General features: G+C 39.0%; 1 protein-coding gene, 1 long non-coding RNA gene and 1 other non-coding gene across 8 annotated transcripts; 1 reads left to right on the top strand and 2 right to left on the bottom strand.

Moving 5' to 3' along the window:
• Positions 1 to 10,876: 10,876 nt before the first annotated feature.
• On the bottom strand, positions 10,877 to 196,141 carry ANKRD28 (ankyrin repeat domain 28). 6 transcript variants are annotated; one of them, XM_067737405.1, is made up of 28 exons: positions 195,826 to 196,141; positions 131,708 to 131,791; positions 92,646 to 92,724; positions 77,884 to 77,954; positions 71,948 to 72,148; positions 70,181 to 70,268; positions 64,434 to 64,576; positions 61,650 to 61,862; positions 50,604 to 50,682; positions 49,556 to 49,670; positions 48,497 to 48,579; positions 45,121 to 45,184; positions 44,845 to 44,913; positions 42,577 to 42,717; positions 35,614 to 35,725; positions 34,702 to 34,728; positions 34,205 to 34,279; positions 30,925 to 31,126; positions 29,062 to 29,149; positions 28,695 to 28,812; positions 27,334 to 27,553; positions 22,415 to 22,502; positions 22,242 to 22,325; positions 21,328 to 21,473; positions 20,608 to 20,690; positions 20,082 to 20,164; positions 18,797 to 18,888; positions 10,877 to 14,182 (listed from the first exon to the last, which is right to left on the bottom strand). In XM_067737405.1, exons 1-28 carry the CDS (start codon positions 195,850 to 195,852, stop codon positions 13,896 to 13,898), a joined length of 3,162 nt encoding a protein of 1,053 aa, XP_067593506.1. In that variant the 5' UTR covers positions 195,853 to 196,141; the 3' UTR covers positions 10,877 to 13,895. The 6 variants fall into 6 exon arrangements, with proteins under 6 accessions (XP_067593506.1, XP_067593505.1, XP_067593510.1 ...); XM_067737404.1 differs by lacking the exon at positions 195,826 to 196,141 and adding an exon at positions 132,911 to 134,445; XM_067737409.1 differs by lacking the exon at positions 77,884 to 77,954.
• On the bottom strand, positions 85,928 to 86,062 carry LOC137225625 (small nucleolar RNA SNORA18). Its single transcript, XR_010943936.1, has one exon. It is a non-coding gene; the product is annotated as a small nucleolar RNA SNORA18 (small nucleolar RNA).
• Positions 196,142 to 229,061: 32,920 nt separating the features above from the next.
• On the top strand, positions 229,062 to 236,114 carry LOC137224365 (uncharacterized). Its single transcript, XR_010943317.1, has 3 exons — positions 229,062 to 229,320; positions 233,372 to 233,439; positions 235,849 to 236,114. It is a non-coding gene; the product is annotated as an uncharacterized lncRNA (long non-coding RNA).
• Positions 236,115 to 250,689: the final 14,575 nt, after the last annotated feature.

The following is a 250,689-nucleotide window of genomic DNA, read 5'->3' as shown; positions in this document are numbered from 1 at the left end:
TAGAATCCACCAGTGAAGTCACCTGGTCCTGAGCTTTGCTTTCTGGGGAGTTTTTTTTATTACAAATTCAATGTCTTTACGTGTTATAGGCCTACTCATATTTTCTATTTCTTCTTGAAACAGTTTTGATAGTTTATCTTTCTAGGAATTTGTTCATTTCATCTGGGTTAGCAGATCTGTTGGTATGTAATTATTCATAGTACTCTAATAAATTTTTTATTTCTGTGAGGTTAGAATTCCCCCCTCTTCATTCCTGATTTTCTTTTTTTGTTGTTGTTTATTTTTTTGTTTTTTTTTTGTGGTACGCGGGCCTCTCACTGCTGTGGCCTCTCCCGTTGCGGAGCACAGGCTCCGGACGCGCAGGCTCAGTGTCCATGGCTCACGGGCCCAGCTGCTCCGCGGCACGTGGAATCCTCCCGGACTGGGGCACGAACCCACATCCCCCGAATCGGCAGGCGGACTCTCAACCACTGCGCCACGAGGGAAGCCCCATTCCTGATTTTCAATCGTCTTCTTTTCTTGGTCATTCTAGCTACAAGTTTGTCAATTTTGTTGATTTTTGTAAATGAACTTTGTTTTGTTGATTTTTCTCTGTTTTTTTTGAATCCCTACTTCATTTATTTCTGCTCTAATTTCTATTGTTTTCTTCTGCCTGCTTTAGATTTTAGTCTGCACTTCTTTTGTCTAGTTTCTTAAACTGGAAGATTATAGACTTGAGACCTTTCTTCCTTGTTACTGTGTTTACAGCTTAATTTCCTTCTAAGCACTGCTTTCACTGCAGTGAAATGGAATGTTATATTTTTGCTTTCATTAATCTCAAAATATTTCTCATTTATTTAGTAGTACAGCCATTACAGCTCTCTTTTGGATGCTGTTGCCATGGTATTTCTCTTCATCCTCTGACTTTCAACTTATTTGTGTCTTTGAATCTAAAGCACGTTTTATAGACAGTATATAATTGGATGTTTTATATTCATTCTGTTACTCTCTGCCTTATAATTAGAGTTTAATCTATTTACATTCAATGTATTACCGATAATGTAGATTTTACACCTGCCATTTTGCGACTTGTTTTGTATCTGTTCTTTTTTGTTTCTCTAGGCCTCCATCACTGCCTTCTTCTGTGTTAGATATTTTCTAGTGTACCATTTTAATTCTCTTGTCATTTCTTTTATAATTTATAGTTATCTTCTTAGTGTTTGTCCTGGGTATTCCAACTAACATGTTAACTTATAACAATTTAGTTCATATTAATTTCTGGTTTCCCACTGAATATAAAAGTTATGTTTACAATATACTGTAGTCTACTAGGTGTGCAATAGCATTATCTCTAAAAAACTGTATATGCCCTAATTAAAAAACACTTTATTGCTGAAAACTGCTAACCATCATCTGAGCTTTCAGTGAGTTGTAATCTTTTTGTTGGTGGAGGGCCTCGGCTCAGTGCTGACGGCTGGCTGCTGACTGATCAGGGTGGTGGTGCTGAAGGCCGGGGTGACTGGCAGCTTCTTAAAATAAGACAACAATGCAGTCTGCCCCATCAATTGACTCTTCATTCATGAACAATTTCTCTGTAGCATGCAGTGCTGTTTGACAGCATCTTACCCCCAGTAGACCTTTCAAAATTGGAGTCAATCCTCTCAAAGCCTACCACTGCTTTATCAATTAAGTTTATGTAATATTCTAAACCTTTGTCATTTCAACCGTCTTCACAGCATGTTCACCAGGAGTAGATTCCATCTCAAGAAACCACTTTCTTTGTTCATCCATAAGCAGCAACTCCTCATCTGTTAAACTTTTATCATGAGATTGTAGCAATTCACATCTTCAGGCTCCACGTCTAATTCTAGTTCTCTTGCTGTTTCCACCACATCTACAGTTGTTTCCTCTACCCTCACAGTCATCCGTGACGGTTGGAATCAACTTCTTCCAAACTCCTGTTTATGTTGATATTTTGACCTCTTCCCATGAATCACGAATGTGTCATGGCATCTAGAATGGTGAATCCTTTCCAGAAGGTTTTCAGTTGACTTTGCCCAGATCCATCAGAGGGATCACTCTCTATGGCAGCCATACCCTTAGGAAATGTAGTTCTTAAATAATAAGGCTTGAAAGTCAGAATTACTCCTTCATCCATAGACCGCAGAATGGATGTTGTGTTGGCAAGTATGGAAACATGCATCTCATTGTGCATCTCCCTCAGAGCTCTTGGGTGACCAGGTGCATTCTCAATGAGCAGTCGTCTTGAAAGGAATCTTATTTTCTGAGCAACAGGTCTCAATAGCGGGCTTAAAATATTCAGTAAGCCATGTTATCAACAGATGTGCTGTCATCCAGGCTTTGTTGTTACGGAGGACAGGCAGAATAGATAGCATAATTCTTAAGGGTCCCAGGATTTTCAGAATCCGAGTATTGGCTTCAATGTCAGCTGCACTGTTAACTGCAATGTTAGCCCCTAACAACAGAGTCAGCCTGTCCTTTGAAGCTTTGAAGCCAGGCATTGACTTCTCTTCTCTAGCTATGAAAGTCCTAGATGGCATCTTCTTTCCACAGAAGGCAGTCCATGTACATTGAAAATCTGTTGTTTAGTGTGGCTCCCTTCATTAATGATCTTAGCTGCATCTTCTGGATAACTTGCTGTAGCTTCTACGTCAGCACTCACTGCTTTGCCTCGCACTCTGATGTCACAGAGATGGCTTCTTGCCTTAAACCTCATGAACCAACCTCTGCTAAGCTTCGCACTTTTCTTCTGCAGCTTCCTCCCCTCTCTCAGCCTTCACAGAATTGAAGAGAGTTAAGGTCTTGCTCTGGATTAGGCTTTGGTTTAAGGGAATGTGGTGGCTGGTTTGATCTTCTATCCAGACTACTAGAACTTTCTCCAGATCAGCAATAAGGCTGTTTTGCTTTCTTATCATTCACGTGTTCCCTGGAGTAGCACTTTCAATTTCCTTCACGAACTTTTCCTTTGCATTCATTCACAATGTGGCTGTTTGGTGCACTGGGCCTAGCTGTTGGCCTATCTGGGCTTTTGACATGCTTTCCTCACTAAGCTTAACCATATCTAGCTTTTGATTTAAAGTAAGAGACGTGAGACTCTTCACTTAAAGTACTTAGAGGCCATTATAGGGTTATTAATAGGCCTAATTTCAATATTGTTGTGTCGCAGGGAAGAGGGAGGTCTGAGGAGAGGGAGAGAGATGAGGAAATAAATGGCTGATTGGTGGAGCAGTCAGAACACACACATTTACTAAATTCACCATCTTATATGAGTGTGGTTCGTGACACCCCCAAATAATCACAATAGGAACATCACAGATCACGGATCACACATTACCGTAACAAATATAGTAAGAATAAAATTCCAAATATTGCAACAATTACCAAAACGTGACAGATATGAAGTGAGCATACGTTGCTGGGAAAGTTCAGCATTGCCACAAACCTTTAATTTGTAAAAAATGCATTATCTGTGAAGTGCAATAAAGTGAAGCCCAATAAAACAAGGTATGCCTGTACTATACAAAACCTTTTTCTACAGGAGTTGGCTCCATTTCCCCTGTTCCTTTGTGTTGTTATTGTCACAAACTACATTTTCATACATTGTGTGCCCATCAACACAGATTTATAATTATAGCTTTACGTAGTTGACTTTTAAATCAGATAAGAGAAATAAAGATTTACAAAAAATAGATTTGCACTGTCTTTAAATTTACTTAGCTGTTATATTTACTGTTGCTCTTTATTTCTGTTTTTGTTTATTTTAGTAACAAATAGGTAAAATAAATAGGATATCTTAATTTGTCTGTCATTTTTGAAAGACAGTTGTGCTGGATATAGAGTTCTTGACTGACAGCATTTTTCTTTCAGCGCCTTGAGTGCCATGCCCCTGCCTTCTGACTCCCTTGACTCTGATGAGAAACCAGCTGTTACTCTTATTAGTAAGATTTCTTTTACATGATGAACTGCTTCTCTCTTTCTGCTTTCAAGAGTCTTGTTTTGTCTTTTGATAGTTTGATTATAATGTGTATAGGCTGGATCTCTTTGAGTTTATATTCTATGTGGAGTTCTTTGAGCTTTTTGAGTTTGTAGATTAACGTTTTTGAAATTGTTTAAGTTTTCAGCCATTATTTCTTCAAATATTCTTTCTGCCTCCTTTTCTTTCTCTTCTCCTTCTGGGACTTGCCTGGTGTGTATGTTGCTATGTTTATTGGGATCTCACAGGTCTCTGAGGCTACGATTACTTTTCATTTTTCCCCCTGTTCCTTAAGACTAGGAACTGACCTATTTTCAAGCTCACTGATTCTTCTGCCTTCTCAAATCTAACACTGAGGCCCTCTATTCCAGTTACTATAATTTCCAAATACAGAATTTCCATTTGCTTTTAAAAATACTATCTCTGTATACTTATCGATATTCTCTGTTTGATGAAGCATTTAAAAAAAACTTTCTCTTAATTCTTTAGACATGGTTTCTGTTAGCCCCTTGAACATGTTTAAAATAAATGATTTATGGGCTTCCCTGGTGGTGCAGTGGTTAACAATCCGCCTGCCAATGCAGGGGACACAGGTGTGATCCCTGGTCCGGGAAGATCCCACATGCTGTGGAGCAACTAGGCCCGTACGCCACAACTACTGAGGCTGCGCTCTAAAGCCCGTGAGCCACAACTACTGAGCCTGTGTGCCACAACTACTGAAGCCTGCATGCCTAGAGCTCGTGCTCTGCAACAAGAGAAGCCACCGCAATGAGAAGCCCTCGCACCACAACGAAGAGTAGCCCCTGCTCGCCACAACTAGAGAAAGCCCGCATGCAGCAACGAAGACCCAATGCGGCCAAAAATAAAGTGAATAAAATAAAATAAATAAAATTTAAAAAATACAATAAATGATTTACATTCTTTGTGTAGTAAACCCAATGTCTCAGCTTCTTTAAGGATAGTTCCTATTGATTGTTTTTCCTGTGTATGGGCCATACATTGTTTCTCTGCATATCTCAATCTTTTGTTGAAAACTGGACTTTTAAAATAATATAACATGGCAATTCTGGAAATCAGATTCATCTCCCTCCCCAGGGTTTGTTGTTATTGCTGCTTGTTATACTGGTTCAGTGACTTTTCTGAACATGTTCTGTAAAGTCTGTATCTTTTGCCATTTGTGGCCAATGAAGTCTCTACTCATTTAGCTTAGCTGTCAGCTAAGGATTGGACAGAGATTTCCTTAAACACCTGGGACCAAAAGAATTCCCTGGTCTTTGCCAAGGGGCTGTGTACGTAAGGGCACATCTTTAGAACACAGCCTGGCAGTTGAAAATTGGCTTTCACTTCCTGTTTGTGCAGAGCCTCAAAATTAGGCACAGGCAAGAATTTCAGGTAGCCTCGGGTCTTCCACAAGCATGCACACAACTCCACGTATGTGTGGCATTCTAGAATTCCTAGAACCATGTCTTATGGATATCTAGTCCCCTAGCTTTTCTTTTTAAGCTTTTTGGTTGTCTGTTGCTTGCCTCAGCTCTTATCCACCTGCTAAGGCAAGTGCAACATTAAAACTCTTGCCTGGTGCTGGGAAAACTGGAGAGCTACATGTAAAAGAATGAAATTAGAACATTCTCTAACACCATACACAAAAATAAATTCAAAATGGATTAAATACCTAAATGTAAGACCGGATACTATAAAACTCCTAGAGGAAACCATAGGCAGAGCACCCTTTGACATAAATCACAGCAGTATCTTTTTGGATCCGTCACCTGGAGTAATGGAAATAAAAACAAAAATAAAATGGGACCTAATTAAACTTAAAAGCTTTTGCACAGCAAAGGAAATCACAAACAAAATGAAAAGACAATCTATGGACTGGGAGAAAATATTTGCGAACAATGTGACCAAAAAGGGATTAATCTCCAAAATATACAAACAGCTCATATAGCTCAATATCAAAAAAACAAACAACCCAATAAAAAAATGTGCAGAAGATCTAAACAGACATTTCTCTAAAGAAGACATTCAGATGGCCAACAGGCACATGAAAAGATATTCAACATCACTAATTATTAGAGAAATGCAAATCAAAACTCACACACAGAGTGGCCATCATTAAAAAGTCTACAAACAATAAATGCTGGAGAGGGTGTGGAGAAAAGGGAACCCTCTTGCACTGTTGGGAATGTAAATTGGTGCAGCCACTATGGAGAACAGTATGGAGGTTCCTTAAAAAACTAAAAATAGAGATACCACATGATCCTGCAATCCCACTCCTGGGCATATATCCGGAGAAAACCATAATTTGAAAAGATACATACACCCCAATGTTCATAGCAGCACTATTCACAATAGCCAAGACATGGAAGCAATGTAAATGTCCATCGACAGATGAATGAATAAAGAAGATATGGTGTATACACACACACACACACACACACACACAGGAATATTATTCAGTCATAAAAAAGAATGAAATAATGCTATTTGCAGCAACAGATTATCACAGTAAGTGAAGTAAGCCAGACAGAGAAAGACAAATATCATATCACTTATATGTGGAATCTAAAATATAACACAAATGAACTTATCTACAAAACAGAAATAGACCCACAGACACAGAAAACAAACTTATGGTTACCAAAGGGGAAAGGGGAGGGGAAGGATAAATCAGGAGTTTGGGATTAACATATATGCACTACTATATATAAAATATATAACCAATGAGGACCTACTACATAGCACAGGGAACTATACTCAGTATTTTGTAATAACCTATAAGGGAAAAGAATCTGAAATATATATATATATATATATATATATGTATGTAACTGATCGCCTTGCTGTATACCTGAAACTAACATGACATTGTAAATCAACTACATTTCAATTAAAAAGAAAAACCCAAAACTCTTTCCTGTAATTGTTTTCAACAAATACCTCTCCAGGGAGAGTAACTTTCACACTGGGTCCACTTTGAGTTAGCTCAACTACACGCAGTGTGGTAAGTGGGATCTTCCAGGGAACCATCAGACAGGCAAAATAATGAGAATTCTTGGGAATGAAGCTTTGAAAGAGCTCTAGTTTTGTTTTGCTTCTTTTGGTGGGTGCTTGTCTGCACCAAGAACGTGGGCTTAGTGGGCTTCCCTGGTGGCGCAGTGGTTGAGAGTCCGCCTGCCGATGCAGGGGTGATGGGTTCGTGCCCCGGTCCGGGAAGATCCCACGTGCCACGGAGCGGCTGGGCCCGTGAGCCATGGCTGCTGAGCCTGCCCGTCCGGAGCCTGTACTCCACAACGGGAGAGGCCATAACAGTGAGAGGCCCACGTACTGCAAAAAAACAAAAACAAAAACAAAAAACAAAAAAAATGTGGGCTTAGTTGTTAAGGCTCCTGCAGAGCTGGAATGAGGAATGCAAATTGAGCAAATTGAAACGCCACAAAGGTCAATGATCTTATCAAGACTCAGTGGTCCTTGCTCTGCCATTTTCACTGACATCACTTGGAAAAAGCTTTTGGACCATTTGCAATGTCTTAGGTCCTATTTCTACTAGTCACCTAACTGCAGGCAACAAATGGCCTTTCTTCCCATGCCCCTAAACACTTATGGCCACCTAGATGTGAGGAGAGACAAAGCTCTTCTCAAGCGCCCCTTTACCTTGAATTCTTTTCATTCACATTCTCTTTGACTTTGCCATTTCTTACCATGAGTGAGTATCAGAACCATGAGAAACTTTCCTCTCATGTATACTGGGTCCTACCATCTTTGTGGCAGGCACGATAAGAGTTCAAACCAGGTTACACAAGAAGTAAGATGTTAAGTGAAAAATTTACTGTCAACACAAAAAATGCATTTTGATTGTTTCTACTAGGTCTGAGGCAATATAACAGTGCCTGCTGTTACTTTGGGTACCAGACATGAACCAACTTCCCATTTTTTTGGGGTGGCCAACATGACCGAAAAGTCTGTTTTAGAGCTTAGTGGTAACCTAACCCCAAGCACTGTGCCATGTTCATTTCTAACTGAAGGTTTAAGCAAGTTACATGTCATGGACTAGGGATGGCAGAGCTAGGAGACATCTGAGAAACACTTTCAATCAACCCAGATCCCCTCTATTTAAACGACAATTGATGCCCGGGTTAACCTATGACATGCTTTGGGTTAGTTTAACCTCAGGTTTGCTTTTGGGGATTAGCTCACCATCTTTCTCTATCCTTTTCCTGCTTTTATTAGTTTGTTGCTTCAACATTCTTCCACTTTCTCAGCAAAACCTTATGGTGTCTCACATCAGAAATTGTTTGTGTAGGGACTTCCCTGGTGGTGCAGTGATTAAGACTCTGCGCTCCCAATGCAGGGGGCCGGGGTTCGATCCCTGGTCAGGGAACTAGATCCCATGTGCATGCCACAATTAAGAGTTTGCATGCCACAACCAAAAAGCCCGCCTGCCGCAACTAAGGAGCCCATGTGCCGCAACTAAGGAGCCCACCTGCTGCAACTAAGACCCAGTGCAACCAAAATAAATAAATAAATATATTTTTAAAAAAGGTTATCCCATTAAAAAAAAATTGTGTAATCCCCTAGTGCATAAAAGGGCAAGGCATTTTTTAAATCAAGGATCTCCCCCAAATACCAAATCTCACAAATCTTTCTCTGCAGAATAATCGCCATTGACATCCTTTTTGTCTTTCTCCCCAACTAAAATGGAAGCCTCCTGAGGGTAGGGACTTCATCCCTGGCGTAGCTCCAGGATTTAAGACAGTGCCTGCTGCAGAGTGTGTACTCAAAAACTGTTTGCTGAAGGGCTTAAAAGCGAAAATGCAATTTTTCTTCAAGTTTAGAGAAGGGGGAAGAGGAAGAAATATTTTAAGATCACATCACTGGCTTTTCAAATTAAGCCTGCATTTCAGTCCTAATCAAGAAAGAAGACAGACAAGAATCATAGGAAGGCAAGAGGAGTAAACCACCCTCGAGAAAATGAGAAATTACACAGAAAGAGGAAGGCAGAGAAACGGAGACTCACGAGTGCTGGAGACGGTGAGGTGAGGAAATGACCTAGACAGTGGAGAGTGTTCTACGCCCGTGTACTTTTACTGTCTTCCGTTAGATGAGGCTCCGATTTGGAAGGGACGGTCACAGTCAGACACGAGAGGGGAATGGTGCTACACTGAAATCAAACACCTACCCAATCGGCTCGACACTGCCAGGGAAGAGCTTTCCAATTCCAAATTCATTTTTGCTACCCAGTTTTACATCTGAATCCCTTACACCAGAAGGAACCACAAGAAGGGAAGGAACAGGCAGAGAGCAAAGACTGCTAAGCATGCCCGTGGATAAACTGAGAACAATGACACGCTGGCCTGGCTCATCATTTCAGGGTTAAATGAATTGTGAACTGAACTCAAATTATCCTTCCCCAACGAGCACAGCCAACTGCCCGATCTCACTGAGGTTGGGCTTGGCCAGTGGAGTATTAGCAGCAGTGATGCATGCAGAGGCGTGAACTGTGTGGGTCAGGCTTGCCTTCTTGTGCTTCGTTCACAGAGAACACAGACGGAGCAGATCGAGCCCAACTCACGATGAGCGGTCAAGCCCAGCCAGACTCCAGACTGAGGCGTCACCCAGCTGAGCCCGTCAGCCAACCTGCAAAGGCATAAGCGAGGATGAGTATTTTAGCTTGACGAGACCTGAGGCAGCAACAGCAACAGAAATGTAAGCAGATGTCATTCTCTTAGGCTCCATCACGAGGACACATTCCGTTAACTCTTCCTTCACTGCTCTATGCCCAGAGCCTAGCACAGTTCTTGGGACACAGCAGGTGTTCAATAAACATCTGCTGCGGTACATTTCTGTTTCTTTTAAAACTAGTGACCTAGGATAATAAAACTGAAAGGAACTTACATAATTTAGTAGTCAAGCATATGGTCCAACTTCAAAATGGCCAATTTCAACAAGGACCGGAAAGCATATTAGAGGTCATCAGGTGATTGAGCACCAGTGGTGGAAATGACTGCCTGGAGGTGAATCTAGGCTTCATGATTTACTGGCCAAACAAGCTTGGGCAAAAGTCACTTCACCTCTTTGCCTTATTCCTCACCTGTTAAATGGTGCTACGAATAGGACCCACCTCATAGGACAGTTGTGTGGATTAAGATATGGATTTCAAGTACTTACAACCTTGCCTGGTACATGACAAACACCGTAAATGCACCTTCTGTTGTTATCACCAACATAAGATGATTTGGAAAAGTTATTAACATCTTCTTGACCTGCTCCTCCAATTACCTATTTATATCTCCTTGTTCTCACTTCTAGCTAATCTCTGTACATGTTTATAATAAGCTATTTTTTACCTCGGGAATGCTAAGTGCTGATGTCTATTCCATCCACCTCCCCTCCACCAACCATTTTAAGAACTGCTGATTTTGTTCTTTTCATCCAAGATATCATTTGCCCCTTCTCCACCTGCTCAAATCATATTTGTTCCTCGATGTCCAACCTAAACGCCACCTCTTCCAAGAAGCCTGTTCTGATCACCCTTCCCAGAGTGAACTTGTTGTTCACTGACCTTCCATAGTTAGCAGTTCATCTCTACCTCAATTACACTTTCACACTTTCCACTTTTAGGTACGTACCTTTCCATGATGAAATTGTGAGCTCCGAGAGGACAAGATCCCAATTTCTAGGCTCACTTTCTGCCCATTCCCATCCCCAAGTATATAGCAGGCAAGCAGTAAGTATTTGTTGAATAACTGTATTTGAAAAGCCCATTTAGAAAGGTTCATCTAAATTGTAAAACAGCTTTATCGAAAATTCAGTAAGTTTCTAAGGAAAGGTAAAAACCAGTTACAACTGAACACTAATCAGATATTTTAAGGGAAAAGAAGTTTGCACATGAAAGACACTTGGTTTATTGCATTAAAAAACTTTATTTCATTTAAAAGGTCCAATATAAGCCAAATTAAACCCCAAACCGACAGCTACACTTAGAGATATCCTGAACTAAATGGCACTGTTTTGAGTTGTGTGTCTTATTAAAGGAGATCATTTGCTATTACCACCACTGCCCTAAAAGTAGTTCTACAACAGAAGCTGGTATTATAATACATAGCAGATACTTCAGATGTCATCTTTCATGCAGAAGTTAAAAAAGCAAACAGGCTTTTCTATTCTGTGCAGGTATAAAAACTACTACAGAACAGGGCCTGAATGCCTCTGACATACAAGGTGTAACTATAAAGGAACTCACTGGCGCTGTGTCCCTTCATTCAAGCAGTCCGCGTGCTTCCCCCAACAATACTAGTGCCATTAAAATACTGTTCGGGACAGTACTTTGGGATTTCCCCTCATCAGGTGCCGACCAAAGGAAGTGGTCGATCAAGCTGGGGGATAGACTATCACAAAATGGGATCACAGAGCAATGGAATAGCTTTCCTAGTGGGCAAGTGATTCGGAAGACCCACCTCACCAGTATTTCCAGTCATGGCATCATTTACATAAAATGATGCAAGATCTAAATTCCGGTATGTGTGAGGATAAATTAAAAACAGCTTGTTACTTTATAGCTACACCTTGGGTTTCATTAGAGGCGGTAAATCTAACAGTGTGTCTAATGAGTCCTTCTGGAAATCACTTCAGCAGACAAGTCAAATAGCCTGCAAAAGAGAAGACACGGCAGAGGGCGTAAGACATCCTGCCGAGGTTCTCAGCCTTCTCTTGGAGGACAGACCAGGGCCCAAGGACAGAAGTTCCCAGGAGGGAAGGAGGCTTCAGCTCCACCTAAGGAAGACCTTTCTAACAGAGCTGCTCAACAACTGAATGGACTGCTTGGTGAGGTAGAGTCACTGGAAGTATTCAAGGTGGAAAGATCACCCTTGTAGAAGAGACTCCTGTATTTGTTAAGAGGTTAGACTGGATGAACCTCAGGTCTCTTTCAATTCTGAGATTCTAGAAAATTCCCTCAGGGAATTCAGAAGAGAATTCCTAAAAGGAAAGAGAAAGCACACATATGTATACTTTTAGAATCCTCTTGAGTTTTTTTCTTTTTTTCAAAAGGTACAATAGAAAATGTAGTCTGCTGTCTTTAAAATGCATATTCACCTTCCTACCACTAATAATTAGGAAGGGTCCATTATGACTTCTTTATATTATAAAGAAAAGATGGATGATTACATTTATAATTTCTGTAAATACTTTAGAAAAAAATGCTTAAAATCTAGTAGTCAATGCCCTAGAAACTTTATAGATTTTTAGGTAATATGCACAGATACAAATACATTATTAAATACAACTCACATCTGTGTTTTATTATACTCTAAAATATACAGGAATCTTGATGTACTGAAAGAGTGCAAGTAAATACAGTATTCAAGCAGTCACTATTTCTATTTACATGCTCATTAATTCTTCAAAAACCCACAAAATTATCAAATAGATCAAAATACTGTTCTGTGTTTTCACACTTTATATTCAGAAAAACCAGCTGATAATTTACAATGTCATAAAGTTTCCAGTTTCACAATACAAAAAGAATAAAATGAAATTGGGTATCATTTTGTGAAAATTTATGGAACTCTACCCAGACCTGGAAGACCCCCTACATATGCGAAATCATTTTCACTGGGAAAGTGACAGTTACAGTAAAAGCAGACCCATATAAATTGTTATTTAAAAGCCTCAACATCAGCCTCTCCCCCCTCTTTTTGTTACTTAAAAGGCAGTCTTCCAATTCGGCAGGCAATTGCTTCCTTCCCTAAACAGTAGCATGTTATAAACACCCTACTTTAAATGTCAATAAGACCTAAAGGCTTTAGTATTTTAAACCTTGCCCAATATAGAAATGCCTTCCAAACCTGATGGCGTTAACTTATGAATAACAAGGGAGTTTCTCTTTTTGATTCTTCACTAAACAATGACAACAAAAATCCCCCAATCCACTGTGGAGGCACAAGGGTGACACAGGCGATGAAGGTGTACCATCCAAAGTAGTGAGATTGAAAACTCCACTCCCCAGGACCACTTGGCTGCAATAGGGTGAAAATCATATACTTTCTGATTTCATGAAATTTCCTTCTTCTAGGAAACTCTTTACATTTTCAAACAAAAATAGTTCAATTTTAAACCTAAACCATTCATAACTGGGCAACAATAGCCTGACCCCAATCTACATCATGTCTACATCACAAATATTTTCACCCTGACTGCACCCAATCAGCTGGTTTTCAATTCTAATATTATAAAAGTTGGAATTTTAAAATTTTTATGTAAAAGAAAAAAAAATGTAAAAATACATCTGCTTTCTCTCATGGTTTAATACAGTATTAGAAGGCTTTCAGATGTTTTCTTAAAAAAAAATCAACATTTAAAACCAAATCTCAGCTTCATTTTCAGAAATATTAAAGTTTGGTTTAGATAATGTCTCATTTCACCCGCTCCAGCTTCCGCAAAGTGGCATTCTATTACAACCCTTTGAGTTATTTGGTCCTTTGGCAATTTGCTGTGCACATCATGCCTACTGTACCAAACTTTTATTGCCCTTAAATTTAGTTGTAGTTTTACTGATAAAACTGAAATCTAGTGTCTTTATCTCTTCTTTCACCATAGTGTTGCTTGTGTGAGCAGATTAGGGTACACAGTGTCCCAAGTAATTCCTGGCACTGCAAAACCAAATTACATAATTCCACAAAGCAATGTGCCATCAAAGTGTTTTCCTCTGGTCAAGTCTATTTCAAGATTCTAGAAGTTCCTTTTGCAAAACTTGCCTTTAAAACTCTTCTTCCTAATGTTACCACGTTTCTTCTATTCGCCCACTCTGTCATCTTTCCTCTTAGGCTGAATTTGTAGTTGAATGAGAAAGTGCCTTTTTCCTGAAAAGCACAGTTTGAAGCGTCAGTGCCAGAACTCCCCCCTGGACCTCTGGCTCAGCCGGTCAGTAGGTCTCCGAATCGGAGTCATTGAGCTCGTCCACATCGGTGTATAAGTACTCCTGCTCCCCGCTGACGTTGTTGAAGCTGCAGTAGGAGCTGGGTTCATTCCTCATGATGGGCAAGGCTTCGAAGCTCACTGTTTTTGAGGTGTTTGTATAACGGTTAATGGCATTGAATGTCAGAGATGATAAAGGGCTACTTGATGAGACAGGCATCATGGTGGCCAAAATGAGAGCGAGGCAATCAGCCACGTCCTTGTTGGGAGCACAGGCCAAAGCTGGGGTATAGCCTAGAATTAAAGATAAAATTTAAAAATTACTCATCCTAAGACTCTTTTCACTAACATAAGGAAATAAGCCTAAAGGCCTTCAACTTTACACATACTTTAAATTACCTAGCTTATATAGTAAACTGGTTTTACTGGAATGACTCAGAACTTTCCAATAAGTAGAGAAAGAGGAACGTCATAGAAATCTAGGGTGGGAGGAGACCTAACAGACTACATTATAGCAGAGGAAACTGAGGCCCAGGATGGATGATTCCTCCACTATCTCACAACTTATCTCTATCCATCCAGATTCATAGACAATATCAGACTAGAATAAGGGGAAAAAAACAGACTGACCAATCTTTGTTCAGAATGGTGGGAGAGTCTTACTGTTAATTTGTCATTCTGTAAGTGCTTACATGCTGAGAAGCCTAAATGTGCACAGATTCATGAATGAGGCTCTGAGCAGGTGCTCAAAAGATGCTTGTTCAATGAAAGACACATGGCCATCAATTAACTTTTCTTTTAGGGTCACAGTCCACTGAAGAAAAACAGATAAACTAAACAGGTTTAAAGCTCCTAAGTCAAAACAAATGTTTCCTTTGTATATGTTCCCTTCTTTAGCAGAAGACTGACTTTAGCCCTAAGGCACCACAGAGTATCAATACAACAAAGTAAGGAAACACTTGGTTGGGTAGGGAGAGAAGATGGTAAGAACATAGAGCCTAATTTAATCATCAACCTCTGTTGTTACTGGAGCAATTTATAACTGGATCATTAATGTGAAGGTTAGAACTGACTGTAAAATAAGATGGGTACTTACTATGACTTGCCAACTTTGGACCGTGATTACTATTTCACATTGCAAAGTATGTCAGAAGACATCAGGTCACAGGCGACCTTCATTATCATCTGTTATACTATCCCTTCCATCTCTTTATAAGGAAAAGCTATATAAAACCTTGAAAATGATCAACAAAGATTGCCTATTGGCTATTGATTTAGAGCCTCACAATGTGACCAAATATCTTATACAAGTTAGCGATTTAGGCTCCTGATTTTAATCTATATAGTTGCTGTATTTCCAGAAATGTAATTTACTGATAATGAAAGTTTCTTTTATAGCTAGGAGAGTCTGCACTTATCTTAGTGGGTGATACCACTCACTTCTATGGATTTCATGACTACATTTTACTAATGATTCCCAAATCTCTATGTCCAACCTAGATCTTGCTGACTTTGGGCTCCAGATCCATATATCTACATCCAGTTACCCACTTGGAGTTTCCAGTGAACTTTTCTCATGTCCCTAACTGAACCCAGCTCTTCCTCCTACATTCTCATCTTAAACAATGGCACTTCCCCGGCCACATCACCCCATGCCAGGCTGCAGGCGACTTCTTCCCTCCCCGGGTTCCATCAAAAGGGCTCCAGAGGGGTTCCCTGGTGGTGCAGTGGTTGAGAGTCCGCCTGCCGATGCAGGGGACACGGGTTCGTGCCCCGGTCCGGGAGGATCCCACATGCCGCGGAGCGGCTGGGCCCGTGAGCCATGGCCGCTGAGTCTGCGCATCCGGAGCCTGTGCTCCGCAACGGGAGAGGCCACAACAGTGAGAGGCCCGCGTACCGCAAAAAAAAAAAAAAAAAAGGGGACTCTAGAAACATCAACGTCCTTTCATCTCCAATGTCTCTGCCTTAATTCTGCCCACCCCCTCCTTCCACCCCTAACTGTGAACTTGTTTCCTAGTCTAGGCTTGCTTCCCTTCAGACTAGCTGCTGTCTCCCTGATACACAGATCCTTTGCCACTTGACCTAAGAGACTCTGGCGCAACTCACTACTCAAGCTGCCCTGCATTGTATCTCTAAATACGTCACACTCTCTGCTTAAGAAGTTTTCTCCCCACTTTTTACTTGTCCTTTGGATTTTGGCTCAGAACGCACTTTTGGGGGATGCCTTCCCCGATAGCTCTCATGGCATTCTAGGGTTATTCTAACTGAACTACTTCAAGGGCCTTGTGACAGCCTGTTTATATGCACTGCCATTCAAGGAAGTAGGCTGTCTTACTCTACACTGTATCTGCAGGATTTAGCACAGTTCTCGGCACATCATCACCTAACACATACTCACTGAGCCCCACATGGCCAGGCGCTCTTCTAACTGCTTAGAGTAGATCTGTGAGTGCAGCTGACAAAGACTCCTGCCCTCATATGTTAGAAGATAAACTCTATGGAAAAAAGAATGAGGAAGGAGTAGAGCAGGTTAAGCAAGAGCTGAAAATGCTATGGGGGGTGTGCAGCAGGCTGCAGTATAAAAAGGGTAGTCAGAATGGGATTCATTGAAGAGATGATATTTGAGTTAAGACTGGAAACAGGTGAAGGGTTTAGTCAGAGATTGTTGGGGGCAGAGTGCTCCAAGCAGAGGAAGCAGCCAGAACAAACATGACAATGCATGCACATCCCTGGTGTGAGGTGCCGCCACAGCAGAATGCGACGATGGAGGAAGAGTAGGAAATGAGGTGGGAGAGGTAATGGCGAGCGGGATGACCCAGTAGGGCCTTGGAGATCATTTAAGGGTTCTCAGTAAACTGAGATTCAGAGGGAAGCATCTTCCCATGTATTCTGAAAGGATCGTGGCCAGGGTGGTAGATGAGGGAAAAAAGTGGGCATATTTTGAACATACTTTGGAGGTGGGTCAGTAGTACATGCTGGTGGACTGTGCCCTGGGTGTGAGAGGGGTCGAGGAGCAACTGTAAGGATGGAAACGGCCACCAGCTGAGCCAAGGGTGGCTGTGGGCACAGCAGGCTTGGCAGAGGGGGAGAGAAAGGCCCATCAGTTCAGTTCTGGACATGTGCACTAGACATCCACTGTCTATTAGGCAGCTGGAGACAGAAATTTAGGAATTCTCAGCACAGAGGTAGTGTTTAGAACCAAAGGACTGGATGAGGTCACCCAGGGAGTGAATGTAGGTAGGGAAAGCAAAAAGAACTGAGTACTAAGTCCGAGAGCCCTCCAATATTAACAAGCTGGGGATAGCGCAAGAAATTATAACTAGTACTGTAGGAGGAAAACTAAGAAAATGTGGAGTCCTGAAAGCCAAGTAAAGAAAGTTTATCCAGAAAAAGGGATACACCTGAAACTAATATAATACTGTATGTCAGTTATACCTCAATAAGAAATGAGTAAAATAAAAAATAAACAAAAAATTTTCAGTTCCAGTAAATCTGGTTATTTAATCTAACCAACAAAGTAGTGAGTTACAAATCCTCACCTGGTTATCAATTCAAGGAACCAGGCATTTGTGAATGAAGAATGTCCTAGGGACCTCCCTGGTGGTGCAGTGGTAACAATCCGCCTGCCAATGCAGGGGACATGGGTTCAAGCCGTGGTCTGGGAAGATCCCACATGCTGCGGAGCAACTAAGCCTGTGCACCACAACTACGGAGCCAGCGCTCTAGAGCCCGCAAGCCACAACTACTGAAGCCCCCGTGCCCCGCAAGAGACGCCACCGCAATGAGAAGCCCACACACCACAACAAAGAGTAGCCCCCGCTCGCCGCAACTAGAGAAAGCCTGCTCACAGCAACAAAGACCCAACATAGCCAAAAATAAAATGAATAAAATAAAATAAACAACAAAAAGAAGAATATCCTAAAGAAGGATATTATAATCAAATCATATGTATTCTCTCCGACTCTCCCTCTTATCCTGCCCTGAAAGATCTGTACCTACTGATCCCGGGAACAGTGTGCAGCACAATGGAAAGTATGGAGATTTTGAGGGGGAACAGCGGACACTAGCTATGGTAAATCGCAACCTTCACATCCCTTATTCACATATGTTTTCAATTCCACATTAAAAGCCTTTTCTTATTTTTAAAGAAGGAATAATCAGTTGTGTGAAATTCTGATGTGTCAAGTGAAAGGAGAGGTGACTCTTAGCATTGCAGTCGTCACTGGTGACCTTGCTGAGAACCGTTCTGTTAGTGTGGTGGGAGTAACAGCCTGACCAGGGGGGATTCACAAGAGCAAGAAAAAGGGGAAGTGGAGACAGAGGGAGAGCCAACTTTTGAGTAACTGTGTTGCAAAGGGGAACAGAGAAATATGGCAACAGCTGGTAGGAGCAGTGGGAGTAATGAGAGATTTTTTAAGATGAGAGAAATAACGTTTTTATGCTGATGGGAGTAATCTAGAAAGATTCCTACAAAAAAGTCATTATTACAGGACACGAAAGCAAAGAATTGCTAAAGTGACAGTCTCAAGTATGCAAAAGAGGATAGGACCTAGTGCATAAGTGGGAAGATTAGCTTTAGACAAAACCTGGCATTTAAGTAAGGGCCTTGATAAATATTTGTTGACAGAACAAATTCTTTGAATACTAAGATAACTAAACCAAAGTTAGTAAACCCTAACTCTGATTTAATAAATACATGAAACTCAGAAGTTCACCTGTTAGATGGACTTTTCCTGCTTCTCTTGCCCTTATTCCCTTTGCCACAAAGTATAAGTTCTAGTCAGTATTAACTTCAGCTCTTCTCTTTGACCAATAAAAAATATCCAAGTCTACTTTACTTCAAATATGGATCATCGAAAGATGAAAGCTTCTAACAAGTTAAGGAAAGAGATCACAGAAGCTACTTACCATTTTCATCTACTGCAAGCACACTTGCTCCTTTCCCCAAAAGTTCTTGAACCACCATTGTTAGCCCATTTCGGGCAGCAACATGCAGAGGTCTGGAGGGAAAAAAATATGTGTACATGTACATGTGTGCACGCCCATGTGTGTGTGTGCTCGTTCACTCTCTCTATCCTGGTTGTTGAAGACCATTTTTGCTTGGCTGTGCAGATCTAGAGATGCAAACTGGAGGCCCGTGGTCCTGACAGCAATGAAGATGGGAGCAGGCCACGGCAGAGCCAGTGTGCAGTGCACTGTCAGGCCTCGTCATGCACCTGAGCTCAGCACTGGGCCCATCAACAGGTTTCCACCTTCACCAAACCCTTTTGTGAGTTTCCTTCAAGACTCAATGTTTGAAGAGATTTTACTAACTAAACTGCCTTGTTTTTTTTTTTTCTGTATACCAATGTTTATTTAGCATTATATACAATAGCCAGATACAAAAAGACAACTGTTGTATGATTCCACTCATATGAAGCACCTAAAAAGGCAAATCCATAGAAGAAGAAAGTAAACTAGAAATTCTCTGGGACTGGGTGGGGGTAAGGGCAGTGGAGCAGATATTGTTGAATGGATACTGATAAACTGCCTTCTTAAGTTGTTTTAAGAAATGTGGTTGGCAAACACGTATAATAGAATATACAATAAAAACTGTAAATTGCAACAGCACAAATTCCAACAGGCTCTGAAAACAGTTTACAGGTTCCATGACTCATTTTTGGACCCTTAAGGGATCTGACTGATACATGAATGGAAACCAGTATTATAAGGTTTTTCTCTTTACTAAGTCTCAAAGTAGAACAGCAAATGAAAATGGAGAGAGGACAATGGGAGACACTGATCCAGGATTTAATGAGTCACCTGGAGGCTGGCGGTTCACAATTAGAACTTGATTATTTCTGAAATCTCTCTAGCTCACAGACACGTATAAAACTTTTTGCCTCATTTACTGCTAGTGTCAAATAATGTATTATTCCAGTTGGTTGCCATAAAATACACAGAACAGTATTACTTTCCTCCATAAAACTGGACTGAGAAACAACACATTTCAATTCAAAAGCTTTTTTAGTAATATGCCTTTTAATTATGATGATTTTAGAAATGAGTTTTGTCACTTATAAGAACTGTTCCTTATTTTTTAACTGCTTCTGTGATAGACTGATTCCAATGGTCCCATGTTAAAAAAGAACCCCATTAATCATTTTTATAATTATAGGTCACAAGGTTTACACTAGACACTGAAAGTACTCACGTTTGCAAAGCTGCATTGGTTGCATTGATGAGGTTTCTATCTGTTATCTTTTCCAGTATTAACAAGGCACTAGTTTCATGACCCTAAAATTATGGCAAATAACTCTTAAAAACTTCAGCACCATTAAAGATAAATTTATACACTCAATACACCCCAACCCTAGTCCATGTAACATATACATCACCATACATATGTCATGCATTTTCTTGGCTAATGCCTTAAATATTTGCCCAAACATGTGTTGGTGTAATGGGGTTACAGAAGAGGACAGGAATATTGAAGATCAGAGAGATTAGAGAAAGACAATCATTACGTTTAGGCTTGTGGTCCAAAACTTACTTGGCTTACTGGAAACTTTCATATACCACGGTGCTTAACACATCAGTATTTTTTCCCAAGAAATCTGATGTCAGTGATTATTAGAGAGGTTTGGTCCCTAGCTCTGTGCATTTTAGTTAAGTGGAAAAACTTTAAATGCCACTGTTGATATTAACAATGAAAATATATCCTTAAGATGTGTACCTACCTTGCTGCAAGCCAAATGGAGGGCGGTGTTTTTACTGTTATCTTGTAAAGTCAGATCTGCACTAGCACTGCTGACCAGCATCTCTGGGAGGAAAAATTGTATCAACTCTTTTGCTTATGAACATACACCTCAGATTACTAATAACTCACTGTAGAGAAATGAAGACAGAAAGGAAAAATATCCCTCTAGCAAAATCTTAAGTGCAAAAAACACACTGTAATATAAAGGTCTATACCATATTTTTATACTGTTGTATAAGTAACAGACAAGAACAACAGCAACTAACATTCCTTTTGTGAGGTCTTACTAAATTTCAAAGACTGTTTTAAGTGTTCTGGATTTATAGTAACTTATTTACCCCTCAAAACAACCCTAACAAAGTAGATACTGTTATTTTTTTCACTTTATAGATGAAAAAATTGAGGCATGAGGTTGCTTAGTTGGCAGATCTAGAACCACATTCGATCTGACTCCAGAGCCAGGGTTCTTAACCACTATCCTAACACTGCCTGCTAACGTCACTATTCAATCAGTAAGGGCAAATGGAAATACTGTGGGCCTAAATGAAAACGTGGGTATAAGCAAGTAAAAGGTTTTAAATCTCAGAAGCGGTGAGATAACTAATGCAAAATTCAGTGAACTAGAGTCAGATGGGAGCTACATTATACATAAGCAATATCCACACTTAGAATAGTAAAAGCCTTAAGCAGTTTTTTTTACCGACTGTATTTGTCTGTCCGTTTTCTGCAGCCATCATGAGAGGTGTTTTCCCAGAGAAGTCCACAGAGTTGACATGAGCATTATGGCTGAGTAGCAGCTGCAAACACTCTACATGGTCTGTGAAGGCGGCCGCGTGGAGAGGAGTTCTGCACACAGAGAAATGGGAAGACTGGACTAAATCCGTGCACTGTATACTCTTTAATTTATGAAAGCAATTTTCAAGGGTTTACATACTAGGCATTGCTTGGATACAAACAGGCTTAAAGGGGGGAGCTTACTAACTCCTGCCACAAAAATTTGTGTTTCTGATAATATAGAAGTCCCTTAATTAAACTAGTATAAATTATGAAATTGCCAAAAAAATTACATTAAAGGAAATTCTGAAAGAAATAAATCCTGACCCAAATACTGCCATCTATTACAAAAGCTGGACTCTTCCTATTTAGAAATCTGTTAACTTTACTAAAAAGAGTCATTGGGTAACAAACACATCTTTTTTTTTTTTTTTGCGGTACGCAGGCCTCTCACTGTTGTGGCCTCTCCCGTTGTGGAGCACAGGCTCCGGATGCGCAGGCTCAGCGGCCATGGCTCACAGTCCCAGCCGCTCCGCGGCATGTGGGATCCTCCCGGACCAGGGCACGAACCCGTGTCCCCTGCATTGGCAGGTGGACTCTCAACCACTGCGCCACCAGGGAAGCCCCAACACACATCTTCTTTAAAAAGGGAAATCTTTTAGCCAGGAAGACTGGCTAAAAGTCATGGTAGAAAAGCCTTTTATAATGAGAATGTAATTAGGATTTTGTAACAATTTATACTTGTAAATATAAAATCAACTTTTAGTTAATAATGGGGTCTCTTTAAATTCTTCCACACTAATCTAGTAGTTAAAATTTCCTACATGGTTGACTTCCTACCTTCCTTTTGAATCTGTGGCGTTCACACTGCTGGCGCCTAACGTGTCAATTAACATCTCAGCAGCACCTTCGTTGTCATTTATCCTGTGAAGGTAACAAGGTGATCACTCCCACAGCCATGGTGTATTTCTCAACCACTCAAACCAAATCCGATTCATTCTGCCTTTACTTACACAGCACAATGCAATGGACTGAAAGCATTTCCTTCCGTTTTCTGGAAAACGTCCTGTTCTAAAAGGAGTTCTACACATGTCTCGTGACCTAAATAAGTAAATGAGGATCAGATATTAAAATCCAAAAAAGATACTGAGGTGCCCATACACACCAACATATCCCTACAGATAAGGCTTTACATGGACTATAAGTAATCAGTTCCCTGAACCCATTAAACATCACATTTTTAGGCACTTTGGAATTCAATGTACAACCTCAGGACCTAAAGTACAGCAGCTTCTTACGATAATTTAATATCAGTTTACTATTATTTGTGTGTGTGTGTTTTGGCTGTGTTGGGTCTTTGTTGCTGTGCATGGGCTTTCTCTAGTTGTGGCGAGCGATGGCTACTCTTCATTGTGGCTGGTGCATGGGCTTCTCATTGCGGTGCCTTCTCTTGTTGCAGAGCACGGGCTCTAGGCTCACAGGCTTCAGTAGTTACGGTGCATGGGCTCAGTAGTTGTGGCACATGGGCTTAGCTGCTCCATGGTATGTGGGGTCTTCCCGGACCAGGGCTCGAACCCGTGTCCCCTGCATTGGTGGATTCTTAACCACTGCACCACCAGGGAAGTCCAATATCAGTTTATTATGGACATGACAAATATTTACTTTGTGGGGGAAAAAAATTAGTCTCATTATTCTTTTCTGTGGTGACCAGTTAGAGCTATTTGGGCATTATTTTTTAAAATGTCCTATCTATATAGCATAGTATAACTTTCAAAATAATATATGTTTATGCAGCATAATTAACTTCAAAATTTGAATATTTTCTGGCTCTACTAAGGAGTTAATGGTAAAATCTCAAATTCTATCGAAGCGTTCAGAAGGAAAAAAGTACATGTCCCTGTCCCCACCCCATTCCCCAGTTCCACTCTCTAGTGACTACTAGTGACCATTATTACCTTAGAGTTCCAAAAAATTTTTAGGCATATACAACTACATGCACATAAACACACACTTCCTTTTTAAAAAATTTTTACACAATTGGGATGTTCTGTTCTGCAACTTGTTTTTTACTTTAAAAACTATGTATCTTCCCACACTAGCATGTACAGACATCCTATTGTTGAATGTTTGGAAAAACTTCACAGTATCAGAATGTATCATAAAGGATTTAATCTCTAATTATTGGTTTTGAGGTGACTGCTAGTTTTTCTTTGTGATATTATCAACAATGTTGTAAATGTTCCAGTACTTAAAAAGTATTTATTTCTAGGAACAATTTGCTGGAAATGATCTTGCTGGGTTAAAGGTCAAGTATATTGATTACTAATAGGTATCAGGCCCACAGTTTTTAATAGCAACTTTGAAAACAGGGGAAAACCTCAGATTTTCAAACCTGAGATTTTCAAACCTCAGATTTTCTTAATCCAATTTTCAAAGCCAGAATTTTAGTAAAAGTACCCCCACTACTGTATTAATGGCAGAAAATGAAATGTTGCTTCTTTTATTTCGTTAGTCATTTGGGATGTGCATTAGGAATAAATTAGATTCTTAAACAGCCTCTTTACTTCCATGGCTTAACATCTGGCTAACAAAGTGATGCTCTTTTTTTTAATTACTCTAACATTCTCAAACAATAGTTCATCTTAATTTTTATCCTATAATTGTTTTTAGCAGGAAAAGAAAGTATGTTTTAGGAAACCTATGGTTATGTTCCATCATCTGTCAGTTCTTTCATCCTGATTCTCAACAGGGGCAATTTTAGCCCTCAGGGGACATTTGGCCATGTCTAGAGACATTTTTGCTTATCACAGCTGGGGATGGGGTAGGGAAGGGCTATGGCATCTAGTGGGTAGAAGCCGGGGCTGCTGTTAAACCTCTTGCATGCACACGAGTCACTCACAACGAAGGATTATCTGGCCTCAAAGGTCAACAGTGCTGAGGGTGGGAAACCCTGCTTCAATTCTCCCTCTCCAAATGTTAACTCATGGCCAAGAAGTAACCAAGGAAAGTTGTCCAGTATTGATTTGAGAGCCTCCTATTTTCCTGAGATAGCAGTTCTCAAGGTGTGGGCTAGGGAGCTGCTGGGTGATACTGCAAATTATTCTTTTCTTTAACAAGCCATCAAAGCAATGTGCCACTCGATTAATATTTTTTTGAAAAATAGTTTTTTTTTCATAAAAATGCTATTTATATTAACATGTAATGGATTTATTATTATTTTAAAATAAATTAATAAATATCCTTAAATTTCTCAGTCCTAATTTCCAATACAGTAAATACTAACAGCTATAAGCCACAGGTCCTGAGACTGAAAGATGTGAGAATCACTGTCTGCGTAGACTGTGGATGGCAAAAGGGAGTCCCGGGGCTCTGGATTCAGCAGTCATTACGGGGGTCATGTCAAGCTGAAAATTTCTTCACTTTGTGTCCTGGTTTATAAAAGTATATAGGATAAAACTGGTCTCTTCATGTTTTAGAGGGATATTCTGAAGATGCTTATAGCTTCGTAAAAATTGATACATTTTTAAAAGGAACATATGAGATCATGGAAGTATTCTTAGTTCTGTGATTGAATGACTCCATAAACTGGAAATCTGAACTTTAAAGTTGGGTATGTATAACCAGTTCTCTTCTAAAGCTTTGCCATCATTCCATTTTAATTTTGAGAGAAAGGTTGTTTTCTATCCTGTTGGAGTGCTTCCCATTTTTTTTTTAGCCGTACAATAATTACTAGTCAAAGTAAAACTATTTTACATATTCTACTCTCAGAATGCCAAATTATAAAATAGGCTTTTGGCTGTAAATATGGTATTAATTTTACACTGCCTGTACAGTCTGTACATATAGCCAACACACATTTAATTCCTTCCAGCTCAATTCAGAATCATCACCAATTTTGCTACAGTCTGGAAATTAGACACATCTGCTATGATCTTTAAATGGCAACCAGGCACGAAGTTTGTGCAAAATTTTGTGTCTTGTACACAACGTGCTCAGAGAGTCTAAATTCAGCAGTGATGGAGTAAGAAACTCACTTTAGGAAAACCGTGTTCTCCGGAAAGACGTGGTAGGAATGTTATAATAAATAGCAACTCTCCAAAGGACAGTTACAGCAGTATTTTTACAACTAAATGCTCTACCTGAGGAAAACTACCTTACTGTGTGATTTTTCCAATGGTTAATTCTCACTGACTTAAAAAAAAAAAAAAAGCACCAATAAAAGTCTGTTTCAAAATAGTTTTATCTGTGGATGTTTTCCTACTGCTTGGTTCTCCTTATACTTGTAAGATGTCAAGTTACATTATAAAGACAAACCAATTTCAATGGCAAAATACAGTATCTTCTTTGACTTAGGATTTATCTTGGACAACTTTGCTATATTCATTAAATACCAACTTTAGTGAGTTGAAAAAGGAAGAAGAGTTGAAATCCAAAGGTTTTATAGTTTTCAAAACTGTTCTGGCTAAGGATCTGAGGTAGTAACATAAGAAACTGACTAAACCAAGCTTCTGAATTAGCAATATATTTCACTATTCAAATTTTCTATGGCACCATCAGTACTCAGAGTTGCAAAATGACCAAATGTAGCCACAGGTCAATCCTCAAGAAGACATCAAAGCTTTCTCAGAGCAAAAGAATAGAGCTCTCAATTCTGATACAAGAATTAATATGAAAATCAAAATACTGTTATCTAGAAAATGCTTACGAAAATGTTTAAACTATAATTTTGCAAGATTCAGATTTCTCCTCTTTTACCACAACTCAACAATTATTTGTCAAAATGGCTCCCAGTAAAAGAACCACATCAAAAAGTGTATTACAGAAAGATAGAAACCTCCTCTCTGGCAAGGCAGTCAGCTGAATTTTATAACAGCCACTATGCTTATTTTTTTAAGCAAGTGGATATTATATAAAGAGGCAATTTCTATTTTCTGTACATTTTGAGGGAAAGTTGTTAGAACTGTCAACTAGTTTTGTAGATATGCTATTACAACTAACAATAACCTGAATGCTACACTGATATTCAAAACAAATAAAAAACCCCTCACAGCCCTGATAAAGCCCTAAGCATACACTTAGGCAGGACTGATGTTTTAACACTGCATATAACGTACCCAAATGTTTTCTAAGATGATCAAATCTTCAATATGCTCTGTTACTTACATTATTTTAGTGACATTTCAAAAGCCAAATCCCATTTTTCACATCTATCATTTAAAAATAGCTTTATACTTCTCTGATTGACCTTTAATGAGTCTACCTGTAAAAGGACTAACTGTGACGGTTAGTCTCCAGGAAGCTAAAAGTAAGTCTGTTATAATCATGCAGCCAAGTTCACTTAACCACAAAAGTGTCCAAGTTTCTAGTTTCTACTTCCGTGATTTATTCTACCAGGATTTTATTCCCTTAAAATGTTGAACATACATGTTACTGTTGATATAAGGATCTTAACTTGCAACGTGCTCAGAAGACATACACAGATTTCAGTCTAGAATATGATACATTTTCACTGTTTCTCTTACCTTTGTCATTTTTCCCCTAATAACAAGTACATTTAGAAAGAAAAATATAATAAAAATACAAGCATAACTATATAAAAGACATTGGAAATAATAAAAGTATATTAATAACAAATAATATTAATATTAATAATGTTATAAAAGTAATTAATATTATAAAAGTATCTTAAAAATGCAAAATACTTATTGAAGCAAAAGTCTAAAAACCTTTTAAACTTAGTGACTGCTTATCTCAAAACATCTGTGACAACCAGCATCTTGGCTTTAGCACGACAAGGCACTGGAGTAAGCTATAACTACATGGTAGGTTATTCTTAATATATCATTCTCATGGAAGTCAGAATGTGTCAGTTAGTTGTCTCTCTGTGGTACATAACGGGCAGGTAACGTGGGTCTGTGTCTGTGTACTTAACCGTTGTAGCAAGCCCAGTGAAGCGCCGTGTATCCATGATTGTCCGCCATGGCTGGATTTGCATCCATAGATGCTGCTGACTGCAGAAGAGCTCCGAGAACACCAATGTGTCCACAGGCAGCTGACAAGTGTATTGGTGTCCGGCCCCTGCTATCTCGTAATAAGCACTTAGCACCATGTTGAAGCAATGCATCTACACACTCTTCATGGCCTGTGACTGCCTGAAAGAAAAATTATTTGCATGTAGCTGAATACACTATGTTGGGCACTCCATGACAATTATAGCTAATTACGAATTTTAAAGTCCATATTCCCCATGTCCTCCCACCAATCAAGGCATTTATCATATTTTGAGTAACCCAGTATTTTTACTCAAAGTGGCTTAAAAATTTAAAGCAGTGACCTTGTCAAAATAAAAGTAAATATGAAAACCAGGAATAATGGGACTTCTAGTTCAACAAAAAAATATTTCAAAGGTGAAAAAATTAAGACAAACATGTATAAGAAAATAGTTGTGATAATGGGAAAAAGTAAAACTGACATCAATTCTACTCAAGGCTTTAGGGTTATAAAATTTTTTTTAAATTAATTAATTAATTAATTTTTGGCTGTGCTGGGTCCTCGTCGCTGCGCGCAGGCTCCCTCCAGCCATGGTGAGCAGGGGCCATTCCTTGCTGCGGTGCGCAGGCTTCTCATTGTGGAAAACAGGCCCCAGGCACCCAGGCCCCAGCAGCCATGGCACACAGGCTCAGTATTTGTGGCTCGTGAGCTCTAGAGTGCAGGCTCAGCAGTTGTGGTGCATGGGCTTAGCTGATCTGAGGCACGTGGGATCCTCCCGGACCAGGGGTCAAACCCGTGACCCCCGCACTGGCAGGCGATTCCCAACCACTACGCCACCAGGGAAGGCCCCTAAGATTTAAAAATTCTGTTCCAACATTATTCTTCTCTGGATTAAGTTGTGTTTTGTGGTGTTAAAAATTAGAGTTGGGGCTTCCCTGGTGGCGCAGTGGTTGAGAGTCCGCCTGCCGATGCAGGGGACACGGGTTCGTGCCCCGGTCTGGGAAGATCCCACATGCCGAGGAGCGGCTGGGACCGTGGGCCATGGCCGCTGAGCCTGCGCATCCGGAGCCTGTGCTCCGCAATGGGAGAGGCCGCAACAGTGAGAAGCCCGCGTGCCGCAAAAAAAAAAAAAAAAAAAAAAAAAAAAAAAATTAGAGTTCAAAAACTAAGATAGTGAAAGAAACAGTAAAGATTATTTGGTAAAAATTAAATGAAGAAAAATATAAACACAGCCTAGTTCAGTTTTAGGTAAAATGAGGTCATAAAAACTTTCAGCAAGGAAGCGAGAACACTTCTGCTTACCCCTCTGTGCAGTGCCGTCCTTCCCCATTTATCTTTGGCATCTACGTTTGCTCCTTTGTTCAGCAGTGAGTAGACACAGTCCGTGTGCCCGTTGAGCACAGAGAGCATCAGAGGAGTCCTAGGTAACAACAGGAGCAGCTCCGTCACCACCGAGACTCCGTCACCACCGAGACTTCATCCATGAAAATACACTGTGTTGGCCTGCCTTCTAAACATGTCTTTCTGTGATGCAACTTTAAAGTATACTTAAAAAACTGTATTTGATGTTACTCAGTTACACACTATGACAGACTTACTAAAATAGGGGGGCAAAGGTATGAAGATTAACAAACATCCTAAAACTAATTTAAAAATTAGTAAAACTTACTGTCCATTTCCATCTTGAATATCTACTGCATTCTGTGGTTCTGCATTTCCTATTAGTAGCCGTAAGCATTCCGAATGACCATTTGTTGCTGTAAAGTGATATTCAAAAATTTCAGCAATTATATATCTATAAAATGATAAAATAGAAAATGTCCATCTTAAACCACATTTGCTAGATATAATTTTGGAATATTCATTGAACTTAACAGGCAAGAAAGAAAATGCTCATTTTATTTAGCTCTCTGGTGGTGCCAATGTGGTCAGGAAGGGCAGCCTGCCTCCAGCCAAGGGATGAAATCGTGATCAGACAAGTCAATCACATCAACCCCATTCTCCTTTGCCAATGACTGGTTTCAAGTTCTGCCCACTGAAATGTTAAGAAGTCTGGAGGACGTCTGGGAAATATTTTTATTCCTGATAGTGAAAGTCCTCCTTCTTTCTTGATTTTAGATGTGATCCTTGGGGATACTTCAAGGAAATTCTGTTTGGCCCATCATTTTTTTTTTAAACTGGATTCACGGATACTCAGTACACAGCAGCTACTGATGAGTATTCGTATCGTCTAAGCTCAACACCCAAAGCATCAGGCATAAGATCCCTGTGGGAAAGGACTGGCTCACATCCAGAACCAATGTCCTTTCTATGATTTAAGAGTAAGATGCTCCCCAGCAGGTCTCCAAATTTGAAAGGCATCCTGGTTCTAACCAAGGCTTGCATTTATTGAAGAGGTGGGTGCTAACAGTAACCTGTAACTCTTTCAGTGGGTAGGACTTATGAATTATATGGCATTGGTCAGCCACTTCTGAGGGACTTACTAGTGTCTTGGTTCAATATTTATCTATTAAGAGTGCAAACACTCCATGAAAGCTTTAAATTAGCTCTGCAAATAATGTGCTTACAATATAATGTTTCAAGTTGCAGAATAATATACAACGTCACTCTTTTTCAGAATAAGGTAACAGAAAATGATAGCATTTTGACTTCTTGTTTTTACCATATAGCAGTTTATATACATATCCTTATTAGAACTTTTAATCCATTATTAAAATTTTTTTCTTTGAGCCCTGCTTGATTATCTGATAGTTTCTGAAAGGCTGCTCTGGAGCAACAGTGGGTGTTACCTATAGTCTTCTAAAATGTAAGTTTTCCAAATGACCAGAAGCAAAGTCCCAGACCTACATTCAAATGGATCCATTTTAAGGATCACCCTATAAAAACAGACTAAGTGAAATGAATCTAACCATACGAAGATGGCCTACGGGGGATGAGACAAATACTTGGCTAGAATTTCTTCACATATACCAGTCTTGAATTCATTATTTAAAATTAATACTGCCTTGTAGTAATTCCTGTAGAGAGTTGTGAATCTGCATCTGCTAGTGACACAGCGGGTACTGAGTCATCACAGTGGCACTGTTATGTAGTTTTGCATTTTCACACATCTACAACATCACAAAACACTCCATGGAGTAGTTCTTGCATAGCAGGCACTCTGTATTCCTGTCTGATTAAATGTTTAATGCAGTACCCTGGTACAGTAAGTAAAATGTTTATCAGTTATTAAATGAAAGCACATACCAACCCAAAAGAATTTCCATCAAAAAGCAGTAAAAAAAAATTGTATTTTTTTTGTTGATAAAGTACTTCAGAAGTTAGACTATTATATAAATCCGATTTCTAAGGTAGATATTTTTTTAAAGTGATTATAATCTTGCTGTTGGTTTTCCCCCGAGAGTAGAATCATTAGAACTGTTAAAGTCAAAACTGTTAAAACAATTACCAGGAGTATAATATACAAGAAATTGAAAAAGAAGAGCATTAGATGGAAAGTGGTAAATAAAATCATTCATAGTCTTTGACATACCTGCTGCATGTATAGGTGTTCTCTTCAAAATGTAATCTTTGACTAAGATTGAGGCTCCCTGATTAATGAGAACATCCACACATTCTACATGGCCCTTAAATGCTGCAAGGTCCAAGGGTGTTCTTCCACTACTGTTTCTCACATCAAGATCTAACAAAGACTGTACTAACACTTCTAGTGCTTGATGGTGACCATGATAGGCCTGGGAATAAATAAAAATATAAATTAAAAAATACATATTTAGACTGACTTCTTAGAAACCCTAGAAAACATAAAGGGAGTAGTAAGCAAACTTGTCTTACATCATTATATTTGAGATAATCTAAAACTTCTGTATTGATAATTCAGAAAGTTACCTACAAATTTTTCTAATGATCAATTAGTAGGCTACAGTGTTAGGGAATGGGTATTCCACAAATAATAAAAGTTCAAATGACAGGTGATCTTTTCACGAGTATACAATGTCTGGTTCATGGCAGACATTCAATGATGTGTGACATGGGTTCAATGAAAGCTTTCACTCTAAGTCTATGATTCCAGAGCCCGTGTTCTTCATCACAGTTCAGTGCCCCCCCTTCACTCCCCGATAAAGTGTTACTACACTTAAATCATAGATATAGTTGCAACTGAAGTTCAGCTAGTACTTGAGCCTTCTGATTTCTCAAATTAACATGACTACTCCATCCCATAACGTGCCATCTCAAAAATAAACATTTCTTTTCAAAAATATTTAGGCTGAGCCCTGCTTGAAAAACTGCCATGTGCTACACACTGTCCTAGCAGTACAGCAGAGCAAGAAGATTGAGAGATTTGTTTGAAACCCGACTGACTGAAATCCCCTTCTTTACACAGTCTGCTTTCCAGAGAATTCATTTCAAAAACCAACATGTCAACTGAACATCTATTACTCTTATTGGACTAGATGCTGAGCAGGACATAAGGCAATAACGACACAGTTCTGATGGGGAAGGAATGTCTCCTCTGGTTCACTCATGCCACCCCTTTTAGCTAAGGGACAAGTCATTTTCTGATACCTTTCAGCCCTGCAGCTTAGCACATACAGGCAAACTGTAAATGATCACGTGAACTTTTCATTAGGGAATTGAAAAATATAAAATTCTACCATATTTGTGCTAAATGTCACCTGCTTCTAAAAAGAGATACTCAGCTAGAAAGAGGGCCCTGCAAGGCCTCCCTGGTGGCGCAGTGGTTGAGAGTCTGCCTGCCGATGCAGGGGACACGGGTTCGTGTCCCGGTCCGGGAAGATCTCACATGCCGCGGAGCGGCTGGGCCCGTGAGCCATGGCCACTGAGCCTGTGCTCCGCAACGGGAGAGGCCACAACAGTGAGAGGCCAGCGTACCGCAAAAAAAAAAAAAGAGGGCCCCGCAATGTACCAAAGGGCTATAAAACCACTTCTTGTGGGAAATGTCAGAAAGCACCAGCAGGAGGTGAAGCTGCTCTGGGCCTTACTGACCTCTTGATGTTTCTGACTCCCTCAAAGGTTAAAGTGACTGGAGATCTCTGAGCTCTACTGTCTGAGGATCACATCTAACCTTGTTCCTCAATACCAGGTCAACAAAATTATGCTATTAAAAATGAACTGTGAGAGGCACAGTATATGCAGAAGGTGGTATAAAAAGAAGCAGAGGGAAAATAAGGACGGCTAGAGCCAGGGTAATCTGCCACAGGAGTCTTCCCCTCACGATGGCTCTGACTGGACTGGGACAAGAGGCTTAGAAGCCTAGTATGTGCGAAGGCAGGACCAAGGCCAGTTTCCTGAGTCCTCAAGCCAGCGTGTTTTTACTGCATCAAGTCGTCCTGGATTGAGAGAGTTTGGAAGGAGAAAAATCACTTCAGTAATTTCTGAAAAACCTCCTAGGGATGGGTACAAAATGCAAGAGTGGTGGTATAACCACATTTCATTGAGCCTAATTATGAAATCACAAAATTGTTTCCATTTCAGCTTAAAAACACTATTTAGCACACCCATGTTAATAACAGCACTATTCTCAATAGCCATGAAGTAAAATAACTAGTTAAAAAACTGAAGTTTTTGAGATAATGCATTCAAAAACTTGGCAAAGTCCTTAGTCTGGCACCTAGTAAGTGTTCAAGAGATGAGGCGCTATTATTATAAGAATGATGATAATGATGCAGGAAGAACTGCCTAGTCATCTGCTCAGACGTCATTTCTTGCCACCCATAGTAAAATAGCTATTTTCTCCATGCTAGCTTTGCACTTCCAGATGACTTATTTATTATGCAAGTCTGGGAGAGTAGACAGTATTTCCAAAGACCCAAAGGGCAAGGAAAAAGGAAGCTTCAGCATGTCTTCTTAGTTATTTAGACCATGGTAGGAAGTACTGCTGGGGAGAAAGGGGGAGAAAGACAAAGCAGAAAATTCAGTGTACATGTGTCAGTGTTAGAAAATATGCCAGGAGAATATTAAAATAAAAAATAATAGTATATGTGAGAATAAACAATTAAATGGATCACTGGACTTGTGATACACATTAACCTAAGTAGAGACCCTTATAAGCATTTTACTATACTTAAAATCAGAGGTCTCACAAATAGTGACAGTACCCAATTCTCCTGATTCTCAAAGTCCCCCAGCTCCCCACAACATGCTTTATTTCAAAGATAAATTCTTCTTTCAGCGCAGGAAGAACTAGATTGGGCTCTGCTTGAAATTTCCTAAGGTAATTCATTTCCATATTTGACTTAAAAGAACTGTCACACTCTCTTTTAATCTCCTCCTCTTAGTGATGAACATTAAGAGGAAAAATTCAGTGGCATCTGAAGCTAGAAGGAACATTACAGACCATGTAGTTAAATCCTATAGCATGAGCAAGTGAAGGACCAGTGAACACAAACTTAGCACCCCAAAATCACAAAGTAAGCAAAAAGTTTTAGAAATACCACAGAAATTACAGTTCTTATATTGTCTGCTTAAGAAGTCAGAAGCCATTCCACTAGGGTGGGTCATTTTAAAATTCACATCTCAGGCATATTCTCTCCTTAGGGCAGGCCTTGGGGGAAGCTCAAACCCCCTCCCCCCAACCACCCCCGCCTCGACGTTTTTTTTTAAGACAAACAAACAAACGAAACAGAAGTACATTCAAGAATTCTCTGAGTTAAGAAAGTTCTTACAGTTTTAACTCCATGATCATCATTATATGGACCAAAAGTTCTGGGTACTAGTTTGAGTCAACACAAACAGATATGAGACATTTTCAGTAAATCAGCCATCAAGCTGGCTGTGAAGGCAATACTCACAGCCAAGTGTAAAGGGCTTATTGTTGCTCTATTGTCTGAATCACTCAGCATGTCTGTTCCCGAGGTTTCCATTAACTGAGAAAGAAAAGAATTTTAAGTGTCAGAAATGGTACTTTTAGACATACCACAGCAGTTATTCCTGGTCCCCCTCCCCCAAGTTCAAATTCATTTTAGAGTATAAACTGATACTTGAATATGGATTTAAAAATCCCAGACCATTATTATTATGAAAACTAAATTCAGCAACCTTATGGAATGGATTATCCTGAAAATGTGGTAAGGACCACATGCTAAGAGCTTTGAGAGAGGGCTATAAACTTAGAGTTTGAGAGAAATGCCATTTAATTACCACCAAGTAAGAACCTTCCCTCCCCCTGCAAACATGATTTCTGTCACTATCTTTGTTCCCAGGAATGTGTAAGACAGGCTCCAGCTCTAGTGAGAGCAAATATTTAAATACTCAGTATTAGGGGGAAAACTGACTAATTAATACTTACAACATCTAAAGGAGTTTCACTTGCAATCTGAAATAAAATTTAAAATAAAAATACTTAGTTGAGGAAGCAGTCATATACAGTAAAGAGATAAATGTTAACTACATGTCTCTATTTACATAGGGCTTTGTTAAATTCTATTCTGAACTTGTGCTTCCTTTGCCTCCAAAAATGAAGTCTTTTAAATAAACAATTGTACAATATAATAGACCACAAATCTATACACATGGGTCTCAGATTTTAGTCTAAAGCTACCATAATAAACTAAGGAAATACTACTTCTGTAGCAGGGTTCTAAATGCTATATTAAGTATGTCAACCTCTTTTTTCTATCTTTTATACCCATCCTCCTTGAATTTTATTTCCCCTTTAAGGGAACCAATGTTAATATAATTTATAAGTAGGTCTAAATGAAGAAACCTCTAACGTGAAGCATGTGCTACACACTTCAGAATCATTTAACTTGTCTTTTACTCTCCCTTTGGTTTGGCAAAGTGGGGTGAATGGTGAGATGAGTCTCCCTTGTCAGGAGAGACTGACAGAAGACTGGGTCTTTCGGAATTCCTGAATACACAGGGGGAAGCTTCCTCTCACAGAAACACGTATTTCTGACATATGACACAGTTACAGTTCTTTAAAACGTTCCGGAAAACATTTAAAGGGGCAGGGGCAGTGAATGCTACTTGGATGGGGGGCTCTAAGGGAGCCCTCTCCAGAGATCTAATTTCCTCCTTTCTCTGTGAAAGGGAAAAGGGAATGAGAGAAAGCTTAGTGAGGCAAGTATGAATTTAGGAAGGATAGGGATTCTAAAAATGTTAAAAGGCATTTGTTTCTTGGTTCATTTATTCTCACTGTCATTACATTATTAGAATATAAACTTACATTGGTCCTTCCACAAGAAATCAGGAATCTTACCAGCTGAAGACACAGACGGTGACCATATGCAGCTGAATAATGAACTGCATTGTATCCTTGCTTGTCCCGGATCCCTGGATTTGCATCATTTCTTAATAAGTATTCCAGGCACCTATTAGAGTAAGATATATTCAAAATTCTAAATCCTACATTTTAACCAATGATAAAAACAGAGACAAACTCAAAACTGGAAATTTTTCTTACATTTGAGTAATGTAAAAATCATAAACACATCTACACTACATACATTTGTCATTTAAATGATATTGACTGTAAGTATCGTAAAAGTACAAACAAAACGTTCATAAGAGAATCTTCTTTATCCACAGTCTGGCAGCAAGTTCAGTATACCTGAAGACTGTTTCGTATACAGTCTATATTTATGGCACCAGCTAGTCGACTCAAATAACGTTTGACAGGATTAAACTCTTAGTGGTGGGGAGCATCCAATCTTTCTGGAATACACAGTTAGTATGGTATCTCATTAGGAAGCTCAAGAAAGGATGTAAAAATATCTCCCAAAACCAAGGTCAGAATTCAAGGATCTTGCATTAGAGACATGAAAAGTGTGGGAACGATGTAAAAGTGGTATGTAGGTAACACGAAAGACCTTCCCATGGGAAATACTTTATTCCTGTGCTACTAAAATATGAGGAAAGTAATGTTAAAAGGACTGTAAGATTTTTTGATGATGGCCATTCTGACTGGTGTGAGGTCATACCTCATTGTAGAAAGAGAAAAACGAATACCGTATGCTAACACATATATATGGAATCTAAAAAAAAAATGGTTCTGATGAATCTAGGGGCAGGACAGGAATAAAGATGCAGATGTAGAGAATGGACTTGAGGACACGGGGAGGGGGAAGGGTAAGCTGGGACAAAGTGAGAGAGTGGCATGGACATACATACACCACCAAACGTAAAAGAGATAGCTAGTGGGAAGCAGTCACGCAGCACAGGGAGATCAGCTCCGTGCTTTGTGACCACCTAGAGGGGTGGATAGGGAGGGTGGGAGGGAGACGCAAGAGGGAAGAGATATGGGGATATATGTATACGTATAGCTGATTCACTTTGTTATACAGCAGAAACTAACCATTGTAAAGCAATTATACTCCAATAAAGATGTTAAAAAAAATTTTTTTAAATAAAAGGATTATAAGGTTCACAATTTGTTATAATTCTGATAAATGTTACTGTAGCAAAAAAAAAAAGAGTACTGAATTAGAAATTAAAAGATTTATTGTGAGAGTTAGTTTGATACCAACGATCTTGGGCAAATCGTTTCACCTTTATGGTGAAATGGCTTCTGTTTATTCATTTGATAGATGGGAGTAGGAATTCAACTAAATAATCTAAAACCATTCATGTTCAAATTCCAAGTCCATAATTATTCAGTGATAATTTGTCTAATATTGCAGTATGTCTAAATAACTACTAACTCTACCACTAGGGGGGAAATCTATAATCAGATACTACTTGTTAAGTTTCCAAAAGCATAATGAAGTTATAAGAACAAGTGGAAAGGAACAATGGAGCGATGTAACTGATCACCCAGTAACTCTATCATATATGTATGAGGACCATTCTTTGCAATGCCAACCCTTATTTCTTTAATGCTAATTACTTAAAGTACTTTAGATCTCTTAGGAATTACTTACAGAATCTACATTTATTATAATATCCTTAATGGTAGCAAACGTTCATCCTTTTAAGTGGGATTTTGATATTTATATGCAGTGAAAATGATGATGAAATGCATATCACTATGATAGAACGACATCACCCGAATCTGACTCTAAGGAACAAGCCTGGTGTTTCTCGGTATTCCTAAACTAGCTCTGAGGGCACTCCAGGAAGTATCTCAGGCAGTGTGTAGACTCTGTACAGTCTGCTTAGGTACCAGCTCACAGGTCAATCCTCACTGGGATGAAGGAAAGACCTGCTGGCCTGGAAGGACAGTCTCACTGCTTTAAGGCAGAAACATTTCACCCAAGGGCACATTTTTTTACCTTTAATCAAGTTCTCTAGATGTGAATGGTAAAACAGAAATAGTTCTCCCTACTGGGACCTGAACACAAGGCAGATTCTATCAGTGGAACAAACTATTTTAAGATAACTTGCTGATACATGAGTACTGGGGGAAAAAAAAACTGACTTATTTAAGGAAAGCAAAACAAGTAGGTAAGTTCATGTTTACTTTCGGAAGTAGGAGAGCAAGTCTCAAAGCACTACTTATATTTACTAGTTGCAAGTATACAACATTAAATGGTTTGAAATAATTCAACCATAATACATGCAGTAGTTATCAAATCATTATTTCTTTGTCTACCTTCATATTACTAGATGATTGGTCTCCTATAACAAAACAAAGACTAAGAGTTGATTTATAATTATAAAATTACTTCTATTGCCACGCCTTTCAAATTTTGCTAAGCAATATGAATTTTCATGACTACTTTGTAAGTATTACCTTTAACAAATGAAAAAAATTACTGACATTCAGGAAAATTAAATGACTTGCTCCTAATCTTCTGGCTAGAATATGGCAAAGCAAGGACTAGGCCTTGGGTCTTTTCTTCAAGTGTTCTTTCTATGCTACAAATGCTTCAGCACAGGGGTTAATGAGTTAGTGACACTTTAACCTGTGTGTTTATAAAATTCTGAACCACAAAATTGCTTGATCTTGAAAATCTGAACCTCACTTTTGATTTGCAAATGAGGTGGAGGGGAGAGAGTCAATCTTAAATTTTTTTTTCTCATTGTAAATTAACACACGCTCATTTTATAAAACTCAGAAAATTAAGAAACGAAGATTTTCTATAATTTCTCTTATTTCCCTAAAATAAACCATGTATGCAAAATCTGGAGGAATATTTATGGCTAAATGGCTAAGTAATAAACCAAACTTACTGTTAAATATTTTGTTTTCTTCATTTGTTAGACAAATATCCTCATCCTAATTAAGCATGTAATTCAAATCAGCGTGATTTTCAAACTATTTAAACTTCTCCTACTCTTCCCCTACCGTCCATGGGCTCCTACCACTTTTTCTGGTGCAGGTTCAGACTAAGTCAAATCCATGTGTCCCACGGCTGGTCAGAGCCCTGGGAGAGGACCACTCGGCCCAGGGCAGAGGATGTGGCATTGTCACCAGAGGCCCTCCTAACTCTACTCTCCCCAATCATGGTATACAAGTGTCTGATTGACAAAAAAAGATATTAAGCATAGCTTAAAAAAATACAACTAATCCTTACAGGAAGATTACAATGTGTCAGGTATTGTTCTAAGCAATTCAGATATTCTGTACCTCATATGGCCATGAGTTAAGGTCAGACCATTATTCCCACTTGACAGATGAAATGTGCAGAGAGGTTAAGTAACCTGCCCAAGGTCTCACAGCAAGTGGCAGAGCCAGAATCAAACCCAGTTCTGTCTTACATGCATACATAAAACAGGTTTAACAAGGCTACTGAATGCAAAGTTGTATACAAAAGTCAAATATATTTCTCTATTTCACAACAAAGGAAATTTAAAGATAGATTTATTTTGGCAATAAAAATATCAAATACTTAGGAATAAACCTAAGGATTATAAAAGTTCCAAACAAAAGACTGTATGATTCCATTTATATAAAGTTCAAAACAGACAAAAATAAACAATGCTATTAGAAGTCAAAATATGATCCCATTTTTGTGAACATCTATCTCCATAAAAGTGTATCTTGGTGAAATATATCTATGCATTCATAAACACATGTATATATAACCATATGAACACAGAAAAGCCTATGGACAGACATGTACCAGGTTCATTAACTCTGATAACACTGTGAGGGATGTGAAATGATCTACATAAACATATAGAAATACTTCTGTTAATGGTAGTTATCACAGAAGAAAAGGCATGAGGAGGATTTCTTCCTTATATGTAATCACAATAAATAACCCCAGCCTTCCCCTTCTCTTATACACACCACACAGGCGTGGGGTAGGTCCTCACCATCATGCTCATAGCCAGTCCTATTTTTCTTCAAATGGCAAAGAGGATTTTATTTGTTAATAATTAATATATTTAGTATGTTTTTCCCGTGAAAATAACTATAAATTTGTTTGCTGAGTCATGACTGCCTAGAGTGAACGTCAGCATCAGGATGATGGGGGTGACTAGCAGGATGAGTAGAATGAGTAGGAACGATTTCATGTATTTTTCCATTTACTGCAAGTAAAGACAGGCACACAAGGCAGAGTAGAACTGCAATTACTTATGTCACTTCTGAACAGCAGAAAACCGGTGGCAGAGTGTCAAAAATCCCAAAGTATATACAACTTTCCCTGGGGATGCTGACAGGACATTATTAAACAATCATTAAAGAAACAAACCAACAAACACACATTACTGAATAACAGTATTTGAAGTCATGGGGAATTTGTTTCTTCTTTTAGAAAATATTTCACTCTGGCTTTGGCAGCAGAAAGAATTATTCCAGATTCTCTTATTATCCAACCTATTCCTGGGAATTAAATCCTTGGAGTTCAGAAAAATAAACCAACTCTTTAATTCTACTATTTAAGCCTCCGAAACAATCACTTACTGAAAGGATGCCTCTGGTATCCTAAAATGGTTACTGTAGTGAATAGTTTCCAGAAGGTTCCCAGGGAACAAATCACTGAGGCAATAAATGATGGCATCAGACAAGACCTCTGGGACTTTGATACTTCAAAGATAAGAAAGAGGCTCCAAAAAACAGTGCTAGATTCTTTTATACACATGCCCTCAGTTTTCCCCACAATTCTAAGTACGCTTCATTCTAATTTTACAGATAAAGAAGATTTTGCCTAACAATTATTTGCTCAGGCTCAGAGAGGTATAATAGGAAGCCCCCATGATTTCAGCTGGGTCTTTTGGATAAAGCTCATGTTCTTTCTGGTACACCAGGTTGCTTGTGGACATACTGAGAATTAAGTGTTTAAGTAATAAGTATCTCTAGACCAGCGGTCCCCAACCTTTTTGGCACCAGGGACCGGTTTTGCGAAAGACAATTTTTCCACGGATCGGGGGGCGAGTGGGTGGCGGGGACGGTCCAGGCGGTAATGCGAGCGATGGGGAGCGGCAGATGAGCTTCACTCGCTCGCCACTCACCTAACAGGCCGCGGACCAGTACCAGTTCACAGCCCAGGGTTTAGGGACCCCTGCTCTAGACTATTGCTCAAAACAGTTTATATTAGGTGAGAAAACTAACGATTTAATTCACTTTAGTACTAAGTATACTTCTAAAGAAAAAGTAGACAGGCTTAAAATAAAACCACAAATCTCAAACAGTATAGGTTGAACATTGTTATTCTTTTGTTCCTGCATAAGAATTCAGGTTTAATGTAATTGTATAAGGGCAGGAGGACCATTGGGTAACCTCTGTCTGTGTGTACATGAACTCAGTGGAGTTTACTTAGATCATGCTGGGCAGTACCCAATAAACAGTTTATGGGAACAGTGGTAAAGGACTTCTGATGGTGACAGTCATTTGGGGTATAATCTATTTTAGGAAAATCTATAAATCAAATCCTGAAATTACAAAATTTATAAATCAGAGGATAATCTACTTACCCAAGTTTACCAAAATATTTTCTGATTTACAAAGTCTCTATCAGAGATTTTCTTTAAAGCTCTACTATCCAAAAACATACTTCAAATAACTTAGCTTCTCCCAAAACCTATCTATATCTAACTATTCTGGTATACATGAAATTGTATAAAGTGATATATTCCTCCAAACAGAAAATACGGTCATCCTTCGGTATCTAAGGGGGACTGATTCCAAGAGTACTCGAGGATACCAAAGACCGTAGACTTGGACCCTCAAGTCCCTTATAATAAATGAACACAACCCTACAATGAATATAGTCGACCCTCTGAATCTGCAGATGCAAAACCAGTAGATACAAAGGGCTGATAGTATATTTTACTAATGCTTTCAAGATTAGGATTTTAGACACAAATCCAACATAACGAAGTGTTACTTATAGAAATGGATTTGAAATTAGTTACAGAATTTATAATAAATTAATATTTGTGAGTAATACCATCAAATTATGCTTTTTATTTTGAAGGTAAAAAAGTAAACATTAAAAACCAAGGAAATAGTTCTGTGTTAAATGCAACTTCCTTGAAGTATATTTTATAAAATCTTTCCCCAGAAACCATTATTTGTTTTTCCTACCCTTCACTGACCCAGACTCATGAGGAATACCACAGACATTGAAGATTTCTTCTCTGTCTCTAATGAGTTCATTTTCTTCCAAGAAGGCAATATACATTAAGGTACTATAAATGGGTCTGATCAACTTTGGGTGAATATTAATTATGAAAGAATTTATAAATCTCTCATTCTTTTGATTTTATTAAGTCATTCTTGGACAACATTTACTCACTACTCCATTATCTATATAATTTACTTATTTAAGCACTATTCAGTACCAACTATGTGCCAGATTCTGCCAGTTCAATTATTCCCTATTTGAATACCAATTTACAGGGATCCCTTAGAAATATGAACTTTCTACCTCTGAAGAATACTGGCATTCCAATCTCTGCTCAATCTTCCGATGGCATTGTCTGTGTACCTCTTGCCTCTTTCCCTTTCCCTATGATATACTCAAGACTGTTGCCTCTAAGAAGCCAGGTGGAAAAAACATGGAGGTGATAGATATTAAGATGTGTTTTTGGAAGGGAGGATGAAAAGGGACCTTGATCTTTCTTCTACCCGATTAGTTCATAACGCAGGCTGCTGAGTAGAAGTAGGTGGGTAATAACTATGACTAGGAATAATTATGAAAACAACTTATTTTCTCTACTAGAGCATCAGGGAAAGATAATCAATAATAAAAAGTACAAAAAAGGAAATACAAATTTGCTATAAAAACTGCCAGATAGAAACAATCCTTCATTCTCACCACATGATACTTACTTGCCATCTGTGTCTGACGTAGCTGCATAGTGCAAGGGTGTGCATCCTCTTTCATCAAGGTCATTCACACTTGCTCCTGAGCCCACAAGAGCAAACAGGCACTGGTAGTTGCAGTTGGCAGCAGCATAGTGCAGTGGAGATCTTTTTGCCCAAGTTAATTAAAAAAAAAAAAAAAAAAGTCAGGGACACAAACCAGTAAACAAGAGCACAGTTGATCCACCCAGTTATAAATATTTATAGAAAGCCTGAGATTGATTTCTGCCATATACCTAAGTCTTTTGGAGGGCCAGACAGAAAGCTTGGAGGAGAAACTAAGATGGCAAAGAGCCTCTAAGAATACAAAATAAGACAGGAACACAATTAAATCATTTCATGGTCCCCAGACAGTAACAATTCCAGTCTTTTGAGTGAATTACAGATATCCTTCATATTCTGCTCCAAAACTTGAAAACTTATTTTTTTTCCCTCCCTAATGCCATCAGCAATCTGAGAAAACTTTCATTTAACAAAGCTTCCCCTATACTAATAGAGATGTTTCATAGGTAGCAGCTTCTGTTCCTGTTTCAGTAGAGGAATAAAGAGTAAGAAAAATACAGAAGCATTAAAAAGGATGCTGATATATCAACTATATGGTAGAGCTGCACAGTAATATCAGATTCCTCAAGCAGAAAATGCATAGTTTTGAAGGCTGTTCATCATTTTGAAGAGTTTAGAGTACTGTTAATTTCTAGAGATGGAATATTTGTAGCTTACTTCTTCTCAGTTACTGAAATGAAAAAGAATATTACTAAATTTAGGAGTTTCTGTCTTTAGATTAATAAGCTATGATTATCCATGACCTTTCATTAAAAAAAAACAAAACAGAAGAAGAAGAAGAAAACAGAAAAGTGAAGGTAAATTTAGTCCAGAGTCTTCATGGTATAATTTTTTCTAAAATATTTACCTGGTGAAATGACAGTTAAGCATTATTTTACTTTATTGGATAATAGTATAATATAGTAATAGTATTTTTGAAAATGCAATTAACCCTGAATTACTTTCAAGCTTCTAAACTCAGAATGTGCCCTAATTGTAGTACAGAATGCGTCAAGTGCTACAAATTAACTAATATAAGCTGGATTAAAGTACACTTATAAAAATAAATTAGCTATAAATTGCACTCCAAAGTCAAACAAAGTGATTTTTGATTTTGTGGGTCATTAGTTCCTTCAATTAGCAGGCTTATAAGAACAGTCTGTTCTTCAAAATAATTATGGGGTCAGATAGTCATTTTTCCTTTTCTTTTCTTATATGTACTTCTGATTCCCTACCACACGTAATTCTACTGTGCACTGGCCCAATCCCATGCACTGACACAGATTCACACACACCCTCTCTTGTCACATACTCTGATAAAATTCTCAAACTCCTGATACACAATTTTGCTCATATTGCCACCTCTATTTTTTTTAAATTGAGGTAACACTAGATTATAACATTATAAGTCTCATGTGTACATTATATTTAGATTTCTGTACACACTACAGCATGCTCACCTCTATTTTTCAAATTGCCTTCTGTCCTTTCCTATGTGGTTCTAACAGACTCTGGGTCAATTCCTATTCTAAGTAACTTAGTAGATCATGGTGGCTTTAAGTACTGCAATCACAGATGCAAGTAGCAATGAGGCCTGGGGCTGAACAGTGAGACTGCAGATTGGCTGGGTGACTACAAAGGGACTCTGCATTCACAGGTGCTTTCCTGTGGGTCACGCTCAGGGTGTGTGCGGAGAGTCAGAGAAGAGGAGAAAGAAAAATTACACATCGATTTGTAACCTGTTTCCTCCCTCTTTCTAGTGCTCTGGAACCAAATATAGGCAGCAGAGTCTCTAACAAAAGAATGACTTGAAGGAATGGAGAACTACCACTGAGCTCCAGCTCTTGTGGGTTTTTTGAGGGAGCATAGGTACCATGCGGTTTTATATTTTCATGGCTATGATTATGGGAGGAGGAAGAGGAATGATATCACAAGAGGTATAGAAGTGCTTATAAAGTAAAGCTGTGGCTGGTAGCCTGGGGCTATGGCAGGGGCCCAGCTGGAAGAAGGCTGTGGGTGAGAATGAATATTCAGAAGTTATCTACTTATTGGGGCCTCTCAACAAATCATGATCACAATGCAAAAGTCATAGATTTATTCAGTTAACTCTCAGAAGCCACATTAGGAGGTCAAGAAAGTCATTAAGTAAATAACATTAAGTAGGCTTTACAGAGGAACTGTATCACACCCTACCTTCCAAATTTATCCTTTTTGTTGAAGTCTGCACCAGTGTTCAGCAGAAGGTTTAGGCACTCCAAATTCCTACCCAGGAAAAATACATTGAGAAGATGTAATTGTAATGAAATTGTAATTATAATGAAATTGGTAGGTTTAAATAAGTATAAAAGCGTGTTTTCAAATGAGGCAGAGTGAATAAAACATTGTGATTTATATTTTATGAAACAAAAAAAAAAACTGCCACGATCAACTATCCTCTTCTTAAAAAAAGTAAAAATTTTGTTAACATACCCTCCAGCTGCAGCTGCATGTAGACAGGTCCTGCCAAAATCATCTGGGGTATCTATATCAAATCCTACAAGAATGAATATATCTTATGTAACAGTATAGGTATGTTACTTTATATTAGAGTATTACATTAAAAATATGTAAAAAAAAAATCACACACCCCCCATCTTAAACAAAACTATGAATTACAAGTAGGTAAAAATTAATTGAAAATAGATTAATAATGTACAGTATTTAAAAAAAAATTACCACTAAAGGATTGGGGGTTTTAGAACAAATGCTAGAGTACTTGTTTAAAAGTCATAGGATACAATGGAATATTATTCAGCAATAAAAAGAAATAAAGTACTGATACATGTTTATAACACTGGATGACCTTTCAGAACATTTCTAAGCGAGAAAAATCAGTCACAAAACCACATCTTGGGTGATTCCATTTCTATGAACTGTCCAGAATGGGTTAATTTATAGAGGTGGAAAGTAGATTAATGACTGCTTAGGGCTGGGGGGAGGGAGGAAATGGGGAACTGACTGAAAATGAGGGGTTTTTTTTGGGGGGGGGGGTATGAAAATGTTCTAAAACCCATTGTAGTCATGGTTACATACCTCTGTGAACATACTTAAAAAATAAGACACTGATGAAAGAAAGTAAAGATGATACAAATAGATGGAGAGATATACCATGTTCTTGGATTGGAAGAATCAACATTGTGAAAATGACTCTACTACCCAAAGCAATCTACAGATTCAATGCAATCCCTACCAAACTACCACTGGCATTTTTCACAGAACTAGAACAAAAAATTTCACAATTCGTATGGAAACACAAAAGACCCCGAACAGCCAAAGCAATCTTGAGAACGAAAAACGGAGCTGGAGGAATCAGGCTTCCTGACTTCAGACTATACTACAAAGCTACAGTAATCAAGACAGTATGGTACTGGCACAAAAACAGAAAGATAGATCCATGGAACAGGATAGAAAGCCCAGAGATAAACCCATGCACGTATGGTCACCTTATCTTTGATAAAGGAGGCATGAATGTACAGTGGAGAAAGGACAGCCTCTTCAGTAAGTGGTGCTGGGAAAACTGGACAGGTACATGTAAAAGTATGAGATTAGATCACTCCCTAACACCATACACAAAAATAAGCTCAAAATGGATTAAAGACGGAAATGTAAGGCCAGAAACTATCAAACTCTTAGAGGAAAACATAGGCAGGACACTCTATGACATAAATCACAGCAAGGTCCTTTTTGACCCACCTCCCAGAGAAATGGAAATAAAAACAAAAGTAAACAAATGGGACCTAATGAAACTTCAAAGCTTTTGCGCAGCAACGGAAACCATAAACAAGACCAAAAGACAACCCTCAGAATGGGAGAAAATATTTACAAATGAAGCAACTGACAAAGGATTAATCTCCAAAATATACAAGCAGCTCATGCAGCTCAATATCAAAAAAACAAACAACCCAATCCAAAAATGGGCAGAAGACCTAAATAGACATTTCTCCAAAGAAGATATACAGACTGCCAACAAACACATGAAAGAATGCTCAACATCACTAATCATTAGAGAAATGCAAGTCAAAACTACAATGACATATCATCTCACACCAGTCAGAAAGGCCATCATCAAAAAATCTAGAAACAATAAATGCTGGAGAGGGTGTGGAGAAAAGGGAACCCTCTTACACTGTTGGTGGGAATGTAAATTGATACAGCCACTGTGGAGAACAGTATGGAGGTTCCTTAAAAAACTACAAATAGAACTACCATATGACGCAGCAATCCCACTACTGGGCATACACCCTGAGAAAACTATAATTCAAAAAGAGTCATGTACCAAAATGTTCATTGCAGCTCTATTTACAATAGCCCAGAGATGGAAACAACCTAAGTGTCCATCATCGGATGAATGGATAAAGAAGATGTGGCACATATATACAATGGAATATTACTCAGCCATAAAAAGAAACGAAATTGAGCTATTTGTAATGAGGTGGATAGACCTAGAGTCTGTCATACAGAGTGAAGTAAGTCAGAAAGAGAGAGACAAATACTGTATGCTAACACATATATATGGAATTTAAGAAAAAAAAATGTCATGAAAAACCTAGGGGTGAAACAGGAATAAAGACACAGACTTACTAGAGAATGGACTTGAGGCTATGGGGAGGGGGAAGGGTAAACGGTGACAAAGCGAGAGAGAGGCATGGACATATATACACTACCAAACGTAAGGTAGACAGCTAGTGGGAAGCAGCCGCATAGCATAGGGAGATCAGCTCCGTGCTTTGTGACCGCCTGGAGGGGTGGGATAGGGAGGGAGGGAGACGCAAGCGGGAAGAGATATGGGAACATATGTATATATATAACTGATTCATTTTGTTGTGAAGCTGAAACTAACATACCATTGTAAAGCAATTATACTCCAATAAAGATGTTAAAATGAAAAAAATAAAAAATAAAATAAATAAAATAATATGAATTAAAAAAAACACTGTATTGTAAATTTTGAACAGGTGAATTGTATGATACATGAATTATTTCTTAATAAAACTTTTTTTTTAAACCCATAGGTGCTTTGATACTTGCACGTTAATACTAACACTGAGAAGAGGTTTTTAGAATTCTCCTTCATAGATAAATGGGTATGTGATGACTTGTGGACACACATACACTTAAAACATTCAAAACACAATTACCTCACTTAAAAGATATCATTAAGAAAAACTCACTGTCTGTCTCACAATATGTTAATTTTCACTGAAATTTTCCCATAATTCTTTTAGCAATCAAGAGTATTAATATACAAAATCTGTTCAACTTTCCTAACACGCTAAGAAATAGAATATCATTAAAAATTAAATCTTATATATTTAGTAATTCTATGCATTTAATAAGGATAATTTTGTAGTAATAGTTATAGAAAGCTACTGATCCTGTTTTGCTTCAAACTGATTATGTGGTATTTTAAGACAGTAATTAGATATGGCATAAATAATTTCACAAACCTACAAGATATTGTAAACTGGCCACTGGCTCTTAAAAAGGAAGCATGCAAATGAAGATATTTTACTTCTAGACACAAAGGGACTGCTCTAGAAATATTCCACACCCCATTCCCCAACTAAGAGAGAGAGGAGGAAATCACTGGAAAAATAAAACCTTTCCCAGAGCTGAAGAGAAAATCAAATCTTAAAATTAAAGGGTCCAACATCTTCTAAGAGGGGTTAATAAATGATCCACACATGGACATATCTATACGTGATTCTGGAAAAGCAGGATAAAGAGACTGTATTAAAATGGGAGATGGCGGGGGGTGGTTTGGGGAGGTAAAAGGGGATAATCTGTCTGTGAAGGTTCCACTTACCAGAAGAAAGAAGTTTCCTACAGCAATCTGAAAAACCACTTAAGGCTGCCAAATGGAGGGGGAACATTCCATGTATGCCACGCCTAAAGTGAACAGGACAGTGTCCTCATCACAATGCAATCACTTAAATAAATTAAAAAGAAACTATTCAATACTTAACTTATCCAGCAACTTTCCTCTTAGAGCAGGAGCAGAACTTTTCAACCTCAGCACTACCATCACTATGGATTTTCTGGGGGGCTGGGGGCTGGGGGGCTGGGTTATCCTGTGCCTGTAGGATGTCATCAGTGCCCCCAGGTTCTACCTACACTGGATGACAGTAACACTCTCCTCCCCAAATTATGACAACCAAAAATGTCTCTAGACATTTGCCTCAGGAGCAAAACCCATTCCCCCTGCCCCGATGTTGAGAATCATTACCACAAGGCAAAATGTTTAAGAATGTTAACTGCAGTAATTTTTGTCATAGTAAAAACTTGGAAGCAACTTGTGTTTGTAAATGAGAATGAATAAAAATTGTGAAATCTTTACACAAGAATTAAATTTTATAAAATGAATGAACTAGTTACGTATAGAGATGAGGAAAAAAAGCCCAAATTTATATCTACATGGCTAAACCAACAACTTCATGTAAAAAAAAAAAAAAAAAAAAGTTAAAAAGTGTACAGTAGCATACCATTTACAGAAAGTTTAACAGAAGATTTAAAACATGTTAATAAACATATAAAAAAGGTAATAAAAATTTAAAAACATACATAAGAATGATAAACATCAATTTAAAAGTAGGGTGTTTCTTTCTGCAGAGCATGCAAGAGAATCCATCTTTCAAACAAAATCTTACAAGGAAACTTTAGTATGTTATTCATAATCTAGAAAGAACTGGGGTAAAAAAATATAAAAATACCCTATGCTGGTTTACCAATGAAATCACATTAAACATTCTATTCTATTACATCGCCAATAAAAAGAGGATAAAGCTCAAGCAATTAGTACTACATTGAGGACAAAATCCACATGTTTCCCTGACAAGGCATCAACACTACCTTGGGAAGTACTTACTTTGCAGTGTCAGCACCACTTGTAATTAGAGTGTTGATTAGCAGCTCATGGCCGTACCTTGCTGCTATGTGCAAAGGGGTGTTGCCATTCTTGTCCTCACAGTCGATTACTGCTCCTGCAATAAAGGACATACTATCAGACACTGGACTAATATAACGATCAAGTCAAATCTATTACATGGAAAGTGATATAAAATGCAATTATAAAAAGCACAAACTAATGGGTATAGCAATTTAACCATAGATTTCATCCACAGCACATTTACTGGGCCAGGCACTGGGGTTAGATTTCACACTTAAAGCAATTTTGTGAACAAGCATAAGATTTTAACAGATTTAAAAATTACAAAAGGGTTCTGGGCATCCAATAAGTTTGGAAACCACTGTATTTAAACGAAATTAAACACATTTCTTTAGAGTGAGACTTTCCAAAGCTTTAATGTGCACACTCTGTGTCACCAAGAAGACAGCATGCAATATTTTATGAATTATTTGATCATGAGCTTATTCCTACCCTTTCCCTGCAAAATCAGAACAGCTATTGTCTTCAGGACTACTAATAAACAGTTCCTTGGAACATGGCTTGTGAAAATACTACTTTAAAGTACCCAAAGGTTCTTTTTATTTAAAAGTTTAGCCTGCCTAGTACTAATTCAAATGCAAAAGAAGACAAGTTCAGAAAATAAATGAAAACGCTAAAAACAGGTCAAGATAGTCAGAAGGGAAGAGAGAAATGAAACAAAGTTTTCTTAATATATAATACAGTTCGCAGTAGAAAGGCAGAGTTTTCTATCTAGCATGTTTTAAAAAAGCCAACACTAACTGCTAGAGAAATTATATTTATAATCTAAGGGAAACAATACAAAAATAAATGAAAAACAAAATTACAAAAGATACATGTACATGGCATTTAAAATTCATTATCTGATTTTCATGAGCTCTGATATCAAGTGTCAAAAATGTGTATACTGCTATGACAATTCCTCAATACCATTATGTGGACGCTTTTACTACACTTAAGAAAAAAAACAAACAGAAATACTTTTTACCACTCTGGATAATGGTTTGTGATCTGGAGAATCTACCGTGGAGGGCAGTCATGTGCAGTGGGGTTTTTCCATCTTTGCTCTGAAATAAACACACAAGAGATTTAAAATTCTTGTTATATCTATACCATGCAATTGTTAGTTTTATTTTGACTATCCTCTTGCAACTTTACTCTGTAGAACTATTACACTCGAGCGTTAAGTTTAACTGAAGCCTGTGGCAGTAAAACAGCTGTTTGAAATTATGAACTAATTTTTTAGTATGTATATCATAAAGCACAAATATACAGAAACCTCAATGCCCATAGTTTTAAAAAGGCCTGGAGTGGTGGGTGTGGTGTAATCTTAGCATCACTCCTATTTCAGGTAGGGGAACTGATGCACAAAGGATATTAATGATTCGACCAAGGTCACATCACTGGAAGTGGTACTGCCAGGATGTGCTGCCCACAGTTCAAAAATTTCACACTCCTACAATTCTTTTGTTCTAAGAAATGCTGAATCCCTCCTTGACCAAGGAAAAGTGAATGTTAGAATTAACTTCAGAAACTATAATTCACTTAAAAAACTTTACACATTATTTTGTTTATAATTATTTGTAACAAATAATGTTAGCTATTTTCTCAAATTACTTAAAATAATAAACCAGACTGGCCTTGTATGTGTGTTTGATGTAGAAATTCTGAAATTCTAGAGGAATTCCACATATGAAGAAAAACAACGCCTGAGTTAGGTGGTATCTTTTATTGCGAGTTAGGTAAAGTCTTTTCTTCCTGAAAATTATTTTGTTAATCAAAACATACATGTGACCATCACAAAGGAAAGAAGTATTTGGGATATTTTGTTTATCTGACCAAAATTTAAAGTACACGGTGGGGTGGGAAAAGGTGTGACAGCTATCTGGGTTGACAACTGGATATATTGTGAGAAACTGTATATTTCTTGCTTTCAACCTATATACAATTGGGGTTCTGTTCTCTACAGTAACTGATTATGGAATAAACACTTGAAGAGTGGGAAAAAAAAATCGGTAAGTGACAAAATCAATGAGGCAGTGTTCATGATAAGCAAGGTTATGAAAAACCAGGGCTATACTGCTTTATAAAAACCATTCATTTTGGGGACGAGGGGAAGATGGCGGAAGAGTAAGACGTGGAGATCACCTTCCTCCCCACAGATGCACCAGAAATACATCTACACGTGGAACAACTCCTACAGAACACCTACTGAATGCTGGTAGAAGACCTCAGACCTCCCAAAAGGCAAGAAACTCCCCACGTATCTGGGTAGGGCAAAAGAAAAAAGAATAAACAGAGACAAAAGGATAGGAACGGGACCTGCACCAGTGGGAGGGAGCTGTGAAGGAGGAAAGGTTTCCACACACTAGGAAGCCCCTTCGCGGGCGGAGACTGCAGGTGGCGGAGGGGGGAAGCTTCGGAGCCGCGGAGGAGAATGCAGCAACAGGGGTGCGGAGGACAAAGTGGCGAGATTCTTGCACAGAGGATCGGTGCCGACCAGCACTCACCAGCCCGAGAGGCTTGTCTGCTCACCGCCGGGGCAGGCGGGGCTGGGAGCTGAGGCTCGGGCTTTGGTCAGAGCGCAGGGAGAGCACTGGGGTTGGCTGCGTGAACACAGCCTGAAGGGGGCTAAGTGCGCCACGGCTAGCCGGGAGGGAGTCCGGGGAAAAGTCTGGACCTGCCGAAGAGGCAAGAGACTTTTTCTTCCCTCTTTGTTTCCTGGTGCGCGAAGAGAGGGGATTAAGAGCGCTGCTTAAAGGAGCTCCAGAGACGGGCGTCTAACAGCGCACACCCCAGAGATGAGCATGAAACGCTAAGGCTGCTGCTGCTGCCACCAAGAAGCCTGTGTGCGAGCACAAGTCACTATCCACACCCTGCTTCCGGGGAGCCTGTGCAGCCCGCCACTGCCAGGGTCCCAGGATCCAGGGACAACTTTCCTGGGAGAACGCACAGCCTCAGGCTGGTGCAACTTCATGCCAGCCTCTGCCGCAGCAGGCCGTCCCGCACGCCGTGCCCCTCCCGCACCCCTGGCCTGAGTGAGCCAGAGTCCCCGAAGCAGCTGCTTCTTTAACCCCGTCCTGTCCGAGTGAAGAACAGACACCCTCCGGTGAACTACATGCAAAGGCTGGGCCAAATCGAAAGCTGAACACTGGAAGCTGTGCAAACAAAGAAAAGAAAGGGAAATCTCTCCCAGCAGCCTCAGAAGCAAAGGATTAACGCTCCGCAATCAACTTGATGTACCTGCATCTGTGGAATACATGAATAGACAACGAATCATCCCAAATTGAGGATGTGGACTTTCAGAGCAAGATTTATGATTTTTTCCCCTTTTCCTCTTTTTGTGAGTGTATGCTTCTCTGTGAGATTTTGTCTGTATAGCTTTGCTTCCACCATTTGTCCTAGAGTTCTATCCGTCTGTTTTTTTAAAATTTTTTTCTTAATAATTATTTTTTATTGTAATAACTTTATTATATTTTATCGTACTTTATTTTACTTTATCTTCTTTCTTTCTTTTTTTCCTTCCATCCCTCCTTCCTTCCTTTTCTTTCTTTCCTTCTTTTTCTTTTCTTCCTTCCTTCCTTTTTTCTTTCTTTCTTTCTTCTAATTCTTTCTATTTTTCTCCCTTTTATTCTGAGCCATGTGGATGAAAGGCTCTTGGTGCTGCAGCCAGGAGTCAGTGCTGTGCCTCTGAGGTGGGAGAGCCAACTTCAGGACACTGGTCCACAAGAGACTTCCCAGCTCCACATAATATCAAACAGCAAAAATCTCCCAGAGATCTCCATCTCAACACCAGCACCCAGCTTCACTCAACAACCAGCAAGCTACAGTGCTGGACACCCTATGCCAAACAACTAGCAAGATAGGAACACAACCCCACCCATTACCAGAGAGGCTGCCTAAAATCATAAGTCCACAGACACCCCGAAACACACCACCAGACGTGGACCTGCCCACCAGAAAGACAAGATCCAGCCTCATCCACCAAAACACAAGCACTAGTCCCCTCCACCAGGAAGCCTACACAACCCACTGAACCAACCTTAGCCATTGGGGACAGACACCAAAAACAACGGGAACTATGAACCTGCAGCCTGCAAAAAGGAGACCCCAAACACAGTAAGATAAGCAAAATGAGAAAACAGAAAAACACACAGCAGAAGAAGGAGCAAGATAAAAACCCACCAGACCTAACAAATGAAGAGGAAATAGGCAGTCTACCTGAAAAAGAATTCAGAATAATGATAGCAAAGATGATCCAAAATCTTGGAAATAGAAGAGACAAAATGCAAGAAACGTTTAACAAGGACCTAGAAGAACTAAAGATGAAACAAGCAATGATGAACAACACAATAAATGAAATTAAAAATACTACAGATGGGATCAATAGCACAATAACTGAGGCAGAAGAACGGATAAGTGACCTGGAAGATAAAATAGTGGAAATAACTACTGCAGAGCAGAATAAAGAAAAAAGAATGAAAAGAACTGAGGACAGTCTCAGAGACCTCTGGGACAACATTAAACGCACCAACATTCGAATTATAGGGGTTCCAGAAGAAGAAGAGAAAAAGAAAGGGACTGAGAAAATATCTGAAGAGATTATAGTTGAAAACTTCCCTAATATGGGAAAGGAAATAGTTAAGCAAGTCCAGGAAGCACAGAGAGTCCCATACAGCATAAATCCAAAAAGAGATACACCAAGACACATATTAATCAAACTGTCAAAAATTAAATACAAAAAAAACATATTAAAAGGAGCAAGGGAAAAACAACAAATAACACACAAGGGAATCCCCATAAGGTTAACAGCCAATCGTTCAGCAGAAACTCTGCAAGCCAAAAGGAACTGGCAGGACATATTTAAAGGGATGAAGGAGAAAAACCTGCAACCAAGATTACTCTACCCAGCAAGGATCTCATTCAGATTTGATGGAGAAATTAAAACCTTTACTGACAAGCAAAAGCTGAGAGAGTTCAGCACCACCAAACCAGCTTTACAACAAATGCTAAAGGAACTTCTCTAGGCAAGAAACACAAGAGAAGGAAAAGACCTACAATAACGAACCCCAAACAATTAAGAAAATGGGAATAGGAAAATACATATCGATAATTATCTTAAATGTAAATGGACTAAATGCTCCCACCAAAAGACACAGATTGGCTGAACGGATACAAAAACGAGACCCATATATATATGCTGTCTACAAGAGACCCACTTCAGACCTAGAGACACATACAGCCTGAAAGTAAGGGGATGGAAAAAGATATTCTATGCAAATGGAAACCAAAAGAAAGCTGGAGTAGCAATTCTCATATCAGATGAAATAGACTTTAAAATAAAGACTATTACAAGAGACAAAGAAGGACACTACATAATGATCAAGGGATCGATCCAAGAAGAAGATATAACAATTGTAAATATTTATATACCCAACATAGGAGCACCTCAATACATAAGGCAAATACTAACAGCCATAAAGGGGAGATCGACAGTAACACATAGTAGGGGACTTTAACACCCCACTTTCACCAATGGACAGATCATCCAAAATGAAAATAAATAAGGAAACACAAGCTTTAAATGATACATTAAACAAGATGGACTTAATTGATATTTATAGGACATTCCATCCAAAAACAACAGAATACACATTTTTCTCAAGTGCTCATGGAACATTCTCCAGGATAGATCATATCTTGGGTCACAAATCAAGCCTTGGTAAACTTAAGAAAACTGAAATGGTACCAAGTATCTTTTCCGACCACAACGCTATGAGACTAGATATCAATTACAGGAAAAGATCTGTAAAAAATACAACACATGGAGGCTAAACAATACACTACTAATAACGAAGTGACCACTGAAGAAATCAAAGAGGAAATAAAAAAAATACCTAGAAACAAATGACAATGGAGCCATGATGATCCAAAACCTCTGGGATGCAGCAAAAGCAGTTCTAAGAGGGAAGTTTATAGCAATACAATTCTACCTTAAGAAACAGGAAACATCTCAAATAAACAACCTAACCTTGCACCTAAAGCAATTAGAGAAAGAACAAAAAACCCACAAAGTTAGCAGAAGGAAAGAAATCATAAAAATCAGATCAGAAATAAATGAAAAAGAAATGAAGGAAACGACAGCAAAGATCAATAAAATTAAAAGCTGGTTCTTTGAGAAGATAAACAAAATTGATAAACCATTAGGCAGACTCATCAAGAAAAAAAGGGAGAAGACTCAAATCAACAGAATTAGAAATGAAAAAGGAGAAGTAACAACTGACACTGCACAAATACAAAGGATCATGAGAGATTACTACAAGCAACTCTATGCCAATAAAACGGACAACCTGGAAGAAATGGACAAATTCTTAGAAATGCACAACGTGCCAAGACTGAATCAGGAAGAAACAGAAAATATGAACAGACCAATCACAAGCACTGAAATTGAAACTGTGATTAAAAATCTTCCAACAAACAAAAGCCCAGGACCAGATGGCTTCACAGGCGAATTCTATCAAACATTTAGAGAAGAGCTAACACCTATCCTTCTCAAACTCTTCCAAAATATAGCAGAGGGAGGAACACTCCCAAACTCATTCTACGAGGCCACCATCACGTTGATAACAAAACCAGACAAGGATGTCACAAAGAAAGAAAACTACAGGCCAATATCACTGATGAACATAGATGCAAAAATCCTCAACAAAATACTAGCAAACAGAATCCAACAGCACATTAAAAGGATCATACACCATGATCAAGTGGGGTTTACTCCAGGAATGCAAGGATTCTTCAATATATGCAAATCAATCAATGTGATACACCATATTAACAAAATGAAGGAGAAAAACCATATGATCATCTCAATAGATGCAGAGAAAGCTTTCGACAAAATTCAACACCCATTTATGATAAAAACCCTGCAGAAAGTTGGCACAGAGGGAACTTTCCTCAACATAATAAAGGCCATATATGACAAACCCACAGCCAACATCATCCTCAATGGTGAAAAACTGAAAGCATTTCCACTAAGATTAGGAACAAGACAAGGTTGCCCACTCTCACCACTCTTATTCAACATAGTTTTGGAAGTTTTAGCCATAGCAATCAGAGAAGAGAAGGAAATAAAAGGAATCCAAATTGGAAAAGAAGAGGTAAGGCTGTCACTGTTTGCAGATGACATGATACTATACATAGAGAATCCTACAGATGCTACCAGAAAACTACTACAGCTAATCAATGAATTTGGTAAAGTAGCAGGATACAAAATTAATGCACAGAAATCTCTGGCATTCCTATACACTAATGATGAAAAATCTGAAAGTGAAATCAAGAAAACACTCCCATTTACCACTGCAACAAAAAGAATAAAATACCTAGGAATAAACCTACATAAGGAGACAAAAGACCTGTATGCAGAAAATTATAAGACACTGATGAAAGAAATTAAAGATGATACAAATAGATGGAGAGATATACCATGTTCTTGGATTGGAAGAATCAACATTGTGAAAATGACTCTACTACCCAAAGCAATCTACAGATTCAATGCAATCCCTACCAAACTACCACTGGCATTTTTCACAGAACTAGAACAAAAAATTTCACAATTCGTATGGAAACACAAAAGACCCCGAACAGCCAAAGCAATCTTGAGAAAGAAAAACGGAGCTTGAGGAATCACGCTCCCTGACTTCAGACTAGACTACAAAGCTACAGTAATCAAGACAGTATGGTACTGGCACAAAAACAGAAAGATAGATCCATGGAACAGGATAGAAAGCCCAGAGATAAACCCATGCACATATGGTCACCCTGTCTTTGATAAAGGAGGCAGGAATGTACAGTGGAGAAAGGACAGCCTCTTCAGTAAGTGGTGCTGGGAAAACTGGACAGGTACATGTAAAAGTATGAGATTAGATCACTCCCTAACACCATACACAAAAATAAGCTCAAAATGGATTAAAGACCGAAATGTAAGGCCAGAAACTATCAAACTCTTAGAGGAAAACATAGGCAGAACACTCTATGACATAAATCACAGCAAGATCCTTTTTGACCCACCTCCTAGAGAAATGGAAATAAAAATAAACAAATGGGACCTAATGAAACTTCAAAGCTTTTGCACAGCAAAGGAAACCATAAACAAGACCAAAAGACAACCCTCAGAATGGGAGAAAATCTCTGCAAATGAAGCAACTGACAAAGGATTAATCTCCAAAAATTTTAAGCAGCTCATGCAGCTCAATAACAAAAAAACAAACAATCCAATCCAAAAATAGGCAGGAGACCTAAATAGACGTTTCTCCAAAGAAGATATACAGACTGTCAACAAACACATAAAAGAATGCTCAACATCATTAATCATTACAGAAATGGAAATCAAAACTACAATGAGATACCATCTCACACCAGTCAGAATGGCCATCATCAAAAAATCTAGAAACAATAAATGCTGGAGAGGGTGTGGAGAAAAGGGAACACTCTTGCACTGCTGGTGGGAATGTGAATTGGTACAGCCACTATGGAGAACAGTATGGAGGTTCCTTAAAAAACTACAAATAGAACTACCATATGACCCAACAATCCCACTACTGGGCATATACCCTGAGAAAACCATAATTCAAGAAGAGTCATATACCAAAATGTTCATTGCAGCTCTATTTACAATAGCCCAGAGATGGAAACAACCTAAGTGTCCATCAGCGGATGAATGGATAAAGAAGATGTGGCACATATACACAATGGAATATTACTCAGTCATAAAAAGAAACAAAATTGAGCTATTTGTAATGAGGTGGATGGACCTAGAGTCTGTCATACAGAGTGACGTAAGTCAGAAAAGAGAAAGACAAATACCGTATGCTAACACATATATATGGAATTTAAGAAAAGAAAAATGTCATGAAGAACCTAGGGGTAAGACAGGAATAAAGACACAGACCTACTAGAGAACGGACTTGAGGATATGGGGAGGGGGAAGGGTGAGCTGTGTCAAAGCGACAGAAAGGCATGGACATATATACATTACCAAATGTAAGGTAGATAGCTAGTGGGAAGCAGCCGCATAGCACAGGGAGATCAGCTCGGTGCTTTGTGACTGCCTGGAGGGGTGGGGTAGGGAGGGTGGGAGGGAGGGAGATGCAAGAAGGAAGAGATATGGGAACATATGTATATGTATAACTGATTCATTCTGTTATAAAGCAGAAACTAAAACACCATTGTAAAGCAATTATACTCTAATAAATATGTAAAAAAACCCATTCATTTTACTTCTATGTAGTATTCTGTAGGACAACCAATTAAAAAACTTATAAACTGAATAATTACAAATCTAAGTTCACATTCCAATTCTAGTCATCCACAACCTGATCAAGGACAGAAAAATCAAAATAGAGAATGGAATGGGAGGAAAAGATGAAGGAGAAAGGTGCCTTGATAAGGAGAACTTTAGGGTCAACAAATATAATATTTTTCCTCCAAGGCAAATGTCAAAGCCTTAACTTGTTAGTCAAACAATAATTCGATAAGCATCGATTTGACAAATACAGGAAACATAGTGTCAGGAACGAAGATATATTCTTGAATGAATGCAAATTCTTATGCGTTGAAAACTCACTGCTATCAACAATTTTTACATAATGTCAGTTGGACGGTACCTCAGAAGTCATCAACAACTTAGGCAGTGTGTTTCAATGGAACTCGGCAGTAAGATAACTGGGCAACTGCACATCAGCAGGATGTCATACGTCCTTAGACAAAATTAAAGCAACTTTTATGAAATCTATTTTTAAACCAGCATCATGGTCTGTTGTCTTCAAATCTACTTAACCACCACATCTTAACTGTTTTGCTAAAACATTCCCTTGTCATGTGTAAAATCTACCACTGAATTTTCTAAATCATTAGGGAGGTAACTTCAAATAAAACCACTGCTAAGCATTATACTACAAGTGACCCTCTTGTAGAACTGATTCTCATCTCAACATTTCAAAAGAAAATACAGACTTAAAAATAATCATAGGTACTAGAGTCAGCTACGTAGGCAATGACATGAAGCAAGTGATTAATTATCTTCAAATTATAGTAAACAGTCATGTCTAAATGGCACTGTATAAAATAGAAAGCCTAATTTTTACCCAGCCCCATATAAACTAAAAAATGCATAATAGTTAATGATATAGGTAAGCCTCTTATTTCATGATACTTAATATTTAACAAAGATAATTTTAACTACAGCCCCTTTATCATAAAGGGGTCTCACAGAGACTAAAACTACTTGATGAGATCTTTTCGTTTGAAGAATATGAAGATAATTTCAAAGTTTTTATTTTGAAAAACTCTTCATTAAAAAATATTACTAGGCTTTTGAGGAAACAAGTAACTAACTTCCCACCCCCACAAGAATTCTGATATTTTTTCTAGGCACTGATTATCCAAACAGCAGGAATTCTTCAAATCAAAATAAGCAGTTTGAACTTATCAGTAAATATTTAGAAGTTATTTAAATTATTAAAAATAAAACTTTAGTTTAGTTGGTGATTTGATTGAGAACTGAAAGCTTTAAATGTATATTCGTAAAAGAGACATTTTAACCAGAAAGGAGTTCTTTATGATAGCTCATGCCCTTTCCTTCCATAAGTTGATATGTATAAATTTTGTCCTTTAGCTGGCAAGGGGCAATTTAGAGCAACGACCTAATTATAGATAGGCTTGCTGCTGCTACAGCTGTCAGAGTGGGTCAGTGGCATCGTTAAAGGATTTTCTAAAGTTAGACAGGTAAGAAAATGGACTCCTTTCTCTACCAGTCTGAAAGACACTGGCTCATCACACCTACAAAAGAAGCTGAAATTTTATGCAATGAAAGCTCTGAAAACATTTGAAGCTTAAATGTTTTTACTAATCCTAAACGGTTCAATTTTGTTTGTGGTTTTCTTTTCTTTACACCACAAGACATGGTTTGGCAAGTGCTCAAAGAATGAATTAATAAATTAATACAGAAGCAATCAGTGAAAGCATCTTGGAAAATATAAAATGATGATTACACATTATGAAGTAGTTATGTTCAAAACTGTGGTTGCAGGTGCATTTCCAAAGAATTATGCAGTAAAGTACGTATATTTTGGCTCCAGAATTTTCACATATTTTTAAATTTAAATGTTCACTCTTGGAAGTGAATGACCAAAAAACCAAAAAGCAACTATTCTTATATGTAAAACACTGTATCAGTCTTCTAATTTTTCTAACACTGTGAAAAATTTCAAAACAGAAAAGTTGAAAGAATATTACAGTGAACACCCATATACCTACCACCTAGAGTCTACCACTAACATTTTACTATGTGAGCATTATCATACATCCATCTCTCTACCCACCCGTGCAATTAAGTGATGCTTTTTTTTTGGGGGGGGGGGTAGGCCACACCGCGTGGCATGCAAGACTAGGGATCAAACCTGTGCCCCCTGCAGTGGAAGCGTGCAGTCTTAACCACTGGACCGCCAGGAAAGTCCCTAAGTGATGCTTTTTAAAGTCAGCTGCTGATATCATTACCTATTACCTCTAAACACTTTGGTATGCATATCATTAACTAGGGTTCAGTATTTGTTTGATTTGTAACCTTCTACGGGAACATTTACATGCAATGAGACATACAAAAAATGTACCACCTGATGAGTTTTGACTAACACTTATTTATATAACAAAGTTGTCAAAATACAGGACATTACCACCACAGAGAAAGTTCCCCCACGCCCCCTTTTCATCAGTCTCTCCTCCCAGAGGCAACAATTGTTCTCTCTTTTTTTTTATTTCCCCAACTATAGCGTATGGAACCCCATATAACTGGAATTTTGTCTGTTCTAAAACCTTATATAAATGGAAATAGTGAATATATTCTTGTGTAACGCTTTCACTCAGCATAGTATTTTTAAGATTCATCTGTGTGTTATCAGTAATTCACTCCTTTTTAGTAGCTACTGATACTACAGTGAACTCCTAAATACTAGATAGGGATTCTGATATTACTTCATACCTTCATATTGACATCGGCCCCATTGCCTACTAGAAGCTCTAAACACAATGCTCCATGTGTTGATGCAGCAGCAAAGTGCAAAGGAGTAAACCCTTTTTCATTCTTTTGATTTACATTAGCACCACAGTCTATAAGTTCATTCACGACAACATCTTGTCCATTGTAGCAGGCTACATGAAGAGGTGTATTTCCATAGGCATTTGGTTCATTCATCTATTGGAAGAAAAAAATTGTCAATCTTAAAGCAGTCTTCCTAATTATTGCTGTGAGCTATTTTAGCAACACTGTGGTTGAAATCTAATTATTAAAGTGAGAAACAAACAGGGATAAATACACAGATATGGCTTATAATCTTAAACTTCAATAAAAAAATGAACATAACAACATTTTGGTGTCAAACGATTTTGTAGCTTCAGGGAACATAACTCATATATACGATGTCTACTTCATGACAAAACTGAATGATTCCAAGAGATATTTTAGGAAAATGAAAACAAATAATATATTTTTAAAAGCATTCTAGGGAAGGGACAACCACAGAATTAATTCTAAGAATCATGAAAAATGAACACAAACTGAAAATTCTGACACATATTGAAAAACACGCATATTTTCTGCTATTTACAGTGACAAAAGATTAATAAAGTTGGTGATTAGTAGAGAGAAAGATTTTTTTAAAAATGACTGACATCCTTTTCTATTTAATTCATTTTTGCAACAAACTTGGGCTTTAGATATTTTCCAGCCTACATACTGACATTTTACCAAAATGAATATGCTCAAAAAATATAGTCAACATTGAGAAATAATTCATGTAACTGAAGTTTCCTTTCTATTTCTTAAAAAATATATTGGATGAATATTTTAAAGTTTACATAACTTTTCTGTGGTAAAGAATTGTACTTTCGCTCCTGTCTTCTGGGAGGTCATCTATGGCACACCTGACAGCTGTGTCCTTGTCCAGGGTGGGAGCTGGCTACCCTGGACCTGAGAGCAGGAGCAGGCACAGCGGGTCTTTAGGGCAGGGCCAACCACACCACATAAACCAACCATGTGATGGAGGGGAGGGGCTTTGGGTCCGCTGGTATCAGTGGACTTGGAGACTGAAATCAACCATATGAGCAATTTTGATCAATCAATCATGCCTATGTAGTGGAGGCCCAATAAAACTCTGAAAACAAAGCTCAGGAGTGCTTCTCTGGTTAGCAATACTATGTGCATATGTCACGTTCTGATGCTGGGAGAGTAAGGAGTCCTAACTCTGTAAGGAGAGGCCAATGGAAGCTTTGTGTTTAGAATACTCTTAGACTCTGCCTTGTGTGTCTCTTCCTTTGGCTGATGTTAATTTGTATCTTTTCTGCATAATAAACCATAACTGTGAGTATAATAGCTTGCAGTGAGTTTCTGGAGTCCTTCTAGTGAATCATCAAAACTGAAGTCAGTCCTGTGTGGAGACTGTGCCCTCTAACCTTGTGGTTGGCCCCAACTTATCACAACTTTATTTAACATTTTCTTTTCTCACATCTCTGGTAACAGAAATTAGAGGAAGTGAAAAAGCAACACTTAACTTTAGTCAGGTTATCTAGATTTCATCACCAAAAGCTGGCGGACACAGAAAAGATTCTCCCTCGGAGCTTCCAAAACTTTGAGAGATTAAATTTATTGTTTTAAGTCACTCACTTCAGCTCTAGGAAACTAAGTCATGCAATTGGAGGCCACATGTCACTAAATGGCTCTAAGTCTGACCACTTTTTCTGAAGAACACTCTCACCAGAGTTTATAATTTTGCTGTCAATAACATAAGCTTTAAAAATTGCACCAGAATGGACTTGAAACAGTGATCAGAAACAAGGCTATCTCATTTATCTAGATCAAGGGTCTCTTAAGGCATTATGTCACTCTGTTGAAACAGAGCTAGGAACTGCTGAGTTGAAATAAAACTTTCACCTGTTTGCACTCTACAAGCTTCTACCTAACAATGTGTTTGAATTTTTGATCCCTACATTTTCAATAACTAAGTGCTTCACAAAGTTCTTAAATTAAATTAATAGGCTATCCAGCTCCACAGTTCTGCCACGTATTCTTTGTCCAACCAGATTACCACCTATCTTTCTGTCTTTGCAGCTGATCTAAACTACCTCCCTCTCTCCTTCTACCTGGCTGCTTTTTCATCTGTGTTTTAAAGACCAGATGAGTTTGTCAGAACTGTGCCTAAAGGATGGACTGTGGGAGTTCCAGGTATTCTTAGCTATCCCAGTTCCGTAATCAAATATATTCAGATGAAGGAGCAACCCCTCTGAACCAAAGAGATCATACAGTAAGGAACACTTGCAGCTAATGGGCCAGAAGCCTCTAGTTTTCCTGCCTGCCTCTGGCCAATATCCTGTAATGTGAACAGCTACGGTCATTTAAAGGAAATATTAGACAAACTGGGCAAATAATACTAACAATAACCCAGCCACTTAGGAAAATAATCCAAATATGTCTGATCTGCTGGTTTCCATAGCTGAAATGAAGCTACAGGGCCTAGAATGTGATGGAAAAGAAAAACTTCTGTCAATCAACCGTTCACCTTTGGAATATATTTTACCTCTTAATACATTTGACTAACTTCATGGCTTGGTCAGACATCAGTGCACTGTATATTATGTGAAGGACTATAAACATAAAACTATTAAAAGACAAAAATCTTATTGTAAGAAATCATCTTTTAAATTTGAAATAACTTCTGCCAACAACAAAATCACAAACACACAAAATGCTCCATTCTTCTGTACTGCTTACATCAACCCCAAGATCAAGAAGGTACTTGACCACGCTGATCATCCCACTAGAGGCTGCTGCGTGGAGAGGTGTGTAAGACTTCTTGTCCTTGCATGTCACTTCAGCTCCGTGTGCCACAAGTAATTTCACTACTTCAATGTGACCTGAAAATGTGTTTATGAAGAAAAAAACAAGAAGATGAGTGTATGGAAAACATGAAATACAATCCTGAATATCTTTAAAGACAGGTAAAAATACAATACAAATTAACTAGATAATGCATGACAAGTCACCAATTAATCACATTATAACCAGAGAGATGATAGAAGAAAAAAATAAGAATTCAGGATAATTTTGATAAATGCTGATAGAGGTAACTAATAATTGAAAATAATACATTTAATTATTTTATCCAATGATAACCCTGCAATCCTTTTACCTAGATCTTGTTGTTTCCAAGGTTGTTTCAATACATTCTCCAATTCTTAAGTTAGCTTTTCATGTCTAATGTAAGACATTAGTTTATGTTGTAGAATCTTCTTTTATGTGGAAATCTGGGAGTGACTTGGGCTTATTTCTTAAAAAATGTCAGGTCTTTAGAACATGCAGCTAAAAACTTCTTTTCCTTTATTATTTCCACCAGATGCCTTAACAATCAGGATAGGCTAGGTCAGCAGTCCCCAAACTTTTTGGCAACAGGGACCGGGTTCATGGGAGACAATTTTTCCACGTGGCGGGGGTGGGGCGGGAATGGTTCGGGGGGGAATGGTTCAGGCGGTAATGTGAGTGATGGGGGGGATGGTTCAGCCCTATGCGGGGGATGCTGAGCGGCAGATGAAACTTGGCTGGCTTGCCTGCGGCTCATCTTTTGCTGTGTGGCCCGGTTCTGGGGGATGAGGACCCCTGGGCTAGGTTATACATGCTGTGGTTAACAACCAACTCCCAAATCTCAGTGGCTTAAACAATTAGTGTTTTATTTCTCTTTAGCATTATGATAGCTTGGCCAGAGGGCTCTGCTCAGTCACGCAAGGATCCAGATTCATGGAGCTGACACACGATTTGAAGGCAGCTTGGTCACTGTGCCAGAAAGGGGAACAGACTACAGTCTCACACCAGCAATTAAATGCTCTGGTCCACAGGGGATGCTACTTTCATTAGGCAGAACTAGTCTCAGGCCCTACCCAACCACATAAGGAGGCCAGGTGGAAGGAGGGAGAACCGCTGTTCTCCTTTCTTATCTCCTCACTTCTTGTCACATTAGATTATACAGTACTTTCTCCTCCTCCCAAAAGCCTTTCCACCTCTGTGCCTTTGTTCATGGGACTGATTCCTACGTTGTACAGAATGTTCTGCTTGGACGTTTCTTTCTAATCGTTGTTACTAATCCTCGAAGAAGGTCATGTCAGTTCCTATCTTCCCTAGAAGTCTTTTTAAGGCTTCTAGTTGCCTAGAATTACGTGGCCAAAAGCACAGTGTACCTGTAAATACTATCTAATAAGCATACATAATAATACTTTGTGATGTATCTTAAACTTGAATCATTATTTAACAAACTCTTTAATTACTTTTATGTATTAAGTTCCCAAATATATATATCTTTAAAGGCAAATATCATAGGCTCTTATGTTCTACTTCTTGGTGTATTTCAAACAAAATAGGTACCTAATAAATATGTTACATTAAACGAGTTGCTAATGATGCCATTTTTAATACCCCTCATAGGGAAGGAGTATATAAAGTAAATAACTATAAAAATGAGACTTTCAAACATAGTGCCTTGCCCCCTTGAAAAAAGGAGTCTACAAGATGCATAAAGAATCAAGTAGATATAGTTGTTCATATATATAAATTATCAATTAAAGTGGATACATTCAGCTATTTTTTCCCCATTTCAATATGAAAAATATCTACTATATTTTTAGGAAAAAATCAAAAGAATATCTGTCAAATCATTAGATGCCAAATTAAATGTGACTATCATATAAGAGCACTAACTGGTACAAAAGATCTCTCACTACACATTACTCTCTGATCTATGGCTCTAGAAAGACAACTACTTGGGTTTACTGTAATGTATTAAAAACCAGGACTTATAATGCCCAGGAGGCTCACGCATAAATATAGCTTTTTTAAACCGGGCAAATACATATTATTCACTAAATATGCCAAAAAGAAACAAATTCTCCTGATTTTTAAGACTAGAAGGCCCATTATACAAACATAATGGAAAAACTATCCAAAACCAACACATCATTCTAAGTAAATGACTTAGATCATATTAATTATGTAGATTCCAGGAAGTGTGAACTTTTCCTGAGACCGATAAAGCCCTATTTTTAAAAGGTGCCATGCATAGGGAAATTTACAATCTTAAAATTGACAAATATTTATTTAATCACATTTCTGAAATATGTAAAAATTCCTTTAACGGACCACTGAAAACATGAAGAAGGGGTCTTTCCATAGCCAGTTTGGGGTGACCTATTTAAAAGAAAAAAGGGAAGAAAGTTCTAGAGTGAAATAAATGATATTGTTCTAGCAAGGTGGAACCTAGCCAGAATACATATGTGTTTTCCTTATCAATTTATAGAACGATGCTACCAAGGAGACTAGATTTCATTCAATTCATATGGGTGTATTTTTAGAAGACAGCATCCAGCAGACATGCATGCCATACATAATTCTGTAGTCAATAACTCCTTTAAAAAAATTATATCCATGCAACGTGAATTTGATAAATGTAATCATTATCTGTCAGGAATTTGGAAAATTCCCTACATTTTTCTTTTGTTCATGAATGTATTAATAAAAGTAAAATGAGCTATGCTCACAAGTTTTTATGGAAAGGAAAGTAAGAAGAAAAACACCATTTCACATCAACTCAAATTATGCATTGCTTTAAGAAGAATTAATGTAATGAGTTGCTTATCAAGGTAATTAATATTTATTTAGTACCCTCTATGTCAAAGTCACCACAGTAAGGTACTTTGAGGCAAAAAGTGACTGGATATTGCTAAAAGCACTGAAGGCAACAGAAAAGATGAATGAGTAAATGGATTTTTTTTTAAACAGATCTTTATTGGAGTATAATTGCTTCACAATACTGTTAGTTTCTGTTGTACACCAAAGTGAATCAGCCACATGCATACACATGCCCCCATATCCCCTCCCTCTTGAGCCTCCCTCCCACCCTCCCTATCCTACCCTTCTAGGTCATCTCAAAGCACCGAGCTGATCTCCCTGTGCTATGCTGCTGCTTCCCACCAGCCAACTATTCTGCATTCGGTAGTGTATATATGTCGATGCTACTCTCACTTCGCCCCAGCTTCGCCCTCCCACCCCATGTCCTCAAGTCCATTTTCTATGTCTACCTCTTTATTCCTGCCCTGTAACTAGGTTCATCAGTAACAGTAAATGGATTCTTAATGAAGGTTCATGGTAGGAGCAAACACAGCGTAGGGAGGGAAAAATGATCAGTTCATTTGGGGACAGAGGTGGGGCTGGGGAACATAAACAGAGGATTCAATCGTAGCAGAAGTATAAGAGGTAGAACCTAACAGAAAAGTAAGGGTAGCCTCAACCAGGGGACAGAAGGCCAGGGCAAATACAGAAGCCTGTGAGAAATAAATTACAAGAAGACATGTAATGCAATAATGTAATGTCTCTTAGGCTAATATTGGCAGATTCTCTAGAGGTGTCAATGACCTGGACTTAAGGCCTGTCTTAAGAGACCAGGCAGTAACTCCCTACTTTCATATATTTAGCTCCTTTTTAATCCTGAACACCTAAAACAACTGAATGGTTTTAGAAACTGTGTGTCAATACTCCTCTTTTTCCAAGCTTAAAGGAAGGAAGAGACAGGGAAAGGAAAATTATGAATCTCTGAATGTTTATGCTCAAAAATTAAATGGACTATGAGGTCCAAGAAATACAGAATATCTTTTACAATCCACAATTGGCCTGAAAAATGACATTTAGTAGATCAAGGAAAACAAAGCCATCCAAGGGCCTCTGAGATATACACACCCAGCTACTCTGGGAGCTCAATTAGAGGCAACCCACAAAATTCCTTGGCCTTCAATTTTATGAAAACAGCTGTTTAGCCAAGTTTAATTCTTTGGAGATAAAAGGCCTGACACCCTCTGCTTAATGTGTGAACCTTTTAATATAAGGTATATAGTTTAAAATCACAGACTATCTGTTCCTGAGCTGTCAAGAATAAGCTATTCCAGAATATTCAGAAAAATCCCCAAGACTTAAAATACAGAAAACCTACAGGCTGTGAGGAGGGCACTTTAGGACACCACAGGAGACTTGCTTCTGGATGTTTTACCTTCAGTTAACAGAAGAAAAGTGCCCATGACATAACTGGAGGCACAAACCTTTGGTGTGAGAGAAACACCAAGAGTCCAAGAGTTATTTCCATGATGGGCAAAGGATTTTCCTGGACCTTGGGGTTACCGTCAACTGGTTTGAGTTCATTTGGTTTCTTACATTTTTGTATTTTACAATTTTATATAGTTTTTAAAATTAATAATCTTCTATCAACCTTCGAATTTTAAGTGAGAGCTAGGAAAAGACAAAAGCAAAGGCAGGGAGTAGTGAGGATAAGCTATGCCTGTGAGAAGAGGGGCTAGACTGTCTCTGTAGTCAGTATGAGAGGCACATGGGAATGAGACCAGCACTATGTGGTCCGTCAGTCCATGTAATTTTTCCTAAGTCAGAGGAGCAAGAAGAGCAGAAGCAGAATAGACTGTTGGGAGGAAAAGAAAAAGCCCTGAGCTCCATGGCTGCAAAGAAAGGAGTTCTTCAGCTCTATTGTAAGATGCCCCACCCATGGCTTCCTTCCAGAGGCACAGCCTAGCCCAACGGGACTTGCAAGGTTTGCAGCAGGTTTGAGATACACTTCAACCTGCGTGGTCTTAGCGCCCGCAGGCCAGCATCTCTGCTCTGTTCTTTCTGTGCGTTTTAAAGTATCCTGTGGAAGCCTGACTTTTCTCCTCCCTGGCTGTCCCAGTTACCTCAAAAACCCATTAATGCTTTCGTTAGTGCTCTGCTCGTGGAGTTGCGTAGGTTTTAAGCAGTCTGCCCCAGGACCATTTTCCCATGAGCTCTGTTAGTTTCAAACTGCAACTGTGCAGATCCTAAGACTTTTCAAGAATCCTTTTTTTTCTTTGTTTGGTCACACTGAACAGCTTGTGGGATCTTAGTTCCCCGACCAGGGATGGAACCCACACCCTCGGCAGTGAAGGCGAGAAGTCCTAACCACTGGACTGCCAGGGAATTCCCTCAAGAATGTTAAAAGCAGAAAAGCTGATATCTAAACCTCAGTTTCTTACTGTGGTAGAAATCAAACGTGATATGCCTATTTAACACAGTGCTTGGCACAAGATAACAGGCTTCTTAATACATCTTCACAACTTCTACCTTAATATTCCCATACAAACAAGGATGGGTTCAGGATGGGTATGAGAATGGGCTTTTAGTAAACACCAATCTAAACTCTGTATCCCAAACTTGTGTCTAGGACATCTCTCCCTTTAAAAGTAAACAATTAATTTTAAACAGCTTTCAGGAGAACTGGACCTAATGTACTCCTGTCCTGGCAAACCTCCCCTGACTCCCAGGCTGGTTCCACTTGGGCGGCAAACTCAGATATGGTGCAACTTCTCACTACCCCAAAAGACATGTTATACCAAATGCAAGAACGAAATGTCCAACTTTTCCTTAATACTTAATGTCAAAAAATAAATTTAAAATACACATACCCATATATGCTGCCCAGTGGATAGCACGTCTATCTTTCTTGTCAAAAGCATTAATATTGGCACCTCTAGACAAGAGTAGTTTCACCATCTGGAATAAAAATAAACACAGTTTCATCAACATTCAGAAGCAGAACTGTTCATGAATATCCATCGTGAAAACTACTCATCTCAAGCTCTCTGGCACTGAATTTCTGCATCTGTAGAAAGGAAAGATGAGACTATATACTGAAGATGCTTTAACATAATTTAATAAACAACAGGACAATATACGAAAAAAGGTTTCACTATGGTGGTTACTGAAGTCAGGCATCAGCATCTTTTTAAAGATGCCACTTTGTGTCCTGGTATTTTATGAACAACTAAGCACAAATCTGGAAAGTCTAAAGGGAGAGTATTTAACAACAGGTTTTATTCCTTTTTATAGCCCAAAGTGTTATTAAAATTCAAAGTACATTCTGATCCCAGAAACCTCTTAAATTTAATTCAAACACAGATGCAGTGTCCGTAATATGATTAGACCTGAAGGTCACTGCACAGTCTACTTACCTCATAATGTACCAAAAAAGTCATTTCCATTAGGTTCAAGCATATTTACAATAGTTTCCCCATTAGAAAGGGCATTCCAGATGTCAAAAAGGGACTCATCTAGTGACCTGAACTGCAGCAGAGACGAGAATTCTTTATGTTGCAAAAGCCGAGAACAGTGAAAACAGCACTGCAGTGACTAACCCTCAGCCATGGAATCTTGGGAATGTCACTTTACCTCTTTTTTTAAAAAAAATTGAAGTATAGTTGATTTACAATGTTTCAGGTACATAGCAAAGTGATTCAGTTTTATATATACATATGTTTCTTCCAGATTCTTTTCTACTACAGGAAAAGAATTGATATTGAATATAGTTCCCTCTGCTATACAGTAGGACCACCATTTTTACTTCTTTGAGTTTCTGTGTCTGCAACAAAAATGGAGGACTGGACAAGCTGCCCTCAAAGGTTCTTCTAACTCTGAGTCTCATTCTTTCCTAAGTCTTCCATGTACATACATAAACCCCACTCTTTGCTATGGCACACTTAACATTAACCAATACTCCTTGCATAAGATAACTAAATATTAATTTTCTTAAATTGTTTTCTTTTGATGGTCTGTCATCAAAGAATTCTTGACTAAATGTTCAAAATAAACTATAAGAAAATGTTTTTGGGCTTCCCTGGTGGCGCAGTGGTTGAGAGTCCGCCTGCAGATGCAGGGGACATGGGTTCATGCCCCGGTCCGGGAAGATCCCACATGCCACGAAGCGGCTGGGCCCATGAGCCATGGCCGCTAAGCCTGCGTGTCCGGAGCCTGTGCTCTGCAACGGGAGAGGCCACAACAGTGAGAGGCCCGTGTACCGCAAAAAAAAAAAAAGGTTTTCTACACTCCACCTTCCTTTGTCACCATCTTTCTGGGAGAACAATGAAACTGTTCCACCTTCCTAGACATTTTTTCCTGCAATGACAGAACATACTTTTCACATTGTGTTACAGTTGGCAGTGTTGTCCTTTATCTCCCCAGGTTGACCATGAAATTCAAGTGCAGGGGCTGTATCTGATAAATAAATTTCTAAATTTGAGAAAGCTATATATCATGAATTATCATGAAAAGAAGTCTGAGGGTTTGAAAAAGGCAAAATTAAATAAAAATGAGCAAAATAGGCAAGTTCATTAATAATGGGGGGGCAGGCACACACGCAGAGAGAGAGAATCACTGTCTAACTGAATACCACTTACCTCCCCGTGTCCACTGAAAGCTGCATGATGCAGTGCAGTTCTCCCTGCTCGATCAGACACATTTACATTACTCAGCAGAGGGACCAAAGCTTCCGCACACTTTACAGCTTTATTAGCAGCCGCTATGTGTAAAGGTGTTTGCCAGTTTTTGTCTCGAGCGTTAACATCTGCAGAATGCTTCAAAAGTACCTGAACTGCTTCCTAAAACATATGAAGATATACAAGACAAATGAGTTAACAGCTTTAGAAATTGTACACACATGAAGGAAATAAAATTTCTTGAGAAAATAAAAATAGTTCTGGCAGAACCTGCTATAAACAAGCCAGAAAACAAAGTAGCTTGAACTAAAGGCAGTACTCAGAGCCATGCAAGATACATCAAAATAAAACATTCCCTTTCTCTATCCTCCAATTAAAGGCACAACAATCAGTCTCTATCAAAATGTACAAGAAATACTGACAAATATCCTTCAAAAACATTCATTACTAATATTGCTTTTCTAGATGGTGAGATACAATTAATTTATACTTTCAAAGCTTTAAAAAGTAGATTTATCACTTTGCCATTAAATATAAAAAAATTTAAACATACTACTTCCCAAAGTATTCCACATGCTATATTTTACAAAATGAAAAATCACTAGGATCTAATTCATTAGAGAGAGAGTGAAAGAGAGGGAGGGAGGGGAGGGGAGGGGAGGGGAGGGAGGGAGGGAGGGAGGGAGGGAAGGAGGGAGGGAGGGAGGGAGGGAAGGAGGGAGGGAGGGAGGGAGGGAGGGAAGAAGTCTTTGTTGTGATGCTACCTGGTGGGAAAGTTGGTGTTAACAAGGCAAATTAAGAATTTATCATTCAAAGGGATTGGTCTCCCAGAAGCACAAGAAAAATGTCACAAAACATCCATAAACTGGACTCATGGCAAAATCGAAAGGAATCCAGTATGCCATCAATATTAAGCAATATAATCAGAACTAAACGTAGCAAAATTTTTCTCCTTACAGTGATCATCCTATTTTTGGCAGATGAACAACAAACTACATATGAAATGAAAAGGACCAGAACCAAATCACCTCAGTTCTGTCATTTACAAGGTATAACTATTCAAGTCTAGTAAAACTGACCCTTGGTTTTCTTATCAGTAAAGAGGGGAAAGAGCACCTGTCCATCACTCATCTCAAGTCTGCTATGAAGCAAAAAAACCTAACGTACATAAGATTGTTCAAAAGATTAAAATAACTAACTATGCAAAGTAGCAAGGAAGACTAAGCAAAATAGTATTATTCATGATTTGCACATAGCCTTTGAAATAAAAAGTAATCAGAACTGCTGAAATATGGGAACCAGCGCAAGGCTGGCAAAAGACTGGAGAGACGCCCATCAATCTATCAACCTGCTGAGTAGCTAAGTAAAGACATATGGAGGCCTGCCCTGTGACCCCACAATTCCAATCCAGCTATTTACCCAAGAGAAATTTTAACAAGACCCATCTAAGAATGTTTTTATTTATTTTATTTTTTATTTTATTTATTCATAAGAGCCAAAAACAAGAAATGTAAATGTCCACCTATAGGTAAATAGATAAACTGTTGTACATCCATACAGGAAACACTACTCGGCAATAAAAAGAAATGAACCACTAATGTACACAACAATATGACTAATCTCAAAAGAAGTCAAGACATTAAGAGTACATACTGTATGATTCCATTTTTATAAAATTCTAGAACAGGCAATTCTAGAACAGGCAATTGAGAGGTGCCTCTGGGGACAGGAGGGACTGACTGAAAAGGGACATGAGGGAACGTGCTGGAGTGATGGAATCTTCTAAATCTAGATTGGGAGAAAGGTTACATGGGTGTATACATTTGCCAAAACTCAACACTACACACTTAAAGTCTGTGCATTTTACTGTAAATTATATTTCAATTAAGAAAAAGGAATATAGGGAAAAAGATACACAGAGGAATATATACTCAGAATCGTGGAGAACAAAGTACAAACACTGTCAGGATTCTCAATCTTCATCCTCAAGAAGGGTATTTTGTGACTTAGGGAGTAACACTAATACCATCCTGGGAAATAGATGTACTAGAAAATAATTAAAAACAAAATGAAGAATTTATAATTGGATAAACTAGGCAAATACAGCATACTATAGATGCCAGGCTTGCCTTAATTATTTCCAACTGGAATTCACAACGCATACCTTTAAGTTTCTGAAAAGTGTATGGAATACTTATGTTCCATCAGCAAGAACAGAAAAATCAAAGCTATACTTTCGTTTCACAGAAAAACAAGAATAAATCCAGTTTATGGTTGAGGGTGGGTAAGATGGCACCTAAAGAAGGCTGTAAACACAACGACTAAGACTGTTTGGACCCTGGGTCCACTGCTGGGGACGCTTAATTGTGTACCCCACAATTCGTGTCAAAGTCCTAACCACCCCCCACCACAAAGCGGTAAAGTTAAATGAGATGATAAGGGAGAGACCCTAACCTGATCAGACTGATGGCATTCTAAGACAAGGAAGAGGGAGAGAGAGATTCCCCCCTCCCTGACCAAATGTGAGGACACAGTGAGAAGGCAGCCATCTGCAAGCCAGGAAGAGAGTCCTCATCAGAAACTGACCCTGCTGGACCTTCATCTGAGACTTCTAGCCTCCAGTCTGTGAGAAAAAACATTTCTGTTGTTTAAGCCACCCAGTCTATGGTATTTTGTTATGGCAGCTGAGCTGACTAATACATCCATCATTTACTACTCAGAATAATATACGTCAGTGCCATATCACAATAGCAGTGATCTTTGAAAATTTAGAGAAAACTAAAGAACTCTCTAAAGACAGGAGATTCAAAAACAAAAAAAAAATTTTAAAAGGTAAATTTCTGGAAATTACAAACCAATGAGCCTGATGTCTTACCCTAGTAAAATTCTAGATTTTATTAGCAACACATTACAAGCATTTAGAAAAAAAATGTAGAGATAACCAAGGATATAGTTTTACTAATGACAGAATTACCATAGTAACCTTGATCCCGATTTTTCCATTATTAGAGGGTATGCATGTGTAAGAAATGCTGCAGGTGTGCCTTGACTTCAAACAAACAAGTAATACCCTATGACACTGATTTAAATAAGATTAAGAAATATGGGGGTGGGGTGATAACAAAAGGTTAACTAATTATATCCAAAGAGTATTTATTTATTCATAGCTTAGGGTCAGGCACAGGGAAAAGAAGGGCTAACGCATTCCAAATAAACACAATGTTTGGGTGAACCACTAATACCTCACATGATAATATATTTTAAACTCAGTTATCTTGATAGAACTAAAATGTTAATTCCTGGAGTTAGGTTAAAGAAATAAATGCATATCCTTCAGAGGATCCAGTGTTATGTGGATGGATAGACAGATAGATAAATAAATAAATAACACACACACACACACACACACACACACACACACACACACACACACACTCACAAAGCCCTAATATTCAGAAACTGATTTATTCAGAAGAATACTCAGCATTTATGGAGAGCTAGATTGTATGCTACACTTCAAGATTGACAGTCACAAACCAGTGGTGGAGAAAAGATGCGGCAGCCAGACAATATGACCAGGTGCATGGAAACCATGTCACGGAAGGAGAGCTGGGGAAATTGGTATAGTTAACCCGAAGCAGTCTTTCTAAACCCAAGTTCAGTGAGGGAATTAAGCCTTAAGACATCCACTGTCTGTGAGGAGTTAACTTCCTTACTATGCATCTTCAGCGATGCTAGTCATCTCTGTCCTTGGGAGAAGTGAGAAAATAGTCACTCTAATCATCTTCTGTAGAGCTTACTTCTCTCATGGTATCTCAAAAACATAAACCAAAAGCTACCTAAAATTTTGCCTTTTTATATACCCCTTTGCGGTTATGTTTTCTATTAAATGAAGTAAGTAATGTAAGTATAGCTTTCTTTTGCTCTTAGGATATGACAAGAATAATTAAAAGAACACCAGTGAAACTGATAATCTTGACTAGGTTTCCTAGCAGTTTTCCTAATCATGGCATTTTCCTTTTAAAAGAAAAATAATCCTTAGGGCTCAGGGTTTACAGAAGTTATATTTTTATGGAATGGTTACATTTTATAGCTGTTTCCCATAATCCTGCAGAAGAGTAGTAATACTACATAGCCTAGTAGTTTTTAGGATGAAAAGCCTAAACCTTTTTTAGGTTGAAAAGCTTAAACTTAAACTTATTAGGATCTGTTGCTTTCTAACCTACAGCTTGCCCTTAAGTTCAAGCCACGTACAGAGTTTTAAAAAATCAGCAGTTAGGCCTCTGGGTAGAACCTGCAATCTGCCTTTAACATTAATTATTTTTTTAAAGAATCTTTGGCCTGTTTTATAATCTCTACAAATATACAAAGTGTTCTTTCTGATGATTTAATTTGACAAAACTCCACTAAATTTAATAGTCATATTTCCAAGAGTCATACCAAAAAATAGGTAAGTATGACTAATTTATCAATAGGTTGCCATGATGGCAATGTTTATCTTCCTTAACCGCCTTTATTTAAAGAAACTTCACTGCAAGAGGGCTAACCACTAACTTAAAAACATTACCATGAATTTCAGAGTTCAAAGTATTTTGGTTAATAGGTCTTAGTTTTCAGAATTCCCAGATTTGCCCAAGATCACACAGCTAGAAAGTGGCAGGTGATATCTGAAGCCAGTGTCTCCTGATCCAAGTCCCACAGTTCACTAGCTGTAGCCACCAAGGACCACCGTCCTCTCCCGATCCAGAGGCTTATGGTCAACAGACCGCCTCTGTCACACCGCAGCATTTACAGTCCCTCCCTTCCAGCCACCTTCTCCTCCACTCTTCTTCACTCACCCAACTCTCATTTGGGGTTCAAGGTGTACTTCGAAATGAGGAATACAAAGAAGAATGAACAGAAAGGAGCGCCCCCAGTTTCTCCTGGGGAAACATCCTCCCAAGGCATGTGTTCCCCTTCTCTCTCCAGAACTATCTGGCCCCATGATGGGGAGAAGCAGCAGTAGCCACCCTCCCTCGTCTCCCACAATTTGAATAACTGAAGAAAACATTAATTTATACAGTCTCACCTTTTATTTAAAAAATGTTTTCAACTATCGTAAGATAGGTAAAAGGGGTGCTTTGGGCACAATGCATCTGTAAAAAGTACCCAATCCATTTTAGAAAGGCAGTAAAATGACAGAAAAAAAGAGGGTCCAGGTATTTGTGTCATCTCTGCTACTCAACAGCTGAGTGGTTCTGGCAAATTATTAACTACACAGTTCCTTAAAATATCTATCCTACAAGGATGTTATGAGGACTAGAAGATATGACAAATATAAAAATGAACTTTCTCCCAAAATGTCAGTTATCTTGAAGGTCAAACAATACACAGGATTATAAATAAAAAGGAATTGTTCTTCCTCATAAGACACCTAACATATTTTAAGATTGTATTTAGAACTGGCAACATGTGAGATCAAGTAATGTTTCTGAAACTAATTTCAGTGTTTACCTAAACAATATTTCATTTAGTCATTACACACTGCTGAGATTATTTCTTGACCACAACCAGCAGAACCTCTGCAACATACATGTCTATTAGGCTACTGTGAACCAGTCAGCAGAGAAAAGCCTTGAGGAGGAATTTGTAAGATAGAAAAACAACTGCTCTCTTGTAAGAAGTACAGAAGCAGGGTTTTCTATTCTCTGCCACTTCAGACTCTCCAAGAGGCCTCAGTCACAAAAGGAAAATGGAACAATTAACTTGGTTTGAACAAATTCCAAAGTAAAGTGACCAGTCTAGGTATTTTCAGTTGCTTTTTCCTTTTTTGAAAATACAGAATTTGAATATGGACTCATAGGCAGGCCTACTTAATGATTTTATATACAAAATATTTACTAAGAGAAATTTCATACCTCACTACAAGATGCAACTGCTCTGTGTAAAGGTGTCAACCATTTGTTGTCTTTGGCATTAACTCTAGCTCCTGTAACAAGAAGAAAAAAATAAATTGAAATATTTTACATAAAATATTTTAAGTAAATATCCTGAAATACTAGTTATATATAGTCCAAATTGGATAAATAACAACTGAAAATGTAGTACTTCATTTTTATACTTTCTGCTAATAAATCACCCTTAAATTACAAAACAAAACTATCCTTTTTAATTGATATAATTATCCAGTAAGGTACTAGCTCTTTTTATTAAAAATCAAAGAAACATCATTTTATATATAGTCTAGAAAAGCCACCTTTATACAGAGCACATCCAAAATGAAAATCAGACCCCAATGTAGAATTTGTGTTAAAAACCTCAAATACTTAAATACATGAATAAGAATACTAAGACATAAAACGTAGACCATTACAAAGTCTTCATTATAATTCTTTACTAATGAATGTATCATGTTATAATGCAATACAGTAATATCAAAATAGTTCTCCAGTATTGATTAAAAATGCTTTAGTACTATAAAGTTATTTTATAAATGGATACAATGGCTATAAACTTAGGGGAAAATACTGAGAAAGGAAATGAACCAATCCACATGTCTTTCCATGTTATACCTAAAGTTCTAAAGTAGTAATAATTAAAACAAATCAACTATGTATTTTTTGTTTAAAAATCATTAAGTCAATGGACACAAATTTTCCTTAATAGAATGGAAATACAATTTAGTAAGACAATAAGTGTATTATGTAATTTGAGGGGGAAAAAATCTATCACCTATGTAAAATCCACTGATTTGGTGCTTAAATCCCCACCAAACAGAAGCAGCACACCGTGGGATCCCTCTACGTAGAGAGAAACCACCTTGACTCTCAGGACTAGAGGAACTTGCAACAGGTCCTGCACTATGAGCAATCCTAGATTTACATCTAGAATAATAACTAGCTAAGTGAGAAGAGGCTTTAGGAACCTAGTCCAACCTCCATACTTTCTAGATGATGAAATGCTGGTACAAGCAAGCAGCTCACCGCCAGAGTCAACTACAGCAGAACCAAGGATAGAACTCAGACATCCTAATGTTTACATTGTTTTGAGTGTGAGGTTCTACGTAATAATCAAGTGCAGTGACTCCAAGTTACAGCCCGAATAACCTCTAGCTATAGGTCCCTAACTAGCTATATGATCCCTCTGAACCTACATTTCTTCATCTATAAACCAGATCCCCTAATACCTTGTTACAAAAATTAACAGGGGAGTTCCCTGGTGGTCCAGTGGTTAGCACTCCGAGCTTCCAACGCAGGGGGCATGGGTTCAATCCCTGGTCAGGGAACTGAAATCTCACATGCAGCACGGCACAGTCAAAATACAAACAAACAATAAAAAACCAACAAAAAAGATTAACATACAAACCAATGTACCTAGTACATGTAGCACGGATACATTAGAGGTAGATTTTATAAGTCTGAATGTGAGAGAAAATGAATGAAAGGCAGGTGTAGGAAATCATCCACAAGTGCAGCAGTTGAAGCTGAACTCTGTGTGGGCAGGGCCAGTGAATCATGAACCAGGAGGAGAGCTTTCAAGATTGCTTAAAGCTGTGGGAGAAAGAAAGGGAGTCAGCAAAATAAAGAACCAGCCAGAGGGACTTCCCTGGTGGCAGAGTGGTTAAGAATCCGCCTGCCAATGCAGGGGACACGGGTTCGAGCCCTGGTCTGGGAAGATGCCACATGCCGCAGAGCAACTAAGCCCACGCGCCACAACTACTGAGCCTGCGCTCTGGAGCCCACAAGCCACAACTACTGAGCCCGCGTGCCTAGAGCCCATGCTCCGCAACAAGAGAAGCCACCACAATGGGAAGCCTGCACACCACAACAAAGAGTAGCCCCACTCGTCACAACTAGCGAAAGCCCACGTGCAGCAATGAAGACCCAACACAGCCAATTAAAAAAAAACAACAACCCAGCCAGAGACAGTGGTATATTAATGTAATAAACATATGAACAACTACTGGCCAGGTTCTGTGGAGATCGAAATGGTGAAAAGAAGCTTTTCTGACCACAATAAAGTCAGCATTTGTTTTGGGTAAGAGCACAAACACTTGAAATGTTCACGGGTCAGAAAGTTGGAGCCCTAGAGACAGTGAAGAGGCTCCTTCCTTCTCCCCATTTATCACTTGGAACTTCAATGGTTCTCTATAATTCCTGTACCTCTTTCTATGATTTTGTATTTATGTGCACAGTAGGAGGGCAGGTCCTGGCATTAAGGCCAGAAGGGTAGTGACACAGACACTCAAAAGACACAAGTACCCCGGAAAGACAGAAGTAGAGAAGAATGAGGCCTGAAAATGGGCCTCCAACAAATGGGAAGGGTCAGAAGTCCGATTCAAGGCATTAACCGACAAGGAAATAGAATGTGGCTGTCACAAAAAATGAGGATGATCTCTACGTGCTGATAAAGATCTGAGAAATAAAAAGTAAAAATAGGGCTTCCTTGGTGGCGCAGTGGTTTAGAGTCCGCCTGCAGATGCAGGGGACACGGGTTTGTGTCCCTGGTCCAGGAAAGATCCCACATGCCGTGGAGCGGCTAGGCCTGTGAGCCATGGCCACTGAGCCTGCGCGGCGGGAGCCTGTGCCCCGCAACAGGAGAGGCCACAACAGTGAGAGGCCCGCGTGCCGCAAAAAAAAAAAAAAAAATGTAAAAACAGCAATAAGTGAGAGCTGTATGAATAATATTCTTTACTTTTACATAGAAAAAGGAAGAGTTAAGTATCTATATTTACATTTGCAAAAGGAAACCCTGGAGGAAAGCTAAGACATTAAGAACAGCGGTTGCCTATGTGTTTGCATTGGTGGTGGGGGGCAATAAGAATTGGATGATGTGATGGGGAACTAGGGTAGAAAGGCAACTGCGCTGTAAGCTGTATACCTTTAAAGGTGTGTATATTTTAATTCGGAAATGAAACTGAAATACTACATGTTCAAAAAGTGAAATGTACTGAAGAGGAAATGAAATGAAAGGAGTGGTCATGAAAAATCACTCCAAGAATTTGGCTTCAAGTGCAAAGAAAAAATTGGAAAGCAGGAAGAGGGTGAAGATAGTCTGTCTTTCTTTTGGAAATGGGTTATCAGATATACAACTGAAGGAAGAAAATCTAATATTTATGGTGCATTTGGCAGCCCAAAGTAAAAAACCTGCTTGCTTCATTCTTCCATTTTAAGTTACAATAATTAACTAATTAATTAAATCGTCTTTCTTTCTCTTTTAATAAAAAATTCAAAGTTAATTTTATCAAAAACATGAGTGACTATAACAAATAATCCACTAGTGGCTTAACGAGGACACATCATGCTGCCACTTGCAACTAGTAGACAACTTGATAAAAAATTTGGCTTGCTCTTTTTTAAAGATTCTAAAGATACTTAACTGCAGGAAGATCAGCACAATGGAATTTTAGACATCTAATCATATCCCATCTCAGAAGACACTTGTGTTAAGTCATCTTCTAGTAACACTAATCAGATATTTTAATTCCTTGGAAATTAAAGGTCAAGTATGTGAGTAATGGTTGAGCTATCTCTAAGGACACAATACAACAAATATCTCCCCTGCCCACATGGGTAAATTAGTATGTGCCTTATATATTAACAGACGAACATGGCATAGCAAGGTCCATTATAAGAGCAGCAGTTGGCTGCACAATGAAAAATGGCTTAAGAACAATAAACATGGCAGTGCACATCAGACGTCCAGGCTACCAGAGCTCATCTCACGTGAGCTCTCTGAAGGTAACCAGACTTCTGTTCCACACAGAGCTCCAAAATTAGCTACATATTCATATACACACTACAAAGTAATTCCAGTAATGGAAAAGACATTTCCAGAGTAAAGTAACTAATCCAACAGCTGAAAACTAGCCACAAAGAAGATGAAGACAGGAAAAAGAGAAGGAGAGGGGAGGGAGAGAGAGAAGGAGATGGGGAGGGGAGAGGGAGAGAGAGGCGGGGGATGGAGGGAGACAGAGAGGAGGAAGAGGGGGAGGGGAACAGACCTAGGGGGAAGGGGAGAGAGTGGGAAAGGGGAAGATGGGGAGGGAGAGAACGAAGAGGGAGGGAGGGAGGGCAGGAAAAGAAAGAAATCCTATCCACTGAAAACACAAAATAGTCTTCCTAGAGAGAAATAAAACCAAATGTAACAGCTCCAGTAGCATCATCACAGGCTCTCTCCCTGGCAGAGTATAATATTTGTGATTCCAAAGGATGATCTTAAGTCACAAGACTTAAGTTTCTCTCAAGAAAAGATTAATTTCTTTACTATTTCCTAATCATTAAAACAGGAAAGAACATAAAATAGCAGCGCCATCTCAATTGCTGCAGTCAGGCTACCGGGAGACCCTGTGGTAGGAGAAGCACTGCTGTGGAAGCTGCAGACAAGACAGCAATTTGCGGATGATGTCACTGATGACCACTGCAAACTGACACCCAAAGAAAGCCTCCTGAGTGCTAGCAGCGTATCTAGAAAAACCCAAGGTTGTTATGCCCCACTGTATAAATCAAAGACTGTCTTTACTAGACTCCCTTTCACCCACAAATCTATCAAATGTACATCAACTGAGCTTTCCCTGAAGAAGAACAAGCAGCCAGAACCTACGTCTCATCAAATATCTGAATTTGGATTCACCTTTCCAGATGTGATCAGATTTCCAATACGTTAAAAGCAAAAAGAAAACAAGCAAGCAAAAATCAACTGCAGGGTCATCCAAACAGCTTGGTTGTATCCATTTGATACCACAGTTAGATTATACAGAAAAATCCAGATAACCTTCTTCCTTTCACCCAATCTTTTCATTTACTAATTCACACATATAAAATATATTCTGAAACAATAGCTTTTTAAAAGAAAAAACATATTTAAGGTAAAATTTCTTCCAAAATTAGATACATGTCTACTACATTTAGAGATAAAACGAAAGTAATTTTAAAAAATAAAAAAATCTGGTTCACTTTTATCAGTCTAGCCTGGGCTCTTGCCAGCAATGTAGCTGAAGAGAGGTCTGGACATATGAGGAGGCAGTCAGGGGTCAGCGGATGGAGCCCAGGAGTAAGACCTGTGATCTAATAATGGCTCTGTAACCAGCAGGCTGTGTGACCTGGGACTGCTCCTCATATGCCTACGCCTTCATTTTGGTAATAATAATCCTTGTGTGTGCATGCCCATGCGCGTCTCTGTCTGTCTCTCTCTCAAGGGAGGCTAGGCCCCAGGTTAAAAGAACACAGGGAGCACCTGTTTCTGAGCTCTACAAAGTCAGGCACCAAATCACAAGTGTCCCATGTGACTCTAGGTCTCATTCCGCAAGAAGACTAATTCACCTGCTTTCTCCCTAATCTGATCACTCACCAAGATCTGCCAATTCTTTGATTTTTGAACCTCAGTTATCAGTAAAATAAGAGCTGTGGTAAATGATCTCTACGATCCATTTCCAGTGATAATATTCTACCCTATTTTGAAATACTCAGAATAAGTTATTTCATGCTTATTAAATACCTTGCCTTACTTTAACATTAAATAGGTAAGATAATATCTTTATAATCAATGCCAGGGATCTTCAAATTACAGCCCACAGACTGCCAGCCACCTATTTTTAAATAAAGTTTTACTGCAACATAGCTACACCTATTCACTTACGTGTTAAATAAGTAGCTTTCGCATCACAGGAGTAGAGATGAGTAGTTGCCAGTGTGTCTGTATGACCCTTCACATAAAAAGTCTATCAGCCTCTGATCTAGGCGAAGTACCTGAGATTTAATGCTATTAAAATTATTTCTATTTTCCTATTTGTTTGTAATAATTATAGTCCCACTAATAATTTTCTAAAACTTCTGTTTGCAGAGCATAGTTTTTTTCTCTGCTCCTAAGCCACAGAGGAGATAGTCCCTATTCAGTGAGCTGGGCCAGGAGCCAAGTACTTTTAGCACTCTTCCCAAACTGGAAATAATGCTTTCCTTTGGCTGTCTACCAAAATCAGTGGCAAAAGCTTCAGATTCCGTTTTCAGGTTGGGAGAAGAATGAGCAAAAAGCAAGTACATTTCCACTTTTCCACCTGTGATGCTAGACCACCCCCCCTACCACCAAGCTAGTGCACTGTATCATTTAAGAGGGTGTTATGGATATATAGATATTGTCGGTTGAACTGTGTCCCCACCACCAAATTCATATGCTGAAGTCCTAACCCCAGCACCTCAGGGTCTTCACAGAGGTAATTAAGTTAAAATGAGGTGTTTTTTTTTTTAGCATGGGCCCTAATGCAATATGACTGGATCCTTATAAGCATTAGAAATTTGGACATAGACATGTACCGATGGAAGACACAAGAAGGCGGTCATCTACAAGCCAAGGAGAAAGTCCTAGAACAGATCCTTCTCTCACAGCTTTCAGAAGAAACTGACTCTGCCAACACCTTGATCTTGTACTTCCAGCTTCCAGAACTGTGAGAAAATAAATTTTGTTGTTTAAGCCACTCATCTTGTAGTAATTTGTGATGGCAGCCCTAGTAAACTTATATACCAACACTGCAGTCTTTCAAACGTCACACACTTTAGGTCTAATTCTTATTACCAGAAACACAGTATACGTATTTCCTTATTAAGAACTTTATTTTCTATAAAAGGCCAATTAAATGATTAATACAACACATTATTTAACCACCTAACACATGCTATAAACAGCCTGAGGTACTGGTAAACCTATGTTTGAAAAATATAAGCATTACACGAATAGCTCCCATAAAAATATCTATATTTAGGCAGCCAGTAAATTTAGTCCTTAAAACAGAAGTTCTTCAACAAAAGTTATTTTCTATACAAATTTTACTAAATGCTAAGTAGATGGGGGTGGGTAGAGTGTAGAGGGGAGCACAGTTCAGACTGCAGCAGAGTTAAGAGTCAGATAGCCTGAACTCCACAGTCAGATAGCCTGGGTCTGACTTACTATGCTGGCTCTAGCTTTTATTAGCAGTATAACTTTCAGCCAGTTATCACATCTCTAAATGCTTTCGCTTCCTTTATCTATAATAATACCTTCAGAGTTGAGGATAAAATGAGGTCATAAATGAAAAAGCTAAATTTAACACAGTACTTGAGATATAGTAAGCACTCACTGCTTCCAATTACTTTGCTCCATTCAATAATAATTGTAAGAGTAATTCTACTAGACTCTAGTGTTACTATATAGATTCTACGGAAGGATTCACTTGTTTGATTACATATAACATGTCAAAAGTTATACCCCTCATCCATGAATCTTAAAAATGCATCATGGACATCAAGTGAAGTTTCTTCAGGAAGGCTACCAATTCGATTAAAAGAGCGTGTTTGTGTGAATGTCCTTTTGCCCCCTTCTCTCCACTGTTTGTGTCCTAGAATCCCTATCTAACACCCTTTTAGATGATCTAGAGGTCATCCACAGGAGACTCTCCCTTTATAACACAGAAGAACAAGGTAAGGCTGTGCTACAGGAGAGATCAAGCAAGAATCTTCATTATTTATTTTTTAAAGGTTTTTTTTTTTAATTATGTGTAACACAAAGTTATTTAAATCAATAAATTTTTAAGGAATTTCGAATGTTCTGATTCTTTCCACTGCCAATCACCTTAGTTCCTCCAAACTCATAATCTTCAAGATAAAACAGCCTTTTCAAAAAGAAGCTATCATGTGAGTCAGCCCACAATTCTTTTAGTTAGGCTTCTTTGATCTCCAATGAAATATGGACACACTTCAAAATTCCCCACCTGTAATCTTTGGGATCCAATTTCCTCAAGCGATTTACTTTAGGACCGTGTTTAGGGTCAGGCGATGGATCTGCCTGGTTCTGAATTTGACACCCTCTAAAAATGTATTAGGTTCAAATCATATTCACTCCTAAGCCATCGCACCTTAGAACAGTACAGATCATTGGGATATGCCAATACTTAAGATGAAAAGTTTGTCAGGTTTTTCATAGTTTACTTGGCAGCTCTGTCTTGTAGTTCTTTCCCACAGATCTAACAGGTAGTTCTATGAGTAAAGGAAACCACACAGTTAATCTATGAGGCGTTTTTTGCCCCTCCCTACTCCAAACAGATGTTCTGGAAAAAGCATATTCCTCAATGATATATAATGGCAGTCCAGTGGTTAGGACTCCACGCTTTCACTGCTAACAGCCCGGGTTCAATCCCTGGTAGGGGAACTAAGATCCCACAAGCTGCATGGTGTGGCCAAAAAAACAAAAAAAAAAAACCTTAAAGGATTCAGCACAGGACTAGAGCAAAAATATACAAAAGCAGAGTAAACTGAGCAGAATACAGTTAATAGGTAAATATATTTGAAAGAAATTATCCCAGGAAAGGAGAGGAAGAATTTGTGAACTACTCTTTATACACAACTTCAGAGAAATTAAGTTCTGAACAGAGACCTCAAAGAAAAGCTCCAAGAAAGAGGTAAAACAATGCAAAGAGATGAGAGCTGGCAGATCAGGAAAGAGAAAAGGAAAATAAAGCAATCAAAGATAAAAGCCTAGAAACAACAAAAAGCAGAGCAGACATGTCTTACAACACAGTCAAGAATCTGAAGCCACAGCCAGAGTGAATCTTTAAAAAACTAGGTCAGCCTCTGTCCCTCCACCTAAAACTCCCCATTGGTTTTCCACATCACTTTAAGGGCCAAAGCAGGTATTTACCTGGAACACCCCCAACCTCTGCTTTACCTCCTACTGCTTTTTTCACTTGCCTCCAAACATGCTACACCTCACGGTGTTTGTTCTTGCTAATCTCTTAATTTCCAGTAAACATCTGCACCATATGCAAGGCTCGCTTCCATATTTGCGTATCTCCTCGAATGTCACTGAATCCTTTCCTGATAACCCAACACAAAATAGCAACTGATCCCCACCCAACATACCATTCCTTTAATTTTTCCATAGCAATTATCAACACATGACAAACTATATATTAACTTGCTACTATCTCCCCCATTAAAACATAAACTCCATAAAGGCTGGGACTTCATTTATTTTATTCACTGCTCTACCACAGCACCTAGAATGGTACCTGCTACGCAGCCAGGCTCATTAAGTATTTGTTGAATGAATGAAGGATAGGTAAAAGGAAATAACTTAAAACTAAATTTAAAGACAAAATTACAATCAGAAAATAGCTGATAAAGACAGATGAAGGATATCCATTTTAGTAGCAAAACACACTGCACAAAAATTTACTGACAGAAAAACACACGGAAATAAAACATGTAAAGATGCAATGAAAGATATAAATGAAATAAAAATCCGAATTTCAAAACTAAAAGTGTACATTCACATAATGCCCTAGCAAAAAGAATCAAGAGATTTAGCCTAGGAAAGTTAGCATGAATTTCAGGGATAAAGAATTGAATCCTACAGGCATCCAGGCAGAAGAGAATGGACTATGGTGGTGGAAAGTGTAATGGGGGGATGGAATGTAAGCAGAGAGGAGCTCAATTCAAGACTTTCACTCGCTAGAAGACAGTGGAGTAACATCTACAATATTGAAAGGAAAAAGCATAAATTGAGAATTTTATAACTAGCTTATCTACCCTTCAACTAAATAAAAAAAAAGAAATGGTCCAAAATAAATAAGATACCACAGAATACAATATCCATGAGCTCTTACAGAAAATATAAAAACAAAAACTACTTGATGATGAGGTCTATTTAACCAAGAGACATCAAAATTTTAAAACCTGGGAATAGAGAAGCTATGAATAAGGACAGAGTGTGTGTGATAAAACAGCGGGAATTATGATTACAAATTAAACTGTAACGTCGTAATTCTTGACAATGGAAACACAAGAGTGAAACAAATTACAAAACGTTACTTCCTAACTTCTCACCACAGTAAATCAGAAAACCACCAAAACCTGAAACATAAACATCCATGAACATCGAAGTACACGGCTCTAAGGAACGATCAATTTCTTTATATTCTTCACTTTTCGTTTTAGAGAAATATTTTAGGAACTATTTATTCCTTGCCATGGATACCAAAGTAGTTTTTATAATATGAAATTATAGTAATTTACTTTATTGTGTGTTCTTATTGGAGCATACCATGACTTTTGTATAATGCAAGAGCTAAATGGAGATTATTATTTCACATTGCTTAATTTTCTTAAGATTACACTAAAGTTAACCTAATTACTATTGTAACATGTCATTGGTAACTAACATGAAGGGTAAGAACAGTCTACCCTAAACTTTTCAGTAACAATTTTCATTACTAATTACAAACAAATTAGCCTAATGTTGTTGTCTACTTTCCCGTTCATGTATTTAATTCTCTTCTTTAGGGAATTATCAGGTAAAACACTTAGTTTCAATTCTAATTTATAACTTACTAAAAATTCATTCAATACAATTATAAGGCTATTTTGAAATCGGGGTATGTAAATTAGTGTATAACTTGGGCCTCAACAACCATGGCATTCAAACCAAATTTAAGCAGAACCCGTGAAACACCACTACAGAACCTCAGGAGTGTACATATACTGTTTGAAGACTACTGTTCTGGGTGATCATTATTTTCCCCCCAGTTTTATTATATAATTAACATATAACATTATATTAGTTTAAGATGTAGAACAAAATGATATGACATATAATATAGAAATGATTACTACAATAAGTTAACATCCATCACCTCACATAGTTAAAATTTTTTTCTTGTGATGAGACTTTTAAGCTTGCATCCCCAGAACTATCTTATAACTAGAAGTTTGTACCATTTGACCACCTTTACTCATTTCCTCCACCCCCCACTTGTCTACCTCTGGCAACAACCAATCTATTCTCTGTTTCTATCAATTTGGTTTTTGTAGATTCCACATGTAAGTGAGATTATGAATTATTTGTCTTTCTCTGACTTATTTCATTTAGCATAATGCCCTCAAGGTCCATCCATATTGCTGCAAATGGCAGGATTTGCTTCTTTTTTTACAGCCAAATAATATTTCAATGTATGCATTTACCACATCATCTTTATTCATCCATTGACATACATTTAGGTTGTTTCCATGTCTTGGCTATTGTGAATAATGCTGCAATGAACATGCCTGTATCTCTTTGAGATGGTAATTTTGTTTCCTTTGGATATACACACAGAAGTGGGTTTGCTGGATCATATATGGCAGTTCTATTTTTAATTTTTTGAGGACCCTCCATACTGTTTTCCGCGGTGGCTATACCAATTTATATTCCCACCAACAGGGGTTTTCCTTTTCTCTACATCCCTACTAATACTTGTTAATGCTTGTTTCTTTTTTTTAATGATAGCCATTCTAACAAGTATGAGGTGGTATCTCATTGTGGTTTTGCTTTGCACTTCCCTGATGATTAGTGATGTTGAGCACTTTTTCATGTACCTTTGGCCATATCTCTGTCTTCTTTGGAAAAATGTGTATTCAGTCCCTCTGGCTGACTTTTAACCAGATTGGTTTGTCTGTTTTTTGCTACTGAGTTATATGAGTTCTTTATATATTTTGGATATCAATCCCTTATTAGATATATAATTTGCACATTACTTTCTCCTATTCTGTAGGTTGCCTTTTCATTTTGTTGGTTTCCTTTGCTATGCAGAAAGAAGCTTTGTTGTTTGATATAGTCCCACTTGTTATATCTGATTTTGTTTTCTTTGTTTTTAGTGTCAAATCTAAAATATCATCGCCAAGACTGAGTCCAAGGAGCTTACCTTGTATGTTTTCTTCTATGAGTTTTATGATTTGGGGTCTTATGTTCAAGTCTTTAACCCATTTTGAGTTGATTTTTGTGTATGGTGTAAGATAGTTGCCCAGTTTTCCCACCACCATTTATTGAAGAGATGGTCCTTTCCCCATTGTCTATTCTTAGCTCCTTTGCCTTAATCGATCACAACATGCACAAGTTTATTTTGGGGCTCTCTTTTGTTCCACTGATCTCTGTGTCTGTTTTTATGCCAATACTATACTGTTTTGATTATTACAGCTCTGTAATACAGTTTAAAAATCAGGAAGCTCCAGTTTTAATGTTCTTTCTCAAGAATGCTTTGGCTACTTGGGTCTTTGTGGTTCCATACATATTTTAGGATTGTTTTGTTCTACTTCTGTGAAAAATGCCACTGGAATTTTGACAGGGATTGCACTGAACCTGTAGGTTGCTTTGGGTAGTATGGACATTTTAACAATATTAATTCTTCCAATCCACAAGCATGGAATATCTTTCCATTTCTTTGTGCCTTCCTCAATTTCTTTCATCAATGTCTTATAGTTTTCAGTGTACAGCTCTTTCACTTCCTTGGTTAAATTTATTCCTAGGTATTTTACTCTTTTTGATGCAATCATAAATGGAACTATTTTATTAATTTCTCTTTCTGATAGTTATTAGTATATACAAGCACACAGATTTTTGTATATTGATTTTGGATCCTGCAACTTTACTAAAATTGTTTATCATTTCTAATAGTTTTTTGATGGAGTCTTTATAGTTTTCTATATGTAATAAGTCACCTGCAAAAAGAGACAGTTTACTTCTTCCTTTCCAATCTGAACACTTTTAATTTATTTTTCTTGCCTAACTGCTATGGCTAGGACTTCTAGGACTGCTGAAAAAGTGATCAGACTGGGTATTCTCACCATGCCCCTGATTTCAGAGGAAAAGGTTTCAGCTTTTCAGCTTTAAGTATGTTTGCTGTGGGCTTGCCATATATGGACTTTATTATGTTGAGGTATAGTCCCTCTATACTTACTTTGTTCAGAGTTTTTACCATGAGTAGGTGTTGAATTTTGTCAAATGCTCTTTCTACATCTATTGAGATGATCATATGATTTTTAGCCTCATTTTGTTAAGGCGTGTATCACATTGATTGATTTGTGGAAGCTGAACCATCCTTGCATCCCTGTAATAAATTCCACTTGATCATGAGGTATGATCCTTTTAACGTATTGTTGAATTTAGTTTATTAATATTTTATTAAAGATTTTTGCATCTATGTTCATCTGGGAAATTGGGGTGTAACTTCCTTTTATTGTAGTGTCTTTTTCTGATTTTGGTATCAGGGTAATGCTGACCTCAAATGAGGTTGGAAGCATTCCTTCCTCTTCAAATTTTGGAACAGTTTGAGAAAGATAGGTATTAACTCTTCTTTAAATGTTTGGTAGAATTCACCTGTGAAGCCATCTGGTCCTGGATATATTATTAAAGCAGAATATGCCTCAATTAAGAGGAAGCATTATTTTTCTCTTGAACCTCCTCAGTTCTTACCTCTAGTAAATTTCAGCTGAAAACTAGTGAGCTAGCATCCATAGAGGAACAGACATCTTCAAGGAAGTATGTCACTGATAAAGTTATTCATAAAGAAACTAATACAAGAATATTAGCTTGGTCCATAAGTGACTGTAATTCTATAAGATCATGCAATTTGTTATAAAAACCACATTTAAAAAACTTTATTAATTTATAATGGCAAAATTCTATTCAGGCTACTATTTAAGAGGATTTTCACTCAAAATTTCTCTCAGTGCTCCTTCTCCCAAATATCAAAGGAATGATACTATCTCTCCAATTGCATTATGCATATATCTGTGCAATCTGGCAACATAAGCACAATTCAAACATAGGCATCCTTTTTCAATAAATATCACTTACGATCATCTGGATACAACAAAAATATTTCTAAACTCCCTTTGATTGCCTGTTTTAGGACTGCAAGAAGTCTGACCACCATAGGTGCTATTCTATAGGACACAGTTTTACCATTATTTCATATTGTAAGGTCTTGAACAGGTTAGAAGAAATTTAAAAATAAAGTACAATTTCCTAAAATATATTTTACAGGCCCTCAAAAAGAATTAGACACAAGCTATTTAAAGACATAAATCTTGCTGGCATCATTTTCAAAATATATCTACAATCACATCTTTCCTAATCCCCTCCAATGCTGTACTAGCTCCAAGCTACTATCACCTCCTCGTTGGAGAACTATTATCATCTCCCAGCAACTCTGAGGTCAATGAGGCCTTGTATGACTACTCCATATAATACCCAACTTATATAATTCTCATCCCACTCCATTACAGCTGTCCCTCAGCATTTGCAAGGGATTGGTTCCAGGACCCACTGTGGATATCAGAATCTACAGATGCTCAAAGCTCTTATATAAAATGGCATAGTATTTGCATATAACCTATGCATATTCTTCTGTATACTTTAAATTATCTCTAGATTACTTATAATACCTAATACAATTTAAATGCTATGTAAATAGTTGCCAGTGCATGGTAAATTCAAATTCTGCCTTCTGGAACATTCTGGAATTTTTTCCAAATATTTTTGATCTGTGGCTGTTTGAATCCATGGATTCAGAACCCATGAAAACAGAGGGCTGACTGTATTCTGATCTACTTTTTCATTTTTCCATAGCACTTATCTCCTTCTAACATACTGTAAAATTTACTTGTATTTGTAGCCTGTTTTTCTTTAGAGTATATGCTCCGCAAGGCAGTGACTTGTTTTCCAATGTACTCTAAGCACTAAAACAGTACCTGGGACATGATATGAGATCATTACTTCTAGAATGAACAAATAAGTTTCAGGTTGTTTAACAAATATGAAGAAATAGTCAATGAGGTTTAATAAATATTAAATATGACCAAAATGTGCATGATGTGCTCTTACACAGAGCTTACCATACCAGATAAAATAAGCAATTCAATGATTTCTGCATCTCCAAGATAGGCAGCAGCATGCAGTGGAGTTCTCTTTTCATTGTCCTGTGATAAGAAGGAAAGATGGAACATAAGTTTTAATATAAAGTTAATTTTAATATACTTTAAATGAAGAAAAGCCATTATTAACTACAGCTTACTACTCCCACAACTCTAGTGTAGTCTGCAAGTCCCATTATTTCTCTGCAAGGAGAAGAAGAGCCTAAAAAATATATTTTGGCCTTAAAAGAATTGTATAAAATGCAGCAAAGAATAAAAGAAAAATCTAAGATGACAAAGAAATAACTTAAGACTTTCTTTGAATAAAGATGCCTATGCTGCTTGTATACACAAGAAAATTTCCTTTACTTCATACTACTTGCCCACCCCCCCAATATATTTCCACAATTTTACATAGTTTAGAATTGTTGATCTAACTAACTAAAACAAACCCTAACAAACAAAAAAGTTTGCTTATCAAAATGTTTCCACAGGACTATAGTGGCAAAAATAGAAAATATCTCTGGGGATCTGAAATTATCCCTTAAAATAATCCTAAGCTTTTTCTTAAAGGTCCTGCCAATTTCGTTTTTAGCTCTAAAATATATTCCTATCCTATGCATAGTCTTCTAAATCTTCCTCCAGGAAGAGAAGCTACATCTAAGTGCATGGCTGTGTGTACTTCCCCCCTCAAACAACAATGTCCTCCAGTTTGAGAAGCAAGATCTTACAGTAATGTCACATTCAGGGATTCAATTCACATTACACTTCATCTAAAGTTACAACAGTGTTGCTGACTTGGCTGTATCTGAGAAAGCTATTCATTTAGAAATATTCAGTTTGAAATTTACATCCAATTTTTTAGATACTGGCTTTTGAGCCAGATTATTAGTTGTTTTCCATTATCCGTTTTCCCCTTTGTCCATAGGAATAAAGTTTTACCTGGTTATTTACCCACCAGCAAGAGGATAGACTCCTAGCATGCCTTGAAGTTTTGTTACTTAGTGTGGACCAATGGTACGTGAGTGGAAGTAAAGGCACAACTTTCAGGTCATCTTCAACCTAAAAGACACCAATCCAGAGCTAGACTAAAACTTTCCCACTTCCCTCAGGCTAGAAGGCACATGTGCAACTGTATCGGCTTTGACCATGCAGAGGCAGGCCAATATCCTACAAGTCTGTTAAGCAAAACGTACTGAATCATCTTGTAGAGCACAGCTGCCCCACCAACAAAGAGCTGGACCACTAACTTCTAGACTATTAAGAGAAATAAAATTCTTATTTAAATAGGTATTGTGTTTTGGGGTCTCTTGTATTAAGATAACATTATAACTTTCAAGATTTAAAAAAATGAAAATTTTCACGTCATAATAATTTTCCAGTTTGGCAATCAAAACCCCAATTATGCAAAGAAAAGATAGTTAGGCCAATGAGAATAAATTAGGAAAAAAACTGCTAGTCAAAAGAGGGGTTAGGGCTTCCCTGGTGGTGCAGTGGTTGAGAGTCCGCCTGCCGATGCAAGGGACACCGGTTCGTGCCCTGGTCCAGGAAGATCCCACATGCCGCGGAGCGGCTGGGCCCGTGAGCCATGGCCGCTGAGCCTGCGCGTCCGGAGCCTGTGCTCCGCAAAGGGAGAGGCCACAACAGTGAGAGGCCCGCATACCACAAAAAAAAAAAAAAAAAAAAAAAAAAGAGGGTTAAAAATATTCACAGGCAATTCCAAAAAGGTTTAGCTGTAGTATATAAAGGAATTAGAAAGATATGTGTAACACAATTATAACTGGCTCTACATACATTTCTTCGTATAATTTTAATATATTTGTGATACTGTTTTTGTTCTTAAAATAGTTGGTATAGTCGTTATTAATGTTTTTAATAAGCGAAGAGTTCCTGTCTCTCGAACCCCAACTAATTTCCACAAGACCATGTTTTTTATTCTAATACATACCCCATCAAACAAATGGTTTGCATAGAAATTACTGAACAAACTGTCATTGAAACAGCTAACACAGAACCACTAAATATCAGGCTTTATTCAAAGCTGAGTCCTAACTTAGTCAATTTAATAAAAAGATCCTTGGCTTAAGGCTTTTCACTGTTAATCACTAACACATCAAACTTCCCTACTGTTTAAATATGAACAGACCCACTCAAATTGAGGAACACATCTATTCCACAGTATAAACCACATACACAGCACACACAGAAAGTGAGTCATTTATGTGTGAGAGATGTCTGGAATTCTATGACTCAATGCCTTAAATACTATTTATCTATTATTTTATGACTCATGAACTTTCTTTTTTCTTTAATTTGATTTGGAGAAAGGAAAAACTAAGGAATAAATTGGTAGTTATGAACATTTTTCAGATGAGAGGTCTTTGAGCTGCACATCCACATTGTGAAATAATATGTAAGGGCTCTGAATCCAATTCCAAAGTGTGTGTGGGGGGTGGTTTTCCCCACACATCCAAGCAAAGTTCCAACACCAGCTGGTCGTCCTACAACTCAACACAATTCTGACACCACCTACCAGGGGACAGCATCAGGTGCCACAAGTTAAGGGTTCAGTCCTACAAGAAGGGGGCCCCACCCCACCTCAGAGGTCAAGAGCAAGTCCAGGTTGTTACTGGTCCTCTGACTGACTGGCTACAAATCGAGGTTCCCCGGACCGCCTCCTTGGGTTTGATCAATTTGCTAGAGTGGCTCACAGGACCCAGGAAAGCAGTTTACTCACTAGATTACCAGTTTATTACAGAGGATACTGGAAGAGACGAATCAACAGTCAGATGAAGAGAAACACAGGGCGGGATCCCAAACAAAGGAGCTTCCATCCTCACAGAGTGTGGGACCTGACACGGTGGAACGTGTAAGCATTTCTGGGTCACCAACCTGGAAGCTCCCTGAACTCCCTCCTTTTGGGTTTTTAGGAGGTCCTACTACACAGGTATGTTTGATTAAATCACTGACCTCTGGCAACTGAACTCAATCTCCAGCCCCCACCCTCGCGCCCCCACCCCCCACAGAGATCAGAGATCGGGGGTGGGACTAAAAGTTCTAACCCTCTAATCACATGGTTGACTCCAAAGGCAAGGGCTCCCACCCTTAGGGGCTTTCCAAAAGTCATCTCATTAACATAAAAAAAGGCACTGTTGCTCTCATAGGAAATGCCAAAGGTTTTTCTATGCTAGAAACAAAGACCAAATATATATTTCCTATTATAAATCATAATATTGGGTGGGCCAAAAAGTGCCTTTTTTAAGTGTTTTTTTAAGTAAAAATAAAAGACGGTTTTTCATTTTCACCAAGAACTTTATTGAACAATGATTCACCGTTCTCTTCCACTACCTTCTGCCATTTTTCAGGCAACTTTGTAAATCCATCTTCCCAAAACTTTTTATCTTTTTGACCAAAGAACTGTTCCAGATGCCTTTTACAGTCTTCCAGAGAACTGAAATTTTTTCCATTAAGCGAATTTGGTAGACACCGAAATAAATGGAAATCGGACCGTGCAATGTCTGGTGAATACGGCGGATGAATCAGAACTTCCCAGCCAAGCTGTAACAGTTTTTGCCTGGTCATCAAAGAAATGTGCGGTCTTGCAATATCCTGATGGAAGATTATGCATTTTCTGTTGACTAATTCTGGACGCTTTTTGTCAAGTGCTGCTTTCAGCTGGTCTAAATGGGAGCAGTACTTTTTGGAATTAATCATTTGGTTTTCCGGAAGGAGCTCATAATAGAGAACTCCCTTCCAATCCCACCATATACACATCACCTTCTTTGGATGAAGCCCGGCCTTTGGTGTGGTTGGTGGTGGTTCATTTCACTTGCCCCACAATCTCTTCCATTCCACATTGTTGTATGGTACCCGCTTTTCATCGCCCATCACAGTTTGTTTTAAAAATGGAATGTTTTCATTACGTTTCAGTAGAGAATCGCATAGGGAAATATGGTCCAGAAGGTTTTTTTCACTTAACTTATGTGGAACCCAAGCATTAAAGCGATTCACACAACCAAGCTGGTGCAAATGATGACTGCAATGCCTGGTTTGGATATTCTGAGTATGTTGGCTCTCTCCCGCGTGGTATAATGTTGATTGTTCTCCATTATTGTTTCGATTTGATCACTATCAACTTCAACTGGTCTACCCGACCGTGGAGCATCATCCAGTGAGAAATCTCCAGCACGAAACTTTGCAAACCACTTTTGACACATTCAATCCGTCATAGCACCTTCTCCACACCCTGCACAAATCTTTTTGTGCATCTCAGTTGCGGTTTTACATTTCTTGAAATAATAAAGTGTAATATGTAAAATGTTGCTTTCTTTCTTCCATCTTCAGTATTAAAATGGCTACACAAAAATTCATCAATTTTGCTAAGCCTTTTTTTGAATGCACGCTGATATGACAGCTGTCACATACAATCTAACGAAACTGTTTTGAATGAAGTTAAAGACAACTAAGTGCTGCTAGAGCCATCTTACGGAAAAAACCAAATGAACCTTTTGGCCAACCCAATATCGCACTATGTTTTCAATTTAAAATAACAAGCAGACCCTCATGTTCCTTATCAATGGAACATCTCTAAAGCACAGTGTTAAATGAAAAACGCAGCCTCGAAACAATTATATGCTAAAGGTTCTACACACTCCTAGGATTGAACATGCATAAAACATCTTCGGAAGGATACTCAAGGATATCTTGTATACGCGAGATACAGTGATTGCCTCTGGGTAAAGAACTCTGACACTAGAGTTTGAAGTGTGAGAGTTATTCTTCACCATTTGTGGCCTTTGGTACCATATGGAGTTATTACCATGTTTCAAAAAGTAAAATTAAAAAATTAAAAATAACATTTCAATCAGCTGAAAAGCATTTCAGTAATTTCCCATACCAGACATTTCACAAGTCCAGGTGCCCATTAAAAAAAGAAAATGTTTCTTAGATATTAAGTCGGTTTTTAAAGAAACCATACCTCCATGTTGTATTCTAGAACAATCCCAACTAGAATTATGAAATACACACAACAGACTCAAACAAAAAATTTAACTCATTTGATCACACAGCTTTTGATTATATCCACTGAAATAAATATTTTTCTTACAGTTCTCATGTGGTGCCCTGAAAAGATATTTGTGCATATGATTAGGACTACAAAAAATTATTCACCCTCCCCAAATAAAAGCAAACTGAAAAATAGCTTTAGTGCTTATAAGTGATTATTCTGAAAGATGGGAAAAGGACACATATTAAAGGAGACCAGTGATTGCTAACCACTCTGAGGTTGGGCCACAGGCTAATGGTAGACTGGTGCATTACACACAAGTGATTGGAACATGAGGGAGTTCGTTTGTAGTGATGCAATAGCTCTGCATCTTGAACATGTTGGCGGTTATACAAATCTACACATGTGACAAAATGTCAAAGAATTATACACAGAGATGTTACCATCACTCCTCTCCTCCTCCCCCATATGAGTGCATGCAAAAACTGGTGAAACCCAAGAAAGGTATGTGGTCTAATTAGTTGTACTATGCCAGTAGCAACTTCCTGTTTTTGATAATGCACTGTAAGATGTCATCATAGGAGGACTCTGGTTGATAGAAACACAAGATCCTCTCTGTACCATTTCTGTAATTCTGGAGTATCTATAATTTCTTCAAAATAAAGTTTTTAAAAAGTGTTCAGAAACATCCTTTAGTTTTTATGTTGTACTATGGCAAACTCCAGAAACAGCGAAACAGAGTCAAGCAAGGTTAGACAACCTAGGGAATGAGTCTGTGAGAAAGAAGGGAATCTATGGTATATCCCAAGCACAGCCCAGGAAAAGAGCTATTAGATCTAACAGGATGTGCCTTGCGTCAAACCTGCAAACTCAAACTGCACTTATACATTCTCAACATTTTCTGTGGAAGCTTTAACTTAAAGCAGATTCTAGGATCAGGTTGGAATAAGAGGAAGCCTATAAGGTAGGAAAACAGAGAAGTGAAAAGTTAGAAATGATAAATTGAAAGAGAGACAGAACATCTGTACAAGAAGAAATACTTAGAGTAAGAATTCATCTATGTATACGGATTCAACTACAACCTTCACAACAATGACTCAATTCCGCAATTCTGCCCTACTCCAGGTACTGAAGCATTCGTGTATATCAGCTGTAACCAGGAAGAAGAGTAACACCAATATCACAGAGCTTGCTTTATGCTACGACTGCTCTAAGAACTTTACCTCACAAGGTTAAGGAAGTGAATACATATAAGGAAATCAAATCACAGAAAAGTTTAAGGAATTCACTCAAGATCATGTGGAATTGGCAGAATCAGGATTGAAGCACTGGCAGCTGAGCTCCAGGTGTGTGATGTTAACTTATTATACAGACTCTATCTACAAGGCTCCACTATCTATTTAACCGCTGTCTGCTTAAAACTAATCATTCTCCCTCAAAACATTCTGTGGTCTGACCTCACTTTTTCTTATCAATTTCTTATAATTTTCTAAGTAGCTTTTTTTTCTTTTCTCTATTTTCCAAATTTACTTTCCCATGAGGGTCACTCTCTTTTCTGCCCCATCATTTTTACTTTTTCTTTTATTTCTACTGCTATCAGACTGAAACTTCCCTGTTGAGCATCTGGGTATCATCTTTCAATGCTCAGCTTCTGGTCCATAGAACTCAGCTGAACTTAGCTAGGGTTTATCAGATCCATTCTTGTCTTGATCCCTTCATAAAGTAAGTTATGATGGCTGGTTGTCCTCAACAGCCTGCACTCAGAGAAACCCCACGGTGAACCTTGGCTTTGGGGATATAGTTCTGTAGGGTGTTGGCGGATGTCTGAGATGCTTCAAATAAGAGAACCCTAGCTTACTTTGGCATGGAAGTGACACTCTGTACACTTACAGCTATCTGGAAAAATCCTTAGATTGTGCTTTTAGTTTTTATTTTTAAATTCACTACCATCCTCCAAACTTATCCTCTCATCCTCAAATCACAGAGATCCAACGGGTTTACGTGCTAGCAGATCAAACTTGAAGGCAATTTCACATTCATTAAATCAAAAGCTCCATCACTTTTAGTGGCTGACATCATCACCAATCAAGTCCACTCTCCCTCGTTAACCTGATGTTCAAAAGTACTAACCTATAGCTGAAACCAGTTAATCTCTACTAATAGAATGAATAATAGCACATTTTCATCTTTCACCTTTCTTCCCTTCACCCAGAATGCCTTTCCCCTGCCCCAATCCCTTCTACTCTTCATGGTCCAGCTCAAATTTCATCTCTGTCACAAAGTCTTCAGGAGCATGTCAGTACACTGGGGTCTCTCTATCCTGTGCTTCTATTACAACATTATCATTTGTACCATACAGATGGCATTCTTGTTATTGCTCAACTTTGGGCTTATGTCATGGTTTCATAATTCGGTAATAAGTATCTGGAGGAAGCAAAGAGTCAATTTTATACCCACATAGCACCTGGCTTAAAGTTACATACCACACAGGCACTACAGAGGTTTAAACAAATTTAAATGTTAATGAAGAAAACCCGCCATGAATCAATAATATTCTAATGTACTGTATAGCTTGTAGAAGATTCCTATATTGATTTTGGGGTCCCAGAACACAGTACATTCTAGAATAGCCTCTGACAGACAACTACCCAAATCTCTGGGTACAAACAACTATACATAAATGAATTAAAAACCAGTTCTTAAATGTTTATGATTCTTTTCCAAGGAATACTTTGAGAACCTCTGTGGAACCTTGAAGTTCTAGATTATAACATGAAAAATCATCTGCATTTAGCAGAGGAATGTAACTGTAAGTAAAAAGTATTTCGGGGACTTCCCTGGTGGTCCAGTGGTAAAGAATCCACCTTCCAATGCAGGGGACGCGGGTTCAATCCCTGGTCGGGGAACTAAGATCCCACATGGGGCAACTAAGCCCGTGCTCCACAACTACTGAGCTCGCGCGCCTCAACCAGAGAGCCGGCGTGCCACAAACTACAGAGCCCATGCGCCACAACTACAGAAGGGAAAACCCACACGCCACAACTAGAGAGAAACCTGTGCCACAACAAAGAGTCTGTCCCCAATGAAGGATCCCACATGCCGCAACTAAGACCCCACACAGCCAAAAATTAAATAAATAAATACATTTTAAAAAAGTATTTTGACTAGTAAACAGTCTCTGTTTCTCTCACTGTCCTTAAGAGTTACTATTTATTGAACACATACCTTAGATGGCATTACTGGGTGTAAGCAAAAGAAATCTAAATTGAACCAATTTAGGTAAAACGGACTTATCAGAAGGACACCGGAATACCTAATGGAATTGAGCACCAACAACTACAACTTAGGTCAGGAAGGCATGTGGCAAGGCCACAAGAGCACGTGAAACATTCAGAACTCTGTCTACTTCTCAGTTTCTTCAGCATCAGCTGCTTTTCTTTGCCTTCACCAACAACAATTTTCCTCACATTAGGAAACAAAGCATTAGAGATCCCGGGATTTACTTTTAAAACTTCAGCAGACCAAAGGGAAGTCTTTTAATTCTAAACCTCAGAACAGTATTCTGACCAACCAGACTTTGGTTAGTTGCTCACATGTGTACAAATCAAGTGAGAACAGCTGAAGAAGTCAGGTTTTATTAACACAGCAGTTCCTACAGTAACCATGTGGAATGAGGAGTTTCTCAGAAAAGGAGTGCAACCCACAGATCTTTATTTTGCGGTAGGCACTGCATAAAGCACTTGACACATCTGTTTTACTTTGCAAAATTACTGTACCGTTGAGCATGCATTATTCTTTTTTTTTTTTTTTTTGCGGTACACGGGCCTCTCTCTCACTGTTGTGGCCTCTCCCGCTGCGGAGCACAGGCTCCGGACACGCAGGCTCAGTGGCCATGGCTCACGGGCCCAGCCGCTCCATGGCATATGGGATCTTCCCGGACTGGGGCATGTCCCCTGCCTCGGCAGGCGGACTCTCAACCACTGCACCACCAGGGAAGCCCCTGCATTATTCTTAATAGATGAGGAAATTGCTTTCAAACTCAGGCTCTTCACCAAAACGCTATACTGACAACTGACCAAATAAAAGTATTTATCAAAGCTTGGCCAGTTGTGGCTTCTCCTGGGAATCTTGAAAAAAAAAAGCAAAACTGCAGCAAGTACACTGCTTAGTTATTTGAGCTACAGGCTGAGCTTCCCCACACTTAAGGATACTGAAATCTAGCTTATTCCTTCTACGCACAGAACTATCATTAGCCTATGAACGATGTCCCTCTATATTCCCTTTCTGTATTCCACAGGAAGCAAAAGGAACGGCTGAGAAATAATTGGGTAATAAGCATGCTATCTCTCCTTCCACTGCTTTAGAAAAGCTGCACTAGCCAGAGATCCAGGATTGTATATACAGTTGAGCCCTGAACAACATAGGTTTGAACTGCGTGGTCCATGTACATGCCGATTTTTTTCAATAAATATATTGGGAAAAATTTTGGAAATCTGTGACAATTTGAAAAACTAGCAGATGAACCATGTAGTCTACATATACTGAAAAAACTAAGAAAAAGTTAGGTATGTCATGAATGCATAAAAGATATGTACATACTAGTCTATCCTTACTCAGGCACATAAGGTGAGTGATATTTAATATAAATGATGTTAGTTTTTTAGTTTTATAACTTTGCTTTCAAAGAATTAAATTACCATACAGTATCCCCTCCCTCTCCCCCTCCCACCCCCCTTATAATTGGAGAAAATGTGTTATCAGCCTGTCAACACAGATAAATCATTTTTATAATGATTCATTCATTAGTGTACAAGCTAGGCTGCCGGGAAACTGATTACACCAGGCTACCATAAAGCAATCATACGTTGCTGCTTCAGTATCAATGCATGAATTGTTATACCTGTAAATAAGTATGAATTTCTTTTTCATATTATCTTTTCTTTTTTGTTGTCTAGTATTAGTAATACATATAACATCTAGTGTTTTGTATCATTATAAGACAATACTGATGTAGGTAGTAAGAGATGATTCATCCTATAAACAGACGATGTAAACTTACAGTACTGATAAATACAGTAAAGTACTGTAAATGTATTTTCTCTTCCTATGATTTTCTTTTTTTTTTTAAATAAATTTATTTATTTTTGGCTGTGTTGGGTCTTCGTTGCTGCACACGGGCTTTCTCTAGTTGCAGTGAGCGGGGGCTACTCTTCGTTGCAGTGCGCGGGCTTCTCACTGCACTGGCGTCTTTTGTTGTGGAGCACGGGCTCTAGGCCCGTGGACTTCAGTAGTTGTGGCACGCAGGATCAGTAGTTGTGGCTCGCGGGCTCTAGAGCACAGGCTCAGTAGTTGTGGCACACGGGCTTAGTTGCTCTACAGCATGTGGGATCATCCTGGACCAGGGATCGAACCCATGGCCCCTGCACTGGCAGGCAGATTCTTAACCACTGTGCCACCAGGGAAGTCCCCCTATGATTTTCTTAATAGCATTCTTTTTTTCTAGTTTACTATAATACAGTATATAATAAAAATAACATATATTATCTGTGTTAATCGACTCTTCATGTTATCGGTAAGGGTTCTGGTCAACAGTAGGCTATCAGTATTAAGTTTTAGGTGGGTCAAAAATTATACATGGATTTTCAGCTGCATAGGTTGGGTGGGGTGCTGGTGCCCCTTATCCCCACATTGTTCAAGGGTCAACTGTATTTAAGTACCAGGGACAGTGCACAGGTATGAATGTCTACACTCCAAAAACTTCTAAAAACACTTAAGAAAATGTATATCCAACAATTCACTAATTAATATACAACAATAGTCAGCCATATTCAAAATAATATAATGACCTAATTGTGCTGGTTAAACTAAAAAGCCAAAACAAAAACACTTCATCCTAAATAATATACCTTACACATGGCAATGGATGCTTTGCAAATCCTAATCTTCAGTACAACAAATGCAATCCAAACTTTAAAAAGTTCAGAGCAATAAAATGGATGCTCAATAAATATTTGCTGGTTTGAATTTATCAAACTCATAGGCAAAACTTGTAAGACAGATAAAAATTAAAGAGTAGCACAAATCAAAACCTAAAGGAACTTGACATGTTTAGCTTTTGACAGTAACAAACACTCTGGACGACAGTAGACAAGAAGATTTTACATGACCTCTCAATCATCCTTGTAAAAGGACACAGTCATGAATATGCTGTAGGGAAGTTGGGGAAGGGGGAAAGGAAGGTAGAGAAGAGGGAGAAATTTTATTCTCTTAGTTCAATATGGTATTAATGAGATGTTAAAAGCAGCACCATCTTTTAGGACAAACAATGTTTACAGTTAGTTCTTTAATTGTATCCTATGTTATTTTTCAAGTACAGAAAAACACCAATTAAAAATGGCTTTAAAATAAAGAAGATCTACTCTCATAAAGGGTAGGGACAAAGTTGGTTGATCCAGAAGCTCAATGACATCATCCAGATGTCTCTCAGAAACTCTACCTTTCCACTGTGCCTCCAACTACAACTATACGTTATAACCAGTGTAAAGGCTCACCTCAAGCTAGTTCACCCCAAACAAATCCGGCAACAGGAGAGAAGACATCTTTTCCTGTGTATCTATTTTAATTAATTAGTTAATTAATGAAATTTTAAAAGAGCAGCATTAGGTTCACAGCAAAACTGAGGGTATAGAGACTTCCCATATACCTTCTACCCCCACACATGCACAGCCCCCAGCATTACCAACACTTCCCAACAGAGCGATACATTTGCTACACTAATGAACCTACATCAACGCATCATAATCACTCAAAGTCCAGAACCTTAGGGTTCACTCTTGGTGGTGTAAATTCTATGGGTTTGGACAAATGTTTAATGACGTGTATACATCATTATGGTATCAGAGTATTTTCACTGCCCTAAACATCCTATGTGCTCTGCCTATTCATTCCCATCCCACACCAACCCCTCATATTTATTTATTTGCATATTCATTCATTCATGCATTCATTTAGCTGCGGCACGTGAGATCTTAATTCCCTGACCAGGGATCGAACCCTCGCCCCCTGCAGTGGAAGCGTGGAGTCTAAACCACTGGACCACCAGGGAAGTCCCAACCCCTCATATTTATACTGTCTCCGAAGTATTTTTTTTCCAGAATGTCATATAGTTGGAATCATACAGTATGTAGTCTTTTCAGATCGGCTTCTTCCACTACGTAGTATGCATTTAAGGTTTCTCTGTGTCTTTTTTTTTTAAGATCAGAATTTATTTATTTATTTATTTATTCATTCATTCATTCATTCATTTGGCTGTACCAGGTCTTAGTTGTGGTAGGCAAGATCTTCACTGCACCATGCGGGATCTTTAGTTGCATCATGTGGAATCTTTAGTTGCGGCACATGGGATTTTTTTTTTAGTTGCAGCATACGGGAGCTTTAGTTGCAGCACACAGGATCTAGTTCCCTGACCAGGGATCGAAACCGGGCCCCCTGCACTGGGAGCACGGAGTCTTAACCACTGGACCACCAGGGAAGTCCCGCTCCATGTCTTTTCATGGCTTGATAGCTCATTTCTTTTTAGTGCTGTATAATATTCGATTATCTGGATGCACCACAGTTTATTTATCCATTCACCTACTGAAGGACTTCTTGGTTGCTTCCAAGTTTTAGAACTTATGAATGAGGCAGCTATAAACATCCACGTGCAGGTATTTGTGTGGACATAAGTTTTCAACTCATTTGGGTAAATATGATGACTGGATCATACGCTAAGAGTATGCTTAGTTTTTTATGAAACTGCCAAACTGTTTTCTGAAGTGGCTGTACCACGCTGCATTCCAACCAGCAATGACTAAGAGTTCCCACTGCTCCACATCCTTCTTTGGTCAATTCTTTTAGATTTTCTACCTAGATGATGATGACATCTATGAACACAGACAGTTTTATATCTTCCTTCTCAACCTGTATACCATTTATTTCCTTTCCCTGTATTTTTGCATTAGCTAGAACTTCCAGAATGATGCTGAAAAGGAGTTGTAAAAAAGAACACTCTTGTCTTATACCCAGTCTTAGTGGAAAAGCTTTGAGTTTCTCACCATTAAAATATAACGTTAGAAAAAAAAAAAAATATATATATATATATATAATGTTAGGGCTGCTCTGGTGGCGCACTGGTTAGGAGTCCACCTGCCGATGCGGGGGACACGGGTTCATGCCCCAGTCCAGGAAGATCCCACATGCCGTGGAGCAGCTGCGCCCGTGAGCCATGGCCGCTGAGCCTGTGCGTCCGGAGCCTGTGCTCCACAACGGGAGAGGCCACAACAGTGAGAGGCCTGCGTACCGCAAAAAAAAAAAAAAAGAAAAAAAAAAAATATATATAAAGCTGTAGGTTTTTTGTAGATATTCTTTATCAAGTTGAGGTAGTTCCTCCTTTATTCCTAGTTTATGGAGAGAATTTATCATGCATGAAGGGTGTTGGATTTTGCCAAATGCTTTTCCTGCATCTATTGATATGATCTTGTGGTTTCGTTTTTAGCTTGTTGATTTGATATATTACATGAACTGATTTTCAAAGGTTGAAGCAGCCTTGCATGTCTGGCATAAATCCCAGCCGGCCGTGGTATATAGAACTCTTCTTACACATTGTTGGATTCGATATGCTAATACTTTGTTAGAAATTTTTGCATCTGTGTTCATGAGAGATATTGGTCTGTAGTTTTCTTTTCTTGTAATGTCTTTGTCTGGTTTTCCTATTAGGGTAATGCTGGCCTCAAAGAATGAGTTAGGAAGTATTCCCTCTGATTCTATCCTTTGAAACAGACTGTAGAGAATTGGTATAATTTCTTCCTTAAGTGTTTGGTATAAGTTCTTCCTTAAGTGTTTGGTAGAATTCAGCAGTGAATCCATCTGGGCCTGGTGCTATTTCAGAAGGTTATTAATTATGATTCAATTTCTTAATAGATATACGCTTATTTGGATTGTCTATTTCTTTTGTGAGTCTTGGCCCAAAAACATTTTTTAAGGAACTGGTCTATTTCATGTAGGTTGTCAAATTTGTGGGCATAGAGTTATTCACACTATTCCTTTATTATACTTTTAATGTCTATAGGACCCATAGTGATATCCCCTCTTTCATTTCTCATATTAGTAATTTGTGCCTCCTCTCCTTTTTTCTTAGCTCGTAGAGGCTTATCAATTTTATCAATCTTCTCAAAGAACCAGCTTTTGGTTTCATTGAAAACAGGAAATCAATAGAGAAAAATCAATTTAATTGATTTCTGCTCTGTTTCTTTTCTTCTGCTTATGTTGGATTTAACTTGCTCTTCTTTTTCTATATAGTTTCCTAAGGTGAAACTTAGATTATTAATCTTCTTTTCTAATATATACATTCAATGATATAAATTTCCAGCTTAAAGCAATGCTTTCATTGTATCCTTATCCTTGATAAGTTGTGCTTTCATTTTCACTTAGTACAAAATATTTTAAATTTCACTTGAGATTTCCTCTGTGGCCCATAATTATTTAGAAGTTTGTTGTTTTAATCTGCACGTACTTGGGGGTTTTCCAGTTAGCTCTCTGTTATTGATTTCTAGTTTAATTCCATTTTGGTCTAAGAGCAGACATTGCATAATTTCTCTTCTTTTAAATTTGTTGAAGAAAGTGTGTTTTCTGACCCAGAAGGTATTCTATCATGGTAAATATTTCATGTGAACTTGAGAAGAATGTATATTCTGGAGTTGTTGGATGAAGTAGTCTACAGATGTCAACTATATCCAGCTGTTTGATGGAGCTATTGATTATGTCCTTACAGATTTTTCACCTACTTGATCTGTCCATTTTTGATAGAGGAGTGTTGGAGTCTCCAACTATAACAGTGGTTTCATCTATTTTCCCCTGCAGTTCTATCAGTTTTTCCTTCACATAGTTTGATACTCTGTTGTTAGGTATATAAACGGATCATTATGTCTTCCCGAAGAACTGACCTTTCTATTATTATATAATGCCCCTGTTTACCCCAATAACTTTCCTTGCTCTGAGGTATGCTCTGTCTGAAATTTACATCGCTACTCCTGCTTCCTTCTTCTTTTTTAATTGAAGTATAGTTGATTTACAATGTTGTGTTGATTTCCGCTGTATAGCAAAGTGATTCAGTTACTTACACAGACACACACACACACCCCCATTCCTTTTTATTTCTTTTCCATTATGGTTTATCTCAGGGTACTGAATATAGTTCCCTGTGCTATAAAGTGGCACCTTGTTGTTTATCCATTCCACACGTAATAGTTTGCATCTGTTAATCCCAAACTCCCACTCCATCCTTCCTCCACCCTCCCTTCCCCCTTGGCAACCACAAGTCTGTTCTCCATGTCTGTGCGTCTGTTTCTGTTTCACAGATATGTTCATTTATGTCACATTTTAGATTGCACATATAAATGATACCATACAGTATTTGTCTCTTTCTCACTTACATCACTTAGTATGATAATCTCCAGTTCTAGCCATGTTGCTGCAAATGGCATTATTTCATTCTTTTTTATGGCGGAGTAACATTCCATTGTATTTATGTACCACATCTTCTTTAACCATTCTTCTGCCAATGGACATTAGGTTGTGTCTGTGTCTTGGCTACTGTGAATACTGCTGCTATGAACATAGGGGTGCACGTATCTTTTTTAATTATAGTTTTGTCTGGATATATGCCCAGGAGTGGGATTGCTGGATCATATGGTAATTCTAATTTTAGTTTTTTGAGGAACCTCCATACTGTTTTCCGTAGTGGCTGCACCAACTTACATTCCCACCAATAGTATATACTCCTGCTTTCTTTTGATTAGTGTTAGCATGGTATTTTTTTCTTCATCCATTTACTTGTATCTATATGTGTCTTTCTGTTTAAAGCAGGTTTCCTGTAAACAACATATAGTTGTCTTGTTTTTGGATCTCTGACAATTTCTTTTAACTGGTTCATTTGAGCACTGACTACTGATATATTGGGCTGGCCAAAAAGTGCCTTCGGTTTTTCTTTTTTTTTTTTTAATTTTAGTTATTTATTTTTCGCTGTGCTGGGTCTTCGTTGCTATGCGTGGGCTTTCTCTAGTTGCGGTGAGCGGGGGCCACTCATTGTGGTAGCTTCTCTTGTTGCAAAGCACAGGCTCTAGGCGTGTGGGCCTCAGTAGTTGTGGCACGTGGGCTCAGTAGTTGTGGCTCACGGCCTCTAGAGCACAGGCTCAATAGCTGTGGCGCACGGGCTTAGTTGCTCCACAGCATGTGGGAATCTTCCTGGACCAGGGACCGAACCCCTGTCCCCTGCATTGCCATGTGGACTCTCAACCACTGCACCACCAAGAGAGTCCTGTGCCTTCGGTTTTTAAGTAAAAATAAAAGACACATTTTTCATTTTCACCAAGAAATTTATTGAACAATGATTCACCCTTCTCTTCCACTACCTTCTGCCATTTTTCAGGCAACTTCGTAAATCCATCTTCCCAAAACTTTTTATCTCTTTGACTAAAGAACTGTTCCAGATGCCTTTTACGGTCTTCCAGGGAATTGAAATATTTTCATTAAGAGAATTTGGTAAAGACCAAAATAAATGGAAATCGGAAGGTGCAATGTCTGGTGAATACGGCGGATGAATCAGAACTTCCCAGCCAAGCTGTAACAGCTTTTGCCTGGTCATCAAAGAAACATGCGGTCTTGCGGTATGCTGATGGGAGATTATGCGTTTTCCATTGACTAATTCTGTATGCTTTTCGTCAAGGGTTGCTTTCAGTCGGCCTAATTGGGAGCAGTACTTGTTGGAATTAATCGTTTGGTTTTCCAGAAGGAGATCATAATAGAGGGCTCCCTTCCAATCCCTCCATATACACATCACCTTCTTTGGATGAAGACCAGCCTTTGGTGTGGTTGGTGGTGGTTCATTTCACTTCCCCCATGACCTCTTCTGTTCCACATTATTATATAGTATCCACTTTTCATCACCTGTCACAATGTTTTAAAAACGGAATGTTTTCGTTAAATTTCAGTAGAGAATCACATGTAGAAATACGGTCAAGAAGATTCTTTGCACTTAACTTACGTGGAACCCAAACATCAAAGCAATTCACGTAACCAAGCTGGCACAAATGATTTTCAACGCTTGATTTGGTTATTTTGAGTATGTTGGCTATCTCCCGCATGGTATAACGTTGACTGTTCTCAATTAATGTCTCGATTTGATCACTATCAACTTCAACTGGTCTACCCGACCGTGGAGCATCGTCCAGCGAGAAATCTCCAGCACGAAACTTTGCAAACCACTTTTGACACATTCGATCAGTCACAGCACTTTCTCCGTACACCGTACAAATCTTTTTGTGCGTTTCAGTTGTGCTTTCACCGTGCTTGAAATAATAAAGCACAATATCCTGAAAATGTTGCTTTTTTCTTCCATCTTCAATATGAAAATGGCTACACAAAAATTCACCAATTTTGATGTCTTTTTTTAAATGCACACTGATATGACAGCCGTCACATACAATCTAACGAAATTGTTTTGAATGAAATTAAAGACAACTAAGTGCTACTAGAGCCATCTTATGGAAAAAACCAAACAAACTTTTTGGCCAACCCAATACTTGGATTAATATTACTATATTCATTACACTTTTCTATTTGTTTCCCTCTTTTTTAAAAAAATTTATTTATTTTATTTATTTATTATTTTTGGCTGCGTTGGGTGTTCGTTGCCGTGCATGGGCTTTTTCTAGCTGCAGAGAGCGGGGGCTACTCTTCATTGCGGTGCACGGGCTTCTGTGGTGGCTTCTCTTGTTGCAGAGCACAGCCTCTAGGCACGCAGCCTTCAGTAGTCGCAGCATGCGGGCTCAATAGTTGTGGCGCACGGGCTTAGTTGCTCCGCGGCATGTGGGATCTTCCCAGACCAGGGATCAAACCTGTGTCCCCTGCATTGGCAGGCGAGTTCTTAACCACTGCACCACCAGAGAAGTCCTGTTTCCCTCACTCTTTATTCCTATTTTTGTCTTCCACTCTTTTCCTGCCGTTTGTGGCTTTACTTGAGCATGAATTTAATATGAATCCATTTTCTCTCCATTCTTATTTAGCCTATCAGTTCTACTTAAAAAAAATTTTTTTTAATGGTCGCCCTAGAGTTTACAGTATACGTTTATAGCCAATCCATCTACTTTCAAATACCACTTCATGGGTACTGTCAGTTCTTATAATAACAAAATAACCCTTATTCTTCCATCCTGTTCCTTATCATCACTGTCATTCATTTCACTTATAATTAAGCATAATATATGACATATATACATATATATAAGCACACATAATTGAATATTTAGTATTGTTTTGAACGAACTTATATGTAAGACCAATGAAGAATAAGAAAAATGTTTTTATTTTACTTCGACTTATTCCTTCTTTATGTAGGAATGTTCTTCCTTTCTTTATGTAGATCCGAGTTCCTGACTTATTCTCCTCTGTATAAAGAATTTCTTTTAACATTTCTTGCAAGGCAGGTCTACTGGTAACAAACTTTTCTGTTTGATAAAGTCTTTATTCTCCTTTATCTTCTAAGGATAAAGGTGCAGAATTCTAGGTTGGTGTTTTTTTTCTTTCTCCCAACACTTTAAATATTCCACTCCATTCTCTTCTTCTTGCATGGTGTCTGAGAAGTTGGATGTAATTCTTAACTTTGCTTCTCTATAAGGTGTTTTCCCCCACTCTGGCTTCTTTCAGGACTTATTTACCTTTGATCTTCTGCAGTTTGCAAAATGATATGCCTAGGTACAGTTTGTTTATTTGTTTGTTTTTCACATTTATCATGCCTGGCATTCTCTGAGCTTCCTAGATCTATGGTTTGGTATCTTGACATTAAGTTGGGGAAATAATCAGTCATTATCGTTTCAAATACTTCTTCTGTTCCTTTCTCTGTCTTCTCCTTTTGACATTCCCATTATAAGTATGTTACACCTTCTGTAGTTGCCCCACAGTCTTTGGATGTTCTCTTCTGTTTTTCCAGTCTTCATTCTCTTTGCTTCTAAGGTATTGAGGATTCTACTGAGACATCCTCTAGCTCAGAGATTCTTTCCTCAGCTAAGGCATTCTTCATTTTTCTGTTACAGTGTTTTTGATTTCTAGCATTTCTTTTGGTTGTTTCTTAGAATTTTCATGTCTCTTCAAATTGTGGTTTTTGCCTTTTTGTAAGTCTTATAATTTTTTCTTCATGACCAGACATGATGTACTGGATAACTACGCCTTTTGTAACGTGTTGGTGAGGTGTAAGGGCAAGGCCAGTGTTCTACAGTCCTATGAGTAAGTCTGTCTTTTAGTGAGCCTGTGCCTCTGGTCTGTGAACCTCACAAGTGTTTCTCAGTGGTCGCCTTCCAGTGAATGAGGTGGGGGATAAGATGCCTGAACAAAATCAGAGCTCTGCCCATTAGAAGGTGGAAAATGAATGAACATTAAATCAGTAGCCAAAGTTTCTGTCACTTTGTGATTTTATATGGCCTTTGATATTATTTTTCTTCCCAGATACTTGAGTGTTCTAGACAACATGGTATGAGGGAAATATCAGAACAAGCAAGACACCTATTAGAGTAGAAATTCAAATCAATTTTGTTACTACCGACTGAAAAGAAAAATGTAACAAAAGAAAAAGGAATCATTAACTGGAGTCTAAGCTAAAATGTGATGAAGCATCCCTCTTACCCCCCAAAACCGCTGTGAAATGACCTAGGCTTAAGGGATATAATTCACAAAGCAAACAGAATAGTTTACAGACTTGTCAAAGTAACATACTGGGAACAGAAATAGCCTCAGAGATCATCTAATTCAATCGCTTCGTTTTACAAGTGAGAAAAGTAGGGCTCAAAGAGGCTGAACCAGGGAAGGACACACAGGCTAGAGTCTAGTCTGTCTGCTTAGAGGCCAAGGTTCCTCTTACTGTTACACTTTGGACCTCTTCACCTCCTTACAGTTTAATAGTTAACAGCAACAATGCGGTAGCTGTCGTGCTTTACGTTCATGTGTTTATCTGTAAATATCTGCACATGTGTTGGATTTTAGAAAATAATCTATTTTAAAAAATCATAGCAGTAACAAAGGACTCATCACTGTCCTATAACTGTAGAAGTATGGTCCCACTTCAGAAAAATTTTCCACAGTATGACAACCTTAATGTTCTTTTTTACAGCCCTCAATTTGTGACAATTACAATTATTAAATGAAACTTATAGTACAAAGTCTAGGAAGAAGAGAGATTTTCATTTCTTAGAAAAGAATCAAATAAAACAGGAGACTCATAAGATAAATAATTTAAACAAAAAATATCACACTGCCTACTAGACAATACATGTAACTGAAAGTTACATTTAAACCAATTATTAACAGTTTCAGTTTATGACTAGTAAACAAGGAAGATACACTTAACAAATAACTAGTCATACTTCTTGATGAAGCTTATTTTGGGGACTAACTATTAGTACCTTGGAGTCACAGGGGAGAACAGTCTCCATTTATAAACAAATACTTTAAACAAGGCTACTCAAACATGCCCTCACTCAACTATAAATATTAACCTTCAGCACAAGATAACATTTTATATAATAACAGCCGCCTGAGAAAAAGAAATCTAATCCCAAATATATGCGTATATACTACTACGGCCATGATATTTAACTGTTCAATTAAACACATATTCTCAATTAATAAAGATAATTGGAATATTCAGCACTAGCAATTTACAGGTATTATAACCTTGAACATTAATTTAGAGTAGAGCTAAAAAATCAAGAATCAGATTACACAGCTACAATCAGAGGGGGGGAAAACTTCATCCTGAACTTGAAATATACCAGTTAAATCACTAGATACACTAGAAAGATCTGATCTTATCTCAAAAGTTCTATGCTTGAACACAGTGGATAAATATAAACATGGCTATTTGTGGTGAGTAAGAATCAACATGGTTCTGTAAATATACCACACACAGAAACCTCTTTTGGGGGTGGGAACCAAAATGATCCATTTTAAATTATAAATTATGAAATAAAATTTTAAACTATGAAATGTTTTAAAGTCAAGTCTATGTGGCAGTATGTTACTTTTAAGTGATTTTATGTTATTCTTTAAGTGATTTATATAATTTATATTTTCATTTACCAGCTGAATCAAAAGGAGGACTTTCCCCCTTAGTTATATAACCAAGACTTGTTAATACCTTTAAAGAAATTATCCTTGTATCCAGGAAGATTTTCAGTATAAATATCTGTATTGAATACAATACCAATCTGAGACAATATCAAAGGTTAACATTTGTGTCACTGAGTCCCAGAAAGAGAGGAGAAAGAAACTGACACAGGAAAAAAAGAAATCTGAAGAAATATGGTTGGAAATTTCCCAATTTTTGGTAAAAGACATAAATTTATACATTGAATAAGTTAAGTGAACTACAAATACGATAAATGCAAAGAAAACCATACTGAGACACACCATAATCAAACTGTTAAAACCCAAACAGAAAGACAAAAATTGTTTTCCTCAGCCTGCTTTAAAGGCAAGGTACACATAAAAGAAATACTCAAATGACTGTGGATTTCTCATCAGAAACCAGGGAGGCCAGAAAACTAAAGAAAAATAAAAACATAAAAACCTGTCAAACAAGAATTCTGTATGACATGAAAGCATCCTTTAGTAATGAAGCCAGAATAAAAACATTTCTCAGATAAAAGAGAGCTAAAGGAAATTAATTCCCAGCTGACTTGGTCTACAAGAAATGCTAAAGGAAGTTTTTTCAGGCTGAAAGGAAATGCTACCAGAGGGAAACAGATCTTCAAATATGAAGGATGCACAATTTACTGAAAGCAAAAAACTTTAATGTTATCTGGGAAGGAATTCAGTGTATTACATATATTACACGGCAACTCTAACACAAAGAGGGGAAAGTAAGGTCTTTTGGTTTTTTTTAAACTTTAAGTGGTAAAACTTTAACTCTATGTAGACTGTGAAAAGATACGTATTTATATTATAATCCCTAGAGCAACTACTAAGAAAATAATAAAGATATGGTCAAAATGTCATTAAGTTCGCAAAAACAGTATATCCAAATAATCCAAAAGAAGGAAGGAAAGAGGGAATAGAGGAGCCAAAGTTAAAAGGGACAAAAATAACAGAACAGCAGACTTAAATCCAGCCACATCAATAAACACATTAAATGTAATGATCTGAACACAATAATTAAAAAACACAGATTGTCATTTTGGATATAAAAACAATACTACCTACAAAAAACCATTTAAAATATAATGATATATTTATGCTGAAAGTTTATAAGTTGTTAAAAGATGTATCATGCAAACAGTAATGAAAAGACAGCTAAAGTATCTCTATTAGTAACATCAGATGAAAAATCAGAACAAGGAAAGTTACCAGGGATGAAGAGGCACATTACATAATGTTAAAGGGTCAATTCATCAAAAATAAATAAATAACAACAAAACCCCAACAAAACCCCCAAAATAAATAAGAAGCAGACAAAACCTCATTAGTATGACAATACTAGTGTATATGTACCTAATAACAGCTTCAAAGTCATGGAAGCAAAACTGATAAAAAGGAAGGGAGAGACAGATAATCCACAATTACAAGAAACTTCAGCATGCCTCACCCAGTACCAAAGAAAACAAGTAAACAGAAAAATTAGCAAAGATACAGATGAGCTAAAAAACACTAGTAATCATCTGAACCTAACTTATATTTACAGAACACGCTACCTAAGAACAAAAGAATAAACATTATTTTTAACTGCACTTGAAACATTCATCAAGGTAGACCATGTTCTGGGCCAAAAAACATACCTTAATACATTAAAATAAACTGAAATTACACAAAGGATGTACTCTGGCCATAACAGAATTAAACCAGAAACCAATAAGAGACAGACACTTGGAAAATCCCCAAGTATTTGAAAATCAAAGTATATACTTTAATAGTAAAGTAGAATAAAAGAAGAAAACTAATTCTAAATAACCCAGGAAAGAGGAAATCTCAAAGGACATTAGAAAACATTTTGAACTGAATGAAAATGAAAATATATCAAAATCTGTGATATGAAGTTAAAGCAGTATTCAGAGGGCAATTTAAATAGTAAATGTTCCTGGACTTCCCTGGTGGCACAGTGGTTAAGAATCTGCCTGCCAAAGCAGATGACAGGGGTTCGAGCGCTGGTCCGGGAAAATCCCACATGCCGCAGAGCAACAAAGCCTGTACGCCATAACTAGTGAGCCTGTGCCCTAGAGCCCGCGAGCCACAACTACTGAGCCCACGCGCCCTAGAGCCCATGCTCCACAAGAGAAGCCACTGCAATGAGAAGCCCGCGCACCACAACGAAGAGTAGCCCCCACTCGCTGCAACCAGACAAAGTCCGCGCACAACGAAGACCTAATGCAGCCAAAGAATAAATAAAATTTAAAAAACCGAAAACTGTAGAAGTAATATTTTTTTAAAAATCATGATCATCACATTTAAAAAACAACACCTTTTCATGATTTTAAAAAAACTCTCAGCAGACTAGGAATAAAAAGGAACTTCCTTAACTTGATAAAGGTAATTTACAAAAATTACAGCTAATATCCTATTTAATGGCAAAAGACTGAATGCTTTCCTTCTAAGATAAGGAAAAAGGCAAGTTTGCCTATTTTCATCACTTCTATTCATTCTCATACTTGAAGTTCTAGTTGGTAACATAAAACGCATATAGATTGGGAAAGAAGAAATGAAACTGTCTCTGTTCATAGATGAGGTACTGTATATAGAGAAAATCCCAAGGAATCTATTAAAAAAAATCCTAGAATGAGTTTAGAAAAAGTACAGAATGCAAGGTAAACATACAAAAAGCAACTGTATTTCTATATACTAGCAAATAACAACTGGAAATCAAAATTTTAAAAACTGTACATTTACAATATGAAAGAATGAAAGAAAGAAAAAAGAGAAATGCTTAGGTATGAATCTGACAAAAATCTGCAAGATTTATATGCTGAAAACTACAAAACATTCATGAAAGAAATAAAGAAAACCTAAATAGAGAAAAATACCATGGTCATGGATTGGAAGACTCATTATTGTTAAGATGTCAATTTGATCTATATAGATTCAATACAATCCTAATCAAAATCCCAGCAGGACTCATAGTAGATATAACAACCTAAAATTTATGTGGAAAGGCAAAGATATTAAAATAGTCAAAGCAATTTTGATAGAAAAGAACATGGTTGGGGGTCTTACACTATGTGATTTCAAGAATTACTATAAAGCTGCAGTAATCACGGCAGTGTGGTATTAAAAGGGAAAGAGATAACCAGAATAAAGAATCCAGATATCAACCCACACAAATATGATCAACTGATTTTGGGCAAAAGTAAAAAAGCAACTGAATGGATATATAATCTTTTCAACAAATGGTCCTGGATATCCACATGTCAAAAAATTAACATCAATCTACACTTAACACCTAACACAAATGTTAACTCAAAAAGAATCATAGACCTAACTGCCACATCTAAAATTTTAAAACTTCTAGAAGAAAAGATAGGAGAAAACAAGTAGGTTAAGCAAAGAGCTCTTGGATGTGAAACCAAAAGCACAATCCATGAAACTGATACATTAAATCCATGAAACTGATACATTCAACTTCATCAAAATGAAAAACTTTTGCTCTCAGGAAGATACAGTTAAGAAGATAAAAAGAAAAGACATACACTGGGAGAAAACATTTGTAAATCACATATCTGACAGAGAACTTGCATTCATAATATACAAAGGACTTTCAAAATTCAACAGTTAGAAAACAGTCCAACAAAATATGGGCAATTAAATTGTGCTGGGACAATTCAGTACCCACTTGGAAAGGGGGGAAAAGCTCCCCACTATCTCACATTATATGCCTAATTTAACTGCAAGTATATCATAAAGCTAAATTTAAAGAGCATAACGATAAAGCTCTGAGAAACAAATACATTACCTTTATGACTCAGGTTAAGGAAGGACTTCTTAAGGTAGCAAAAACTCAAAAGCATTAACAATAAAGGAAAATACTGAAATACCTGACTACATTAAAATTAAGACCCCATGTTCAATGACACAGTAAAGAATGAAAAGGCAAATTGGAATGGGAGAAGATATCTGCAAAACTCACAAAGGGTTCATATCCAGAATATATAAAGGACTACTGCAAATTAATAAGGAAAGAGAGAAATCAAAAGAAAAATGGGCAAGAGATTTAACAGGCACTTCATAAAAGAGGTTATATGAATGTCTAATAAACATATAAAAAGGCACGTGACACTGTCATCAAAAAAAAAAAACCCTCAAACTTTACAAATAATGAGATACTACCACATACCACAGAAGGGCTAAATAAATAAGACAAAAAGCAAGAATATGGTCCAAGGATGTGGGCCACCAAAAATTCTCATATAGTGCTAATGGGAGTGTATATTGTTTAAGAATATAGCATTCTCTAAGTTGAATATACACATAGCCTTATATGCCAGAAATTCTATGCCTAGGTATATGTCTTATAGAAATGCACGGTAATGTGCAACAGAAGACATGCTTATGAATAGTTGCATTGTTTACAACAGGCAAAACCTGGAAACAACCCAACTGTCCATCAACAGAATATGGATAAACTGTGGTATATGCATTCAGTGGAACACTATGAATAATCTTTAGCAATACATAACACAGGTAAATTTTTAAAATGAGATAGTTTGTGCACAAGAACCCAGACCCAAAGGAATATATGTTGTATGACTCATTTAATTAAACATGCAAAATTATACTGCTTTAGGGAGGAATAATTAGGTGGCAAAATTATAAAAGAAAATTAAGAAAGAGACTATAATAAAAGTCAGGGCTTCCCTGGTGGCGCAGTGGTTGAGAGTCCACCTGCCGATGCGGGGGACACGGGTTCGTGCCCCGGTCCAGGAAGATCCCACATGCTGCGGAGTGGCTAGGCCTGTGAGCTATGGCTGCTGAGCCTGCACATCTGGAGCCTGTGCTCCGCAATGGGAGAGGCCACAATAGTGAGAGGCCCGCATACCGCAAAAAAAAAAGTCAGATTACTGGTTACATTGTGGGGTGGGAGGAAACAGTTCTAATCACAAAGTGAGCACAAAGGGCGCTTGTGAGATGCTAGAGTGTTCTGTTTCTTGATCTGGGTAGTGGTTACATTTAAATAATTCATCACATTCTCTATTTGTTCTACATATTTTAAATGAGTTATATTTCATAATTTTTAAAAGGTTACAAGAAAGGAGAAAAAGATCAGACATGAGTGCTTCAACATTCTTTCAAAATATCTATTAAAACACATTTGAACTAAGAGGAAACGTGCATCAAAAAATTGGAGGATGGACTTCCCTGGTGGCGCAGTGGTTAAGAATCCACCTGCCAATGCAGGGGACTCGGATTCAATTCCTGATCCGGGAAGATCCCACATGCTGCGAGGCAACTAAGCCCATGCACCACAACTACTGAAGCCTGCGTGCCACAACTACCGAGCCCACATGCTGCAACTACTGAAGCCTGCGCGCCTAGAGCCTGTGCTCTGCAACAAGAGAAGCCACTGCAATGAGAAGCCCACCACACCGCAATGAAGAGTAGCCCCCACTCGCTGCAACTAGAGAAAGCCTGAGCACAGCAACGAAGACCCAACGCAGCCAAAAATAAATAAATGCATACATACACACATACATACATACATACCACTTTTTTTAAAAAAGGAAATCCTTAAAAAAAAAATTGGCAGAAAAGACAGGCTCTGAAACAATATTTCAGCTTAAGAAAAGTAGCTTCCTTTGTTGGTTTGTCAAGATTCATTCTCCTGAACTAATGTTCAAAATGAAAATGGAAGTCTCCTCAATATTGGAAAAGAAAACTACTCACCCTTACACCCGTGCCCTTCCCCCAACTACCATTTGGATCTACAAGGGAATTAAGAATAAAAATAGAAATTTTATTACCAGAAATTGCGTTTGTGCAATGCAATCTGAAAACACTCAAACAAAATAATCTAGTTTCTATGTAAACAAAACACCAAAACCCTCACTGTACATATCTATCTTCCAAACTAATGATAAAAACTTGACATATAGCATTTTGTAACTGTTTTCTCATACGAAGACAAATATATTCTAAAATGAATAAATTATTATTTTTTGCACTTGTACAAGAAAACATGCTTCAAATCACTTGGGTAAGTCATATTCAAATCATTGATTCTCTAGAAAAACTACTGAGGGAAAAAAATGATACATTATTAGTTTAAAATATTTATGTAATTTACATTTTCCTCAACAAGTAATTATGCTAAGATACAAAAAAATATCTCAAGGTTTTATCATTGTTGTTTTATGAAAAATGTATATTTAGTAATTAATCGACTCAAATCACTCACTTTCACAGTAGATAATCTAAAATCATCATCTAAAATATTTTATATTTTATTTGTCAATACATGATTTGGGATAGGATGGGACAAGAAGTTTCCTTTCCCAAATCTGACTCTGGCTATTACAGGTACTTTGGTTTACATAAAATTACCAATGTATTAGCTATTTAGACTTGTTTATATGTGTCACTGTTTTGGCAACATGATCTGAATGAAAACTGAACCCCATGTTATCAAAAAACTATACATTTGGCTTTATTAGGCAGTTCTTAACACTGAATGACATCTCTGAATCCCCTCTTCACCTGCAACGTTTCTATTATTTCCTGTGTTGCTTATGTGTCATGCTCAGCAATCCTGCAAACTTTACTTCTATTTACTGAGTATGATTTAGACTTGTAGTACAACAGTAAAGCTGCTTTCGAGGTTGTCAGGGAAATGCAAATGCTAAAAACTTTATTAAATACCTTCCCTAAGAACCAACTTCTGTTCCTGAGCATTGAGGGAAGATGGGATTTAGTCCCCTCGGCAGAGAATAGGGTGGAACAGGTCTACCTCCAGCTGTCTCTTTAAAGTCAATGCTCTGATAGACCATCAGCAGAATGGTGCAAATGACAGATTTATTTTTCACGAAAGCCTTTGCCTGCCTGCATTTCAAGCACATATGTTTTTTTGGTTTTGCTTTTTTAAAGAATTCACCCTTCCTATGTCAAAGTGACTTGAATTGTCTAAACAAGTACTGATGGGAATGCAAGGCAAAAAGACTGTGGAAAGAAGCCTGTTTAGCTTAATTGCACTTGGGCAACTGACAGTAGACTGCCCCCACCCACCAAACCCAAAACCCACACACCCCTGACACAAACAAGAAAACACCTACAAACAATACAGCCAAACACTCTGGATTATAAACTTGCTAAAGTCAGAGACTATGCCTTACTTTTTATTTACTCATTTCTAACACTTTTTAAATGGCTACTACTTACAGTCGGCCTTCTGTATCCATGGATCAAAACTACTTGGAAAAAAAAATTCCAGAAAGTTCCAAAAATCAAAACTTGAATTTGTCCCAGGCCAGCAACTATTTATATAGCATTTACATTGTATTTACAGCTATTTACATACTATTTACATTGTATTAGATATTGTAAGTCATCTAGAGATGATTTAAAGTATACATGAAGATGGGAGGATGTGCGTACGTTATACAAATGGCAAATACTACACCGTTTTATACAAGGGTCTTGTTGAGCATCCACAGATTTTGGTTGTCTGGCGGAGATGGGGGAGGGTGTCCTGGAATCAATCCTCCATGGATGCTGAGGGATGACTATACTGGGTATAAATACAGAACACAAACAAGGTCTGTATCTCCAGAGAGTTACTGAACATGACACAAATAAATTGAGTGTTACAAAGGAGAAGTTCAGAGTGCTACAGCCATCTATTAGGCTAACATAATACTACCTGGGGGACCAGGAAAGGTGTTCCAGAAAAAGAGATACTTAAGTCTTGTATTAGTTTTCTATTGCTGCATAACAAATTACCATAAGTACAGCAGCTTAAAGCAACACTCATTTATTAGTTCACCAGTCTGTAGGGCAGAAGTCCAAGTATGGTACTGGCTGGGTTCTCTGCTCAGGGTAGCTCTTAAAGTGGAAACCAAGGTGTCAACGGGCTGTGTTCTCAAAAGGAGGCCTGACTAAGGGAAAAGGTCACTTCTATGCTCATTCAGGCAAAATTTGGTTCCTTGTAGTTGAGAGACTGAAGTTCCAATTTTCCTTCCTGACTGTCAGCCAGAAGGATCCCTCTGCTCCCACAGTCCCACAGTCTTTGGCATGTGGCCCCCTCCATCTTCAAAGTCAGCAGCAGAGAATCTGCCTCATATCACATTCCTTACTCCCTTTGTTTCTGACTCTAGATCCAGATTTAAAGAGTTCATGTCATTAGGTCTGGTCCATCCAGCTAATCTCACTTTCCTAAAGCCAACTGTGCCAGATGTCATAAACTCATCACAGAAGTGCCATCCTATCATATTTACAGTACAGGAGATATACAGGAGATGTACACCAGGGAATGAGAACTTTGTAGGCCATCGTAGAGTTCTGCCTGACATAAACTGCAATCTGCAGAATGAACAGAAATTGAGACAAGGTAAAGGGAGTTGGAGACAATGTGGGCACAACTGATATCCTGAGTCGGAAAAGAGCATGAACAACAGGGGAAAAAAGTATATATGACTGGTCTCCCCAATACCCAGCATGGTAAATGGCACATATTCATCAAGGGAATGAACCAACATACCAAATTATATCAAATTAGGCTATCAAGTATTTACTAAGGGCTTATATACTTACAGCTACAAGAGAAAAGCTAAGAACTTTGCTGTAATAGTAACCCACTGGGCAGAAATGAGGGGTGTCAAGCCAGGGGAGACAACATGGGCAGAAAACTGAACTGGACATTAACAAATCCAGGCTCTTAAGCTATTTCTGCTAAATGGAAGTGACCAAATAAACTCCAGGGGTCTTATTTTTGCCTCATCTATAACAGATGATGTAACTACTAGACCTCCAAAATCCGTTTCCAGTGCTATCTGTCTTACACAGTGGAAGGCATGATTCTTGCCCTGGCGCAAATTCTATTTAAGAAGTTTTGAATCTAGTATTAATTCATGTTGTAATCTAGATATTGCTCTATCAGTAGTAATATTAAAAAGACAAGTCCACAGAGCATCCTATTCTAAATACTGAATTTACTCTCTTCTACAAATTTAGCAGTAATCAGATACTCCTAGGCTAAGACTTACTTGCTTTTCATAAAAAAATAAAACACCAAAATTACATACCAATACCAGGTCTTATAAGAGTAAGAGGGAGCAGAGGTGATGCCATCTATGATTGGGCAATTTTGTTTTTGGTTTCTTTTTTATTTTTTTGGCCACACCTTGCAGCATGTTGGATCTTAGTTCCCTGACCATGGATCGAACCCATGCCCCCTGCAGTGGAAGCGCAGATTCTTAACCACTAGACTGCCAGGGAAGTCCCTGATTGGGCAATTTTAATTATCAAATGCAACACCAGTGTTTTGAAAACTAATGTACAGAATTTCTTTTTAAAAAATACTGCTGGACTACAATAAAAAATCGCCATTTCACAAAATATGTAAGGTATAAGTGTGAAAACATTCAGTGGAATGTCAGTCAGCTGTTTCAATCAATAAAATGCTTCTCAATGGCTTTTCCGGAGCTATGTATATTTTTAATAGGCATATTTCCCTGAGTTGAAGAGACAGAGCTGACAGTCTGGGGAGAAAACCAGGATTAGAATTCTCAGGACAGAGTAACAGAGAGGAGAGGATGGTACAAGGAGAGAATCTCAGAGACCTGCAGAATATCCCTTCGTGTACTCCACTGAGTACTGAGCAGCACATGACGTGTGTAAGAATACCACTGGAGACTCATGAAAAGAAGCATCCAAAATAATTAAAGCAGTGTTTCTCAACCTTTTTTTCCTTATCACCCTGACCCAAGAGCCTTTTTAGATTTTTTTCTCCCTAATTGCCCCCATGAAATTTTAATACCACTGTATACCTAATTTATACACTTCGGCCCTTTAGAGGGCCACAAATCATGGTACTATGTAAGATTTTTCATATATACGCACACACACATGCATCCCAACAAAAAACACAATTTTTGCCAAGTTGGAGGTGATATCATCATCAATGAGAACGCACGCATTAGACGGAACAGTGCCTGCTTCGCACACAGGAAACAGTGTCCTGTTCCTACCAGTCAAACCAGAAAAACTCATCACTCCCAGAACCTTGGATAAAGTACTCAGGAAAAATTATCTCAGGAGTGGAGAATAATTAGCCTATTTTGAAATTAAATAACATTTATAGTAGGAACGAAATTTATAAAATATGGATAAATCTGCAAAAGATGTAAATGTGGAATTACAAAATTTGCTGAGGGAAATTAAAAATGACCTAAATAAATGGAGAAATATAACTTGTTCATAGGTAAGGAGAACCAATATTGTTAAAATGTTGATTTTTGCCAATTTCATCTATAGATCAACACAATTCCAATTTCCTTTTTCCCCAAAAGACTGACAAACTGATTCTAAAAATTCACACAGAAATGCAAAGGACCTAGAATAGGCAAAACAATTTTTTTTTTTTTTTTTTTTTGCTGTACGCGGGCCTCTCACTGCTGTGGCCTCTCCTGCCGCGGAGCACAGGCTCCGGACGCGCAGGCCCAGTGGCCATGGCCCACGGGCCCAGCCGCTCCGCGGCATGTGGGATCCTCCCAGACCGGGGCATGAACCCGTGTCCCCTGCATTGGCAGGCGGACTCTCAACCACTGCGCCACCAGGGAAGCACAAGGCAAAACAATTTTGAACAAGAAAAAAGTTGGTTTCAAGACTTATTATAAAACTATAGTATCATAATGGTGTGGTATTGATGTTGAGCTACACAAATACATCAATGGAACATAACAGAGTCCATAAATAGAGCTACACATATATCGACAATTGACTTTTGATAAAAATGCAAAGGCAATTCAGTAAAGAAAGTATAGTCTTTTCAACAAAAAAATTGTTTTCTGACCACGCCTTGTGGCTTGTGGAATTCTCAGTTCCTCAACAAGGGACTGAATCCAGGCCATGGCAGTGAAAGCCCAGAATCCTAACCACTAGGCCACCAGGGAACCCCCCTTTGCAACAAATATTTTAACAACTGGATATATCCATATGTAAAAAAGTGAACTTTGACATACACCTTGTACCACATGCAATTATTAACTTGAAATAGGCTGTAGATCTAAATGTAAAATTTAAAACTATAAACTTCTAGAAGATATGAGAAAATCTATGTGACACCAAGAGAGACTTTTTTAGACACATCACCAAAACAAAAATCCATAAAAGAATAAAATTGATAAATTGGACATCATCAAATTTTTAAACTTCTGCTCTCCAAAAACACTCAGAAGAGAGTGAAAATAAAGCCACAGATTGAGGACTTGTGTCCAGAACATATAAAACTCAAAAGTAAGAAAACTATCCAATAAGGGAAAAAACAAGCAAAAACATTTGAAAAGACATTTCACCAAGGATACAAAGATTGCCAAGAAGCAATGAAAAGATGCTCAACATCATCAGTTATCTCAGAAATGCAAATTAAAGCCACAGTGAGATACTCATCTATTAGAATGTTTAAGATTAGAAAAGACTAATCATACCAAATATTGGCAAGATGTGGAAAAAACTGTAGTTCTCATATCCCGTTGGTGGGACTGTATAATGGTATAACCAGTTCGGAAACAGCTGGCAGTTTCTTAAAAAGTTAAACATACACCTACCATATGGTTTGACCGTTCCACCAACATATATTTACCCAAGAGAAAGGAAAGCATATGTTCATACAAAGACCTGTAGACATGCCTTCACAGTAGCTTTATTTGTAATAGATGAAAAAGAAAAACAACTCAAACTCTTATCAACAGGTGAGTGGATAAACAAATTGTGTATATTGAGACAACTGAATACTATTCAGCAACAGAAAGTAATGAACTGTTAACACATGCCTCAACATGGATGAATCTCAAAATAATTATTCTGAGAGAAAAGAGCTAGATAAAAGGAGGACATATCGTATAAAGCTCTGGAAAATTCAAATTAATCTATAGTGACACAAAGCAGATCAGAGGTCAGGGGCAAATGGAATCCTTTGGGAATGATGGGAACGTTAACTATCTTGATTGTGGTGATGGTTTCACAGGCACATACCCACCCATGTCAAAACTTATGAAATTATACACTTTAAATATATGCAATTTATTGCATGTCAATTATACTTCAATAAAACTTAAATAAAAATAGGCAGAGGTGCTAGATGAGACTTACCAGGCCAATCAGTAATTTCAGCTCAGGCTGAAATTTAGGACACAATCTATGACATTTTTACTATTCTATATAACTATCATTATTTACCCACCACCAATTTATACAAACATGTCCACTAAAATTGCTTCAAATAAAGAACTTAGAGGACATTTAGTCTATTTGGGAAGTTGATAACATATTTAAATAATCCATAATAAATCCCAACATTCTAAGTTTTGCTTCCATGCATTCGCCTTCTGAGTCAGCCTACACTCTGTTTATGGAGTATGTATCCCTCTAAATAAACCTTTTACTTAAAAAATAAATTAATTAAAGTTTTGCTTGCCCACCAGAATGTCTGTTTACTTGGTGAATTTATCTCATTTATTACCAATTAGCAATAAAGACTAATAATAATCCAAATGCCCTCCAAAAGGGGGACTGGTTAAATAAATTGTTATAAACACCTAAGCGTAGAACTATGTGATTATAAAGAATAAGGAAGCTCTCTCTAGACTGGTATGGACTGATTCCCCAAATATACAGGATGAAAAAAAGGAAAATGAAGAAACATATATGCCAAATAAAAAACAATGAATGGAATACAAAGATAAATCACCACCAGTTTCTAGCTGAAAAAACAGCTGGTTTCATTAGACAAAACCTCCTTTGTTTCAGGACCAGCATAACAGCCATTTAGTCACAATGACATGGAACATACGCTCATTTATGGATCTTGGAGGGAACAAGAACATTGGTGAAGAAAATTTAAAAATCTGAGGCTGAAATCTAGAAGCACTGGCAAGAACAGAGGAGAGGTGCAGTTTCTGGGGATGGAGAAACTACAGGGCAACCCTCTCCAGGGTGGAAGCCGACCTGGTTCTTCTCTCTTCACTACCTCCCCGGTTTCACTCCATGCTCCGTGGAAGCCAGCTGGGAACTGGGTGGGTACACTTGAGATGGGGCTGGAGGTTTGCGGGCCACAATACTAATTACTGTAACTACAGAAGACCATGTACACACATACAGTTTTGGGACAGAGAGTTCATATAACCTCAAGTAACTGAGTGAGGAGGTTTTTAAGAACCTCTCCAGAAACATCAACAGCTTGGTGTACTGACAGCCAGCAGAAGCGACTTGTGGTCACAGGAAAGATTTATTAAAGATTAGAGCACTTCTTGCTAATTTCTAGAAAAGACTAGAGAACACTGTGAAGAATGAGGGTGGGTGGAATTCAGGCAACCTGTGTAAACTTATGGTTTACTACTTTGTGTAAACTGCCAACTATCTTATTACAATAATAATGAAAACAAATGATCTCCTTGTGTGATGTACATACACGTACATGTATGTATTTGCCAAACACTTTATCTGACAAAGTAAAAGCAACATCATTTCAATGATCCCAGAAAGTATTTTTGAAAGCTTAGAAGATGTTAATAATTTTGAAGACTACTTTGGCAAAATCAATTCCAAAATATTCTGAATAAAAAAGTACATCTAAATTCAGAAACCAATATGTAAAATATACAAGGTAGCATTTTCAAAATTATCAAGTTTATATGATACAGGCAAGATCTACTGACTAGCTCTTAATCAATTCTTTTGAGTTTAAAAAGGGTCACAGTCACAGAAGTCATAATCTAAGACTTCCTGTTTTAAACACTAAAAACGGTGTTGGCTAGATTATAATTACCCCCAGTCTGACACTACTTCGAATGACGTTTTTAACCAGCCAAAGAACATGGCACTAAGGGAGGCTTGTTTATTCACTCATTTGCAATGCTAAAATTTTAATAGCACTTGACTATGAAAATCAGGATCACATTTGCATTACAGTTTAAAAGGTAGGAGTCCACACAGAATGTGGACATAACTTTTAGGGGGAAAAATCCATTTTTTAACAATTATTGCTTTATGGCACTATTTGGCAAAAGAAAAAATATTTCTCTCCAATTTACTTTTTTATTTCCCGGCTTCTGTCAAATCTACATAGGTTCAAATGTCTGTTCTGCTACATACTTTCTAAGTTTTAGTTCTGTCACCTATTGGTGGGATGGAAATGTTAACCTACCAACTTTACAAGATTGCTGTGTGAGTTAAAGGCAGGTACCATAAAAATGTTTAGGTACATCACTGTCTCTGAAATAAAGGCTATAATTAACACCAATTTCTATCACTGTGGATTAAGAAAAACAATTTCTGCTTGTAGAAAATTTTCTTATAGTCATACCTTTCCTCTGAAATATGTTATTAATATTTCAAATTTAATTATTTGGGCTCCACAACATGGCATGGCATTAAGTTCTGGTAAATCCTAGGGAAAGTCATTTATTATTATTATTTTGGCCACATAAACCTGAAAATACGAATGAAACCTTCTGGGCAAAAGCAGGAGGTCATTCAAGGTCACTTGGAATTTTTAGAGCATCCCAAATTTGGGGTGTGAAAAAAACATGAAGGCCATTAATGTAATCCCACACATTTTACAAAAGAAAAGTGAGTCCTAATAAGTGAAATGGATTTGTTCATGTAGCATAAAGGTAAGAAGATAGAAGCACTTAGGTCTTACAACTTATGCTCCAACTGTTCTTTACATTATGTATACCAATCTGCCTTTAAATTTTTTTGACCGTTTCACCTGTTTGTTTTACAGTGCTTCTTCCATATCCAAGTGACTTATTCTTCTAAAAGTTTGCTATTTCAACTATTTTTAGGCAATAAAAAATCTTCTTCTACTAGGTTACCTACCCAAACAACTATTTCCCTTTTATTCCTTCATGAAAATGCTGATTTTCTCCAGATACGGAGTGCAATATAATTACTGATGATAAGCCTCTCACCCTAGGGGATGAACCAGGTGATGAACAATGACTGATCTAAGCAAAAAGTTAATCCCCTTCTACCTCTGCTGGTGGACTGGTTTACAGTGGGCTTGTAACCGAGGAAACTCAGCAGGAGTTTTGTGGGGATTCTGGAAAAGATCTTTTTGCTTGATTAAAAAAGAAAAAAAGGAAATGTACAGGGAGAATTTCCTTTCCACTTTCTCTGGCTGTTTGTCTTGAGTGCAGGATACAGCAATCATTTCTTTACCAGGAGGAGAAAGCCAAGAGTCTCACAGAGAAGCTCACTCAGAGATATGACATTACTGTCTTAACCAATCCCCCACCAATTACCTTGTTCTGGATTAAATTACTATATAAGCAATAAACCTATATTTACTCAGTCAACTACTTGTGGCCCAAAGCCTCCAAATATAAAACTCCAGTATTTTCTGGTGAAATCATCTCAGCTAGCTTCTACAATAAAAGACTTCCTTCTCAGACCAAATAATATGAATGTGTAATATTTTATATTAGTTTTTTAAAAATCAATTAGGTGTGTTACTAAGAAAGATGCTATTTAGTGGTCCACAGTATTCAGAACTTCAGGATATGACTCAAGAAGCTAACCTAAAATAATTAACAATGTTTACTTAACAGTATAGAGTATAGAACCAAATGTGAGCTCTTTTACCCACTCTAAAATTTTACAAAAATAACTGCAAAAAATGTAAATTTCAAAAAGTCAGCTGTTATTCTCAAATACTCATTTAAATAAATCTATTTTAGAAAAACACCACTGTCGCACTGACATAAAGCTTAAAAATATTTTATTACCTATCAAGAGTGAGTGGGTTTTATATTACAAAACAGTTAAGTTTTATTACACACACCTGCACATACACAAACATACATACCTGCCTCTTAAAACTCTATGCGATTCCTTATCATAGAGGACAAAAATAGAAAAACAAAAACTACCATCCTAAATTAGAACAATGGCCAAAGACTTAACACATCTGATAATTATGACTATACTCTCAACTGTGAAGAGTCACACGAGAAAAGCAACTGTAAAAAAATTTGTCAAAAACCCATGAATCACTGAAGACAAAGTCACTCTCATACTGATTTGAAGCACTAACCAGACTTTTAGTTCTAAGCTTGGTTCTAAGTTTCAGAGCAAGAGAACAAGCTAGGAGATGTTAAGAAACGATGTTTTAAAAGTAAGCAAGGAAAGGAATCTATAAGGAGAAAAGCAGAAGCTAAAAGTCATAAAAGTTAGGGGGTCACACACTAGTTACAGATAACACAATACCTCCCAAGGACATCACAGGAGAATAAACTGATGCTCAAACATGATTTTTTGAGCATAAAATTTTAAAAACTTAAGATAATTTGATTACTATGGCAGAAAAGCAGTTGGCTATAATGAGACTTTGTAATGATGGAGAAATTAACCATGGTAAGTAGGATTATAGTCCAAACTTTCTCACCAAGATGAGATTTGTTAGTTCTATTTAAAACAAACAAAAAATACTAGAGTTAAACAGAACAGAAAGCCTTTTTCTCCTTTTCCTTAGTCTATACCCCTATAGTTATTTTCTGTCTTACAGAAAGCAGACTCTCTAGAACACCCCAGTTACGTAAAGTGACCAGCGCTCCGTTTAAAATAAATCCTGAACTAGGTGCATGTTTCCAATAAATGTAAACTTAAATGCAATTCACTTAGGAATGTTTAAGGAAAAAAAAATGTAATGATGAACAATTTTAGTTAAAGATTCAAATCTATTCAGTTAATTCAACCTTTAAAAATAAGATAAATACCTCTTTTATCTACTTAACATCAAGTGGTCACAATAGTACTGTCCAAAAGAATGAGGGAAAAGATGAGAGTTGGAGATGAGCTGGCAGAGCACAGCTTTCTTAGAACTGGCCAATCAATTCCAGGTAATCTGTTTTGCTGTTGCTATAGGGACCTTAGGAATCATGACCTCTCCCTACTCTCCATCATTCAGAGAACTGAATTATGTATGAAAAAGATACTGAAAACAGTCACTTCCAGTAAAAACATATACATTAATAAATTTGATCTTATTATAGTTAATTATATATTTTCAGCCTCAGTTTAGTAAATTAAAAAACGTCTGGCCACTGGAGAAACATATATGGAAGGAAATTATCCATACGCCCACTCTTTCTAAAACTGTCCGTCATGTCAGTCCTGAATGTTAAATCCACTGTATCTTTAAAAGTCTGAGGAATTTTCAAACAGTATGTCTTTATTTGCTGCGAGACCCCAAACAGATGAGTCTTTGTGTATAATGTTATTCACAGAAAGCAAATTTGATCTCACAATCAAGTTAGATATATTATAAATTTTATAGACATGTCTCTTCTTTCAAGTTCACAAAAAAAGAAAGAACCCTCATCTGAAATGCACACAAGTATTTAACAGTGAAGTGTCATGATGTCTATAACTTACTTTCAAATGGGATTCAGCAAAAGAAAGAAAAAAATATATGTGTAGTATAAATATAATCTGTGTAAATATGGGAGAGAAAGCTAATGTGGTAAATGTTATCAATGCTGGATATAAGTGGAGGTTATATGGGTATTCAAAGTCTTTTTTCAACTATTCTGTGAAAATTTTCGAAGTACAAAGTTGGGGGAACAAAAAACCCGCATTGGCTCCTAGTTCTCCTGTGTTTTAGTCATTACCCTGAATATATGTCCAGTCCCTTCCTGTTTGCTTCAAGACCCTTCTACCCTCGTTTAAAACAGCTGTTACAGAATTGTGTTATGCCTTTTAACAAAAATCATAACTCTAGAAAAATAGGTTTCAAGGCTGGTATCAGTGAAACTGTTTTACCTGAAAGTTAACATCTTCTTTCTTAAATATTAGTGCTCGAACTTCATCAGGATCTCCATTAAATATAGCTTGCACCAGTGATGGCTAAAATACAAGAGAGTAATAAAAACATTAATCACACCACATGGATGATTCTAAAGCTATTTCCACATAACTTTTAAATCTAAAAATTTTCTTCCCTATCATGATAATCACTTGGCTTTTGACATGAACCAAGTTTCATGAAGTCAAATCATATGAAAGTACAGGATTCCTCCTTGGAAAAAAGGCCTAATTAAAAAAAAAAAATCAATACCGTATGACCAAAATTAGGTAGCATAAGCATAATCAGATTTTATTTTATATGAGTGGAGGCCTTTTGAATATACATACGGTAAAAAGAAAGTCTCTTCCAAATACAAGTGTCACATCTCAACATCTATTTGTGGGATATAACTTGTCAAACAAGTAGTTCCTAGCCCATGTGGAGGCCCACGAAGGCCTCCTTGAAAAGTTCTGTTTGGGGCACCAAAACAACTTGCGTGGGTTAGTATTACATGTATAAAGATAAAAACCCAAAGAAAGAAAATCTGGCAGTTGATGAAAATCACTACTATTCAAAGACCAAAAATTACTGTAAACCTGAATAACATGAAGAGGCAGACACATGAACATCTAAATATAACAAGTTCTTAATCAACGACACAGCCTCCCTGATAAGGTATCATATTATACTAGTCAAACAAGAAGTCAATTGACAACAGCACTAAAAATAAGATTAAAGATGAAGTCTGACTCTTTTTCATGTAACAGCCTTGCATGTAAATACATACAATTCATTACAGAAAAGGCTGTGCCTTGGTGTTGCTGGCAGTAGTCAACCTTTCCTAAAACATACAGTCCCTCGTTCCTGTTACATCGGTTTTTAAAACCACTAAGTGAAAACAGAAATGTGGTTGCTATAACTACTATCCTCAAATTATTTTTAAAAGTCTTTTTAAGAGATTAAGAGATAAAGTCTGAAATGTTATTTAAACATCTGAATAAGTGAAAATCAGAAATGTGTGCATTCATTTACAAGTAATATTGCATCATATTCACACACCTATACTGCTTTAATTTGGGTTTTTAATGAAACTAGTGCAAATTACATTTATTCTTAAAAAATAAAATTTACCCTACTAGTTCAGTAGTATACAGTAAACATAAACTCTCATATCTTACCAATACACTTCCCGAAGGTGGAGAATGTAGGGACTTATTTTCCTGTGGCAACTTAGAAATGAATGCAGGAGACTCATCTTCTACCTCCTCCAAAACAACAATACACACTCGACTCATTCGCTCTTTTAAAAAACTGAATTCTAAGCTATGTGATAAAAGTCACAGTTGGAAGAGCACAAGTAGTTTTTCCTCCTCTTCTGTACAACACTTAGAATCATTCTCTGAACAGCGCAGCTGGTTTTTTAAAGTTAATAAATACTATCGGAAAAAGTGAAGTTTAAAATTATAACTACATACTTGTAACTTACTAAGAAAACAATTCTGTTATTTTCTGTTGGGTTACTGTAAAACTCAAAAGAAATTTGACATCAACATGTCAATAACTAAAACTGAGTCCAGGACAAGCTCATTTAAAAATATTTTTCCCCTACCAAAACAGTCATCACATCCCTCTGTTTCACAGAAATTTACTTGCATAAAAAGATCACTGTCTGGGTGACATCAACACACGCTGCAGAATAAGATGAGAAACAACTGCTGTGACAGAGAAGATCGCAGCTGTACCCGCTCTTGCCTGCAAGGTCATATAGTTACCAGTAGCTGGCTTGCTTATAATTGAAAACAAAAAATAAAATCTCATTGTTCTGTTTCCACTTCTAATTTGTCTTCATTTCTTCAGCTTCACTGGTTTAATGCTGATACTATCCAGAAAAAAAATACACCGAGAGCTCAATACAAATTCTCAAAATGTTGCTCAGAGGTTGACAATTCTTTCTGTGTTTGAGAAAGAAAAAAAAAACAAACAACACTCTGCATTAATAGCAAAGCTGCAGTACATTTACATGCGATGAGTCAGACCACAAGAGACAATAGGACTCTTGGTACTAGAATATGGCTTGAATAATCCAGATATTCCATATAAGAAACAGTTAGCTTTATTCCCATCGACAGCATAGGCAAGGCAGAGCGTTCATTCTTCCTCCATCAGGCAGTGGTCTGTAGCTGCTCCAGCAAAAGGACACAGGCACCAGGCAGAAATGGTGTTAGCGGAGAATCCGAATGGAACAGGCAGGCTGCGAAGGAATTAGAAGGCATCTGAGCTCAAATTACTGCTTCAGGCTTTTCATTTTTAAAAAAGAGAAGGGGAAAAAAAACCCAGTAGTTTATCATTCCAGTGTTTTCTTTGATCTCCACATGAATACAGCTTCCATTAAAGACTCTTCATTCAGAGGAAGAAACAGCAGACTGTGCATCTTCTTTGAGCCAACTACTTTATTCAATCATCTGCCTCTGTGCCAGTATAGTTTCCTTCCACTGTGAAAACCGCTACAGTTACCCTTTTCAGTCGATTTCAGATGCTTTCCTGTTCCTCAGATGATCTTGCAAAATGCCACTGACACCTTCAAATGAGTAGGTCCTTAAAAAATAGAGAACCTCAGGATCGGCGCCACAGTAGCATTTCAACTGAGCAACAGTCTGAAGAGCAAAGACTGCAGAACCGCAGAATGAAATGCCTAGTAATGCTCACATGTTACACTTACCAGAGAGCTGAGCTACTGCTCAGGATGCAACTTCCTCTAGCAGGAGAAAAAAAATAGTGCATTTGGACAGCCTTCACAATGAGAAGGTTCATGCCAGTTCTGTGACTAATCCAGATCAAACTAAAAAACTCTGTAACTGAAAAATGAGTGCGCTTTTAACATTTTCCACGAAAAGCCACAAGGAAATCTGGTGTACTGCCTCTGCTGACTAACACTGGTCTTAGCAAGTAAACAATTCCAAACAGCTTAACTGCTTTCATATGTTACAAAATAGCAAATGTTTAACCCTATAGTGACAGCTGCAGTGATAATGTCTGCAGTGAATCCATAAAAGAGAACTAGAGATAAAGAAGCATTTTATGAGAATATAAATACCATGAACCTAACGTTTTCTTTTTCTTATTTTACCAAGACCATCTTCAATCTACTAGATGTTATTTTCAAGAATGCACAAAGTTTAAACAAAAGAAATTTAAGATTTACTAACAATTTCTAAGTTGTCGAATTTAAACAACCAAGTCATATTTTGAAAGGGAAAAATAAAAATTTCATATTTTAGAAATTATAATTGTAAAATTCTATTGATCACTTGAATTTCACAAAAGAAATAATTCTATCTTCCCATCTGGATGTGGAATAAAGCCTTAAATCTGTTAAATAGCTATGTAAAACTATTGTTTCAAGTCCTTGGTAGTGAAAAGGCACAGGGTAACCAAAGCAAAGAATCTTCTCCCTTCCTAAAAAATTAATTATCCCAAGCTACAAATAAGTGTCAAAACAACCAATTTGGGCTTCTCTGGTGGCACAGTGGTTGAGAGTCCGCCTACCGATGCAGGGGACATGGGTTCGTGCCCCGGTCCAGGAAGATCCCACATGCCGCGGAGCGGCTAGGCCCATGAGCCATGGCCGCTGAGCCTGCGCGTCCGGAGCCTGTGCTCTGCAGCAGGAGAGGCCACAACAGTGAGAGGCCCGCGTACCACAAAAAAAAAAATTTATTGTTGGCTTTCTCTGTTTCCTCCCTGCTTCTCTGCTTACTCAAGGATGGGGATATTTCCCCACAGGAAAACTACAAAGAAAATACCATGACCTCCTCAACCTTTGTTCTTTCTTCTATCAACCAGCATTCTTATTAATAAACATAATATTCTTGAACATTTGTGATGTGCTAGGTGCTATACATTCTCATTTAATACTCACAGTGACCTTGCTACACTGCCATAGTATAGAAGAAAAAACAGACTTAGAAATTAAATATTATATCCAAAGTTAGGCAAATTAATAAAGTTGTACCTAATTACAAACACATGCTCTTTCTAATCTACTCTGCTTCCACTGATTGTACGTACACACTCTCCTGAGAGCTTTGCAACCTATAATTGCAAAATAGACTGTAAAAGTGATTTTAAAAGATAAACAATGTATAATGATTGCAAAAAGTTTAGGTAACAAAGGAACATACTATTTACTGTGATAATATTCCCAAACAAGTTATTTTTAAATAGGTACTTCAGGGCTAGTGTTACCTCACACGTTTAAGCCAGTTGACTTACCAAAAAAAAAAAAAAAAAGACCAGCATGATATAGATAAATAAGAGTGCCAGAATTTAACAACAAAAGCCATTAAGTATCAGTTTATGAAAAAACCTGTAAGCCTAACATAACTGTACCAAGATACTATGCTTAAAATCCGGTTACTTTAAAATATATAAATGGTTTTAAGCCAAGTTAAAGACATGCAAATATTTTGACATACAAAAATGATGTTAACTGTCACCACAGGGCTAAATAAAAAATATCACCTTGATGTCTGAAGTATCTGAAAACGAAACCACTATAGTAACAATATCCTATATTCTACTGTCTCTGTCAGGGTTCTGCCCCACCCACCCCCAAACAAAACCTCTTTTTATAAGGACAATTTTAACTTGTTCTAAAGTATCCAGTGTATAAGTTCACCTACTTAGACTTAAGCAGGTACATCCTATTTTCCTGTTTAGGTCAACTTCCATACTTAGGTTTTTCCCAACCAGAAAGCAAGCTCTTTGAAGGCAGGGGCTGTGTTATACACATATTTTTTCCTTCCAATTTTTTCCATCTGTAAATGATTTCATTGAAATAAATTATATTATGTTACAAGAACTCTGGAATAGAGTAGCAAAATTACAAAAGACAATGGGGGGAGGATTCATATGCTTTAACCTGTAAACATGGGAGGCTTTAAAGTGCAACAGAATGAGTTCCGTGCCCTCTAGTGGGAGAGCAACTGAAATGTATTCAATGTAAGTTGACAGCATATAAAACAATTATGCTGAATGTCAGCTAACACTACGGGCTCAGGAGTCAGCCTACCTGGAGTTCAAATTCTGATTCCATTATATATTAGCTGTGTCCTTGGGCAAACTACTTCAATTCCCTGAGTCTAAATTTCTTAGACTTCCAAGAATAATAATCTCCAGAGATTTTTACCTAGGAGACATACTGTAACAGCACAGTGTTTGAGAAGATAGGCTTTGTAGCCAAACTAATCTAATCGGGCTTCCCTAACAAATCTAACTGTGTGACCTTGAGCAAGTCATTTAACCTTCCCGTGAATCATTTCAACATCTATTAAAGAACTGAACAGAATCTACTTTATAGTGTTATTAATAGTGAAGTTTAAAATAAAGATAATATTATTATTACAGATATTTAGGAGAGTTGAAAAGATATCTTTTGTGAAGACACAGAGTAAAAAAAAAAGGGCTACTGACAACCTCCCCCTACTGGTGAGGTGATTCAGACTGGTGTCTGGAGAGCCCATTCAGTTACTAAGTCCCCACCATTTTCAGGCTTCTAGAGAGACTTCAGAAGCTAGTCCTTACACTCCAGTGTGTTTATTAAATGTTACTGGGGGAGGGTGCAGTAAACTTAGGCAAGAAGTAAGACTACAGGGTTCTGCATTCCTCCACATTCATTGTATTTTACAGTCTAGGGAAAAAGAAAGGGTAAAAAGGACTGGCCCATAATATATTAAATTACAAACAATACTGACATATTATATATAAGTTAACAGCACCATATAACACTGTTTTATATCTCCTCCTGAAAAAGACAGGCCCCCTAGTTTCAAGGAACTCACATCTTAAAGGAAAAGGACACAGGTAAATAAGTATTTAAGAAATTAGGAATGGAGAAAGTGGAGAAAAGTACTCGTGATGAAAAATTATTGACAATAATTGTGCAAATTTAAATTCACACAACTTAAGTTTTTGTTGTTGCTTCTTTTTTCAGCTGAACAATGGCAAGGGGATGTGGTTTTTTCTTGAGGCATTTACTTTTTAGGCCAAATTAGATTAATTTTTTAATAGGCTAACAATTTCAACCCTGACAACTTGATAATCCTTCCATTCTTTATACTAAAATGTACCCTATCAAAAGCTTACTCCTACTCTTCACACAGAGTCTCTTAATGGAAAAGCTGGTTTAAAACCTTCATTTTACTGATAAAAAACATCCTGAAAGATTATTTTTAGGTTCCCAATTTTGTTACAACAGAATTCCTTTTTTTGACACACATGATTTTTCCTTTCTGCATAGAGAGTCAACCCAAAGCTCGTCTTATCTCTTACAAATCTGTGAACTCCAGATTGATTACTATAGAATAAAATATCTTATTTAGGGTAGGCTAAGTGGTTACTCTGTGCCAAACTAGTCTCTGAGTATTAAAAAATAAAAAGCTTATGGGATAAGTGAATTCAAATCATGTTTCAGAAACATTTCTCATAGTTCAAGGATCTTGAACAATCCTCTTGAGTTACATGCCTCAGCAGTCCATATACTTTAGAAAAAGTCTTATGAACAGATTTAAAAGCAAATGGGGGTGCAAGGAAAGGGGGGGATCAAGAAACAGCTGCTCTCTAGGCTACTGGTCAGATTTCCTTGTGATCAGTACAGCCACCGCAAAAATGTCACTGTATGTTTTTAAAATGATGAATTCAAAATCCTTATAAGAGATCAGATTTAATTCTCTATGTGTAATGTATTTATCAACTAGATTTTTTTAATGTTTACCGATCATACTTCCAAAATGACCATCAATGTTACCTTAAGATCTCAACTGGTTTCACCCTACCAGCATAACGATAAATTGTTAACCCTTTCATTATTATAATATTACTATATACCAGTGTTAACACATTAACATATTATTGTGATGTGTTCTTTGCAAAGACCTATATTCTGCATCCATTCTTGCCATTTTCCATTCAACTAGAACATTCAAGTTTTTAGGTAAGTACAGAGTCCCACAGGACAAAGATGATACTTCCCAGTCTCCCTTGCAGCGAGAAGCCACAGGACAAAGTTCTAACCAGCTTTTTAAGTAGAGGTGTTATGTGGCTTCCAGAAAACTTCCTAGAAGGACAAATGGCATATCCATTCTGCATCCTGGAACATGGATGACTGGCCACCATCTTAAACCAAATAAGGACCAGAGTCTAGGCTAGAGGGGATCTGGGTCCCTGAGGACTTTGTGGAACAGAACTGCCATAAAAGTCCTGGACTGCCTACTTCCTGACTTTTATGTTAGAGAGAAGTAAGTTCTGCCTCATTTAAGTTACTGTGATTTTCAGTCTCTTTTCACATGGAGCTGAACCTAACTCTAAGTGAGAATGTTGCTCTTCCTTTAATCATCAATCAGTGGGCATATACCCTTCCAGCCCTGTTCTCCTACTATTCATACTCTAGTACAATACAGCCACTTACATTTTCAATAAATGAAATGAATTATAAATGCTAGCCACAACAAATTTAATAGAAACAATAACTGACCAGAAAACAGCTTGAAGAACAATCCACTATTACCCCGGGTAAGCAAAGGAAAATCAACAGAGGGAAAAGGAAACAAATATTTATCACACATATTCTCGCTGAATCCTCAATCACTACTGGTGGGTACTACTCTACAATTTATACATGGGAAACGGAGGCTCGGTAACATCCAGTCAGTCAATGACTCATCCATTCATCTGTATTTATTCATCATCTACTATGTGCCAGGCTTTCTGCTAGGTCAAGGAAACAAAATTATGAACAGTCAATCCTTGTTCTAATGAAGCTTACACACCAATGAAGCTTACACACAAATAAATATTTCATAACTGCAAACTGTGAGAAACTGTAGAAGGAAAAGAAATTTTGGAGGGTAAAGAACTAAAGGAAGGTCCACGTGGCTGGAGCAAGCAATCATGAAGGACAATGGCAGATGCAGCTAGAGGAACAGCAAACTCAGATGACACAGAGCTTTGTCAACCAAGTTATAAAGTTTGTATTTTTGACTAAGTGATGGAAAAGTCATTAAAACTTTTAAAACAAGGTAGTCATCATGATTTGCTTTAAAAAGATTATGTGGCTTCGGTGTAGAGAATGGAATGAAGTAGAAGAATGAAAGCCAAAGGACTAGTTAGGGGACCACTGCAGTAAACCAAAAGAATGAGTAATCTGAGCTAGGATGCTGGGCATGTAAATGGAGAGACAGATCTATTTTAGAAACAGGATTTATAGGACATGCTAACAAACTGGATGTAGGAGTGAGGGAGAAGGTGGTAATCACAACAACTACCAGGTTTCTGAGTTAGGAAACTAGTGCTTACTAGAGTTCAAGCAATTTGGGCCTCCTTCAGTTTCCAAATTTATAAAATGGGGAATATGATTTGTTGTATCTTATCTAAGGTCCCTTCAAGCTCAAAGTTGGTTTCAAATCTTAATCCAAAGTCTGTATCTTAGCATATACCCTCATGATTTGAAAATGAAGTGTTAACAATCCCAAAGCTGCCTAATTCTAGGTGAGTATAAAAAAGTTCCTAAAGAATGGAAAGATTTGGTTCAATCCTTCTCCAGTACATTGAAATAATCTAAAAACCTTTTGGCAAGAATACCTTATTCTTAAAGCGTGCACCAAAATTACAATAGCAACTGATTCAACAAATACTTAATATTACTATTTCCACTCCACTATGCACACCACACCAAGAGATCACAAAATGTCATATACCACCTTCACCTTCAAAGACCTTATGCAACCTAGTGAGTTTTTGGATATGACACCAAAAACACAGGCAACAAAAGCAAAGAAAAACAAGTGGGACTACATCAAACTAAGACGCTTCTGTACAGCAAAGCAAACCATCAGCAAACTGAAAAGACAACCTACGGAATGGGAGAAAATATTTGCAATCCATATATCTGATAAGGGGTTAATATCCAAGATATATAAGGACTCATACAACTCAACAGCAAAAACAAAACACAAATAAACAAAAACACCCACAAAAAAACCCAAAAACCAAATAACCTGATTTTTAAAACGGGCAAAAACCTAAGTAGGTATTTTTCTAAAGAAGACATATGAATGACCAATAGGTACATGACAACAACAAAAGGTACTCAACATCACTAATCTTTAGGGTAATGCAAAGCAAAATCAAAATGAGATTTCACTTCATACCTTTTAGGACAGCTAGCATCAAAAAGATGGGACAACAAGTGTTGGTGAGTACATGGAGAAAAGGAAACCCTTGTACACTGCTGGTGGGAATGGAGATTGATACAGCTACTATGAAAACCAGTATGGAGGTTCCTCAAAAAATTAAATATAAAACTACCACAAGATCCCACAATCTCACTTCTAGGTATGGATCCAAAGGAAATTAAGCCAGTATCTCAAAGAGATGTCTGTACTCCTGTGTTCATTGCATCATTATTCACAAAGCCAAGATATGGAAACAACCTAAGTGTCTATTGACAGATGAACGGATAAAGAAAATGTGGTGTGTGTGTGTGTATATATATATATGTATATATATATGTGTGTGTGTGTGTGTATATATATACACACACACACACATACATACAATGGAATATTATTCAGTTACAAAAATGAAGGAAACTGTGCCATTTCCAACAACATGGATGAACCTGAAGGATATTACTGTAAGTGAAATAAACCAGACATAGAAAAATATTTTATGATTCCATTTATATGTGAAATCTTTAAAAGTTGAACTCATAGAAGCAGAGGGTAGAATGGAGGTTGCCAGGGGCTTGAGGGTGGGGGAAAAGGGGAGATGTTAGTCAAAGGGTACAAACTTTCAGTTTTAAGATGAATAAATTCTGGGGATCTAACATATAGCATGGTGACTATAGTTAACAACACTGTATGTATATTTTGAATTTGCCGAGAGTAGATCTTGTGTTCCTATCACAAATGGAAAAAATGATGACTATGTGAAGTGATGGATTTGCTAATTAACGTGTTTAGTTTGATTGTAGTAACCATTTCATAGGTATATGTATATCAAATTGTCATGCTGTACACCTTAAATATACACAATCTTTACTTGAATTACCTGAATTATACCTAAATAAAGTTGGAGGAAAAAAGGCCTTCTGTGGCTTAAATGAGGTACTACATCATACACAAAAAAAACTAACAAGTACAAGGTAAGAATACAAAAGACAATAAAAGGCAGTATATATAGAAGACTTAAATAAGAGATATAGACTATACCTGCCACTAATCAGTCGCTGGTAAGAGTGCAGCATATGAATTTATTAATTTTAACTGGTATGTAAAGATACCATCTAATTGTCCACTCCATAAAAAAATGATGTCCTTTATAAAGCTATCTATAAAGCTCATTGTTGATAATTTTTCCACCTTTAATTTACTGGAAGGATGCTTTCTCAAAGAAACCAATGGTCTACTAGCTAGAACATTTAACATCAAAACTTATTCTTGATCATATTTGTGAGAAAAATGTTGAAATGCTAAAACTATTTATAACACAAGAATAAGTTTAGCTACCCAAAGTGTAAATAAGTGCCATCTAATAAGAGATATAAAGTGAGCCACATAGGTAACTTAAATTTTCTAGTAAACACATTTTAAAATGGTGAAACCGGTAAAATTAATTATAATAATAATTATTATTATAATAATAAAATTATATAAAATTATATAAAATTATATTGTATCAGCTTGGAATCAACGTAGTTATCAGATATTTTACTTTTAAAATTAAGTCTTCAAAATTTGTTGTGTATTTTATAGCTACAGCATATCTCAATGCAAACATTAAATTTTCACTGGAAATAACTGATTTCTATTCAGGTTTCATAAAGTTTACAATACATGTGCTCAAGTTGTTCCAAACATACTTAAAAGTTTTCCAATAACTAAGACAATTAGACAAAATTAAGAATTAAGTTCCTCAGTTACAGTAGCCAGCCACATTCAGCTAGTGACTATCATGTTGTACAACACTGGCTTAAATTTGTAACGACCGACTTAAATATGCTATCTACATTACTGTCTAAAGGAAAAGAACATAGTTTAGATTTTTATGGTGGTTCAGAGTCACTAATATGAATATACGTTGTTAGACTGTTTTATAGTAAAATAACCACATTAGGAGATAATGGCCTTAGTTGATGTTTTCTAAATATTTCTGTCTTAACTTGAATGGCTCACTAGTTCTTTCTTTTTTCTTTGTCTCTTCTCTCAAAATATATAAACACCTCCCTAATTTTATCACAGTATTAACCCTGGCTTGAAGGCAGTAACATATTTTCTTGTGAACAAAGTACATGAACTTTATAGGTGCCATTTTCTTCATTATGCAGAGGCCTCTTCACATACATTAGGGTTCCACACAGAGTTCATAAGTTTAAGTTAACAAAAATTGGCTGTCAGCATTATTACTTTCTTTCTTTAGGTACCTTTATTTTACTATCAAAGGAAAGGGAACTGATCAAATATTTTTTATAGTTGTTTTCAGTTCTAACATTTTACGAGTTTGTGTCCCTTTTCTGATAACAGTAGGCTGATTGCTGAAAGAGAAGTACCAAAAGTGGTGGTAGCAACCACTGATTACATTTTTTTCAATAAGTTTGAGAGAAAAAATAAATAAATTAGGCAATATTTAACCCAAAAAGGGTTAAAGGAAAAAGGTAAAGATCAAGATAAACATGGTGAAGGTTAAAGAACTTGATTTTCAAAAAGGAAAGACATAGGGAAAGTGATGTCAGCAAGCTGGTGAACAAGAAGCCATGGACAGGCTAATTCACCAAAAATACATGGACTTGTTCCCTTTGTGAAATCCAGAAACCAGCTGAGGGACTTCCACACCCAGGACTGTGCAAAACTAACCACACTGAAGCCTGTAGTAAAATCTGAGACACCCTTTCGCTGTAATTCCTACCCCTGGTGCAGTGCCATACAATTGGCAATAAACCCACAGCAACAAACTTCTGCTTGGGGAGGGGAGTAAAGGACTAAACTGTACGTTTAACATCCAATCTTGGGGTTGCTGCGGGAGGAACTGGCGTCTCGTCTTGCCTGTCTCAGAGTGCTGATGGGTTCTGACATACTCTAGATACCTGGTGGCAGCTAAGAACAAAGAAGGCAGTTTGGAAGCATTCACCAGAGCCCCTCCCCCCAGCTCAGTCCAGTGTAAGCAGATGCAAAAAACCCAGGTCCCAGTTTTCCCCTGGGGAGGGTAAGAGCTGGACCATGTGGCTGATGTTCCAACTTTTCTGGGGGCTGACCAAGGACATGGCTTCTGTCTCTTAGAGCACTGAGGGGACCTGACATACTCCAGCTGCTTGGGGGCCACTGAGAACAAAGACAGTAGTTTGGATTAGCATGCAAGGACTCACCATTACCTCCTACACCCTCCATGCCGGCTCAGCACAGAATAAGTGAGGGAAAACCCAGATCCCAGCTTCTCCCTGGAGAGGGAAATAACTGGACTGTGTGCCCAATGTCCCAACTTTTCCAGGTGCCATCAAAGGGACTGGCTTCTGTCTCAACTGTCTCAGAGTGCTGACAAGATCCTGCACACTGTAGTTGCCTGGGGGTTGCTAAGAATAAAGATGGCAGTTTTGGACTAGTATAAAGGTTTGAGACAGCCCCAGAATCTCTGGCCAGGCTGAGTGGTTAGGATCTTCCCCTGTATGAAACCAGTCCATGAAGACTGGGTGAGGTGTCTGTTTTTTCTATAAGTAGAGATACCAACACAAGGAGTCGAAGAAATTGGGAAACATGATCCAAACAAAAGAACAAGATAAAGCTCCAGTAAGTGACCCAAATGAAAGGGAGGTACATGAATTACCTGACAAGGAATCCAAAATAATGGTAATAAAAATGCTCACTGAGATCAAGAGAACAATATGTGGACAAAGTAAAAATTTCAACAAATAGAAAAATTTAAAAAGAACCCAACGGAAATCTTGAAAGTGAAGAATACAATAAGTGAACTGAAAAATTCAAAAGAGGGATTCAACATCAGAGTAGGTCACATAGAAGAAAGAATCAGTGAACTCAAAAACAGATTATTTGAAATTATCCAGTGGAACAAAAAGAAAAATGAATGAAAAGTATGAAGAAAGCTTACGGAACTGATGGGACACCATCAAACAGACCAAAATACGCACTATGGGAGTCCCAGGAAAAGACAGAGAAAAGGGCCAGAAAGCTTACTCAAAGAAATAGCCAAAAACTCCCCAATCTAGGGAAGGAAATAAGACATCCAGATCCAGGAAGCCCAACAGGGTCCCCAAAAAATGAGCTCAAAGAAATCCACACCAAGACACATTAAAATCAAACTGTCAACAGAGCAGCAAGAGAAAAGTGACTTGTCATATACAAGGGAATCCCCATAAGAGCATGGGACAGCTCAGCAGAAACTTTGCAGGCCTGAAGCGAGTGGGATGGTATATTCAAAGTGGTGAAAGACAAAAACTGCCAACCAAGAATAATACAGGTGGCAAAACTGTCCTTCAAAAATGAAGGAGAGATAAGGCCTTTCCCAGATAAACAAAAGCTGAAGGAATTCATCAGCACTAGACCTGCTTCACAAGAAATGCTACAGGCTTTTCTTCAAGTTGGAATGAATGGATGCTAAAAAGCAACATGAACACAGATGAAAGTATAAAATGTGCTGGTAAAGGTAAATATATAAACAAATACAGAATACTGTCATACTGTAATGGCAGTATGTAAATAAGTTTTAATTCTAGTACAGAAGACAAAATTATTAAAAACAACTAACTATAAAATGTTAATGATTCACAATATAAAAAGATATAAATTGTGACATCAATAACAAAGCGTAGGTGCAAAGAAGTGTACAGTTTTTGTACAAGATTAAAGTTATCGGCTTAAAATAGACTGTTATAAACCTAACCCGGGGCCCCCAACCCCTGGGCTGCAGCCCGGTATCGGTCCGCGGCCCGGTATTGGTCTATGGCCTGTTAGGAACCAGGCAGCACAGCAGGAGGTGAGTGGTGGGCGAGCAAATGAAGCTCATCTGCCGCTCCCCCTGGCTCGCATTACCACCTGAACCATCCTGCCCGCCCTGGATCCATGGAAAAACTGTCTGCCACGAAACCAGTCCCTGGTGCCAAAAAGGTTGGGGACCGCTGACCTAACAGACATATACAGAACATTCCACCCAACAGCAGCATAAAATACTTTCTTCTCAAACAAACACAGAACATTCTCCAGGACAGATGACATCTTAGTCCACAAAGTGAAATTTAACATATTTAAGAAGAAACTAATAATCCACAGCAGAAGGGAATGCTGGAAAATGTGGGGGGAAAATTTTTTTTTTTACTTTATTTGTTTGCATTTGTTTGTTTATTTATGGCTGCATTGGGTCTTCATTGCTGAGTGTGGGCTTTCTCTAGTTGTGGCGAATGGGGCCTACTCTTCATTGCAGTGTGTGGGCTTCTCATTGTAGTGGCTTCTCTCGTTGCGGAGCACAGGCTCTAGGGGCGCGGGCTTCAGTAGTTGTGGCACACAGGCTCTAGAGCAAAGGCTCAGTAGTTGCAGTGCACGGGCTTAGTTGCTCTGCGGCATGTGGGATCTTCCCGGACCAGGGATCAAACCCCTGTCCCCTGCACTGGCAGGTGAATTCTTAACCACTGCACCACCAGGGAAGTCGTGAAAATGCGGAAGTTAAACACATTCCTGAACAACCAGTGGGTCAAAGAAGGTATCGAAAGGGAAATCAGAAAATATCTTGAGACAAAAACGAAAACAAAACATACCAGAATTCATGAGATGTAGCAAAAGCACAAAGAAGGAAGTTTCTAGCAATGAACCTACATTAAAAAGGAAAGATCTCAAAACAACCTAAATTTGCATCTAAAGAACTAGAAAAAGAACAGAGAAAAGTCAAAGGTAGCAAAAGGAAGGAAGTAATGTAGGATTAGAGCAGAAATAAAATCTCTATTTTAAAAACAATAGAAATAAAATCAACAAAACTAAGACTCGGTTTTTTGAAAAGATAAAACTGACATATCTTCAGCAAGACTAAGAAAAAAAGAGAACTCAAATAAGTAAAATCAGAAATGGAAGAGGAAATATTACAACTGATGCCACAGGAGAAAAAAAGAATATAAGACTACTATAAACAATTATATGCCAACAAATTGGGCAACTTAGAATAAATGGATGAATACTAAGAAACACACTACCAACCAAAGAAACACACTACCAACCAAGACTGAATCATGAATAGGAAATCTGAGCAGACCTATAACTAGTGGAGAGACTGAATCAGTAATCAAAACCTCCCAACAAAAAAACCCAGGACCAGAGGGCTCTACTCATGAATTCTACCAAACATTTAAAGAATTAATGCCAGTCCTTCTCAAACTCTTCCCAAAAAAATCAGAGGAAGAATAATTTCCAAACTCACTTTATGAGCCAGAATTACTCTGATACCAAAGCCAGATAAAGACACTACAAGAAAAGAAAATTACGTGTCAATATTCCTGATGAACACAGATGCAAAAGCCCTCAAGAAAATATTAGCAAACCAAATTCAACAGTACATTAATAGGATCATGCACCATAACCAAGTGGGACTTAACTCTGGCATGCAATCATGGTTCATCACACAAAATTCAAATTCAATTAATGTGATGCACAACATTAACTCAATGAAGGATTTTTAAAAAACCACAATCATGTTGAAAAAACATTTGACAAAATTCAACACCCTTTCATGATAAAAACTTGCAACCAACTAGGAATAGAAGGAAATTACCTTAACATAATACAGGCCACATATGAAAAGCCCACAAACTCAATGGTGAAAAGATTCAATGCTTTTCCTCTAAGATCAGGAATATGGCAAGAACACTCACTCTTACTACTTCTATTTAACACAGTACTGGAATTCCTAGCCAGATCATTTAGGCAAGAAAAAGAAATAAATAGCATCCAAATCAGAAAGGAAGAAGTAAAACTATTCCTGTTTGCAGATCTTATGTTGCATGATCTTATGCAGAAAACCCTTAAGACTCCACAAAAAAACTGTTAGAACTAACTAATGAATTCAGTAAAAGTGCAGGATACAAACTGAACAAAAGTCAGTGGCATTTCTGTACATGAAGAATTAACCATCTGAAAAGGAAACTTCATAAACAATAAAATACTTAGAAATAAACTAAGGAGGTAAAAGACCTGCAAACTGAAAATCACAAAACAGAGATAAAAGAAATTAAAAATGACATAATAGGGGACTTCCCTGGTGGCGCAGTGGTTAAGAATCTGCCTGCCAACCCAGGGGACACAGATTCAAGCCCTGGTCCGGGAAGATCCCACATGCTGCAGAGCAACAAAGCCCACGCAACACAACTACTGAGCTCACATGCCTACAGCCCGAGCTCCGCAACAAGAGAAGCCACTGCAGTGAGAAGCCCACACACCGCAACTCAGAGTAGCCCCCACTCGTCACAACTAGAGAAAGCCTGTGCAGCAATGAAGATCCAACGCAGCCAAATAAATAAATAATCTTAAAAAAAAAAGACATAATAAATGAAAATATATCCTATGTTCATGGTTTGGAAGACAATATTGTAAAAAAAGAGAAAAAAAAGATAGGGAATAACTGAAAAAGAATAGTGATTAAGGGACTTCCCTGGTGGCACAGTGGTTAAGAATCCACCTGCCAATGTAGGGGACAGGGGTTCAATTCCTGGTCCGGGAAGATCCCACATGCCACAGAGCAACTAAGGCGTGCGCCACAACTACTGAGCCTGCACTCTAGAGCCCATGAGGCATAACTACTGAGCCCATGTGCCACAACTACTGAGCCCACGTGCCACAACTACTGAGCCCACATGCCTAGAGCCTGTGCTCTGCAACAAGAGAAGCCACCTCAATGAGAAGCCCATACACCACAACAAAGAGTAGCCACCACTCACCGAAGCTAGAGAAAGCCTGCACGCAGCAACAAAGACTCAACGCAGCCAAAAAAAAAAAAACAAAAAGAACTTAATAAAAAAAAAGGAATAGTAATGAAAGAAGATCGTACAGACGCAGAAAAAGAAGGGAAGATCTAGAATGGAAGTAGAAAAATTATCTGAGTCATGAAGAAGGCATCTTTATCTTCTCAAACAGGAGGAAAGGATCAATGTAGGTAAGTTAGTAAGTGGCAGAGAAAAGATAATGTTGAAAAGGAGTAGCAGTAAGTGTTTAGCAGTTGAAATGGGTCATGGGTTCTAAGCTGGATAATGACAAAAATACAGAAATAAAAGTAGTTTCAGTACACGAGACACGTTGTGGGGTGTGTTCACTGGAGTACATGGTTAGAGCTAAGGGTAGAGGATCACTGATGTTGAACTGTGAAGTAGAATGTTCAAAATGTCATCTACGAAGAAATGAAATCACCTAGATGATGGGAAAACAGCTACAGTCCAGAGGTGCTGGAGAGTGAGATTTAACAGCAATGTTCTAAAAATAGAAGAATTACCTACCAGATGGCATGCACCTCAAAATAAGGAAGGTTTTTATAGGTAGGTAGACTAGTAACATTTTCCCAAGATAAACTGGCTGTGAGTAAAGGAACAGCTACACTTAAAGAAAACCTCTGGAGAAGGACGTACTTATGAAAACACTGAGTTTCAGCGAAGACAGGACATGGAATGTCCATGGGTTTTCTGGGAAGAGTGTAGATTCATGGGTTATACATAAGAACTTAAGGTCTAAATCAATATTTAGATGACTATTTTCAGACTTCAGTCTTGAGAAAAATAACTACTTCCTTTGAAAAGTATGCAAGCAAAATATTTTAACAAGCCAAATATAACAATACAGGTAGTTTTCTAGAACATACCCAATATGCCAAAACTAAGGAAGAAAGGAGAAGTATGTAGTACTGTATTTAAGCAGTATTTTTTAAAGTTAGATTATTTTCTGCATAATTTTGATTACCTCAGCAAGTAGTTTAAAGTTAAGCAAAAGTTTCATCATTCAGACTGGACTGAAGGCCAGACTGAATTAAAGTTTTTTAAATCGTGTTATTTGGGAAAATACCCTATTTGATCTCTTATAATTTTTGTCTGGAATTTATGTTAACTAGCAGCATGTCTGGCATATGACTTATGTTTACCAGACCCATGATAAAAACATTTTCTGAAATATAATTAACATTGTTTGCATAATTAATAATCTTTCAGCAACTGTTTTGAAGACAACTTAGGCCCAATATTTCAAAGTTTTAGAGTATAAAATTTTTATTTTAAATAGGCTGAATTTCTGCCTTTCTTTAAAAAAGATTGAAGAAAGGGTAGCTGCAATTCATTCTGGTTTCTACAATGTGGTGACACTGGGGTAAATGTAGCATTAAGTTACTGTACTTTACAAGCTGAAGGGAGAAAATTTTCAATTTAAAAATAAATTGCTATGGTTACCCAATGTTTACCTTTATGAGCAATAACTATGTGAGCCATCCAGGGATTTCCCACAAGTGCAGTAGGATCAGTAGCTGAAGTGCACACTAGTTGTTTCACACACAAATTGGGGCTGCATACGCCACTTCCATTTCAAAGTAGCTATCGTTGGGAAATACTAAGGAAGATGATTCACATCTTTCTAAACCACAGAAGGGTGGGTGGAGACTAAAACACTAAAAGCAACTATTTTAAAATCCAAGTGATGACTCAGATAGTTTTCAACATTTTTCATATTCTTTAGTTTCCTTTATTAAAGAGTGCTATCTAAAATTTTACAAAGCAGCTTCTATTGTTGAAAGAAGGAAAGGGTGTTTCTAACGTGTTTCAGTCATGGAATCTTTTTGCATAAATAGATGTTCATGCTCTTGATAAATTTGTAAAACGTCATGCTTATAACTTAATATTACCTCAGTACTTCAGAATAAAACAGTGCCGATTCCTTTAGATGTAGTCAATTTTTAACCTCCTGAGTGGGAAGAAGAGGGTCCCTGTCAGAATTGATGATAAGCTCATTCTTGAAAAACTGGTAGTTAAACCTGCTATCAGTTACTGTATTACAGAACTTTTTTTGTCTACTTTGTTCACAATTTAACACTCAGTAATGCAAGAATACCTATGAAACTTTGACCCCAATATAGTTCTAACGTGATCATAAAATTGAGACCCATTACATCTTAATGGGCCTTCCACAAAGTATCTAATTTTCTGCACAACAGATTATCAAACACGTTTGTTAATATCAGGGCTATCCTTAACTAAAATAAAATAGCATGTTACACCAAACTAGTTTAAACAATAGAGTCTTATCATCATAAACAAAAAGAAGTGAAATAAAGGGGCTCCAAGGTGACTGATCTGATTACTCAACACTATCACCTAAGACACCTGGGCTCCTTCCAGCTTTTCTGTCAGACTCAGCATGGACCTTAGGATAATTACCTTCACAGTCACAAAATAATACCTGCCATACTTCAAGGCATCATATCAGACACACACTGCTGTCCAGCAGAAGGGGGAGTTTTCTTCTGTGTCTCCTTTTTTAGGTACAAAGAAGACTTCCCCAGAAGCTGTTGGGTTGGCCAAAAAGTTCGTTCGGGTTTTCCTGTAAGATGTTATAGAAAAACACGAACTAACTTTTTGGTGAACCCAATACCTAAACTGACTTTCCCTGATATGTGACCAGACTTTGCTCACTACTAAGCAGAGCAGGATTACCATGATTAGCTTACACTATCAGGGACTTCTCCAAGTCATGTGAGATAGAGGTGGGCAACCAAACAAAACTGGGGGCTTGCAAGGAAGGAAGTGGGTAATGGCCAGTGGGTAGGCAACTAACAGTATACTATTTACTATATAGAAAAATTAAATCTTGGCATTATATTTCAATAGTTTAGTTTCCCCCCCATTATGAGACACTCTGAGAACTTTGGAGATTTATTTTTAAAAGGGAAAAAAAATCAGTCACCAATAATTTATCTTAAGACAGATGAAAGGCGATCATTTTATGAATACTACTGACAAAAGAGAATAATATACTTTAGAATATAAAATTGTAAAATTACACTTTAATTCTGACCAATTAAAATTAAAGTTTTATGTCAAAAATGTTTCCTGTTAATCTCACTTTTCTCTTCTAGGAAAAGTAAGGTTAACACTACTAGACATAGGTCAAACTGCACCTAGAGTAATGAGACCAGAACACATTCAAAGAAGACAGCCAGGAATGATCGTGGCTCAGTGAAGCTGAGGGGTTTGGAGACAGGGAGAATATGCCAGCTTTAAAATATCTGAAGTGCTGTCGTTGCAAAGAGATACCAAACTGCATAGGTCTGGAAATAAGAACTAGGATCAATGAATAGTAACAAGCAGGAAGATAAAATCTGGTTCAATATAAGATAGTACTCTTTTACCTAGCATTTTATCTGAAGATGGAACAGGTTGGCTGCTCATATGGGGCAGGGACGAATATCCCAGGTCACCTGAATACCTAGATTCTAGGCGCTTAATGTGTACTTAACTTGTAACAACAAGTCTGCAAAATACACTCCATTTCACAGATAAATTCTGAGCTAGACAAGTTAAAACTGGAAATCACACAGCTAAGAAGTGGGGAAAACTGGATTCTTACCCTGGCCCATCTGTCTCCAAAGCCTGGCTCTTCCCACACATCACACACCTAAAAGAAGTTAAATCAGTTGTTAAAGAAGCAAATGGGATTTCTGAGTTGGTGAGAACTGTCATCTGACTCGAAGTCCCTTTCAAAACTAAGATGCCAGAAATGAAAAGTAATACTCCCTTTCACTTATACCAGCACTTCACAATTGTTCTCACATTAGTTCCTCACAGCAGTGAAGTAAGGTAAGTAAGCTAGGGAAGCATTCATTCTGTTGGCATTCTACCTCAGAGAATAAGAGGACAGCAAAGATAGATTCCTTCAACTTTCTTCTGGTTTACCCCCAAAATATCTATTTTCCATTTTTTCCCTCTGATCTTTCATTCATTCAGTACTCATTTACTAAACACTTCTTACATGCCAGATACCAAACCTCAATGACTCTGCAGTCTGATGGGAAGAACCTGTAGGCACAGAGGGCAAAAAAGTACATTTAAAAAAAAAATTGCGGGGCTTCCCTGGTGGCGCAGTGGTTGAGAGGCCGCCTGCCGATGCAGGGGACACGGGTTCGTGCCCCAGTCCGGGAGGATCCCACATGCCGCGGAGCGGCTGGGCCCGTGAGCCATGGCCGCTGAGCCGGCGCGTCCGGAGCCTGTGCTCCGCAACGGGAGAGGCCGCAACAGTGGGAGGCCCGCGTACCGCAAAAAAAAAAAAAAAAAAAAAAAAAATTGCCATCTCCTTAACAGATCTTACTCTATCAATTTCAACTCCTTTCTTGTATCACTTTGATTTATTCCTCACTGCTATCCCTGTTCCTTTCTCTTAGCCTACAGAAAACTTTGCCCCCCTATACTACTCCATTTTTTACTCGTTTCTCCCTACTGCAGCCAGACTCCATTCTCAACCACCACTCAACTGATACTGCTCTAAGGTCACCAATGAGAACCAACTGCAAAATCTTCATTTTTCTCAACTAGTCTACAATACTGGACACCAGTGATCTTTATTAAACTCTCTTCTTGCTACTTCCATAAAGTTTTCATCTATTTTTTATTGTAGTCCCTTTCATTTGGCTTTTCTTCCACCCCCTATACCTAAATATTGGCTTTCCTTTCAGTCCACTTTTCTTCCTCCTGGTCTACAATCTCTTCCTGGACAATCTCATCTATTTCTATAATATGAGTCATCACTTATGTAATATTTCCAAGACTTTATTTCCAGTCCTAACCTCCAGACACAACTTCCAAATGCTCAATGGGCCCTTTTACCTGCATGCTCTGTATTATCTCAGATTCGGCATATCAAAATTCAACATACCATCTCTAGTCCACTCCCCCAAATGGTTCTTTTATCTGGAAGACTTCCTTTACTTTATCTCCCAATTCTAGTTGCCAAGTTCGAAGCATTCTACCTAAAATCTTCCTAAACTCTCTTCACGCACAGGGGCCTAGTTCAGACCCACTTCAGTCCTCATCTGAATTATCAAAACCACCTCTTAGCTGGTCTCTCAACTCTTGTCTCTCCTTTTTCCAGTTCTATCCATCCTTGTAGCAGACATGGGTTCTTTCACAAGAATCGCTTGCTTTAGGGATTACATCTGGTCCAAAGATATACAAGAGACCGAGGACTGGCCAAAGCACCCCCTACTCCTAGTCACATGTTTAGGTCAGGGATGAACATACAATCAAATCCAGGCAGGATTTTCCTCAAGGTTTTAGTTTCCTGCTGAGGATATCAGGGAAAAATACTCTCTTTTTCTTTTGGGATTGTAAGGAAATTTAAGCTGAACTGCCTGGCTAATCAGTTTTCTTTTGCATTTAAGCCACTTTGAGTTGGGATTTCTGCGATTTGTAACCAAGAGTCCTGATTAACAATTTTCTATACCACAAGTCACTTCTCTAAATCACAGATAAAATGTTATTTGCCTGCTTTTATTTAGTCAACTAAATTTTACTAAAACATAACACGGAAGGCACCCACCACTACCCTGTCTTTAAGTTTCACAAATGCAAATATACTTGTTACAATTGTAATATACCATATCATTTCATGCAGCTGTGCCACTGTCTACACTGTTCCCTCTGCCTAGAATGCTCCCTTTCTACCTGCTTATCCACAAAATATATAGTAGGGTTGCATAAAATAAGGCTGGAAAATTAGGCAGGGGCCAAACCATGAAGGGCCTTAAATGCCACACTGACATATACACATTTTAACTGCAGAATGGTGGGGAGACCACTAAAAAATTGTAAGTTATAGGGAGGGTGGGAGGGAGAGAGATGCAAGAGGGAAGAGATATGGGAACATACGTATATGTATAACTGATTCACTTTGTTATAAAGCAGAAACTAACACACCATTGTAAAGCAATTATACCCCAATAAAGATGTTAAAAAAAAATTGTAAGTCAAAAAGTGACGTAATCAGATTTGTAACTTAGAGGCCTCAATGTGGACGTAGTATGAAGGATGACCTAAAAATGAGGTGATACTAAAGACAGAGAAAACAATAGTAGGCTACTGAAATAGTCTAAACCAGAGGCTACAAAGGATGGTAAGAGGAATAAATTAGGACATTTCTGGGGAAATACATTTTGCCAATTGCTGTCAAATAGCATTGATAAATCTCTGAAAGTTTTTAAACTATCATTTCTACTTGCAAGAAAGTAGACATAAGGAAGTAATGTGAAGCCTATGAAATTTACATATCAAGATTTTACTGAAGAAGCATTGATAAGAAAACATTAACAACCTAAGTGTTAAACAATAATTAAAATTTAGAATATATCATACAGTGAAACTGAATGATAGTTAGAAACCGAATTTTTTAAAGCATGAGACAATACCCATAAATGTTAAGTGGAACACACCACTGCACACAATATGATTCTAAATTATGTTAAATAATGATGATCAGAAGGATTTATTTTAAAAAAAGCAACAACAGTATCAAGAGATTAGTTAGATGAGTGGTAGGATTATGGATAATTTGTTCCTTCCTTCATATGTTCACATATTTGGTTTTTTCTGAGTAATTTCGTTTTTTCTGAGTAATAGTGTTACTTAGATTTGCTAAACTCAACCACTATTTAACGGTAAAGAAAAGTAAGTCCTAAAGGGGTTAAATGACAAAAATTCACATTAATAATTGTTGGGACCAAAACCTGAACACTGCCTGGGTGGAAGGCTTGCTGTTAAGAAGCAGACCCATGAAGGCAGAGCCATCACCCGCAGCTACGGAGAACCTGCAACAGCGGGGCACTGAGCACAGACCAAGGCTGTTGAGGCTTGAAGCTGGCCTCTAAATCCGCACCTCAAAGGCATCAAATCGCTAGTGAAGAGGAGACTATAAGAAGGCGTAATTTAAATCCTTTTTTTTTTTTTTTTTTTTTTTTTTGCGGTACGCGGGCCTCTCACTGTTGTGGCCTCTCCTGTTGCGGAGCACAGGCTCCAGACGCGCAGGCTCAGCAGCCATGGCTCACGGGCCGCTCCGCGGCATGTGGGATCTTCCCGGACCGGGGCACGAACCCGTGTCCTCAGCATCGGCATCGGCAGGCGGACTCTCAACCACTGCGCCACCAGGGTAGCCCTAAATGCTTATTTTTATAACTTTATTTTTATACAAAAAAATCTTTCAAGGAACAGAAAAGGAAATAGTAATGACAGACTAGACAGAAGAAAGAAGGCCTCAGAGAAAGGTGTTTGGAGACACTGATGTTCTATTGTCTGTACCTACTTTGCTTTTTAAAATACATGAATGCTTTTAACGTGAGACTATTATTTCCTTGAAGTGAGATTTCCACAACCTTGTTACAATTCCAAATAAACTCTACAGACCCAAGCATTCAATTTAGTCAAGCAGGATAACGATCAAAAAGTCCTTTGATAACTAACAAAAGAGAATTTGAATATAATATTTGTGAAATAAAAGGCTTCAATGAAGAAGTTTGGGTGGCTACTGGATAGGAGAAAAAGACAAAATGATCAAGGACAATTTTTAAAGCCTGAGCTATCTGAATTTTTTCTAACATTACAAATTAAGAAACTGTGTTTTATTTAGATGCCATTGAAATTACAGTACCACTTAAAAAATCAAAACATCTAAGACGGTTCTAAGGTAGCAGACTGAAGATTATATTAAAAAATCTAGTCAGGTATAGCTCTTAACCATTTCATACACAAGGACTTACTATCTTTTTTTAAAAATTAAACTGAGTGTTAGATCACAAATGATTAAAACTATGTTTCACTAGTTTTAATTTACCTACCTATAAGAGCAATTATACTGCTATCTTAATTTCACTGGTTCTTTACGAAGAATTTAAAAATGATTTCCTATGTAAATTTCGAAAATTTGCAGAAACCAATGCAAAAGCACCATCCAGTGGTAAAAGATGAAAATTACAACTTATAAATTTGTGACTCTACATGGTCTCCAATACACATTACCAGGAAAGAAAAAATAAATGGGCTAAATGATGTTGATGGTGTCTGCTATTTGTTACCATTTTCCCAATCCAATCTTATTCTTACTATCTTAAGTTTGACATTTTTCCCTTTTCTGACTTGCCCACCCATTACCCAAATGCTTGACTAAATTCAAGACTCACCCAGAGCCTTTATTGAGCTAGAGGTTAGAAAACAGTTTCTAAAGAACAGAAATAAGGTGTGTGAGGGATGAATTTCCAATGGAATTCCACTCGGCAAGGGCCATTCCAGGTAACAACAAATGAGAGGCATCCTATGTTTCATTTTTATTTAAATGATAAGTTGGTAGATAATCCTGAAAAGCCAGGTAAAGATTTACAATTCGTTAATGCATTCAGAATTCCTAAAGAGAATATGAATATTTGACATCATCAAAATTATTCCAAGTTGAAGAATACAACCTAATAATGCTTTCCCAATAATCAGCTCCCCATCTACCGGAATACAGATGGATAAAAATTTTCAGCTTCCAGTAACACCTCTCTGATCACCCTCTTCTAAAAAAAAAAAAAAAAAAAAAAGTTTAACCAGGAATAAATTACTAACAAAAAATCAAAAAGCTAATAAGGGTGATTTTTTTGTTTTGAAACAACGTTGCATTAAGTCTACTTAATATCAAATGGTATTACCATTTGATAATCATCATAAACTATTTATCACAAAGTGAGGCAGGCTGCCACTTGGTAATGGCAAAGAAGCCAATGACTGGGCTATAGTTTCTCCCTTTCTACACAATCTTTCAGTATGTATGAATTTCAAATAAGAAGCCTAACAAACCATACCAATGATATCAAACTAGCTTATATTGTCTTCACTAGTGCCTTCAGTTTGACACCTGCAGATTTTTAAACTACTTTCACTAACAACACAGGCATCACTCTCATAGTGTGGCTCCCTGGGGATGACAGGCTGACATGTCTACAGTGAACGGCTGACATGTCTACAGTGTACATAACAAACATGGAACACACAGGAAAACGAGCTAGGAGCAGGGAGACACCAGTCAGACAAGAGAAGGAAGAACACGTCCAGTACTACGTCAGTGTTTCAGCGTAAAATAAAACTAACTGCAGTGCCATCATCAGCTATTTAATATTCTCTTCTCCAAGCTCCAACAGAGAGAGAGCTTATTAGATTCTTAAGCCCCCTCCACTGAAAATCTATTTGAATTATTAAGTAAGTTGCTATACTAAGTTTCACAGGAATACAGGGCCCACCACACTTATAAACAGAATGTCTACAACACAGGATTTGCATTGACACTAAGTATTTATTCACATACACTTATATATAAAAGCGAAGTTTAAGTTACCAGGAGGCGTAAAGAGCAACAAACTAACAAATTACAAGAGCTGCCTCTATTACTGCAGAGAGACTTTGGGAAAACCACCTAGGCATAATAGGAATTCCCACACTATTTCCTCTGGTGGAAGCAGTAGTGGTATTGTTTCAATTCCAGTATCAGGCCTGTAGCAGAAAACAAATATCAAAAGCAAGAATATGCTGACCCTAGAAATGAAGGGCTGCAATATAAAAAAAAAACTAGTACTTTGAATTACTAGATCATATTCAAAAATCTTCCTAATTCAGAACTTAGTTTTACCCTTCTATCAAGAAAGAAAATTATTTTTAAAAAGAGAAAGAAAGTTATTAATCTGTGTAATGAGACAGAGTTTTTAAAAGGTTTTCTTTATATATGAACCATTTCTTGCTGGATTCTCTGAAGAGACTCAAAAAGTGCAGTTAGATTCTCAGAACTGCTAGCAACAAGACATTCTCATTAATTCAAAAAACAAAAAACTATCCAAATATATTTACTATAACATTTATCAAATAATTTCACGGGGATATCTTAATCTAAGAAACTGTCTATAAAGTATAAAATATTCAATCTACATAATTTCTGAATATTAAAAACATGTTCATTTTAGAAATATATAAATTTAAGAAATAATATCTCCCAAAGATAAACACTGTTAATTATTTTCTATATATGTACTAAAAATTTGTGATAATATACTGTTTAGTAACTTGCTTCTCTCCATTTTCTTCCACTTGACAATGTGGACCTTACTCGTGTTCTTGAATATTCCTCTATAACACCTTCAATGACTATGTAACATAACATTCAAAAGTACTATCATCTGTATTATATTTAACCAATTTCCTAAGATTGAACATTGGAGTTACTCCTCTTTTTTTATTCATATATAATAATTTTTTCAGGCTCATATCACAACAGTTATTTTTAGTGAAATGGCTTGTCTTCAAATAAATAAAACTAGGCCTAAAATATTCTGGAGCCTTAATTCTCAGGTGCACTGACTTAGATCAAATGTCAGAATTAAGTTCTCTGTATAGAAGTATTCTGTCAACGATATTATTAGTCTGAAAGAATCATCAGTTTTATCACTGCTGTCACAGTGATTATTGCTATGTTCTAATAAGCCTTTCCAGTATGTTAAAAGAAGACAGAAACCATCCTATCCAGCTGGCAGAAGAAGGTTAACTACAGTTCTAAACATATTAAAAATTGTTATTTCTCCTCTTGTCAAAACTCTTAATGAAAAAAATTAACCTTGTCAAAAAAATATTCAAGGGGCATTACTTTTACTATGTCTTCTACCATATTAATGCAACAGACATAGTAGTAATATTAACTTGCCATTTGGTGGCAGCAAACACAAAAGGAAGTAATTTCCTGAGTACACCTACCGTATTATTACCAATTCAAAGGTAGTCTTTCCTGAATCTTGAATTTTTAAACAAGAGTTTCAAATGAAAGATGGTGTTTTACAGGTTTTAATAGTTATGTTTTAATCCTGTTAACAGTCAAGCTCAAAACAGTGTTACAAGAGAATTTGTGATTAATATTAATAGCCTTCTGTTACTATAGCATTTACCAATACAATTTAATAGCCTCAAAAACTATGGAAATCTTTTGATGCTTATCAAGCAATAAGTAACTGCAATAACTTTCATTTGTGCTAACTAATATTTATATATCTCACATAAAAATTACATTTTTTTACTCTAAACCAAATCCAGCTAACCTAGCCTCAGAAGCCACAATACTTATTCAATAATCATTTGTTAATAACTTCATATGTGCTAAGTACAAGGAATACAGCAGTAAACAAGAGAAATTGTTTCTGGCTTCATGAAGCTTACACATCCTTTTCCCAGACTTGTAAAATGGTGTAGTAAAAGGCCAGCTTGACAGTCTAAATAGTATACGAATATACATAAAATACAAAAATATTGTTTTGCTCTACATACAATTTACAATAAAAAAACTACACAAAAAAATTAGAGTAAGGAAATGCAACAGAGTTTTACTTTTGTATTACGATTCCCTTAATGGCTTCCTCTTCTTTTGAAATATCAAGTTATTTCGAAAGGGAAAATGTTTGGTGCCCTTAGTTTACTACTCTTGTTTACTCAACCCACAAGATGCTAAGTGACTGAAATATTAAGCTGTATCAAACTGAAAAAAATGTACACAGAGTATCTTTTCACACAAAATAATCACACAGCAAAGTCTGTCAAACTTTGCAGTAACTTATTTGGAGAAATCACTGCCAAAATGTCTTCTAATCCAAGACACTGAGAGGCATGGGTCTAGAATCATGAGTGGATTCACAATAAGGCTATACGGTGCACATAAGAACAGGTGAACCATTGAGTTACACACCCCGTCCTCACAGCACAGCAGCTCCTCCAGGGCGAGGCCATATGCCACTCACATCAGTATACCCCTATGATTCTTCACACAACAGTCATGAACAATTTGCTATGCATGGATATTTATTTCTCATACTGATGACTGGATCTTGTTAGCAGAAGAGAAATTTCATTTTCTTTTTTCTGTTTTTTCCCATATAGATACAAGACTCTACAGGTTAAAAATTAACATCGGCAATTTCACATGGGCCAACCTAATACCAATTATTCACGACATAAGTTCCTTGAGGGTAGGAACCATTTCCTATCCCCCTCAAAATGTTTGTCTTCTAGTAAGGGAAAGAGATAAGTAAAAAGTAAACTGCAAAGCAGTACAATAAGTGCTTTGACAGACGTTCAAACTTCTGTTTGTGTGTGTGTGTGTGTGTGTGTGTGTGTGAGAGAGAGAGAGAGAGAGAGAGAGAGAGAGAGAGAGAGAGAGAGAGAGAGAGAGAGAGAGGGAGATGTACGTACATATAATGCATTAGCAATCACAAGGTATACAAGTCAGTGAATGATACCAGGAAAAGTGGAAGCCACCTGGAAAATAAAATTAGAAAATAAAATTAACTAGGACTCAAAAAGATTAAGTGATCACTATTTTGAGCTGTATGTGTTTAAAGAAATATAAAAGTACTGGGAAACTACTGACTGATTTCTCTCTGAGATGGGAAGCAAGTCAGGGATGCCTGCCCTCACCACTCCAATTTATCATATTGGAACTCCTAGCCACTGCGATAGCACTATAAGAAGAAATAAAGGGCATGCAATTTGGAAAGAAAGAAAACTACCTGTATTAGCAGATAACATGATTGTCTATGTAGAAAATCTCATGAACATGGGTAAAAAGTTTCCAGAGGGCTCCCCTGGTGGCGCAGTGGTTGGGAATCCGCCTGCTAATGCAGGGGTCACGGGTTCGATGCCTGGTCTGGGAAGATCCCACATGCCATGAAGCCTAGAAAAAAGCCCGCACGCAGCAACGAAGACCCAATGCAAGCATAAATAAATAAATAAATTTAAAAAAAAAAAGTTTCCAGAACTAATACGTTTAGCAAAGTCATAGAATACAATTGTATTTCTACATACTACCAATGAACTAAAAATAAAAAAAATTTTAAGCAGTACCATTTATAATAGCACCTCAAATTAGAAATACTAAGGTATAATTTAACAAAATATATGCAGAATCTGTATGCTAAAACTATAAAATATTGATAAAGGAAATCAAAGACCTAAATAAATGAAGAAAGATACCACATTCATGTACTTGGAAGACTCATTATTGTTAAGATGTCAATTTTTCCTCATTTAATCTATAGACTCAATGCAATCCCAATCAAAGTCCCAGTGGTATTTGTAGAAATTAATAAGCAGATTCAAAAATTTATATGGAAAGGCAATGGAACTACAAGATCCAAAACAAATTTTATGAAGAATGAAGTTGCAGGATTCACACTACTAGAAGGCTACAGTAATCAAGACAGTGTGACACTGGACAAAGGACAGACAAGCTGATGGGCTGGAATGGAAGTGTCTGGAAATATATCCACACACGCGTCGTCAACTGACTTTTGACAAAGGTGCAAAAGGCAGTTCAACAGAGAAAAAATAATCTTTCCAACAAATAGTCTGGAACAATTAGATAATTCATTTGCCAAAACAACAACAGCAGCAAAACCTTAGACCTCTACCTGATACTACATACAATTAATTTACAATGGATCACAAGCCTAAATGTTCAACCTGAAACTATAAAATTTCTAAAAGAAAATATAGGAGGAAATATTTGTGACGACAGTGAAGGCAAAGATTTCTTAGAGATGATTTCAAAAGTACAACCCAGGGCTTCCCTGGTGCCGCAGTGGTCCCCGCCTGCTGATGCAGGGAACACGGGTTCGTGCCCGGTCCGGGAAGATCCCACATGCCGAGCAGCGGCTAGGCCCGTGAGCCATGGCCGCTGAGCCTGCGCGTCTGGAGCCTGTGCTCCGCAACGGGAGAGGCCACAACAGTGAGAGGCCTGCGTACCGCAAAAAAAAAAAAAAAAAAAAAAAAAACTGATTCCTTAAAATTCATCAAAACAAAGAACTTCTGCTCTTTGAAAGACATCATTAAAAGAATGGAAACACAGGCCACAGACTGAAAGTGCCTGCAAATTAGATATATGACAAAGGAATTATATCCAAAATAAATGAAGAACTCCTATAACTCAGTAATAAGATAGTCCAATTTTTTAAATGGGCAAAAGATGTAAACAATTTGACACTTCACCAAAGAAGATATACAGACATGAAAAATATATAGACGTTAATCATTAGAAAAACACAAAATAAAATACAGTGAGATACTATTACACACCTACTAGAACGTCCTTTTTTTAAAAAAATTGACAATACCAAATGCATTATGCTAAGTGAAAGGCTGTATACTGAATGATTCTATTTCTTATGACATTCTGCAAAAGCCAAAACCTTAAGGACAGAAAAAAGATAAGTAGTTGTTAGGAGCTAGGGACCTGGGGAAGGGATGAATACAAAGGGGTAGAAAGGAATTTTTAGGGGTGATGGAATTGTTCTCTATCTTGATTGCAGTGGTCATTACATGACTGTATGCATTTGTACAAACTCACAAAACTGTATACTAAAAAGCGTAAATTTTACTATATCTAAATTATACCTTAATAAAAATAGAAAAAAACTATAAAAATACTAGAAGAATCCACCTCACAATTTAAAAAAAAATTTAATAGGGAAGACACAAAAATTTAGAAGACATAATAGAAATTCATAAATTTAAACATCTAAAAACATTAAATTTCTGCATTAAAAAATGTAACCAAAAAGTGAAACAAATGACAAATATTGGTGGGGGGGGTAGAATCCACTATTAAAAAAGGCAAAGAATAGAAACAAACAATTCACAGGAAAGGAAACATAAATGTCTCAAACATATAAAGAGATGCTCAACCTCGTAAAAGAAAATCAAATTAAACTACATGGATGTATCATTGATCACCTCGCAAACTGGCAAAAATCAAGTCTAAAACTGTTTAGGTCCTAGAATGAATGAGTTATTAACATAATCTAATGAGTCATTAACATAATCTCTGTGGGAAAGCGACTTGTCAATATCCGGCAAACTATGAACGCATATTCTACTGATATGGAAATACATTTCCAGGATACATTTTTAAGTGAAAAGAGCAAGTTACATTGGGTCTATAAAGTCTGATGTCTTTTGTGTAAGAAAGAGCGCACCAACTGAAGAATGTCTACAAGGACTGAGTCACTGCAGTCTCTGACCTTTAACACACCCTGAAAGGAGTTCAGGGTAGAGATTAGGAAGGAGACACTCTGTGTTCTGGGAAAACTGGCAGAACAGGCCTTCAGATAGTTAGATACTTTCAGGAGAAAATTTTATGAACCCCAAACTCTTGCATCTTCCCATACTTAGAAAAGCACTAAAACCATTAACTAAGACGCCTGCTCCTTGTGACTAGCAGCAACCTTCTACCGAGATGTGCGCTTGGTTGCATGTACCAGATTCGCCAAAATCGCAAATGTTGACCTCCTCCCTTACGTCCTTAGAACAGTTTCTCAGAGCAATCTGGAAGCCTGGTTCCCAGGCTGAACAAGCTTGACTCATGGTTTTACGTTGTATGTTTTTAAGTTAACAAGAGAAAGACATATTTGTATTTGCTTTTATCTGCATATAGAAACACTAAGGCTACAGGGGAAACAAACATGGTTTATTCATTTGGAATGAGCTGTACAAATTTTACTCATGAGACACAAAATGGGGGAAAGACTTCTCAAGTATAGCTTTATCTGGTTTTGATTATTAAATTATGTGAAGGGGGGAAAAGAAAGAGGGAGGAGAAAGAGGAATTTAGCCTGTAGTTGGTACACTTGCACATGAGCAAAGTGATATATGTAGGTGTTATATAATGAAGAATTTGTCTGGTCTTTGTCCTGGGTACCTGAGAGCATCTGAACCCTTGGAATTTCCCAAGTGATAGAAGTGTCTTTGTTATTCATGGTGAGCTCCAAGGACCATACACTGGTTTATACTAATGAGGTGACTCAAGGCAGGCCTCTAGATTGTTCCAGATTAGGGTTGACCATGCTGAAAGAACCATCGTGTGATAAAAGGACTGGGGCTGTGAGCCATGTGATATTAGCCTTACCTCCTGAACTCCTGGGAGAGGAGGAGGCTAGAGATTGAGTTCAATCATGTGGCCAATGTTTCAACCCATCATACCTATGAATTGAATCCCCCCAAATAAATAATCTTTACACTGAAGTACCAGCAAGCTAGGAGGGTGATCTGTCTGAGACAGGCTGGGACCTGTGACCTGGGACCCTCTGTCACAGTGCTTACACCTGGACAAACGTCTCTTCAAGCAACAGAATACAAAGAAACTATAAGGGACTAAAAATAACTGCATGCATGTGCAGTTGGGGCAAATTACAAACAACAAAATACAACAAGACCAAAAGCCCAACTGCCACTTCTAAGGTGTTAGGAAAAAAAGCAGGGTAACATGCATGATCCCTGCACTCAACACCACCAAGGGGGTGGGCAGACCACCTAAGCCACGCCTCCGTCCGTATCCACCGAGCCGCCCCTACTGTAAACCCCATTTAAGGGACCAGTTCACACACACCCACACCCACACCCCCCGCCCACCTCGGGGAGCAAGCAAAGGCACCTCTTGCTTGTTCTCGCTCCCTCCTGCTACAGCTCGAGCCCCAGTAAAGCCTTGCCTGAATTTCTCATCTGGCCTCTTATCAATTTCTACTGATTTGAGTCCAAGGACCCAGATAACACATCCTGAAGACTCAGAAATTGAGTGTGGGACCCTCTCAGGTCTATGTGTCTCCCCCTTTTGCTGGTTCAGCTCTCTATCCTTTTGCTCTTAATAAAACTGTAATCATAAGTATAGCATTTTCCTGAGTTCTGGAAGTCATTCTAGCAAATTATCAAGCCTGAGGGGGTAGTGGGAAGCCCCAAATTTATAGCCAGTAGGTCGGAAGCGAGGGTGGCGTGGGAGCCCCGGAGCCGCAGTTGGTGTCTGAAGTGAGGGCAGTCTTTCTGAGGACCAAACCCTTAACCTGTGATGTCTACAGAACTGCCCTGTAGTAGGTGGTTATTCATTGCAGCCTTGTTTGCATTAGCATAAAAACAACCTAGATATCAATAGGGAACTGGGTATATATAAACAAGAAAATACTAAGCAGCCGTAAGTAATAAAAAAAAAAAACTCTTTAAGTATTGATAGGGAATGATCCTGGAGGTAGAGAGAGGAAATAAGACGCACAACAGTGTGTGATATACTCTCCATTGTGTAAAAGGCAATAGTAACCAATATTTGTTTATATAATGATAAAATCTCTAGGCATAAAAAAAAAAATACTACTGGTTGGCTACAGTAAGGGAAACCAAACAACCTGGGTGTGAGTGGATCGAAGTATAAGGACATATTTTTACATTATATCCTTTCATTCCTTTTAAATGGTGAACCGTACGACTGCCTGTTAAAATTAAATTTTAAAAGCTACATAGATGAATCAAATGCATACCAATGGTAATAATTATTTAGAACAATGGTTCACTCAATACTGGAAATGTAATCTACTCCTTTGAAGAATAATTCAATTATTTAAATATCTAAAGGGCAAAATGATAAATCAACGTGATGTTATATGATGCAACCATTAAAAATCATAATTTGGGAGATTACGTAGCAACTAGGTGAAGCGTGACACTAAAATGAGATGAAGCTGGGTTTCAACCCAAATTATATATAGGAGCCCCATAATTAATAATGTGTTCTTGACAAAACATTTTTTATGAAACAGAGGTGCCTTGCATGGTTGTTGTGAGGAATCACATTAATATATAAAAAGCATCTAGTGCAATATATTTTGCTAAATGAAAAGGTTATAAAACTGCATATACCCTCTGTTTAGAATTATGTATCACTCACTCATTCCAAGAGTTACTGAGTTGTTACTATGTGCTCTGGGCTGGTAACAAAGAGCACAGCATTGTTCTGAAGGAGCTATAGTTTAGTAGAGGAGACAAGCACACACACAATGTGCTTATGACAGAAGGATACACACTGATAATTAAGAAAGCCCAGGCCTAAAAAGGGGCAGAAAGAAAATGCCTGTAAGTGTTAATGAAATGAATTAATTAATGCTTATAAGTACTAAACTGATGAAAATGCTTATAAGTACTAAATTTTGCAGTCATAAAGAAAGCAAAACTAATCCAATCTCAAGAAGTAGAAGAACTGAGTATGTGTGCGTGTGCATGTGTCAGGTATCACTTCTGCTAGGATGACTTGGTCTTGAAACAAGCTGGCCAAACAAAGGTAAAAAGGCATTTATAATAAGGAGGGCAGGGTGTAAAACAAAAGAAAGCAACACACTACAGATAGAAATATAAATTAATATAGTCTCTGTATATTACAAATGTATGTCCTGCTGACAAAGATCTCTGAAATATATCAATTGGGAGGAAAATGTACACAACAATCAAGTAAACCCCTTGTGGGCTGAAGTCTGCAACTACATTTTCCAGAATCCCTTTTCTCAAATGACTCAAGGATAGCGTTTCTCTGCCAGTGAGGGTTACTGCAAGATTTACAGAAGAGAAGGGAACGCTATTATTGTCTGATGGCAACTGTGAGTAAACACATGGGCAGGCAACAGGCATGAGGTTTGAACTGGCTGCTGCATGAGAATCATCTGCTTTTTCCAGACTCAATATTGTACAATGTCAATTTTCCAAATTAAATCCGTAATTTCAATGGAATAACCATTAAACTCAAGTTTCCATGGCAATTTGAAATTTTTTTCAATGTGCATAAAAGATCAAAGAGTAAGGAAGAGTCAATTTTGAAGAAAAATGTGAACTTCTCAGCATATACAAAAATAAAATTCCAGGTGGGTCAAACAATTAAGTGGGTAAAGAAACTGCAAATTTTTAGAAGAAACTGTATTTTTAGGAACTTGATGGTTTCTTTCACAAGGAAGGAAAAAACATAAAAGATTGGTAAGTATGATTACACTATAATTTAAAGTTTCTGAACAAGACTCCATAAGTAAAGTGAAAAGACTAGCAACATATTGAGATGTATATAACAAAATCACCACCAACAAAGAAATCATAGTATGCACACACACACACACACACACACACACACACACACACGACTGCACTGTAAGGAGGGGAAAAAAATGAACAACAGGCAACTCACACAAAAAATTCCAATTGGTCAAAACATATGAAAATATATTCAATCTCAATATAGTCTGAGAAATACAAATTAAAATGAGATACTACATCATACCCATCAGACTGTAAAAACTGAAATCAAACTAAAACAATTACCAACAAGTTTAAGAGTAAAGAGGCAATATAAATTGGTACAACCACTTTGGAGAAAATTAAAATTACACAGTAAAGGTGAACATGTATAACTGCCACGACCCAGAAAGCCTACTTGCACATGTCAACCTCAGAGAAACTTGGGCATGTACACAAGGAGACACACCAGGATATCTACTGCAGCACTCTTTGTAACAGCTCAAAACTGGAAACTACCAAACTACAGTATGTTACGGGAATAAACTGCATTTATTTGTATGAGATACATAGCAATTACAACAAATGTACCACCATGAATAAATTTTTAAAACAATGTTGCAAAAGACACATACAGTATACCATTTAAAAGTTTAGAAAACACAAAAATAACAGTTCATATTGTTTATGATATTTTTACGATATTGTTTATGGATATATAAATACAGTGTAAGTGCAAAAAACGGAATGATGTAAGTCAAATTTCAAGGTGGTTATCTAGGGAAGGATGGAAACGGGGCTCTAGCTGTATATATAACTATTTTACTCTTTTAAGAGACAACGCAAATAGGGCAAAGTATTAACATCTGTTTATTCCTGGTACTAGGTATGTAGGTTTCTACTGAATTTTACTTTATCCTGTGTGTCTGAAAATCTCAATCTGATTTTAAAATATTTTTCAAGAAAGATCATTCTGCTTGGCTTCAGCATAGAAGATAAACTGAAATGCGCAAGCCTGTGGAAGGGCAGGCTGGTGAGAGGCTCTGTCGATCCCAGCGGGAGGCAGAGCAGCATGAAGCGAGAGCAAGGAAGTGGGAGGAGAGAGAGACCTGTCCCTTACACACACGGATTAGGACTAGAGAGTTTTTTATACACTCATGCAATCCTTGGATGCCTGGGAGCCATTCTTTCAGGATCTCCTGTATTGTTGAAATATTTGTGCATATATGATAACTCAAAAAAAAGGTTCTCCAACGTCAGCTTGATTTGGGATTTGTCTTACAAAATTCAAGTTCAATTACATCAGCTTCTAGATACAGAACTTATGCTGCCTTTCTACAGAACTACTTAGTAAAAATCAAAGCTTGAGGAGCCTCTGTCCAGAAACTCTGCACTACTATTATTAAATCTGATTCACGGTATTATCATCATGTCTGTATTACTAACACAACGTAACAAAGACACATCCTTGTCAATCTGCACCAAAACTTGTCGCTTTCACTATTTGTGTATCACATGAAAGATGGCAGCTTATAAACAAAGTCTAAAACTCATCATCTCTAATCATCATCTGAAAATAATTCTACAGACATAGGTCTCAAGAGTCATTAACATCAGATCCAAACAGAATTATAGGCAAAAACATTGCAAATTCCGGAAAGACATGTAAAAACACTTAGATAATGAGTCAGCCCCACTGAACAACGTCCTGATATACAGGTACAATTTGAACCTAAGAGCATGCTTTCATCAACACTAATATTTCAGATGATTCTATCTCATATAAGTGTGCATGCATGTGCATTCACACACATGCATAAGAATGACACGGTGGTCCAAATGGACCCAGCTCTGCTTAAGAAGAATGTAGGCCCAAAGGTCCAGCAGGTCACCATTCCTATCACAAAGCACTGCAGTAAGACAGTAGGATCCTTATGAAAAGTACTGCTATCAGACAACTACCAAAAATATGTTAAGCCCCGGAAGCCATCACGTGTAGTTTTCCTTGCTTAAATATTGAGGTAATGCAACTTTTAGAACTGAACACTAGTTTCTTTCACAGTTGTCTTCTTATCAGCATAAACCACCTAAGAGAGACAGAACAGGACAGGAAAGGAGATGTATTAGCTCCACCTTCTGCTCTACTTGTGCTTACACACAGCTGCTTTTCAGCTTGTAACGCGAAGGTCACATCACCCTTCAGAAACTCCACACGTCTTTTTGTTTTTGTTTTTGTTTTTTGCGGTACGGGCCTCTCACTGCCGTGGCCTCTCTCGATGCGGAGCACAGGCTCCGGACGCGCAAGCCCAGCGGCCACGGCTCACGGGCCCAGCCGCTCTGCGGCATGTGGGACCCTCCCGGACCGGGGCACGAACCCGCTCCCCCCGCATCGGCAGGCAGACTCCCAACCACTGCGCCACCAGGGAAGCCCTCCACACGTCTTTTTATTACACTTGCAAAAAGGAAAAATAATTTGTTTCTGTTAACTCAGAAGTAGACAAAAAATTCTCTAGTCTTTTGAGAATCATTTTTAGAGGCAAAGATAGAAGTATTATAACTTGGGCTGTTTGACTGACACAGCACTCTGTTCAGTGTTGTGACAGATATACTTTTTCTGGGCACTGGTATCACAATATAGTTCAATTAGTTATTAATATTGACCTACCATCATTTTTGTGTTTCTTCTCTTTTTAGTCCTTTATAGAATAATTTTTCCTCTTTTGTTCCTTCTCTGAATTTTTGCCCTGACTTTATCTTTTATTAGATGAAGTCAGATGCAACTAACTCTGATCTCTGACTTACATACATGACCTACTGCACAGATAATCTCTAGTAGTTACTACTCTCTAGTAGTTACATGAAATGGTCATGTTTTAGAGTTCGAACAGATCTAGGATTAGACCTGTGACCTTGAACAAAGTTAACTTCTCCGAGACTGAATCTCCTTAACTTTAATAAGAACAATGCCACTTACCCCAAATTCATATAAAGTATTCAGTACACTTTAAGGACTCAATAAACATAAATCTCTTGCCCATCTTTCTCCTCCTTTCCTCCATCCGTCCCCAGAGTAGCTGCTCTGTCTCTTGTGTTTAATGACAAAAACAGGAGAGGAAGTTAAAAAAAATCTTTCTAGATCACATCAGGGTACCTCAGGTAGTAACCAAGAAGGGAAAGAAAAGGGGATGAAGAGGCCAGGGCTCCAAACACTACTCAACCATAAGGGCTCTGACTTTGTCATAAGATACTGGTACACACCACAGGCCACATTTGGTAAAATGGATCCAATGGCTTTTAAAAAATGAATTCTAGGGGCTTCCCTGGTGGCGCAGTGGTTGAGAGTCCACCTGCCGATGCAGGGGACACGGGTTCGTGCCCCGGTCCAGGAAGATCCCACATGCCGCGGAGTGGCTGGGCCCATGAGCCATGGCCGCTGAGCCTGCGCGTCCAGAGCCTGTGCTCCGCGACGGGACAGGCCACAACAGTGAGAGGCCCGCGTACTGAAAAAAAAAAAAAAAAAAAAAAAAAGAATTCTGCAAAATCACCAGTGTTGACAATCCCACCTTTCCTCAGTACAAATAAATATACACAAAAATTGCACCTTCAAGAGTCACTGAGGTGACCACCTTCCTCAATGGTTCTTTTCTTCCCTATCAGGGAGTTTGCCCAGCACACAGTCCCACAGCCATACTGCATCTCTCAAAAGTGACCAGTACTGTTCAAGGTCCAACCCTTTGAGCAAAATAGGAATTGTGTCAGATACTGGAGATGTCTCACATAGGAGAAGGGTAGAATAACTGAATCATAGCAAGGGCAGGAAAGCAGCTGAGCATCAGGAACCACTGGAACCAGGGACTTACAGTGGGTATCACTCCTGTCAAAGCAGACTGGCTTTCTTCAAGGAACATGACAAAGACAGGTCTTACACATTACATCTTACTACACACATCACCACAGAGGGATGAGTCTCCTTCTTGGTTTCACTTAAAAACACCCAGGGAATTCTGACTGGCCCATGTGAAGGGAGGCAGGCAAGTGACCAAGTAGTGAGGACTCTGGGAAGTCCCATTAGAACTATGTGGTAAGGGACAGAGATGGACAGACAGAACCCCAAAATAAGGGGGTACTGTTCCCAGGAGACACAAACATGGTAGGCAAGCAACACAAGGTAACTATTAGAGTGAGAGAGTAGAAAAAGCAGGTTTGGGAATTGAAGAGATCTCGGTTAAAATCCTTACTTGACCAGTTAACCAGAATAAACCTTGGGCAAGCTATTATCTCTGAATTAGCTTCCTCGTGTATAAAATGAGACTAACGTAAGATTTAGGGGGAAAAAAAAAATTCATCAAGTTCCTAGCAGAGTTCTAGTACTTAATAGGCATAAAGATAAAAATGTTTTATTAGATCACTAATTCATTATATCTCACTTTTTTCACCAGTGAAGTTAGAAATAATCACATAAATGTTTACATACTCGTATTAAGTGTTTATGAAAGTTCTTAGCATAAAACAGGCATTCTTCTGTCATTCAAAGTCATAGAATTTCAGGGGAATCAACCTGATGCCTGATTATTTCCAGGAAGAAGTATTCTACACCACCTCTAAACTAGCAGCTTGTCTGGAGCCCGTGCTCCGCAATAAGAGAGGCCGTGATAGTGAGAGGCCCACGCACCGCGATGAAGAGTGGCTCCCGCTTGCTGCAACTAGAGAAAGCCCTCGCACAGAAGCGAAGACCCAACACAGCCATAAATAAATAAATAAATAAAGTGGAAGCCTGTCTAAACATTAAAAAAATAAAAATAATTAAAAAGAAAATAAACTAGCAGCTTGCTTTCACTGAGCTTAAATCACTTCCTATAGTTTTCATCCACTAGTTTCTTAGTTGTGACATATGATAAAAGTCCATTCCTGCTTTCCCATGGCAGGCCTCCAAATATTTGAGGCGGCCATGATGCCTCCCACTCCCCTACCCAGGTGAATTTTCCCAGCTGCACATTTTTATTTGCCTCAGTCACCCACATCACATGATTTCAAGTGTATCTCCCATCTGAACAAGCACCTATATCCAGAAATGTGGTAAGTTGGGCATATGGAGTAAGTCAGAATCGAAGCCTCTTTGTCATTTCCCTTGCACCAACCACTACACTTCTTTGTGCCACATGTGCTGATAAAGCTAGCAAGCTGCAACCCTCAGCCCCTTCCATCAACAGTATTCTACTGGGATTAGTTTTGGGAAGGAAGGACAGGCTCTTACAATTCTCCCTCTTCACTTTCCCTTTGTCTGATTCAGCTGATCACATCAGCCTACCAAGCTCAATCCTCTTAGTTCCTTAACCTGTCATCCAAAGTGCTCACTATCTCAGCGAGTCAACACTGATGTTCAGTGATATTTCTGGGTCCCTTCCTTCCAAATTATGGTAGGATTATACTTCCCTACCCCACAAGCACCCAGGTTGGGTGTGGCCACCCCGCTTTGATCAGTTAAAAGTGAGCTGAAGTGATGTGTGACGGAGGCTTTGAAGCCTGATATGACATTCATCATGTTCCCTCTCTGGTACCACAAGTACAAGCAACATTCCAGGAGGCAGAAACTCCAGATTGGGTTCCTGCATGAGAACAACACAAAGCAGAGAACCCTGCTGACCTGAGAACAGACATGTGATAGAAGCAATAAATAAATCTCTTTTACTTTTTCAGTCACTGAGATTTAGAGGTTATCACTACAGCAAAATCTAGCCCATCCCAGCTAACACACTATCCCTCCTATATCTGTGCCATCTGCAAATGTGATGAGTAATCTGTAAATCTCGTGCAATTCATTGAAGATAGGAGATTTCATGCACAAAAAGAAAAGTTAGGCTGTTTTGGTTTGTTCTTAATGAATTCAGGCTAATTCTTAATGTTTAGTACTTCATCTCTCCTGGAAACAAGTAATTCTTTAAATAATCTACTCTAGAATTTCACCTGAGAACCACATCAAGCTCTGCAATCTTCCTTCTTTCCCTTTCTAAAAAATGAAGTAAACTTTCCGTGTCTCAAGTCTTCAGGTGCCTCTCTCCTTAACGCCACCAGGCCTGAAAACATAAAAAGTTACTTAGAGAATTCATTTTCAAGTTCTTACAACCCAAAGATATAATTAATTTAAGTCAAGAACAAATAGTTGCTATCTCTAATCATGTCTCTGGATTTCATTTCCTTCATTCTGTTCTTTAACCCAAAGACTGACCTTTACTGACCATGGCCAGTCAGAGGAATCTTTTCTTTCAGATGTAATATTCATGTCTTCTCACACTGGGCTAGGCTCACTATCCTGTGCCATTCACTCACTACTTAAAATTTATTCAACGTTTACCAAATATTTGCTATGTATCAGGCAACTGCTTGGTCTGGGACATGATATCGGCCTTCAAGGAATTTACAGTTAAAAATGTCAACTGAACACAAGAGAAGTGGATAGGAGCAACAACACAAAGAGTCTTGAATGTCTTACTTAAGTAGTAATAATATAATGCCTAGGAACATAAACTTTGAAATTAGACAGTCCTGGTCTCAATTTCCTCATCTATAAAACTGGGATAATTAACAGTAAAGAACCGTTCAAAGTATTAAATCAGACAACCCAAGTAATGGACTTAGCTATATTTAATGCTAATATTACCCTGAAGACAATGGTTAATAACTGAAAAAACTAACACACTGATGTAACTGTTCATATTTTAGAAGTACTATGCTTCGGATCCAGTAGCAAGAACAGACTGAAGGATGAGTCTAAAGTCCATAAAGACAATTAAAAGGCTGTTGCAGTAATCAATGATTCAAGTAGACAGAAAGAATGAGAAAAAAAATCACCAAAGAGGTTTAGTCCTGATTGATAATAACTGTATAACCTTGTACAAGTTAACATCCTCTCCAGGCCTCAGTTCTCTCATCTTAAGATCTGACCTAAATGATTAAAGTTTATTTCCAGAGTACCACCTGTTTTTAACGACTTTACATTTTATGTATCTATAATGTCGGTTACAGGCATCTCTTATACAAATATCTATAATAACAAAAACAAAAACTCCAAAGAATAATTAAATGCTAACAACTACCTTCAAAAGCAAGCAGAAAAAAACAAAAAGCATGCACAATGTCAAGGACTAGAAGAAAACTGCAACTGGAATTAGGCTTTCTGAGATAGCAAAAAACAAAAACAAACAAACAAAAACGTATTATAAATCTAGAAGCTGTGAGTTAAATTTTCTTTGCAATGCAGACTATCTTTATCACTTAAGTTCCCCAGTTTCCATGGAATAGCATGAAAAACTTTCAAGATATATTTTCCATAGTAAAGCCTCAGATAAACAGATTTCTAAATCATCTAATACCATTTCCTATTTTATCTCTCCATCTATTAAAACTAATAGGCAAGAAAAAGAAAACATATCCAAACTGGAAAGGAAGAAGTAAAATAACCTTTGTTCACAGACAACATAATCTTATACATAGAAAACCCTAAAGAGTCCACAAACAAAAAGAATATTAGAACTAATAAATGAATTCAGCAAAGTTGTAGAATACAGAATCAACACAAAAAAATCAGGGTTTTTTAATATACTAACAAACTGAAAAGGGAATTAAGAAGACAATTCCATTTACAACAGCATTAAGAATGAAATACCTGGGAACAAACTTAACCAAGGAGGCAAAAGACTTGTATGCTGAAAACTATAAAACACTGCTGAAAGAAATTAAAGAAGAAACAAAGAAATGGAAAGATATGGATTGGAAGACTTAATATTGTTAAAACGTCCATACTACACACAGTAATCTACAGATTCAATATAATCCCTATCAAAATCCCAACAATGTCTTTTTACAGATTAAAAATCCATCCTAAAATTCATATGGAATCTCAAGGAACTCTGTTTTGGCAATCTTGGAAAAAAAAAGAACAAACTTGGAGGTTTCACATTTCCTTACTTTAAAACTTACTCCAGGGACTTCCCTGGTGGTGCAATGGTTAAGAATCCACCTGCCAACACAGGGGACATGGGTTCAAGCCCTGGTCCAGGAAGATCCCACATGCCGTGGAGCAACTAAACCCATGCGCCACAACTACTGAGCCTGAGCTCTAGAGCCTGTGTGCCACAATTACTGAGCCCACATGCCGCAACTACCGAAGCCTGCAGCCTAGAGTCTGTGCTCCACAACAAGAGAAGCCACCACAATGAGAAACCCACGTACCAAAATGAAGAGCAGCCCCCGCTCACCACAACTAGAGAAAGCCCGCATGCAACAATGAAGACCCCATGCAGCGAAAAACAAATAAATTAAGAAAAAAACAGGGTTTCCCTGGTGGCGCAGTGGTTAAGAATCCACCCGCCAATGCAGGAGCCAGAGGGTCAAGCCCTGGTCCGGGAAGATCCCACATGCCGCGGAGCAACTAAGCCCGTGTGCCACAACTACTGAGCCTGTGTGCCACAACTACTGAAGCCCAAGCGGCTAGAGCCTGTGCTCCGCAACAAGAGAAGCCACCACAATGAGAAGCCTGTGCACCACAATGAAGAGTAGCCCCTGCTCGCCGCATCCAGAGAAAAGCCCGCATGCAGCAATGAAGACACAACACAGCCAAAAATAAAATAAATTAAATTTAAAAAAAAAAAAAGAAAAAAACAAAAACAAAACTTACTACAAAGCTACAGTAATCAAAACAGTGTGGAGCTGCCATAAAGACAAACATATAGACCAATGAAACAGAACAAAGCCCAGAAATAAACCCTCACATATATATGGTCCACAGATTTCAACAAGGGTCCCAAGACCATTCAACAGGAGAAAGGACAGTCTTTTCAACAAATGGTTTTGGAAAAACTGGGTATCCACGTGCAAAAAAATGAAGTTGGACCCTTACCTTACACCATATACAAATATCAGCTCAAAATGGATGAAAGATCTAAACGCAAGAGCTAATATTATAAAACTATTAGAAGAAAATGGGAAAAGCTTCATGACACTGAATTTACCAATGATTTCTTGGACATGACACCAAAAGCACAGGCAACAAAAGAAAAAGCAGATGAACTGAACTTAGTAAAAACTAAAAGCTTTTGTGCATGAAAGGACACTATAAATGCAGTGAAAAGGTAACCTACAGAACGGGAGAAAATATTTGGAAATCATGTGTCTGATGAAGGATTAATATCCAGAATAGATGAAGAACTACAAACCAGTAACAAATGAAAACCCAATTAAAAAATGGACATTTCCCCAAAGATATACAAATGGCAATAAGCACATGAAAAGATGCTTAACATCATTAATCATTGAGAAAATACAAATCAAAACTGTAAAATAACACTTAACACATATCAGAATGGCTATTATAAAGAAAACAGAAAAACAGGCAGAAAATAACAAATGTTGGTGAGGTGCAGAGAAATTGAAACTCTTATGTGTTGTTGGTGAGAATGTAAAATGGTACAGCCATCAATGCACAAGTACAATATGGCATTTCCTCAAAAAATTAAACACAGAATTACCATATGATCCAGCAATTCCACGTCTGGGGATATATCCAAACAAACTGAAAGCAGGGTCTCAAACAGGTACGTACATACCCATGTTCACAGCACCATTACTCACAAGAGCCTAATGGACACTTAGAAAGCAATCCAACTGTCTGTGGATGGATTAATGAATTTTTAAAATGTGGCATACACATACAATGAAATGTTATTCAGCCTTAAAAAAGATATTTTGCCACATGCTACAACATGGATGAAACTTGAAGACATTATGCTAAGTAAAAAACGTCAATCACAAAAGGACAAGTATTGTATGATCCACTTACAGGAAGCAGAATGATATCTGGTGTTTGTAAGAGGTTGGGGGATAAACGGTATAGGGAGTTAATGTTTAATACATACAGAGTTTCAATGTGTGAAGATAAAAGTTCTGGAGATGGGTGGTGGTGACAGTTGCACAACAATGTGAATGTATTTAGTGTCACTGAACTGCACATCTTAAAATGATTAAAATGACAAATTTTATGTATGTTGATTTTACCATAATGAAAAATAAATAGAAAAATAATTTTTTGCTTTTATATAAATGAATAGTTTAGAGTAATATATTTTTTTGTTTGATTAATTTTGGAATGAGAATTTTTTTTTTAACACCAGTGGTAAAATAGTATTCTGATGAATTCTATCACACACACAAAAAATTTATGAAGACCTATGCCCCTAAATATATCATGTTATTGTTCAGATAAAATAGGAATATAAGTTTAAATCATTTGATCTAAAAAAAAATTTAACACGGAATTTTAAAAGGTAACTATATCTACTTAAACGTTTCAAAAAAAGTACCTTGGTGATGAGGAAAAAACTCTTTTTCAAGGCAAGTTTTTAAAGATAGAACTTCCTCACATTTACCTAGTGAAAATTAAGTATACAAGTATTAATGCTAAAGTATTATTTGTATTAGAATTTGAGAAAAAACAAATTGTGGTCTTTCCTAACAATCTAGTTCCTAATCCCCACCATGAAATGACTATGGGTCACTTCAAAGGATTACAAGCCTCTTAGGGATTAAAATGCAATACAGAAAAATAACATTTAAAAAATCGGGTTAACCAAAATATTAATATCTAGGGGGAAAAGATCACTGTCTTTAAGTTGTTAACTCAACTCTTGAGAAGTTTTTCTCTCTGATTTCTTCTGGATCTTCCACACCTTTGCACACCACGCAACACTTATTCATTGACCCCAAAGATACTATTTAGGTCACAAGCCAAACTTACCCTTTACAAAGGCTTAACTAAGACCAGGCCTCTAATAAATCAGGGTAATGCTAATTATTTTATATAGATAAGAAAATATCTATGGAAAGTCTCTTTTCCTCTAAATCACTTTCAGTATGGTTCTCCTAAATGTTGCCTAAAGCATAGTAACCTACCAACAATTCACTCAAACCTACAGAGCTTATTTTCAGTGTTTAAGGAAACAGAAAGCCTATTATTTCTTTATGGTTAGATAAAGCTCTAGTGTGTGTGTTAATAATTAAAATGCTCCTATCACTTCCCCTTTTTTATGGGGATGCAGTCTCTTATACTTAACGTGTTTGGTGTTTGCTAAACCTATTCATAATTTTTCTCTAAGACTCTCATAAAATGACACTTTTTCCACAATCATTTGTCTATTGTAACCTTTCCAAAATAATTTACCATTTCCTGTGATTGTTTCTGTCATTCTTCCAGATATAATTCTCCACTCATCTAATCTATAAGTAATGCTTTCGTAGTCCTATGAACTCAAAATTTAACCTTTGAAAATTCTGCTATATATTTTATACATTAAAGACATACTCAGGTCAAAATAAAAAGCCAGAACTTTCTATCAAAGCCCAAGGAATTTAAATCTTCTGGTCTATGGAAGCCTAAACCAACAAGAGACACAAACATAGGTTCAACAGTGTCTGAGGAACCAATCTCAGGACACCATCTGTTCAAAAATATTTTGGCCTCAGGACCCCTTCACACCTTTAAATTATTGAGGACCTCAAAGAGTTTTGTTTATGGGGGTTATTTATGTTGGTGCATTATTCAAAATTAAAAGTGAAAGACTGTTTATATACTTTCAATATTTCAAGCTTCACAGCTTCTTCACCAGGAGATTTCATCTCAAAAAACCACTTTCTCTGCTCACCCATAAATAGTAACTCATCTGTTAAAAAAGTTTTATCATGAGGTTACAGCAATTCAGCCACATCTTCAGGCTCCACATCTAATTCTCTTTCTCTTACTGTTTCCACCACATCTGCAGTTGTTTCTTCTACTGAAGTCTTGAACCCCTCAAAGTCATCCATGAGGGCTAGAACCAACTTCTTCCAAACCTCTATGTTGATATTTTGACCTCTTCCCCTGAATCATGAATGTTCTTAACGTCATCTAGAATGGTGAATCCTTTTCAGAAGGTTTTCAATTGACTTTGCTCACAGGCATCAGAGGAATCACTATCTATGGCACCTATAGCCTTACAAAATGTATTTCTTAAATAATAACACTTGAAAGTCAAAATTATTCCTTGAGTTGCAGATGGATGTTGTGTTAGCAAGTATGGAAACAACATGAATCTCACTGCATTGATACATTTCCCTCAGAGTGCTTGGGTGACTAGGTGCACTGTCAATGAGCAGTCATCTTGAATCTTTTCTTCTGAGGAACAGGTCTCAACAGTGGGCTTAAAATATTCAGTAAGCCATGTTTTAAACAGATGTGCTGTCATCCAGGCTTTGCTGTTCCATTTATGGAGGACAGGCAGAGTAGAGAGCATAATTCTTAAGGGCCCCAGGATTTTCAGAATCCAAGCACTGGCTTCAACTTAGTCACCAGCTGCATTAGCCCCTAACAAGAGTCAGCCCATCCTTTGAGGCTCTGAAGCCAGGCACTGACGTCTCATCTCCAGCTATGAAGTCCTAGATGGCATCTTCTTCAACTGAATGCTGCTCACCTACATCAAAAATCTATTGTTTAGTGTAGCTTCCTTCATTACCTTAGCTAAATCTTCTAGATAATTTGTGGCAGCTTCTATGTGAGCACTCACTGCTTCTCCTTGCACTTTCATGTTATGGAGATGGCTTCTTGCCTTAAACCTCATGAACCAACCTCTGCTAAGCTTCAAACTTTTCTTTTGCAGCTTCCTCACCTCTCTCAGCCTTCACAGAACTGAAGAGAGTTAGGGCCTTGCTCTGGATTAGACTATGGTTTAAGGGAATGTGGTGGCTGGTTTGATCTTCCATCCAGACCACTAAAACTTTCTCTATGTCAAGAAGTACAAACTACTATAAATAAAATAAATAAGCTACAAGGATATACTGTACAACACAGGGACTATAATTTTTTATAATTACTGTAACATAGAGTATAACCTTTAAAAGTTGTACATCACTATGTTGATTGAAACTTATACTGTATATCAACTATACCTCAATTTAAAAAAAAAAACTTTCTCCATATGAACAATAAGACTGCTTTGCTTTCTTATCATTCGCATGTTCAATGGAGTAGCACTTTTAATTTCCCTCAAGAACTTTTCCTTTGCATCCATTCACAACTTGGCTAATTGCTTCAAAGGGCCTAGCTTTCGGCCTATCTGGGCTGTTGACATGCCTTCCTCACTAAGCTTAATCATTTCTAGCTTTTGACTTAAAGTGAGAGTTGTGTGACTCTTCATTTCAAGAAGTACTTAGAGACCATTAGTAGTGCTATTTATTAATTGGTCTAATTTCAGTATTGTTGTGGCTCAGAGAATAAGGAGGCCAGAGGAGAGGGAGAGAGAGCAGTCAGAACACACACATTTATGGATTAAGTTCACCGTCTGATACAGACACGGTTCATGGCACCCCAAAACAGTTACAATAACATCAAAGATCACCGATGACAGATAACCATCACAAATAAAATAATGAAAAAGCTTGAAATATTGCAAGAATTACCAAAATGTGACTCAGAGACACAAAGTGAACAAATGCTGTTGGAAAAATAGCGCCAACAGACTTGCCTGACACAGGGTTGCCACAAACCTTCAAGGTGCAGGAAACGGAATATATGCGAAGCACAGTAAAGCAAAGCAAAGCACAATAAAACAAGGTCTTCCTGTACATACATACAGGTTTCTCTACACAGACATTCAGTTTTGCCCAGGGCCAAAAACGGGTATGTGTGCATGCGCACGCACACACAGACACACACACAGGCTCCATGTATTCATAGTTGCCAAACTCAACATTAACTACTAATGCTTTCTCCAAGCGGCTTGTTTAAAGCAGGGTTTCTCAACCTCTGCAATACTGACACTGTAGAGCAGGTGGTTCTTTGTTGGGGGTGGATGTCTTCTTGTTCACTGTACAATGTTTAGCACCACCCTTGGCCTCTATCCAATGGATGCCAGTAGTATCCTTTCCCTCCTCGCCAGTTATGACAATCAAAAATGTCTCCATGGGCTTCCCTGGTGGCGCAGTGGTTGAGAGTCCGCCTGCCGATGCAGGGGACACGGGTTCATGCCCCAGTCCGGGAAGATCCCACATGCCGCAGAGCGGCTGGGCCCGTGAGCCATGGCCGCTGAGCCTGCGCGTCCGGAGCCTGTGTTCTGCAACGGGAGAGGCCGCAACAGTGAGAGGCCCGCGTACCGCAAAAAAAAAAAAAAAAAAAAGTCCCCAGTCATTAGAGAAATCCCATCCCCCACCACTGAAAATCACTGTTTTGGAGAAGTCATCTAGGAAGCCTGACCTTGCCTTTTGTTGATGTTAAAAATGGGGGGTGGGGGGGTAATAAATTCCATTCTAGCTCTTTCTTCTCACCACTCCTAAATTTAATTATCTGATGGTGGAAAGCAACTGTCCATTCTGAGTCTTACCTGCAAGCAATACTTGGAAAACAATACTGAATTAAACTCTTCTTTCTAGGGAACTCAATCAGGTTTTCCCAATTTCAAGAGTGGAGAAAGCCTCTAATAATGATCTTTCAGTAAGGATATATCTTCTGTACCTTATGCACATTACTGCATGTCTGAGAAGGAAAATAGCCCAGTGGTTCTCAGCCTTGGAAGTGCATATCAAAATAACCTGAGATGCTTTTTTAAAAAAAAAGATAGGTATCAGGGTCCCATCTCAGATACACCTAATCAGAATTCTTTACTCATCCAGCAATTATCTGAATGTCCACTATATGCAAAGCATTACTGTAGGTGATGGGGATACAGCAGTAAACAACAGACATGGTCCCTGCCCTCTTAGAGTTCACATTCCAGTAGAGGGAGACAGACCATAAATATAGTCATATAAAGAGAATTATTTCAGATAGAACCACAGGGATATAAAACAGTGTAATGGAACCAATTTCCTGCATTCTCACCAATATCAGTAGATAGTATCAAAGTACTGAATGCGGTAGGTGAAAATGTTTCTTTTGCATTTCAGTATTCAGGAAGCCTATGATATAAACTACAGGCCTAAATTTCTTGTTACGTGTTTAGTACGGGGCAAAACTGTGGCCCTTACTCTTTGGGAAATTATAAGCTCAAGACTAAATAGGTAAATTCTCTCACAGCTTCAATTCTAACTTCTGTGAGTTCAATGAAAACACTACATCAAACTTTTGAAAATGGTTCAGTTTAATGATTTTATAAATGGGGGGGAAAGATCCTGCACTCCTAAACGCAAATGCAGACAATAACAGAGAATAGTCCAAAAAAAAGGTTGCCTCCTGCAGAAGTTATTCAAAGAAAAAAAAAATCCACTGACAAGCTGACAGTCACAAGGACTGTTCACAACAAAATCTGGCAAGACTGAGTGAGGGAGGGGACTTCTCTTCCTCTCATTTTATACTTCTGTGAAAAACTGGTACCAAAAACCTGGAATAAGTAAGTTTTCTGCTCTTCAATTTTTCCTAAGAAGCAAAAACAAACAAACAAAAAGAACAAAAAAACCCCAAAAAACAACAATCAAAAACCTCTTATATATCCTTTCTATGGTTAAAAAAAAGTCATGAGTATGAAGAAAAGGGAACCCACTTACACTGTTGGTGGGAATGTAAACTGGTACAGCCACTATGGAGAACAGTATGGAGAGTCCTTACAAAACTAAAACTAGGGGCTTCCCTGGTGGCGCACTGGTTGAGAGTCCGCCTGCCGATGCAGGTGACATGGGTTCGTGCCCTGGTCCGGGAAGATCCCACATGCCGCGGAGCGGCTGGGCCCGTGAGCCATGGCCGCTGAGCCTGTGCGTCCGGAGCCTGTGCTCCGCAACGGGAGAGGCCACAACAGTGAGAGGCCCGCGTACCGAAAAAAAAACAAAAAACAAAAAACTAAAACTAGTGTTGCCATATGATCCAGCAATCCTACTCCTGGGCATATATCTGGAGAAAACTATAATTCAAAAAGTTACATGCACCCCTATGTTCATAGCAGCACTATTTCCATTGACAGATGAATGGGTAAAGAAGGTGTGGAATATTAGCCATAAAAAAGAATGAAATAATGCCATTTGCATCAACATGGATGGACCAAGAGATTAACATACTAAGTGAAGTAAGTCAGAAAGAGAAAGACAAATGCCATATGACATCACTTATATGTAGAATCTAAAATATGACACAAATGCACTTATTTACGAAACAGACTCAGACATAGAAAACAAACTTATGGATGAGAACTATTACATATATAGAATGGATAAACAACAAGGACCTACTGTATAGCACAGGGAACTATATTCAATATCCTGTGATAAACCACAATGAAAAAGAATATGAAAAAAATGTATATATAGGTGTAACTGAATCACTCTCTGATATTAACACATTGTAAATCAACTGTACTTCAATAAAATAAAAAAAAAACAAACAAGAAAACAAACATGGTTACCAAAGAGGAAAGGAGGTGGGGGAGGGACAAATTAAGAGTTTGGGATTAACAGATACACACTACTATATATAAAATAGATAAACCACAAGGTCCTACTGTATAGCACAGGGAACTATACTCAATATCCTGTGATAAACCATAATGGAAAAGAATATATATATATATCTTTGCTGTATACCAGAAACTAACACATTGTAAATCAACTATACTCCAAAAATAAAGTTTTGAGTATCATATAAGAAAAAGATCAAACACTTCTGTCATATCAAAACTACTAAAAGGTACCACTTACATATACCCAGCCTTTAAGAATCAGAAAAAATGGTCAGATGCCAGAAGATGTTTATCTAATGTTTCAATACACACTCCATTCCACACACACACACACACACAGCAGCAACCTATTCATTCTGTAACAGTGGTTCTCAGATGGATGCTTCACGATCTTCACAGACTGCTCCCATGGTTCCCACTCCACAAACTGTAACTCTGTCACAAATTTGTAAATATTTTACGCCTGCAAGGAAGCAGCTACTTTTAGTAGCTACTAAAAGTCTCAAATTTAAAAGAACTGAAAAGACAAAGAATTTAAATAATCCCCAATCACAATGGAATTAAATTAGAAAAAACCCAAAAAATTTAGGAAATCCACAAATGTTTGGATATTAAACAAGACACTTCTAAAGAACACTTGGGTCAAGCACAAAATCACAAGGGAACTTTTTAGTTAGAATGTATTTTGAACTGACTGAAAACAAAACCAAAACATATCAAAATTTACAGAAAAGGAAATTTATAGCTGTACACACAGATATCAAGACCTCAAGTAAGCTTCCAGCTTAAGCGATCAGAAAAAAGCAAACTAAATCCAAAGTAAGCAGAAGGAAAGAAATTATGTTAGAGGAAAAAATCAATACCATAGAAAAGATAAAAATAGGGGGAAAAAAATCAATAAAACCAAAAGTTGGTTCTTTGAAAAGACCAATAAAACTGACAAACCTTTAGCTAGACCGAGGAAAAAAATAATGAAGACAAATTACTAAAATCAGGAATAAAAAGGGGTACATCACCACCAACCTTAGAGAAATTAAAAGGATTATGAGGGAATATTTTAACAAGTTTATATCAACAAATTAGATATCTTAGATAAAATGAAAAAATTCCCTGAAAGACACAAATTACCAAAACTGACTCAAGAGGAAACAGAAAATCTGAAGAGATCTATAACAAGTGAAGAAACAGAACTACTAATTTAAAAGTTTATCACGAAGAAAAGGCCTGGCCCACACAGCTTCACTGGTGAATTCTACCAAACATTTAAAGAAGAAATACTACAAATCCTTCACAAACTCTTCTAGAAGAGAGCAGAGAACACTTCCCAGTTCATTCTATGAGACCAACATTACCCTCATACCAAAGAAACAGACATCACAAGAAGAGAGAGATAAAATATTAGCAAGCCAGGGCTTCCCTGGTGGCGCAGTGGTTGAGAGTCCGCCTGCCGATGCAGGGGACATGGGTTCGTGCCCTGGTCCCGGAAGATCCCACATGCCGCGAAGCGGCTGGGCCCGTGAGCCATGGCCGCTGCGCCTGCGCGTCCGGAGCCTGACCCCGCAATGGGAAAGGCCACAACAGTGAGAGGCCTGCGTACCGAAAAATATACATATATATCAGCAAGGCAAATCCAGCAACACACAAAAGGGATTACATAGCTTGGCTCTTCTTAAAACATTAAACAGAAGTTTACCATGCAATTCAGCAACTCATACGAATCTTCCCAAGAGAAATTAAAACACACATCTACACAAATTGAAGATTTGTGGCAACCCTGCATTGTCAAATGGTTCACGTTTTTAAGCAATAGAGTATTTTTAATTAAGGTATGTACATTGGTTTTTTTTTAAGACATAATGCTGCTGCACACTTAATACACTACAGTACAGTGTAAACAAAACTTTTACATGCACTGGGAAACCAAACAATTCACATGACTTGTCTTATTGCAATATTTGCTTTATTGCGGTGGTCTGGAACCAAACCTGCAATATCTCTGAGGTATACCTATAAATTAGTGGTTGCCTAAGGTTAAGAGAAAGGAGGGGAGGTTAGGAGTAATGGGAGTAACTGCTCATTGGCCCAGGGCTTCTTTTTGAGGTGATAAATATTCCAAAATTAGATTGTGGTTGATAGTTGCACAACCCTGAGTTTACTAAAAACAAAACAAAAAAACACATTGAATTATACATTATTTAATTTATACATTATTAAATTATTTTAATGTACAGGTTTTGTGAATTATATCTCAAAAAAGATGTTAAAAACAAATTCCAGCTCAGATTTAGTTTCTTTGCCCAAGGTCATACAGTAAGAAAGTGGAAGAGCTAAGTCCCAAGCCAAAGTATTTCAATACAGTAGTGGCTGCCATTTATCAAGTGCCAATTATGTGCCAGGGGTTTTACACACTCTCATTTAATTCAACAATTCAGCGAGCTAGACACAACTACCTCCCTTTTCTAGGCGAGGAAACACAAACTTAAGTGAAATAACTTGCCCAAGGTCACAAAGGGAATAAATAAATGAGCCAGAATTAAAAGTATATGTTCCAGCATTCCAGACATTCAATTAAGACTATCATAATTGTTTTCCATATCCATGAATGACATCTACTAATATTTACTTAACCTTTTCTTTAAGTCATTTGCTTCTTTTGCCCAGCAAAGCCACAGGAAAGAATGAAGGCATAACCTGAGAGGGTAATACTGGGGCTACAGACAAGAGTGGAAAAGGTAGAGGATAAGAATGTAAGACTGACATTAACAGCGCCAATGGGGGGAACTGTGGGTAAAGTGTCCACTGAGAGTCAAGGCTTGCTGAGAAGACGGCACAGCCTGAGAAGGGGTGGGAATGGAAAGGAATGAAAAATTCCAAGAGGCAGCAGACCAAGGTGAAGGGGAAGAGACTGAGGTGTGTTTAAGTTAGGAACTGAGGGTGGCAAAGGGTTTAAGAAAGGAGGCTGAGGTGGAAAAACAGATGAAAGCTGCAAGATGAGTAGGAATGGTTAATACGAAAGGGTACAATGAAGTGAGCTGGGAAACCCCCAAACAGGCCAGAGGAAAGTGAGACTGAAGCAGGACACCAGGCTACGGTCTTGAGTAGACTAGAAGCAAGGAAATGTGGGTCAACACCTGGAAGTCCAAGTAGACAGGTCACCCCGTAAAATCTCAAGAAACACACCAGTAGGAAAAGCTGTCCCACACTTCAGAAAACACTACCCTAGCCAATACTGCTCCAATCAGGAGCTCAAGACTTCTCAAGAGGTCAGTTTGTGGCCAAATTGAATTTAACCAACTAGGTGAAGTAGGTTCCAACACAGCAAAGCTCAGCTTCATTGTGGGTGAAAAGACGGGACAACCAATGATGAAAAAAGTTATGGTCAGACAAAAGGAATTCCAAGTTCAAAACTGTGGCTCCAAGACTTTGAGGAAACTAGAAAGTGAACAGGTAAGGAGTTCTTTTGACTATAATAGAATCTGGAGTCATAGGTAGGTAGAACATTGTTAGTAAGGAAAGAAAACACACACAGGTTGATTAGCAACATTTTAAAAGCAATAATTCAATAGCCAAAACACTGAAGGTTCTAAACCAGTAATACATCAGAACATACAAAATAATCCATGTATTGCTGATCATTTGTAATAGTTATGCAATCAAGTCAGTACATCTAAATTTATGTGAAAATGATATATAGAAATTCAGCTTTATGATAAAAGATTAAAAATAAGTTGTTTTATTAAGAGGCTATTTAAAATAATTCACAGTTTCTTTAAAATAGCAAGGTGGATTAACCATTATTTAACATATACACAATCTTCCAAAACATTTCTATAATACACCTGCATCGTCTTTTCATTTAGAACTCCAGACTAGTTTCTAAGTTGGGAAATACTCCCACCACGTTCCCTCCGTTGTCCCCGCTACAGTATCAAATGAGAATGTCTGCAAGGTTACAGCCCCCAGCCCTCCTCTACTGAAGTCTCTCGATTCCAGAACTCTCTATGTGAATCATTCAACTAACAGACATGCTGGTTTCTAACTACCTGCCTATACCTTGGATTAGGCTACTTACTGGCTCTGTGTGACTAATACTACACCTGCTCTTCCGATCTGTTCAGCTGGCTTCAACTGCACTGCCCACCCTTCATGCTGCAGTTTGCTTTTACATCCCTTAAAAGCCAGCTGTTGTTAACTCTGAAGTCCAACTAACTCCATTTCTCCAGGATGTGAATGTCACTTGCCTTGCTGTTTATAAAGTTCTCCCAGGGACACCATTCTCACTCTTGGCATAACCCAATCTGGCACTCTTGGAACTATACACCGCCTAGCATATAAGCTTTCAAAAAGTGGGGGAAACCTCTCACCATTCAGAGAACTATCCAACATAGATGCCTTTTGTTTACCCATCTACATACACATCCACACCAAACACATACATAAAATCTTTCAAAGTCCTGTTTGAATTATCTGATTTTATCCTAATTAATTTACACCAATAAAAATACAATACTAAAGATAGCTAAGTAGGTCCTTTCTGACTTTCATCATTTTTAATCCGGGAGCTCCCTCAAAAGGAAAAGAGGGGACTTCCCTGGTGGCTCAGGGGTTAAGAATCCGCCTGCCAATGCAGGGGACACAGGTTCGAGCCCTGGTCCAGGAAGATCCCACATGCCGTGGAGCAGCTAAGCCCGTGCGCCCTAACTACTGAGCCTGCGCTCTAGAGCCCTTAAGCCACAACTACTGGAGCCCACGTGCCGCAACTACTGAAGCCCGTGCACCTGGAGCCTGTGCTCCGCAACAAGAGAAGCCACTGCAATGAGAAGTCCGCACACTGCAACAAAGAGTAGCCCCCGCTCACCACAACTAGAGAAAGCCAGCACATAAGCCACAAAGACCCAATGCAGCCAAAAATAAATAATTTATTTTTTAAAAAAATGTAGTGTTCAACTGTAATAACTTGCATTCTAGGCTTCCAGAACAAGCATTTGTGTCAGAAGCAACTGCTTCCTAATTTCCCTTTTTAAATATCTTGTCCTGTGCTGCATGGTTTAATATTACCTGTGACCTTAAATCCGCAAGAGTAGAAAAGACATAACCTTTAACCTTATAATAAATCAAAGATGAAACCATCACCAATTAAGAATCTGAACTTAAATTTACTGCGCATAAGTGAACTTTAGCTGTGGGAGTAGTAATTCTATCTAGACTTTGTTTTGTATGACAACCAGTATACACGAAGAATCCTGGCAACTTTTCTTAAAATCAGTATCACATAAGGAAGGTAGATGAATCCCTCAATAGTATAACGAAGAACTGGGGCTAGGGACCGGAGTAGAAATCAAACCTAAAGTACTTGGGAACTTTAATCATCGTGTACGATACACTGTAACACTTTAAAACATTATTGGTTTAAATAACTGGAGATTTCATTTAATTTTCGTTTTAAATTATAAGTATTACTCAGTGATTGGCTTGATGTGAACTGTCCACAGGATACATAATCCAGAACAAAAAGGCTTAATCCTAAACTATTTCCTCCAGGCACAGAACATTTCCCAGGGGCATCTCAGTCTAGCCCAGGTATATGAATTTTACATTAGACTAGAAAAACGAAAAGGAAATAAAATGCCGAAAAACCTAATACAACCCATACCTAACTACTTGGATTATCTGCTTCTTTTTCACTACCATAATCAATGTTCAATTGCATTTTAATGTGTGATTGACCCTAGTGGGACTATGCAACAAAAAAGATTATCAATTGTTATATGAATATAAGACATAATTGTACACATAAGTGAGTCATTATTACAGCTATAACGATCCTTTAAAGATGTACTCATTTCCATTCAAACTTTGGCTTAGTAATTAATATACTCAGTTTATACTAAATTAAGAGGTTTTACATATGTTCTGAATTACAGCAGTAGCCACCTAACCAGTCTTGGGTGTCCCTATTTGTCTTTTATAATCTACTCTTCTAAAACCTGTAATGTAGCGGTTATTTAACTTTGGGGTGTCATGGGCCCCTCAGAAGATCTAATAAAACTATGAACCCTCTTGAGAAAAGTACATTTATGCACATTCCCCCTGAAGCTCTTCATAGCCTAGCTTAGACTTCCCATCACCTACCGATCCGTCCAAACTTCTTAACCTTGTATTCCAAGTACTTCATAATGTAGTCACTGTTAATTCAACTAATCTACCTCCAGTCCTTTCCAACTACACCCACCAATCGGGTCTATCTCCTAACTATCCCAACAGAAATATACCATCCTCTTTTTCTGGCTTGCCTTCTGGGTTCCCTCTTGTTGCTTTCCTGCCCAAATGTTTGCTCTCAACAAAGCCTTTCTGTGGACCTAAAATACCTCCCTTGCCATGAGGGTTTCCCTCTGCCTACAATCAGATCATCTGATCCTTTCTGAATTCAGAATCATGTTATCTCCATCTCTTACGGAGCACTCCATGTTCTTCACTGTATTATACAAAGCATTCAAAAAAAAAAGTCAAGAAACATAGAACACACTTATTTCTGAATTATATAGTAGTTACATTTCCAAAGAATATGCTCCATGTTTTTCCTCAACTTCTATAAACCTTTTCATGTGAAGTATCTCAGACGCTGTGCATTTATTTATGCATGTCTTCGCTCATTTTCTAGCCAGTAAGATTCTTAGGAGCAGAGATGGTAGCTACTCTACCCTGTGTCCCCCACAATCTCCAACACAAAGCAAGGAGACACTCGATATGGAATACTTGAACATATGGGCATCAGTGTTTTGGGGGCATTTCATACATTCTGTATCCCCAATTATAAGATTTTTCAAGGATCATCTAGTTTTTTCTCCTACTGAAAAGTCAAATAATGCTCTACCCTTAGTGAATGCTTGACAAGTGAGAACTTACTATCTGAAACAGTGATTTATTCTCATCCATACAATATCTACTCATTGATATGCCAACTTTGCTCAAAAAAAAAAAAAAAAAAAAAAAACAAACCATGGGCTTCCCTGGTGGCACAGTGGTTGAGAGTCCGCCTGCCGATGCAAGGGACACAGGTTCGTGCCCCGGTCTGGGAAGATCCCACATGCTGCAGAGCAGCTGGGCCCGTGAGCCATGGCCGCTGAGCCTGTGCATCCGGAGCCTGTGCTCCGCAACAGGAAAGGCCACAGCAGTGAGAGGCCCGCGTATCGCAAGAATTCTTACCTAATGACCATTAACCCAGGAGGGAACACAAAGATGGCTCCTACACAAAAATAATCCAAATGTGAAAACTATTATCCTTTTTAGTACTACTGCAAACAAAGTTTAACTTGAGTTATAAAACCAACTCGGAAAACAGAAAAAAACAACATCCAGACTATACATATGCACACTACCAGAGGCAATAAAACAGCACAAAAGTATAGAAACTTTTTTTAGAAAGTCTTAAACATGATATAAAAGTTTCTAATTGATTCACGCTAAAAGTATTATGCCAAGTGAAACAAGTCAGACATAAAAGGTCATATTGTATGATTTCATTTATATGAAATATAACAGGCAAATTCATAGAGATAGAAAGTAGATTAGTGACTGCCAGGAGGTAGGAGGAGGGGAGAACAAGGAGTGACTGCTAATGGCTTTTTTAAAGACTTTTTCTTTTTCTTTTTTAATTTATTCTTGGCTGCATCGGGTCTTCATTGCTGCACGCGGGCTTCTCATTGCGGTGGCTTCTCTTGTTGCGGAGCGTGGGCTCTAGAGCACAGGCTCAGTAGTTGTGGCACACGGGCTTAATTCCTCTAGGGCATGTGGGATCTTCCCAGACCAGGGCTTGAACCCAGGTCCCCTGCATTGACAGGTGGATTCTTAACCACTGCGCCACCAGGGAAGTCCGGCTAATGGCTTTTTGGAGTGATGAAAATGTTCTGGAATTAGACAGTGGTAATGGTTGTACAATTTTGTGAATATACTAAAAACTACTGAACATTTTAAAAGGGTGAATTTCATGGTATGCAAATTATATCTCAATTTTTTTTAAGTTTATGACCATTTTGGCTATTTTATCTCAGAGAAAACTGTTTTTTAATAGGAATCTAATTTTATAACAGTTTGTTTCCTCAAGCTGATCTAAACTAGTGGTTATAAACTGGTCCCCCTTTTTAAAACCACGGCTTTGAATTTTTCTCAATGTTATCTACCAACTTGCCAACACTTATAAATAGAAATTTTTCATAAGAATCTGTATTTCTGGCTTCCTACAAAAAACTGGAGTTCTAGAAATACTAGGCACACCTGCACAGAAACAATGGCCTGGAGCGAACAGCAGCTAACATACCTGCTATTTGCCATGATCCCCATCACTCCCTATTGTGTCCTAGATACTGAAGCCATGTATCAGCCGCCATTTAACTCCCCAGTTGTGAGTTTGTTACCCCTGAACCAAACAAAGACCATCTACCTTTCTTTTTAGGGTATACTATGAATCACTGCTGATAAAATGTAAGCCTGTAATTGGTCTGAGGGTACAAATTTCCAGCTATAAAATGAGTAGATCTGGGGATCTAATGTACAGCATGGTAACTATAATTAACAATGCTCTATTATATATACATAATTGAAAGCTGCTAAGAGAAGTAGATCTTAAATGTTATCTCCACACACATACACACACACACGAATGGTAATTACATGAAGGGATGGAAGTGTTAACTAACTTACTGTGGTAAGCATTTCACAATATATACATGTATAAAATCAAAGCTGTACACCTTAAACTTACATATGTTATATATCAATAATATCTCAATAAAGCCGGAAAATAACTTTTAAATGTAACCATGTATGATTACATTTTTAGTAACTGCAAAGAGAAAAAACCTGACAGTGACACCTGGTGAATAAAACCCTGCAACTGTTACAGATTCGTGCTGTTATAAACACTTTTTTGTGGGGGAAAAAATCCAGGGATGTTTCCTAAAAACAGGAAACAAATTCTTTTCATTTCATTTACAATTGAAAGTTATTTTCACCTAGTAATAGAAAATAGCACAGTAGTAACTTCTTACCCCCATATTGGTGTTGGCACAAAATGAGGGAAAGCTGTCTTACTCATTGTCATTGATTGGATATGAAAACTAACTGCTTTATTTACTCACTGATTTTATGTTTAAACCACCTAGAACCCCCTGATGCTTATATGCACAAAGAAAAACAACCCCTACCCACGTTTAGCTTCTATGTAATAGACTGTATTTACAAAGATGGAAAAAAGCAAAATACAGGGTGTACATGGAAATAACACAGAAAAGCAGATTCTACTACCTCCTAGTTCAAGTGTAAATGAGGACTGAGCTAAATGCTATGTCAACTACCTTTCAGCTTTAAAATTCTGTGTACTTAAACAGATCTCCTCCTTTCCTCCAAATAAAATAATTCGTCTAGCTGAACCGCCTGTCCTGTAGATGGGAAAGGTTAAAATAGTATTTGCATTCCATTTCATTTGTACCATCGCTTTTAACAGCTAATAAAATATCAACACATAAGATGACTTCTAAAAGCAGCTATTCCCTTCCTGAGCCAATTACTTAGTAGTTTATTAGAGGTAAACCCCAAGGTTCTTCCCCCCGCCCCCCGGCCCCAGCCATGCCACTTCATTAACTTGCCCAAATACCTTCAAGTTTACAGGTGACATTTTACATATCATCTTTACCACCAAGTATTAATAGATATTATATAAAACTGGAGTAGCATCACAATTGTTTCACAACTGCAATTCCTAAATACACAAATGCAAAGGTGCAATTGGATTTTATGTCCAACTGAAAATACAATCCTGTTTCTGTTTAAATCTGATGGTGAATAAAATGAGATGCTCTCCCAAAAGTTCACCAAATTTCTAACACACATAATCCAAACAACTTTCTTCAAAAGCGTAAGACGAGAAACAAAACAAAAATTGTTACCTCAACTATAAGTTATGGAACCACAAGGTGCCATTAGATTGGTAAAGATTAGTGGAGACCCTGGATCTTGAGTTACACACCATTAAGAGTACAACGTGAGTTAACTGTACAGGAATTGGTTTATGCTTTACCTCTTATTCTTTAATAGTGCTGCCCCACAGAACTTTCTGATGATACAGATGCTCCACACCTGTATTGTCCACTACCATAATCAAGAGCCACGTGGGGCTATGGAGCACCTGAAACGTGGCTAGCAGGAATGAAGAACTGAATTTATTTTATTTAAAATTAAAGTTAATTTAGGGACTTCCCTGGTGGTGCAGTGGTTAAGAATCCGCCTGCCAATGCAGGGGACACGGGTTCGAGCCCTGGTCCGGGAAGATCCCACATGCCAAGGAGCAACTCAGCCCGTGCACAACTACTGAGCCTGCGCTCTAGAGCCCGAGAGCCACAACTACTGAAGCCCGCGCACCTAGAGCCCGTGCTCCACAACAAAAAAAAGCCACTGCAATGAGAAGCTCGTGCACTGCAATGAAGAGCTGCCCCCGCTCGCTGCAACTAGAGAAAGCCGGCACACAGCAACAAAGACTCAACGCAGCCAAAAATAAATAAATAAATAAATAATAAAATTAAAGTTAATTTAAGTTGCCACATGTGGCTAGTGGCTATCATACTGGACAATGCAGTTCCACAATTTGAAATACAAAGTATAAGCTTGACTAAACACTAGGGTTTTTCAAAGTATCATGTCCTGATGATGTTAACACCAACTAAAAACTTTCTGATACCAAATGATACACAAGTTCAGCCATCAGCCTAAATAGAAAAGTCACTTATTAAATGACACTACTTAGATTCAGAATTTAAGGTACAATATTCACTAAGACAACATTGAAAAATATCTCTCAAGTTTTTCCCTCACTGTTTTTCAAAAGGGGAACTCACTTTCGGAATAGTTTCCCAATACATGCAATTACCTTCCCTTCAAATCTGTTCACTATCTTCTGTTCAGAAAAACAAATGGCAAAGATAAATTCTCAGCACTAAGGAGTCTACTGCGATTCGGTATATTTCACACGTTAATTTCCGTTTTCCTTCAAGGAGAGATTCAGATGTTTGGAAACCTCTGCATCGCCTGAAAGCCTTGTTACATCGTTCCACGTTTTCAGGTGTACAAGTAATTCTGATACAGTTGCGATTTCGTTCCTAGACACGAAATATTTCCTCAATCCAAGAGTCATGACAGTTTACCGCACTTCAGGTATTCTTGTATCAGCTCTTCCTGAGTCAAGAAAAGTAACCAAGATGGTGCACAAGATGTCAGAAGAAAACAAGTGTGGGAACTTGCACGTTGAATAACTACTCCCTGAGCAAAATCTCCTTTGACCCAGAGAGTCGGCCTCGAACTACCCGGCGACGCCAACAAGCCAGCAAGGTCGTGACCCTCGGTCACGGCCGCCGGCAGCGCCCCGCCTGGCTGCGGGAAGCCACCTGTTAGGCCCCGGCCTCACCTGGAGAGGAGGCGCGGACCCGGACGCGGGCGCCCGGCACTAGCGCGGACCCGCCCCTCCGCCGGCGGCGGCCGGAGGCGGCACGTGGGCTCCCCCGGCCGGGCTGCGCTGACAGGCGGGCCGCCGCGACCCCCGAGGTGTCCCCGCCTCCCTCGCACCGCCCCGCCGAGCGGGCGCCCAGCGGCCCACACCGCCGGCCCCCCCTTCCTCCCGCCTTCCCTCCCACCCCCGGGCCTGCCGCCCCTCGCCTACCTGGTCGCGGAGTTTGAGGAACGCCATGGCGGTCGGCGCCGCCCGGCCACCGCTCCCGCCCCAGAAGCTTCGCCTGCGCCCGGAGGCGGCGGGTCGGCGGCAGTGAGCTAAGGAGTCCGCGGGCAGGGGGCGGCACCGCCTCCCCGCCGCCCTCCGCAGCCGAGAGGTGAGGAACCGGAGGATCCCACCTCCTCTTCGAGGACTCCCCGCCCTCCTCCTTCCTTTCTTCCTTTTTCCCTCCGCTGTCTCCGCAGCCGCTGCCGCCTCACGCCCCCTTCTCGAGACAGCCGGGCAGCCCCCGCGGCCGCCCCGCTCCAGCCCGCGGCAGCCGCGGCATCCAAACTCCACTCCACAATATTACCACCACCGCCCGCCGCGATTGGCGGCCGCGCGGGGGAGAGGCCAGAGTAAGACGAGCGCCCATTGGCCACGCCGCCTCTCTCGCTCGGGCCCCGCCTCCCGGATGGGCAAGGGCGGGGGAGGAAGCGGTGAGGGTGGGCGCGGAGCCGGGCGCACTGGGCGGGGGCGAGCGAGGGAGCGGAGCCGGGGGAGGGGCAGCCAGGTGCCCAGGGCGCGCGCCCTGGACTAGGTGGGAGGAGCCCGGGCTTGAGGTGCGGGTCCCGGGAAGTGGGGGGTAACTGCCTGGGGCTCGCACGTGGAGGGAGCGTGCAGAACGCTCCCCAAAGCCGGAGGAGACTGCAGGGGCTGGGTGAGGGGTGAGGGGCCGGAAAGGGGGTGAGAGGTGGGCACCTGGGGGCTGCTGCCGTCCTGGGAGCGGCGAGGGGAGGGTGGCGAACAGGACTTGCACGTGGAGGGGGAGTGAGGATTCGCCCCTGGGCTTCCGCAGGATGCAAGAGCCAAGGGAGTGGGGTGAGAGATGGTCACCGGGAAGCGGCTGTCCTCCCGGGGGTTGGGGGGCGGGCAGGAGGGCAGGGCCGGAGGGAGGGGGAGGGGAGCGTGAACTGGCGGAGTCTGGCACGTTGTCTAAGGAGAAAGAGCGCCCCTTTTCTCTCTGGCACGCGCCCCTCCGGACCTGGGGAGGTTAGAGGGGACGTCTGGGGGGGCCGCCCTCCCGCGGGCAGCAACCGTGGGGGAGGGGGGCGATGCTGGCATTCTGAGCAGAAAGGCAGCACCTTCGCAGCCAAACTGGTGTGGACGCCTAAGCCTTTCTCTACCCGCGGTTCCAAACCGAAGCAAGGCTGTGGTTCTCTCCCCAAATCCTCCTGCCTGGCTTGCATTTTCCCCCTTTCTTCATTTGCATCTGAAGGGTTTTGCCTCCCACTCGAGAGAAATCAATTTAAAAAAAAAAAAGATGTGTTGGATTGCCAATAAATAGAATCCTTGGATGGAGGAGGAGAGGAATGACTCCCCTGCTACACACGCCCCCACGCCACCCCACAGCTCTGAAACGGCTTTTCTTTCTTAGGCAACAACACACTGTTGCCATTCCAGGCTTGTGTGGGAGAAGACTGCTGTGCGCCTGTGTCTGTCCGCCCGGGCGACTCCAGCCCTTGGTTAATAAAAGGTACAGATGGTTAGAACACGAATGTGTGACGTCAGGCTTGGTTTTAAAAAGTTCCCTGTTCCCTACATCAATTGTGTCTCTTGGGACAGACTTTATTTAGAGGATCGATTTGGGTCTAATGGCAGTCGGGAGAAAAGGGGACCTATGCCAGGGCTGTCAGTGTCTTATAGTGCTGCACTTATAACAAAAAACTTCTTTTAGCCCCATAAAAAATGAAAATATCAGAATGCAACATGAAAAACACTGCTGACTAATAGCATGATCCTTCCAATATTCTTCGGCATACCAAAGACTTGATTCTATAGAAACAATTATCTAAAATGACATTCCTCATCATAAATTATATTTTCAAATTAAAATGGAGGGATCCTCACAACTGTGAGGGAACACTCATGATGAAGCCAGACTGTTCTTGCTTTGCATCCTCAGTACCTCTCTCCCCTTTACTTCATCAACTCCTGCACATAAAATAGGAATACTGTTTCCCACCCTGCCTCTCCTATCAGTTCAGTGAGGGTGAAGGAGTTAATACTGTGAAAACACTTGAGTTTTCCGCAACAGAGATGTTGTGATAATATTGCTAGAGTACTTTTTGATCACAAGTCACCTTTGTAAACAATTACCCATGTGCTATGTCCAATACAGAGTTCTTAGTCCAGGAGTGTAAGAATTTACCCTCATTCATGCACAAGCCTATTAAGCACTGTGGATGTCTAGCCAGGAATTAATACATCCCCCTCTTCCCCCAGCCCACCCCCAAAAACCTCTCCTCTGAGTTAAAAGTTCTAGAATTTAAAAGCATAACAGAAACTTGATTAGGAAGAAGAGGAAGATTCACTTTGGGGAAAACAAGTGCATTTGAGAGTATGCATAAATTGTGGACCAAGTATGCATTTTAATAGGTTTTAGGATTGAGCTAATGAAAGTTTTCAGGGCTCTTCTGAGATTTTCTAATTCACATTAATTAATGAAAGTATCTTACAAGGCACCATCCCTGACAACTTGCACATAGAAGGTTCCAAGCTCCCAATAGATAATGCTTAATATCCAGCTTGGTTCTCACCCTCCTCCACCCTGAACACCATTTAATTTGCATCAGACGCGCAGGCTCAGTGGCCATGGCTCACGGGCCCAGCCGCTCCGCAGTATGTGGGATCTTCCCGGACCTGGGCACGAACCCGCGTCACCTGCATCGGCAGGCGGACTCTCAACCACTGCGCCACCAGGGAAGCCCAATTTGCATCTTAATTTCACTATCTGTAAAATCTAAGCATAACATTATCTGGCCTACTCATCTCACGCAATCAAATAAGATAATGGTATGAAAGGCTGTGGGAACTCTGCAGAACCATTCAAATTTAATGTTATTATTACAGCAACTACATTTCCATAGCTGGAGAGAGGGTGACAATCATTCTGAAAAATAGGAATAAGAAATCTATGTCATTGAGCAATAAAATGAAATAAGATTCATATCCAAATTCTGATACTATTTTTTAAATCTTTATTATAAGGTTATTCTGGCATATATATATATATAATATTTAAATATTAAAGGAATCTGTAGTATTGAAAAGTCCCATGTCATCAAAGCTGATGATGTCAGGAACTTGAATGGTATTGGTAATCTCTCTGTCCCACCCTTATCACCCCACCCTTTTCTAAAGGTCACTTTCATTCTCCCTTACTGCAGTCAGCAGCTCAACTCACATCTTAAGTACTGTGCAGTCATGAAGGAAATCTCAAATTTTAAAAGTCTCAAGGAATGACTAATCAGGCTAGACTCATGTGCCCATGCCTCAGCCAATCACTACAACCAAAGAAGCAAGGTCTGAGAATTGATGACAGCTTCCATTGAGAATTCATGTTTAAAACAGTGGGAGGAAAGATGTCATGTAGATGTGACCACCAGGGTAATTGCTGTGAGCTAGGCAGCCACACCCAAGTTTACTTACTGTACTACAACCACAGTGGGCATTTGCCAGCGCCTTACATGCTTTACATCATTTAAGTTTTTCAGTAACCTTTTTAGGTTAGGAAACTGCGGTCCAAAGAAGGGGTGTGCCCATTGTTACCCAGCTAATCAATGACAGGGCCTGGATGCATGAGGACCTGGAAAGCCAAAAGAATAGCTTATGTGATAGGAAGTAGACAACTATTGATGGCTTTTGAGCCAGATAATCCTTATATTATAAAATGGATTTTATCATGAGCCTGAAATACATGGAAAATGCATATCATAAACTGCCAAAGCAGCAAAGATATGTTCAGAGACCTAGAGCATAGAATTGGAAAACCTCATATACATATAAAAGAGTTTCTGGAGGAAATAGAGTATGAAGGAGAAGCAATCTCTATAGAGATGATGCGTGAGAATTTGTCAGACTGGAAGAAAAATGAGTTATCGGATCAAAGGAAGATGCTAAGGCTCAAGCAAAGTTTTTTAAATTGAGACCCATACATAGTAGTGAAATTAGAGAATACCAAACACAATAAGAAAATGTTCAGAGTTACCTCTGAGGAAAGTCAAGTTATCTTAAAAGAAATGACAGTCAACCTGTTAGTAGATTTATTAGCAACAATAGGCTATGGAAAACAATGGGAAATATCTTCAATGTATTGAGAGTCCATCCTGAGAAACCAGAATTCTATTCCTGACTAAACCATCTTTCAAGAGGAAGAATAAAATAAACACTTTTTTTTTTTTTTTTTTTTTTTTGTGGTACGCAGGCCTCTCACTGTTGTGGCCTCTCCTGTTGCAGAGCACAGGCTCCAGATGCGCAGGCTCAGCGGCCATGACTCAGGGGCCCAGCCAATCTGCGGCATGTGGGATCTTCCCAGACCGGGGCACGAACCCGCGTCTCCTGCCTCGGCAGGCGGACTCTCAACCACTGCGCCACCAGGGAAGCCCAAATAAACACATTTTTAAAATTTAGGACTCACAGATGGTCGTTGAAAAAGATACGAAAGCATATACTCCAACAAGCAAAAAGCTGAAACCAAAAGGAATAAGTGAGTGGGAGAAGGAAGGATAAACAGATAAATCAGTGAATATCTTGGTTAATCTAAATCAGTAGTATTTTTTTAAGTACCCGTATTTTGGAATTTTAAAACCAGGTGAAATTACGTTATTAGCCCATAAAAATGTGGTAGATAATGGCAGAAAGGAGTTCTGAGTTAAAGACAACTTTTTTTATTCAGAAGGAGTGAGGCAGTCTTAAATTTTAGACTTTGACAAACTATTACATTGGTTAAAGTTTTTTGTTGCAAACAACAAAATCCAAGCAAGAATTCGTTAAATCGATCTTCAACAGCTCCCAGAGTCACTGGGAGAGCTGAAAAAACAAGTGTGGGCTGAGCTTCTAGAAAAAGTGCCCTAAACCATGTAATAGAGCTGGTGTGATAAAGAAACTGCTGCTGCTCTCATCAAACACCAAATGCCAGGAGCTCAACTTCTCTTCATCTGCTCCTGCCATCAGCATCAATGCCAATTCTGTGTCAGAAAATTAGTCTTGCGGCCACTGCCACCTCCACAAACTGGATATCGGCCTCTACCTGCACCAGGACAGTGGGAGCCATGTGCAGAGCTTGTATCCTCACATCCTCATATTTCCACTGGTGCTTCTGGTTAGCAGAGCCAGTATCGTAGGCCTGCATCATAGCTGCAAGGGAGGCAGGAAATTTGAGTTCTCAGTTTTACACAGGGGAAGAGGGATCTGTGACTAGGGAATTATCCCAAATATAGAAAGGCTATTTAAAAGATTATGGCAGCCTTGAATATGACAGAGCCCCTTAGTGGTATATATATTAAACATAGGAGACTCACCAAAATAAGAGAAATAGAATGTGTGGCTTCCAAACCTATGGAGAGAGAGAAAAAAAAAATGACCTAGAGAAGAGTTAGTTACCAGATTAGCGGGCAAGAAAGAAGAAAAGGAAAAGCAAACTAAAATTATGATAAATAGGAAACTCAGATAAGATTGTATAAAGAAGTCCAAGTATATTATTAATCACAATAAATATACATGGTTTAGGCCTATTAAAAAGCAACAACAACACAACAAATACATTCTGACTGGATTTTTAAAAAAAGAAATCCAACCATGTGCTGTTTGCAAGATATATGGTTAGAAAATATTACCAAAAAGTTTGGGGGAAGGCAATTAAAGAAAACCATATACCAAGAAAATACTAACCCCAAAATTGTTTGCCTAATAACATTAATATCAGGCATAAGAATTTAAGGCAAGAAGGACTGATAGAGATAAAGAGGTGATTTGTAGGAATCACAAAAGAAACTATCCCCCGTGAAGATACACAGTCACAATACATTCATGAATTTGTGTGTACTTAACCACATAAAGCAAAATTTGATGGAACTAAGTAGAGAAGTTGGCAATTGCACCATCAGAAACTAATAGACAAGCAGACAAAACGTTAGAATACCATAAAATCAATAAGCTTGATACCATGTGAGATTTATACATGAACACACACGTACACACACATAATCAACAGTAAAAAAAAAAATAGTTCATACCGCTTCTCCAAGACACTAAATCCAGCCATTTTACAGGTGATTTTTACCAAACATACAGGAGACAATGCCTTTCCTTTGTTATATTTCACAAAGTAAGAAACTAAGAACCAAGTATAACTGAGACTCATGATGCAACAGGTGCTGCTCAGACATCTTGTCTTCCAAACCAACCCTTGGACCTGTCCAGTTCTTTGACAAGGGCACTTATTTCAACAACAGGGCCCTCAGAACCATTTCATTGAGTCAAAAGCTCTTCTAAGGGGGTCTCTGCTTAACTGCTTCAATTATCTCTCTGCTGATGACTGCTCCTCTGTAGTTGAAACACATGGAAAATGCATATAATAGACTGCCTGAGATAAAAATATACAATTGTATGAATGGTATGATATAAGCTTTGTTAAAAATCAAGCAAGCAAATACCTGAATAGAAAAAAAAAATTAACTCTGGAAGAAAATATCCTTCAACATTAAATAAAGTTATGTCTGAGTGACAGATGTATGAGTCCTTCTATTTTTCTGTATTTCGCATATTTTATTTAGCAAGAAATTAAGTAGTTTACAAATACACTGGCACTTCATGATTTCATTACTTCCTTGGAATAAAAAAGACATGAGACATATAGAAAACAACTATCAAAATAGCAAAAGAAATTCTAACTATAACAATAAGTACATTAAATGTGATTGGACTAAACACCCTACTCAAAAGGCAGATTTTATCAGACTGAATAAAACAGCAAGCTCCAACTCTGTGTTACAGGTCAGCAAGAGACACACCTGGGATTCAGAGATATAAGTAGATTGAAAGTGAAGGATGATAGGGAGGGTGGGAGGGAGGGAGACACAAGAGGGAAGAGATATGGGAACATATGTATATGTATAACTGATTCACTTCGTTATAAAGCAGAAACTAACACACCATTGTAAAGCAATTATACTCCAATAAAGATGTAAAAAAAAATAAGTTGTTATAGCTGCTATAGGAAACAGTATGGAGGTTCCTCAGAAAACTAAAAATAAAATTACCATATGATCCAACAATCCCACTCCTGGGCATATATCCAGATAAAATTATAATTCAAAAAGATACATGCACCCCTATGTTCATAGCAGCACTATTCACAATAGCCAAGACATAGAAGCAACCTAAATGTCCATCAATAGATGAATGGATAAAGAAGATGTGGTACATATATACAATGGAATACTACTCAGCCGTAAAAGAGAATGAAATAATGCCATTTGCAGCAACATGGATGGACCTAGAGATTATTATACTAAGTGAAGTAAGTCGGAAAGAGGAAGACAAATACCATGTGATATCACTTATATATGGAATCTAAAATATGACACAAATGAAACTATCTACAAGACAGAAACAGACTCACGGACATAGAGGACAAAATTGTGGTTGCCAAGGGGGAGGGGGTTGGGGGAAGGATGGAGTAGGAGGTTGGAGTTAGCAGATGTAAGCTATTACATATGGAATGGATAAACAGCAAGGTCCTACTTTATACCACAGAGAACTATATTCATTATCCTGTGATAAACCATAATGGAAAAGAATATTAAATAAACAGAATGTATATATATGTATAACTGAATCACTTTGCTGTACTGCAGAAGTTAACACAATGTTGTAAATCAACTATACTTCAATTTTTAAAAAATAAGAAAAAAAAAGTAACCACAAGAGACCTAGAGTGGCTATATTAATATCAGACAAAATAAACTTTAAGACAAGAAATATTACTGGAGACATTTTTGATAAAAGGTCAAAACATCTAGAAGATATAACAATTATAAATATATAGGGACTTCCCTGGTGGTCCAGTGGTAAAAAATCCACCTTACAATGCAAGGGATGTGGTTTCAATCCCTCGTCAGGGAACTAAGATCCCACATGCCGCGGGGCAACTAAGCCCACGCTCCACAACTACTGAGATCATGCACCTCAGCTAGAGCCTGCGTGCCGCAAACTACACAGCCCATGCGCTCTGGAGCCCGCGCACCACAACTAGAGAAGAGAAAAAAAACCCGCACGCCACAACTAGAGAGAAGCCCACACACCGCAATGAAGAGCCCGCGCACCACAGAGAAATATTCCGCATGCAACAACTAAGACCCGACGCAGCCAAAAATAAAAAATTAAATAAATAAATAAATAATATTTTTTAATAAATAAATATATATGTGTATATATATATGTGTGTGTGTGTATATATATGTGTATATATATATATATATATATACATATATATATACATACATACATACATACAGCTAGGAACCAAACCCCAAAATGTATGAAACAAAATCCAGCAGAAATGAAAGGAGAAGTAGACAATCAATAATACAGATTTTAACACCCTACATTAAATAATTGATAGAACAACTAGAGAAGACTTTAACAACACTATCAACCAACTTGTCTTAACTACTATTTATAGAACACTCCACTCAATAACTGCAACATACTTTCTTTTCAAGTGCTCATGAAACAGTTTCTAGGATAGACCATATGCTGAAGACCAAAATAAGTCCCAATAAAATAAAGAATATTAAAATTGTACAAAGTATGTCCTCTGATCACAATGAAATTAAATTAGAGATCCATAACAAATAAATCTGAGAAAACACGACATATTTGGAAATTAAGCAACACACTTCTAGATAACCCAAAAGTCAAAGAAGAAATCGCAAGGGAAATTAAATAAGTTGGGCTTAATGAAAAATATACAACATATCAAAAGTTATGGGATGTACCTAAAGCAGTGGTTAGAAATGTATAACTTTAGATGCCTATATCAGAAAAGGAAAAAGGTCTCCAATCAAAAATCTAAGCTTCATCTGAAGAAACTAGGAAACAAAGAGCAAACTAAACCCAAAGCAAGCAGAAAGAATGAAATAATAAGTGTTATTAATGAAATAATAAATGAAATAATAAATGTAAATAATAAAGGTTATAACAGAAAAACAATAGAGAAAAATTTTTTAATTTGCTTCTTTGAAGGGATCAACAAAATTGACAAACCCTTAACTAGACTGACTAAGAAAAAAAGAGAAGGCACTAATTATCAAAATCAGGAAAGAAAATAGGATACTTCTACCTACCCTATAGAAATTAAAAGGATTATAAGGGAATATTATTGACAGCTTAATGCCAACAAATTAAAAGACTTGGATGAAATGGACAAATTTCTAGAAGTACACAAACAAAACCAACTCAAGAAGATATAAAGTATTTGACTAAACCTACAAGTAAAGATACTGAATTAGTAATTTAAAATCTCACAAACAAAATCCCTGGCCCAGATGGCTTTACTGATGAATTCTATCAACTGTTTAAAGAAGAAATAGGGCTTCCCTGGTGGCGCAGTGGTTAAGAATCCGCCTGCCAATGCAGGGGACATGGGTTAGAGCCCTGGTCCGGAAAGATCCCACATGCCGTGGAGCAACTAAGCCCTTGTGCCACAAATACTGAGCCTGCGCTCTAGAGCCCAAGAGCCACAACTACTGAATCTGCATGCCACAACTACTGAAGCCCGAGCACCTAGAGCCCCTGCTCCGCAACAAAAGAAGCCACTGCAATGAGAAGCCCACGCACTGCAACAAAGGGTAGCCCCTCCTCACCACAACTAGAGAAAGCCTGCACACAGCAACAAAGACCCAGCACAGCCAAAAATAAAAATAAATAAAATAAATTAAAGAATAAATAATACCAGTCTTTCATAAACTCTTTCAGAAGACCAAAAAGAGCACTTCCCAACTTATTTTATGAGGCCAGTGTTACCCTGATACCATAGCAGACAAAGCTGTCACAAGAAAAAAAAAAAAAAAAAAACTACAGACGAATCCTTCATGGACAAAGATTCAAAAATCCTTAACAAAATATCAAATCAAGTTCAACATTCAAAAAAAAATTATATACCATGACCAAGTTGGATTTACTTCAGGAATGCAAGGTTAGTTTAACATCTGAAAATCAATTAATGTAATATACTGTATTAATGGAATGAAGAACAAAGATCACATAACCTCAGTACAGTAGGAAGAGCCAGCAAAAGAGATTGAGTGGGATAAGAAAACACACATCAAGACAATGTATTTCAGGTAAGAGAGTAGTCACCTGGTGAGTGCTGCTAAGTCCAATAAAAAGAGAAATGAGAATTGACCGTTGGATTAGACTCTCTGGAGGTGGCTGACAGCCTTAGGAAGGGTTTCAGGAAACTTGTGTCATTGAAAATCTGAAGGGAATGAGAAGTAAAGAAGTGCGGGAAAAGAGTACAGACAATTTTTTTCAAGTAGTCTTGTTTTAAAAGGCAGCAGAGAAGTGGGGCAGTAAATAGAGAGGAATGAGAAGCCAAAGGGAAGTTGTTTTTGTCTTTTAAGGTGGGAGTTATTACCTGTGTATAGGCTGAGGAGTGACACAGTCGAAAGGGGAAAATTGACCAGGCGAAGGAGAGAGCAGATACCTGCAGGAGCAAAGTCCTTGAGAAGGCAGGGGGGGATGAGATGCGGTTCAGAGGATGCATCAGAACATGTCAAGAACTCTGAAGTGTCTGAGACTTTACCCTACTTGCATGCTAACAAGTTAGCCTGTCACAATTTCATGGATGCTGGCAGAAAATGTGAGACTCCTGGGTCAGAGACAAAGGACTTCATTTCTCACAGCGAGAGTGGTAACCAGAGTATCAGAATTTTCTTGCATCAGTTTCCTGAACCTCAGTTCCCACAGAGCAGTGTGAAGAGGGCCAGGTGACACCTGCACACTCAGTGGGTTGCATTACAAGTAAGGAAATCTGAACTCAGCAAACCCCAGTCTTTTATATGGGGCAGTAAACATACCTGTCCTTTGCTCCAGAGAGAGACATTATTTTTATTACACTGGACAGTAAGCATCCCTGGTGTTGGTTCCAAAGGGAGACACTATCTCTATCTCCAAAGCTGTTCACTCTACAAACATCCTTGATAAGATAGCCTGAAACAAAAGAAATGTGAGACACGTGGAGAATTGTCTCAACAGAAAATTTAGCCTAAATTAAGAGCACAGACACTTCATCCATCTTAAGGCGTGGAGGCTGGGAGAGTAGAGAAGATAAGATTATTGGACAAGATGCTATTAGCTCTCTTTTGTTTTGTTTTATTTTCTTCCCAGAGTATCAGTAGGTGAGAGTATCAGGTAAGACTGAGGACTGGGCCTCTGGAAGAGTGAGAGAGGGTAGACTAAGGACATGAAGAGTTACTAGGCACTGCCGAGGGCCCTCCTATAATTTATGATCATAAGTTTAAACAGCAAGTTATGACTGTTTTAACCAGGTTTGTTCCAATGCTTGGGTGTAAGGACAAAGTATAGAGTTGGCTTTAACCAGGACTGGAGTTTTTCTGGGCAAGCATGATAGAGAAAGAAAATGGCAAGGGTGTTGTGGATGTACACGAAGAAGTGATGACAGTGGTGGACCAGGGAGTCTAGCTGGATGAAGAAGAGAGTGAGGAGAGGAAGGACAGTGAAAAACGGATGGGGCCAAAGGACCAGAGTTCCTGCTGGGGTTGGAGAGTGGCTGGAGTGCAGGTATTAAAATAAGTGAACTAGGAGACAGGAGGCAACGGTCAAATAGTGGAGTGCTTAAAATCAAGGTTTCGAGTTATACGAGCATGGGAATGGGTACCTAATATGGGGTGGAGGAAAAGATCATTGGAGGTGAGGAGTTTAGGAAATTGAGTGGCCAGAGTTGTCAGGTGGACATTTATGAGCTTGTCAAAGTTACCAAGAAAAGCTGGTCACATGGAGAGACAGGCAGGTGCAAATGAATGTGGGGAGATAACTGGAAAGTTGCTGATGATTACAACAGGGAGGGGTGGCGGGTATTGTGGACTGATGGCAGACTATTCCTTCATTTAATAAGTCTTTTTTTATTATCTATTTATTTATTTATTTGGCTGCACCGGATCTTAGTTGCAGCAATCAGGATCTTCATTGCCGCTTGCAGGATCTTGTAGTTGCGGCATGCAGGATCTAGTTCCCTGACCAAGGATCGAACCCAGGCCCCCTGCATTGGGAGCATGGAGTCTTCCCCGCTGGACCACCAGGGAAGTCCCAATAAGTATTTATTTATATGTGACCAACTAAGCACTGTGGGAGAGAGGAATTATCAAGATAATAATAAAATAATGATGATAATAATCATCAAGAGTTGTATGAGCTAACTTGAAGGTAATGCATTCACCTGTAAGAAGCTAAACCACAGGGCAAACGTTTCAGTATGGTGAGGCAGAAGGAACACCAGCCTGAGGTTCCTGAGATCTGAGCTCTGTTTCCAGCCCTGCCAATAATTAGCTGTGAGCCTGGGTCAATCACTTAACCTCACCTGGCCTCAGTTGCCACATTTGGATATGGATTAACTGATTCCCAAGAGACCTCAGCACCTAATATTGCGATACAAAATAATACACCTATCATAAGGAAGTCAGGAAGAATAAGCATGATTATCTAGATGTTACAGAAAGAGGAAATTCTTTCTGTAATGAAGGACAAAATAGTTTGTTCAGCATCAGACTGTTAAATCAAGTTCATTGTTATTTGTATTAGTCCATATAGGGTGCAGAGAAGGTGCCCTAATCTGTGTTTGTTTTCCTCCACTTACACAAAGTTGTGTCTGTCTTTCCATTATGTCTCTTTGGTTCTGGCTAGGTCATGACTGCTCGTGTCAAAGACCAAAGAAAATGCCATTAGAACCCATCACTGGAACATCTACATTTAACACCACCCTGAAAGAATATATTTTTACGGGAAGCGAAGAGGTATGTTGCCCTCTAGGAAGTGTATGTCACCTTAGGGTAATTAGGCTGATGTCTATTCCCCTGATGGCAAATGTAATGAATGCGTCCAATAACCCTTGACATCAACATAATGTTGAGGTGGGATTGGAGGTCAAGGTTTAGAAGAATATAATTGAGGTGAAGAGGATATAAACAGCTTTTCATCTATAACAGATTCTTCCTTTGTAACTGTAATTTACTCCTATATATTTTAATATATGCAAGCACATTCACTCATATAGTTAACTATATTCACTCATATAGTTCACTGAGATCCAGCTGTATGCTAGGCCCTATTGTAAGGGCTAGAAGTACCGTACAGAGCAAGATAGCTGAGAGCCCTGTCCTATCTCCCTTTACCAATGTATACTGAACCAGGGAGATGGACATAATAAAAAAATGAGTAAGTAAGATATTTTTCAGAATACAATCAATGCTATGAAGGCTGTAAAGCAGGGTAACAGGATATACCTTACCAGGTTCTGATTCCCTCGATTTAGAATGTAAGTACCACAAGAGCTTGTCATCACTGTACCCTTTTGCCCTGCTTAGTGAATTTGAACTATGGGCTCCTTTAGATACAGTTGTCCAGAAAGTGAGACCTAAAAAAAGAGTTTTCAGCCACACAGAGATGGAGGGGAAAGAGCAATGTTCCAAGGAGACAGTAAGTTAAGCATGTTTAAGACACATAAAGAAGGCCACTGTGGCTGGAGCGTTACAAGGACAGGAAAGTGTAACATAAGGTGAGGTTGAAGCCCAGGTCAGGGACTAGAATAATCTGGGCCTTGTAAGCCAAATGAGAGGTTAGGAGTTTGAATTTTCATTTAATTGCTGTGGTAAGCCATTGGAGGGTTTTAATGAGGGATATTCTGTGACCTTATTTTTAGTTTTAAAAGTTTCCTCTGGCAGTTGGGTAGGGAATAGACCAAGGGGAGCATGAGAGGAAGCAGGAGATCTGTTAGAAGGTGAGAGGTGATGGAGGCTTGGTGCAGGGGAAGAAGTGTTGAGAAGTGGTTGAATCTGAGATCTCTTCTGAAGGTAGAACAACAGGGCAAGCTGATCGGCTGCATGTGGGGTGTTAGAAAAAGAGAGGAGTCAAGAAAGCCTCCAGTGTTTTGGCTCCAGTACCTTGGTGCTGGAGGTGCCACTCACTGACAGGGAAGCTGGGGGAGGAGTAGATTTTTTTGCAGGAAAAATCAAGGATTCCAATTTGGCCATGTGACGCTTACATTGCCTATTAGGCTTCCGAGTGGTATGTAGGGTTTTTTTTGTTTTTTGAAGTGTAGTTGATTTACAATGTTGTGTTAATTTCTGCTATACAGCAAAGTGACTCAGTTATACACATATATACATTCTTTTTTTATATTATTTTCCATTATGGCTTATCCCAGGAGATTGGCTATAGTTCCCTGTGCTGTACGATTAACGGTTGATATGTAAGTATGGCAAGATGTCGGCATTGAAGATCTTTTGTGTGTCACTGGCATTTACATGCTCTGGAAAGCCGCAGACTGAGTGAGATCACCAAGGGAGAGCATGGGGAGGTGAGAGCCAGAGACCAAGCCTTGAACACCTGTCAGGGGACTCCAGTTTTGACCTTCGAACCTTTGACCTTGACCTTTGACTGTGATATTTTACATGGAACAGCACTACCTCCCAGGTCAATCTGTCAGTCTTAAGTCCCCATTTTGTCTTTCTCCCTCTCTCAACAAGTAGTGGGAGCCCACCTTGGGGGGAAGCCTTCTTAGTGAGAACCTTTAATCACACAGGTCCCCCTGGGACCCACCAATATGGCGTCAGGTACCCAGGCAGAGGCTGGTCCCCGCCGTGCATCTCTCCCATCTGCAGAATTCCCCAACTCCCCCAGCCACAGTGCTCCCTCCCTTCCTCTCTTTTCCTCCGAACTGCTGTCTTTCTCATTACTGTCCATACCTCTGCAGACATTCTGGCTGGTGTTGTAGCTACTTATGCAGAGCAGGTGCCCTAATCTGGGTTTCCCTCTGCTCATACAAAGTTGTGTTTGTTTGTCTTTCCATTATCTCTACTTGGTTCTAGCTAGGTCATCATTGCTTACCCCTACTTTCAGTTACATTGTATCTTCCTCAAGGGCAGGATATTCTCTTATTTATCTTTCTATTCCTGATCGTGTTCTGTGTTTCCCCATTTAGAATGTAAGTAAGTACCATAAGAGCTGGGACCTTGTCCGTTGTGTTCACCGCTGTGCTCTTGGAGCATGGAACAGTGTTCTTGAATAAACACAGACAGAGTGAATGAATACAATAGCTGTTGATAGGTTTACATTCTAGATAGGTGATCAAGTGCCCTGCCTCAAATGAGGACTTTCTCCCTTTTGCGTGGCAGATGTTATCTCCACTTTGGGCCCCCTGTAGAGCTTTACCACTACACACACTGAACCCTTCAGTATAAAGAGGTGTTTCACTTCTCACCACCTTTATGGACCCTTTCCACAGTCTGCTGACGCTGAAGTAGATAAGAACAGGGCATGCGTTTGTGGTTTGTGTAACACATATATGCAGTTGGGGTCTGTGGTAAATTGTCTGCAAAGGTGGCCATCAACAATTTCTTTCATCTCTGTACGTATATCATCTACATGTACATCATCCTCCCAACAAGAGATGGAGTTTGTTCCCCTCCCCCTTGAATCTGGTGGCCTTGAGATGTGCTCAGTAGAAGTCAAAGTAATGTCATATGACTTTGGGGCCTGGGCCTTAAGAGTCCTTGCAACTTCCAGTTTTACTGCCTTGGGATCTAGACACCATGTTTAAGAAGCTTGGAATTCTGGACAATATGAAACCACATGGAGAGAGAGAAGCGCAGCCAGCGTCCAGCCATCCCAGCCACTGCAGCTGAGGTGTGAAACATGAATAAAGCCATCTTGGATCCTCCAGCCCAGCCAAGCTGTCCCAGCCAACCAGATGCAGCAGAGACAAACCATCCCAGAGGAACCCCACCCAAACTGCAGTCATGAGAAAATAATAAATGGGGCTGTTTTAAGCCACTACTTTTGTGAGTTAGTTGTTATTTAGCAATAGATAACTAAAATAGGATCTGTTCCAGAATTCCTTTTATGACAAAACTTCTAGAAACACATTACGTTTAAAAGCAGAGTGCCTGCAATTTCTTGCTAAACTACAGATGCAATTATCCCTTGTCTCAGCTGTGTCCCTTCTAGGAATCTATTCCAAAGATATCCTGGCAAAAATACAAAGAGATATATTGGCTGTTCACTGCAGCACTATTTGTAATAGCAACAAACTTCAAACATCCCAAATGTCTATCAGTAGGGGACTGGATGAATAAGCTATGTAGCATCCATGTGGTGGAGTACTATGCAGCTGTAAAAAAGGACTGTGGACCACCTCTGTGAACTGCTGTGGAGGGATCACCAGGATATAAGGTTGAGTGAAAAAAGCAAGGCAGAGAAAAGTGCATGTAGTATGGTATGTTACTATTTAACTTTTTTTAATTTTTATTTTTTTGGCCTCGCTGCACGGCATGTGGGATCTTAGTTCCCCAACCAGGGATTGAACCTGCACCCCCTGCAGTGGAAGCACGGAGTCTTAACCACTGGACCGCTAGGGAAGTCCCTTAATTTACTTTTTTTAATGAAAGGATAAAATACAATACTTTCAAAAGAAATTTATTTCCTGTAGGGGGAGGGAGGGGATAGGGTAAATGATACCACAGGAATATAATCCGCAAACTCCAGACTGTGGGAAACATTATAAAATAACCAATCCAGTTTCTTCAACAAATAAAAAATTTTTTTTTAAAAGGGGATAGAATGGGAACCTAGTGATTAAAAAGAGGGACTTAAGAGCATATGAACCTATTGCAATTTTTGAACCTGTTTGTATTCTGATTTGAACAAATAAACTGAAAAAGTTTATGAGACAATGGGAAAATGTAAACATGGGTTGAATATTCAATGATATTAAGGATTTGTTATTTAAGTGTGATAATGATAGTGTTATCTTCTTAAAAGAATCGTCATATATTTGAGGTACACACTGACATTTTTTATGGTTGAAATGATATGACAGTGGGAGTTGCTTCAAAAGAATTACATGGATTGGTGAGGTGGATGAAGTTATAGATTAAACCAAGTTGGTCATGAGTTGAAAATTATTGATTCTGGACAGTTGATTCATGAAGGTTCATTATGTTGTCCTCTTTACTTTTGTATATATTTGAAATTTTCCAAAATAAAGTTAAAATAAAAAATAAGGACCCCTGAGACCCTGTGTTTTAAGGGCACTGAATCCATTCTCTTCAGAATATCACAGCTTAGGTCCATCACTCCCAAGTCACGGCATCTATGTCAAATGGAAATCGTGTCTGTGAACGATGATGGGTATTTTGAACTCTGGGTGATTGACACCATGTAAGTGATTTTAAAGTTACAATGAGTTCTCAGGAGGTCCAGGTGTTTTCGTTGTTTTGTTTTTTAAGAATTTCCTGTGCAACAAAGACCTACTGTATAACACAGGGAGCTATACTCAACATTTTATAATAACCATAAGGGAAAAGAATCTGGAAAAGAATATATATAACTGAATCATTTCCTGTACACCTGAAACTAACACAACATTGTAGATCAACTATACTTCAATAAAAATTTTAATTTAATTTAGTTAAAAAAAGAATTTCCTCTGTCATTGTTATCTCTTACACTTAGGAGAAGTTTTAACAAACATGTAAATAGTCCCCTTCTTCTCTTCCAAACACATGCCATTCATTCACTCAATCATTCAGCACTCTTTGTTCCAGTGACTGCCATGAGAGCTTCTAGCATTAGGGAGATGGTGCTGCCAGCCGAAAGACTGTCAACATGCATGCCCAGATGCTTACCGCACCATGGAACAGTAGAGGGCTGTGGTCGAGGTCTGTGCCAGGACAGAGGAGGGACCTGGGTGCTCTGCCTCTAGCAGGAGGCTGGGGGAGAAATTTTAGAAGAGGGGCTGTTGGAGCATGCTAAGATGCTGGTTCTGGGGAAGGAATAACAAAGAATTGGGATTGGCTTATTTTGGAGGAAAGGTGTAACCTGATGCTTTCCACTTTACAAAATTCTTTTACTTTCAAATACCAAAGTGTCTCATCTCCTTCCTCCAACGAAACGAATGATATATATCAGTGGTTCTCAAAGTGTGGTCCCTGGACCAGCAAATTGCGGTCCCTCGGGAACGCTTAGCAGTGCAAATGCACCAGCCCCAGCCCAGACGTACTGAATCTGAAAACTATAGGTTCGCTTCCATAAATGCAGCTTTATGAAGAAGAAAGAAACCTGTCTTTTTGTCCAACTTTTAAAAAATACACGATTATAGTGGACATTTTGGGAGACTCCAAAGTAGAAAAACAGTTTAGGTTGACTGAGAGCCTGCCAGAGCAGTGCTTGTAGAGAGATCAGTGCTCCACAAAGAGAGCCACAAATGCCAGGCTGGGCAGCTCCTGTCAGCCGCCCAGGGGCAAGTGCAGACTAGGGAGATTAAGCCTGGAGGGGACCAGGGCCCTGGTCTCCTTCTCTGAGATAGCAATCCTTAGCCAAAGTCACCTGAGGCCAATAGCTAAATAAAAAGATTAACCTCTAAGTGAGAGTATGTAGGACAAGGTATAATGGGTAATAAAACTATATGATAAAATTTTTGTGAAAACATATAAAAACTTTTTATTTTTTCCCTGTGCCTACTAGAAAATGTTAAATAGCCTATGTGACTCACCTTTCTGGCTTGCGTTATATTTCTGTTAGCACAGGTGGTATGTAAGATGTATATAAAATGGAGGGTAGGCAGGAGACAAAATTTGACCATTTTTTCCTCCAGCTCTGAGCAGGACAGTGGGTATCCAGAGGCACAAATCGTCATTTCTTATTCATGTGTCATTTGTGTTTGTATGGTGAAGATAGATTGATGATACTAGCCATAAAAATCCTGCAGCAAACATCTTTCATATCCATATTCAAAAAGCAATTTTTTTTTTTTTTTGCGGTACGTGGGCCTCTCACTGTTGTGGCCTCTCCCGTTGCGGAGCACAGGCTCCGGACGCGCAGGCTCAGCGGCCATGGCTCACGGGCCCAGCCGTTCCGGGGCATGTGGGATCCTCCCGCACCGGGGCACAAACCCGTGTCCCTTGCATCGGCAGGCGGACTCTCAACCACTGCGCCACCAGGTAAGCCCCTCAAAAATCAATTTTTAATTCTAGAAACTAGGCTTTCCTATCGGAAGAGAATACATGGATTAGTGAAAACTAGAACATACAGCAATATATACCAAAAATAGCCACCCCCACTCCCCCCACCTTGACTGCTTCAGAAATAGTTAATTAATCAGGACATTTTTTTCCTCTGGTCTCAGACACAGCATCGATGTCCTTATCAACAGAGTGGTCTGAGAAGCTATGTAGCTGGTGAGAAATGCAGCCATGGTGCAAAGCTGGGTGGGCCTGACTCCAAAGACCGAGTTTCTTCATTATGCCACACAGAGTCCAACTTCAAAACAGGTGCACACTTATATTTCTAGTTTAAGTCAATAAACTGTCCTCCTGATTTATAAATCAGTGTCTTATGAATTTGGTTGCGCCAGTCCCCCGCCCCACCCCCACACCCTGATCAAATATCTTTTGATGTGCTGGCAAACGTGAATATCTGATCTTCCAACTGAGAACCAGGCTCCAGGCCAGAAATGACCCGTACAAAGCAAGTGTGCTCACTCCCTTCTCCTTTAACTCTGACAGACATTGCCAATCAATCTCAGTGCTCTTTTTTGTCGAACCTAGACATAGCCTCAAAGTCCTATTCAACACGGTGCTCCAGGAAGCCACTGCTACCTGCCCGGTGAGACTCTATTGATTTGCTGGCCTGGATGATAGTGACCTAACAAAACTGTTCCATGTCCAGCTGGCTTTTCCCGAAACTCTGACCTTGTGCCCCTCTTTTCTTTTTCCTAGAAGGGTAGATAGGTTCTAGTGCCAATCTAGAAGGTTTGTGGTGCATAGGGGAACCGGGAGAAAAACACTGGCATTTTAGGTAGTCGATATTCCATAAAACTGTCTTCAGTATTCAATATATTCAATAGAATGGGTGCATTCATACAACACGATTTTCTATTTTTCCAGAGGCAAGCGCCAGAGGTTTCCATACAGTTCTCTTCAAATTCTACTACTGTGTCTGATTTAGAACTCACCAGGTAGTTTTTGGATGGAATTTACAACAGTGAGAGTAACAGTTGTTCCTGTATCAGGATTATTTTGGCTGCAAGTAATATATATATTTCTATATTGAGAATGTTGACATTGCTGTTATTCAGGAAAGTTTATGCTGGATGTCCCTGGTAGTCCAGTGGTTAAGACTCCGCACTTCCACTGCAGGGGGCACAGGTTCGATCCCTGGTCAAGGACTAAGATTGCACATGCTGCATGGTGCGGCCAATAAAAAAAAAAAAAAGTTTATGCAGCCAGTAAGCAAATTTATCAACATAAATGAGGGGTGTGGCCAAAAGGGTGATGTCCCAGAGGAAGTACACAGCAAAAATTTCACATTAAAGGAACTCTCAAGGATATTTGACTGAAAGTGCAAAGGATAAAATATTGGAAGCTGATCTAAACTTAGAAAGGGTGTGACATTTGCAAAGGCATAGAAAAGATGCTCTGAAGGGGTGCACTATTAAACTACTCTTGATAAAATTTTTACAAACAGAAAAAACATTTTGTCAATGTTTCTGTTTTAAATAATAATCTATTAAATATTAGTTTTGCTGTTTTTTAAAAATTTATTTTATTGAAGTACAGTTGATTTACAATGTTGTGTTAATTTCTGCTGTACAGCGAAGTGATTCAGTTTTATATATATTCTTTTTCATATTCTTCTCCATTATGGTTTATCCCAGGATATTGAATATATTTCTCTGTGCTGTACAGTAGGACTTTGTTGTTTATCCATTCTATATATAATAGTTTGCATCTGCTAATCCCAAACTCCCAGTCCATCCCTTCCCCACCCCACCCCCTTGGCAACCACAAATCTGTTCTCTATATCTGTGAGTCTGTTTCTGTTTCGTAGATATGTTCATTTGTGTCTACATATAAGTGATATCATATGGTATTTGTCTTTCTCTTTCTGAGTTACTTCACTTAGTATGATAATCTCTAGGTCCATCCATGTTGCTGCAGATGGCATTATTTCATCCTCTTTTATGACTGAGTAGTATTCCATTGTGTACATGTACACACATCTTCTTTATCCACTCATCTGTCGATGGACATTTAGGTTGTTTCCATGTTTTGGCTATTGTAAATAGTGCTGCTATGAACATAGGGGTGCATGTGTCTTTTCGAAATGTAGTTTTGTCTGGATATATGCCCAGGAGTGGAATTGCTGGTTCATGTGGCAACTCTGTTTTTAATTTTTTTAAGGAACCTCCATACTGTTTTGCATAGTGGCTGCACCAATTTACATTCCCACCAGCAGTATGAGAGGGTTCCCTTTTCTCCACACCCTCTCCAGCACTTGTTATTTGTAGACTTTTTAATGATGGCCATTCTGATCAGTGTGAGGTCCTACTTCACTGTAGTCCTGATTTGCATTCCTCTAATAATTAGTGATGTTGAGCATCTTTTCATGTTTTTGTTGGCCATCTATATGTCTTCTTTGGAGAAATGTCTGTGTACATCTTCTGCCCATTTTTCGATTGGGTTGTTTGTTTTTTTGTTACTGGTTGTATGAGCTGTTTGTATATTTTGGAAATTAAGCCCTTGTCAGTTGCATCATCTGCAAATATTTTCTCCCAGTCCATAGGTTGTCTTTATTTCGTTTATGGTTTCCTTTGCTGTGCAAAAGCTTATAAGTTTGATTAGGTCCCATTTGCTTATTGTTGCTTTTATTTCTATTGCCTTGGGAGACTGACCTAAGAAAACCTTGGTATGATTTTTGTCAGAGAATATTTTGCCTATGTTCTATTCTAGAAGTTTTATAGTGTCATGTCTTATATTTAAGTCTTTAAGCCATTTTGAATTTATTATTGTGTATGGTGTGAAGGTGTGTTCTAACTTCACTAATTTCCAGTTTTGCTATTTTTAAACTATCCCTGTACATTTACCAATCGAAGTAAAAGGTTTTAATATTTCGGCAAAATTTTTAATGAAACTGTTTTTTTAATGGAACAATTTGTCCTATTGATTATTAAGATTGCTTTGCTCCCTTTCAGCTTACATGGTCATTTTTATGCTCCTGAATTACCATGCAACGTGAGGACCGCCTGTATGTTGGTAAAACAAGAAGAAATTCAAAATGATAGAATTGTACTAATGCTTTGGCAATGTAAGTGTATTTTAAAGTGTCATTGGGATTAGAAAAAAGATAAAAGATGCAATAATATTATAGACATATCTGCCAATGCAAACCTATAACTCACATAGCTATTTCAAAGGTGTGTGATGCATCTGAGACACAGGTGATCTGGGTATTCCTTTGACTGAAGGATGGGAATATGAAAAGTTAAGGATGGAGAACAGGTGTGAATTACTGTATAACGTCACATCCCCGGAAAACATGACGGTCAACGTCAAGCCATCTTCACATTTGCTTCCTGAGGGCTGAGTATGCACCAATTAAAAGGCCACTGGCGGGGCTTCCCTGGTGGCGCAGTGGTTGAGAGTCCGCCTGCCGATGCAGGGGACACGGGTCCGTGTCCCGGTCCGGGAAGATCCCACGTGCCGCGGAGCGGCTGGGCCCGTGAGCCATGGCCGCTGAGCCTGCGCGTCCGGAGCCTGTGCTCCGCAGCGGGAGAGGCCACAGCAGTGAGAGGCCCGTGTACCGGAAAAAAAAAAAAAAAAAAAAAGGCCACTGGCTGCAAGTTCATCAGGACTCCAGCTCCTCTTGCTGGACATTTCTGCCTCCTGCTTGCACATTGGCTCTATTTCAGGCTGGAAGCAAATCAGGACAGCTGTCCCAGGCATTGCATCCAAATGCCATGTCATCCAGAGGCAGATAGAGGATGTTTCTTCCAGAGTCTCCTCAGGAGTAAGGAGAAGCCCTCCAGCCTATTGGCCAGAACTGGACCACATGCCCACTGTATCAGTCAGGGTTCAGGACGGACAACTAAAGCCATTCTATGCATTCTCGATATAAAGGACTTAATACAGAATTAGGGGCATACATGACTTCGGGGAGAGCTGGGGGAGCAGAGTTCAGAAACTATCCTAGAAGATCAGAGGAGTTGACCCTGATAGATCTTAGCCTGAAACACCTAAGTGTGTAATTCCTCAAGTTTGTGCCAGGAAGCTGCTGACAATCTCTCACCTGCCCACCTATACAGCTCCAGCCATCCCTAGAGGAATAACACCATCCTCTTTGTAAATCTTGCCCTGAATTCCTCTTGGAAGCAGTCATCTGGAACAGGCTGAGACAGTGACTCTGGGAAGCCTGCTTCCTAGACTCAGAAGGGAATGTGGTAGAACCACACAGCTGGCCACAGACCACACCCACACACCCACCCCGGTCGTCAGGATTTCCCTTTGATCCTGGGAGTAGGGTAAAGTCAGTCTCAACTGTCACATGGGGGAGGATTGACACCCATCCCCCCTCCCAAATCAGTGCTTGACTAGCAAGGAAACCGGGGAAAAGCTGTTGGTGAGACAAGCAGCAGCTCCTGCTACATGCTGTTCACACCATAATCGTAATTTTCTTTGCAAATAAACATATTTGTTACCAACGTAGCTAGCTATATATTTCAAAGAACTGTGCTCTATAACAGTCACCACGCATACCCGTTATTACGCACACGGTACAATCTCCTGCAAGAGGCTCAAATCCCATGCTAAATTGTAAAATTCCAGTCAGCTGATTGGTAATTTATAGTGTCACTGCATTCAGTAAAAAGTTAAAGCTCCTTTTAGAAAATTCCTCCATGAGCTCTTCTCCTCCAGATAACCAGCCAGATTTATTTGTCTGCTGCTTCTTTATATGCCTTACCAGCATCCTGAGCACATCCTGGATTTAATGAACTTACTTGTACGGCTCAGATTTACAAGATCGGCCATCCCCCTTCCAGCCGCTCATCTTCCTGATTGCCATTTGGCTGTTATTTTACATCCCATTCAATGCCTTTCCAGGTTCTTCAGACTGTGGGACCAGTTTTCCTTTGGGAAAAGGAAAGCGGATGGCTGGGAATCCATTTGGAGGCCCAAGGAAAGAATGCAAATGTCAAGGATACTAATTGCTGATTTTCTTACCAGGGCTGTTTACAGTAAATTATTTCTATAAGAAAGCCCTGAAGACGAGCCTCTCTGGGGGGGAATCAGGAAAGTTATGTATGTGCAGGTGCCAGGGAGCGGCTTCTGTTCTAGAAGGGCCTCAGCGTTTCCTCCCACAGGCCTCCTTGAGTATGCAAGCTGCATATGTATTTATAACTCTGCAGTAAAAAAGTGAACTTTATTAGCAGAGATAACTGTCATAATACAAGCAACTGCACTCTGTATAGCAACCAGAGACTATAGGCAGCAGGATAATATATGTTCTGTCAAATCGTGTGCAAGTACAGGCAAATTAGGAGTCACCAACTGGGCACAAACAAGGAAGAGGAAGGACAAGACTTGACTGCCCCTGTGGGGGACCCTAGGGGCCTGCAGAATGTGTCCAAATCCTTCTTCCAGGGAGTTGGTTTTTCCTTGAGGTCAGTGACTGCATCATGCATTTTTGCATCCACGCATCCTAGTAGCAGCCCTCAATAAATGTTTGTTGAGTGAATGAGTGAATGAAGTGTTGACCCTAGGATGTGCAGTGGCTCCTGAATTGTTCTCTGTGTGTACTCCTCCCCTTCCTATTCAAACACTTATTCTAAATCAGCGGAGCCACAGCTGTGCACTTGAAGAGACCCACTCGCAAACACTGTGGCCAAGTGAGGCTCTCAATCTAGGCTGCACATTAGCATCACTTGGGGATGTTTGGAAACTCCAGTGCTCACGCCTTAACCTCAGACCAGCTGAAATCAGAATCTCCAGAGCCGAGGCCTAGGGATCAGAACCCTGCCACTTAAAACCACAGCTCCAAGCGAGCATGAAGGCTGCTCTGGCTTAGGGACTGGAGGACCCAGGAGACATCCCTCAGTCCAAAACCTTTCCAAGTTTAGATCAGCTTCCAATATTTTATCCTTTGAGCTTTCAGTCAAATATCCCTGAGAGTTCCTTTAATGTGAATTTTTTGCAATGCCACCTTTATTGGGGCCCAAGGTGCAGATAGAAAGGAAGTACTTCTGATAGGACTTAGGAATTTGTACTCCTCTGGACTCTGGGCAGGGGAGGGCGTGTCCCATGTCTCGGGAACATACAGCACCTGAAACAACAAAATGATGCCACGCTATGGAGCCATTGCATCTCCGTCCTGCCCAGGCTAGTGACCCTCTCCAGCCTCCTGTCCACTGGCACATGTCCACCTGGGGCTCTCTGCCCACTGCCTGGCAGCCGCAGTCCACGGCCTTCCCCCAGGTCTCTTCAGCGACCTCCTAGTACTCTTGGGGAAGGTTGGGGGAAGGTGGGTCTCGGTTGTTTTGGTTTGTAGACATCTTTGGGGTGGGGGGCGGCTGAGCAGTGTCTGGTGAAACTCTAAGTCGCTACAAGCTGCAGCAAGTGTGTGTCAGTGGGAGGTGAGAAAGGCAAACAGGGCTGAAAACTGTGCCAGGAACCTGCCTGGTGGATAATCAAAACTGGCCTATAAATAACTAATGGAACAACGAACATGTTGTTGAAGTTATTTTCCAAAGCAGCGTACAGGCAAAACGAGTGCTTCCCTTGAGCAAATCCTCAAGCTGTTCCAGGAGGCCAAGGAAAAATACAGAACATCTATCTGGTGGTGGTGCCTTTGCATAAACAATTTATCCAGATAACTGAAAGACACCCTCACTGATGACAAGAAACCCCACCTCTTAATTGCGTAAGGGAACTTTTTCTCAAACGGGTTATCTTCTCCCCAGAGGAGGTGAACAGAGTGCATAGTCATTTATTGGCTTTTGGGGGTCCAGGAAGCAGAACCTAGATTTCCCTTGAATCACTCTTCTCTTACAGCCTCCGGCCGGGCCCCAGGAGTGGAGCATGGGACCCAGGCTGAAGGCCATCAGAGTGGCTTGTCTCCCCTGGTAACGGGCCAGGGCGTCTAGTGCACAGGCTTCGTGACAACTATTCCCCTTGCTTTGAGCCCTTTCTGGCTGCCATATGCTCAGATATGTTTTGAATAGATACAATCACAGCAAGTCTGGCCTCTGTATAAGTAGAGAGTACTAAAATGAATGCATTATTATTTCCTTTAGTGTTCTTAAAATTTACTTTGGTCTTTTGAACATCTTCAAAAAGACTCATAAAACTTCCTGTTCCATGACTTGAGAATACACTATGGAGAAACAGCTCAGGAAAGTAATCTAAAATAATCCATACCCAATTTCAGTCTCATTTCTGAAACTATTTTGTGCACAGTCCTAGTCTGCCTTGGGACCCTAGCCATGGCAATATTGACGTATTGAGTGGCACAATTTAAGTAAAATAAAACATTATACCATTTATCCCACAATCAGCTTTTATGAGACTTGCATCATCATAGACCTTTAAGAAAAAAAAACTGTGTTGTGGAAAATTTTGTACAAAACCCTCTGTACCTGACTCAGTTGTGAAACTCCCCCAGGCCTAATAGTTTAGAATTGTGGGTGAAATTAAGCCCATTTATGGATTAAGTTCCTATACCTGGTTCCTTGCTGAGCTAGTGAAGGGAGGTGGGATGCTGTCAGAAGCCACCATATCAAGATGTGACAAGGAGAGAGGAAGCAGCAAATCACTCCCAGCTGCAGAGCCATGCAGGGTGGAGAAGACAGCCTTGTAAGCCTCACCAGGCCCTCTTCTGAGGTCCCCACTATTATTACCCAGAATGACAAATGCGGTTCACAATTACAATTCTGTGTCATTAAGAAAAGTCTACAGTTATGGCCACATGGCTTTTTTTTCCCCAAGGCAGGGAAGTGCGTAATGCATTTCAGAAAGCTTTACATCAAAGAACGGTTAGGTCTGGACATTTAAGATGGCAAATTTGAATTATCTGGGAAAGTCACTTATGCAGATTCCCCAATTCCAGTGAATAGGATAGAAAATTAAAAAGGGAAGAGACCAAGCTTTTAGTTCCAGTCATGTTATTAACTAGCTATGTGGTCTGGGAGCTCAGCTTTCATACCTTAAACTGGAAAGGCCTAGATTTACACTGTCTAGTATGGTGCTACATACAACTACTTAAATTTAAATTAATTAAAAATAAGTAAGATTTAAAAATTCAGTTCTCCAGACACATTTCAAGTGCTCAGTAGCTTACAAGAGGTGAGTGGCTGTCATATCGGAGAGTGCAGATTGGAACATTTCCATTATCACCCAAAGTTCTATTGGGCTGCCCTGTTCTAGATCCTGAGGATAAAATATGTTTCATCTCTGTGCCACTGCCTACTGATGGATAATGGTAATGGAAAATGTCCCAGGCTGTCTGCTCAGCCTGTGAGCCACCCCTGTCCTCCCTGAGAACTGCTCCCTGGTCCACAGAAATGGGCACTGCATAGCTACTTTAAGAGCAGTCACTTCCTTTTAGACGATGGCTGATTGGGCCAGCAGTGGTTACCTGACCCAAGCACATTCACTCAGACTCTCTTTCTTGGGAATTTGGTGCTGAGATTCAGATATAGTCTCTAAACATGGGTGCTTTGAGTGGCCACATGATCTCAAGAAGATTGGAGATGCAGAGAAAGCCTAACTGCAGACAGAAACAGTGAGACAAGCAGGCAGAAACACGCAGAGATGAGGGACAGAATCCTGATGGCTTTCCAGTTCCTAGTTGCTGAGGCCTAGCTGCATTCTTGCACTTGAATTTTGGGAGACACCTTTGTATGGTTGTATGATATTTCTCCCTATTTGGCTCAAGTTGTCTCAAATTGGTTTCTATTACTTGTAACTGAAGAATCTACTATCTAAATCAAGAATAGTTTCTAAAACTGTCACTGTTTGCAAATGACATGATACTATACATAGAAAATCTTAAAGATGCTATCAGAAAACTACTAGGGCTAATCAATGAATTTGGTAAAGTTGCAGGATACAAAATTAATACACAGAAATCTGTTGCATTCCTATACACTAGCAATGAAAGATCAGAAAGAGAAATTAAGGAAACAATCCCATTTACCATGGCAACAAAAAGACTAAAGTACCTAGGAATAAACCTACCTAAGGAGGCAAAAGACCTGTACTCAGAAAACTATAAGATACTCATAAAAGAAATCAAAGACAACACAAACAGATGGAGAGACATACCATGTTCTTGGATCAAAAGAATCAATATTATGAAAATGACTATACTACCCAAAGCAATCTACAGATTCAATGCAATCCCTATCAAATTACCAATGGTATTTTTCACAGAATTAGAACAAAAAATTTTACAATTTGTGTGGAAATACAAAAGAACCTGAATAGCCAAATCAATCTTGAGAAATAAAAACGGAGCTGGAGGAATCAGGCTCTCTGACTTCAGACTATGCTACAAAGCTACAGTATTCAAGACAGTATGGTCCTGGCACAAAAACAAAAATATAGATCAATGGAACAGGATGGAAAGCCCAGAGATAAATCCACACACCTATGGTCACCTAATATATGACAAAGGAGGCAAGAATATATCAATACAGTGGAGAAAAGACAGTGTCTTCAATAAGTGGTGCTGGGAAAACTGGACAACTACGTGTAAAAGAATGAAATTAGAACACTCCCTAACACCATACACAAAAATAAACTCAAAACGGATTAAAGACCTAAATGTAAGGCCAGACCCTGTAAAACTCTTAGAGGAAAATATAGGCAGAACACTCTTTGACGTAAATTGCAGCAAGATCTTTTTTGATCCACCTCCTAGAGTAATGAAAATAAAAACAAAAATTAAAAAATGGGCTCTAATTAAACTTAAAAGCTTTTGCACAACAAAGGAAACCATAAACAAAGCAAAATGATAACCCTCAGAATGGGAGAAAATATTTGCAAATGAAGAAACTGACAAAGGATTAATCTCCAAAATATACATGCAGGTCAATATCAAAAAACAAATAACCCGGGCTTCCCTGGTGGCGCAGTGGTTGAGAGTCCGCCTGCCGATGCAGGGGACACGGGTTCGTGCCCCGGTCTGGGAAGATCCCACATGCCGCGGAGCGGCTGGGCCCGTGAGCCATGGCCGCTGAGCCTGCGCGCCCGGAGCCTGTGCTCCGCAACGGGAGAGGCCACGGCAGTGAGAGGCCCGCGTACCACAAAAAAAAAAAAAAAAAAAAACAACACCAAATAACCCAATCAAAAAATGGGGGGAAGATCTAAATAGACTTTTCTCCAAAGAAGACATACAGATGACCAACAAACACATGAAAAGACGCTCCTCATTGCTAATTATTAGAGAAATGCAAATCAAAACCACAAAGAAGTATCACCTCACCCCAGTCAGAACAGCCATCATTAAAAAGTCTACAAATAACAAATGCTGGAGAGGGTGTGGAGAAAAGGGAACCCTCCTATACTGTTGGTAGAAATGTAAATTTGTGCAGCCATTATGGAAAACGATATGGAGCTTCCTTTAAAAACTAAAAATAGAGTTGCCATGTGATCCAGCAATCCCACTCCTGGGCATATATTTTGAGAAAATTATAATTCGAAAAGATACATGCAACCCAGTGTGCCAATAGCAGCACTATTTACAGTAGCCAAGACATGGAAGCAACCTAAATGTCCAACGACAGATGAATGGATAAAGAAGATGTGTGTATATACACACAGTGGAATACTAATCAGCCATAAAAAAAATGAAGTAATGCCATCTGCAGGAACATGGATGGACCTAGAGATTATCACACTAAGTGAAGTAAGTTAGACAGAGAAAGACAAATAGCATATGATATCACTTATACGTGGAATCTAAAATATGACACAAATCTTCCCTGGAGGAGTGTATCTGGACCAGCAATCTTATGTTCTCTCCTCAATTTATTTTACGATTTCCAGACTGTCCTCTGGAGAGTTTCCTCTCAGGTCACCATAAATTCATGAGAACCAGCCAGTAAGGGTTCCATGCTATCTACCCAGCTACAAATGAAGCAGTTCTTTTATTTGTGTTATATACTGGGCTTCCCAAGAACACTGTCTTAGGTCAGGTTCCCCGGAAGCAGATCTGAAGCGGTTTTAGGTACACACAGTTTATTGAGGGATGCCCTGGAAAGGAGCCTGTAAGGGAGTAAAGGAAGCAGGATGTGATCTCAGGTAAATTCTAGCCTTGGCCTGATCCATGGTCACTCTAGATTGTAAGTTGCACTACAGAGTTGTTCCACTTTGAGACTAGGGGACCAGGATTTGTGCCCCTGTATCCATCAGTCATTGGCTGCTTGGGGTGACACATCTCAAAATTTTCTGGGTGGGACAGCTCATCCAAGGAAGGATGTGTGCAGAGAAGGTCACAGGCAGACACTTTTAGCCATAGGACTTGCAGCAGCTGGGAAGTACTGCCTAGTGAGGGAGATTGAACAGGACACCATCAGCCTCCGATGACCTAAGCGGAGAAGACCAGGCCAGGACCAGAACACTTCATTACCATCTGGCATTTTGGCCTCAAGCATCAGTGTGGAATCACAGTGAGTAGGGCTGGACCCTGAGGAGCCACAGGAGCTCCCGTTCAGAGGGGCTTGAGGTCTAGAATCCTAATAGGTCAGGCATTCTCACTGGCCCTTTCTTCCTGGGTCGACATTCAGTCTCAGCCTTCTGCATCACACTTTTGGATGGCTAAGAAAAGTGAGAAAAAGGAAAAGCAAAGAGACCAAATCTCCAAATGGAGATATAAACCTTAATACTGTGGCTTAGTATGAAGCAAACCCTTGTTCTTCATGCACTATCTTAAGGCAGATTTAGTTGAGCGCTTACACTGGGCCCAGCACCATGTGAGGAGGTGAAAGCAAATTCCAAGGAGCAGTTCCAAGGCCATATTGAGCAATGGCACCATGACTAAAATAAATACTGCTGTAGGCTATTTGGTGTCCACAAGAAGGGACAGGCCAAGAGAGGTGGGGCTTGGGGAGAGTCTAGGTCAGCGGGGAGTGCTGAGAAGTATAGCAACAGCTCCCAGCGAGCCTGCCAGGGACTCCAAGGAAAGAGCTGAGGTCAGCCAAGTGGCAGTATCTGAGGAAGTAAGTTAAGGTCAGTGTTCAGAAGCCCAGGCCAGGGAGCAGGGCTCAGGCAGAAGGAGACGGCATAGAGGCGTGGCAGGGCCAGGTGCTGGGTGAAGGAAGATGAGAATAACTTACTTAGCACCTACTACTTGCCAGGCACTTTGAATACATTTAATCCTCACAATAACCTTGCAGGATAAATATGAGATTCAGAAAGATGAAAACAGTGCTTCTCAAACTTTAATGAGCATATGAATCACCTGGGATTGTGTTAAAATGCAGACTCTCATTCAGTGGATCTGGGGTGGGCCCAAGATGGTGCATTTCTAACCAGCTCCGGGTAATGCTACACTGCTGTTCCACAGACGGAAGTTTCAAGAGGTTAAAAACCTCTGAGTTTCAAGAGGTTAAAACCCTCACCACAAAGTCAATGTCTTTATTATTATTATGAAGGAAAGGTAGGGAATGAATGGCAAGAAAAAAAAAAACAACAGTCTAGTTTGAGAGTCTACTCTTCCAGACAGAGTCATGGCCATGGACTCTGGACCGTGGCTGTCTGCCCCCCTGGGTGTGGGCAGGTATGGGTAGGTGTGGGCATGGAGGTGTGCTGCCCTGAAGAGGGGAGTGGCCCACTCTGGATGCTTGGGAGATGGCAGGGGGCCTCTGACAGTTCTCTGGGGTGACTTATTCATTTCGAAGCATCTGACCCAGTGTAGTTTAGTCACTGCTCATAGTTGGTTTAATGATCAGTTCATTTGCCTAAGATATTATGGTAGAAATTACTTTTCAGCAGCGACTTTCAGATTGTCAGCCTCAGAATGAAACGGAATCCACCTCTCAGAAGTTCTCTTGATCTTTCTTTAAAAAATGGTTTGTTCTTTATCTAAGACCTTCTCATGGGCCTTATTATTAAATTTTCTCCTCTATCTCATTATAAATATTGGTATGAAAGCTTATTGAAATATTTATTAGGGCCCCTTGCTAGCTTTTAAATTGTGATATTTATTATTATGTATGTTTTAAAAGACCTTGCATTCATAAGATGCTCTACAGTTTCTAGAACGCTTTCATTGACATTTTCTTCCTTTGATCTTCACACAGGAGATCACTGACCCAGGAGGTCAGTGTTATTTTCTCAGTATATAGAGAAGGAAATGGAGGTACAGAAAGGTGAAGTAAACCGTTAAGGCCCTGTGGCTACATAAGGGTGGAGATATTAACATTTTTTGAGTATCTGTTGGTGTCAGCCACTGTGCTAAGCTTTATATGTAGTAGGTCACTTAGTTCTTGTCCCAACCCCATTATTATCCCCATTTTGCAGATGAGAATGCTGAGGCCTAGAAGGATTACCTATTTATTCAAGGTTACATGGCTAGCAAGAGGAAGAGCCAGGGTCAGAACTGAGGCATTGGTGCATCTAACTTCTACACTAGAAAGGGCCTGTTGCAATGTTTGGGGCCATAGCAGAAGAAAAAGCATTTGTGAGGATTTCTCTAGCCCTGTCCTAGCATAAATGGCGTCCTGGCCCGCCACAGGGAAGACCTTTGGAGGCTTGGAAATGTCACTGTCATATAGGAGGAGGGGTTTTGCCAGGCTACCAAAACGGGTAGATGGTAAATAAAGCCTCTTAAAGTCATGTGTGGGACCCAGCCAGCACCACCTCTGGAGGGTATCTGACACTTACACTTCGGCGCAGGGCCAGCTCCAAACCAACCTACCCCAGTCTGCTCCTCACTAGGTCTTCTGACTTCCCCTTGCTCAGCCCATGTGCATCACTTTGGCACCTGATTCAGAGTTCCAGCCTGAAACCAAGTTCACCCAGAAGGTGCAATGAAAAGACTTTAATAAAGGAATTGCTTATAGAGGGGTGATCCGGGTCAAGGGAACAAACGGGGGCTTGAGGCACCAAGGGACCAGCAGCAGCGGGAAGCTGTCACCACCCTTTCAGGCTTGGAAGGGGCAGGGGAAGAGAGTATTAGCAGAGGCTGATGAGCTGCAGGCATGGAGTTGTAGCTGTGAAGGAGCAGAGGAATAGAGAGGGGAAGAGATGTTCTGTTTTCTCTCTCCTCCCACCTTCCAGTTTCCTGCCAGTGCCTCTCATTGCTGGCTGCTCAGAAGCCAGCCAGCCAGGGAACATGGCTGACGCAGTCCCCTGGGATCAGCCTCCTTGAGCACAGAGCAGGGCAGAGAAAGGTGGAGAGTGCGTGCAGGAGGGCAGGGTCAGGCACTGAAGAACGAGCGCAGCATTACTAGGCAGTCTCTTCTCTCCCCCCTCCTCCACTTCCACTCCACGTGCCGGGCAGCAATCTCCAATTCTGCATCATTCACCCAAAGTTCTCTTTTCCAAAGAGGCTTCCCTGCTACGAGGAATATGGAAGACTGGCCAGCAGGTGGGTCCTGTGTGTTTAAGAGTCAACCATCTGAATGTGTGAACTGGGTTTCTGGAATTTGTGTTGCTCTGGTGTGGAACTGGGTGTGAAGCATGCTGGCTGATGGGGGATGAGAAGTTACAGGCTGAACAAGGCAGTGGAAGCCAGATGTTATGTCATGGCACCAGGGCCCCCTGAGGAACAGTGGTCTGTGGGGTCCACACCTTGGGCACCTGAATGTCAAAGGACGCTCTAAGCATGTGAAACCTTGGACATTGTGAGAACAGACTCTGGAGCCAGATTGCTTGGATTCAGATCTAGACACCATCACTCACTGGCTGGGTGACCTTGGGCAAGTTATTCCTCTTCTCTGCCCTCGTTTTTCTCATCTAAAAAATGCGAATAGGGGCTTCCCTGGTGGCGCAGTGGTTGAGAGTCTGCCTGCCGATGCAGGGGACACGGATTTGTACCCCGGTCCGGGAAGATCCCACATGCCACGGAGCGGCTGGGCCCGTGGGCCATGGCCTCTGGGCCTGCGCGTCCGGATCCTGTGCTCCGCGACGGGAGAGGCCACAGCAGTGAGAGGCCCGCGTACCGCAAACAAAAAATAAATAAATTTTTAAAATGCGGATAATAACAGTACCTACCTGAGTGGGTTTTTGTGAGAATTAATAGAGTTAATCCACAAAGTGGATTTTAGAATCCCGTATATAGTAATCACCATCTAAAACCTAAATTTAAAAACCTGCAGGGCTAGTGTCCAATCAAATAAGGATTTTTACCAAAAATTGGTGAAAATGTGTCAAAGTAAAAGGAGGTGTAAGCAGGTAGTGGGAACTCAAACAAATAAAAAGGGAATATACTGAATCAGGTTCAGCGGCAGTGTATCTATCTGCCTGTATTTTGCATTTCAGTCTCACCAGGAATCAAACTGCTGTGTTGGGACTTGATATGACTAAGTTGGCGAGTATTTATTGACGACCCTTTCTAGCTCTCCTAGGGAGACTCTCTCATTATGTAATGTCCCACCCAATTCCCATCTAAAGCTCTTCCCAAAGAGAATTGAATTCACTTGGCATTTGACTAAATATTTGAGAAGATGTTTTAAAAAGCCAGTTTAGGAAGATTTCCTAAAATCTTATTTTCTCCATTGTCAAAATTAGGAAACAACATTCCTGCATGACAAGCTTGTTCTGAAGAACAAAGTGTCTGGTGCATGGTGCTCCTTAAACACAAGCTCTGTGTCATGTTTCATGATTTTACCTTTGAAAAACTTGACAGGGTTGTACAAGAAAATATACTCTGTATTTTGACTACTTTGAGGAATTGAATTCCGTGTTTGGATAAGTAAACTATAAGACTTTCAATAAACGTGAGATTAATTATATAAAGTCGTATTAGAGATGGAGGTATACAGTTCTACTATGAAATTATCTTATCAAAAAATTAAATCTTCATCTGATCAAGTCTCTAGATCCAACTACAAAGCTACCAAAAATACAGAGGACAGAAGAATATGTTAAAGGACACCATGGGATGCAATTAACAAAATCCAGATGGTAGGTGTTATGGACTGAATTGAGTCCACTCCTCCCCTGGTTTCCCTGCCCCCACCATCATATACTGAAGCCCTAACCTCCAATGTGACTGTATTTGAAGGTAGGGCCTGTAAGGAGGTAATTAAGGCTAAAAGAGATCATAAGAGTGGGACCCTAATCCTATAGGACTGGCGCCCTTGTGAGAAGAGGAAAAGACACCAGTGATCTCTCTCTTTCTTTGGGTGTGCACACATAGAGAAAAGGCCATATGAGGACACAGCAAAAAGGTAGCTGTCTACAAGTCATGAAGAGAGCTCTCACCAGAAACCAACCCTGCTAGCAACATGTTCCTAGACTTCTGGTCCCCAGAACAGTGAAAAAATAAATCTCTGTTGTTTAAGCCACACAGACTGGAATACTTTGTTATGGCAGCCCAAGCAGACTAATATGATAGTAGGAAACTCTACAGGACAAGCAAACTGGTTTCTTCAACAAACGTCTGCAACAAGAAGAGAGAGAGAGGGAGAGAGAGAAAGAAAGGGCACACGCTAGGTGGAGGTGGACTCGAAAATTCAAGAAATTTAAAAGACACCAATCATTTGCATGGGCCTTATTTGGATACATATTCAAACAAACTGGAAAGAAGAAAAAGATAAATTTAACTACAGTATCTCTCAAATTTCACCATCTCCTTATAAATGAGGTATTAACATCATTTTGCAAATGAGAAAACAGAGGCTCGTTGAGGCTAAACAATTTTGCCTAAGATCACTGTAGAAAATAAACTTGTAAAGTGCTTAGAACAGTACCAATAGTCTAGGAAACACTCAACAAATGTTAGCAGATAGCAAAAAAGAAAAAAAAAGAAGAAGAGGAAGAGGAAAAAGAGATGATTACATTATTTATGACATTTATGGGACAATTGGAAACTTGAACACTGGATATTTTATTATATTAAGGAATTTTTATTGTTACTTTTAAGCGTGGTCAAGGTATTGTGGCTATGGGGTTTTTTTTGTAAAAAAAAAAAAAAAAGGGTATCCAGATACATGCTGAAATATTCACAGATGAAATGAAATGATGTCTGGGATTTGCTTCAAAATAATATGGGGGGTAGCGTATGATAAAATAAATGAAACAAGACTGGCTATGAGTTGATAGTTGTTGAAGCTGGTGATGGATTTGCATGGGTTCATTATAGTATTTTTTCTGTTTTTTGTGTATGTTTGAAATTGTCAAGAACTCAGATACTTTTTTTCTATAACCAACATATCTTTGTACTTGTCTATCTCCACCCTCCCCCTTTGCAAGCAAGGAAGAAAGAAAGAAAGAAAAAGAGAGAGAGGAAGGAAGGAAGGAAGGAAGGAAGGAAGGAATGGAGGGAAAACAGCATAAAGGTATTACCAGTAACCAGGAAAAAAAAAAATTAGTCATGGCAGGTTAACCTTCCTCAAAAAACAGAGACTTTGCCTGTAAAAAATACGTTTAATGACTTCAAAAACAGACATTTTATAGAATAGGAAGAAGGAAAGAAAAAAATGGCCAAAAAAAATTGAGTTGTGCTTTTATGTGAAACTGCCACGCCTTCCAGACAAAATCACCTGCTCATCTTCCTTGTCAATCTCCACTGTCACCCCTGATCATTTCTAGGAGCTGCCACCAGTCCGTTCCTCCGGCAGTGGAAGATCCAGTAAAATTCGTTATTTTCTTGATCACCGCCAAGGCTCCAGGACTTATGGGACAGGCAGAATTGGTGGGATCTTCTGTCTGGTGTGTGCTTGACCTGACAGATAAAATCAGCAAGGAAGATATGCATACGCCCAAACAATCAGTCCCCACGATGGGTTCTCAGTCTGTGCTCAGTATGTGCTGGCTTTGTAGGGAATGTAGTTGTGATTTTATTCCTAGCCTCAAGGAACCCATGATCTAGTAGGATGGTGTGGTGAATACACACAGAATTAATGCCTTAGCCCATAGAATAGGGCTTTTGAGCTTACCAAGTGATTTCACAGATACGGTTTCATGTGATCCTTACAACAGGTCCTGAAAGCAGCACAGAGTGACTATAGCAAAGTCAATTCCAAATTTGGAGTTATAAAATGACCTTGTGATGAACTAGAAGGAAATCCCCCTGAATTTTTTTTATTGAAGTATAGTTGATTTACAATGTTGTGTTAGTTTCTGTACAGAAAAGTGATTCAGATATATATATATATATATTCTTTTTCAGATTCTTTTCCATTATATGTTATTACACGATATTGAATATAGTTCCCTGTGCTATATAGTAGGTCCTTGTTTTTATCTATTTTATATACAGTAGTGTGTATCTGCTAATCCCAAGCCCTTTATTTATCCCTCCCTCCCATCCCCTTTCCCCTTTGGTAACCATAAGTTTGTTTTCTATGTCTGTGGGTCTGTTTTTGTTTCATAAATAAGTTCATTTGTATCACTTTTATAGATTCCACATGTAAGTGATATCATATTATATTTGTCTTTCTCTGACTTACTTCACTTAATGCGATCATCTCTAGGTCCACCCATGTTGCTGCAGATGGCATTGTCTCATTCTTCTTTATGGCTGAGTACTATTCTACTGTATGTATGTACCACATCTCCCTGACTTATAATCATTCATTGGGTGCTAAGAGGTGGGTGTCTATCTGGGGTAGGCAAGAAGGGATTCTGACTACACTTCAGAGAGCTTAAATCCAACCAGTTACACAAGACATGATATAAAAAAAATGTTCCTAAAATATGTTTTTTTAACTGACTCCCACTTAATACGTGCTGTTTTCTCTGTAAGCCATACTGATCTCACTAAACACTTCTGGCTGGCAGTCTTTTACACCTACCGATTATGTTGTAGGCTTTCCTAGAGTCAGTTAGTTGGGTTTGTTCCCAAACCTTTTTATGCCAGTTGTGCTATTTCATAATTATGCAGTTAAAAAGAATATTATATTAACCCATGAAATAATGAGTACAAAAAATAATGGGTTTTTTTTTAATGAAAATTAATTTGGGTGCCATGGAAGAACTTGAAAAAAGTATTTTTATTAAATAAAGTTGCTATTGAATAATATGTAAAGGAGACAACTTTGTGATGAAAATTGTAAAAATCTAGATGGATTCTGCTCTCAGATTGCTTTGTAGCGGTCTTTATGTTGTTGCTCTACTTTAAAAAAAACTAAACTGGAGGCTTCCCTGGTGGCGCAGTGGTTGAGAGTCCGCCTGCCGATGCAGGGAACATGGGTTCGCGACCCGGTCTGGGAAGATCCCACGTGCCGCGGAGCGGCTGGGCCCGTGAGCCATGGCTGCTGAGCCTGCGCGTCCGGAGCCTGTGCTCCGCAACGGGAGAGGCCACAACAGTGAGAGGCCCACGTACAGCAAAAAAAAAAAAAAAAAAAAAAAAAAAAAACTAAACTGGAAATTGTAGATGATACCTTATGAGTGGGCTTTACGCAAGGGAAAGGAGGTCGATTTTAAAGAAAAGGTTTTTGTCCTGTAGCAAAAAATTGGCACACAGGGTCCAGTGGTTAGGACACTGCGCTTCCACCACAGGTGGCCTAGGTTCCATCCCTGGTCAGGGGACTAAGATCCCACAAGCCATGTGGCTCAGCCAAAAAACAAAATTGACACACGAAGGCACATTTCAGTGTTTTAGAATAAATGCTAAATGCATCCCTTTTTATAATTTCCTCAGTTTTTTCAATGAATTTGGTTTTTTTAAATTTATTTATTTTATTTTATCTTTGTCTGTGTTGGGTCTTCGTTGCTGCGTGCGGGCTTTCTCTAGTTGCAGCAAATGGGCTACTCTTCATTGCGGCGCACAGGCTTCTCATTGCGCTGGCTTCTCTTTGTTGTGGAGCACGGGCTCTAGGCACCTGGGCTTCAGTAGTTGTGGCTCCTGGACTCTACAGCACAGACTCAGTAGTTGTGGCGCATGGGATTTGTTGCTCTGTGGCGTGTGGGATCTTCCTGGATCAGGGCTTGAACCCGTGTCCTCTGCATTGGCAGGTGGACTCTTAACCACTGCGCCACCAGGGAAGCCCCAGTGAGCTTGTTTTCAATTTACTTTTTAAACATATTCTCCTAACAAACTACCTTTCTCAATTTGGTTAGATAAGAGGGCTTGTACTGAACTACATCTGCATGGAGCCTAAACAAAGAAGAGTCAAGGAGAGTCAAGGAGAATGAAAAGTTGATGATGTTCTCCAGGGCTGTCTGCACAAGATAGGAGCAGATTCATATAACTACTCCTTGGAGCTCTCTCCGAGTGGAGGGCATGGGTGGTTGAGCTCATCTAGATTGATGTCATTGGCCACTGGGGTTGTTTAACATCCCCCTTGTTCTGATTTCCTCTTCACCAAGAAATCCTCTGTCTACGATCTGGCCATCCATGTACATTTCCTCCTAGAAGAGAATGTGCTGATGAGAGAAGACTTGAGGCCTGATTCCTGAAGCTGTTAACATTTTTCATTGTAAATTAGCAAAGTATTACAATGATGTATAATTTATAGGAGACAGTACTGCCTCTTCTGATACTCCTAGTGAAAACATACCTTGAAGCAGGTGGAAGTCATCCAACAATGTTAATATATCTGCCAATTTAAAAATATTGACAACAGATTCAAAATGTTTCAATACCCCCTGTGACCTAAATGAAACTGCCAGTTTGCAATCCATGCTCCAGAATCCATGATGCAGAAGAAGGAGACGTTCTTTTTGTGGTGGTTGTTTTGCTATTCAACTTAGAGTCTGGGTCTCTTTGCATCAGCAAATGTGTTTATTTGCCATGGATTGAGGACCTACTATGCATAAGACACTGTTGCAGGTGACTTACATACATTCAAATAATCCTCATAATCTAGCAAAATTTTCATTTTATAGTTGAAGAAGCAGATAGAGAAGTTAGTTAACTTTCCCAAGCATGCACAGCTAAATAGAGCTGATATTAGAGGTCAGGTTTCACTTGCTTCAGCATTCTTCTTTTTTTTTTTTTTTTTTGCAGTAGGCGGGCCTCTCACTGCTGCGGCCTCTCCCGTCGCGGAGCACAGGATCCAGACGCGCAGGCCCAGCGGCCATGGCTCACGGGCCCAGCCGCTCCGCGGCATGTGGGATCTTCCCGGACCGGGGCACGAACCCGCGTCCCCTGCATCGGCAGGCGGACTCTCAACCACTGTGCCACCAGGGAAGCCCCAGCATTCTTCTTTTTCACTAAAAAATATCACATTATTAAATTCATCAGTGTTCCCTTTTTCTGCAATTAAAAATTTTCTGTCACTCTAACTGTGAATCTTTTTTTTGTTTTTTGCTTCATTTGTTAAACAATTACCACAAGTTAAGACTTCCAGGAGAAATAAATACTCCATATTATCAGGAAACATTCTGAAAGAAGCCAAGGTCAGCCCCATGGCTAAATAAATGGGCAGCGTCAATGGGTTCTGTGCTTGTGTGACCCCCCCGCAATGCAGAGGTGCTAACATCGGGTTACGCAGGAGACAGTTGCCCCAAGGAGAGTTAAACTGGTGACATTTCAACAGCCAACACAATGAAATTGATTATTAGCTGTTTACCATGTGACAGGTACTGTGCTAAGAATTTGGAATGCGTTTAATTCTTACAGCAAACCTATGAAGAAATTGAGGTGCAGAGATGTGAGGTAACTTGCCCAAGGTCACATAATAGTAAATTGAAGAGACCAGATTCAAGTTCAGGTTTAGTCGGGCTCCAAAGTCCATGCCATTAATCACCTGAGAGTCTATCTTCCAGTTATATTAACCGTTTGTTGGATGAACATTTCGTGCCTGGCCCTGTGCTCATGATAGACACACACCCATAGTTTTTCATGACTTAACTTCTCTTTTCCTTTAATTTTTTGGGTGGCATAAGGCAGGCAGTTTATGCTATAGAGTCTGGCCCCTCCTTGAAGATGCTCAAATAACTTATTTTTTGAGGAATCTAGCAACTGTTATGCTAAAGAGAGTAAATTAAGGACTACAGGGTACTATGATGATGATAATTACAGTTTACTGAGTGCTTACTCTGTGCCAGGCATCTTACTAAGCACTTTATATGTAATATCCTGTTTTAATACTTTGCACCAATGCTATGAGGCAGATACAAAGTAACCAAATATCTCCAAGAACCCTTAGCCAAGGTAAGGATAAAGGCATGACTTCCCTACACTGATTGAGACACAGTTGGAAAGAAGCTATAGAAGGGAGGGATTTTGATAAGTGAAACCAATGGCACAGAATAGATCCCAGAAGACATTCTCATGCACGAGTGGAAACTTCATCTACAACAGAGCTGGCATTGTAGATCATTGGAAAAATTAGAGACCATTCAATAGTTGGTGTAAGGGAAATCAGATGTACATGTGGAAAAAGAATTGGATACCTACCTCACACAATATACAACAACCAATGAAGTATGCAAAGAAAAGCTTCAAAACCTTTAGTAGAAAATATAGGAGAATATTGGTGTGATCTCAATGTAGGAAAGAATAAACAAAGAACAAAAGTGCAAGTCATGAAGGAAAGTTTTGTCAAACTCAGCGCCATTAAAATTAAGAAATTCTGTTTATCAAAATGTGGCAGGATGAATGTGAAAGACAAGTTACAATCTGGGAAAAGAAATTTGCAAAACATATAACCAACAAAAAAAATTTATCCAGAAAGTATGTTTTATACTATATATATTGTATATGTAAAACACATATATGCACTTATAGCAAACATATCTATAACACACATCTTAGAAATTAATTTTTAGAAAGGCAAAATCTAACAGAAGGCATTTGACAGAAGAGAAACCATGAATGTCCAATAAATGCATGCAACCATGCTCAATCTGATTTATAATTAGGAAAATGGAAATTAAACCTGAATGAGATACCATTTTACAGCATCCAAACTAATAAAACATTTTTAAAACATGTTGGTGAGGCAGCTGTGGAATAACATAAATTCTTACATACTGTTGGTGGGAATGTAAATTATTCCAACCACTTTGAAAATAATTTGGCATTATTTAGTGAAGTTGAACATACACATAAAATGTTCCGTTACCCAGCAATCCCAAGGATGTGTACGCACACACAAACACATTTACCCCAGATCAACTCTTACACGTGTGCAACACAAGGCATGTACAAATATGCCCAAATAGCATTTTCTTTGTAGTAGCAAAACAATAAGAAACAGTTTAAATGGCTACCAAGAGAAGAATGGATCATTTCTGCCATACTTACACTATACCTTACTGCAATGAAAATGAATGAACTTTAGCTATATGTATCAATATAAATGCGTATTTCAAACAAAATGCCAAGTGAAAAAATCACATTGCAGGAGAATATATGCAATATGATAACATTTATGTAAAGTGCAGAAACAGGCAAAACTGAATTGTACGTTGCTAAGGCATGCGTGGAAGTCTATTTTTTTTGAGTGATGGAATCACATACCCAAACTTTAGAGCTGTGCTTATTTTGGGAGAAGGAAGGTCAGGAGAATGGCATGAAGGTGGGGCACAGAGGGGATTTCAACAGAACTGGGAACGTTCTCTTTCATGAGCAGAGTGGTAAATCCCTGAGCGTTCATGTTATTATTATTAAGTTCCTTATACATTTTTGAAAGTTTGTAATAAGGTAGAATGGAGATAAGAGATGAGAAGATGACTGGAATCGTTGGCTACATATTTAATAACCCAAGGAAATAATATCTTTTGGAGATACCAACCCAGTATTCTCTTTTATCTTCTCTATCAACCTTCGCCATCCCTCTTACCTCCTCCGGCCAAAAAAGAAAACAAAAACTAAACAAATTAGTGAATGAATAACCCATAATTTGAGTGAAACCAGTTATTTATTTTATTTTTTTGAAATAACACATGGAAATACAATAGTTTGGTACAGTGCCTGGTACAAGGTAACTGATCAGTAAATGTTATTTTTTTATTATTAAATTTATTTATTTTTGGCTACGTTGGGTCTTCATTGCTGCGTGCGGGCTTTCTCTAGTTGGGGCGAGCAGGGGCTACTCTTGGTTGCGGTGCACGGGCTTATTGCAGCAGCTTCTCTTGTTGCGGAGCACAGGCTCTAGGCGCACGGGCTTCAGTAGCTGTGTCACGTAGGCTCAGTAGATGTAGCTCATGGGCTCTAGAGTGCAGGCTCCGTAGTTGTGGCGCACGGGCGTAGTTGCTCTGCGGCATGTGGGATCTTCCCGGACCAGGGCTTGAACTCGTGTCCCCTGCATTGGCAGGCGGATTTTTAACCACTGCGCCACCAGGGAAGTCCTAAACCAATAATTTAAAAAGCAAACCCAATAAAAAACTGATTGGTGAAATGAAGATACCAAAGATATTCTCATAAAGGCTGAGGGACAGGAATTCCCTGGTGGTCCAGTGGTTAGGACTCTGTGCTTCCACTGCAGGGGGCACAGGTTCCATCCCTGGTTGGAGAATTAAACCCCTCATGACGCGCAGCCAAAAAAAAAAAGGCTGAGGGAGGTGTTCCGTCATGATATTTGGTCTTCAGACTTTTTTTTTCTGTGAACTTTAAAAAAATTTTTAAAAACTATGTACAGCTCATAATTTTTATGTTTACATCTAAAACTTTTCATAAGTTTAAGAAGTAAAGAAGGCAATTCCCTATTTATTAGTAATACTGACATTTTAAAACAAGCTTTGTATAATTTTAAAAATGTTTCCAGTGAAATCTATGTACTATAGTAATTTGATATATAATCATCCATTTAAAATATACAAGAACAAGCTCTTCTTAAAATACTGACATTTAAAATAAGACTTTAATATAATTTTTAAAAATGCTTCCAATGGAATCTATGTACCATAGTGATTTGATATCATTATCCATTTAGAAATGGTAGAATAAGCTCTTCTAAATGTTGCATCATTCTTTCTTCTCTTTGATTCACATTTTCATTCCTTTACCTTACAGAACTTTACCCTTATGAAACATACTTTGTGTCATATTTTTCTACAACAAAAAGATGTATATAAACTTAGAGTCCTTAAGTATCTAAGTGCTAAAAAATTTCTTCTGGATTGAGTCATACAATGGTTAATGGTATACAGTGGATAAAAACACAAATATACGTTTTGGTAGTTATTATTATTAAACACAATTTTTATTGGAAATGGATCTCTTCATGAGATAGATCGATTTTTTTCTTTTTTTAAAAAATATTTATTTAGCTGCATTGGGTCTTACTCGTGGCATGCAGGATCTTTCGTTGCTGTGCACGGGCTTCTCTCTAGTTGTGGCATGCGGGCTCAGTAGTTGTGGGACGTGGGCTTAGTTGCCCCACGGCAAGTGGGATCCTAGTTGCCCAACCAGGGGTTGAACCCATGTCCCTTGCCTCGAAAGGTGGATTCTTTACCACTGGACCACCAGGGAAGTCCCCAGTGTTTTTTTCTTTCCTTTGTTCTACTTCTTAAAGACAATAAAATAATATATCCATGTTGACAATTACTTGCTGCTAAAGTGGAATAGGATTCAGCAATGTCGAACAATACTCTGCAAAGAATAATTTGTGGTCTTAAGATCTGCAATTCAGGAGACACAGATTCTGGTAAAACCAAAAGAGTGTTCCAAAGGAGAGTGTCAGGGGCTTATGAAGGCAAAAGCCACGAGGTTGTTAGCTGCCTGGCAGGAATTATGATTGACTATGATGTAGGAGAGGAAATATTTGTCCTTAAGGGATAGGCTGCCATGAGTTATTTTAAGGTAAGGGTCCAATAAGTAGCTTGAGTTTCTGGATCATTGGGCAGGTGTTCTGGATGCCTGCATTAAGAAAATAAGTGGTCAAAGATCAGATTCTATCAGTACTAAGACGTGCGTAAGTCCCACTTCCTCACTGGCCTCCTAGCTCCATTTTAGAGAGCTCTCTTAGCAATACCAACTCCATTTTGATTTTCCTTTCACAGAATCAATACTCACCCTATTTTTTCCTTTTTTAATAGATGTAAACGCTGAGAAATTTTGTTCCTGTTTAAGCAGTGAGATTGGAAGTTTTGTTATAGAAATGTCATTTAATTCTTTGAATTCTTTTTGAATAAATGCTAAAAATCACTTAGTGGGTTTTTTCCTCAAAATTATTTTAAAATAACTATCAGTGGATAATTCACATCTCCTTCAACTTTGTTGGGAGCAATGAATCAACCACATTTGACTTGTGAAAATATTTGTAACCAGTTATTAGACTTAGTCACTTTCTCAACAATAACACCAATACTTCAAATTGTTTCTTTTCTTGGGAATCAGGTGGTTTTTGCACCCTGAAGCAATGCACCATTGTAAGATTTGAGATGGAAGAGAGGAGAGAAGAAAAGTAGAAAGAAGTCTTTGGTAAAGGGGAGCATATAGCTTTGGTCTGACTCTTTCTTAGACAGATTTTAGGAAACAGTGAAAATAGGTTTTGAGGATCTGGAAACTGATTGCTTTAAAACTTCTCAAGACTCTACATGGAAAGTTTTCCAGACTCTTCTTGGAGTGTAGTCTGTGTACAAGCAACATTGGCATGGCTGGGAGCTGGTTAGAAATGCAGAATCTCAGCCCCACTCCAGACCTAGAGAAACAGAATCTACATTTAACAGAAATCTCGGGGGTGATTCATTAATACATTAGTTTGAGAAGCACTGGACTAGACCATTACCACTCCCCCATCCCCCAGGCCTCATAGTTCGTGCATTGGCTCTAGCGTGGGTTCCTTCAAAGTGTAGGCAGGGACTTCCCTGGTGGCACAGTGGTTAAGAATCTGCCTGCCAATGCAGGGGACACGGGTTCAAGCCCTGGTCTGGGAAGATCCCACATGCTGCGGAGCAACTAAGCCCGTGCGCTGCAATACTGAGCCTGCGCTCTAGAGACTGCAAACCACAACTACTGAGCCCACGTGCCACAACTACTGAAGCCTGCGTGCCTAGAGCCCGTGCTCCACAACAAGAAAAGCCACTTCAATGATAAGACCCGCAACGAAGAGTAGCCCCCGCTCGCCGCAACTAGAGGAAGCCCGCGCACAGCAATGAAGACCCAACGCAGCCAAAAAAAAAAAAAAAAAAAGTGTAGGCAATCCTTTAATCCCTCTCCAGCATCTGCTGCTCATGATTCTGCCTTTAGTACTCCAAGAAGTCCCCTGGTTCAATTTCCAGCCACCTCTGAGACTGAGCTGGGCTTCCTGACTGCAGATAATTTAAAGACTACTTATGAAAAACCAGATGGTCCCTAAGGGACCCCTGGTGATAAGTGGCAGCTAACGGTTCTCACTTCCTTCTCACTAATGATCAGATTTGGGAAAGAGATTCGTTTTCCTCTCTGAGTGTCACTTGGGCCTGTGATTTTGAATTGCGGGATGTTAAGATTGGCAAGACCTGCCTGTGTCACAGAGAGGTTTCCTCCTATCATCCCTGTGAACATTGTGACCTTGTCATTAGGAGAGCTACAAATAGTTGCTTTTTTTTTTCTAAGGAAAATAAAAGCCTATTCAAATAGAGGGTCAAAAGCTACTGGCTCTAGCAAGAAGAAAATGGCAGTGATTGTATCTTTGAAATGTTTTTGCCTTTCCCTGTAGTATTTCTGCTGTGTTGACAGTTGTGCCATCCAAGCTTGGCCTGGCCCTCCACCCGCCCCTGGGCTCTGCGTTCACTTTTCATGTGTGTGAGATTCCAGATCTATAAACAAAGGGGCCCAGTGCCAAGGTCTCCCTCTTGGGCACCAACACCCAAGTGTCAGTGGTGTTTGGAAGCAGACAAGCCATCCGTGGGAGGAAGCATTTCCCTGGCATCATTCTCGCTTTGCCCCAGCAGCGGGAAAGCCTGCGTTACGCTGGACAGAGCTAGAACAGCTCAGAGTTCAAACCCTGCTCCATCACTCATCGGCTGGGTGATGTGGGCAAGTGAGCTAAACTTTCTGAACTGCTGAGTCTCTATCTTGAAAATGGCATCAACTCAAATGGTTTCAGGAGAATTAAATGAGACTTAGATCACAAAGTACGTAAGTGGATGCTCTATAAAAGTGACTTTTCTCCTCCCCAAACAAATGGATGGTGTTGATTAAAACCATTGCTTCATAAAGTCATGGGCTCTTAGGCTGGAGCAATTCTTAAAAATATCTTATTTGCTCTTGAAGAAACTGGAGGGAAAAGTAATCTGCGTGGATGAGCCAAGATTCAGATTTTACAAAAGGGCTAATTGTGCTAATGATAATTTAAGATGACGGTGGCCAAGAATGGACACATTTCTCTACAGCTGATTCGCCACAGAGCTGTGCTGTAAGTTACGAGAACTAAGTCAGAATGCAAATAGACAAGAAGAGAGAGGAGGTAGGAGAGCAGGAGGAACACAGCCCTGAGAGTCCTCCAATGCACTGTATTGCTGCTTTGAACAGTATTTCCAGTAGTGAAAGTAGGTGTTAATATCAGTGGTTCTCAAAGCTTGGTCCCTAATCAGCAGCGTCAGCATCACCTGGGAACTTGTTAGAAATACAAATTCTCTGGCCCCAGCCCAGACCTACTGAAACAGAAACGCTGGTGGTGGGCCCAGCAGTGTTTTAGCAAACCTGACATGTGATTCAGCTGTATTGTACACTAGAGGTTGGGAATTACCGGTTTACATTATAGCACATTATCATCTTTTCTAAAGCAAAGTAAAATGACATCATAAATGTCTTAGCATTTGAAATTCCTCACCTCCTTGTATGCTGTGAAAATTCCCAGATACTATTGTCTGCTGATTCTTGCACAGTCACCAGATATAACTTCCTCCTCTGCCTTGGGTGGGATTTGTCTAATCAGGAAACAGTAAAAAAAAAAAAAAAAAAAAAAAACAATGATTTTGAAAATTAAGCAAATGAATCTGATCTTGCTTCTATTCTCTAGAAATACCTTTCCTCTGCTGTAACGATATATTTATAACTTTATTGCAAATTACACAAGTCACCCAGTTTTCATTTCCACACCATAACAATCCCATCTCTAGAAGCAGTCACGATGAAGCCCTGTGTCGTCTGGAACATGGCGATATCTGTGATGATGTCGTGGTGACCCACAGGCAGAGACTCTGGGCCCTTCCGAGGGGCGTCATTACTCGGTCCCACCTTCTGCTTATTCAGAATTTCCTGTTTGGTGGTTAATAGTCGAGGAGAAAGCCGGAAGTTAAAGGCTGTAACACATTCTGCCTCTTTTCATATTCTGTCATCATCAGCTGTTTACCGATGTGTCTCTTATCATGTGTTTGCCTCAATCCCCCAGATGGGGGCTCCTCAAGGGCAAGAGTCATCTTCTAATCCCTTTCTAGACGGCAAGCGTGAAACAGATGTTCATGAACGTGACTGAAACAGATGCCCAGCGAGGCCATCAGGCTCTCCCAAGGCTTGGGACTCATCTGAGCGCCCATGGCTATTCCCTATGGCTCCCTTTGTTACCCCACCTCTATTTATTCTGTGGGTGTTTATTACTTACTTATTTCCACGTGGCGTCCTCTAGAGACTTTGTAAATGATTGACTGCGTTCATCCCCCCCAGCTCTGCAGAGATCAGTCTCTGTAAATACACTGGATGCCGGCGATTCACGGCTAAAAGCTTTCTAATGAGGACAACTCCAACATGTTATTTTCAACATTCAACTCCCCAGTTTGAATAATTCATGGGGAAAAAAAAAATCTGTTGATCTAGAAGTGACTGGGCTATTTTAATGAAAGTCGAGATTCGCAATGTTTTAGAGCTGGAGATTCTATGAGGAGACTGAAGGCGGGAAGTGATTGCCCTGCACCCAGTGAACTGGTGAACCCAGGTCTTCTCTGGCCGACACCCCCGCCGGCCAAGGTCTCACAGTGGCTGGTCATCAGCCCGAAAGCAGCACTCAGATCTGAAGATGCACACGCCCAGCGCTTGGCCTCAAGCCCGGCAGCCTGCCACACAACGCCAAAGGTCAGGTCCAAGGGCCTGCTCCCTCGCCTTGCTGGGCTACGGAAGACCCAGGGAGATTGTATGTCCTTTTCCATCTTCAATCTAGCCCAGTTGGTCTCAACTGGCTGCACATTAGAACCCCCTGGGGAGCTTTTGAAAAAGTGGATGCCCAGAACCTACCCCAGACCAGTTACATCAGTCTCTGGGGGTAGGGGTGGGGCTGGGGCCTCAGTCTTTGTAAAGCCTCCCAGCTGATTCCAACCTGAAGCCAAGTTTGAGAAAGGTTGAACCCAGCCCTTCCTCTTGTCTCGTATTCTCTTGAAGGCCAGGACCCTCCCCTTGTTCCTTCTGTTTTCTTTTGCTAATCCTTGGGCTTTAACACTGTAAGCACACAATTTACATTATGGGTGCTGCCACTCCAAGCCCTTTAAGACATTCGCACAAACGGCCCTGCAGTTCCCTCTCATCTCTCTCAGTTGGCTGTGTCTCCTCTCATCTGGGTGGCCCTCCTCCAGGCCTCCTCAAGGTCCCCACAGGGCCTCACTCTCCCGGGGTGGGGGGGCAACTATTTGTCCCTGCACCTTCTCCTGAAGCCCCCTCCTCCTGGGCTTCCATCTGAGACAGCGGTGAGCCTGGACCAGAGGCACTGGGAGCCCAGGCTGGACAGCAAGCTCCAGGGAGGCTGCTCCTATGATGATTGGTCCCAGAGGGAATAATTTTTGCAGCAGCTCTTCTTTTGTTCTTGCTGGCTAAGTGTGTGGGCGTGCAGCAGGCATTTGCTGGGGAACATCGGCAAAAAATAAAACTTTTCAAGCTTCAGTTCTGTAGACAGATTGAGAGGCCTCCCAACAGTTCAGAATTGCCGAATCTGGATCCATCCACCCACTTACCCCCCAGGAAGTGGCAGGTCGAGTTCGATGTGTTTTGATTTGTTAACAGTGGCCTAGCTTATGGGACTTTACATCGGAAGGGTGATGCTTGAAGATAAACCAGTCAACAGGTGATTTTTGAACACTCGCTGCATGCAGAGCACTGTGCTAGGCGCTGATAAAACCAAGGGGGAATTCACCTCTGCTAAAGGAACTTTATGGGCCTTGGCCATGGGGAGGAATCGAGGTTCGGGGGAGGCAGCAGTCAGTCCGAAGGTCAAGAAGAGCAGAGGGCTGAGATGCAGTCCCTGACCGGGCAGGGACAGGAAGAAAGTAAAAAAAAGCCATAAAAGGAGGAGGGGGTGGGAATGGCAAGATGACAAGTGTGTGTTTAACTTCCCAGGATTTAAAGTCCTGCAACTGTTTGCCTAACCTATGCTCACCAACCATACTGCAGCCTCCACATTGTTTCAATCTTGCCATTTTGACCCCTAGCACATTCGGACCCTGCAGAGAGCTCAGCAAACACTATGCCGAGACAGCTGCAGCTTCCTTCCCAAGTTGTCTCTCTCCCTCTGCGTGTGTGTCTCTTCCTCATTTGCTGGCTCCCACCATGCCTCTCCCTTGCAATCTCTTAGATACAGAACATTTTTTTTTCCATGGATAAGTAGAGAAATAAATCCAAGCTCGCAGCCTTTTATCAGAGCAATAATGAATACAACTGGTAGAAATAATCAATACAAAATAAGGTTAACAACAGCTAACACTACATACAGGGGAAAAAATAGCTATTGAGTGAAAATTACCTGCAGAATCAAACCTTGACGAAATGTAGACATCCAGATCTGTTTGGGAACGGTTAGATTTGTTGGAAGTAATGGCCACAAAATGAAACTCACAAAGGCAGATGTTATAATTGTTAAAATTTGACCTGGACAAAAACCTGAAAGTGAATCAAATTTTCCTGTAAAATTTAAACAGGAAAAGAATCGATGCCAATGACGATAATTCTAATAAACTTTAATAAAAATGGTAAAAGCTGGAAACTAATTGTGCTGTAGGGAAAACTGATCAATGAATTTCATTACTTAATGACACTTGTTCTAGAAGTTCCTTTCTTGATGGAAATCTATCAATGTTGGCATAATTCTGATTAAAATGTGTAAGGCCAAACTTCCATTGGGGTTTAAATAACAATAAAAAATTATCGTGACCCCCCCCCCCCCAGAGGCAACAAGGTGGGAGCTAAACCACCACTCCAGGGTGGGGCATTGGAATCTGTATTTCAAAAAGAATATTCCCCATTTTGAACCTTAATTTAAACAAACCAACTGTTAAAAAAATGTATTGGGGGGCAACTCTGGAAGTTTGAACATGGACAGGATGTTGGATGGTATTAAGCAATTGTTTCTATTATTTTTAGGCATAATGATGTTATGATCATGTTTCTTAAACATGGACAGAACTGTCTTTTCCCAAAATTCATATGTTGAAGCCCTAACCCCTAATGTGACTGTATTTGGAGATAGGGCCCTTAAAGGAGTAAATTAAGGTTAAATAAGGTCATAAAGTGGGGGAGCCTGATCCAATAGGACTGGAGTCCTTACAAGAAGACAAAGAGAGGGACTTCCCTGGTGGCACAGTGATTAAGAATCCACCTGCCAATGCAGGGGACATGGGTTCGATCCCTGGTCCAGGAAGATCCCACATGCCGCGGAGCAACTCAGCCCGTGTGCCACAACTACTGAGCCTGTGCCCTGGAGCCCACAAGCCATAACTACTGAGCCTACGTGCCACAACTACTGAAGCTGTGCACCCCGAGCCCGTGCTCTACAACAGAGAAGCCACCGCAATGAAAAGCCCGCACACCGCAACGAAGAGTAGCCCCCACTCACTGCAACTAGAGAAAGTTCACATGTAGCAACGAAGATCCAACGCAGCCAAAAATAAATACATAAATAAATAAAAAGAAGGGGAAGAGATACTGTGAGTGCACGGTACAGAGAAAAGGCTGTACCACAAAAAGCCAAGGAGAGAGGCCTCAGGAGAAACCAAACCTCTCCACGCCTTGATCTTAGGCTTCCAGCCTCCAGAACTGTGAGAAAATGAATTTCTGTTGTTTAGGCTACTGAGTTTACGGCATTTTATTATGGCAGCCCTGGCAAACTAAGACAAGTCTTTACATAGTAGAGATACCTACTGAATTATTTATGAGTGGAGCAATATGAGATTTGCTTTAAAATACTCCAGAAATAAAAATAGACAGTAGGGGAGTATAGATGAAAACAAGACTGGCTAAAAATTGACAATTGCTGGAGCTGGGTAACAGGTACACAGAGGTTCATTACACTCTCCTCTTCTACTGGAGAGCATGTTTAAAAATATCCAAATAAGTTAAAAAAATTGCCATGGACAATTGTAAGGTGATTTTCATGCCCATTCAAGTAGATAATTACTGAAAGGTTTTCTCATTATCTTGTGTTCTAACCTGGGTTGATATGGCCTGGAATAAATGTGTTACTAACATGTATTTATAAATAACATTTTAACTAAATATAATAAGGCAGTAGGGAAAGGAATGAAAATGCCAACTGCAGGCAGTGGAACTGTGGGCAAGGGAGAGCAGGCAGGGAGGAAGGAGTCAGCATTTACTGAGCACCTAATGCACACTGGGTGCTTTGCAAACGTTAACTTTGGATGCTCATACTGGTTTAGGAAGTAGACGTTTAAATTTTTTAATCTTTTAAAAAAGCTGTAACATGAAGAAACGAAGGCCCAGAGAGGATGAATGAATTCCCAAGATTACATGCAAGGAAGTGACTCAGCTGGGACTTGAATCCCATCTGTTTGCCTCCAAAACACACATTCTTTTCCCTGGCCATTACCTCCTCCCTAGATGTTGCCAAATGACAGATCATAAAGGGCAGAGGAGTTCTGATGAGGATGAGGTCATGAAGACATGGGTCCAGTACACACTAACAAAGGACTTGAGCTTGGAGGTAGGTCCTGGAGGTGGAGTGAAGAAAACAAGGGCATCCCTGGAGTGAGGAGGGACAGCAAGATATAAGAACCTGGTAGCGGATAGAGAATGAGAGGCCACTGTGGCTCCTGTGGACATGTGGTGAGGGCAGGAGTGGGGCGTGGGCAGTGCACTTGAAAGAGGAGCTGTCCCAGGACTTGGACCTGGACAAGATTGGTAAACATAACCGATCTCAAAACGAGGTGGGAAAATGAAGCCTCCATCAACAGGTGAGGGAAGCCAGGAGTAAGTTGTTTCAGGTGGGGAGAGGAGAAAGGAATTAATTCAATTTAGACATGTAGAATTGGAGATGAGAGTGGAACATGCTAGTGGAGAAGGCCAGATGGCAGTTGGGTTGACAGAATGTTGGATTTGAAAAATCAACTGGTCTACCTCTTTGATCAAGAAATGGGAATACAAGAAGTAACCGGGGCGTGCCCTGGGATACACAGAAGATTTTGGCTCCTTAAGTCTGGCTTACACCATGGTACGAAATGTAATCATCTGTTCTTTGCTCGCCTATGTGTTCCAGGCACTGTTCTGGGTGTCGGGGTGCAGCAGGCCTGGAGGAACGTAGATGCCTGGATTATTACAAAGGCCTATTGACTGGTCTTCCTGCTTCCACCCTGGCATCCCCTCCATTTTTTCTCAGACAGTAGCCATTAGGGTTTCTATGTTACTCAGAATAGTCTATGTAAATGGGCTAAATGTAAAAGGAACCTCCTAGATGGTGGTAGAATGCACTCCCTGTGCATCTACATGAGACGGTCCTGGGAAAGTGATCCTGTAAAAAGTCAGATCCCATCACTCTTCTGCTCAGAATGATCCAGGAGCTCCTCTCTCCATTCCCTGAACACATAAGCCACGCTCTAGCCTTAGAACCTTTGCATTGTCACTGCCGTCTCCCTAGAAAGCTCTTCTGCCAGATATCCATCCACAACTCCCTCAAGGCCTTACTCAAATGCCACCATCTCAATGAGGCCTTCTTTGACCTTCTGTTTTAAATGGCAACTCCCTGTATCTTCCCCGCTACATTCCTAATTTCCTATGCCCTGCTCTGATTTTTGGGGGGGTCCTTATTATTTGTTTCTTTTTAACGTCGTGTGTATTTTAACTTAAAAAATTTGACTGTCTACTCTCATTGGAGTAGAAACTAGACAAGGACAGGGGTCTGTGTCCCATCTGTTCACTGCTCTAACCCCTGATTAAGAACAGTGCCTGGCATATAGCAGGTGCTTAATGAATGAATTACAGCGTAACAGGGTGATTGATAGAATAAAGGCATGGACAAAGTGCCAGGAAATTAAAAAGTGGCACCAATTCCACCTACCTGAGCGTGTCAGGGAAAGTTTCCCAGAAGAGGTGACAATTGAGCTCGGAGTTGAAAGAGAAGTAGGTGGGTCAAGGCAGATGTGGTTGGTTGAATAATGGCCCCCAAAGATATCCAGGTCCTGGGCTTCCCTGGTGGCGCAGTGGTTGAGAGTCCGCCTGCTGATGCAGGGGACACGGGTTCTTGCCCGGGTCCGGGAAGATCCCACATGCCACGGAGCGGCTGGGCCCGTGAGCCATGGCCGCTGGGCTTGCGCATCCAGAGCCTGTGCTCTGCAATGGGAGAGGTCAAAACAGTGAGAGGCCCGCGTACCACAAAAAATAAAAAATAAAAAATAAAGATATCCAGGTCCTAATCCCTGGAGCCTGTGAATGTTACCTCATAGGATAAAAAAGATTTACAGATGTGATTAAGTATCTTGAGATGGGGAGATTATCCTGTATTATCCTGGTGGACCCTAAATGCAATCACAAGTGTCCTTATAGGAAGTTGATGTAGCAGCAGCAGAAGTCAGTGTGACAAGGAAACAAGGCACTTTGCTGCTGCCTCTGAAGACGTAGGACAGAATCACAAGCCAAGGCTGGCAGAGAACGCAGCTCTAGAGGCTGGAAGAGAGAAGGGAAACAGCTCTTCCCCAGAGCTTTCTGAGGGAGAATGGCCTTGCTGACACCTTGACTTTGGTTTAGTGAAACTGATGTCGGACTTCT

Source organism: Pseudorca crassidens, chromosome 5 (assembly GCF_039906515.1).
Source record: "Pseudorca crassidens isolate mPseCra1 chromosome 5, mPseCra1.hap1, whole genome shotgun sequence".
NCBI classification, from domain to species: Eukaryota; Metazoa; Chordata; class Mammalia; order Artiodactyla; family Delphinidae; genus Pseudorca; species Pseudorca crassidens.
The sequence above is the reverse complement of the archived record's forward strand: the minus strand, read 5'-3'. Positions and strand labels throughout refer to the sequence as shown.

Bases quoted from the DNA above. Each gene is read 5' to 3' on its own strand.
- ANKRD28 (XM_067737404.1), bottom strand. From the start codon at position 133,027: ATGAGTCGAGTGTGTATTGTTGTTTTGGAGGAGGTAGAAGATGAGTCT. The intron at 70,269-71,947 runs GTAAGTGGTATT...TTTTTATTCCAG, and splicing joins CTTTCAGTGGACACGGGGAG to ATGGTGAAACTACTCTTGTC. The intron at 20,691-21,327 runs GTAAAAAAAACT...TTTTCCTCCCAG, and splicing joins CGGACAGACAAATACAGTCG to AGATGCTGGTCAGCAGTGCT.